The sequence below is a fragment of the Mobula hypostoma genome, chromosome 9 (genome assembly GCF_963921235.1).
Source record: "Mobula hypostoma chromosome 9, sMobHyp1.1, whole genome shotgun sequence".
Classification (NCBI taxonomy): domain Eukaryota; kingdom Metazoa; phylum Chordata; class Chondrichthyes; order Myliobatiformes; family Myliobatidae; genus Mobula; species Mobula hypostoma.
This window is the reverse complement of record NC_086105.1, coordinates 107,979,047-108,239,267: the sequence shown is the minus strand read 5'-3', so window position 1 is coordinate 108,239,267 and position 260,221 is coordinate 107,979,047. Positions and strand designations below refer to the sequence as shown.

Genomic DNA, 260,221 nt, shown 5'->3' with positions numbered 1-260,221 from the left:
GTAGAAGTTCAGGCTTTAAATTTGAAGTCCAGTGTTCAAGTCCTTGATCAAGCTTAGAAATCCAAAGACCTAGCTCTTCATTTTACATGCCCTGATCAATCTGATCTCACTTAAGGTTTGTCACATTCTTAATAACTTTATGAATGGCACAGCAGTTAAGACGGCTGCCTCAGAACTCCGGGGGCTTGGATTAGATCCTGATCTCGGGTGCTGGATGTGTGGAGTTTGCATGTTCTCCTTGTGACCTCCTGGGTGTCTTCCAGTTGGTTCAATAAAGTCCTGGGTATCTTCCAGTTGGTCCAGTAAATAGTTTTGTTTTGAATCATGAAGAGCATAGACAGAAACTGTTCACATCGACAGAACCAGGGATGTAGGTCATTGCAAAAAGAACAAAAAGTGATATCAGGAAGTGGATGTTTACAGCCAGAGTAGTTATGGTCTTGGATACACTTCTTGAGGTAGCAGTGGAGGCAACTGCAGTTATATGATCTGAAAAGAAAGAATCTTCATGGCTATGGGGAGAGGATGATAGAAGTAGGTTTAACTGTAATGTTCTTGCATGGAGATGATATGATGGATGAATGGCCTTCATCTACATAACTAGTGATCCTGTGAAGGAATGAAGTCAAGTGAGGCAATGGTTAGATCTGAAAGCAAATCTGTGAATTTTAAAATTGAGGCATTACTTAGCCGGGAACCTATCTAGGTCAATGAGCCTTGGGATTTTACACGCTCGTAGCTCGATGTGCATTAATCCCAGTAACATGATCTCTTTGCATCTGTTAATTTCTCAGTGTTAGGAAATTACAGCTGGCATTTGCTTACTTTCGTAGTTTACCACCTCCTTCTGAAGCTCAGTACACTTTTTGAAGATACTTAATATGGCATTAAATTCTGGGTATGATTCACCCTTTCCCACTTCACACATATAACAGCATCACCTGGAGGTGGATTTTTATTTGTATTTTTTATTTTATAGACTGTGCTTCTTGTGCCAACTGTTACCCAATATAGTCTCAGCTCAGGCTGCCTTTTAAACTAAATTATTTATGTTGGCAGTGTATGAAAAGGATATTAAGTATATAATGTATGACATGGTGGTTGAGTAAGTGAACCTACCCAGATGGAACCCAGCAAACAGAAGTGAGCAGATCCCACTGGATCCTTATAAGGACATGAGGTTATGACACCAAATCTCCAAATAAACCAGACTTTGGTTAGTGACCTTTTCTTGAATTTGGGTTTGAGACTAATCCAGACTGAATGATAGATAGGCTTCCATCTCCAATAGCCAAGGATCTGTGGCCAGAATTACATCAGTTCCATCAATTCCTAGAAATATGAGTTACTTCGATGTTAATTGAAGCTGATTATGCATAAAGAAAATGACATGTCACTGTTTTGTCAAGAATTTGATTAAGTTATGTGATATAGTTTATCTGAGCTCTAAAAGTATCTGCCCAGTTGCTGTTCTTACATTGGACTCTAGGAGATATCTGGTCTATAAAGTTAATTTGTGTATGTCCAAAAAAAAACGCAGTTCCTCTGCTGTGAAAATTGCTAGAGGAAGTTTGCACACATTTCCGAGAATCTTAGCAACTATTCGGACTGATGCTGTGGTTAGATTTTCCTTTGCTCTGGTGCCTTTTTAACAGCATAAACATGTCTCCAATGAAATGAACATTAACACAGTGTGCAAAATTCATCACTGGTGAAATTCTCATCCTCATTGATCTGAAAGACGATCTTATTCACTCACAGAACAACCATTTTGTATTAATTCTATTCACATTGAACCAGCAGCACCTATTATCAAAGACCCCCACAGTCCAGCTAGACCCTCCTTTCACTACTACCATCAGGCAGGAGACCTTAGGTTCCACATCACCAGGCTCAGGAACAGTTATTAGCCTACAACCAAAAGGCTCCTGAACCGGTGTGGATAATTTCATTCACCACTACTCTGAACTGATTCTATGATCTATAGACTCAGTTTCAAAGACTCTTTACAATGCATGTTCTGAGTATTATTTTTATTTACACAGTTTGTCTTCTTTTGCACATTGGTATATGTCTTCATCCGTTTACGCATAGTTTTTTCATAAAATCCCATTGTATTTCTTTTTTCCTGTAAATGCCAGAAAGAAAATGAATCTCAAGGTAGTATATGGTAACACAATGGATTCTCGGTTAATTGAGACACATCAAGACCAGACAATTTTGGTCCAATTAAGCAGCTGTCCCAATTAGCCAAAGTTTCAAAGAAGGTATAAAAATGACAAACTACCGTTTAACTGAGTAACAAATTATGTATTTAACTGAAACACAGAACAAATTAGAACACTACCCAAACTACTATAATACTCTAAAACTGTTTATTAGTTTCTAATAGTTATCGACAGAAGAATTAAACAGGTCTGTGGTGCAGTGTTCTTCTAATTAACTGTAAATTATCAAAATCAGTGCATACTCCTAGTATAGATAATGGACTGCCTTCAAACAGTGCTTTAGAAACATAGAAACATAGAAAACCTACAGCACAATACAGACTCTTCAGCCCAGAACACTGTGCCAAACATATCCTTACCTTAGAAATTACCGAGGGTACCCTCTAGTTTTCTGAGCTCCATGTACCTGTCCAGGAGGCTCTTAAAAGACCCAATTGTATCCGCCTCCACCACCGTTGCTGGCAGCCCATTCCACGCACTCACCACTCTCTGCGTAATAAACTTCTACGGTTGCATATTCTAAGTCTTTATTTTCATTGTAACATTCAAGATGATTGTCATTACTGTCAAATTCTTCATAGTTTCTAGTTTGTTGAATTAGTGAAATCGTTTTCTTTTCACTCCGGCTGTTTCTGGCATCTCCAAGCCTGAATGCATGAAATCGCAGTGAGCCAAACAGTTCTGAATTGTCTTACTACTTATTACTCGCCAACTATCAGTGACAAAAATTGCTGCGTTTTGAACACAAATACACACAACTAATGCTATTTTAAAACTGTTCACTCTAAGCACAGTGTAATGTCTGACAATGTGCACACCACTGATGCTAATTAGAAACTGCAACTGTCTCCTGTCCCAATTAAGTGACATAGTGTCCCAAATAAACAAAGGGAATCCCACCTATTTTCTTGATTTGTGTTTTCTTTTAACAAGTTATCCCAGATAAATGGATGGTCTGATTACCGAGGTGACCAATTAACTGAAATCCACTGTACATAAGTACTTTGATAATAAATTTACTTTGAACTTTGAAGGTTTTAAAGGAATCCTTTGTTTACACCAAGGTCTGTGATCTCCTATGACCTTCTCCCCCTGGAAGTCATGGTCATGGTCACTTCCAGTTTCTCAGCCTCCGGGTCACTCAAGACTACTGCTGATGATCCCTGGCTGCAATGGGAAGTCAAAGCTCCCTAAGTAAGGAGAAGAGATTTTAACTACTTTTCCTTCAGCCAATGGGAGCAGGTAGAACAGGAAAGGGCAGTTCCCTACTTTGAAGGCTTTTTGAGGATGTAACTATGAAAATGGACAAGGGAGAGCCAGTGGATGTAATGTACCTGGACTTTCAGAAAGCCTTTGATAAAGTCCCACATAGGAGATTAGTGGGCAAAATTAGGGCACATGGTATTGGGGGCAGAGGACTGACATGGATTAAAAATTGGCTGGCTGACAGGAAACAAAGAGTAAATATTCATAAACAACAGGAATTCTGCAGATGCTGGAAATTCAAGCAACATACATCAAAGTTGCTGGTGAACGCAGCAGGCCAGGCAGCATCTATAGGAAGAGGCGCAGTCGACGTTTCAGGCCGAGACGAAGGGTCTCGGCCTGAAACGTCGACTGCGCCTCTTCCTATAGATGCTGCCTGGCCTGCTGCGTTCACCAGCAACTTTGATGTATGTTGCGTAAATATTCATAGACTGCTTTCACATCTTTAGCGTCCTCTGGCAGGAGCATCAGGTGGTTATCTTGGGGGATTTCTATGGTTCCTTTGCACAAAGAACATGACTCCTGTAATTACCGATTTTCAGCAGTTCCCAAAGTCCATCAATCCTCTTGGGATATTATTCTTCCACCTCCTATCAGTCAAACATTTATTAATTTAGCTGCAACACACCTCTGTAACTGGAATGCTTGCATGGCCCTCTGCAGACCTGCTGCAAAGATCATATCTACTGGGCTGAGTGCTGACAGCTGCAAGAGTTTGAAAGATATCGGGAGGGAACTTTGTGCTGAAATTGACATTCTCAAGGAAACCCCATGCTGCTGTGTGATCCTCACATTTGAAGTGATCTGACTTTATGTAGATTTAACAGCTTTAGAGTGACTCACATTGTCGTTTTATCACCATTTAACATTTCTAGCTCACTGTCTCCATTTCTCTCTCCACAGTTGCTAAGTATCTCCAGCATTTTCTATTTTTGCTTAAGGTTACAACACCAAAGTTATTAAAATAACAACACACATAAAAAATGCTGGTGAATGCAGCAGGCCAGGCAGCATCTATAGGAAGAGGTACAGTCGACGTTTCGGGCCGAAGCCTGATGAAGGGTCTCGGCCCGAAACGTCGACTGTACCTCTTCCTATAGATGCTGCCTGGACTGCTGCGTTCACCAGCATTTTTTATGTCTGTTGCTTGAATTTCCAACATCTGCAGATTTCCTCGTGTTTAAGTTATTAAACTATTGTGTTGCAGAAGTAAAACCAATTGTCATTGCAGAAATAGGGAAACTGAGGTTTAATTTTCACCTAACTCTAACTTAATCTTGTTCTGTTGGAGAAAATAGTTCACAAGAAATAGAAAATTCAGTTCAAAAAGGGGATGTTTCCTATGAAGAATGTGAAATAAGCAATATATTATTAAAATGCTATTTGATTTTCGAACATCAAACAAGATTACTGCATTAAATTAAATCCACTGATATTGTGTCCTACCAACCTTGTCTGAAGATTAAAGAATTGTTTATTTAGTCAATTGTAGCTCTGTATTACTTTTCCGGAGCCTTCCATAATTTACACTGAAAGGCAATGAAAATTCAGATTTGTTTATGCTTTGCAAAGTTTAATTTTTATTAAATGTGTGTTTGAACTTTACATTCATAACTTATAAATCTACTAGATTAAAGAAAGTACAATTCACATGACCAGTCTAAATGAATTTTAATAAAATTAAGCAACTGGGTTATTAAAGAAGGGTTGATAGGTATCTGTGCAGTGGCCTCAGGTAATTACTTAAATCCTAATTGGAGTTAAACAGGGAAGGGTTTTGTGTGCTCAAGGAGGGTGAAATGAATGTACAGAAAGTTCCATGTTACTCCAAAGTCAATGTGATTTCAACTATGAAGGGCAAACAAAGCTGTAGATGCATTAAATGCACTTAAAGTAGCCTACCCATGATCCCCTTGTCAACTGACCTCTCCACCATTTACCATGAGCAAATTAATGACAATGCAATTTCTCGCAGCATAAACTGACTAGTGTAGCTAAATGACTAGGGCAGGGGTCCCCAACCTTTTTCGCACTGCGGACCGGGGGGGAGGGGGGGAGGGTTGCCAACAGACAAGAGTAGCAATCAACTACGCTGGGTTTACCCCCTGAAAGACTACAATGACCATGAAGCCTTGCGCAGGCATCAGTGCGCATGCGTGTATGATTTTTTCTACGGGTTATTTTTGGCGATTCTGTTCGGGAGGGGGAGGGGGAGGGCGGTGTTAATCATGACCGGAATATAGATGATAATTAGCTAATACACTCAATTTCGTTTCTTAAAGGGTTTATCTAACGAATTTAATATTAAACACATATTCTCCTCGCATGAATGTAGTGATGTCAATTATCAGGGGAGGACAGTGGAGCTTGAAGTAAATGTTAAACGAACTTCCAGTAGAAGTGGCAGAAGCAGGTTCGATATTATCATTTAAAGTTAAATTAGATAGCTATATGGACAGGAAAGGAATGGAGGGTTATGGGCTGAGTGCAGGTCGGTGGGACTAGGTGAGAGTAGCGTTGGGCATGAACTAGAAGGGCAGAGATGGCCTGTTTCCGTGCTGTAATTGTTATATAGTTATATAAGTCAATAGCTTCATAACATTTTAAATATCGTTTGGATATTAAACACACAGCACATATTTTCCCTGTATGAACATATAAAATCATTGCAACATACCAATATCGCTGAATCAGTGGGAGCCCTGGGCTGAATACTTGTTTTCCTGCAACAAGACGGTCCTATCGAGGGGTGATGGGAGACAGCGATACTTGAAGGGGGTTCCTTATGTCCAGTCTATTCTGCAATTTAGTTTTCGTTGCATTCATTGTAGAGATATGTTGGAAATGGAAGCAACGGTTTCAGTGCTTTCGTGGCTATCTCAGGATATTCAGCCCTGACTTTGATCCAGAATGCCGGCAGAGATGTTATATCAAACATACTTCTCAGCCCACCGTCATTTGCAAGCTCAAGGAGTTGATCTTCTTCCCGCGCTGAAATGGATGACGCGCGGGTAATGACCTTGCATGCGTAGTGGCTCAACAGTGGGTGTGACAGGGAATGAGGAATGGTGCAGGTGACTCATATCACCAAATTATATCGTTTCCTCGCGGCCCGGTAGCGCATGCTCTGCGGCCCAGTACTGGTCCACGGCCCGGTGGCTGGGGACCACTGGACTAGTGCACTAAGGCAAGAAGAAATCAATTAGAAATCTCTGACACTGAAGGTTATTTTATGTATGTTTAAAATGTTGAATATAGACAATAGGTGCATGAGTAGGCCATTCGGCCCTTCGAGCCAGCACCGCCATTCACTGTGATCATGGCTGATCATCCACTATCAGTATCCAGTTCCTGCCCTATCCCCATAACCTTTGATTCCACTATCTTTAAGAGCTCTATCCATCTCTTTTTTGAAAGCATCCAGAGACTTGGCCTGCACAGCCTTCTGGGGCAGAGCATTCCATATATCCACCACTCTCTGGGTTAAAAAGTTTTTCCTCAACTCCGTTCTAAATGGCCTACCCCTAATTCTTAAACTGTGGCCTCTGGTTCTGGACTCACCCATCAGCGGGAACATGCTTCCTGCCTGCGGCGTGTCCAATCCCTTAATAATCTTATATGTTTCAATAAGATCCCCTCTCAGCCTTCTAAATTCCAGAGTATACAAGCCCAGTGGCTCCAATCTTTCGACATATGACAGTCCCGCCATCCCGGGAATTAACCTTGTGAACCTACGCTGCACTCCCTCGATAGCAAGAATGTTCTTCCTCAAATTTGGAGACCAAAACTGCACACAATATCCAGGTGTAGTCTCACCAGGGCCCTGTATAGCTGCAGAAGGACCTCTTTGCTCTTATACTCAATTCTCCTTGTTATGAAGGCCAGCATGCCATGAGCTTTTTTCACTGCCTGCTGTATTTGCATGCTTGCTTTCAGTGACTGGTGTACAAGAACACCTAGATCTCGCTGTGCTTCCCCTTTTCCTAACTTGACTCCATTTAGATAATAATCTGCCTTCCCGTTCTTACCACCAAAGTGGATAACCTCACATTTATCCACATTAAACTGCATCTGCCATGCATCTGCCCACTCACCCAGCCTGTCCAAGTCACCCTGCATTCTCATAACATCCTCCTCACATTTCACACTGCCTCCCAGCTTTGTGTCATCGGCAAATTTGCTAATGGTACTTTTAATTCCCTCATCTAAATCATTAATATATATTGTAAACAGCTGCGGTCCCAGCACTGAACCCTGCGGTACCCCACTGGTCACCGCCTGCCATTCCGAAAGGGACCTGTTAATCACTACTCCTTGTTTCCTGTCAGCCAGCCAATTTTTAATCCATGTCAGTCCTCTGCCCCCAATACCATGTGCCCTAATTTTGCCCACTAATCTCCTATGTGGGACTTTATCAAAGGCTTTCTGAAAGTCCAGGTACATTACATCCACTGGCTCTCCCTTGTCCATTTTCATAGTTACATCCTCAAAAAATTCCAGAAGATTAGTCAAGCACGATTTCCCCTTCATAAATCCATGTTGCCTCGGACCAATCCTGTTACTACTATCCAGATGTGTCGTAATTTCATCTTTTATAATTGACTCCAGCATCTTTCCCACCACCGACGTCAGGCTAACCGGTCTATAATTCCCTGTTTTCTCTCTTCCTCCCTTCTTGAAGAGAGGGACAACATTAGCCACCCTCCAATCCACAGGAACTGATCCTGAATCTATAGAACATTGGAAAATGATTACCAATGCGTCCACGATTTCTAGAGTCACCTCCTTAAGTACCCTGGGATCCAGACCTTCAGGTCCTGGGGACTTATCAGCCTTCAGACCCAACAGCCTATCCAACACCATTTCCTGCCTAATATAAATTTCCTTCAATTCATCCATTACCCTAGGTCTTTTGGCCACTATTACATCTGGGAGATTGTTTGTGTCTTCCCTAGTGAAGACAGATCCAAAGTACCTGTTCAACTCGTCTGCCATTTCCTTGTTCACCATAATAAATTCACCCGCTTCTGTCTTCAAGGGCCCAATTTTGGTCTTAACTATTTTTTCCTTTTCACATACCTAAAGAAGCTTTTACTATCCTCTTTTATATTCTTGGCTAGTTTACCTTCGTACCTCATTTTTTCTCCGCGTATTGCCTTTTTAGTTACCTACTGTTGCTCTTTAAAAGTTTCCCAATCCTCTGGCTTCCCACTCGTCTTTGCTAGGTTGGTGTATGATGGTTGGCATTGATATGGTAGACAAAAGTGTCTGTTTCTCTTTGATTCTGTAGCCACAATGCACAACGTGCCTCTTGATATCTTAACAGTGCCACTTGCAGATAGAATATTTTATATATTTTTATGCATTTCTTCTTTCCATAAGGCCATAAGATATAGAACAAAATTAGGTAATTCAGCCCATTTTTGATGCCTTTACTAATTAAGAACCTATGAACCTCTGCTTTAAATATACCCATTGACGGACCCCAGAGTTGGCTGTGGCAAAGAATATGACAGATTCACTACCCTCTAGCTAAAGAAGTTACTCTGCATCTCTGATTTAAAGGGAAGTCCTTCTATTCTGAGGCAGTGCCCTCTGGTCCTAGACTCACACTAATGAAAACTTTCTCTCTATGTAGGCCTTTCAATATTCGTTAGGTTTCAATGAGATCCCCATCACCCCCACCCATTCTTCTAAGCTCTGGCAAATACAGGCCCAGAGCCATTAAATGCTCCTCATATGTTAACCCTATCATTCCCAGGATCATTCTGTATACCTCCTCTGGATGCTCTCCAATGACATCACACTCTTTCTTAGATATGGGGTGCGAAACTACTCACAATACTCCAAGCGTGGTCTGACCAATGCCTTATAAAGTCAAAAGATGAAGTAATTGAATTCTTCATTAAATTACAAAGTTCAACTAACAATGTTTCCAGCAACGAAACAGGAATCTTCCAAGGTGGTTTTGCACTTAGAATAGAGGGACAATTAGAACAGAGATGTGGAGGAATTTCTTGTGCCAGATGGTGGTGAATCTGTGGAATTCATTGCCACAGATGGCTGTGGAGGCCAAGTCATTGGGTATATTTAAATCCAAGGTTGATAGGTTCTTGATTAGAAAGGGTGTCAAAGGTTACAGGGAAAAGACAGGAGAATGGGGTTGAGGGGATAATAAATCAGCCATGGTGGAATGGCAGAACAGACTCGATGGTTGAATGGCCTTATTCAACCTTATATGGTTTTGTGCACTAAAGAGAGAACTTCCATTCTCCAATGCTGCTTAAAACCTGTGTTGTTCATCCATCGTTGACGTCGGTGAGGACCTCGACACCATAATGATGGTGTCGAGACTAGCGCGTGATTTGGATTTAAGTGACGGAGAGTCGCGCAGCGTCAGCCTCACTCTCTCTTCCCAATTCCCATCTGGGTCCAGTGGCAAGACAGAGTCTAGACGGCTGGAGATGGGACTAGGCGCAGTGGATGACCAGGACATCTTCTGTGTCTTGTCCTGCTCTACACGTTCCACTACGCTTGCAGAGACCGCCTTCTTGACTGTTGGACCTTCCATTGGTCTCGTCCGCTCAATCCGCCGGAGTCTGTCTTCACATGCTGGGATAGACAACTCCCCAACTCACCGAGGGTTTGAGATCCGTCGGCTACCCTCACCTGGTTTAGCCGGCTTGTCGAAGCCGTTGCCCGGGGTGTGGCCGCTATCGCATGCAAACAGCTACAGGGAGCCACAGGTGAGAGCTGAGTGCCAGGTGGGGACCAAAGGTGGACTGACCGCCCTGAAAAGGACGCGACATGTTCCCCCACCAGAGGTGCTACCCCTCCCTGACACCCCAGACACCCCATATACTGGTACCTGTATGGTTACTATGTTTGCAACTTAGAAAGCTGGGTCTGACAGTTAATTGTGCTTTGGTAACAAAGTTGGTGTATTGTGAGTAACAAATAAAATGTATGAAGTTTTAAATTTAAATCTGACTGTAATACAACCTAAAAATCTATGACAGAAAATAAGAGAGTAGTCATAAATGAAAGTCACTATAATGAGGTGCTTAAACAGCCTGCAATTTTCAGTGTTCTTAATACTGTCAAAGCAGCACCTTTGGAATTGTTTATCATTGTTTGTCCATAATAGACAAACTGATTATTGTCTTGAAAGGCTGGCTCTGTTATAGGAGTCAAACTGGACATACTGGAGGTTGTGGTAGAACAAAGGACCCTCTGGAAAGTCCTGGCAATTCCGAACAATGTTTCTTACCCTTTGCATGCCACCTTGGCTGAACAGAGGAGCACTTTCAGTAATAGACTAAGACAAATCTGCTGCTCCAAAGAGCGCCATACATGGTCATTCTTACCCTCAGCCATTAGGCTCTATAATAAGTCAAACTATAGATGGGGAAGTGATGACCCCCTCCTGTTAGACTGTTATTAATCTCTGTTTAGCTCCGTTTACCCACACCTTGCTATCGTACTACCATCACTTCTTATCTGAACTGTGTGAATGTGCGCCCAGATGCTGCTGTTTCAATGTGAATCGAGTTAACACAATATGGTTGTTCTGTGAGTATATGCTGATTCATCACTCTCTGTTATATGGCCCACAATATTGGTGTCATCAGCACATTTGTGTATGTTGTTGCAGCTAAACTTAGCCATGCAGTGATAGGTGTAAAGCAAGTAGAGCAGGGGGTTAAGCACACATTCCTGTAGTTCACCTGTGCCGATGGAGATGGTGGAGGAGATGTTTTTTGCCAATCTGAACTGACTGGGGTCTACAACTGAGGAAATCCAGGATCCAATTGCACAAGGGAGTATTGAGGACCAGGTCTTGGAGTTTACTGATTAGTTTTGAGGGGATGATGGTGTTAAGTGCTGAGCTGTAATTGATAAGGAGCATCCTGATGTATGCATCCTTGCTGTCCGAATGTTCCATGGTTGTGTGAAGAGACAATGAGATGGCATCTGCTGTGGACCTGATGCTTCGGTAGGCAAATTGGAGCGGATCCAAGTCGCCACTCAGACAGGAGCTGATATATTTCCTCACTAGCCTCTCAAAGCACTTCATCTCTGTAGACGTAAGTGCCCCTGGGTGATAGTCATTGAGGCAGGCTACCACGCTCTTCTCTTCTTGGGTACTGGTATGATTGAAGCCTGCCTGAAGCTGATGGGTACCACACACTGCTGGAGCAAGAGGTTGTACATATCTGTTAATCAGCCAGTTGGTCAGCACAGGTCTTCAGTACTTGGCCAAGTACTCCGTCTGGACCAGATGATTTCCTTGCATTCACTCCCGAGAAGACAGCCCTAATGTCATCTTCAGATACTGAGACCAAAGGATCATCAGGAGACATGGTTCCTCCCTATTCTGGTGGTCAAAGGAGGATAGAAGGCACTCAGCTCATCTGGAAGTGAAGCTCTGCAACCTCTATGTCACTAGGTTTAACTTTGTAGGAGGTTATAGCATTCAACCTTGTCACGGCCGTTGAGCATCCCTCATTGGTTCCTGTCTAGTCCGGAATCTCCACTTCGCCCATGAGCTGGCTTTCCGGAGATCATACCTGCACCACTTGTAGCATTCTTGATCTCCAGACCTCAATATCTCTGATCTGGTCCACAGCAAATTCCGGATTTTGTGGTTCATCCAAGGCTTCTGCTTGGGGTAAACGCTGAATGATTTTGTGGGGACACACTCATCTACTGCTGTTTTAATGAAGTCTGTTATGACCCTATTTGTAGGAAGTACCTTGGTATTGAAGATGCATTATCTCTACTATAGTTTTGTGGTTTCTGGGGTGGCTGAGGAGAACAAGGTGGAAACCACAGATGAGGCAGGGGGCTCCTGATAAGATAGCTTTTGATACCGTTTGTTTCTTCTGCTACTTACATCAGGTCTCTGTGTGTACTTGATGCAGGAACTTGAGGTTCCCTATGCTGACGTGAATGTTATTTCTTTACTTTGAGCCTCATGGGCCAGAGATTCACAAGGGTCTGTGAAGATATTGTACTTCATTGAAGGGACCTTGAATTTTTTCCCACTGTCCACCCAGTAGCAGTGACAGCTCAGGATAGCTTCAGAATGGCAGTCTTGTTTAAGGCAGGCAGGTGTCATGGGCCGTCCAATGTAGATAACTGGGTGTTGCTGAAAAGTCTGTGTTGGGAACACAAGAATCTGCAAGTGCAACATACATTCTGCCGGAGTAGCAATGTGAGCCAAGCAGCATCAATGGGAGGGAAGGAATTGTTGATGTTTTGGCTGAAATCTTACATCTGGACCTGATCCTGGTGCAGGGTTTTGATGCAAATTGTCAGCAATTCCTTTCTTGCAGATGCTGCTCAACCCACTGAGTTCCTCCAGCAAGATGTTTATTGCTTCACTGTTAAGGATGTTGGACTGGGAGTAACCTGGGGTATATCTTGTCTAGCCCCAGGAACTTAACTATCCTATACTCCCACACCATCACCGACTTTATCCGCTCAGGGGATCTCCCATCCACTGCCACCAACCTCATAGTTCCTACACCTCGCACTTCCCGTTTCTACCTCCTACCCAAGATCCACAAACCTGCCTGTCCTGGCAGACCTATTGTCTCAGCTTGCTCCTGCCCCACCGAACTCATTTCTGCATACCTCGACACGGTTTTATTCCCCCTTGTTCAATCCCTTCCTACCTATGTTCGTGACACTTTTCACGCTCTTAAACTTTTCGATGATTTTAAGTTCCCTGGCCCCCACCGCTTAATTTTCACCATGGATGTCCAGTCCCTATACACTTCCATCCCCCATCAGGAAGGTCTCAAAGCTCTCTGCTTCTTTTTGGATTCCAGACCTAATCAGTTCCCCTCTACCACCACTCTGCTCCGTCTAGCGGAATTAGTCCTTACTCTTAATAATTTCTCCTTTGGCCCCTCCCACATCCTCCAAACTAAAGGTGTAGCTATGGGCACCGCATGGGTTCTAGCTATGCCTGCCTTTTTGTTGGCTTTGTGGAACAATCTATGTTCCGTACCTATTCTGGTATCTGTCCCCCACTTTTCCTTCGCTACATCGACGACTGCATTGGTGTTGTTTCCTGCACGCATGCTGAGCTCGTTGACTTTATTAACTTTGCCTCCAACTTTCACCCTGTCCTCAAGTTTACCTGGTCCATTTCTGACACCTCCCTCCCCTTTCTAGATCTTTCTGTCTCTGTCTCTGTCTCTGGAGACAGCTTATCCACTGATGTCTACTATAAGCCTACTGACTCTCACAGCTATCTAGACTATTTCTCTTCTCACCCTGTCTCTTGCAAAAATGCCATCCCCTTCTCGCAATTCCTCCGTCTCCGCCGCATCTGCTCTCAGGATGAGGCTTTTCATGCCAGGACGAGGGAGATGTCCTCCTTTTTTAAAGAAAGGGGCTCCCCTTCCTCCACCATCAACTCTGCTGTCAAATGCATCTCCCCCACTTCACGCACATCTGCTCTCACTCCATCCTCCCACCACCCCACTAGGAATAGGGTTCCGCTGGTCCTCACCTGCCACCCCACCAGCCGCCGGGTCCAACATACTATTCTCCATAACTTCCGCCACCTCCAACGGGATCCCACCACTAACATCTTTCCCTCCCCCCCCCTACTTTCCACAGGGATCGCTCCCTACGCAACTCCTTTGTCCATTCGTTCCCCCCCATCCCTCCCCACTGATCTCCCTCCTGGCACTTATCCGTGTAAGCGGAACAAGTGCTACACATGCCCTTACATTCCCTCCCTCACCACCATTCAGGGCCCCAGACAGTCCTTCCAGGTGAGGCGACACTTCACCTGTGAGTCGGCTGGGGTGGTATACTGCGTCCGGTGCTCCCGATGTGGCCTTCTATATATTGGCGAGACCCGATGCAGACTGTGAGACCGTTTTGCTGAACACCTACGCTCTGTCCGCCAGAGAAAGCAGGATCTCCCAGTGGCCACACATTTTAATTCCACATCCCATTCCCATTCTGACATGTCTGTCCAAGGCCTCCTCTACTGTAAAGATGAAGCCACACTCAGGTTGGAGGAACAATGCCTTATATTCTGTCTGGGTAGCCTCCAACCTGATGGCATGAACATTGACTCTCTAACTTCTGCTAATGCCCCACCTCCCCCTCACCCCATCCGTTATTTATTTATATACACACATTCTTTCTCTCTCTCTCCTTTTTCTCCCTCTGTCCCTCTGACTATACCCCTTGCCCATCCTCTGGCCCCCCCCGCCCCCTTTTCCTTCTGCCTGGGCCTCCTGTCCCATGATCCTGTCATATCCCTTTTGCCAATCAACTTTCCAGCTCTTGGCTCCATCCCTCCCCCTCCTGTCTTCTCCTATCATTTTGGATCTCCCCCTCCTCCTCCCACTTTCAAATCTCTTACTAGCTCTTCCTTCAGTTAGTCCTGACGAAGGGTCTCCGCCTGAAACGTCGACTGTACCTCCTCCTAAGATGCTGCCTGGCCTGCTGCATTCACCAGCAACTTTGATGTGTGTTGCTAATATTTTTCAGCCCCTTTTTTAATCTCAACCCTCAATCTGCTTCAGCAAATTAGCCTATATCTGCAGTAATTACTGCAGGTTTAGGTGACTTTGATTCTGGGGTGTATTTTCCATATGTTGAACAGTTTCCTGTTAATTCTAAAGATTAGCTCCACTCTAGAAGTTTACTAAATACTATCTGTGACATACAGTTAAGCTTTAGTGCAGCTATGTTTCTGTAAATGTAATAAAACCTTGAAGCACAAATGGTGGAGCCAGGTCAGGGAGGTTGGGTGGTGCAGCCAGGGTGGGGAATGTGTGAACCAATAGCAATTTGGCACATTACCTGCATGTGTGAGATTTGATTGGCTGGCAATCCTAACACTAAGCCTGTTGCTGTCTCCTTATAACACACATAATTTCAAGTGTGGGATGCAGCATAAAGATTCAGGTTGGGAAAAAGAGGTGACCGGGGTACAGTTTCTGCCTCATTATAGCAATTTTGTAATTAATTTGCAGCAGAATTAGCCAAATTAGCCAGAGGATTTGGATAAGCAGAAGCACAACAATTGCCAGTTTTGTTAATTGTACTGCTTCTTGAATGTTGTTACATTTGTCATTATGCATATTGAAGCAGTAATTTGAACAATTTCAAGACCATTTAGGCCCCATCTCGTGATTCCAAAGCAGAAACTCTAACCCCAGTTGGAGTTAGAATATTCCTTAGTTTTTCAATCCTCAGTACCTGAGTCTAAGGAACAATTCTTAACAGGTGAGATTCAGCTAAGGTCAGCTAACTTGGTATCCACCGGGGATCATTACTGAACCATTCAAGTTTATAGGTTTCATTCATTCATCAGGTTGTTCCTTCTTGACAATTTTCTATAAATCTATTTAACTTTTGTAAGTATATTGTCAAAATACCTTTGTGACCTTATAATATGATGCAATATATAAGAATTTAAAAAATATATTCATCATGATTAAAACTAGCTGGCATTGCATCCAATATTATCCCTGCAGTGCTTTGCTCTTCCCACCACTCTCTCTCTGTTTGTTACTTGAACATCCATAAATGCTCTGCTCATAAATGCTCCTGGTAACTGCAGCCTCTTTTCCTTTACTACACTTTTTTTCCTAAGATGACTACAATCCTTTTAGCATGACTAACTATAAAAATACATTTTCCATAATATAACCTATGCCCTATCTCTCCTATTTCACCCTCTATAAAAATCACGTTAGATTCCAGTCTCAAATTCTTCTTAATCGACGCAAGACTTCATTTCTCTTCTTATTATTCTCTAATGTTGTACTCCTCTGTAGTAATTTCCTAAAAATTCTACCCTTTCTTCAGCAACGATTTACTACTCTTCTCACAAAACCATGCCTGAAACTCAATTTTCACCCTTTTCTGTTTAAATCTTGTGCTATTCCCCAATTTAAGTGGCAGAGATGTATCTGTTCCTGGTATTCTTGGCAAGAGTAACCTCTGTACAGTCCTTGTAGAGGTGAAGTCCCAACTTGAGACTGCAGGCATCTGTCATCATGAAGTGTGGTACTACAGGATGGATTCCAAACACACCTACAAGCAGAAAGCAAGCATCCCTGGAGGGGCTGTAGACTTTAAGCTGCAGTACGATTTCTCAAGACCTCATGGCTTATCATCTTTCTCACACTGCTTCTGCCATCCAGCAAATGCCAATGGGAAGTTTAGACAAGCATGCCAGAAAAGGTGCTAGAAATTCCTGACAAATGAGGTGCAAACTCCTGCTAGGCAGCGGAAGCAGTTTGCTTTACATAGATCACAATCAACAGACCAGAGCAAAAGTGAGCAGCTCTCTTACATGCACCTATAATAGTGGTAAGTACTGTCATGAAATTAACAGTAGATGGAGAGCATTCAGACAGGCTGCGTCACTGTCTGCAATGGGGGAGGGGGAGGGCTACTGCACAGGATTGCAACACTGTTTGTCAGACAGAGTGATCAGCAGCACTGGGGCTCCACAGGAGGACTGTCTTGTCTCCCTTTCTCTTCACCATTTACACCTCGAACTTCAACTACTGCACAGAGTCTTGCCATCTTCAGAAGTTATCTGATGACTCTGCCATAGTTGGATGCATCAGCAAGGGAGATGAGGCTGAGTACAGGGCTACGGTAGGAAACTCTGTCACATGGTGTGAGCAGAATTATCTGCAGCTTAATGTGAAAAAGACTAAGGAGCTGGTGGTAGACCTGAGGAGGGCTAAGGCACCGGTGACCCCTGGTTCCATCCAGGGGGTCAGTGTGGACATGGTGGAGGATTACAAATACCCGGGGATACGAATTGACAATAAACTGGACTGGTCAAAGAATACTGAGGCTGTCTACGAGAAGGGTCAGAGCCGTCTCTATTTCCTGTGGAGACTGAGGTCCTTTAACATCTGTTGGACGATGCTGAGGATGTTCTATGAGTCTGTGGTGGCCAGTGCTATCATGTTTGCTGTTGTGTGCTGGGGCAGCAGGCTGAGGGTAGCAGACACCAACAGAATCAACAAACTCATTCGTAAGGCCAGTGATGTTGTGGGGATGGAACTGGACTCTCTGACGGTGGTGTCTGAACAGAGGATGCTGTCCAAGTTACATGCCATCTTGGACAATGTCTTCCATCCACTACATAATGTACTGGTTGGGCACAGGAGTACGTTCAGCCAGAGACTCATTCCTCTGAGATGCAACACTGAGCATCATAGGAAGCCATTCGTGCCTGTGGCCGTCAAACTTTACAACTCCTCCTTTGGAGGGTCAGACACCCTGAGCCAATAGGCTGGTCCTGGACTTATTTCCTGGCTTAATTTACATATTATTATTTAATTATTTATGGTTTTGTATTGCTATATTTATACTCTATCCTTGGTTGGTGCAACTGTAGCGAAACCCAATTTCCCTCGGGATCAATAAAGAATGACTGTGACTCGGATCTAAAGATGCCTTGGAAGGTCGTAAAACTAGTCAGCTCCGTCATGGGCACTAGCTTCCGTAGTACCCAAGACATCTTCAAGGACCGGTGCCTCAGAAATGCAAGATCCATCGTTAAGGACACCCATCACCCAGGACATACCCTCTTCTCATTGTTATCATCAGGAAGGAGGTACAGAAGCCTGAAGGCATACACTCATTGATTCAGGAACAGCCTGTTCCCCTCTGCCATATGGTTCCTAAATGGATATTGAACCCACAAAGACCTCAATTCTTTTTTAATATATATAATTTCTGTTTTTGCATTATTTTAATCTCTTCTGTAAAAATATATATATATTTAATGTAATTGATTTACTTATTTCTTTTTTTCTTTCCATATTATCATGTATTGCATCGATCTGTTGGTGCTAATAGACCTGATTCTGATTGTGCATGCTGGAACAATATCCTGATAACAATGTTGACGATGTGCTTCAGATCTTTTTTCTCGTGGTCTTTTTTCAGGATGTGAATGTTGAGGCAAGGGCAGTATTTATTGATCATTCCTTATTGACTCCCCGCTTCTCCTCCATGGACTCTGTCTGTACTTCCTGCTGCCTCAGTAAAGCAGCCAGCATGATCGGAAAGCCTACCCACCTCCGACATACTCTCCTTCTCCATCAGGCAGAAGATATATAAGCCCGAAACATATATCAGCAGGCTTAATATGAGCTTCTGCTCTGCTATTAAATGGTTCCCTAGTAAGATAAGATGGATACTTAACCTCATAATCAACCTCATTATGATCTTGTTCCTTATTTTCTACCTGCGCGGCACTTTCTCTGTAGCGATTACACTTTATTCTGTAATTTGAAATTTGTTCTTCTTGTACTACCTCAAAGCACTGTGTAATGATCTGTATGAACAGAATGTATTACAAACTTTTCACTGTACCTCAGTACCAATAATAAACCTCTTTCAATTCCAGTTCTTAAAAAAGGCACTGAACCACTGTAGTTCTTCAGCAAAGTTACTACACAATATTTTTTATCATTTCCAACTATGATAAAAAAAACACACAACACATTTCTAAGTCATGGTGATGACATGCAGAGACAGTGGTGTTCTCATGCTCATTGAACCCCTTCTTTCTTGGGGGTAAAGGTTACACTTTTGGAAGATGCTACTGGAGGAGGTCTGTGTAATGACAGTTCATTTTCCAGAAGGCCCACAGTACTTCCAAAGTCACTGGTAATGGAGAGAACGAATGTTTAGATGATTGTGGAGGTTATTCAATGATTCTACAGACTTGTGCCTTGTAAAGCCTTCAGGGCATCAGAGGGTGAAAAAGGCACCTGACTCATTCTTGCAACCATAGCTTTTAGTGCATGTAAGCCTTTGATCAATGATGATCCTTACGTTGATTGCAAAGGGCACAGCAAAGGTAATGTCTTGGAATACCAAATGTAGGTAGTTCGATTCTCTTTTAATGAGGGGAAAAAATTAGCTGGCAATTTGTTGGCATGAATGTTATATTCCACTTATATGCCCATGTCTAAATGTTGTCCAGACCTTACTGAGTGCAGCTGGTGGACTCATCATTTTCAGAGAAATTCCACAAAGAATTGAACCATGCAATTGTCAGCAAACTTCAACACTTCTGGTCACATGATACAGCAAAGGTCACTGGTGAAGCAGCTGAAGATTACTGGGCCTATGACATTGACTTGAGAAACTTCTGCAGTAATATCCGGACTATGGGAGAATTGAGCTCCAATCATCTTAATCATCTTAAATTGTGTATTAGGAAACTACAACTGCTGGAGCATTTCCTTCTAGCTGTCCTTTGACTTTAGTTTTATCAAAGTGTCTTGATTCCACACTTATCCATGATGACTTCCAAACCTCATTCCTAGAGCTCACCCTATTGCTGCACACGTCTAACCAAATTCTACCATTTTCCAGTTCCGATGAAACGCTTCCAACCTGAAACGTAGGTCCATTTCTGTCTCCACAGGTGTACTCTGAATAGTGTTCATTTCCACTTGCATTTCAACAGAAGCATACACACCAAGGCATGGTCAACATTCAGATAGTTGGTAAGCAGCAATGGTTGTGTCAGCCAGATGAGTGCCAGTATTTAATCAGAGTCTAACCATTCTTTCATGACTTTTAGTAACGTTATCATTGTCACATCCTCCACCAAACAAAACATGTTGGAATCTCACCATGTGCAAGTTCCTTGCAAGTCAAATACCATTCTGACTTGGATGCATGCAATTAGTCCGTTATCGTTGTCAAATAAAAATCCTGCATTTTTCTTTCATTTTAGCCCTGTTACTTCACAATGGAGACTCCAATGGTTTAGTAAAACAGTTCCACACAAGTACACTTAGCAACAAGCAGTAACAACAAGCTTGACCTGAGATCATTCTCACCAAATGAAGAAATAAGATTTTAAAAAATCCTGGGAGAACCATTAGTATACACAAAAAGCACTGATCTATAAATATCCATGTACATACAAATTAATAGTCTTTTATAAATTTTAAATAATTACTAAATCATATTAATTGATGAATAAAACACTGACCCAGATCTAGAGAATCGTCAATTATGATTAGGAAGCAAATCATCACTGAGGATCAGTGTGAAATTATCAAATTGTAGAGTTTCCTCCTTCTTGGGCTCACTTAATTAAAAGAAGCATATTTTGTGCCAGCTTCATAAATTTGGAAAACTCCTTTTAAATCCATAAAGATTAGGCAGAGTAGGGTTGACTTTCAATTCTTAGTTTCTTGCTTTTCAATCAGCATGAAAATACAAACATAACAATGTTCTTGTATGAATACGAGCAAAAACTGTAATGTCTTAATTTAAAAACCCTAATTTTATTTGACATTCATCTTGTTTTCTTTAAGTTTAGTTTAAAAAAACAGTGCTTATGTGTGAACAGTAGTTGTTTGCCCGTTCACTGAGAATGGATTAATAATCTGCAGGTTTCACGTGAACTAGCCACAAAATTGCCCACAGTGCAGTTCACAAAGTAACAGCACTGTACTAGCTGGGCATTTACTGTGTGTTCTGCTGTGAAGTAATTATTCCATCAGTTGTTTTACATACTGTGGCACTGACTATCTTCATTTACAATATATGGGCCTATTTGTTAGCAATAATTTATATTGAATTGTACATTTAATTATAAATACTTCACTTTTATTGTAATTATTGTCATAAACGTTTCTAAACAGGCATTGATAGTCTTAAAGGATTTGCATTCATCTTCGTTATACTTCCAACCAGCTTGAAACTGCTATTTTTTTTTATTACTGCTAGGATGATACTGTTAAAAGGAATCATGCAGATCTTGGCTTTTTTTGCCTTGTGTAGTTATTCTCCACCGGTGTTCAGCAATTGCAGGTTTATGGATGACCATTTGAAGAGCCATTATCTACAAGGATAAGGTCCAAGAGCTGAACAATGGGATTACCTGAACTCCATTTTTGACTGGCATTGATAAGATGGGTCAAAGGACCTCCTTCATATAAGAAAGACAGCAGGAGAAGTCATTTGCTTTCTCAAGTCAGGCCCACTCACAGGTGATCTATCTCAGTGTCATTCTCCTGCAGTATCCCTTTATCTAAAAACACTTTATCTCTACGTACAGTAAACTTGATGACTGGGCCTCCACTGCCATCCAGAGTAGTGCATTTTGAAAATTAATCTTCCCCTCAATTTCAACCAGCCTCTGCCTTATTCTAATTCTGTGGCCATTGGACTCCTCAGCTAGGGAAACATCCTACTTACATCCAGCAGGTTAAAATCTGTGAGGGATTTGTATCTTTTATCAAGATCTCTTTTCCTTCTTCTAAATGCTGGAGAATACACTCTAATCTAGTCATATTCACCTAATACACCAAGTCTTCCATCTCTGGATCCAGAGGGGTGAAATTTACTTCAATGTCTCAATGACGTATCCATTCTTTATTAGGTAAGGAGATCTCAATGGAGAACAATAAATACTCCAGGTGTGGTCTCTGATAGACTCTACACAATTGCAGTAAGGCTTTCTTACTCCAGTAATCGAATTCTTTGGTAATAAAGACTAACATACTATTTTTCTTCCTAATTGGTTGCTGGACCAGCACAATGGCTTTCAGTGTCATGCTGGTAAGTATACCTAGATTATTCAAACATTAACATCTCCAAATCTCTTGTTTTTATATATACATAAAAATGGTGCTTTTCTGTTTTGTGTGCTAAAATGGATGACCTCACATTATTGTTGATATGTCTCATCTGCCACTTCTCAAACACTAAGTCTGCTAACACACACAAAATGCTGGAGGAATTCAGCAGGCCAAGGAGCATTGATGGAAAAAGGTACAGTCGACGTTTTGGGTTGAAAATTCAACCTGTACTCTTTTCCATAGACGCTGCCTGGCCTGCTGAGTTCCTCCAGCATTTTGTGTGTGTTGCTCGGATTTCCAGCATTTACAGATTTTCTCCTGTTTGTGACTAAGTCTATCTTCCTCTGTGCTACAATCCCTCTTAGTTTAGAATCATCAGCAAACTTGGAAATACAATATTTGGTCTTCTCAGCCAAATCCATGATATACTTTGTGAAAAACCTGCGATCCAAGTTCTAATGCCTACAGTATACTACCACTCAGTCTGAAAACCAGAAGGGGATCCATTTATTCCCACTGTTTGCTTTTAGTCTGATAACTATTTCTCATTCTAAGTTTATGCATTACACCCAATTTCATGTGGTCTTGTTGACCAAGCTCTTGTATGAGACCTTAACAAAAGCTTTTCAGTTACACTTTCAAAGAACTTCAGCTGTCAATGTTATTGATTAAATGGACATGACTTTTGCATTGTGCTTAACAGTGGAAAGACTCTGGTGATAGAAAAGAAAGCATATGAAGCATTTCTAAAGCAGGCATTGCTACCTGTATTTGGCTGCCAACACTTAAATACAAAGCCAAGTTTATTGGCAGCCAGCCTTCCCCTCAGTATCCTATAGTGGTAAAAATAGTGAAGGAGAGAGGAAAGCTTAAAAACTAAAGAGAAAAAAACAAGAGAAAATCTACAGATGCTGGAAATCCAAGCAGCACACACAAAAAGCTGGAGGAACTAAGCAGGCCAGGCAGCATCAGTGGTAAAGGGTACAGTCCGCGCTTCAGGCAGAAACCTTTCAGCAGGACTGAAGAAAAAAAGATGAGTAGAGTTAAAGGGTGGGGGAAGGGAGGGAGAAACTGGGAGGGGGAGGGATGAAGTAAAGAGCTGGGAAGTTGATTGGTGAAAGAAATACAGGGCTGGAGAAGGGGGAATCTAAAGAGAGAGGACAGAAGGCCATGGAAGAAAGAAAAGGTGGGGAGGGGTATGGAGGAGTGCCAGAGGGAGGTGCTGGGCAGGCAAGGAGATAAGGTGAGACAGGGAAAAGTGGATGGGGAATGGAGAAGGGGATGTCATTACTGGAAGTTTGAGAAATCGATGTTCATGCCATCAGGTTGAAGACTACCCAGACAGAATATATAGTCTCATTCCTTCAACCTGAGTGTGACCTCATTGTGACAGTAGAGATATAGACATATCGGAATGGGAATGGGAAGTGGAAATGAAATGGTTGGCCACTGGGAAATCCTGCTTTTTCTGGCGTACAGAGTGTAGGTGCTTTGCGAAGTGGTCTTCCAATCTACGCTGGGTCTCACTAATATATAGGAGGCCACACCGGGAGCACCAGATACAGTACATGAGCCTATCAGACTCACAGGTGAGGTGGCACCTCACCTGGAAGGACTGTTTGGGGCCCTGAATGGTAGTGAGGGAGAAGGTGTAGGGGCAGGTGTTGCAAGGATAAGTGCCAGGAGGGATATCAGTGGGGAGGGACGAATGGACATGGGAGTCACGTAGGGAGCGATCCCTGCGGAAAGCGGAAAGTGGGTGGGGGGGGCGAGGGAAAGATGTGCTCGGTGGTGGGGGGGGGGCGGGGGGGACCTGTTGGAGATGACGGAAGTTCCGGAGAATTACGTGCTGGACACGGATGCTGGTGGGGTGGTAGGTGAGGACAAGAGGAATTCTATCCCTGGTAGGGTGGCGAGAGCATGGGGTGACAGCAGACAGACGGAAAATGGAAGTGATGTAGTTGAGGCAGCATTGATAGTGGAGGAAAGGAAACCCCTTTCTTTGAACAAAGGACACCTGCTTTGTTCTGGACTGAAAATCCAAATCCTGAGAGCAGATGCAGTGGAGACGGAGCAATTGAGAGAATGGGATGGTGCTTTTATAAGCAACAGGGTGGGAAGAGGTGCAGTCCAGGTAGCTGTGAGAGTCCGCGGGTTTATAATAGACATCAGTAAATAAACTGTCTCCGGAGGGATTGAGAAAGAGGAAGAAGGTGCTGGAAGAAGGTGTTGGAAATGGAGCAGGTAAATTTGAGGGCAGGGTGGAAGTTGGAGGCAAAGTAGATGAAGTTGACAAGTTCCGCATGGGGACAGGAAGCAGCACCAATGCAGTCGTCCATGTAGCATAGGAAGTGTGAGGGACAGCCACCAGTGTAGACTCGGAACATAGACTGTTCCACATAGCTGACAAAAAGACAGGTATAGCTGGGACCCGCGTGAGTGCCCATGGCTACCCCTTTTGTTTGAAGGAAGTGGGAGGAACCAAAGGAGAAATTATTAAGAGTGACGATAAATTCTGCTAGATGGAGGAGAACGGTGGTGGAAGGGAACTGGCTGGGTCCGGTATCCAGAAAGAAACAGAGAGCTTTGAGGCCTTCCTGCTGGGGGATGGAGGTGTATACGGACTGGACATCCATAGTGAAAATAAGATGATCGGGGCCGGGGAACTTGAAATCACTGAAAAGATCCAGAGCATCATGGATGTAGATAGGAAGGGACTGAACTAGGGGGATTCAACAGTCGAAATATGCAGATATATGAGTTCAGTGGGGCAGGAACAAGCAGAAAGAAGGGGTCTGCCCAGACAAGTGGGTTTGTGGATCTTGGGTAGGTGCGGGGTGTGGGAACTATGAGGTTGGTGGCAGTGTATGGGAGATCCCTAGAGCTAATAGGATGAGTGATGGTGTGGGAGACAATGCCTGCTACTCCTTAGTGGGGCAACACACATCGAAGTTGCTGGTGAATGCAGCAGGCCAGGCAGCATCTCTAGGGAGAGGTACAGTCGACGTTTTGGGCCGAGACCCTTCGTCAGGACTCACTGAAGGAAGAGCTAGTAAGAGATTTGAAAGTGGGAGGGGAAGGGGGAGATCCAGAATGATAGGAGAAGACAGGAGGGGGAGGGATGAAGCCAAGAGCTGGACAGGTGATTGGCAAAAGGGATATGAGAGGATCATGGGACAGGAGGCCCAGGGAGAAGGAAAAGGGGGAGGGGGGAAAAACCCAGAGGATGGGCAAGGGGTATAGTCAGAGGGACAGAGGGAGAAAAAGAAGAGAGAGAGAAAGAATGTGTGTATATAAATAAATCACGGATGGGGTACGAGGGGGAGGTAGGGCATTAGCGGAAGTTAGAGAAGTCAATGTTCATGCCATCAGATTGGAGGCTACCCAGACAGAATATATAGTCTCATTCCTCCAACCTGAGTGTGGCTTCATCTTTACAGTACAGGAGGCCGTGGATAGACATGTCAGAATGGGAATGGGATGTGGAATTAAAATGTGTGGCCACTGGGAGATCCTGCTTTCTCTGGCGGACAGAGCGTAGGTGTTCAGCAAAACGATCTCCCAGTCTGCGTCGGGTCTCGCCAATATATAGAAGGCCACATCGGGAGCACCGGACGCAGTATATCACCCCAGCCGACTCACAGGTGAAGTGTCGCCTCACCTGGAAGGACTGTCTGGGGCCCTGAATGGTGGTAAGGGAGGAAGTGTAAGGGCATGTGTAGCACTTGTTCCGCTTACAAGGATAAGTGCCAGGAGGGAGATCAGTGGGGAGGGATGGGGGGACGAATGGACAAGGGAGTCGCGTAGGGAGTGATCCCTGCGGAAAGCGGGGGGGGGGAGTGAAAGATTGCTTAGTGGTGGGATCCCGTTGGAGGTGGCGGAAGTTACGGAGAATAATATGTTGGACCCGGAGGTTGGTGGGGTGATAGGTGAGGACCAGGGGAACCCTATTCCTAGTGGGGTGGCGGGAGGATGGAGTGAGAGCAGATGTGCGTGAAATGGGGGAGATGCGTTTGAGAGCAGAGTTGATGGTGGAGGAAGGGAAGCCCCTTTCTTTAAAAAAGGAGAACATCTCCCTCATCCTGGAATGAAAAGCCTCATCCTGAGAGCAGATGCGGTGGAGACGGAGAAATTGCAAGAAGCTGATGGCATTCTTGCAAGAGACAGGGTGAGAAGAGGATCTGTGGGAGGCAAAAGGTGTATGCCATCATTTTGGGGTAAGGACAGAAAAGGAAAAGGAAATAGAAATATTGCCAATGTATAACAGTAGAAGGGAGAGGTGGGGTCATGGGCTGGTATGGAGGTGGGATGCAGATTGGAAGCTGGAGTGAGATGGGGAGTTGAAGTTCAGATGGAACAGGTGGAATTGGGGGAGATGCAGATGGGAAAGATGAACAAAGGAAGAAGAAATCCAGGTGGACGGGTCAGTGTGTGTGGGAGGCGATCATGGGGGGTGGTGGTGTTGGGGGTGGTAGAGTGTTACCTTAAAGTGGAAAATAGATGTCTGCTCTATGCTTGATTTTCCCTTTTGCCTTTACATCTTTTGGCCCCACAGGTACTACTTGGCCTGCTGAGTTCTTCCAGCATTAAAAAAATTATTCTTGGAAAATACCGTCTTAAATGTGGCTCAGTTTCCTCTGTATCTTGAGACCCATTCGAGAGTCTTGAGGATAAAAATCTAGCCCAACACTCTTTTAGCGGTGGTGTCCTTCAGATGAAAATATTAATTAAGGGCACTCTCTGATGGATACAAAGGATTTTATTTTCAAAAGAAAATTGCCCAGCTGCAAAGCAATAGTTTGATTGATCAACACCCGCGAAGAGGGTTATCCATGACATTCCTACCAATATTTATCCCTCTATTTCGTTATCGTCACATTGCTGCAGGCTACTGCACTGAAACTGGGTACAATGTTTCGTGCATTTTAACAGTAATTACACGACTGTGGTGCTTCATAAGCAGACAGCACACTGAACCACTCGGCTTCTCCGTCAAACACTGGTATTATACCGGTATCAAGCGAGAACAATTCGCCACGTTGGGATTCGCGGGGGCTGCAGTTCGCGCTGCGGGCACCGAGAGCTGGGCGGCGCTGTTGAGCCGCGGGCTTCACCTGGCGGCTGGGCTCGGGGACGGGGACGGGGACAGGGACAGGGAGCGGGCGGGCGGTCGCCGGGAGTCGAGGCGGGCCAGGGCGCGGCGTAAAGCCCCATCGAGTGGCTGTGTGGAGGAATACAGTCACACCCCCGAGCCGGAGGGCAGGTTACTGGCGACGGGAAGTGGTCGTGTCGGGCCGGGCGGACACCCCCACCGACTCCACCTCTTCCTTGGACCAGACCGGGCATAGTGCACACACACCGACGCCCCCGGGTCTCCAGCCGCCCCACTTTGCCCCGCCAAGCTCGGGAGAGCTCACGGACGTCGGAGAACGAAGTCGCCCCTCCTCACCGCGGTCGGGGCAGCGAGCGGAGGGGGCCGCCATCTGCTGGCCGCCCGAACGGGGGAAGAGGATCCGAGCACCTCCAGGGATTTCCACCCCACCTCCCTTTCCTCCTCCTCGGCGCCGGGAACATTCACCAGCGAGCGGGCTCTCGCACGGGGAGCGCCGGGATTTTTATTCCAGAGGGGGCCTGGTGCGCCAGGGAGAGAGTGCGGGCGAATCTGGGGATGGAGTAGGTGCCCCCCTCCCCCCTTTCTCCCACCCAGATCCCAGGCTTCAGTCTGATGGCGGCGGCGGTGAATTACTCGCCTCCCTGGTGGGTGAGCCTCCTGCACCGTCTCCCGCACATCAACCTCCAGCTGGAGGTGGTCAGCAGCGACTTCCACCCCGAGGACACCCAGTACCAGGAGGTAAGCGGGGGTAAGAGGAGAGCGGGGGGGCCTCTTGTGTTTCGTGGTTCGCGTCATATTGCATCGCGGCTCGGGCACCGTCTGCAACGAGTCAAAGTTGTTTCTCTTCACTGGAAAGCTCGATTGCAGACCCCAGCACTAGTATTCCCCAGCCCCAGCAGCGTTCTCTCTCGCTGGAAATCTGTGCATGTTTTGTGAAATGAGGGGGAAAAGGTTTGACATAACAGATGTGAAGTTCGAGGCAGCTATTTAAAGCCGCCACAAGTAATCACTGCAACTTTTTTTTATTGCCTTTGCGTGGATGCACTCGCATTTTAAGGCTGGGGGCGACTGTGCTTATGGTTACTCACACTTTATTCTGGTGGGATGCAGTACCCCTCCCCTCTACAGTGACTTAGGGGTTTGGGAAGGAAGATGCATGAGGCGGCCCAAAGGTTTTTGAGCAGGATTTGAAGTGGACGGTAGCTTAACGAGCGAATTCCATAATTTAAGTTAATTGCCTAATGGGTGAATTCTGTTGTTGGCAATGGGCTGAGTGTGTATTGACCTCGAGTGTATCGAATACTTGTACACTCCAACATTTACTCAAGAATAGATGTGATATTTGTGGGTACTCCGCGTTTTACAAATACTCTTTGAGTGAGAATATTTTTTGCTTTTGTGAATGAGACAAAAGTGATTTGAGTCATTATGGCAAATGTTGATCTCGTCTTCGCGTCCCTTTGCCCTGATTACAGCCTAGAAATGAAACAGTAGCACTCTTGTATTTCTTCCACATTGTCGTGTTACAGTTTGTATAGCAAAGGAGGAAAGTCTTTAAAAAACCTTCCCAATGCCCTTATTCAATAGATCAACGTGTGCCTTAATTAAAATACTTTGTTTTAAAACGCTATTACGGAAGGTTATGTTTCCCACAGCAAGTTAAGTTTCCCACAGCCTGGGTTGGAAACATTTGGCAATAAAAGTAGTTTTTGAATAATTGACAAGTGATCTGAATTTATCCAGTGCTTTCCGTTATTGTCTCCTCTGACAGAGCTTTAGAATCAGTGAATACTTCTGAAGTTTGTAGATATGTTACAGCCAATTTGTACGAACAGCAACATAATGATTTAGTAATGCTGATTGAAATATATATTTATAGGCTACTGGAGATAACTTGGCTCATCACAATAGTTCTATGGAATCTTTCAGATTCACTAGAGAACAAGTGAGGCATATGTCTAATATCTCATTCAAAAGTGTCACATTAGCCAGTACAGCATTACTTCAGTGAAACATTAGCATAATTTTTGTGCTCTGAATTGGGATGTAGACTTGCAATGACATGATTAAGGAAGAATGATACTAACTTAGCCCTGGCTGCAGTCTGTGATACATTGTCATATCATACTTAGGATTGGTCTTTTGTGTAGGTACTGAGTAAAGATGTTTCACATTCAGTTTTTATTTTAAGTTAATCTGGATATTACCCATCTAGATAAAGTTTTAATAAATTGTTGATGTTTATTGTCAGCTCTCAGTTTTATTCATAGAGCCATCAGGATCAACTTGGCAGTTAACCTGAACTTTGAGACTTTTCTTCTGTTCTTTGTACACAGTAGTGTTTGTGGGTATAAAATGGAACTTGTATAATTCCTGCTGCAGAATCTAAGTAGCATTTTTAAATTATAAAGACAATTATAGGAGCCCCTTATTTAAGGGAGGAACTGTGTAAAACGCCTACATCTTTTAGTTTCTGTGTTGCATAGGTGTAAAAAAACATGGTTTTAGGAAGTTTAAAGTAGTTTGTATTTTTTTAATGTAGGAGATGATTTGTGGTGAATCATGGAATGTTTAACATGAAAGGGGGATTATGTAATGAGCAGGAATTTCAGATTTCATGAGTGGAAATAGACCAACACTTTATAGAAGCCTGCACAAATTCTGACGTGTCATGTGGATGACCCTTATTTGTATGGAGTCATAAAGTCAGCGGACCCTTTTGTACAACTTGTTGAGTCTGACTAAGTTGTCAATCTGAGCTAGTCCAATTTGTCTGCTTTGGTCCACATCTCTCTAAACTTTTCGCATCCATGAACCTGTCCAAGTGCCTTTTAATTGTTAATGTACTTGTTTCAACCCTTCCTCCAGCAATTTATTCCATATAAGGATTGCCTTCTGGGTGAAAAAGTTACTCCTCTGGTTTATATTAAATCGCTTCCTCCTCATCACCTTAAATCTATGTCTTCTAGTTCTTGGTTCCCTAACCTTGTGAGCACTTACCGTAGCCCTGCCCCTTGTGATTTTATGCACCTCTGTAAGATCACCCCTCATCCTCCGACACTTCAATGAATAAAGTCATAGTCGACTCAGTCCCTCGGATCCTGGCAACATTCTCAAACCTTTGGTGCGCTCTTAGCAATGGTTGCCAGGTTGATTACATTTAGTATGGTACAAGCTTCCTGAATAAGAAGGCACAGCAGCACCTCCACTTCCTGAGGAGTTTGAGGCAGGCGAGGTACCCCCTCTGATCTTAACTGAGTTTTATAGAAGCACCATCAAGAGTGTGCTGACAAGCTGCATCTCCATCCGGTATAGGAGCAGCAGAGCGTTGGACCAGAAGTCCCGACAAAGGACTGTGAGAATCATAGGGATCTCCCAACCATCCACTGGGGACATTTATCAGGAGCGCTGTATATGCAGGGCCCGTAGTGTTACTAAGGGCCCCACTCATCCACCCAGCATCCTCTTTGACTTTCTACCATCAGGCAGGAGATGCCGATGCATAAAGACAAGAATGGTCTGGATGGGAAATAGTTTCTCCCCTCAGGCTTTCAGGGTTCTGAACTCCCTGCTGCACCGCATTCGAAGTGTCACTGGATAATTTGTACTATGCCCTAACAATATTTAATTTTTACTTTCCTAAGTTTTTGGGTGTTATCTGTACTACTGTGCTTTACATCCAGGTCTGGGGAACCGTTGTCTGATTTGGTGGTGTGCATGTATATTGTTAAATGATAATGAACTTCATTCTATACACAACAGTGAGAGTAGTGTTTTTTTGCTCCTTCATTGGTTCGCTTCACAATTCTTGAGATCATGCTCCATGTCCTCAACAATTCAGTGAGAAATTACAGGAAGTTTTGTTTTATACCTTTTAAATGTCAAAATACATTTGGGCATGCCAGAAATTTGAAATGAAAACCCTACGCTCCTCGGTGGATCAGACAGCAATATCTGCATTATCTTAGAAGAGTACATGCTTAGCTCTTTTTGTCTATTTCCAGCAGTGGTTTCTACCATGTCATCTTTGCAAAAGGAAACAGATGTGTGGTCAAATATGTGAATTACTACATATCAGATCTTTTGTGGTGTATGTGGTATGTTTAAAAAGTCATAGAATGGAATGGTTATGGCATGGATGGAGGCCAAGCAGCCTGTTGAATCTATACAGGTAATCTCTGCATAATGGTAAAGTGGCAGCAGAAATGCCCCCTTATAGAAATGTCAAAGGATTCAATAAAAATCTGAGGTATGAAATAAGAATATGTTGTCACAGAACTTGGTGGGGAGTGGGTGGGATCTCTAGATAAACATTTTTAAAGTTTGTGCTACTTAACACATGGGCAGGATAGGTATTTCTGTGTTACAGAAGACCGCTGTATAGATGATTTTCTAGGAACGTAGGCCACCCCCTCCCCCAATCTCCCACAGTAATACCTCGCAAGGGACTGCTCATGCTGCAATCTCAAGCAGCCCTCCGTAGGTGCTGCCTGACCTCCGGTGTTGTGTGTTCCTCCAGCGGTTTGCGTGTTGCTTCCTATTTGTCTGTGTGTGCTGCGCGAATTGTTTTTGCTGCTTCTGCTTCTGTTTTATCTAAGCGTAGAGATATGATGTGCGGAAGAGGCTAAACGCTGTCTGCCAGTTGCACTTTGGGGAACTGTCTGATTCTTTACTTATCACATGTTTTAGCCCACCCCTGCACTATGTAAATCTATTCTGTGCCTTACTTCCTGTGTCTTGACACCTTCCTTCTGTCTACTAGTTAGCTGTTTACACTTCTCATGGCTTCCTTTTCCCTTGTTTGAGGGCAGTGACCCTGCAGTATTTTGCTGGTCCTCTGTTTGCAGATGAGCCCACAAGCTGATACCCTTCTTTTTCCATATGGTTGCTTTGTACTCACTATTAATTTGGAAAGGGAAATGAAATTAGAGCTGGGGAAGTGCTTGTCTGATTTTTTTTTTGTTTGCTCTGTTCTGTTGCATAACGGAGGCAAGTGATTATTTCTGATTGTCAATAAAAAAGCATGATTAATTTTGAAAAATTGGGCGCATATGGGTATTAGGGTTGCTTCTCTACTATTAAACTGGAAGTTTTTGTTTATAGATTGCAAATGAAAAGCTACAATAAGAATTTATGAGCTTATTATGATCTCCATCTTGTACAATTATTTCTACTTCTAAAATATTTCGCAGTTTTTGAATATCTTCAGCTTAATGATTTAAAAAAAAATAAATGGGTTGGAAAGATAGTAGAAACTAGAGAAAGTGAACTACTGGAGTGGTACAGATTGTCCAGTTTGGCTGCATCCTGTGAAATTGGATGCACGCTTGTGTTGAGAGAAAATAATATAAATTCATGTTTCATAGGTTGCGTGCTCGAGCAAGAGGCTGACTTTCAAACACAATCTCAAGTAATCAACAAAGACAAAACTTTTCATGTAGTTAATTTGGTGATAAAGTTGAAGAACCACAGAATAAAATATATTAAAATCATTATCGACTGTGGCAAATTGTGCACTGAGTATATCTTTTAAGACCTATCAGCACCATCTGTAGGACTTAAGCATCAAGTGCCTATATCTAATCTTTGCATTCTCATTCTATTGAATTTAGTATAGCACTAGATCTTGCTGAGGTTTGACATGTAATGGGGTCTGGTGGTTATTAGATTGACCCTGCATGCTTCAGCTTAAATAAATTTGCACATCAAATTGCTGAAAGTGCAAGCTGGTTATGTTGAGGAAGACAACATCTAAGATCTAAATGAAAAGGGTGACTATTGAGGATCTCTATAACCAATGGGTTTTGACATGGACAATAATTTCACACATGGAAAGAAGGATTCATTTAAGTTTTATCACTCGGGAATGAAGTTTGCTGTTGAATGCTTATTTCATTGTCTTTGTGCTTAATTGATATATGCAACATTTATCTTAACTAGACATTGCACTAACAACAGTCTTTAAAGGAAGTGATTTATTGTAAGCTCCAATTGAAGGCATTGGTATACAGTCAGCCCTCCTTATCCGCGAGTTCTGCATGTGCGATTTCAACCAACCGCGAATCAAGAAAACCCGGAAATGCTCTTCCAGCACTTGTTCTTCGAACATGTACAGACTTTTTTTTTTCTTCATTATTCCCTAAACAATGCAGTATTGCAACTATTTTTCATAGCATTTTTATTGTATTAGGTATTATAAGTAATCCGGAGATGATTTAAAGTATACGGGAGGATGTGTGTAGGTTATCGTGGATCGGGATCCAAAAAAAAGGAAGTTCTCTTACTAAGTAAGTCGGAACAGGTACATCTGGTATTATTTAGCGTCAGTTAGTCAAACGTTTGTCTTAGTATATAGTATATATTTTACCTTTCTATGCGTATAAAATACTTAAGAAACGTATGTTTCAGCGCCGGGCTCGGGAGCAGAAATTCCCGAGTTCGATCCAGTGACAGATCGCTCCTGAGCGCACTGTCCATCCCTGCCGGGTTGATGTGGAAGATCAAAAACCCAAAACCCCAAAACCCAATAATTAAACCACTGCGTTGCTGCGTAATAGTTGCTTTAATCAGGCAGGGCCTTTCTCATTTTGTCCTTTAAAATTGTTCTGATCGTTGACCGACTTTAGCCTAATGCTTTTCCAGTGACCGATGGCGTTTTACCTCTTTCTGATTGCTTTATTATTTCCACTTTATTTTAAATCGCAATCGTGATTATTTTTGTGAACAGAAACACTGCGGATTCAGAGCTCCACTGCCTGGTCCTAATGCCCACCTCACTGAGACGGGTTAAATAAGGTCCGGGGTTCCGCTGGGTCCTAAGGTCCATCGCATTGAGACAGGTTGAATAAAGGACTTGAGCATCCGCATTTTTTGGTATCCACAAGGGGTCCTGGAACCAATCCCTTGCGGATAAGGAGGACCATCTGTATTTCTATTGGTGATAAAGGTTTGCAAGATTTGTAGAAATGTGGCATTTGAGGTGAGCTATTTGATGGAATATTTAAGTAAGATAAGACCATAACACGTAGGAGCAGAATTAGATCATTCAGCCCATTGAGTCTGTGCCATCATTTTATCATGGCTTATTTATTTAACCTTTCAACCCCATTCTCCTGCCTTCCCCCCCATAACCTTTGATGCCTATACAATTGGGAGCCTGTCAACTTCTGCTTCAAATATACCCAATGATTTGGCCTCCAGAGCTGCCTGCAACAATGTATTCCACACATTCTCCGCACTCTAGCTAAGAAATTCCTCCTTGTCTCTGTTCTAAAGGGATGTCCTTCTACTGAGGCTGTACCTTCTGGTCCTAAACTCTCCCACTATTGAAAACTATTCTCTATTTTCACTTTATTCAGACCTTTCAGTATTTGGTAGGTTTCAATGAGGTTTCCCTGCCTCCATTCTTCTAAACTCCAGTGAGTACAGGCCCAGAGCCATCAAATGTTCTTTATACATCAACCCTTTCATTCCTGGTATCATTCTCGTGGATCTTCCCTGGACCCTCTCCTATGCCAACATGTCCTTTTTTTTGATATGGTACCAAAAACTGCTCATAATATTCCAGATGTGGTCTTCTCTTATAAAGCCTCGCCATTACCCACTTGCCTTTATATTTTAGTCCCCTTGAACTAATGCATTTGCAGTCCTTATTACTGCCTCAATCACAAATTAACCTTTAGGAAATCCTGCACTAGGACTAGTCCCTTTTGCGCTCCAATTTCTGAATTTGCTCCCCAATTAGAAAAAAAGTCTACCCCTTTAATTTCTTCTACTAAAGTGCATAACCACATGCTTCCCTATGTGTATTCCATCTGGCACTTCACCCATTCTCTTCATCTGTCTGAAGTCTGGTGGTCAGAGTCCAGATTGGAGTAGTCTGTAGTCAAAGGGCAGCAATGCCCTGGACTTTGTCAGCAGGCGCTGATGATGAAGACCAGTCATTCCTGTGATCAAGGACCATCGTTGACAGACTCCAAGGATGAGGGCAGTTGACGGCGCCTCCCCCAGTCAGCAAGTTCTGGCGTTGGAGGTCCATTCAAGTCCAGGCCAGGTAGTCAAAGCGCCAGGGTCATGTCCAGAAGTTGGAGGCCTGATGTCTGAGAGTTCGGAGCCAAAAAAAAAACTCCAGAGGCAAACTGTCCTGGGGTTTGAGGTCTGTCTTTGTGTTTTGGGTGGCTGAGAAAAGGGCTTGTTTTGCCATTGTTGCATTGTTCTGCTGAACATTGTGGGTATGTTTTGTTAGCGCCCGAATGTGGCCTGCCCCATTACATCCTTGTGTTGGAGTGGTTGTAACGCAAATGATGCATTTCACTGTATGTTTCATTGTGTGTAAATCAATGAATTTGAATCTGAATGTCCTGACCTGGGTACCAGACAGGTGACACAGCCTGCGGGGCTCTACTGCTCTGGCCCATAGTGTATTGAACCAAATCAAATGCCAGTCAATTTAAACATCTTCTAATTGACTGTGTGTGTGTATCAAAAAGATTGCATGCAAGTCTAATGTGATCATTGGCACTTTATAATTTTTTTTCATTACAGCCTACTTAGTTAAAAAATCAGCAGTTTTTATCTGCTTTAAAAATCTCACTCTTGTTCTTTTGACAGATCAGTTTTGGCCTTGAGCAGTGGAAGAAACAAAACTTGATTTCTTTCTCTGGTAGCAATTGTAAGAATATTATCGGGCTCTCTCTTATCCAAGTGAAATGTGTGTACTTGATAGTTGCTGTGCAAACTGGTTTTTATTCTGTAGGTGTAGTACATGTGATGTATTGTATAAGACTACGAGCTATAATGGGTGAAATGTGATGTTCTTTTATGTGTTCTGCCTTCCAGTTTGCCTGTGTATTACCCTGAGCTTTAAGAATCATCAAGAGTGAAACTGTTTTTTAAAAAAGTTAATTTGAAATGAGTGTGTGTGTGTGTGTATATGTATATATATACATACACACACACACATACATTTTCCACCCAGTTGAACGTAATCATTGGTTTGAAATGTAATTTGCACTCGTGGCTGACAAGGGAAATTAGGGATAGTATCAATTCCAAAGAAGAAGCATACAAATTAGCCAGTAAAAGTGGCTCACCTGAGGACTGGGAGAAATTCAGAGTTCAGTAGAGGAGGACAAAGGGCTTAATTAGGAAGGGGAAAAAAGATTATGAGAGAAAACTGGCAGGGAACATAAAAACTGACTGTAAAAGCTTTTATAGATATGTGAAAAGAAAAAGATTGGTTAAGACAAATGTAGGGCCCCTACAGACAGAAACAGGTGAATTGATCATGGGGAACAAGGACATGGCAGACCAATTGAATAATTACTTTGGTTCTGTCTTCACTAAGGAGGACATAAATAATCTTCCGGAAATAGTAGGGGGCAGAGGGTCCAGTGAGATGGAGGAACTGAGGGAAATACATGTTAGTAGGGAAGTGGTGTTAGGTAAATTGAAGGGATTAAAGGCAGATAAATCCCCAGGGCCAGGTGGTCTGCATCCCAGAGTGCTTAAGGAAGTAGCCCAAGAAATAATGGATGCATTAGTAATAATTTTTCAAAACTCTTTAGATTCTGGACGGACTAGTTCCTGAGGATTGGAGGGTGGCTAATGTAACCCCACTTTTTAAAAATGGAGGGAGAGAGAAACCAGGGAATTATAGACCGGTTAGCCTAACATCGGTGGTGGGGAAACTGCTGGAGTCAGTTATCAAAGATGTGATAACAGCACATTTGGAAAGTGGTGAAATCATTGGACAAAGCCAGCATGGATTTGTGAAAGGAAAATCATGTCTGACGAATCTCATAGAATTTTTTGAGGATGTAACTAGTAGAGTGGATAGGGGAGAACCAGTGGATGTGGTATATTTGGAATTTCAAATGGCTTTTGACAAGGTCCCACACAGGAGATTAGTGTGCAAACTTAAAGCACACGGTATTGGGGGTAAGGTATTGATGTGGATAGAGAATTGGTTGGCAGACAGGAAGCAAAGAGTGGGAATAAACGGGACCTTTTCAGAATGGCAGGCAGTGACTAGTGGGGTACCGCAAGGCTCAGTGCTGGGACCCCAGTTGTTTACAATATATATTAATGACTTGGATGAGGGAATTAAATGCAGCATCTCCAAGTTTGCAGATGACACGAAGCTGGGTGGCAGTGTTAGCTGTGAGGAGGATGCTAAGAGGATGCAGGGTGACTTGGATAGGCTAGGTGAGTGGGCAAATTCATGGCAGATGCAATTTAATGTGGATAAATGTGAAGTTATCCACTTTGGTGGCAAAAACAGGAAAACAGATTATTATCTGAATGGTGGCCGATTAGGAAAAGGGGAGGTGCAACAAGACCTGGGTGTCATTATACACCAGTCATTGAAAATGGGCATGCAGGTACAGCAGGCGGTGAAAATGGCAAATGGTATGCTGGCATTTATAGCGAGAGGATTCGAGTACAGGAGCAGGGAGGTACTACTGCAGTTGTACAAAGCCTTGGTGAGACCACACCTGGAGTATTGTGTGCAGTTTTGGTCCCCTAATCTGAGGAAAGACATCCTTGCCATAGAGGGAGTACAAAGAAGGTTCACCAGATTGATTCCTGGGATGGCAGGACTTTCATATGATGAAAGACTAGATGAACTAGGCTTATACTCATTAGAATTTAGAAGATTGATGGGGGATCTGATTGAAACGTATAAAATCCTAAAGGGATTGGACAGGCTAGACGCAGGAAGATTGTTCCCGATGTTGGGGAAGTCCAGTTTGAGGATAAATGGGAAGCCTTTTAGGACCGAGATTAGGAAAAACTTCTTCACACAGAGAGTGGTGAATCTGTGGAATTCTCTGCCACAGGAAACAGTTGAGGCCAGTTCATTGGCTATATTTAAGAGGGAGTTAGATATGGCCCTTGTGGCTACGGGGATCAGGGGGTATGGAGGGAAGGCTGGTACAGGGTTCTGAGTTGGATGATCAGCCATGATCATACTGAATGGCGGTGCAGGCTCGAAGGGCCAAATGGCCTACTCCTGCACCTATTTTCTATGTTTTCTATGTAATAAGTGTTATGAATCAACACACACAAAATGCTGGTGGAATTCAGCAGGTCAAGCAACATCAGTGAAAAAGAAGAAACAGTTAACACTTCGGGTCAAGACCATAGGTGCTGCCTGACCCTAGTTCCGTCAGCATTTTGTGATTGTTCCTCTGGATTACCAGCATCTGCACTTTCTCGTGTTAATGCCTGCTTCTACCTAGTGGCCCTTCCCTCACCCCTCCCCCTCTTAGTACTGGCCATCGTATCTCTCCAATCTCATCCTTGATGCAGGATCTTGACAATTCCTCTCCTTCCCATTTTTCTAGGTACATGAATATGCCTTTTGTCCAGTCAGAAGGTGTTAATTGAAATAATACTTTTTTTTTCTCCCAATGGTTTTTAGCTGTAAATGTAAATGAAGGATTTTGTCCTGTATTCCAGGAAGTTTTATTGATATTTCTAGTAGTTGTTTAGACTGGGCAGTGTTGCATAGTAGCCAGAATCCTTGTTATCCTTTTGAGAAATATAAATATTGATGCTTCTGTTATATTGTCCAATTTTCTGTTGTCATGGAGTTTAAAATTTTGTTCATCCATTATAAATTTTAAATTTAGGAAGTAGTTGTATGGAATAGAAATTGGAGATACATTTTTAAGACTGAGAAAGCTGGAAGTCAAAGTGGCATCTCAAGGTCTTAACTCTGAAGACTATTTTGAATATGTGGAAACATTCAACATGGAACATATAAATCTACAGCACATTACAGGCCCTTCGGTCCACAATGCTGTGCTGACCATGTAACCTACTCTAGAAACTGCCTAGAATTTCCCTACCACATAGCCCTCTATTTTTCTAAGCTCCATGTACCTATCTAAGAGTCTCTTAAAAGACCTTACTGTATCCGCCACTACCACCGTCGCTGGCAATGCATTCCGTGCACTCGCACTCTGTGTATGATAAAACGTGCCTCTGACAACCTCCTTGTACCTACTCCCAGGCACCTTAAAACTATGCCCCTTCATGTTAGCCATTTCAGCCCTGGGAAAAAGCCTTTGGCTATCCACATGATCAATGCCTCTCGTCATACTGTATGCCTCTCATCATCTTGTACACCTCTATCAGGTCACCTCTCATTCTCTGTCACTCCAGGGAGAAAAGGCCAAGTTCACTCAACCTATTTTCTTAAGGAATGCTCTCCAATCCAGGCAACATTCTTCTAACTCTCTTCCGCACTCTTTCTATAGCACCCTCATCTTTCCTGTAGTGAGGTGACAAGAACTGAATACAGTACTCCAAATGGGATCTAAATAAGTTCTTGTATAGCTTTAACATTACCTCTTGGCTCCTGAACTCAATTCCACAGTTTATGAAGGCCATCACACCATATGCCTTCTTAACAGTACTGTCAACCTGTGCAGCAGCTTTGAGCGTCCTGTGTACACGGACCCCAAGATCTTGCTGATCCTCCACACTGCCAATAGTCTTATCATTAATATTATATTTTCTCTTCAAATTTGATCTTGTGAAATGAACCACTTCACTCTTATCTGGGCTGAAATCCATCTGTCACTTCTCAGCCCAGTTCTGGGTTCTATCGATGTCCCACTGTAACCTCTGACAATCCTCCACACTATCCACAACACCCCCAACTTTTGTGTCATCAGCAAACTTATTAACCCATCCTTCTACTTCCTCATCCAGGTCATTTATAAAAATCACAAAGAGGAGGGGTCACAGCAGATCCCTGCGGAGCACCGCTGGTCACCATCCTCCGAGCAAAATACAACCACCCTTTGCCTTCTGTGGGCAAGCTATTCTGGATCCACAAAGCAAGGTTTCCTTTGATCCTATGCCTCCTTACTTTCTGAATGAGCCTTGTATGGGGAACCTTTTCAAATACCTTACTGAAATCCATATGCACTAAATCTACTGCTGTACCTGCATCAATGTGGTTTGTTACATCCTCAAAGAATTCAGTCAGGCTCGTGAGGCACGACTTGCCCTTGACAAAGCCATGCTGACTATCCCCAATCAGATGATGTCTCTCCAAATGCTCATAAATCCTACCTCTCAGGATCTTCTCCAACAACTTGCCCACCACTGAAGGAAGACTCACTGGTCCATAATTTTCTGGGTTATCTCTACTCCCTTTCTTGAACAATATTCAGTTCAATTACTTGTTTTGTTCAGAGTTCAAAAATAAATAGATAGGTAAAAGAGGATAAACAATGACGCGATGAGATCTGCAGATGCTGGAAATTCAAGCAACACAAACAAAAAAAAATGCTGGTGAACGCAGCAGACCAGGCAGCATTTATAGGAAGAGGTACAGTCGACTTTCCGGGCCGGGACCCTTCGTCAGGACTAACTGAAAGAAGAGTGTCATCTTTGGGGATTTAACAGTTTATTCAAAGAAAGACTGAAGTAAAATTGCTATTAATTGCTCTTCTGTAGATCTTGACTATTAACAGAATTCGGTTTAATATCACCATATGTTGTGAAATTTTTAACTTTACGGCGGCAGTACAATGCAATACATGATAAATATTGAGGGGGGATAAACTGAATTACATTAAATCTATGTCTATTAAATAGTTAAATTAAAGTAAGTGGTGCTAAAAAAAACCCCAGAAATAAAGTAGTGACATAGTGTTCGTAGGTTCATTGTCCATTTAGTAATTGGATGGCAGAGGGAAGAAGCAGTTCCTGGATCGCTGAGTGTGTGTGTTCTGGCTTCTGTACTTCATTCCTGATGGTAACAATGAGAAGAGGGCATGTCCTGGGTGGTGGGGGTCCTCCGTGATGGACACCACCTTCCTGAGGCACCGCTCCTTGAAGTTGTCTTGGATACTGTGGAGGCTGGTGTCCATGGTGGAGCTGGCTGACTTTACAATTTTTTTGCACCTTGCTTCATTCCTGTGCAGTAGTCTCTGCCGCCATACCAGACGGTGATGCAGAATGCTCTCCACAGTGCATTTGTAGAAGTTTTTGCCAAATCTCCTCAAGCTTCTAATGAAGTATAGCCACTGTCCGCCTTCTTTGTAGCTGCATCAATATGTTTTGTCCAGGTTAGGTCCTCAGAGATGTAGACACCCAGGAGCTAGAAATTGCTCACTCTCTCCACTTCTGATCCCTCTGAGAAGATTTATTTGTGTTCCATCATCTTACCCTACCTGAAGTCCACAACCTCTCTCTGGTCTTGTTGAGAGCAAGGTTGTTGCTGTGCCACCACTCAAATAGCTGGTGTTTCTCACTCCTGTATGCCCTTTCGTCACCATCTGAAATTCTGCCATCAATGATTGTATCATTTGCAAATTTATAGATTTTAAATTTATAAATTTGAGCTATGGCTAGCCACACCACACAAGGGTGTAGAGAGAGCAGAGCAGTGGGCTGTACACACCTCTGTGGTCTGCTGAGGGTGAATGTTCTGCACTTCTGTGTTACACCTCTTCTGCCCAATCTTCACTCCCGCCAGTAACTTTGAGATATTAAAATAAATAGCTGTGCTGGCAGCTTGTGCCATTGTTAGCAGTTTGTCTCCTTTAGCCTGACATATTCATATTAGCTCCAGGATTTTCCAGGATTTATTGCTTCTGTCAAAGCCATTCCTGATGTTTTTTTAAAAAAAGGTTGTAATAACTATATAGTGGAAACATTTCTAGCTCTAGGAACAGAGGTACACATTTTCTTTGAGCAGATAGTCAAACTGCTTCTTCTCAAAGGTATTTTTTAATCTATCTAATTTAGTCTGCTCAGGGTCTGATTACATGCTTTTGGTAAAGGTGCATATTTAATAAGGTCATTAAATTTAATTTATGTGCAGCTAGCTACTACAATATTTACATTATACGTAATTTAGGTGAATTGAGAAAATCATTATTGATTGATGGAATTGAGGGAAGATGAGCATCTTTGAGGAAATTTCAGTGAAGATATAGCTTGACAAAGTTTAATGGAGGAGTCCAGAGCCTCTCCTTGTGCAGGTTGGAGATGCCAAATAGTCAGAATTGTGCACAACTACCACTAACATATCACCAGTAGAACCACAGGGGAACCTGTTATACCACCAACAAGAATGCTTACCGTGCCCTTCCACGCCCACACTTTCTATAATCTGATCTCTTGGCTGTACTTCTACTCCCTGCATGTAGGCAAAAAATGTAGCACCAGTGTTGAGGACCAGAAATATCTGGTCTGTTCAGGGGAAGTGGGGGATCGCTTACAGGACTCATTTGAGTCAGTGGACTGGACATTACTCAGCGATTCCTCTTTGAATATGATTGAATACACCACAGTTATTACTGACTACACCAAGCTCTGTGTGGATGAGTGTGTGCTTTCGAAAACATACAGACGTACCCAAACCAAAAGCCGCAGATGAACCAGGAGATTTGTAGTCTGCTGAGCGCTAGATTAGTGGCATTTAAGACAGGTGATCCAGATCTATACAAGAAGCAGAGGTACAACATACGGAAGGCTATTTTAAGAGCGAGAAAACACTTCTGTTTGAAGTTAGAGACTGAATTGAATGCTCCTCAGCTCTGGCAGGGTGGCATTACTTCCTACAAGACAAAACCTAAAAACATGGACGGTCGTGCTGCTTCACTCCCAGATGAGCTCAGTGTCTTTTATCCATGCTTTGAAAGGGAGAATAAAACTACACCTCTGCGAATCCCTGCAGCATCTGGTGACCCATGCTCTCTGTCCGAGGCCAATGACAGAACATCTTTGAGGGTGAAGCCTTGCAAGGCACCAGTCCCTATTGGCTTACCTGGTAGGGCACTGAAAACCTGTGCCAACCAACTGGAGGGAGTGTTCGAGGACATCTTCAATCACTCACTGCTGCATTTGGATACCATTGTCCAAGAAGTGCAGGCTGAGCTGCCTCAGTGACTATTGCCCAGTTGCACTCGTATCTGTAGTGATAATATTCTTTTGAGAGGTTGGTCATGGCTGGAACCAACTCCTGTCAATTTGGACCCACTGCAAATTGCCTACTGCCTCAATAATTTTACAGTGGATGCAATCCCACTGGCTCTCTACTTGGCCTTGGATCATCTGGACAATAGCAATATCTATGTCAGGCTGCTCTTTATTGATGACAGCTCAGCATTCAACAACATCATACCCTCAGTTAGTGCAGATTGGAAATAACATCTCTGCCTTGGCACCTCAAAGATGTGCGCTTAGCTCATGCTCTACTCTCTCTACACCCACAACAGTGTGGCTAGGCACAGCTCAAGCGCCATCAATAAACTTGCCAGTGACGCAACTGTTCTTGGCAGGATAGCAGGTAGTGACGTGGAGGCTAAGAGGAATGAGACAGCTTAGCTGGTTGAGTGGTGTCGAAATAACCGTACAGTCAATGTCAATAAGAGCAAAGAATTGAATGTGGACACTGGAAGGGGAAGTTAAGAGAACACAAACCTGTTCTCATTGAGAGATCATCAGTGGAAAGGTGAGCAGTTTCAAGTTCATGGTTGTCAACATCTCGGAAGGTCTGTCCTGGACCCAACATATTGATACAATTACAAAGAAGGCATGGCAGCAGCTATGTTTCATTGGGAGTTTGAGGAGACCTGGTATGTCACCAAAGACTGTCAAATTTCTGCACAGAGCATTCCATCTGGTTGCATCACCATCTGTTATGGAGGGGTCACCAGACAAAATTGGGGAAAAATACCACAGAAAGTTGCAAACTCAACCAGCTCCATCATTGACACTATCTCCTCAGCATCGAGGATATCTCCAAAATGCCACCTCTTTCACTAACAACCCTTGTTACCCAGGACTTGCCCTCTTATTGCTACCATCAAGAAGGAGGTATCAGAGCCTGAAGACACCTCTCAATTTTATAGGACCAGCTGTGTGGATACATCTACTGATGCTTCTGATGGACACATCCTCAGTGATGTTCTTGCCTTGGAATCATCAGGTGTTTCGGGTTTTTCAACATCATACTCCCTCCTCCAGGTGACCCAGCCGGGGCTGATCAGACCCCAGCTTGTGTCCAGATGGCTAGCTACTTATGACTCCATGGCTCCCCTCTTTTGAGCCACAGCCATCTTGAGGCCCTCTCTGCCGCATCGGTGGTACTGCGGATGGCTCTCCTCTTCCTGTCTCTTTCGATGTCCAAATTGCTGAAGGCTCTGGCTAAAGAACGGGCTACGAATCCCCTACAACCAACCTCCACTGGGAGACACCTCGCTCTCCATCCAGCCTGCTGACAGTTGCTGACCAGTCCTGCGTACTTGGAGAGCTTCCTTTCAAAGACCTCTTCCAAGTGATTTTCCCATGGGACGTCAGCTCCAGCGGCACCACTTGCTTAGTAGACTCAGACACCAGAACAGTTTCTGGTCGCAGGGTGGTGGCTGTGATACGGTTGGGGAACTTCAGCTGCCGTTAGAGGTCCACCAACAGTTGCCAGTCCCTTGTAGAGGTCAGGATGCCTGCAGATGTACTTTTGGCAGATATTGGCTGCTCCCCAGCTCTGTCAAAGGCAATGGTCTGCTTGGAGGGTTGGGACTGCTTCGCCCACACATCTCCTGCGCTGATGGCTTCAGAGATGGTCTTCAGGACCTGATCATGCCTCCATCGGTACCGTCCCTCATCAAGTGCCCTTGCACAGCCGTTGAGGATGTGCTCCAGGGTTCCTCGCTTGGAGCACAGTGGGCACGCCGATGACTCTTGTCTTGCCCCATATGTGCAGGTTTGATGGGCTTGGAAGCACATCGTACACTGCCTGGATGAGAAATTGGATGCGCTGTGGTTCAGCCTTCCAAAGATCAGCCCAGCTCACTTTCTTCTCAACCGCATTCTCCCATCTTGACCAAGCTCCCTGTTGCTTCATTCCCACCGCCTTGCAGGTTCTCGTCTCCTCCACTACTGCTCTCACTTCCTCCTGAACTAGACGACGCCTTTCCTTCCCTCTGGTGTCCATTTGGGGAGTTGGAAAGGATCCTAGCCCAGCTTGGCCTCATTTGACCACTGCCACCAGCTTCCTGTGACGCAGCCTTGCCTCTACTTCCTGAACAGCTTCCTCTGCCCTCCACTTCCTGCCAGTACTTACTTGGATCCCTGCTCTAGCCACCTTCGGGTCACTTGAGTCCCTATACTGTAGCACTTCTCTGGCTCTTGTTACCTTGAATTCTTCCTCCAAGGATTTGAAGGACAATTGCAGTTGTTGTGGTGTCCATAGAGTGTGATGCCCTTGCGCAGCCTTGCGTAACCAGATTCTTCCCCACCGCCATCAGATTTCTGAACGAAGTATGACCCATGTACATTACCTCATTTTTTTTCCTTTTGTTCTTTTTTTGCACTACTTGTTTAATTTATTTTGAAATATATATTTCTTATTGTAATTTAGTTTTTATGTATTGCAATGTACTGCTGCCACATAAGAACATATTTCATGACGTAATCCTGTGATACTAAACCTGATTCTGATTAATTTTGTGCACATGGAAGACCTGCATAATAGGCAAAAGTAGCTTGATTGTTCGCAAGTTCTCCACCAGCCCATCCTTCCAGTTATCTCCTGCCCCACCTATGGAAGAGTTTCTAAGTACCACTGGCCATTAATACCATCAGTTTCCTCAAAATCCACAAAGCCAGAATAGAAATGCATCATCTTTGATCCTGAAAGAGTGCCTAAAGAAAAACTGAAGTTCTTTTGATTTATAATCAAGCAAAAGAATACGGTAGCGTATAGGTAGACTGGATGAATTCCTCCGTTGATAACAATTAAGAATGGTTTTATAGTTATTTTAGTAGTATTTAGTGTTCTAATTTGTTCTGTATTTCATTTAAATACATAATTTGTTACACAACTAAACAGTAGTTTGTATTTTTTAATACTTTTTAAACTATTTCTTCACGATATTCCAGGGTACTAAAAGAGGTAGCTGATGTGATTGTGGAGGTGTTAGTAACAAGCTTTCGTAAATCACTAAATTCTGGAATGGTTCCTGAGACCTGGAAAATTATAAATGTCACTCCACTCCATTAAGAAGGGAGGAAGGCAGAAGAAAGGAAATTATAGGCTGTGGAGGCCATGACATTGAGTATATTTAAAGCGGAGGTTGATAGGTTCTTGATTAGTCAGGGCATCAAGCCAATAGAATAGGGTTGAGAGGGATAATAAATCAGTCATGATGGAATGGCAGAGCAGACTCAATGAGCCCAGTGACCTATTTCTGTTCCTTTGTCTGATGGTATTTCCATGAAATTTCAGCTCATTGCGCCAAAGTGTACTGGTCCTGATGTGTCCCAATTAACTGGAATCCAGTGTAATTTGTGTTTTGTTTAAGATCTGAATGTGTAATGCAAATGCATGTTTTGTTGGTCATTCAGTTTTCATACTTTTGATCTACCATGATGTGTGTAATTTAAAATCTATTTTATGGTTTATGAAGTTTGGAATGAGGAAATGGAATGGTAGGTCCTGGTTACATTTTCAGTTAATAATGCTTAAAAAATAGTGTAAAGCTTTGTGCTATACATGTATTACAAACATTTTTCTAGTTGAAATGAAAATTATAATGGAGTTGATATTTTGGGTGAATGTACATCATCAAAACTGAAATTTCAATCCAAAACAGAATTATGTATCTCCTGCAGCACTTTTGTGTTGGTTTCCCCTCTGTACTATTCTACTTTGCTGAATGGAACACAATTTCTTGATTGAACAAGTAGATTTGAAATATGTATTTTTGTATTTCAAAATTTCATGACACTTAAGTGGTGTCGGGATAATTCTTCTGCTCTTTGTATCAGGGAGGAGGTACAGGTACCTGAAGCTTCATACCTAACATTTTGCCAACAGCTTCTTTCCCTCGGTTATTAGATTTCTGAATCATCCATGAACTCTACCTTATTATTTGTCTTTTACTTTATTTATTTTTTCAACTTGCTGTAATTTTTATGTCATGAACTGTACTGCTCTCACAGAACAAATTTCAACAATTTGTCAATAATAACAAACCTCATTCTGATTCAAAATAAAAATTTCTATAGTGTGCAAGATTCGTTCTTTTTAAATCCCTCATTTTGTTTTGGAAAAGCTTTCTGATTATTTCATGGTATAAAGTAAAAGAAATGTTTGCTTTTATATTTCAGTGAGTTGTGTATTTGAAGTGATTTCAAGAATATTTCATTTGATTTTTCGCCAACACTGTGCAAAATCAGCTAGTAAAGTTTGTGAAATTCGTTTCGTGACAGCAGTATAGTGCGAAACAAAAATGCTATTGTACAAAATGCCACAGTGCAAAAGACAAATAATGAGGTCGTGTTCATGGATTCATGGACCATTCAAAAATCTGATCGCTTCTTAAAATACAGAATATGGGTCTTCAGGTTCATGTAGCTCCTCCACAATGATAGTAATGAGAAGGGGGCATCATAGATGATGAGGGTCTTCAATGGTGAATAGCACTTTCTTGCCTCTTGAAGATATCCTCTTGTGGGAAGCTTTGTGTATATAATGGTGCTGGCTGAATCTATAACTGCAGCCTGACAGAGGTTCCAGTGGATGCGTTAATCAAATGAAAACTTTATTATGGTCACTTAATCACTTTTCCATTAATTTTGATGTATGATGTTTCATCAAGTTGATATCTATATCAACTCCTTTAAGAGCCATTTCTACCTGTGTTCCTTTTGAGAAGGGAGTGAAAGCCTGTTTTTTTTTTAACTGGAACTGGTATGTTAGAAGTTATGCAGAACCTTTTTTTCTGTCCACAGAAGTCCAAGGTAAACATAGAACATAGAATAGTACAGCACAGTACAGGCCCTTCGGCCCACAATGTTGTGCTGACCCTCAAACCCTGCCTCCCATATAAGCCCCCACCTTAGATTCCTCCATATAACTGTCTAGTAGTCTCTCAAACTTCACTAGTGTATCTGCCTCCACCACTGACTCAGGCAGTGCATTCCACGCACCAACCACTCTCTGAGTAAAAAAAACCTTCCTCTAATATCTCCCTTGAACTTCCCACCCCTTACCTTAAAGCCATGTCCTCTTGTATTGAGTAGTGGTGCCCTGGGGAAGAGGCGCTGGCTATCCACTCTATCTATTCCTCTTATTATCTTGTACACCTCTATCATGTCTCCTCTCATCCTCCTTCTCTCCAAAGAGTAAAGCCCTAGCTCCCTTAATCTCTGATCTAATGCATACTTTCTAAACCAGGCAGCATCCTGGTAAATCTCCTCTGTACCCTTTCCAATGCTTCCACATCTTTCCTATAGTGAGGTGACCAGAAGTGGACACAGTACTCCAAGTGTGGCCTAACCAGAGTTTTATAGAGCTGCATCATTACATCGTGACTCTTAAACTCTATCCCTCGACTTATGAAAGCTGACACCCCATAAGCTTTCTTAACTACTCTATCCACCTGTGAGACAACTTTCAGGGATCTGTGGACATGTACCCTGAGATCCCTCTGCTCCTCCACACTACCAAGTATCCTGCCATTTACTTTGTACTCTGCCTTGGAGTTTGTCCTTCCAAAGAGTACCACCTCACACTTCTCCGGGTTGAACTCCATCTGCCACTTCTCAGCCCACTTCTGCATCCTATCAATGTCTCTCTGCAATCTTTGACAATCCTCTACACTATCTACAACACCACCAACCTTTGTGTCGTCTGCAAACTTGCCAACCCACCCTTCTACCCCCACATCCAGGTCGTTAATAAAAATCACGAAAAGTAGAGGTCCCAGAACAGATCCTTGTGGGACACCACTAGTCACAATCCTCCAATCTGAATGTACTCCCTCCACCACCACCCTCTGCCTTCTGTAGGCAAGCCAATTCTGAATCTACCTGGCCAAACTTCCCTGGATCCCATGCCTTCTAACTTTCTGAATAAGCCTACTGTGTGGAACCTCGTCAAATGCCTTACTAAATTCCATATAGATCACATCCACTGCACTACCTTCATCTATATGCCTGGTCACCACCTCAAGAACTCTATCAGGCTTGTTAGACACGATCTGCCCTTCACAGAGCCATGCTGAGTGTCCCTGATCAGACCATGATTCTCTAAATGCCTATAGATCCTATCTCCAAGAATCTTCTCCGACAGCTTCCCCACCACAGACGTAAGGGTCACTGGTCTATAATTATCCGGACTATCCCTACTACCTTTTTTGAACAAGGGGACAATATTCGCCTCCCTCCAATCCTCCGGTACCATTCCCGTGGACAATGAGGACATAGAGATCCTAGCCAGAGGCTCAGCAATCTCTTCTCTTGCCTCATGGAGCAGCCTGGGGAATATTCCACCAGGCCCCGGGGACTTATCTGTCCTAATGTATTTTAACAACTCCAACACCTCCTCTCCCTTAATATCAACATGCTCCAGAACATCAAACTCATTCATATTGTCCTCACCATCATCAAGTTCCCTCTCATTGGTGAATTTTGAAGAAAAGTATTCATTGAGGACCTCGCTCACTTCCACAGCCTCCAGGCACATCTTCCCACCTTTATCTCTAATCGGTCCTACCTTCACTCCTGTCATCCTTTTTTTCTTCACATAATTGAAGAATGCCTTGGGGTTTCCCTTTACCCTACTCACCAAGGCCTTCTCATGCCCCCTTCTTGCTCTTCTCAGCCCCTTCTTAAGCTCCTTTCTTGCTTCCCTATATTCCTCAATAGACCCATCTGATCCTTGCTTCCTAAACCTCATGTATGCTGCCTTCTTCCTCCTGACTAGATTTTCCACCTCACTTGTCACCCATGGATCCTTCACCCTACCATTCTTTATCTTCCTCACCGGGACAAATTTATCCCTTACATCCCGCAAGAGATCTCTAAACATCGACCACATGTCCATAGTATATTTCCCTGCAAAAACATCATCCCAATTCACACCCGCAAGTTCTAGCCTTATAACCTCATAATTTGCCTTTCCTCAATTAAAAATTTTCCTGGCCTCTTTGATTCTATCCTTTTCCATGATAACTATAAAGGCCAGGGAGCGGTGGTCACTGTCCCCCAGATGCTCACCCACTGAGAGATCTGTGACCTGACCCGGTTCATTACCTAGTACTAGATCTACTATGGCATTCCCCCTGGTCGACCTGTCCACATACTGTGACAGGAATCCATCCTGGACACACTTAACAAATTCTGCCCCATCTAAACCCTTGGAACTAATCAGGTGCCAATCAATATTAGGGAAGTTAAAGTCACCCATGATAACAACCCTGTTATTTTTGTACCTTTCCAAAATCTGCCTCCCAATCTGCTCCTCTGTATCTCTGCTGCTACCAGGGGGCCTATAGAATACCCCCAGTAGAGTAACTGCTCCCTTCCTGTTCCTGACTTCCACCCATATTGACTCAAGGATCCTCCTACATTACCCACCCTTTCTGTAACTGTAATAGTATCCCTGACCAGTAATGCCACCCCTCCTCCCCTTTTTCTGCCCTCTCTATCCCTTTTAAAGCACTGAAATCCAGGAATATTGAGAATCCATTCCTGCCCTGGTGCCAGCCAAGTCTCTGTAATGGCCACTACATCATAATTCCATGTATGTATCCAAGCTCTCAGTTCATCACCTTTGTTCCTGCTGCTTCTTGCATTGAGGTACACACATTTCAGCCCTTCTACCTTACTGTCTTTACACCGTTTATTCTACTTCTCTTTCCTCAAAGCCTCTCTGTATGTTAGATCTGGCTTTACTTCTTTCACTGCTCTATCGTTCTGGGCCCCATCCCAGAGACATAAAGACAGAATAAAATTGCGGATTGTTGAGTAGAAGGAGACCCCTAATAAGCAAATGTGGATAAATGGGAGGTTATCCGCTTTGGTGGCAAGAACAGGAAGGCAGATTACTATCTGAATGGTGTCAAGTTAGGAAAAGGGGAAGTACAATGAGATCTTGGTGTCCTTGTTCTTCAGTCACTGAAAGTAAGCATGTAGGTACAGCAGGCAGTGAAGAAAGCTAATGACATGTTGGCCTTCATAACAAGGAGTTGAGTATAGGAGGAAAGAGGTCCTTCTGCAGTTGTATAGGGCCCTGGTGAGACCACACCTGCAGTATTGTGTACAGTTTTGGTCTCCAAATTTGAGGAAAGACATTCTAGCTATTGAGGGAGTGCAGCGTAGGTTCACAAGGTTAATTCCCGGGATGGCGGGACTGTCATATGTCGAAAGATTGGAGTGACTGGGCTTGTATACTCTGGAATTTAGAAGGATGAGAGGGGATCTGATTGAAACATATAAGATTATTAAGGGGTTGGACACGCTAGAGGCAGGAGACATGTTCCCGATGTTTGGGGAGTCCAGAACCAGAGGCCACAGTTTAAGAATAAGGGGTAGACCATTTAGAACGGAGTTGAGGAAAAACTTTTTCACACAGAGGGTTGTGGTTCTGTGGAATGCTCTGCCTTAGAAGGCAGTGGAGGCCAATTCTCTGGATTCTTTCAAGGAAGAGTTAGGTAGAGCTCTTAAAGATAGCAGAGTCAAGGGATATGGGGAGAAGGCAGGAATAGGGCACTGATTGTGGGTGATCCAGCCATTATCACAGTGAATGGTGGTGTTGGCTCAAAGGGCTGAATGGCCTACTCCTGCACCTATTGTCTATTGTTAAAGGACAAGTGATAGGTGAGCATCTATACCCAGTGAGATTTGTCAACCATTTTGTCACAATATTGATAATTCAGAGATTCTGTTGCAGACTGGCTATGGATCTTAATGGCTGACTATGTGGAGAATATTTTCTCCCCGTCTTGGGCTGTAAACAGGCCTGCGTAGAACTGAATTGTTTCCCAAACTCTGTCATTTATACATTGTGGACAAGATCAGAAAACTGAAACAATTGTCTTCAATAAAACTATTTTCAACATGATAGCCTTCTGGTAGAGAAAGTATATCAAAAAAGAAGAGATTAATTGGTAAAACTGAGAAGGGGAGTTTGTAAATATTTCATCCATTTATGTTAAGGATCTGGAAAGGCCTTTATTGCTTTTGTGTCTTTGCCCTCCTGCATGATATGTTCTCACCCACTCACTTGGATTTCCCATATCCTCTTAAAGCTCTTTACATCTCAATCCTGTTGTTTTATAAACTTGTAAATATCACTCTCACTACTGTTTAGCCAGATTGTTGATTATGGAGTGCAGATAGCTCCAGCAGTCACAGGCTGCCATTCTGAGAAAGTCCTACCTTCTGGAAGTTTGCAAGTGCATCACATTCACCACTATTTCTTTGGTCATTCTACTGGTCACATTCTTGAACTCCAGTAGGTTGGTCAAACAAGATTTTATAAATACATGCCAGTGCAACTTTTGATTATAGTATGCCTTGTTATATTGTGGTTACAAATATACTTCAGGCCGTGTCCTCCAAGTACTCCATGTACTTTATTGTTAGGTTCTTTAACTTCACTAGGTTTACAAAGGAAAACTAATGGATCAAATAGTTAGGCAGAGTTGTGGCAAGTGACTTCCAATGTAGTCAAATATTGAATGAAGAAATTCAGTGTTCATGGAGCCCATGTCCCAGAGAGTCAATGCCTATAATCTTTGAGTGAGTTAGTATTTATGAACTGATCTCCCAGGGAAAGCGGATGTGCGCTTTTTATTCCAGGGTCACAGTGAGGCAACTATATTCCCAGTGGAATATAGTATATTTTCGTGAAAGTCCCTCTGACAGACAGAACATTACTGAAGAGGGAAAAGTGACAGTTGTGCATTGGATCAGTTCTATATTTCTGCTGTTGGACATACCAATGGAAAATGGAGGGCAAGGTGTATTGTAGTTTTTCTTTCCATAAAAGAAAGTGGTTCCAAAATTGTGTTAATGTTTTAACTTAATGTGCAGGTTGCTTATAATGCAGGTACAGGTGCCCCCCACTTTTTGAATGTTCGCTTTACGACACCTTGCTATTACGAAAGACCTACATTAGTTACCTGTTTCCGCTAACAGAAGGTGTTTTCAACGTTACGAAAAAAGGCAGCGCGCGCCCCGAGCAGCCAAGCTCCTCCCACAAAACTGCATTTTAGCCGGCATTGCTTAAACACGTGCCTGTGAGCATCCGTTAGCAACATGAGTTCTACAGTATCGGAAAAGCCTAAAAGAGCTAGTAAGGGTGTTACACTTAACGTAAAACTAGACATAATTAAGCATTTTGATTGTGGTGAACGAAGTAAGGACAAAGTGAGCTTAGCTTGTGGAAGTTGACGAAGATGATGTTGAAGAGGTTTTGGCATCCCATGACCAAGAACTGATAGATGAAGAGCTGATGCAATTAGAAGAGGAAAGGATAACAATCGAAACCGAATGCAGTAGCGAAAGTGAAGTCTTCCAGGAACTGAACATGAAGCAGTTGCGTGAGATTTTCGCTGCAATGATTGCAGGAAAGTACGACTTTAATTTTGCAAGGGTGTGTAGGTTTAGGGCATAGTTGCAGGACGGTTTGAGTACTTACAAAGAACTGTATGATAGAAAAATGTGGGAGGCCAAGCAGTCAAGCATACTGTCGTTTTTCAAGCCTTCCACATCAGCCACAGCAGATGATGAACCTCAACCTTCGACATCGAGGCAGGCAGACATAGAAGAAGATGACCTGCCTGCCCTGATGGAAACAGACAACGATGAGGTGACACCTCAGTGTCCCACCACCCCAGCCTCCGACAACTCAGTCTAACACACCATCATCCGTGTGCTCGGCGCTGTCTTCCTGATTCCGGTAAGTGATACTACACTGTACATACATTATTTCTACTTTATATAGGCTGTGTATTTTTATGTGTTATTTGATATTATTTGGCAGCTTCATAGCCTAAAAGTTACTGGAGAGAGTGTTTCTGCTGAGAGCGTTTGCGTGAGATTTTCGCTATGGTGGACAGTGCGGCAATGATTGTAGAAAAGTATTTCTACTTTATATAGGCTGTGTATTTATCATATCATTTCTGCTTTTACTTTATGTTAATGTTATTTTAGGTTTTATGTGTTATTTGGCATGATTTGGTAGGTTATTTTTTGGGTCTGCGAACGCTCGCAAATTTTTCCCATATAAATAAATGGTAATTGCTTCTTCACTTTACGACATTCCGGCTTACAAACCATTTCATAGGAATGCTCTACCTTCGGATGGCGGGGGAAACCTGTATTGGTTGTATCCAGTACCTATTGCCAAAGCTTTCAAAATGCATTTACGGTAGTTCGAGTTCAAGTTTAGTTGTCATTCAGCCATCCATGGTTACCCTTGAATACAGCCAAATGAAAAAGTGTTACTCCGGGGCCAAGGTGCAAATACAGTAGCAACAGTCACACACAACCCAAGGCACATCTAAGGTAGCAAGCAGCTATCAGTAAAATACAGTCAGACACAAAAAATGTCCAAGACCTTGAGTCCATGACTGTTGCAGCAGGCTGCATTTGAACACAATACAACTTGTCTTCTGCTGAGGTGAACGCTGGGGGCAGCTCTTACTCCAGCTTGGACGCCACGCCATGCTACGCCACAGTGCCTCCAGTGGAGAGCACCGACTACAATGCCTCTCTCCTGGGCGGCTGTAAACGGACAACACCATGGCTTGAGGCCTAGTCCTTGCAACAACAGAGGTCATGCAGCTCCCCTGCAAGGGACTTGCAATCACAAGAAAAGCGACCAAACCAATCGCTCGCTGTTAGGCTGCACGCTTCCTTTGTGCACTGACACCTCTTTGACGCAGGCAGCAGCACGATCCGCACCACATCCAGCTCCTTCAGTTTCTCTGCCAATAAGCAACTGGCTGATAGGGTAGACCTGGAATACGTTAAGTTCTTAGTGTCTAGCAGTATATTGGCATCAAAAAAGTATACTTTTTTAAAAAAAAAGACAATAACACCTTTGGTTGACTCCATAGAAACCCCTGTGAACATGCTACCATCTTACTGGAAGTGAGGAAGCTCTTGCAGTCTTTTAATTTTTCTCTCATGTGTGCTTATGTATACTCTGTTCCCTATAACAATTATGAAGTGCTTCTAATCCTTGGGCTTAGTGCTATTTTTGGTACTTTATAAACCTCTTCATTTGATTTGATGCTGTATTTAAATTCTGTCAGCTATAAGTGGACCAATTTTCTAGTTGTATTTTTGTACCTTGAAGGATTTTATTTGCAAATTGAGTTGAACGCCAGCAATTGCGTCTTCCCTGTCATATCTTATTTAATGTGACTTCCCAATCAACAATTATCATTTCATTAATTTACTCTTCCTACTTAAAATTTTTCTTTGGAGTTAAGATTCTAATTTCAGATCATATAACTTTCTATCATGTTGTGGTCACTTTTCCCTGAAGCTTCATTTGCAGCAAGATTATTAATTAATCTTATTGTGCAGCGCAAGATTGAAATAGCCTATTCCCCACTTGATTCCTCAGCATAGTGTATAGAACATAAACATAGAATAGTACAGCACAGTACAGGCCCTTCGGCCCACAATGTTGTGCTGACCCTCAAACCCTGCCTCCCATATAAGCCTCCACCTTAAATTCCTCCATATACATGTCTAGTAGTCTCTTAAACTTCACTAGTGTATCTCTCTCCACCACTGACTCAGGCAGTGCATTCCACACACCAACCACTCTCTGAGTAAAAAAACCTTCCTCTAATATCCTCCTTGAACTTCCCACCCCTTACCTTAAAGCCATGTCCTCTTGTATTGAGCTGTGGTGCACTGGGGAAGAGGCGCTGGCTATCCACTCTATCTATTCCTCTTATTATCTTGTACACCTCTATCATGTCTCCTGTCATCCTCCTTCTCTCCAAAGAGTAAAGCCCTAGCTCCCTTAATCTCTGATCATAATGCATACTTTCTAAACCAAGCAGCATCCTGGTAAATCTCCTCTGTACCCTTTCCAATGCTTCCACATCCTTCCTATAGTGAGGTGACCAGAAGTGGACACAGTACTCCAAGTGTGGCCTAACCAGAGTTTTATAGAGCTGCATCATTACATCGCGACTCTTAAACTCTATCCCTCGACTTATGAAAGCTAACACCCTATAAGCTTTCTTAACTACCCTATCCACCTGTGAGGCAACTTTCAGGGATCTGTGGACATGTACCCCGAGATCCCTCTGCTCCTCCACACTACCAAGTATCCTGCCATTTACTCTGTACTCTACTTTGGAGTTTGTCCTTCCAAAGTGTACCACCTCACACTTCTCCGTGTTGAACCCCATCTGCCACTTCTCAGCCCACTTCTGCATCCTATCAATGTCTCTCTGCAATCTTTGACAATCCTTTACACTATCTACAACACCACCAACCTTTGTGTCGTCTGCAAACTTGCCAACCCACCCTTCTACCCCCACATCCAGGTCGTTAATAAAAATCACGAAAAGTAGAGGTCCCAGAACAGATCCTTGTGGGACACCACTAGTCACAATCCTCCAATCTGAATGTACTCCCTCCAGCACCACCCTCTGCCTTCTGCAGGCAAGCCAATTCCGAATCTACCTGGCCAAACTTCCCTGGATCCCATGCCTTCTAACTTTCTGAATAAGCCTACTGTGTGGAACCTCGTCAAATGCCTTACTAAATTCCATATAGATCACATCCACTGCACTACCCTCATCTATATGCCTGGTCACCTCCTCAAAGAACTCTATCAGGATTGTTAGACACGATCTGTCCTTCACAAAGCCATTCTGACTGTCCCTGATCAGACCATGATTCTCTAAATGCCTATAGATCCTATCTCCAAGAATCTTTTCCAACAGCTTTCCCACCACAGATGTAAGACTCACTGGTCTATAATTACCCGGACTATCCCTACTAACTTTTTTGAACAAGGGGACAACATTCGCCTCCCTCCAATCCTCCGGTACCATTCCCGTGGACAACGAGGACATAGAGATCCTAGCCAGAGGCTCAGCAATCTCTTCTCTTGCCTCGTGGAGCAGCCTGAGGAATATTCCGTCAGGCCCCGGGGACTTATCTGTCCTAATGTATTTTAACAACTCCAACACCTCCTCTCCCTTAATATCAACATGCTCCAGAACATCAACCATCATCAAGTTCACTCTCATTGGTGAATACCAAAGAGAAGTATTAATTGAGGACCTCACTCACTTCCACAGCCTCCAGGCACATCTTCCCACCTTTATCTCTAATCGGTCCTACCTTCACTCCTGTCATCCTTTTTTCCTTCATATAATTGAAGAATGCTTTGGGGTTTTCCTTTACCCTACTTGCCAAGGCCTTCTCATGCCCCCTTCTTGCTCTTCTCAGCCCCTTCTTAACCTCCTTTCTTGCTTCCCTATATTCCTCAATAGACCCATCTGATCCTTGCTTCCTAAACCTCATGTATGCTGCCTTCTTCCACCTGACTAGATTTTCCACCTCACTTGTCACCCATGGTTCCTTCACCCTACCATTCTTTATCTTCCTCACCGGGACAAATTTATCCCTTACATCCTGCAAGAGATCTCTAAACATCGACCACATATCCACAGTACATTTCCCTGCAAAAACATCATCCCAATTCACACCCGCAAGTTCTAGTCTTCTCATAATTTGCCTTTCCCCAATTAAAAATTTTCCTGTCCTCTCTGATTCTTTCCTTTTCCATGATGATGCTAAAGGCCAGGGAGTGGTGGTCACCCACTGAGAGATCTGTGACCTGACCCGGTTCATTACCTAGTACTAGATCTATTATGGCATTCCTCCTGGTCGGCCTGCCCACATACTGTGACAGGAATCCGTCCTGGACACACTTAACAAACTCTGCCCCATCTAAACACTTTGAACTAATCAGTGCCAATCAATATTAGGGAAGTTAAAGTCACCCATGATAACAACCCTGTTATTTTCGCACCTTTCCAAAATCTGCCTCCCAATCTGCTCCTCTGTATCTCTGCTGCTACCAGGGGGCCTATAGAATACCCCCAATAGAGTAACTGCTCCCTTCCTGTTCCTGACTTCCACCCATATTGACTCAAGGATCCTCCTACATTACCCACCCTTTCTGTAACTGTAATAGTATCCCTGACCAGTAATGCCACCCCTCCTCCCCTTTTTCCGCCCTCTCTATCCCTTTTAAAGCACTGAAATCCAGGAATATTGAGAATCCATTCCTGCCCTGGTGCCAGCCAAGTCTCTGTAATGGCCACTACGTCATAATTCCATGGATGTATCCAAGCTCTCAGTTTACCACCTTTGTTCCTGCTGCTTCTTGCATTGAGGTACACACATTTCAGCCCTTCTACCTTACTGTCTTTACACCGTTTATTCTGCTTCTCTTTCCTCAAACCCTCTCTGTATGTTAGATCTGGCTTTACTCCATGCACTTCTTTCACTGCTCTGTCGCTCTGGGTCCCATCCCCCTCGCAAATTAGTTTAAACCCTCCTGAACCATGCTAGCAAACCTCCCTGCAAGGATATTGCATTAATTTGTTTTCCACATTTAATTTGTCCACTCTGCAGCTGAAAATCCTCCACAATTACTGTATTATCCCTGCTTCATGTCTTTTTAAATTTCTAGATCTCTACTATTGTGCTGCTTTACTGTTGAAGTTATGAGGAATTGTAAGGCTACGAGAGTAGAATACTTCTGTCAGTGAATAACTGAATCAGTACTGTGCCACAGGCATACTGAGTTGAATGCCCTCTTTATCTGCTTTTTTTTAATATAATAGTTATTCAAGGTCTGCATATGGTGGTATAAAGTCTCCTAATTGATTTTATTTAACTTACGGAATCATGATTTTGTTGTTGGAACAAACATTTCGACAGTAAACTTGTACAGTAACAACTAAAAGGTCTAGATAGAGGGGCATGGAGAGGACATTTCAGTTAATATGGGAGCCCAGGACCAGAGGCCACAGCCTCAATTCATGGATGTCCTTTTAGAACAGAGATGTGGAGGAATTTCTTTAGCCAGAGGTGGTGAATATGAGGAATTCATCGCCACAGACAGCTGTGGAGGCCAACTCATTGATTGATAAGTCCTTTTTTTTTAATATAAGTTTTATTGAGTTTTCAAAATGATTACATAGAATGATAATATCTACCCTCCTCCCTCCCCTTAACCCTTCCCCCCGATATATACCCCTACCTGAAAAAAAAGAAAAAAAAGGAAAGAAAGAAGAAAGAAAAACTGCCTGGATATTGGAAAGTTTCCACATGCTCCATGGGATTCAAAATAAATTTAGTATATTTATTTATTACTTTCCCCAAGGGACCAACATCTTTATCATCGGAGCAACTAAATATGCCATCCTATCTTTTGTAAATATGGGTGCCAAATATTCAAAAGTGTATCATATTTATCTCTTAAGTTATAAGTAATTTTTTTCGAGTGGAATACAACTAGAAATTTCATTATTCCAACGATCCATACTTAAATACGAATCCGATTTCCAAGTAACTGCTATAGTCTTCTTGGCTACTGCCAATGCAACTTTTATAAATTCTTTCTGGTATTTATTCAGTTTAAGTTTCTTTGATAAGTTCTTGACCAGTAAGGGCATCAAAGATTATGGGGAGAAGGCAGGAGAATGGGGTTGAAAGGGATAATAAATCAGCCATGATGGAATGGTGGAGCAGACTTGATGGTCCAAGTGGCCTAATTCTGCTCCTATATCTTATAATCTTATGGAATGGGTACGACTTGCTTAATTATTCTGGCAATTCATTTAGCTTTGTAACTGAAATAACCATAAAATTTAACTGTGTGGATGAGTAGACAGTTTAAAATATTTTCATTGCCATCAAGAGAGTGCTTATTTTGCAGCAAACAGTATTTTCCTCTGTTTTAAACTTCAGGTTTTTAATATTCATGTTGTTTGCTTTTTTTTAAATCTTGCCTATCTTTTCCCTCCATTCTTATGATCACCACACATCTTTGCTCCTCCTCCTCTTCTCCTTTCCCCAATTCCTCCCTACCAAGCCACAAGCTTTTACCCCCCAACAGTAAATATTAATTTGAATGGGTACATTATGACAGCAAAACTAAATCAAAATCCCTCAATTTGATCAGCTTCTGCGTTAGTTCTTTAGCACCATTTACTGCAGGCCTCAATCATGACTTGAAAGTGGACAGCAACTCTATTTGTATTTCATTTTTCCACTACAATTCCCTGTACACTACTTTAAATCAGCATTATTACTCGGTGTCAGCTACTGCATTTTGTAATTTATAACTCTAGATTTTGAAGTGCATTTGTGATTTTTTTTCCTCCTTTGAGTTAATAAGCAACTGGTGAAATATCTGATAAAATCTTAATACTTTCATGTGGAATATCCTTTCTTTATATTGGCAGGCAAAATGGTTTTTGGCTATGTGCTGCTTTTCCAGGAAATTTAATTTTTATCAGATTTTATTCACATTTGTACTGGGGTTCTGTATATTTTAATCTTGATTATAGGTAGCATTGTTGGTATTCTTTATTACATGACAATAGTGGATGTTCTCAAGTGGTACATTGTGCCTTGGTTATTTCAATATCCTTTTTGTGCAGGATATACAAAATGAAGGCACAGTGTGACAGTAAAGATGCCTTCTAGTTTCAACTTGCCACATGTAATCCACTTCACTTTTGGGTAATAGACCTTTTTATTAAAGGAACATTATTTGCAATATCTTTAGGGTAAACTGTAGGTTAATTTTCCAAATATGTTACCAAGGTTGTCATCAGAATATACTTCATTACATTGAAGTTTAAAATTTGAAAAAAAATTGTTTTTGTTGGTGAACACTTGTATCATTTCAGTTGTAATCTTTTAAAATATGACTGTTTGAAAGAGGGGTAGCAAATAAATATAAAAGACTTGTGAACAACAAACATGCTGTGTTTTTGATAGTGTTTTTCATTAAGGAGATTAACCTGGGAAAGAGTCACGGAATGTTCCTAGATGACATCATCTAAATAAATTTATTATTAAAAATCAGATAAAATTAAGAATGGGTGTTGTCCATATAAAAGATGGTAAGGATCAAGAGTTTAGATTGTGGGTGAAGAGATTTTTGGTGTAAGATAGAAACTTTGCCAGCTACTCTGAAGCCCTTAACCTTTCAATTTCATTATGTATAAATATGTGAGAAATAGAACATCAGCTAGTGTATTAGCAGTTACTAACAAAATAATAGCTTGCATATGCATTATGATTATATCTCTGGCTATCCTTAAAACGATGTTTGCGTAAGTGTTCCATGAAGCCCAGTTGCAAACACGACCCATTTCAGTCTTCTGCTAAACTGGGAAATGGTTGTAGTGATTGCTGTGAGTACATATGGAATATGGATCTTACTCGTGCTTGTGTAGCAACAGCCACCACAAACCAATGATCAGATTCTTCCTTACAAAAATCTTCAGAGACACAGTGTACAAACCTCCAGTGATAGGTAGGGAAAATGTTCTCAGAATGCTCCTAATCCTTATGTCCAGCTTTGCGTGTGATTTGTTTTCCGTAGTGCATAAAATTTGGCAATTGCATACCAGAAAATACAGGTCCACAATTCCTTATCTGAAATCCTTGGGGCCAGTTGCATTTCGGAATTCAGAATTTTTTGGGATTTCAACCCCACCCTCGATACCAAAAAAAATGCTCAAGTCCCTTACTTAACCTGTCTCAGTGCGGTGGACTTTAAGACCCAGCGGCGCACCAAACCTACGCACATCCTCCCGTATACTTTAAATCATCTCTGGATTACTCATAATACCTAATACTATGTAAATAATTGTTATACTGTATTGTTTAGGGAAAAATTGACAAGAAATTTTATTTCCAACAAAAACATTCAATAAAACATAAAAATATACAGCTTCAAACGAACCGAATCAAACACATGGTAAATGATGTATTGGAATAAATGTAGAACGTCACTGTCTACTAAAATTTCAGTAACTTGTCTTTCTGTTTATTTAAATCATATACTGTGGTAGCTCCGACACTATTTTCTTCAGTAAGATGCCGCACACACACCACGATCAAGCTTCTGCAATAACTCCACTTTCTGCATTATTGATAGAGAAGATTCCTTCTCTTTTTCTCATTGTTACCCATAGGGGTATCTGCAGCTTTTTTTGACATTTTCACAGTGAAATTAAACACAAAATCAACAGTGAACACAGAATATCAGCGAACAGCAAATGCACGTGTAACCAGTACGAGCACTGAGCTACAACTGACATCTGGCGGCCTCTGCTCGTGCTGCCATGTCACACCTGAGTGACGTCAGCTATCAGCGAAAAAAAACTTGGGTTTTCGGAGCTTTTTGGATTTCAGAATTACGGATAAAGGAATGTGCAGCTGTACCATCTGCTGAGGTTTTATTTGTCCCTGTTGCAATGCCTTGCCCCAACTTTCAAACAGATGGAGACCTCGCTGTGCTGATAAGAGCCCTCCCCATTAGGTGCTTCATCTTGCTTGCCAGTTCAGGCTGCTCTAGAAACAGCTGTGCTTGGAATAAGATCATCATCCTTCTACTTCTGGAATGCACATTTGCCAAGAAATGAGTCTAGAAATAGATGCACTGGGCTTTGAGGTTCAATTGGAACAGCTGCATAACAAAGGATTGTGTGTGCTTTGAGCTTTTCCATTCAGACAGCTATCATCTGCTGCCGAAGACCAACTTTGTGAAAGACGTCCTTTCACTCTGCCCAACATGCTGGTCTTCCAGTTTAAAGAATTGTACACGAATGATTGCTACAAACTAGCATATTAAGATTCAGGACCATGTGTTGAGCGATATTCGGAACAGTACAGATACTGATGCTGCAAAGACAATTTGGGAAGTCGTGATAGCTTAAAGCCCTTTTGCCATTACAGAGAAATAGGTTAGTGCTTAGGTTTAATAACTTTCTGACAGTTTGCTGGAGGAATGTATGTAAAGGAAAAGCATTATTTCATGTACTGATATTAGTGATAGGTTCTGTGTTAAACACTTGCAAATTTTGTCAAGTTAGTAATAGTTTTTTTTCAAAGGGAAGTTGTGGTAGTGAACTGTTCCTTTTTCTTTCAAATAACCTGATTCAATGAAGTGTCCTTTGCTTCCTTTTGAAGTAGTGTCATTGGATCTTTTGCATCTATCTGAGATGGTCTTTCTTTACTGTTTCATTTGAAAATACTTGGAAGTGCTGTGAAGTGGCAGATTGGGTCTTCTGTTCAAACCTGTGGTATAGATGAGCTTCCAGCCTGCAGAACGTCTGTCAGCTATCCTCAGTAGGAATCTTTAACTTCTCTGATATAGGAAGATTAGTTTGTCCATTCATACAGCATTCAGGTTCACTATACCTTCCAAGTCAACCCAAAATCAAAACACTGCAGTTGCTGGAAGCTGTTGACCAGTTGGGCAGCTTCTGCACAGGGAAATAGACAGTCACTGCTTCAGGATGAGACCCTTCATTTGGACTTTGCAAGTCCAGATGAATGATCTTGACACAAAATGTCCATATCCCTGCGCAGTTCAAGTCGAGTCACTTTTTATTGTCATTTCGACCATAACTGCTGGTACAATACGCAGTAAAAACGAGACTGTGGCAACCACTTTCTAGCACACACGAACCGGCTCACGAAACAGCGTGCGCAGGCAGAGAGGTCGGCGCCAAAAAGGGCACCAGGCCATCTTCACCAGCGGGGGAAAATCCCGCGCGTGGAAAGGGTCTGGGAATATGCATTCCCCACAGCAGTCCCGCCCAGGGAGGGTGGGAACAGGAAGGCTTTAAAGCAGGCCGCGAAGTTTGAATGAACCTTTTTTCATTGCAACTCTAACTCACCGACTACGTGTGGTTATTTTAGCGCTGTGTGTAGCACACCGCTACAATTGGTGACCCCGACGGCCCAAATGATATTTGGATCAGAGATGACCGACGCTGCATCTGTTCACGCAGTTTCGTTAAAACTGTCAAGCTTTTGGCTGCTGCGACCCCGTTTGTGGTTCGAACAAGCAGAAGCACAATTCCACATTCGGCAGATAACCTCGGAGTCCACTCGCTACTACTACGTGCTGAGCTCACTCGACCAGGAGACAGCTGCACAAGTTGAGGAGTTTATACAGTCGCCCCCGGAGGACGGCAAATACACAACATTCAAAGCCCTGCTCGTAAGGACTTTCGGACTCTCACGGCGCGAACGAGCACGCCGCTTAATACACCTGGATGGTTTGGGAGACAGGCCGCCGTTGGCATTAATGAACAAGATGCTGGCCTTGGCTGAAGGACACAAACCCTGCCTCATGTTTGAGCAGGCGTTCCTAGAGCAACTGCCCGAGGACATATGCCTGCTGCTGTCCGATGCAGATTTCAGCGACCCCTGGAAGGTGGCGGCCCAGGCAGGTGTGCTGTGGAATACTAAGAAGGAGAGAGGGGCGTCCGTCGCGCAGATCACCAAGCTGCGTGCCCGGGAAGACCAGACCAGGCCCGGCAGCAGAGCCTACAAAACCCGGCGAGCCCAACGAATAATGGTGCTTCTACCACCAGCGGTGGGGCACAGAGGCCCGCCGCTGTAGACCACCCTGCAAATTCCCGGGAAACGTTAAGGCCCAGCCGCCGCTGATGGCTACAGCGGCCGACCATCAGGGCAACCTCCTGTACGTCTGGGACAAGCAGTCGGGACGCCGCTTTTTGGTCGACACCGGAGCGGAGATCAGCGTCTTACCTCCAACGAGTTATGATACCCGCAATGGAGAACCGGGACCCACCCTGAGGGCTGCAAATGGCAGCACAATATGAACCTACGGCACCCGCACAGTGCGGCTACAGTTCAGCTCCAGCTGGTTCACGTGGGACTTCACACTGGCCACCGTGGCCCAACCACTCCTGGGGGAGGATTTTCTACGAGCCCACAGCCTGCTGGGCGACCTGCAAGGGAAGCGATTAGTCCAGACTTTTCAAACGTTCTCCCTGGGTGAAGCGAAGTTGCCAGCCCCACACCTGGACTCCATCATGCTGTCCGACGACGAATTCACCAGGGTCCTGGTGGACTTCCCATCAGTACTGACACCGCAGTTCACGGCAGCCATGCCCAGACACGGAGTACAGCACCACATCCCGACCCAGGGACCACCCCTCCATGCCCGTGCTCGAAGGCTTCCCCCGGACAAGCTCCGACTGGCGAAGGAGGAGTTCAAGAAGGTGGAGGAATTGGGGATCATACGACGGTCCGACAGCCCTTGGGCCTCCCACCCTGCACATGGTGCCCAAGGCATCGGGGGGCTGGAGACCATGCGGTGATTACCGCAGACTGAACGAGGCTACAACGCCAGACTGCTACCCTGTGCCGCACATTCAAGACTTTGCAGCAAACCTACAAGGCGCAAGGATCTTTTCCAAGGTAGACCTCGTCCGGGGATACCATCAAATCCCGGTACATCCGGACGTCATCCCCAAAACAGCACTCATCACCCCGTTTGGACTTTTTGAATTCCTCCGAATGCCGTTTGGTCTAAAGAATGCCGCACAGAAGTTCCAGCGGCTAATGGACGCGGTGGGACGCGACCTGGACTTTGCATTCATCTATTTGGACGACATCCTCATAGCCAGCAGTAGTCGTCAAGAGCATCTGTCCCACCTCCGCCAGCTCTACTCCCGCCTGAGCGAATTCGGCCTTACAATCCACCCGGCCAAATGCCAGTTCGGACTCGACACCATCGACTTCCTGGGCCACAGGATCACTAAAGACGGGGCAACTCCTCTGCCCGCCAAGGTAGACGCGGTCCGCCACTTCCCCTGACTCAACACAATCAAAGGCCTGCAGGAATTCATGGGTATGGTGAATTTCTACCACCGTTTCCTCCCCTTGGCAGCCCGAACCATGCGCCCGTTGTTCACTCTAATGTCGGGTAAGGGCAAGGACATTACCTGGGACGAAGAGGCCGCAACCGCTTTCGTTAAAACCAAAGAAGCCTTGGCAAACGCCGCGATGCTAGTGCACCCCAGAATGGACGTTCCTACTGCCCTCACGGTGGACGCATCCAACACAGCCGTCGGTGGAGTGCTAGACAACTCATCGAGGGTCGCTGGCAACCCCTGGCGTTCTTCAGCAAACACCTACGACCACCTGAACTCAAATACAGTGCTTTCGACCGGGAGCTATTGGCACTATACCTGGCAATCCAACATTTCAGGTACTACTTAGAAGGTAGGCCCTTCACCGCGTTTACAGACCACAAATGGCTCACCTTTGCGTTCACGAAGGTGTCCGACCCCTGGTGGTCCCGCCAGCAGCGACATCTGTCCTACATCTCCGAGTACACGATGGACATCCGGCATGTCTCGGGAAAGGACAACGTCGTGGCGGACGCACTATCCAGACCTACCGTACAGGCCCTGTCCCAGGGGGTGGACTATGCAGCGCTGGCGGAGGCACAGCAGGCAGACGATGAGATCCCCAGTTACAGGACTGCGGTCTCTGGTTTGCGGCTCCAAGACCTCCCTGTAGGCCCAGGTGAGAGGACCCTACTGTGTGACGTAGCTTCCGGCCAACCCCGTCCCGTCGTCCCAGCAGCCTGGCGCCGGCGGGTTTTTGAGTCCCTTCACAACTTAGCGCACCCCTCCATCAGGACAACCATCCGGCTGGTCGCCAACAGGTTCGTGTGGCGTGGACTTCGTAAACAGGTCAGTGAATGGGCCAAATCATGCATGTGGTGCCAAACGGCCAAGGTGCAGCGGCACACCAAGGCTCCACCGCAGCGGTTCAAACCCACCCGCTGGAGGTTCGACCACATTCATGTGGATATCGTGGGGCCCCTGCCAGTGTCACGAGGAGCGCGGTACCTCCTAACTATCGTAGACCGGTTCACCAGATGGCCAGAGGTGGTCCCGCTCACCAACACCACCTCCGAATCCTGCACCCGAGCGCTGATCGCAACCTGGGTAGCACGCTTTGGGGTACTGGCCCACATTACCTCCGACAGGGTGCCCAGTTCACCTCCAGCCTGTGGTCAGCTATGGCCAGCCTTTTAGGATCGCAGCTACACCACACAACTGTCTACCACCCACAGTCGAATGGACTCGTGGAGCGTTTCCACCGTCAACTGAAGTCGGCTCTCATGGCCCGCCTGGAGGGGCCTAAATGGGTGGACGAACTTCCCTGGGTCCTGCTCGGAATCCGCACAGCGCCCAAGGAGGATTTGCACACCTCGTCGGCTGAGTTGGTGTACGGCACACCCCTGGTTGTCTCAGGAGAGTTCATACCAGCCCCAAGGGGGCAAGAGGAAGAACCCACAGCAGTCCTGGACAGACTACAGGAGAGGCTCGGTAACCTGGCCCCAATACCCACTTCACAGCACGGACAGAGCCCGACCTGCAGAACTGTAAGTTTCTTTTTGTACAACGGGGGGACACTGGGCACTGCTACAGTGGCCTTACGAGGGGCTGTTCAAGGTGATCAGGATCAACGGGTCCACGTTCGTGCTGGACATTGGGGGGAGAGAGGAGGTTTTCACGGTGGACCGACTCAAACCGGCCCATGTGGACTTGGCGCAGCCGGTCCAGGCTCAGGTACTGCGGCGCAGGGGCAGACCTCCCAAACAGAGGCCGATTCAGACTGTAGACATTGCGGGAGGTATTGCCGGTTCTGGGGGTGGGGGGGGGGCGTGTTATGTGGCGACCCACTTTCCAGCACACATGAACCGGCTCACGAAACAGCGTGTGCAGGCAAAGAGGCCGGCGCCAAAAAGGGCGCCAGGCCATCTTCACCAGCGGGGGAAAATCCCGCGCACGGAAAGAGTCTGGGAATATGCATTCCCCACAGCAGTCCCGCCCAGGGGAGACTTCAAAGCAGGCCGCGAAGTTTGAATAAACCTTTTTTCATCGCAACTCTAACTCACCGACTACGTGTGGTTATTTTAGCGCTGTGTGTAGCACACCGCTACAAGACAACGTTTTTCAGGACCATGGTGCTACATGAAACAATACAAAAGCTACACTGAACTGCATAAGACAACACAAAAACTACACTAGGCTACAGACCTACCCAGGACTGCGTAAAGTGCACAAAACAGTGCAGGTATTACAATAAATAATAAACAAGACAATAGGCACAGTAGAGGACAGTAGGTTGGTGTTGCCTAACCACTGAAATCTTCCAATGGCTCTTTCTTTGCATTCTATCCAAAATGTGCTGTATTTGTAGAATTGTATATACTTATTGTGAAGTTTATTATATTCCTCCAATACTGTAATCTGAGAAGCCCCTGAGTGTGCAAGTTGCTCTCTCAAGTTATGGCACCAGAATTCCAATTTAAATCTTGAAGAAAGATTAGCTTTATTTGTCACATGTAAATCAAAACATACGATGAAATGCGTAATTTGAATCAACAACCGATACAGTCTAATCTACTGTGGGCAGCCTGCATGTTTCGACATGACTCTGGCACCAGTGTAGCATGCCCACTACTTCCTTACTCTAAGCCTTGTATCTTTTGGAATATGAGAGGAAACCGTAGCACCCAGAGGAAACCCACACTGTCACAGAGAGAATGTACGAAGTCTGTGCAGACAGTGGCAGAAATTGTACTCTGATAGCTTATTATTGGTGTAGTAACAAGATGCGTTAACCACTATGCTTCTGTGGCACCCTATGTAAGCTTTCAAAATACAAAAGCACAAGTACGAGTGAAATTGAGCTCATTTGGTGCCCTGTGGTTTCATGAGGGATTGATGTTTAAAATAATGACAGCCAAAGGCTTTAATTTACTATCCTGTGTAAACCATATTGTTAGCTGCGTGTTCATCACTGCAGTCCATTAAAGACTGAATCCAGTTATTCTTAAACTGGGTTATAAATTCTCTTATCTGATTTCTGTAGGAAACAAGATGATTTAAAGTCATCAGCCTCCAAGTAGCGAAGTTCTGATCGTGCAGAAATAATGCTGCACTGAAGAAAACTGGAGTGATTTCTAAGTTTGATGTCAGATTTTTTTTTTGCCTAATTTGATGTACATGTAAAATACTTAAAATTGTATAACTAGCAGTTTCCATTGAGAAGAAATCTTTATAGTTAGCATAGATTTGCAAAATGCAGATTATAATTTGTGAAATGCTTTTTTAATATCATTTGGGGTAAAGATCATTGTTGAAGATTTTGATTATTTTTGAAGTCTCTGTAGTTAGCTAGGTTTCACAAAGTACAACAAATCTTCGAGCTTTTGCACTATAGAGACAAGTGTATGAGAGATGGTTGGTTTAAGGCTGGAAAATGCACCATGAATCTATCCCATTTCTTTGTATTTAGGAATTTTTAGTTCTTGAGGCTTTACTTATTTGAAATAATTTAACGGCTGCTGGTAATTCATCTGAGCTGCTAATGCCCTGAGATTCTTGGCCTTTTGGTTAACTGCAATTTCTGGGGTTTTGACTGTTCAGTTTTACATTTATGTGCAGATCACCTTAAGATGTTAAAATCTTTGCAGAAAAACTCAGAATTTAATGAGAATGATTAGTATCGTTAAATAACCATATTTGTCCGGTACAAGTTGTGTTTTTTTTTTAAAGATACAGCACAGTAACAACCCCTTCTGACGGACCCAATGAGCCCGCATCACCCAATTACATCGATGTGGCCAATTAACCTGGTAACCTGTGCACCCTTGGAATGTGGGAAGAAATGGAGCACCCAGAGGAACCCCATGTGGTCACAAAGTGGATGCACATAATCCTTACAGACAGCAGCGGAATTGAACTTGGGTTGATCTGGCTGTAATAGTGTTATGCTAACTGCCGCACTACCATGATGCCTCCAAGTGTAAGTATTTACAAAAAAAAACATCTACGGTATCTCAGGTAGTAACAAATCAATGTGGAAAGAGTAACTGATAAAATAAATAAATTGTATGCATCGTAGTTAGAATATAATTCATTAAATAGCAGTGATGAATGAGTTTCAGGGAAAGATCTTCGCATTCAGAGATTAGAGAAAACCAAGAAAATACATAAGTTTAGTTATTTTAGGTTTGAGTAAATGAAGTGGTTATACGACTATAGCTTGATTACTAAATCAATTTGCTTTCAAGTTCATGTTTAGTTACCATTCAAAATGGTGGCATCCGTAAGTCTCGCGAGACCATGGATCTGCGCCTGGAAAGTCTTGCTTCAGTCTGCGTTAGAGCAGCGTCTGTTGTGGCTATAGAGTCCCACACGGGAGTGACAGTCTCGGCTGCAGCGACCGCACTTGAAGGCACTGTCCTCCACTATTGTCTTGGTGCGGTTTTTCCAACGAGTGCGCTTTTCTTCAGCAGCAAGCCTCAGCTTCTCTTCTCCTCTTTTTAAACCTCTGCGTAGTTCCAGCCTCCAGTGAGAGCAATCGCTTGCGATGTCCTCCCACCTCTCGACGTTCATTTTCAGTGACTTCATGTCTCTCTTGCAAACGTCTTTGAAATGAAGATGGGGCTGCCCTTGTGCTCTCTTGCCGGAGGCCAGTTCCCCGTACAGAAGGTCTTTCGGGATTCTCCCGTCTGACATGCGGTGTACGTGGCCCAGCCAGTGGAGACGGCGTTGTTGGAGCAGGGTAGAGGCTGGGTATCTGGGCACAGGCCAGGACCTCAATGTTGGTGACTCGGTCAGTCCACTGAATGTCCAGGATGCGTCTCAGGCTGCGAAGGTGGAAGGCATTGAGGCGCCGCTCCTGTCTGTAGTAGAGGCTCCAGGTCTCGCTGCTGTAAAGCAGCGTGCTGAGGACGCAGGCCCTGTAGACTGCAACTTTGGTGTGCGTCGTTAGCTTTCTGTTCTCCCAGACTCTGTTTGTCAGCCTGGCGAATGTTGAGGCTGCGTGTCTGATCCATCTGTTGATCTCGGGGTCTAGGGAGAGGCTGTCCATGATGGCGGAGCCAAGGTATGTAAACTCGTGAACTATTTCCAGCTCGTAGTTGTTGATGGTAATGGCAGGGGGGTGCTCAACGCCTTGGCCCAACACGTCGGTTTTCTTCAGGCTGATGGTTAAGCTGAAGTCCTGGCAGGCTCTTGAGAAGCTGTCCATGAGGCGTTGCAGTGGCTCTTCAGAGTGTGTTGCCAGTGCCGCGTTGTCTACAAACAACATGTCCCTGATGAGTACTTCACGAACCTTGGTTTTTCCCCTCAGCCGGGACAGACTGAACAGCCTCCTGTCCGATCTGGTGTGGAGGTAGGCACCATCAGTTGATGTTCCAAAGGTGTGCTTCAGCATGACTGCGAAGAAGATGCCAAACAGGGTGGGGGCAAGCACACAGCCCTGCTTCACACTGCTGCGGATGTTGAAGGCCTCCGAAGAAGAGCCATCGAACTGAACGACGCCCTTCATTTCTGTGTGGAATGACTGAACTATCGTGAGGAGCCTCGGGGGACAACCAATCCTGGCAAGGATTTTGAACAGGCCGCCTCTGCTCACGAGGTCGAAGGCCTTCGTAAGGTCAATGAAAGCGATGCAGAGTGGTTGTCTTTGCTCTCTGCATTTCTCTTGTAGCTGTCAAAGGGAGAAGATCATGTCGATTGTGGAGCGTTCTGACCTGAAACCGCACTGAGACTTGGGATATACCCTTTCGGTTATTTTCTGCAGTTTGTTCAGGACCAAGCGGACAAAGACCTTCCCAACGATGCTCCATTCAACCATACCTGAAAATAGCCAGACGAAAGTGTTCCTCTGGGTCTAAGGTGCAAAACACATTACCAACAGAACATGGTATAAATAGCACAAATGCTTACAATTTCAGAAAAACGTACAGTCACAAAGAAGAACAGCCCAACTCCCTGAGTGCAATGCCTGGGATTTATTGTAAGTTTATCCTGGTCCAACTTGATATTCCACCTCGCAAACGCAGGCCTGAGGTGGCAGCACTGAGCGAACGCTGTGGGGGCAGGTGGGTTGGGGCTGCCGAGCGAATGCTAGGGGAGGGGTTGGCAGTATTGACTGAAGACAGGTGTCCTCCCATTCTACCTCAGCTTCTCCTCTCTTGGGCGACTGCAACAGGTGTATCCGTGGCGAGGGCCTGGCCTTCACCAGAACTGCGGCAACACAACTCCTCTCCCGTCAGTCTTGCACATGAACCAGCGAGCTTTGTTAACTTGGAAGAGGATCATTGTAAAATGGAGAATAGAGACAAATAATTATGAAAGTGGATGAAAAATCAGAAAATAATGACCTTGATAGTTGTGTTGAATGTGATCTTGCATTTTGTTTACCTGCATTAAACTTTTCTGGTCGCTTTTACACTTTCTTCAGCATTATTGTTGTTTTGCCTTATTCTAGCTCAATGTACAGTGTAATTATTTAGCCTTTATGAACAGAATGCAAGGCAAGCTTTCCACTGCATCTTGTTGCACGTGACAGTAATAAACCAACAGCAAAACCAAAGTGAACATTGACCTTGATGTTAGCTTGATGGTCTCTGGCAGTTCAAAATTTCTCTTATATTTTAGGCTTGAGGGGAAAAATAGTGTAAATTGAAGTAACCTTTTCTAATATGTCATGCTTTTAATATCATCTTTCTCCAACTTATAGGATTTTATGTGGGCTACATTGCTCTAAAATGCTTCAATGTTGGACTTTGACTTCGCCTACTTAATGGGTAGTCCTGCTGGCTGAGACTGTTTAGCAATACCAGGAAGTGATATCACAGTGGTGCTTCTTTTGAAACTGAAATGCCACATCTAAATTAATGAGTTTATTAGAGATTCTGTGGCTTTTCTGAAATAAAAACAGAAAATGCTGGAAATATTCAGCAGGTCAGGCGGCATCTGTGGGTAGAGGGGGGAAACAAGGTTAATGTTTTGGTTGACTTTTCTAGCCCACAGATCGCGTGCTGATCCTATTTCAGAAGCCTGACCTGCTTACGTATGACCAGCAGTTTCTGTTTTTATATAAAATAGCCCACATCTGTTTTTTTTAATTTTCTGTATCTTGTCTCCTGTATCTTAGCATGTCTTCCAAGTATACTAGGCTGATTATAGTACTGCTTGTATGTACTGGGAATTTCCTTATCAGTATGTGTCCTTAAAAGTGCTGATGTTTAGAAAGTTGGCTGTTGAACAATAGAGCAACTCCAGCCGAAGAGCTTATTAGTAGGGTGACACCAGAAGTTTATTTATAATTAAATTGAATGGCATAACCTGTAATGAGTATTACAGATTTCAATTAGTTAACATATAAACTGCAGTAAAATGTTTAAGGATTTATAATGTCTTTAGTTCATGATGCGTTAGTGCTTCATATTAATGCACTGTTGTTAACCGAGGAAGAGCTGCACATGTAGCTGGATGCAGTCCAACTATCTTGTTTGTTGCTGAAGTTTCCCTTTAGCAATAAATTAATTGCCAGTGTCTCATCAGAATGGAAGACACAAAAGACCTCTTCAGTTAGTGCTGCTGTTAAATAACAGCAGAGCTTGTCCTCTGTTCATAACAGATTTGTAATAAAACTTTCTATTATGCAATGCAAAAGCCTGATTTATGATAAGCTTGTAACCATTTAACAGATTGTTTTCTAAACACTTTACGCAATCTCCAACTCAGAATTTTGTTTCAAGATTCAAACCTTTCTCCTCTATCATCAGTCACATCAAAGCATCAAGAGACCAATGTGGTCTCTATAAATGGAAACCATGGTGTATTTGAGGGTATGTAAACTGAACTCTGGACCCTGTGATAAAGTGTATAAGTTTGTGAACTTCACTTTTGTTGCTAGCAGAACTCCAATCTGATAGTAGTTAAGCAGGTTGTAAATGACTGGCTGAGGAACTAGAGCTGGAGAATCAAGACCCATTTTCCCTGATTTCTCTCTTGGTCTTAGACACAACAACGAACGCCCAGAGTCCTCTGGAGTGGGGAGAGATAAATAATGAGCAGTGGCTCCTGAAAGTAATTTCTGTGAAACAGCTTTCCTGTCACCAGCCTGAATGAATGCCTTTAACCCCAGTTCATTGTCTGTTCTGAAGTTGGTTTGTTATCTCTTTTGCCGCTGCTTCCTCAACTCACTTGCTGAGTTTAATTGATTTGCTACCTAATCAAAGGTCTGAAAGTTCATGTATATTGTATCCATTGCATTATTGCTGTAATGCAATAAGGGTTGCCAAGTATGATTCCACCTTTTGAATTGTGTGCAATTTGCTATAATTATAGTTTCTGCTTTTTTCTATTTGAGTAATAATCCTTTTATTTTTCCTGTCATTGTCCTAAGCAGAGCAGACTCAATGGGTTGAATGGCCTAATTCTTATCTCATGTCTTGTAGTGTGGGATGCTTTCTGTCTGAAATGACAGTATTGTAATACTGATGAAATTGCAGCATATATTCCTTCTGTAGTTCTATTGAAAGTTATAGGAACGAGGAAATTTATCTTCTTTGAATTTAACTTACCATTTGTGGAAAATCTAATCAAGTGCAAATTTACTTGCATTCTAAATCTGAAGTCTCTTTCCTACCTTTAGTTAAACAAATAGTTCCAGGCAAATAGAAGTTTAGGTAAATTTATTTGTGTTTTTAAAAAAAATTTGCCACGTGTCTTTGATAATATTGTGCAGTTGTATTAGAATATGCAAGTTCCATGCTGGAAAATGACTACCCCTCTCTCTGTTAAAGTGTAACCTAAATTAAATTAGATCCCTACTGTACTTGAACATAAATACACCTATACTGTTCATCTGTTCATCTCCAAAATTATGGTCATGAAAAGTCAATTCATTAGAATTGCTAATTTTATTTTGGCAGCAAATTCCCTTGCAGATTGCAGTTTGGACACAGTGTAATTTGTTGATATGTCATCAGTATCAGCAGAGCAGCTTTATTTTCTTTGTGTTGCAAATTGAAATGCTCTGCAGAAAGCATCGGGGTATCTCAGTGTTGAAATCAGAAATAGACTGTTCAGAGGTGGTTACATTTAATCAGATTGTGTGTGTGTGTTGGAGGTGGATGGGGCGGGGAGGTGGAGGTTAAAAACACAGTGGAAGTATATTTCAGTATCAGTGATTAATTTTTTTTTCTTTCAATTCTGTGGTACAAAGCCTAATTATATTCTCCAGTGCAGTGTCGCACAAGATCAAAAAGTTAGTGATCCCTGTGGAACAAAGTTACTCGTGTAGAAACAAATATGCAATTTCCATAGATTTGTGTTGAAGAGGGATGTGGATGGTCAGGTAGGAAGGCGGATAAAAGGGTCAAATGTCCTTCAGAAGCTAAACTTTTGTGATTGGTTTCAATCCCATAAAATCATGTTACTTTGGACTTCATCTTGCACTTGATGTACTGGCTGAGTCACGGTAAAACACTCAGTAGGCTGGAAGGAGCGACAAAGGAATTGAGATTGGAAAACCAATCTGGAAATCTCTGTTCCCTCCTTTTGATACATTAAGTTTCATGACAATTCCCCGACTATCATGACTGACCACTTTCTAAGAATATGGTTTGTTCTCTTTCCGCATGATCCTCACAACACACTCTCTGTCTCTGAGGAGATTGAAGCAGAGTTCAGGGTTCAGGTTGGTGATGAGTCTTCGATCTTGAATTGGAAAGCCCAAAGAGGTTCTACAGATGCTGGAAATCTTGAGCAGCACACAAACCATGCTGGAGGAACTCAGTAGGTCAGGCAGCGTCAAAGCTGAAGAATAAATAGTTGATGTTTTGGTTACAGGTGCAGCGAGGAAAAAGTTAGCGATTCAAGATCAGTGAACCTGAGCAACACACACAAAACGCTGGAGGAACTCAGCAGGCCAGGCAACATCTATGGAAAAAAGTACAGTCGATGTCGGGCGTACTGCTTGAAGGGTTTCGGTCCGAAATGTCAACTGTACTTTTTTCATACATGCTGCATGACCTGCTGAGTTCCTCCAGAATTTTGTGTGTGTTGATCAGATTTCCAGCATCTTCAGATTTTCTCTTGTCATTGAACCTGAGTATCTGTTTAGGATTTCAGATATCTAGCAGTTTCAGTATTTTGTTTTAACATAACGGATCTGGGACTAAGCACATACATAATTTTAATTAAGGACTGTAAAGCTGACCATCAGTTTTAGGACTGTCTTGGGATTAGTGGACTTTTACTTTCTAACTTTTCTTTAGTTTTCTTGAAGATGGCAGTCTTTTGGATTTAGTTATGCAAGTCCCAGGAGTGTTTGGCCTCAGACTCAAGTGGACATTGTTAATTATTTAGACTTGACAAATGATCGTGCAAGATTTTTCAGATTTTTGAGGAAGCTTAATGTTTAATCCTATTCTTGGTTTTCAGCTTCATGAAGCGGACCACCCACATAGAGATGAGGGGCAGGAACTTTATCTCACTCACAGGGTGTCACAACCACAGATACTGCAGTGCAGCAGATACAGCAATTGCGCTCATGACTCTGCACGTGTCAGCTAATTATTATTTCATTGTGATAGTATTTAACTCCATTCATTTTGTCGTAGTATTTGTCGTAGTATTTGTCGAGACTTGAACCCAGGACACAGCTACGCTTTGTTATCTGCATTCTACCTTGCCTGAGAAATTGGACTGTTGAGTCAACTGACTCTGAAGACTAGCGGTATTGATTTTATTCTTAGTTGTCCTTTTCAGCCGCAGTGTAGGCTTCGTTTTCCATTTTGAGAGTTTTAGTCAACGGCCCGGTTTGGCCTAGCGTTTATTGTTTCCTTTTTCCCTTTAACATTGTTTGCATTAAAGTCTGAAATATCGACCTGCTTCAGTGTCCCTCCTTCCGCACTTGGGCCATGTCCAAACCTGGTGACAGCAAGACTTGACTACGCCAAGATGGACCCAGCGGAGAGAGAGCAGCTGACCTTGGCCGTGAGATTCATTGGTCAGAGTGATTCGTCGGGGCAACAATGTTCTGTTCGAAGTCCTATATATGAACTCTTGTTTCTGTCCCGAATTCCCAAGCCTCCCTCTTGGCCCTGCCCGAGGTTTCTTGATCTGTCTGTTGGGGTTCTCAGGCACCCCAGGATTCCGTGTCTCAGTCTGTTGGGGTTCCCATGCCTCTCTCTCCTCAGGTCTTTCACTTTCAGGTCTTCCTTGACCAGGTGCCAGCTATAGGGAGGGGGGGTCCTGTAGTGACTTCAGGCCTGTGCAGGGCATCAGAAAGCTATTGGGCTCTGAGGTTTTTAGAGTACCTGAATTGGTGAATTGTTTAACAGTTATTAATGGTTTTAGAGTTTCTTGTGTTTTTCTCAAGCGACTCGCTCTTTGTAATGCAGTTTCCTGGTGCTTTCTGTTTAAGTTTGTTAAGTTTGTTTTGATAATTTCAGATTCTGTTAGTTTTATTCTTGAAGCAGATGCTGGACTAGCTCCAAGCAGAGGGTCCTCATTTTGAGAATGATTTGTCTCATGGTATCACTTGGTTGAGCTACTTCTGTCTAAGCTGTTGTTTCTGTGTCTACATGGAAGTCTTTGGCTCTGATATTGGCAGCACGCACTATGGCATTTATCTACCAGCATCATTGAAGGACATCTTGGACAAGTCCCTCATTCGGGACTTCCAGCGGACACAGGTCTGTGGCGCCTAAGGGACTGTGCCCAGAGAGGGGGCCCTGTCACAGCCATGGATTCAGCAGTGCAGCAGATATGACAGTTACGCTCATGACTCTGCACGTGTCAGCTAATTATTATTTCATTGTGATAGTATTTAACTCCATTCATTTCGTCGTAGTGTTTGTTGAGGCTTGAACCCAGGACATAGCTACGCTTTGTTATCTGCGGTGTCTCTCACTCCGAACCTGGTGACACAGGGTCATAGAAACAAATAGATGTGGTGTGCTGCTGGCTGAACTGAGATCATCTAGTATTAACATAATGAGAAAATTACGTATGAGTGTATGGAAAGAGCAAGGTGCACAAACTTCAAATGCATCAGTTGGGAGTCTCAGCAGCATAGCGGTTAGTATGGCGCTATTGGAGCTCGGGCTGTCGTAGCTCCAATTCTGATGTCATCTGTGTCTCTGTGTTCTCCCTGTGGAATGCTTGGTTTGCTCCAGGTACTCCAGTGTCTCCCACAGTCCAAAGACATACCGGTTAGTAGGTTAATGGGTCATTGTAAATTGTCCCATGATAAGGGTAGGAGGTTGCTGGGTGGTGTGGCTTGAAAAGCTGGCAGGGCCTATTCCACGCAGTATCTCAATAAATAAAAGAAGTTCTCTGGTGCTTTTCTGTACACTAATTTATTTGACCTTTAGTGCATGGAATTTTATCTACCCTAATATAAGAGTAGTGTGTGGGCTCTACACCTACATCTGGAATGCAAGCAGGAGTTGCAAACTACTGGATACCTCTGTCTTCACAGCCAGATTGCCACATTATTGTTCAGCTGAAACAGAGGTTATGAAAGGTTAGTGCAATACAGTCTTGTCTGGAGGATGTATTTATTTAAAATGTAAGTCTAGCGGGCAGGAAATCTTTAAGTCTATTGTAGTTTTATCAAAGCATGGAAAAGATTGTCATTTCCAGGAAATGAACATTTAGTTTTTAAAAGCAATCACACTTTAAAACTTGCTGTTCTGTTTTTTTTAAACTAGCTTTTCAGTTGAAAACAAAATAGTACCTTAATTGTCTAGTTCCTTTGGGATTTTTGAAAAACATTATTTAATGGTTTTTGAATGTGATTTGTCCTTTGAATATGTAGATGAGCCTTGCAGAGATAGATTTTACACCAAACCTTCCGACTTATTGCTTGAGTCAATGATATCTGTGGATTCAAATTATTCACAAATGAATTAAAACTTGAAGCAAAAGATGCAGTTTTTTAAGCTGCTCAATTCTTTTGCCTATCGCTTCTCAACAGTACGTTTGTCAGACTCTCCACAGATACCATCAATGGCACAGGAACTTAATTCAGCAGTTAGAAAGGGATCCTGCTGTTGATTTTTCCCTCCTTCTCCAAGGCAACCTCATTGTATCAGCAAAACATGCCCTTTGCAAATACCGTTCAAAACTAAGATTTCAACTCTGGTCTTGTACTGTAATTCGAAGCCAGTTTTTGAATTTATTCATTAAGTTGCTGAGCCGCACTGCTACTTGAACATTGGGTGTTCTTCAGTATTTTAATTAACATTACAAAAGCATTCAAAATCATGCTGCTGACCATTCTGGGAAATGGCAGCCAACATCAGTACAGTGGGCGCATATTCTTCCAGATGGAAGATTCAGCCAGTGGAAGGAACAATTACTTGATCTCCTGACCACAGTGAGTTCCCTGTTTTTGATCTCCCTTAAAGGTTCTGAGGAGCCATCAACTTAATCTCTGCTGGCCATTGACAATATGACTATCTGCTTCAAAATAGAAAATTGACTGGAGTGCCAATTTTGCCACGAATCCCAAACTGAAACACATCACCCTGCCCATTAAAAGTCTGTTCTGGGGCACCTCATCCCAGTTAGCAGCTTGGGGAGTTGAAGATGTATTTTTGAAGCTTTTCATGTTATGAGGAGACAAGTTCGAGTTTGTCATCAACACTCATAGTTGAAATCATGTTCCAGTAAGGACATTAGCAGGCCCTTCCAATTCAGAAGTGCTTTGCATGCACTGAGTACTTTATTAGGTATACTTGACAACCTGTTTGTTAATGCAAATATCAAATCAGCCAATCAAGTGGCAGCAATGATGCACAAAACCCTGCAGACATGGTCAAGAGGTTCAGTTATTGTTCAGACTGGATGAAATTTGATCATAGTGATTTTGACCGTGGAATGAATGAATAGTGGTGCCAAACGGGGTGGTTTGAGTATCTCGAACTCTGATGATCTGGAATTTTCACATAGACAGCACTCAGTGAGTGGCAGTTCTGTGGACAAAAATGCCATGTTAATGAGAGGGGTGAGAGGAGAATGGCCAGATAGGTTCAAGTTGACAAGAAGGGAACAGTAACTCGAGTAACAACGTGTTACAACAGTGGTGTGCAGAAGAGCATCTCTGAATGCACAACACATCGAACCTTGAAGTGGATGGGCAACAGCAACAGTTGACTACATTGGGTTCCACTCCTATACTGTACCTAATAATGCCACTGAGTGTATAAAATATAAAACAATATATTACAATTATTCACTTTGTTTAAAAACTTATCTTACTTAGACCTGTCCTTATTAACAAGGACTTTATGGCTGAAATTCCCTTTGATTATCAACAAAGCCACTACTGAGTTTCATGTTAATTCTCTAACATTCTTCATCTCCCTGTTCTTGTAAAGAAAATAAGTTTTTTGGGTTGCAGTGTTTACTGTGAAGCAAGTAAATTAGTTTGGAGCTTGTATAGTGTCAGACGGATCTTTACTGCTGATAACATGAATGCTGTCTCAAACATTGTAATCTAGTGTGGTTAAACCTAATACCAATAATTTGGTGTTTAATGTATTCCCTGTTGGTAACATATTCATTTTTAATTTCATAGTTAGTATCCACAAAAGTTGTTTAAACCTTGATCCTGGATTTAAATACATTGTAACATTGATATTTTTGTGCATTGTCATGCTGTCTTTCAGATCGGTATTGAAGCCTATAAATGCTTAAGCAGACATAGAACATCTCATACAGAAAAAGGACCTAGTGCTTTCTCAGCCTATATGACACACAAAGGCTTCTGAGGCTTCCTACCAGGCCCAGGTGCTGAGTTTAACGGCCATTTTGATGACAAACTCCACTATCTTCATGGTTAATATCAACACCTGGACCCATCTGGAAGTGTGAGAAGAGTTTATATCTCATACAGAGTTCACTCAATGTCTTGCCTAATATTCCTACTTATAGTAACTTCCTTATTTTCCTGCACTGTAAAATGACACTGGAGAGGTAGTAATTGGGGAGGGAGGGAGGGGGCAAAGAAATGGTGAATGAACTTAAGTATTTTATGCTAGTCTTCACTGTGGAAGACACTAGCAGCGTGCTGGGAATTCAAGTGTCAGGGCAGAAGTGAGTGTCGTTGCTATTACTAAGGAGAAGGTGCTGGGGAAGCTGAAAGGTCTGAAGGTACTCAGGTCATCTGGACCAGGTGCACTACACCCGAGGGTTCTGAAAGATGTCACTGAAGAGATTGTGGAGTCATTAGTAATGGTCTTTCAAGAATCATGATTCTAGGGTTCCAGAGGACCGGAAAATTGCAGATATCACTCTACTCTTTAAGAGGGGAGGGTGGCAGAAGAAAGGAAATTATTGGCCAGTAATCCTGACTTCTGGAAAGATTTTGCAGTCCATTGTTAAGGATGAGGTTTCAGGCTGCTTTACCAGATAAGAGCCTGGCATGGATGGATCTGATTGGCAGGAAATAAGATTGGGAATAAAGGAGAGCCAGGATATGATGCTGAGGCTTTATGAGGCATTAGTCAGACTGCACTTGGTATTGTGAGCAGTTTTGGACCCTTAAATTTCTTTCGCAGAGGGTGATGAATCTGTGAAATTCATTGCCGTGGATGGCTCCGGAGGCCAAGTCAGTATTTGATAGGTTCTTGGTTAGTCAGGATGTCAAAGGTTACTGGGAGAAGGCAGGAGAATGGGGTTGAGAAGGATAATAAATCAGCCTTGATGAAATGGTGGAGCAGGCTTGGGCCAAGTGTTTTGATTCTGTTCCTATGTCTTATGGCCTTATAATGTCCAAAAGCAGTTTGTATGACCATTTGCTCAGTTTCTGTTAAAATTGTCTATGAAACAATATAGGCTGTACTTGGAGAGTAATCTGCCTTGGGTCAAAAATTACCTAATAAAGTTGTAAAAATACTTCGTAAATGTCTGCTTGTTCTTGTAACAATTTTATCCAACCTCCCTTAAAGATCTAAGCTGCAGCTCCTTCACATCAACAAGGCAGGGAGGCAGTTGCTTTCAGTTGCTCTTGTTCAAGAACCACAAGACTCTTTGCAGCACTTTTACCCCCAAATATAACTTCATTAAATTGTGTGAAAGAGCAAACGTAATGACATGAGGGAGGGAAAAATATCCTTGAACTTTTGAACTAGTTGTATCATGTAAAAGGAGTCTGCAGTACAGCGAGGGCATACGGGTAAGCATTTTGGGTTACCAAAATTAGGCTTTACACAATTCACAGATCGGCACCCAAAACTATAGTATTCACTCTCATTGAATTTTATTTGGAAGAGTAAAGTAAACAAGTAGTTTTTTCAAAAACCTATTTCCTGACACTTGCAGATGATGCGGCTTCACATTACAGAAAGTCATGGTATGAATCACTTTTTAGGAATGTACCCCCGTACCATAAAGTGAGGGCCATCTGCAGTTAGAGGAAGAAAGACAAACAGAATGCCCTAAAATAAAATAGAATCTTCAGGAGCGAGATCAAGACAAGTTTTGCACCAAGAGGAGGAGTGAAAGGTTTTAATCATAGAACTGCAGGTGGTGGAAATCTGAAATGCAAGTTCAAAATAAATTTATTATCAAAGTACATACATTATGTCACCATACACAGCCATGAGATTCTTTTTTTGTGGGCATTCACAGTATATAGAAAAATAAAATGCCATAGGATCAATGAAAAACCATGTACAACAGGACAGACAAACAACCCATGTGCAACAAGCTGTGCAAATACAAAACTAGAAAACAATAATAAATAAATAATAGATAACAAGGACGTGAGATAAAGAATCCCTGAAAGTGAGCCCAAAGGTGATGAGAACAGCTCAGTGTTGAGGTGAGTGAAGTTTTCTCCTCAAAAGCCCGATGGTTGAACTTGCACTAGCACATGATAACTGTCCTGAACCTGGTGGTGTGAGACCTGAGACTGCTGTACCTCCTTCCTGATAGCAGCAGCAAGAAGGGAGCATGGCCTTGGATGGTGAGGGCCTTTGATGGATGATGCTGTCCTGCTACACCACAGGAAAGCAGAAAATGCTGGAAATGCTTGACAGTTCTGGCGGCGTATATGGAGAGAGAAAAATGATTAGCATATTGGGTTGAAGATCTGGCAAATGGTAAACAAATTAGATTGTATTTGGAGGGAGGATGGGGAAGGGGTGGATAGAACATGAAGAATCTCTTGATATGGTGAAGCCAGGGTTGCTATGATAAACCATTGATGAAGCATCCAGTTGATAGAAAAATGAGAGCTATTAGAAGCCTCCGATAAAGTGCCGGTATGTCCAGTTGCAGTGGCCCCTCAGGGTGCAAGCAGAGGTGTTATTTGCCCTTTGCGTCTTTTTTGTTATCACAAAACAATGCTGGATGTTGAGAACATAAAGTTCGGCAGGTCTGCCCCACTAGCAAGTTGCTCTGGTGGAGGAGCTGGACTTGTTGCGTCTCGTCTCATCTCGTTTTGCTGCCTGCTGCACCCAGCCATGGAGGAAGATGTCAGAGGAGGAGTGTGGTACAACATACAGTGCAAATTTTTGCTTTGGATGTTGTTCTTGTGATTGCAAAACTCGGGTGGACTTTGGTAATGTAGAATACTGAAAATCTTGTGCACTGTTCTTTGGCAAGATCGATGGAGGGAGAGGCGCATGACCTCAGTTGTTGCGCAGACCAGGCCTTCGTGTCATGGGCACGCCTGCTGTAGCTGGGCTGGGGAGAGCCGCCAGAGGTGGTGTGGGAGACAGCAGATGCGCTGAAGTCCGTGCTAGGTTTGGGCTGGCCCCTGCTGTCCGCCCCCGCCCCCAGCGAGTGTTCGCTTGGTTTAAGACGAGCTGGATTGCCTTTGTTTGCGGCTGCACTAGCACATGATGAGGAACCGCTGTGTGCTTGTTCTTGCAGAAACATGGCACCAAGACAACAACCCATCCAGCATCAATCTACAGGCCATGACATTTGGATTTGGCTGATGTATTTTTCTTGTGTCTGTTTCTCTGCTATCATTACTATATGTGCTGTGTGTACTGTGTTTTGCAACGTGGCCCTGGAGGAATGCTATTTTGTTTCACTGATGTAATATGGTTGAATAACAATTGAAGTTGAAGAGGAAACTGAGGGATACACAAATACTGTGTAATGCAAATCAGAGCTGGAATTGCGCAACAGATTAGCTAGTGCTTGTTCAGAGGGGAAAAATTTGAGTTAATGTTACAGACGAATAATCAGAGTTTTCAAGTTTTGACAGTGGAGATGGACGTTTGTCTATAGCGGCTGCTTACCTATCTTTACCAATCTGAGGATATAAACTGTTATTTGAGGTGAGGCATCAGTTCACTTGTACTAGGACACTAGTCTCCTCTACATTTGGGAAAAACTAAATGCAGATTGAGTGACCATTTTCTTTCTACAGAAATTGACCCCAAGGCTGCCTCTTTAATTCTCCATCCATCCCCTGCACTATTAGACTGGGCTACAATGTAAGCATGAGGTGCGGTGTGTCATCTTCTATCTGGGTCCATCACAACCTTCCAGATGTGATATTAATTCAACAATTTTGGGTAACTGATACAGGTAGTGTATTGGAGATGGACAAACTATTTAGAAAAATGGGAAGTTGGATAAAGATACCAATTAGCTCAGTATACTGTAAAATACTAAATTATATCATTATGTGCTATCAATTTTTATCTAATTTTGTATCTGCATTCACTATACTAGACAGGAGTATGAGGAATTTTGTATTGTGTAAAAGAGCGATAGAACTTGGTGAGCATATGTTATTTTGCTTGGTATTCTTTTATTTGCAATTTCATTTGGCTCTGCTAACCCGTTGACGATCAATAAATATTGTACATAACTCTGGTCATCTTAACTCAGTCTTTATACTTTGAAATCTTTCATTGTGCTACGAAAAAAAGTGAGTTAATTTCTTTGAAATGCTCAAAAAGTCAGAATGAACATTTTATTTTGCCAGGAACTTGAGATTGATTTCAATATTTCATTGTTTTTTTTGGAGTTATTTATGGTAAATTTCCTGAAAATGCTCTTGATCTGGCTGATACATTACCTCCCTCCTTTACTTTTGCTCCTCCCCACTTTTTCCCATTTTGTTTCATGTTGACATAAAGTGCTTGGCTTTTTTAACAATCATGACAGCATATCTTTGCTATCTTTAAATGTATTGGTACTTAAATTCTTTTTGTAGCACTGCACTTTTTCTTGGTTAACTATCAGAGGAATACATTACTTTGTGCAGCTTAGAAAAGGACAGAGGGGAAAATGTGACATTAGTGGTAGGTTTGATAGTTATTATTTATATAATGGGATTCCCATATTTTGAATTGTGTTCCCCAAACCTGTTCATAAATTCACAAGTTCACAAGACAATACATGTTGTTAATATTCAGAATCAGGTTTGATATCACCAGCTTATGTTGTGAAATTTGTTGTCTTTGCAACAGCAGTACAATGCAATACGTAATAATAGAAAATACATGAATTACAGTGTGTGAGAGATGTATATAGTTTGTGAAACCTTTGCATTTACCTGGTTTTTTGCATCACTCATAAAATGTGATCTGATCTTCATCTAAGTCACAAAAATAGAAAAGCACATTCTGCCTAAACTAATAACACAAACAATTGTACTACTTCTTGTCCATACTGAGTACACCATTTAAACAATCACAGTCTAGATTCAAAAAAAGTGTGACCTCTGGGGTAGTGCCTTCTACAAAGGCTACTTGGAGTCAAGTGTTCCAATCAATGAGATGAGATTGGAGGTGTGGGTTGCCCTATAAAAAAGAGACATACAAAGTCAGATTACTGACAAAGCTTGCTCTTCACAAGAAAGATCTGTTTATGTGCACCATGCCTCGATCAAAACAACTTTCAGAGAACCTTAGAAGAAGAGTTGTAGAGATGCATGAAGTTAGAAAAGGCTACAAAAGCATTTCTAAAGAGATCAGTACACAGTAAGAGAAATTGTCTACAAATGGAGGAGACTCAGTATTGTTGCTACTCTCTTTAGAAGCGGGCGTCCTGTAAAGATCATATCAAGAGCATAATGCGCAGTGCTGAAGAAGGTCAAAAAGAATCCTAGGGTAACAGCAAAGTATCTGCAGAAATCTCCAGAACTTGCTGAAGTCTCTGTTCATGTGTCCGCTATAAGAAAAACACTGAACAAGAATGCTGTTCATGGAAGGACACCACAGAGGAAACCACTGCTCTCCCAAAAAAAAAAGCATTGCTGCATGCTTCAAGTTTGCAAAAGAACACCTGGAAGTTCCACACTGCTCCTGGGACTGTGGTCTGTGGACAGATGAGACAAAGGTTGAGCTTTTTGGCAGAAATGCACACGCTACGTTTGGAGGAAAAAGGGCACAAACCTCCTCCCATCTGTGAAGCATGGTGGAAGGAGCATCATGGTTTGGGGCTGCTTTGCTGCCTCAGGGCCTGGACAGCTTGCAGTCACTGAGGGAACAATGAATTAAAAATTGTATCAAGACATTTTACAGGAGAATGTCAGGGGTAACGGTCTGGTGGATGCAACAAGACAATCATCTGAAACACAAGAGTAAATCAACAACAGAATGATTTAAAAAGAAGAAAATTCATGTTTTGGAATGACCAAGTCAGAGTTTAGACGTTAACTCAATTGAGATGCTGTGGAATAACCTGAAGAGGGCTGTTCATGAAATATTGATGAACTGAAACAGTTTTGTATGGAGAAATGATCTAAATTAATTTCTCCTTGCTGATGTGCGAGTCTGATCAGCAGCAACAGGAAATGTTTGGAGGTTATTGCTGCCAAAGGAGATTCTAACATTTATTAAATATAAGAATTCACATATTCTTTCCAGCCTGAACTGTGAATGATAAAGCAATATGTTCAATAAGGACATGAAAAATACAATTGTTTGTGTGTTGTTAGTTTAGGCAGATTGTGTTTGTCTATTATTGTGATGTAGATGAAGATCAGACCACAGGAGTAATAAATGCAGAAAGCCAGGTAACTGAAAAGGGGTTCACAAACTTTTTCTTGCAATTCTGCCACCTGCCCCACAGCCCTCCCGCGGTACTCCACCCTTACTATTCCCAGCATTCTTTGCTGTCATAGATTTACAGACGTGCTCTCTGCTCCATGTTGACAAATACAGCACTGTGCAAAGTTCTGAGCTATCCTAGCTATATATGCATGCCGAAGATTTTTGTACAGTATTTAATCAGGCTGGCTTCTGTACTCGGACTTTCTGCCATATGTTTAATAGTTAACCCCTTGGATTCTTTAGAATGTTTTCTTCTGCAGCTTCTGTGATCAGCTGTATTTCTAATTCTGTTAAAATCCTTATTTGATTGCTCTTGTTTGGAATATTCCAGCTGCATGTTACCATCTGTTTCAATTTCTGGTTTGAGTTGCTTGTGCAATGGAAAACTTACTTCCTGTCAATCTCAGTACCATCAAATCTTTCAAAACTTTGCCTTCAAAGGCCATCATTTGAATTTGTTACTTTACTCCATCCCATGCTTCGGTGATTTGTTTGATGCCTGTTAAAGTCCCATCAGTCTTAACATATCTTGTGTAAATGATGCCACAAGCAGTCTTGGAACAAAATTTGCTCTCAATTTGTGAACAGACTTTCAGAGATAATTGGAAGGAGACTATCGTTGTTAGTGGCAGATTTATGGAGTTACGCACATGCAAACTTTGGGGCACTTGTCCGTAACAACCAATGCTTGTGTCATATGTTTGCATTTTGCCTATGTCCCTCTAAACCATTCCCATACGTGAATCTTTCTGAGTGTCTTTTAAATGCTTTAGGGGGTCCTCAGGTTCTTAGCACTGTAAATGGGAAGAGATTTTAGTTAAGAATTGACCTTTTCTTAACAATGCTCTGCTCTCTATACATGTGTGGCTAACTACAGGTTAAACTCCATCTATAAACCTTCCAGTGCCACCACTGTTATTGATAGAATCTCCAGATGGCGATGAGGAGGAGGCTTACGAGAGTGAGGTAGATTGGTTGTTTGAGCAATGTCAAAGCAAGACCAACAGTTTTCTCACCATAGGTGAGGCAAGAAGATTTTATAACTTACCAACTTATGTGCAAAAATAATTAGATTTGTTTGGCAGGACAATGCACGTAGAAACTCTGCAGTTAAGATGCAGTTAGACAGTATGGCTGTGATCTAGGGGAAATATTTTACATGTCAGTTGGGACAATACGCAGAAATATCCACATTGAACTAACGATTTGGAGAATAAAATGTTTAGGATTTTTGTACAAAGTTAAATTCAGTTTTTTGTCTTTATGAAAATTAAATCATTTTCTACAGTAGCTAAGATATTTGACTGCTTTCAGTGAACTCCAATGCAATTCAAACTTCACCAAAGTTTATTTTGCAGTTTCTATTGTTTTTTTGCCGCATTATATCTACATGTTGAAGAATCCAACAGACATGTTACAAGTTCATAATCTCTAAAGTGAATAGCAGTTTTTTGGTTGGTCATAAAAATTATTGAAAACAATTATGCTTTGAGTGTTCTTTTGCTTTATAGCCAGGTGTTCTGGTGTTATCGAGCTATCTGGAATCAAGCTATGGATCAGTGATTGACAGCATTTGAAGTCTGTTCAGCTCCATATCTATTCATTTGCAAATATCTTCATCTGTTTCATTGTTCATACAACAATATGCACCAAACCCCTTCAAGAGGATAAAGTAGTGAATAAACAAAAAAGTGTTCGAAAAGCTTGTTTTTGAGGTTTTGAGAAAAAAGTGTGAGCAATGACAATGTTCTGGAGCATGAGTCCCGTTGGTTAAAAATGAGGGCATAGAATCCTTTAATCAAACATGGATGCAGTGATTATCAGAAGCTAAAGGACTAAACATATCTGTACAAATCAGTATCCTGGGGATCACCATCAATGAGAAACTCAACTACACCAACCACACACGTACAGTGTTTAATGAGAGTAACTCAGTGACTTGCCTCTTGTCATTTCAAAGTCTCATCAATGAAGTTGCTCAGTCATTTTGCCTTGCTCAAAGAATTTGAAAACTTGGAACATTTTGATCTTAATAATTTCAAGATTAACTGCAGTTCATAAGCAGAAATAAATAATTCTCCCTTTACGGTGGGGAAGGAATTTATTCAGTTTTCATGAGGAATAATAATGATAACATGAAAGTGGCTTAGTTTGATATTTTGTAGTAAATATATATTCAGCAGTACCGAACAATTTTTGGTACTCGTGATCAGTGACTCTGATCTTTCATATGAGAAATATGAACCATTTAGCACGGTAGCTCCAGATTGAGAGATTTAGACTGCACACTTTGCTTTAAATCAGTACACCTCTTTCTTCCATGCATTTTGGATTTTGCAGATAAGGGTGGTTTGTATATATGTGTGTACAGTGGCCAATTAACCTATTAACAGGTATGTCTTTGGACTGTGGGAGGAAACTGGAGCACCCGGAGGAAACCCAAGCAGTCCCAGGGAGAATGTACAAATTCCTTATGGGTAGCGGTGGGAATTCAACCCAGGTCGCCTGCACTATAAAGTGTTGTGCTAACCACTACGCCACCATGCTGTCCCTGATTAGCCTTTCCTAATTACTTTTGAATTAAATGGCACTTAAGAATCAAATATATCACTTTAAACGCTATAGTTGGAAGCTGGTTGAAGGGTAGCAGACTTTTTTTTTGTGTCCAGCATTTTGTGTGTGTTGCTTGAGTTTCCAGTGTCTGCAGATTTTCTCTTGTTTGTGAAGGTTAGCAGACTTTTTTTGTTGAGGCATTTTAGTAAGTCAGGACTTTATAAAAATCCTAGTAATTACAATCATTGCTAACTAGTCGCACAGAAGTTATATAACTTGTGTTGGGAGAAAGAGATTTTCATTTATATAGCAACAAGCAAAGCACTGAAGGTACTCAGTTGTCCTGATGAAGGGTCTTGACCTAAAATGACAGCTAAGCATTTCCCTCCACAGATGCTGCCTGGCCCACGGAGTTCCTTCAGATTTCCAGAATCTGCACTTGTTTCTTTCATTTATATAGTATTTTCTGTAAAATTTAGGGTGCTTAACGTATAATAATAATCAATTTGCATGAGCCGGGCGTCTTGAACAGAAATGTGGTATGTTTCAGATCTGAGGGCATAGCTTCAGAATAAAGGGATATTCATTTAAAATTGTTGTTAGGGAGAAAAGTAATTGGAAACATTTGCTCTTCTTTCAAAGCAAAAAAGAACTACATGTGCAGCACAATGCATGGAGAGGAACCATGGTACTAATTAATGTGATTCTGTCAGAATAGATCTTTATCCCATTTCTAAAATGTTGACTTAAGTCTCATCATTAGTTTTTATGTCTGTGTATATATAGCTAGGAAAGGGCTTCTTTCCTGATAGATGAAAAACAAACAGGAGAGCAGTTGGTAGTCAATATGCATCAATAAATTCATACTGTTGAAATTGTTAAGTAAAATGGTCACAAATTTGCATATTATTTGATTTTATAAAATATTATCTAGGTAATTCTAATGTTTGTGCAGTATGTATACATTTCCCCCGCTATCCGAAAGTAGAGCGTTCCTATGAAACATTTCGTAAGCCGAAGTGGCGTAAAGTGAAGAAGCAATTACCATTAATTTATATGGGAAAAATTTTTGAGTGTTCCCAGACCCAAAAAATAACCTACCAAATCATACCAAATAACACACAAAACCTAAAATAACATTAACACATAGTAAAAGCAGGAATGATATGATAAGTACACAGCCTATATAAATAGTATGAATGGTGGACGTAGGCAAGTTCAACGCATGCACAATGTCTTTATTTCGTTCACCACGATCGAAACGCTTAATTACGTCCAGTTTTATGCGAAGCGTAACACCCTTACGAGCTCTCTTAGGCTTTTCTGATACCTTAGGACACATCTTGCTGACAGATGCACAAAATAAATCGAGATAAAGTACAGATGCTCACAGACACAGTTCAAAGCTATGGCGGCTTGATGCTGAGTGTAATTCCTGGGGAAGGAGCTTGGCAGCGCCACTCTCGCTGTCCGGGGTGTGCGCTGCCTCTATAACGGCTCCCTGCAAAACAAACGCTGAACGCTATTTTTGCTTTTCGTAAAAGCGAAAATCCTCTTCGGATTTCTTTTGGTTAGTGAAAACTGGTACTAACAGGTCTTTCGTAAAAGCCAAGTGGTGTAAAGCGAACTTTTGAAAAGTGGGAGATACCTGTATACATTTTATGTTCATTTAAAAAAAATGCTCTGTTCATTATCATATAATGCAATTTCTCAAAGTTTTGAAATCATTTTCTGCCTTTTGTCAAATGTTCTTGCTTACAGGTATTCATAACATTACTTTCACACTCAGTTTTTGGTAGAAATTGTTCACAGCTATTGAATTGACTGTTAGATTTGAGAGATTTTGATGGAAGTTTTTGTTAGCACTCCACATGATTTAGAAAAGAAAATTAAACACAAGCCAACAGAAAAATCCTTCTGCTTGATACAGTTTTCCCAGATGGTCTCGGTAGGGTTTAAAATGCTGAGTTCATTGCCGTGGTGTCCCGTGTTAGTTGGTGAAACTTGACCAATGTTCCCACCTCCTCTACCCTATCCAGAGCCACTGCTGAAAATGGATGTGTGTGGCCTTTAAGTGAGGGCTTGGGGAACTTATTGGCAGCAACATAGTCAGTGCTGCTTTCGGCATTATTTACATCCAGCCCTCAAAACGTAATGAAAATATCTGGAAGTGTGTGTATTTGGAATTGTCAGTGGAAATGGTGGTTTAAAAGCTACATGATTGAGTTGATCACTAGTTGTTTCTCTCCATTTTGCAGTTTATGTTTAAAAATCCTGAAATAAACAGACCAGAGTGTCAACTTAACAGTAGGGTGAAAGAGATGGAAATTAGGGTGCAGCTTTTGAATGAGCAAGAGTTAATGGTAAAACATTTTCTGTTCACTTTACACCTTGTGACTACTAAAATTGTTAATTTAAGTAGAATACTGAAATGAATCTGCTTTTCTAACAGTTGTGTGTATACAATTTATAACTTCATCCAAACATCAAACTATTTAATGCTGATTTAATCTAAAAATATTGCGCATTCAGTAAATGCAGAAATGGCATTTTGTTTCAAGTTTGACACATGTAATTGGACCGACATGACATCTATTCCTGTAATTAGAGGCTTGCATGCAATACACTAACCCCAAATGGCCAGGATTTCCTTTCTCTGTAGCAATATTGGGTATTAGATAATTAGGCCTTTGTTTTGAGCCTGAGAAACTAAGCCAAATCCTGTTCCAGTATAGTGACTGTTTCTTGGATGGAGAAACAATCCAGGCTCTCAAATACGCCTTTCCAAGATTTCCAAGCTTGGATTTCCTGAAGTTGTTTCATTTTGTTGCATCAAGTTTGAGGTAAAAACCATTTTTCTCCAAATTTTAGCTGGATGTATACAATCTCAAGATTTACTTCTCATCCTATTGTATTCCCTGTTTAAACAGGAATTACACTTGCTTGAAATTTAGTTTACAGTCGTAAGGAAGTCATTAACTCATGTCTACTCTTGGCTGTTCATGGATATTTTAGATACAGACTGGCAGAAGCTGAATATTAACACTGAACAGGAACACCACTTCTCTTGCAGGCTCTGTTAAAGTTTTTGTTTGAATAAACGTGTTTTATTTACTACTTTTCATTTACTTTCAGCTGTTTATAGAGTTATGCAGCACTTAAATAGCCCCTTTGCCACATGGAATTCATGTTGACCATCAAGCACCCACTTGTACTGACCACTTTATATCTTAGCCTGATTTCAGGGTCATGGAATTTACAATTTTGAATTCCTGATTTACTGAAAATTGTTTTATCTCTGTTCTGGTCATGTTGTGTGTGGGGAATACAACCTCATAATGTGAATATAGAACTTCATGGACATCAGGTTCAGTGACCTGCCTTTTAAGATGAACAAAATATAACAATAGGAAAGAAACAAAATAAGTGAAGTAGAAAGAGTGAGCAATATGGAATGGAAAAAGTAAGAAAAAATGTTAACTTGTTTCTGGAATGTTTAAAATTACTGCATTGTAATTCCAGAGACCATGCTAAGGCATTCCAAGGTAATCTGAAGTGCTTGGTTACATTTGTCAAGCTATTATCAGTTTGTCTTCAAATTTTCAAGAAAACATCTAGTGCTAATAGATACAGAGCAAAAACTTTAATGGGTATATGTAATCCACTCACAAACAAGAGAAAATCTGCAGATGCTGGAAATCCAAGCAAGAGACAAACTGCTGGAGTAACTCAGAAGGCCAGGCAGTGGCTATGGGGAAAAAAATACAGTTGACGTTTTGGGTTGAGACTTTTCTCTATCAATGCTGCCTGGCCCGCCGAATTCCTCCAGCATTTTAATAGGTGTATGTGTACCTTTTTACTAAGAATTTGGCTTTGTCTGGTTTAAAAAAAAGACCCTTACCAGGAAATGGTTATCACAGGAGAGCCCAACTTTAAATGTATGGATGGAAATTACAATGGACATTTACAAAATGGAGAAGATAACAGCAGCTGTTAATCACAAGTTGGAGCAATTTTATTCATACTGGAAGAAATGGTTTAACTACGTAACAGCTCATAGGCCTGATTTTATTCTCACAAGTCAATGAATATGTTGTAAAAAAAAAGGATCACTCCCTACTCTACGTAGTTTTCTTCTTTCGATTGTTCTTTCTTTCCTCACCTTTCTATAAGTGTATACCTCAGATAAAGATTGTGGAGATTTGTGACAAGTATGATTATATGATATATATGTACAGTATCTGAAATGCATCTTATGGAAATATTTGATGAAATTCAATAAGAAAATTACAAAAAGAAAAGAATTTGGCCTTGTGATTTCCTTTTGTATTATATTAGTGACCTTTATTTAAAAAAAGGTAATTGGGGTGTTCCTGTACTTGCTGCTTTTTTGTGTCAGCAGTAAGGTGATTTTATACAGTTTGTGTCTCAGTGGTTTCTTAAGTGAAGGTTCTTAATAAAGCTTCCTAGGCAGTTGCTTCAAAACATACTGTTCAAGTGAACCATCTATTTATTTGCTAAATCATTCTGTTTTTAATGTATAATGTTGACTTAGCCAGTGATTGACAAATTGTATTTTTCTACCAATTTTATTTTGAACGAGCTGGATGGAGACTGTTATTTCTGGAGCATGCCCAAATAGTGAAAAAAAAAGTTTTAGTTTCCCTTTTGGGATTTGTGGGCCAGATGCTAAGTGCGTGAGGACACATGTTGGTTTGAGAGTAATGTGGATTTGCCTTTGGAAACTACTCTGAGAGCAAGAATAGATTCTTGATTGGTCAGGGCATGAAGGGGTATGGGGAGAAGGCAGGAGATTGGGGCTGAGGGGAAAGTTGGATCAACCATAATGAAGTGGTAGTGCAGACTTGATGTGCCGCCAACTGGCTTAATTCTGTTGTTAAATCTTTCTTGTAATAAAGATCGTTTGCTCTGAATTACAACTGGTCCATGTTTACCTTTTTATTATTTTACTTCTGTCTCTATATATTTTTCTGGTCTTTTTCTCACTTCTTTGCCAAATCTACCTATCCCCTTTCCCTATCAAAATCTTTGCCTCACGTCTTGCCCTCTTCTCCAGACTTCCAAAGCTACTTCACTGGCTGTTTGAAGCACTTTCACCCGTTGTCCCAGGCTCTTCTCTTCTCTTTTATTTTCTTTTTCCACCACTCCCTCAGGCTCTGACTTTCCTCTGCTCCTTATAGACTTTCTTTACCTCTTCCACTATATTGCAGTGATCACCATTTCTCTGCAGTATTCTCGTTTATTTTGTCTAACTCTAAAACTCCATCAGTGCATGCAGTGATGCTTTAACGCACTGTGCATTTATTAATAGATATTAATAGAACATCGACAAGAAGGTCAGATTTTTGGTTATGGTCCATTGCAGTGCCTACTGGAAAATCATTGTTCTTTTATAATAATGGCTACTGCTAATTCTATTTTTTTTAAAAAAAATGTTCATTTATTATCAAAGTGTGCATACATTTCTGAAAGCTTTCTTCTCCAGATAACCCAGAAAAACCGTGGAAGTCAGTTCAGAGAGAAACAGCAACCCCACTCCCCTACATAAAAAAGAACTGCAACATGACCATCACCATCACCCTCCCCCCTCCCCTGCATGGAACGCAACAAGAGCATTGGCCTCCAAATTCCCCTCTCCTTGCACAAAAAAAACTAATAAAAATCACACCAAGAACATCGACCTCCAGAACCCCTCGCCCCCTGCACAAAACACCACAAGAATATCAACTCCCAAATCTTGCTTCATGCACAAAAAAAAGAGAAAGAATGGGCAGAAAAGAATAAGACTGGAAAAGAAGACCCTATCCATAAACGCAGAAAACCTCGGTAACATTCTCTGGGCACATCTACAGCCTTCCCTCTCCAGCAGTAGGGTGATACCACAAGCGATCCAGAAGGCTGGCAGCTGGTGCTCACCCTCTGCATTCGCCTTGATGTTCTAATCTCCTACATTGTTTTAATTGGCAAACAATGGAAGCTTTGATTGCCAAAATGGAGTCGAACATCAGCTTGTGCCCTATCCCACAGTCTCCTTGCCTCAAGGCCTGTGCTTGCTGCTTCCTAGAATCCTTTCGGAGACAGCAAAGCGTTGGATCACCCAAGTGATCTCCAAACAGCAAATCACAGGCTCCAACAGTTCCAGAAACACATTCAAGATGAAAACAGTGAAATAAATAGTTTTGTAGTCTATCCAGAAAATGCTGATTGAGGAAGTGTTATACCCAGGCACCATCTTGACCAGAATATGCTTTGTTTCCATGTAGTTTTGTTCTATATGCATGAGGGCTGTAATCTTATACAAACCAAGTAAACATAATGGATCTGGAATTTGTTCATTTTCATCTGTGCAAAAACTCAGGCAATTCCCACTGCTGAAAATAAAATTATCTGAGCTGTTACAATTGTGTGAGAGTTTTTTTTGGAATAATTGCAACTTGGCTGTACAGTTAGAGTATGTCTTGCATGTTGTTGACTGAGTCACTCCATGTTGTGAATTCATGTATGTCTGTCCTGCTCTGGAATAATTCAGCAACCTAGAGTTTTCATTGTATCATACCATTCTATGCTGGCGGGTGGGGTACTTGACATGCTGTGCCTTTATTTATCTATTTGGAAGAAGTTCCTCAATTTTTCCACTGAATGACTTTGCTCCACTATCTGGATTTGTAACCTGTTCAGTAATGCCCTTTTTATTCTTTTGAATTTGCTTCTATTGGTCTTCCAAGAAATAGTCTGTTAGAAAAATTTAAAAACTCTTTAACTTCCTCCATTATTTTACTAATGCTTAGCACACCTACTTTTTGTTACCAATATTTTCTGAATGTGCCACAGGAAACAGTTTATTAGATTGCTTAATATCAGGGTAATATTTTTATTAAGTAGGCTTAATTGAATCCTTGATCAAATGCAGAAAGTCTTTAGATTTTTGCAATTTTTGATTATTTTATTATTTCATCATTAAACAGGTGTCAATTATGCTTTTTTAATTGAAGGGTTACATGTTGGATTTAGTGTTAAACTTGGAGCCTGAATTTGTCTATGTTTGAAATGACCTTAATTATTTGATGTGATTGTTTCAGGGGTTTAATTTTTAGAATCCATACACTCACGGGATAGCTTTAGTACATGGTTATGTTTGCACCTACCACATAGCTGTCTCTGTGTTACCCCGCCCTTACTTTGCTATTCTGCCTATCTTCCCTTCACGCCCTCTGTTCTTAGGCAGGATATCGCTCTGAAATGTTGACCGTCCCTTTGGCTCCCCAGATGCTCTTGATTTCTTCCGGCAGTTTATTTTTTCTCCAGATTCCCGCATCTCCAGTCTCTTGTGTCTCCTGACTTAAATACATGTTGGCTAAGATTTTTATTTCCCCAAAGAACTAGGTTGACTGGATTCAGAATGTTTCTCAATCCAAATTCACTCAAAGTTATAATGAATTAAATATTGTTTGAATCTATTTCCGTATTTAAATTTCCCATGTATTCACAAAGCAAATGAATTATGTTACATCTGGAATTATTTTTGCTCTCAGTGGTGCATATCCTATTTGATATTTAGATGGTAATTTGTTCAGTATCTATCTTGAAATGTATACAGTGGCATGCAGAAGATCGGGCACCCCGGTCAAAATTTCTGTTACTGTGAATAGTTAAGTGAGTAGAAGATGAACTGATCTCCAAAAGTCATCAAGTTAAAGATGAAACATTCTTTTCAACATTTTAAGCAAGATTAGTATATTATTTTTGTTTTGTACAATTTTAGAGTGAAAAAAAGGAAAGGAGCACTATGCAAAAGTTTGGGCACCCCAAGAGATTTGAGCTCTCAGATAACTTTTACCAAGGTCTCAAACCTTAATTAGCTTGTTAGGGCTATGGCTTGTTCGCAGTCAGCGTTAGGAAAGGCCAGGTGATGCAAATTTCAAAGCTTTATAAATAGCCTGACTCCTCAAACCTTGTCTCAACAATCAGCAGCCATGGGCTCCTCTAAGCAGCTGCGTAGCACTCTGAAAATTAAAGTAAATGATGCCCAGAAAGCAGGAGAAGGCTATAAAAAGATAGTAAAGCGTTTTTAGGTAGCTGTTTCCTCAGTTCATAATGTAATTAAGAAATGGCAGTTAACAGGAATGGTGGAGGTCAAGTTGAGGTCTGGAAGACCAAGAAAACTTTCTAGGAGAACTGCTCATAGGTTTGCTAGATAGGCAAATCAAAACCCCCATTTGACTGCAAAAGATCTTCAGGAAGATTTAGCAGACTCTGGAGTGGTGGTGCACTGTTCTACTGTGCAGTGACACCTACACAAATATGACCTTCATGGAAGAGTCATCAGAAGAAAACCTTTCCTGCGTCCTTACCACAAAGTTCAGCGTCAGAAGTTTGCAAATGAACATCTAAACAAGCCTGACGCATTTTGGAAAGAAGTCCCGTGGACTGATGAAGTTAAAATAGAACTTTCTGGCTGTATGTTTGGAGAAAAAAGGGTACAGAATTTCATGCAAAGAACACCTCTCCAACTGTTAAGCACAGGGGTGCATCGATCATGCTTTGGGTTTGTGTTGCAGCCAGTGGCACGGGGAACATTTCACTGGTAGAGGGAAGAATGACTTGAGTTAAATACCAGCAAATTCTGGAAGCAAACATCACACCGTCTGCTTAAAAAAAAGCTGAAGTTGAAAAGGGGATGGCTTCTACAACAGGATAATGATCCTAAACACACCTCAAAATCCATAATGGACTACCTCGAGGCGCAAGCTGAAGGTTTTGCCATGGCCCTCCCGACCAAAACATCATTGGAAATCTGTGGATAGACCTCAAAAGAGCAGTGCATGCAAGACGGCCCAAGTGGGCTAAAATCCCCCAAACAAGAATTGAAAGACTCTTAGCTGGCTATAGAAAGCATTTACAAGCTGTGATACTTGGCAAAGAGGGTGTTACTAAGTACTGACCATGCAGGGTGCCCAAACTTTTGCTTCAGGCCCTTTTCCTTTTTTGTTATTTTGAAACTGTAGAAGATGGAAATAAAAAAAGTAATCTTGCTTAAAATACGAGAAATATTAAAGAAATGTGTCATCTTTAACTTTATGCCTTTTGGAAATCAGGTCATCTTTTACTCGCTTAGCTATTCACCGTATCAGAAATTTTGACTGGAGTGCCCAAACTCTTGCATGACACTGTACATGGATTAGACATTATACATTATAAAATGAGATGTGCTACAAAATGAGACGTGCTTATGCTAAACATTTATAAAACATTAATAGACCCAAACATTGGAAAATTTTAGGCATGGCCTTCTCATGTGGCTGGATGTTAAGGACATTGGGGGGGGATGCAGAAGATATTTGTGGCTCTTATGAGAGCTGAAAGACTTAAGATGGAGAGGATGTAGAATTCAACATTGTTCTCTGAAGCAGAACAGGAACATTTGAAGCCATAAAATGAAGGGCGTGCATCTCTGTTGCACTTGTTTACTTTTAAAATTAGTCAGGTTAAATTATTAATAATTTAAATTATTACTAGTTGTAAAAGAGTCAGATTGAATGAATGATGATGGAGTATAACTTTTTCTGTGATAACCGACTGAATTGAAAGATTATTGGAACTTAATAGCTGATGTAACTTTTCATATCTTAAGTTAATAGTTTAAGCCTTTATACTCACTGGTGGTCAGATGTTGCATGCTTTCTGGAGTCTCTCTGCCGTCACTGCAGAAATATTTTCTATTGACTGACTGGGTCATTTTTTTCCCCCCTGACTGGAGTGTCTTCATAGCTGAGGACACTCCAGTAAGGTAGTTGTCCTTACTACCTTTTCCTTTTACTCTATGTGACTTTGCAACCATAGCCACCGGCTGCAAATGTTCCTCTTTAAATCTCTGGGCCATTTGCTCTTGAGCACATCAGGATTCAGCTAGGAGCCTGATTCATCTTGTTCATTTTTATCATATATCTGAATTGGGACAATTTCAGTAAATCCTGTATCTACAGTTAAGTTACACTTTGTCTCGGAATCTTACATGAGCCATGGAATCTTTTGTTTTGCCAGAAATAAAAAAAAACTTGCATCCTTTTCACTATTTGTTTATTTTATATGACGAGGTAGTAGTGTTCATGGGTTCAGGAACTGTTCAGAAATCTGATAGTGGAGGTGGAGAAACTGTTGTTAAAATGATGAGTATGGATCTTCAGACACTTGTACCTTTTTCCCAATGTAATAACGCGTGTTAGGTTGGAGGAACTCCACTGTCAGGATAAGGCCACACTTAGTTTGGAGGAACAACACCTTGTATTCTGTTTGGGTAGCCTCCAACCTGATGGCATGAACATCAATTTCTCAAACTTCCACTAGTGCCCCCCCCCTTCACCATCTCCCATCCCCTTGTCCTCTCATTATCTGCTTGCCCGCCCATCGCCTCCCTCTGGGGCTCCTCCCCCCCCTTCCTTTCTTCCATGGCCTTCTGTCTCTTTTACCAACTTCTTAGCTCTTTGCTTTAACCCTCCCCCTCCAAGTTTTACCTATCGCCTGGCGTTTCTCTTTCCCTCCCCCTACCTATCAAATCTACCCCTCAGCTTTTTTTCTCCAGACCTGCCGAAGGGTTTCGGCCTGAAACGTCAACTGTACTTTTTTCCTGGCCTGCTGTTTTCCTCTAACATTTAGTGTGTGTTGCTCAGATTTCCAACATCTGCAGATTTTCCCTTGTATCTGTTGGATGGTGAGGGTCTTTAGTAATGGATATTGGCTTATTGAGGTGCCGCTCTTGAAGATGACCTTGATGTGGAGGGTTATGCCTGTGATGGAACTGGCTGAGTCTACAACTGTCTAAAGCTTCTTGTGATCAAGCCTCTAATGAAGTAGAGCTGCTGGTGTGCTGTCTTCATGATTGTATCAGTGTGTTAGGCCCAAGATAGATCAGCTGAGACGTTGACACCCAGGATCCTGAAGCTGCTCACCGTTTCTACCACTGGTCCTTCAACAAGGACTGATGTGTGTTCTCTTGACTTTCCCTTTCGGAAGTCCACAGTCAATTCCATGGTCTTGCTGACGCTGAATGCATGGTTGTTGTTGCAACATCACACAACCAGCTGATCTACCTCATTCCTGTAACCCATCACATTGTATATCTAAGATTCTGTCAACAGCAGTGGTGTTATTGGTGAATTGATAGTTGCACCTAACCACACAGTCAAGAGTATAGAGGGAGTAGAACAATGAGTTAAGTATGTATCCTTGATTTGTCTGTCTTGATTGTTACTGATAGGCACCAACTGAAATCTCCCAATAAAAAAGTCAAAGATTGAATTGACTTTAATGCTGATATCCTTCACATACACGAGGAGTAAAAATTTTTACGTTACGTCTCCATCTAAATGTGCAATCATAGTAATTTATAATAAATAGAACAGTCAATGTAATATAGAGTACAGTACACTCAAATCAGCATGAGTTAATCAGTCTGATGGCCTGGTGGAAGAAGCTGTCTCGGAGTCTGTTGGTCCTGGCTTTTATGCTGCGGCACCGTTTCCCTGATGGTAGCAGCTGAAAGAGCTTGTGGTTGGTGTGATCAAGTTGCAGAATGAGACATAGAGGCTTTGATTTTGAAGCTTGTCTATTTAGTAGTATGAGGATGATGGTGTTGAGTGCAGAGCTGTAATCGATTAAACGGCAGCCTGATATATTTTGCTGCTACCTAGGTGCACCAAAGCTGAGTGGAGAGGCAGTGAATGCAAGCCATGTAAGTTGAGAGGACAAAAAGGGGACATGGGATCTCCTTGGCAGATAAAGTAGAGGAGATTACTATTCTGGCTATTACATTAGAAAGTCCTGAAGAAAGTGCAGGAATGATTTCCTAAAATATCATCCAGGATGAAAGACAGATTAGAAAGAAAATCTGAATTAATTGGGTCATTGTTTAAGCAAGGAGGTTGTTCAAAATCACAAATGTGGGAGGAAATAAGGACATTAACCAGGACTCTGAAGGAAGGTCAGAAACCAGCGAGCACAGATTAAAGTTTCGCTTTGTCTTCAGTGATCAGTAGAGCTTTTGATTCTGGAGGAATTACAGCTGTCAACAAATTGCAAAGTCTGAAGTAGACCAGAAAGTGCTTGGCCATTAGACTGTAAGGAAAAAAGTCACCTTGCTGTTTCACTTGGAAATCTTTATCTAAACTGAAAACTCTGTGAATACCTTTCCCTATAAGATACAGTGAAACAACAGACGCTTCAATCACAAATGAAGTTGTTAATTCGCTGAATGACCCATTAACAGAAAAAGATAATTTTTAACTCTAGAAGAATATGTGGGTTAGTGCTCTGCAAGAATTGCATGCTTATTTATCCTCTTTAAAAGACCTATGACTGTCTGACCCTCCTTGTTTACACTGAGTTTAGCTCCGTATCTCCTTATACTTTTTAGTTGACAAATGTCTTGCCAACTTAAAATCTAAAATAGTATAGCATTGATTATTGCCTGTACCACTGGGTGTCGACTTCTACCACATTTTACCAAACTTCATTCATTCCTAACTAATTGAAAAGTGGAAAAGCTGGAAACCTGCAAAGAACAAAATGTTGACATTAATAAAAGCTGCAGATGCAGAAAATCTGAAATGAAATGGAAATGCTTGAAGTATTGTCTGTATACTGTATCTCCAGCATTTTGTTTCAGAAAATGCTGCAGGTCTGCATATTCAACAGCTTCTCTGGAGAAAGAAAGAGGTGGTTAGCATTTGGATTGACCACTTGTCATCAGAACTGAAGAAGTGGGACAACCAGTATTTAAGGTTACAGATGGGGACTTTGTTGGGTAGACAACATAAGAAATATTTTTTGGCAGAGTAAAGACCTAGAATGCTCTTGTGACAAAAAATGCTGTTGAAAAGTGCTATCTAAAAGATGTGACGAATACCTGTGTATCTTAGTTAATACTGAATGCAATATGGTAGATTTAAAATGTAGATGGGCCAAAGGACCTGTTTCTGGGCTGTGCTTTTCTATGATTTTATGATGGACGAATTACTGTTGCACCTGGAAGGATTGTCTGAATCCCTAAGTGGTGTGAAGGGCCTAACTAGAAGGATTGATGTTGCACTTGCCCATATTACGATTGGTGATGCAAGAAGAAAGGGTGTGCCTGAAGGTAGAAAAGAAAACCGGATAGTTTCTAAAGGAAAGAATGGTACCTTTGGAATGCTGGAAGGGAGGGGGAGATTCATCTGCTCATGGAATCTTGTTGAAGGTGGTGGAAATAGAGGATGAAATATTGTAGGTGGATTCTGGAGAAGTAGAACATGTGGACAAATAGAATTGTTAACCTTGCTTTGCTTGGAAGGAGGGGCAAGAACTGTTCATTTTCATTTCCAATTTAGTGCTTTGCATTTGGTCTGCAGGGGTGGTCTCCATTCCACTCCCAAGTTGAAGTCTATCTTTTGTCTTCTGCACTGTTTCCAAACAAGTTTAGAAACCCTTGCTCCCTGTAACTGAGTTTTCCACTTATCCTGTTCTGGTGAAGGGCTATCAACCTGAAAAAACCAACTATTTTTCTCTGCCTGATTTTATTATCCTTACCATTTGGGCTTTTCATTTTACTCTTGACACCCTTAATTCCAGATGCCCTTGATCCCAGTTTCCCTAGGCAACAGAAACTGTTCCTCTCTCTGCATCTTTTTAAAAAAAAATCTTAAATATATTGAAAATTTCAGTTGAATTTCTTAATGAATTGAGGGGTCTTTCTTCATAATTCAATCATGAAGTGTGATATTCTAATAAACCTTTACTACATTGCAGTCACATAAGTGCAGCACCCAGTACCATCCACATCACATCCTCTCTCCAGGTCTCGGTACAATTATAGCACAACTTCTACCGCACTGCACTTCAACCCTCCATGAAAATGGTATCATACCATCACTATTCAAGATTATTTTCTACACTACAGCTGCCCATAAGGTGTAGGTTAACATGTCAATATACATGAACTCCCAGGTATCCTTTGGATGTCCTAATGTTTTTAGATTGTCACTACAGGTGTCCCCCACTTTTCGAACGTTCCCTTTACGAAATCTCACTGTTACGAAAGTCCTACATTAGTTACCTGTTTTCGCTAACAGAAGGTGTTTTCACTGTTACGAAGAAGGGCAGTGCGTGAAAAAAAATCAGCGCACCGCTCTCCCCCGGGTTCAGAACGGCATTCTAGCCGGTATTGCTTGAACACGTGCCTGTGAGCAGCCGTTAGCAAGATGGTATCTGAAAAGCCTAAAACAGCTCATAAGGGTGTTACACTCAGCGTAAAACTAGACATAATTAAGCGTTTCGATCGTGGTGAACAAAATAAGGACAAAGTGAGTTTGGCTTGTGGAAGTTGATGAAGATGATGCTGAAGAGGTTTTGGCATCCTGTGACCAAGAACTGATAGATGAAGAGCTGATGCAATTGGAAGAGGAAAGGATAACAATCGAAACCAAATTCAGTAGCGAAAGTGAAGTCGTCCAGGAACTGAACGTGAAGCAAATGCGTGAGATTTTCACTGCAATGATAAAGTATGACTTTAATTTTAAAAGGGTACGTCGGTTTAGGGCATACAGTATTTGCAAGATGGTTTGAGTGCTTACAAAGAACTGTATGATAGAAAAATGCGCAAGGCTCAGCAGTCAAGCAAGCCTTCCACATCAACCACAGCAGATGACGAACCTTGACCGTCGAGGCAGGCAGACATAGGAGATTGCCAATTGCATCTTCTCTGATCTGGGCTGACATTTACGTGCCAGGCGGCACCTAATTAATTAGCTTGTTAGTTTCAGCTTTTTTCTTAAAGATGTGCTGGGTGTGTCCCGGCTACCACTGTACCCTTGCATGCTTCGCGGATCGGTATCGGTTGGCGGCCCGGAGGGTGGGGGCCACTGCAACACCCAAACTCCACGGACTCAGCCTAACACACTATCATCAGTGTGCTCGGCGCTGTCCCAATTCCGGTAAGTGATACTACACTGTACATGTATTATTTCTACTTTATATAGACTGTGTATTTTTACGTGTTATTTGGTATGATTTGGCAGCTTCATAACTTAAAGGTTACTGGAGAGAGTGTTTTTGCCAACAGCGCTTGCTTGAGATTTTCTGCCAAGAGCGCTTGCGTGAGATTTTCGCTACGGAGAGCAGTGCCGGCAATGATTGTGGAAAAGTATTTCTACTTTATATAGGCTGTGTATTTATCATATCACTCCTGCTTTTACTATATGTTACTGTTATTTTAGGTTTTATGTGTTATTTGGCATGATTTGGTAGGTTATTTTTGGGTCTGCGAACGCTCACAAAATTTTCCCATATAAATAAATGGTAATTGCTTCTTTGCTTTACGACATTCCGGCTTGCGAACTGTTTCATAGGAACGCTCTACCTTTGGATGGCGGGGGAAACCTGTATTTACTTTGTACCATGCTTTTTCTGTCTCCCATCTAAAATCAGTATTGGCCTTTTTTCCAATGGACACGGGCAGCTTGGACTACAAGTCCTGTTACACTTGGTTGATCCATTACCTTAGTTATCAGCTAAGAATTTGTGTTTAGCCACACTATACTTTATTTATAAACTCATAATTATTTTTTATTGTTATAGACAAAAGTGATTACCTGTCCTTGCTGGTATTCATTCACTTTCAGTTGCAATACCACTCTATATTTTTCAAGGGTTCCATATTGCTTGTCTCTAAGTGAAAAGAGTTGACATCCTTTTGCAAGTTTTTCATTCTCCCTCTTGTTACTCTTTATGGTCTGTTTTTTTTTTCACTCTTTATTTTCTTGTATATGTATCTATTGTCTGTTCAAGTACCACACCAAGACATGAACACATAATCTATCATTCAGTGCAGAACTAAGTACTGCATTGTTGGAGGTAGCAGCTTGAAAGGATGAGATGTTAAATTTGGTCCTGGCTCCTGCTATATAGGGGGGTGGGGGGAGGAAAGAGCAGGGGAGTTTTCATGTGTTCTGGCAAACACTAATGCTCTGTCAACATCACTGAAGCAGATTATCCGATGATTCATTTAATAGTGGCTTGTGTAATAAAGTCGGCCCTCCTTATCTGTGGGTTCCGCGTGCACGGATTCAACCAACCACGGATTGGGAAAACCTGGAAGTTCTCTCCCCAGCACTCGTTTGCGCATTTTTTCCTGTCTTTATTCCCTATACAGTACAGTATAACAACTATTTACATAGCATTGACATTGTGTTAGGTATTATAAGTAATCTAGAGATGATTGAAAGTATACAGGAGGATGTGCATAGGTTATATGCAATTACTATGCTATTTTTATATAATGGACTTGGGCATCCGCGTTTTTTGGTATCCGCTGGCGTCCCAGAACCAATCCCCCGCTGATAAGGAGGGCTGACTGTATTTCCTGTTTGTACAATAGCTACTGAGTGTGTCTTGAATGCACTTCAAGAGCAAATTGGCTGTAGGATATTAAGGACGACATACACATTTCATTCTTGATTGTTTGTCACTGACTTAAATGTTAATAAAGTTCAGTATCCACCAGCTGTATTTTCTTTGTATGTGCTTTGATAAAAGCTGATCGAATGAGTCAGCTTTCAATTACAACTTGGGTGCTTGCTTATCTGATTACACAACAGTTGTGCTGATTTCCTGCATATGTTACCTTTCCAGGTGTTTCAAATACTGCTTTTTTTCTCTCCAACTTTTTCCCCCATCTTAATCAAAATTCTTGAACTTTTTTTGAGTAGCATTTAGAGATGATCTGCTTCTAGCTTGCCTTTGTACATATCAGTGCAAATGCCATGCCCTTTTATTTTCATTATACCTCTAAGGCAGTACCTTAGCTTTTAAATGATATTGTGCAGTTCCCTTTTCCTTACTAGAAAACAACTAGAGGTGCTATAACATCTGTTCATTACTTGTAAGTAGAATTCCACTTCAATGATTTTAAATGACAAAATGGACATTTGGGTAACTTTTGAATTGTTGGACTGAAATATTCAAAAGTTTGAACACAACAGCTGCTGTTGGTAGCTGTGTTATTGTTCCCAACAGCAGCTTGTGAGCACATTTAGTTGAACACCAACATTTCAATGATTATTGAAGGCTGCAAATGATAAACAATTCATTTCTTCTTAAAAATGCCAATTTTTGATGAGCTTCAGAAAAAGTAATGACTAAATGAGTGAATGATTTGATATAAATCAAGTGTTGTGATTAGAGCTTCATGAAAATAAATTGCTCTATTTGTCCCCAGAAGACTGAAATGTCATGAATTCTTATAAATTGTAATTAACATTCAAATATGCTCAAATGCCATCAATCCAGAACCTTTCTCAGGGCAGCTCATGTTTATCTGTCTCCGACACATTTTTCAAAAATTCAGTTTCTGAAAATTAGTCATTGATTTACAATAATGTAAATTATGTGAAAGGATTTCATGTTCTCAAATGCGCGCAAATGGGAAAATCTTAGGATTTTGGTTAAATTGCCCTTAGTTTTGGAATTTGTGAATGTTTATGAATCTTGGGATAATGGCATAACTTTTGTTGATATGTTTAAATTAGATTGAATGACTAATTCCCCATCCCTCTTTTATTTTTTCAGTCACTCCTGCTGTTAGGTGGAGTTGCTCTCGTCTGTTTGGCCCTCAACCTACTCTTCCTTCTCTTCTATTCTTTTTGGCTTTGCTGTCGGCGGAAGGCTGAAGATCAGCCAAATGCAGACTGTTGCTGTACAGCATGGTGTGTGATCATAGCAACACTTGTGTGCAGGTAAGGTCAATACGTTAACAGTTTGAGGTTTTGTTTATATGGCAACACAGGTGATCCCAGTATTTTATGTTTGGTTGTGTTCCTAGAAAACCATCCAAATAAAAACTATGTACAACCAGAAGGAATTAGTTTAGTTCAGTATCATGCTTGGCACAGACGTCATTAGCTGGTCTACTCCTGTGCTGCACCCCTCTTTGTTCCGTGTATCATGATTTACCACATTGTAAAGCAGCATGCAAGTCGAAAGAAAATTGATGCATTTACTGTTTTTTTGCATAAATTTTGTGAGCAATTTTTTAATTCCATATCTCAAATCTTTTGGTAGCTATTTGTGCTGAATTTCTGTTACCCAAACTACTGTGACAAGGTGGTTGCTTGTACTCTTTTTCTGAATGATACAGTGAGCTCCTAACTGACCATTATATTGGGTTAACAACATACATCAAAGTTGCTGGTTTAGTATCGGGTAACAATGAAATCCTTACTAAAGAAGAGCATAGAAGATCATGTGGAAATGAAAAGTATAATAAGTGCTCATCTTGAGTTTCAAAAGGAAGATCTATCTTGACTGACATTTTTTTTGAGGAGATCCAGGAAAGGCGGTGGGGTAGTGGTGCACTGGGCTTCAGGGCAAGTGATCCTGGGTTCGAATATGGCCCCCCTGCTTGCATGCTTTCCATCCATGCTGGGTTGACGTCGAGCTAGCAACTCAACCTCGTTTTAAAAAAAGTAGGCACAGAGAGGAACAGCAAACCATAGGAAAGATTAAACAGTAAGATTTTTCTAGCTTTTCCAAATGCCTTTGAAGGTACATCACAACAGACAAGTATGGCCAACTAATTTGGAGTTGGCGAGCAGGATCTCAGTATAAGTAGCCTCCAAATAGGAGAAATTGATGGGAGTAAAGAGTAGCTGTTCACAATAAGGAAAAGAGTTAGAAATGGTCTCCCACAAGCATTTTGGGATCATAGCAGTTTACAAAGATCATTAACATATTAGATGACAGAGGAGTTGTTTGGAGATAGTAATGAGGTGGATTACAAGTTAAATAGGCTAATAACTGGCAAATAAATTTCAACATAAACAGCTGTGTTTTTATAAGAAGTACTTGGAGGTCAGTTATTTCTTGAAAGCTGTGAGTATAGTTGGGCAGAGGAACGAAGTAGTACGTCAATTGCTAAAAGTTGAACCACAGGTAGCAAAGTAATAAAATTGAATTTTCTTCTAGGGGATAGAATTGAAACATAGGGAAGTTTTCCCAGATTGTGGTTGGATTGTGCTTGGAGAACTACTGTACATACAGCTCTGGTTTTTATTATAAAAATAAATTAGAAACTGTGTGTATAGTTCAGGGAAGATTGATAAAGATGATGCCAGGAATTCGAATGATAAGCAGACTTGGTTTCTTGAGAAGACTGAAAGGTGACTTAATAGTGGTCTGAATGGAAAAACACAGAGATTATTCATAAAAGATAATCACTGAGAAATCTAAAAGAGAATCCAGAAGAAATTTAATTGTACAAAGAGTACAGAAACACAAATGGCATAGAAGCATTTAAAAGGAAGCAAGGAGGTAAGGCTGGAAGAAATGTGAGTGGAACATAGTGTCAGAGTGATTTGGTTAGGCTGAATGGTTTCAGTAGCGTACAATATCCACCTGCATATTTTCATAGAGCAATGTTAATGAAAACACTAAATAAACCTAAATGCTTAACAAGTTGTAAGGCAAAAGCAGCTCATAATTGTTGTATACTTCATACATTTTTTACAATAACATTTTCAGACTGTCAGGCAGGTCGTGGCAGCACCTCTGATTAAAGATGTGAAAAGAATGTGCTGAAAATGAAATTTTAGTTGACTACTAAATGTAGTCGTTATCCTGAAACTAAACAATTTTAATACTGATGCTGCTTCATTTGATGATGTTAATTTTGCTGTAATCTCTATCCTGATCCAATGCTATCTACATAGGAAATTAAATTGGGATGCTTCCAGTTCCGAATTTTGTTTTGGATGCATCAAACTGATGTGGATTATTCATACTTTGCAGATGTTAACCTTCAAGAGGTCTATTTATTCAATGACCCTTAATTAATGTGTAGATGGTGACTTGTAGTTATAAATTGAGGATAGAGGTGTGCGTTTTATGGTTTTAATATCAGTGCATCAGACAGGTACATCAGGCATCTTTTCCTGAACTGTGACTGCAATATATTACAGAAGAATTATTGACAGCATTATGTCAGCCATGGAGTTGGGAGGTAGATTACAAGCCATTCTGCACTGCACAGTTTATTTTAGAGCAGTCAATTTATTCTCAAAATGGTTAATTCAGTGAACATAGAAAATAGACGAATAATTTCTCTTAAATTAGAAGAGTAATTTTTTCAGGAAGAAGGAGGCCAGTTAAATACAAATTACGTTAATAAAAATAACTTTCACCAAGTTTCATTTGAAGGGGAAATCATACAATCATCTCCACTGTGGATGACTATAATTTTGTCATTACTTGCAGAAGTGTTGTATGTAGATTCTGCTTCCTGTGGTATTTTTCTCCCGCAAAATTTGTAGACAGCAATATCTTTTTAATTAGAGTAAACCAGTTTACTAATCTTGGAAGATGTATCAGTAATTTAAAGTTTATTCTAGGTTATTTTTAAAGATGGAAATTTGTTGAAACTTTCTTGAGGAACACTGAATTTTAGATATTTAATTTTCATAAATAAAAACTTGTCCACCCAGATGAGTAAAGGGTAGCTGTAACCCAACCTGGTGTAGAGGTACTTATAACATTTGTTTGAAAAATACTTGAGGTGCCCAGAGAATTCAAAACTTCCAAGACCATTGAACTTAAGTGATGCAATTCTGGCGTTGAGAAAATGGCACAGAAGGGGAACATTTGTGAGTATTTAAGCTGCTTCTCAGAAACTTAACAACTTGCTCTGCAGAAGCTTGAAATTTTTCTCATGGTTCCCCTTCAGAGACAAATCCTCTTCCTGTGGGAACCAAAAGGTGATACATGAAGGATCAAATGGCTTGAGTAAATGGAACTTTTTTGCTGATACATTCCACTATGTTCCATAAAATTGTTCAAAGCTGATAAACACATTTATTCATTTGGCTGCAGAACTGGTTGAAATGAGATAATCATGCAAGAATGTTCAGGTTCACTTTGAACCAGCAGCAGTCCCATCTTGGGTCAATTTTTTCCACTGTACTACAAACTCGTTTTTTCTTTTGGTATAAAAAGTGCACCTTTTAGAATGTTACAGCTGAAGTACAGAGTGAATATTACTTGCATATTTTCCTCCACACCTCAATTGTTGCCATTAGACCATAAGACACAGGAGCTTAATTCCTGTAGCATTAGATCATGTTCCTCCAGCAAGATCAAGTTCCTCCACCATTTGATCATGGCTCATTTATTTTCCCTCACAATCCCATTCTCCTGCCTTCTCCCTGAAACCTTTGCCACCTTCAGTCAAGTAAACTATCAACCTCTACTCTAAATATAAAACTTGACTTAGCCCCACAGCCATCTGCGGCAATGAATTCTGCATATTCACGGCCCTCTGGCTAAATAAATTTCTCCTCGTCTCTGTTCTAAAGGAATGTCTTTCTATTCTGATCCTAGAATTTCCCACTATTGGAAACATCTTCTCTTCCACTCAATTTAGGTCTTTAAATATTTGGCATGTTTCAAGGAGTCCCCTCCCCCCACAAAAAAAACACCTCCATTCTTCTAAATTTCAGCAAGTACAGTCCCAGAACCATCAAACCCTCTTCATACAATAACCCGTTCATTTCTGGGGTTATTCTTGTGAACCTCCACTGGGCCTTTTCCAATGTCAGGACATCCTTTCTTAGATATGGGATTCAAAGCTGCTCACAATACTCCAAATGTGGTCTGACCAATGCCTTTATAAAACCTCAGCATTACACCCTTTAATATTCTAGTTTTTTTGAAATGAAAGCTAACATTGCCTTTGCCTTCCTTTACTACCAACTTAACCTGCAAGTTAACATTTAGGGAATCCTGCACAAAGACTCCCAAGTCCCTTTGTACCTCCGATTTCTGAAATTGACTCCCTATAGTCTATACTTTTTTACTAATACCAAATTGCAAAATCATGCACTTCCTTGTGCTGTATTCCATCTGCCACTTATTTGCCCATTCTTCTAATCTGACCAAGTCCTCCTGCAGACTCCCTACTTCCTCAACACTACGTGTCCTGGCACCTTACAGGGCAATCAAACAAACAGCACTGCATTCATGCCCCAGAGTGTTAGAATGTTTTTATATTTGGGACCACTTTAACTAATCCTTGTATATCTCTAGCTAGTGTGTTGTCTTTTAAAATGTGCAATTTTCATTTTGAGGTTTTGAAGTCTATTTTAAAATTGAACTTAAAATAAAAAAGCTAGAGTGGCGATTATGCGGCACCTGTGAGATACTGGTCTGGTAGCAAGGAGGTCTTAGGCCATTGAAGGCCAGGGCATGCCGTGTGAGTGTATTATTTCCACATACACACGAAGACACAGATATACAAATCCTTTTCCTCTCCATCACCATCCTGATCCCCTCCTCAACAAGTTCCCATTTTCTTATTGTCCATACATCATTCCCTTAACTCCATATTCCATCACCTTCCCTTGCTTCTTTCTTTCCCAGTTTCCTCTCTTCTCTCCACCCACTGCCCCCATCTCCTTGGTGGATGATCTTTCCAAGACTGAGCTTGCTCAGTGACTCCTGGTGATTGTGGTCTTCAAGGCCATTCACCAATCGCGAATCTCCCATCTCCTCTCATCTTCTGTCCCAACCATTGCCCAGGACCATGATGGGAAAACCTGAGGAGAACCTTTAGACTCTTGCACAATTATCATCTCTTGGAGCTTTACAGCTAGGTTAGTGAGTCCTAGCCAGCAAATATCAACCCTTGGAAACTGACTTATCTTGTATGAGTGGGAGTATCTCATTCAGAATATGCTGATTCTTATTTCTTTACCCTGAAACTTAAGGGCTTTCTTTTACCATGCACCTCTTAGAGGTCTCCGCCTCTAGTGCCCATCTTAAAATCTGAAGCTGGATGCATCTTCTGCTTCCTTCAGGTAACCTCTTTCTCTTGCATTCCTCTTGTATACGCGAACTTTGTCTCTGATGTTAAGAAATATAACAAAAATAGAAGTGTATAAACATTATGAATTGTCATCTCCACTGCAAACCCTTGAGGAAGCAGCTGGATCTTTTACTTAGTGTAGAATTCAAATCAGCTTTGCTGTCTTATGCCCATATCTTCTGATTCTGCTGGCATACAGGATAATTTTTCCAGACCGAGCTTTCATACTCCGCTGAGGTAAAGTATTCACATTCTATAAATGACTATAGATTGAAGTCAGTGAGCTGAATCATTGAGCTTGATGTTGAATATACCCACTGCCAACATGATTCAGAGTATCCTTCCAGGTTTCAAATCTATCATCTAAATCAGGCTTATCACCAATGCAGCTAACATTTTATTTTCATGATGAGGACTAGATGTTGAAGTTTCTTTTGAAGTGGGTGTAACTCTCACTTAGAATACGATACATCTACATGGATTTCAGTCTTTCAAGTTATACATCTTGAATTGGGGTCATTTGGTTTTTTTGTCACATGTACTGAAGTATGCTGATAAACTTGTGTGTCATCCGTGCAAATTTTTTCATCACATCAACACATCGAAGTAGTACAAAGGAAGAACAGTAAGATTGCAGAATGGTGTTACAGTTACAGAAAAGTGTAATGTGTGCAGACAGTAAGCTGCAAGATAATGACAAGATACTGTAGATTTTCAGTGCAAGAGACTGTCTTATTGTGCAAGAAGTCTTACGGCAATGGGATAAAAGCTGTCAGACTAAGAATCAAAATCAAGTTTATTATCACTGACATATGTTATAAAATTTATGGGAATAGGTACCGTCGATGTTTCGGGCTGGGACCCTTGGTCAGGACTAACTGAAAGAAGAGATAGTAAGAGATTTGAAAGTGGGAGGGGGAGGGGGATCCCTAGCAATCCCCCAATATAATCCTTGCCGAAAGATGGGACGATTTACAATGACCAGTTAATCTAGCAGCTGGTAGGTCTTTGGACTGTGGGTGGAAACTGGAGTACCCGGAGGAAGCCCATGCAGTCATAGGGAGAACGTACAAACTCCTTACAGGCAGCAGCGGGAATTGAACCGGAGTCGCTTGTACTGTAAAACGTTGTGCTAACTACTATGCTGCTGTGTCACCCAAGTACTCATTTGTTCCTGCCTGCTTGTATCTGCTAGGCACCTCCTTCGTTTTCTTAGCAGGGCCTCAATATCTCTTGAAGACCTAGATTGCCTAAACTTAGTTATCCTTGCCTCTTATTCTGACAGGAACATACAAACTCTAGACTCACAGAATTTCACTTTGGACGGCCTCTCACTTACCAAGTACACCTTTGTCAGAAAACAGCCTGTCTCAATCCACACTTGAGGGATCCTTTCCAATATCATCAAAATTGGACTTCCTCCAATTTAAAATCTCAACTGGAGGACCAGACCTATCCTTTTCCCTTCTTCCGTAAATGAAACTAATAGCATTATGATCATTAGATACAAAGTGTTCCTCCACTGCGACCTCTCTAAAAATTTGCTCCTCTAGATCCTGTGCACTGTTGTGTGGTCTATAATATAATCCCCTAAATGTGATTATACTTTTCTTACTCCACAGTTCTACCTATAAAACCTCAGTGTACGAGCTCTCTAGTCTGCCTTGACTGACCACTGCTGTGACACTTTTTTTCTACTAGTAATGCCACTGCTTTCCCTTTAGTTCCACCCCCACCACTTTATCACACATAAAACAATAGAACCCCAGAATACTGAGCTACCAGACCTGCCCCTCCTGCAACCAAGTCTCACAAATCGCTACATAGTCGTAATTTTTGTGCTGATCCATGCCCAAAGCATATCTGCCTTTCCTACAATACTCCTTTGAAATGTATGCAGCTCAGAACATTAATAATCGCACCATGAAAAACATCTTTCTCCACAACTACTCCACTATCTGTTCTGGTGCTGTGGCATCCCTCTGCAACACTAGTTAACCCCCCCCCCCATGTTGCATTAGCAACATCTGTACAAGATTGATTTTGTGATTGCATCAGTGTGTTGGGTGCATGATAAATCCTTTGAGATGTTGTTGCCTAGGACTTGAAGCTGCTCAGCTCTTCCATCAGTGGTGACCGCTGAATGAGGACCGATGTACATAACTTCTCGCAGCTTCCTCATCCTGAAGTCCACAGTCAGTTCCTTGGTCTTGCTGATGTTGACTGTGAGGTTTTTGTTGCGACAATACTCAGCCATTTAATTTGTCTCACTTCTGTACACCTCATTGCCCTCTGAAATTCTACCAACAGCAGTGCTGACATCAGCAAACTTGTAGACGATGTTTGAGCTGTGCCTAGCTGCACGGTTACAAATGAAGAGAGAGTAGAGCAGTGGGCTAAGTACACGTCGTTGTAATAGCCATTAAGCAAAAGATGTTGTTATTGATCTGCACTGACTGCTTTCCTGATAAGGAAGTCAAGGATCCAGGTGCAGAGGGAGGTACAGAGGTTCTGATTTAGAGATTTAGAAACATAGAAACATGGAAAATAGGTGCAGGAGTAGGCCATTCGGCCCTTCGAGCCTGCGCCGCCATTCAGTATGATCATGGCTGATCATCCAACTCAGAATCCTGTACCAGCCTTCCCTCCATACCCCCTGATCCCTTTAGCCACAAGGGCCATATCTAACTATAAAGGGGAAGCCTTTTAGGACCGAGATTAGGAAAAACTTCTTCACACAGAGAGTGATGAATCTGTGGAATTGTCTACCACAGAAAACAGTTGAGGCCAGTTCATTGGCTATATTTAAGCTCAAACTTTGATCCCTTGTTCTGGACTTCTCCAACATCGGGAACAATCTTCCTGCGTCTAGCCTGTCTAATCCCTTTAGGATTTTATAAGTTTCAATAAGATCCCCCCTCAATCTTCTAAATTTCAACGAGTATAAGCCTAGTCGATCCAGTCTTTCCTCATATGAAAGTCCTTCCATCCCAGGAATCAATCTGGTGAACCTTCTTTGTACTCCCTCTATGGCAAGGATGTCTTTCCTCAGATTACCCTGTGCACTTATCCTCCTGGCACTTACCCGTGTAAGCGGAACAAGTGCTACACATGCCCTTACACTTCCTCCCTCACCACCATTCAGGGCCCCAGACAGTCCTTCCAGGTGAGGCGACACTTCACCTGTGAGTTGGCTGGGGTGGTATACTGCGTCCGGTGCTCCTGATATGGCCTTCTATATATTGGCAAGACCCGATGCAGACTGGGAGATCGTTTTGCTGAACACCTACGCTCTGTCCGCCAGAGAAAGCAGGATCTCCCAGTGGCTACACATTTTAATTCCACATCCCATTCCCATTCCGATATGTCTATCCACGGCCTCCACTACTGTAAAGATGAAGCCACACTCATATTGGAGGAACACCACCATATATACCGTCTGGGTAGCCTCCAACCTGATGGCATGAACATTGACTTCTCTAACTTCTGCTAATGTCCCACCTCCCCCTCGTACCCCATCCGTTATTCATTTATATATACACATTCCTTCTCTCTCTCTCTCCTTTTTCCCCCTCTGTCCTTCTGACTATACCCTTTGCCCATCCTCTGGGTTTCCCCCCCTCCCCCTTTTCCTTCTCCCTGGGCCTCCTGTCCCATGATCCTCTCATATCCCTTTTGCCAATTACCTGTCCAGCTCTTGGCTCCATCCCTCCCCCTCCTGTCTTCTCCTATCATTTTGGATCTCCCCCTCCCCTCCCACTTCAAATCTCTTACTAGCTCTTCCTTCAGTTAGTCCTGACGAAGGGTCTCGGCCTGAAATGTCGACTGTACCTCTTCCTAGAGATGCTGCCTGGCCTGCTGCGTTCACCAGCAACTTTGATGAAAATGAATCTGTTTTCTTTGAAGTTATTAAAATGAGGAGTGACCTTATTGAAACAGATTTTAAGGAGGCATGACACAGTGGATGTTGAGGTATTTCTCCAAATGGGTGAGTTTGAAACAAGGGGGCGTAGTTACCAGATAATCCGGGATGGGGTGATCATTTCAACTGAGGCTACATCCACACTAAGCGTTTTTCAAAATATCTCTGTCCACATTAGATGGATATTTGGGTGAATCTCCTCCTACTGGGCATGTGCAGGACACACAGAAAACAAGCGAAGAGGAAACGGTATACTTGGTGCGTGTTTGTCCAGATACAGAGTAGAAAAACTTCAGAGGAATTGCTCTTGGCTCTTGCGCAGGAGGACTTAAAACTAAAAAAATAAATACTTAAGTGCCTCTGAGTCGGAGGCGTTTGGCAAAGTTAAACAATGCAGATGTAATGAAAGGGGGCATTTTGTCTGACCGCCAGAGCAGTTTTCTGTTTACTGTGAGGGCCTGTTCGACCCCTCAGAAAATTTCTACCAAAGAGGGTCCTCTCCCTGATTCAACATCCCCACATCCATCACTGCTGTATTTGCATTTTCCTTCCCTCTTCCCCAAGTGACTCGAACAGACCTGATGCTATCTAGGAACTGTCCTCGCCTCTGCGTCTTACCAGACTGCACAAGAAATGGATACACGCTGGAGCACTGAACAATTGTCGCCATCTGTCTGGATTCATTCTAAGCTAATATTTTACTAACGGTGTATTAGCTTAGAAGAACTGTCCGTTGCACTGCTAACAATTATTTCGTCCTCCAGTCGTTTCCAGCACACTTGTGTACTGGAAATGAGATTAAACAATCGTGAATCTTGAACAATAAATAACTAGGGCATTCGTTAAAGCCCCTATGCATCTGCCCGCCTAAATCATGCACACCACATACGTACATGCAAACTCGTCCACCTATGCACGAGTCTAATCATGCATCCACTCGCACACTCACCTTGTGTACTCGTATGTATTCGCACCGCATACATCAAATGCAGTTCCCCTCACACCCCATAAATCTATTTTTGCACATCGCCCTGAGCTTTGCTACGGAAGAAATGTGGCAAATGTTCAGGGGATATTTGCGTGGGGTTCTGAGTAGGTACATTCCAATGAGACATGGAAAAGATGGTAGGGTACAAGATCTGTGCTGTACAAAGGCTGTTGTAAATCTAGTCAAGACGAAAAGAAGTGCTTACGAAAGGTTCAAAAAGCTAGGTAATGATAGGAATCTAGAAGATTATAAGGCTAGCAGGAAGGAGCTTAAGAATGAAATTAGGAGAGCCAGAAGGGGCCGTGAGAAGGCCTTGGTGGACAGGATTATGGAAAACCCCAAGGCATTCTGCAAGTATGTGAAGAGCAAGAGGATGAGGTGTGAGAGAGTAGGACCGATTCAGTGTGACAGTGGGCCAGCTAGTGGCGTAGTGGCATCAGCGCCGGACTTTGGAGCGAAGGCTCCCGAGTTCGAATCCAGCCGGCTCCCTTGAATGCTTTCCATCCGTGCTGGGTTGAGCGTCGAGCTAGTAACTTGGCCTTGTAAAAATAAGAAAGCCTGCTTAAAAAAAAATGCTGTCATGACGGCGTGCCGATGACTGCACTCTATGTTAAGGACTTTCTTCTTCTTCAGTATGGCAGTGGAAAAGTGCGTATGGAACCGGAGGAAATAGCAGAGGTACTTAATGAATACTTTGCTTCAGTATTCACTGTGGAAAAGGATCTTAGCGATTGTAGGGATGACTTGCAGTGGACTGAAAAGTTTAAGCATGTAGATATTAAGGAAGAGGATGTGCTGGAGCTTTTGGAAAGCATCAAGTTGGATAAGTCACCAGGACCGGATGGGATGTACCCCAGGCTACTGTGGGAAGCGAGGGAGGAGATTGCTGAGCCTCTGGCAGTAATCTTTGCATCATCAGTGAGGACAGGAGAGGTTCCAGAGGATTGTAGGGTTGCAGGTGTTGTTCCCTTATTCGAGAAAGGGAGTAGGGATAGCCCAGGAAATTATAGGCAGTGAGTCTCACTTCAGTGGTTGGTAAGTTGATGGAGAAGATCCTGAGAGGCAGGATTTATGAACATTTGGAGAGGCATAATTTGATGAGGAATAGTCAGCCTGGCTTTGTCAAAGGCAGGTCGTGTCTTACGAGCCTGATTGAATTTTTTGAGGACGTGACTAAACACATTGATGAAGGTAGAGCCGTAGATGTAGTGTATATGGATTTTAGCAAGGCATTTGATAAGGTACCCCATGCAAGGCTTATTGAGAAAGTAAGGAGGCATGGGATCCAGGGGGACATTGCTTTGTGGATCCAGAACTGACTTGCCCACAAAAGGCAAAGAGTGGTTGTAGACGGGTCATATTCTATATGGAGGCCGGTGACCAGTGGTGTGCCTCAGGGATCTGTTCTGGGACCCCTACTCTTTGTAATTTTTATAAATGACCTGGATGAGGAAGTGGAGGGATGGGTTAGTAAATTTGCTGTTGACACAAGGTTGGAGGTGTTGTGGATAATGTGGAGGGCTGTCAGGGGTTACAGCGGGACATTGATAGGATGGAAAACTGAGCTAAGAAGTGGCAGATGGAGTTAACCCAGATAAGTGTGAGGTGGTTCATTTTGGTAGGTCAAATATGATGGCAGAATATAGCATTAATGTCAAGACTCTTGGCAGTGTGGAGGATCAGAGGGATCTTGGGGTCTGAGTCCATAGGACATTCAAAGCTGTTACGCAGGTTGACTTTGTGGTTAAAAAGGCATATGGTGCATTCGCCTTCATCAATCGTGGGTTTGAGTTTTAAGAGCTGAGAGATAATGTTGCAGCTATATAGGACTCTGGTTAGACTCCACTTGGAGTACTGTGCTCAATTCTGGTCGCCTCACTGCAGGAAGTACGTGGAAACCATAGAAAGGGTGCAGAGGAGATTTACAAGGATGTTGCCTAGATTGGGGAGCATTCCTTATGAGAATAGGTTGAGTGAACTCGGCCTTTTCTCCTTGGAGCGATGGAAGATGAGAGGTGACCTGATAGAGGTGTACAAGATAATGAGAGGCATTGATTGTATGGATAGTCAGAGACCTTTCCCGAGAGCTGAGATGGCTAGCACGGGAGGGCACAGTTTTAAAGTGCTTGGAAGTAGGTACAGAGGAGCTGTCAGCTGTAAGTTTTTTATGCAGAGAGTGGTGAGTGCATGGAATGGGCTGCCAGCGGCAGTGGTGGAGGCGGAGGCGGAAACGATAGGGTCTTTTAGGAGACTCCTGGATGTTTACATGGAGCTTGGAAAAATAGAGGGCTATGGGTAAAGCCCTAGGTAGTTCTAGGGTAAGGACATGTTCGGCACAGCTTTGTGGGCCGAAGGGCCTGTATTGTGCTGTAGGCTTTCTTTGTTTTATGTTTCTATATCTGTACCCATCAGCTTCGTCATCTCCTCAGATGACTAACCCTTCATCTTCAATCATTCTAGGGAATCCTTTGGACTGAAAACTTGGATTAAGCTTGTAACACTTCGCAATTTTTGGAGTCTTCAATAAGCAATTTAGATAAAGAAAATGAGTCAATATTTCTCAGTTATGTGCACATTCCAACAGATTTTTTTTCTGAAGTTATGCAATTCTTCAAATTTTTCTTAAAGATTTTTTGAGAGGTTCTTGATTCGTCAGGGTGCCAAAGGTTATGGGGAGAAGGCAGGAGAATGCAATTGAGAATGATGATCAATCAGCCATGATGTTCTGGCAGAGCGGACTTGATGGGCTGAATAGAGCAGAATTCGGCCAATGTCTTATGGTCTTAATTGGACAAAGCATCGGTGTGGTACAAGTGTGTTTTTGTATTGCAGGAGCAATACAATATGGTGTATAGTTGTAGTTGGCAAAAGAGCAAATGAGTGTTGCTTTACAGCTCATCTGATGGTTTCATCAGGTATTTTCATTCTCTTTGCAAATTAGCCATAAAAGCTTGTATCCAATTAATGGACAAAGTACAAAATATGATTTTCATTGGAGTTGCTTCATCTGACACCCACATTGAACAGCCACTTAAAATTGTTGGGATTTTTAGGGCAAAAAACTTAACGATAAATTTTATTTCAATGTGCAAGTAAAATTATTGGAACTGCACAATATAATGTTGAAACTAGGTTTAAAAACCTGTAGATTTTGAATTAACTACTATTAATTTTTGGAAATACAGTGAATGTTATGGAACAATTAGATCTAATTGAAATATATCCATAAATTTACTGGACTATTGAGAATAAGTTTGTAGATGAGATAAAATGATTGCCATTATTTTGGATTTAACATCTGTCTGCAATTGCTTATAATCTATTTTCAGAACAACTATTTGGAATCCAAACATTAGATATATACCTTCTCTACATAGAAGTCAAGTAACATTTGCTGGAAATTTGAAATTTTAAAAATGCCCTGTTATTTTTCTAGCAGACAGGAAAATTGAATTAAGTTTTGTTATTGGTGAGATATTGTTATTTATAGATGGCATTTGAGGAGTGCCTAGCCACACATTCATGGGTGTAGAGAGAGTAGAGCAGTGGGTTAAGCACACATCACTGAGGTGCACCAGTGTTGATTGTCAGCAAAGTGGAGATGTTATTACCAATCCGCAGAGATTGTAGTTTTCCGGTGAGAAAGTCGAGGATCCAGTTGCAGAAGGAGGTATAGAGGCCCAGGTTCTGTAGCTTTTTGATCAGGACTGCAGGAATGATGCTGTTAAACACTGAGATATAGTCATTGAGCATCATACATTTAAATTGGGAGTACAACGAAATGATGCTAATATCAATACTGTAATACGTTCAAAATGTTTGCGAGTTAGTTTGAATGTTTAATATTACCAGATGGCTAAAGTACAAGCATAACTTCTTAACTAGAGACTAGAGATATTCCCAAGCAATTGTACAACCTTTGTAAAGGTAGTTCTGATTTTAAAGAATAATGCATTGAAAGTATATAGTAATGCTTGGAAAATGACACTGAGGAGGTAGTAATAAGGAACAAAGAAATGGCAAACAACCTGAATAAGTAATTTTTGAGTCTTGACTGTGGAAGACACCAGCAACATGCCAGACATTAACGAGTCAGTGATACTGCAGGACAGGAAAGATACCAGTATGTACAGAAGATTGGCTCAGTGATACAAGGCAGAGTGGAAGTAAAGGATGCCTTTGCTGGTTGGCTGCTGGTGACTAGTGGTGTTGCCCAAGGGGTTGGTGTTGGGTCTGCTACTTTTCACGTTTATATGTCAATGATCTGGAAGATGGAATTGCTGGCTTTGTGGCCAAGTTTGCAGATGATACAAAGATAGGTGGAGGAGCAAGTTGTGTTGAGAAAGCAGGGAATCTGCAGAAGGTCTTGGACAGATTAGGAGAATGGGTAAAGAAGTGACAGATGGAATACAACATAAGGAAGTGTGTGATCATGTACTTTGTTATCAGAAATAAAGGTGTAGACTATTTTCTAAATGGAGAGAAAATTCAGAAATCAGATATGCAAAGGGAATTGGGAGTCCTTGTGCAGGATTCCCTAAAAGTTAACTTGCTGGTTGATTGGGTAGTAAAGAAGGCAAATGACCTGATAGCATTTATTTCAAGATGACTGGAATACAAAAGCAAGGATGTAATGCTGAGGCTTTATAGGGCATTGGTTAGACCACATCTGGAATATTGTGAGCAGTTGTGGGTCCCACATGTAAGGAAGGATATATGTTGTGCTGGCATTGGAGAGAGTCCAGAGAGATTTACAAGATTAATTCCAGGAATGAAAAGGTTAATATGAGGAGGCTTTAACGGCTCAGGACCCATACCTTGGAGTTTAGAAGGATGAGTGGGGTTGGGGTGGGGGCATCTCATTGAAACCTATCACATATGGAAAGGCCTCAATAGAGTGGATATGGAGAGTTGTTTCTTCTTGTGGAAGAGTCTAGGATCAGAGGATGCAGCCTCAGAATAGGAGGATGTCCCTTTAGAACAGACATGAGGAATTTCTTCAGCCAGAGGGTGCTGAATCTGTGGAATTCATTGCAATAGACAGCTGGGAAGGCCAAGTCATTGGGTATATTTAAAGCAGAGGTTGATAGGTTTTTGATTAGTAAGGACATTGAGGAATATGGGGATTGACAGGGAAAATAAATCAGCCATGAATGAATTGCAAGACTGACTCAATGGGCTGAGCAGCCTAATTCTGCTCTTATGTTTTATGGTCGTATCGTTGTTTTCATCATAATTTTGAAATATTGTAAGTAGCATAATTATGTCTAATTGAAATGTTTCCTAATGATGGAATATCTGGTTTTATCAGTGCAGGGATTGCTGTTGGTTTCTACGGTAATGGAGAAACTAGTGATGGAATCTTCAGGCTTGCCTATTCAATGAGACATGCAAACCGCACCATAACAGGAGTCGAGTACCTGGTAAGTCATTATTTCTTTAAGAAAACCCCATTGTTTTCAGTAACACACACTCCAAGATCAAAATGTAGTGCTCTTGTATTCATTGTGTTTTTCCAGATTGTAATCTATTTCAAACCATTCCTGAAGTACATTGAGCTTGAAATATGCAGGTTCCATAAGACCTTAAGATACAAGAGTAGAATTAGTCCATCCAGCTCATCGAGTCCGCTTAGCCGTTCAGTCATGGTTACCACAGAGTGGTAAGTGCTGCCAGAGGTGTTGGTAGAGGCAGCTACTTTGGAGACGTTTAAGAGGGTCGGAGATAGGCACATGGATGAAAGAAAACTGGAGGGTAATGTGGGAGTGAGGGGTTCGATTGATCTTAGAGAAGGATAAAAGATTGGCACAACATCATGGGCTGAAGGGTCTGTGCTGTGCTGTTCTTTGTTAACATTGCATTTGCCTTCTCTACTACTGTCGCAACCTGCAAGTTAACCTTTAGGGAATCCTGCACAAGGACTCCCAAGTACATTTGCAGCTCTGATTTCTGAATTTTGTCCCTGTTTAGAAAGTAATCTGCACCTTTATTTTTTCTAGCAAAGGGCATGACCATGCACTTCCCAATGTTTTACCCCTTTTTGCCACTTCTTTGCCCATTTTCCCAACCTGTCCAAGTCCTTCTGCAGGCTCCCTGCTTCCTCAACACCTTTTGCCCCTCAACCTATCTTTGTATCATCCACAATTACATCATCAAGATCATTAATATATAATGTGAAGAGTAGCGGAACCAACCCTATCCTCTGAGGAACATCATTAGTCACCAGCAGCCAACCACAAAAGGCCCTCTTTATTCCCACTCTGTCTCTTGCCAGCCAGCTTGTCTTTTGTCCATGCTGGTATATTTCCTGTAGTACAACTGGCTGTTATCTTGTTTAGCAGCCTCATGTGTGGCACCTTGTCACAGGCCTTCTGAGAATCCAAGTAAACAACATCTTCTGTCTCTTTCTCTATCCTGTCTGTTATTTCCTCAAAGAATCCAAACAGATTTGTCAGGCAAGATTTTCCCCTAAGCAAACTGTGCAGACTTTGGCCTATTTTTATCAAATGTTTTCAGGTACCCAGTAACCTCATCCTTAATTATGGGCTCTAAAATCTTACCAACCATTGAATTTAAACTAACCGGCCTATAATATCTTGTCTTTTGCCTCCCTCCCTTCTTGTCGAATAGAATGACACTTGTGATTTTCAAATCCTCTGGAATCATTCCTGACTAGTGATTCTAGAAAGATCATCACTGGGGCCTCCACAATCTCTTCAGCTATCTCCTTCCGAGCCATGGTGTGCAGTCCATCTTGTCCAGGTGTTACATTTAACTTCAGATCTTTCAGCTTCCCAAGCACCTTCTCCTTAGTAATAGGCTACACTCATTTCTGCCCAATAGCTCTCAAATTTCTGGCATGTTGCCTGTGTCTTCCACAGTGAAGACTGGTATAAAATACTTAACCAGTTCCTCCACCATTCCTTTGTTCCTTATTTCTACTTTAGCATTATTTCCAGCAGTCTAATGTTCACTCTTGCTCTCTTTTACTCTTTGTACATCTGAAGAAAACGTTTGCTGTCATCTTTTATAGTATGCATTGACCCTTTTAACTTAAGTGTGCAGAGGAGATTTGCTAGGATGCATTTTGTATTAGTGAGTGTGGTTTATGAGAAAAGCTTAAGCTAGGGTTTTTCTCTTTGGAGTGAAGGAGGATGAGAAGTGACTTGATGAGATGTATAAGATGTTAAGACGTATAGGTAGATTATACCTACATGTATAGATAGGCTATGCCATTGCCTTTTAAAAGGCAAGGGCATAATTTTAAGATGATTTGAGGAAAGTATAGGGTGGATGATAGAGGTAGGTTTTTTTTGAAGTATAAGCCATGGAATGAACTGCCAGGGGTGGTGGTAGAGGCAGCTTCATGAGGGATATTTAAAATGTTCTTGGGTAGGCACATGGATGAAAGAAAATTGGATGGATGTGGAAGGGTTAGCTTGATCTGGGATAGGTTAAAAGGTTGGTATAACCTTTGTGTTCCGAAGGGCCTGTCTTGTTTTATGTTCTATTGTCTAATTTACCTTTGTATTTTGTATTTTGTCTTTTCTCTCCTCATTGCTTTTTGAGTTGCCTACTATTGGCTTGTTTTTTTTTAAGAGCTTCCCAGTCCTCAAGCTTCATACTATTTTTGTAGTATAGTGTGCCCTCTCTTATGCTAGTTTTAGCTTTCCTGTCAACCACGGTTACCTCATCCTCCCTTTTAGAATGCTGCTGTTTCTTTAGGTTGTATTGATTTTGTGTCCCTTGAATTATTCTCAGAAACTTCTGCCATTGCTGCTCTGCTGTCACTCTTGCCTGAATCACCTTCCAATCAAATTTAACCTGCTCCTTTCTCTTGCCTCTAGTTACCTTTAGTCAGTCGTAGTACTGATACATGCAATTTTAGTGTCTCCCAATTCATCTGATTTTTACTTTAGGTTTTTTAATTAAAGCAGCTGGAAGTATTGTTACAGGACTACCTAATGTGAGAAACTTGATTTATAAAGATTCCTCCTATCCAGTTGATTTGATCATGATGTATAAAAGTTAAGGAAATGCATAAAATAAAGAGAATTTACAGTACCAACACCATGCTAGTTCACCAATGTGACATTCAAACAATATTAGCTCCAATGCTACAATGTTGGATGTAGTTGACACCAGTAATGCTGTATTAAATGTGGCAAATTTGGTATACTGTCTGGCTTACTACATTTTTTTTGTTTAGCAGTTTCAGCATATTTTGTTAACTTATAAAATATTATTGTATCGGATGCTAGAGTCCTTTCTAACTGAATAACAGATTAAATTGAATTAGAAAGGAATTCATATCAGTAATGCAGAGGAGAAATCCGAATCAATAATGAACTGAATGAAGGCATGGGAAAGTGATGAAGAGGCACCTACTATCCTGTGGGTCACAGCTTGGTTCCTGGATTGGTACACTGGATTTTAATGCATTGTCTATGCTGTGAAATTTCCCTAGTAGATCATTCAAAAAGGCAATAATGGCAAAATGTTATGGCTGACTGTCCTCAAGTAAATTAATTCCCTTGGTCTTGGATTTTGCATAAATGAATTATACACAGTGATGCATTTTACTTCGCTAATGCTATATTTTCCCATCTGTTTTTCCTCATCCACCTTCACGAAAAAGAAATTCTCTCTCAATAATGTTCTGTGCTGTAACCATTCTATCACTGCTTTATTTTATAACTTATGCTGTGGCCAGTTAAACCATAAAACTGAGTGTCCACATCCAAATTAACAACAAAATACATGCTCTTATTGTTTATCAATCTCCTTACCACAAATCTTCATATTCAGGGATATGTGAAGGCATGTCTGAAATTAAAGGTTCCAGTTGTTCTGCCTCTCACTCCTATCTGGCTATCTTCCCTCTACACTCTGTCCTCATTCAGGGTTTGTCCTGAAACGGCAACCATCCTCTTACTTCCATATATGCTGCTTGACCTGTTGAATTCTTCCAACAGTTTATTTTTAGTTTCTGATTCCAGCATCTGCAATCTCTAGTCACCAACTAAATGAATCTGTTGAGTGTTGAGCAGGTAAAGAGATTTTACAGTTGGTCTTGTGAACAATGAGACTAGAGGAATTAATTAACTCCGGTAAAGGACTCTTTGGGGAAGAGTGATCATAATATGATTAACTTTGCATTCAGTATGAGAGTAAAAACAAGCCATAAGCCAGAGTCTTAAATTTTGAGAACATGCATGTAGATAAGAACACACAAAATGCTGGAGGAATTTCTGCATTTCAGGCTGAGTTCTGTGGAGAGGAATAAACAGTCGAAGTTTCGGGTGGAGTCCCTTCATCAGGATTATGCATACTGCCTTATGTACACAAGGTAGTAATACAGCATGGGGGCCAGGATTAGACAGGAGGAATAATTTTCATTAAGTTTATTACAATTCGGAACTTCCGGTAGCGCTCATGGAGTGAAGTCGCGTTCTTGACTCGCTCCATTACCTCTGAGTTTTTTCTCTCTATGGTCAGCTATACTTTAATTAACTATTAAGGCATCAATTTTTACAATACTTTGAATTAAACTGAATTCTCTGACAATTGGATGATACTGAGATCGGCTATGTCTAAGAACGGGAAAGACGGCAAGGATGGTAAACCTCCGGTTAAACCGAAAGCTACGGATCTCCCTCCGACTGAATCACCGGTGACTTTGAAAGCGATATCGGAGTTAATTCAGAGGGAAATTTCAACCTCTGTTAGGGAGATGATTCGTACAGAAATTATGGGCTTTGTTAAAGACCTGATTCATACGGAAATCTCAACTAAGTTCCAGAAAATTGCCGATTTAATTGATAAGATGCAAACATGTATTGCGGAACATCAGTCGGCTATATCTGATCTTCAAAAATCCGCGCAACAAAGTGAGCTTAAGATGGGGAAAGTCGAAGAAACAATTAATGTAATGAAGAAGAAACTTGACTTTTTGACTTTTAAAAACTCTGACTTGGAATCTAGAATGCGACGGCAGAATTTACGAATGATTGGCGTCAGGGAAGCCGTGGAAGCTAACAACCCTATGAAATATTTCTCCCAACTTTTAAAAGATGCATTCCCTACTGTATTTCCTGACCAACCACCGCTACTGGATCGTGTTCACAGAATCCCATCATACTCGTCTAGGTCAGATAGACCTAGGCATGTTATCTTACGTTTTCATTACTTTCAAGACAAGGAGAGACTGTTTCGATTCGCTCGATCTAAAGGTTTCATTGATTTTTCGGATCTTAAGTTCCGATTCGTGGAAGATTTCAGTAAACCAATCTGGGACCAACGGGTCCGTTACAGATCCGTGATGTCGGAATTCTATAAGATGGATTTAAGACCAGCGCTGCTGTACCCTGCACGTCTAAGGATTCGCATGTTAGATGGAGCCCTTCGTTTTTTTGATTCTCTATCGGATGCCCAGAGTTATCTGGATCAACTTTCATCTTCAACATCTTAATTGCCTTTTTTTAATTTTCTCCGTTGATCGGAGGCTGTGAATTGGTTGGTTTTAACTTTTCTGTGCCCTATTTGGGCAGAAAAGTTTACTTTCGATTTCTTAATATGGCTGCTAAACTTTCTTTTTAACTGCGTCATTTCTTTCTTTTCCCAGGGGATTCTGGGTGGTTACTTCCCTTTTGTCATCTTACGTATTTCCTGTGCGGCCTTAAATTTTGTAGTTTTTTTTTAAATTTTATTCTGTTTTGCTTTTTATAATCATTTTATGTTAATAATCCTATTTTTTTTGTTGCTGTGTCTATTCATGAGTTTGAGGTTTATTGTGGTTTTTTTTTAATATATACTTTCCGGCTTTTGTTCTGTTCTGTGTGTATTTTAATTGAGCTAACTTTTTTTTACTTATTTTTTTACTGTTTTACAATTAGCTGATCCTTTTCATATTTATACCTTTTTTTTAGGGAGCGTATACCGGAAGTCATGGGGGTAGTTTTAGCGCTTGCTTCTTTCTGGCGGGTCTGCTTTAGATTTCGCCTTGGGGTCTTGGGGTGGGGGGTGGTGGGAGGGGCTTCACGTTTTAGTTTGTTTCTCTTTGGGCTATATACATTATTGAAGTATTGGTTGCGTCCTTTTCCCCGGTATCTTTTGTATGTTCTGTTTCCTCTCCGGGTTTGTGGGTCGCGCCTATTGTCAATCCTCCTTGTTATGGGTTGACTTTAGGATTTATGGAGTCTATTATTAATTTTGTCTCCTGGAATACTAATGGTCTTAATCATCCTATTAAAAGGAAAAAAGTTTTTAAAGTGTTCCGGAGACTTAAAGCACAAATTTTATTTTTACAAGAGACCCATGTACGGAGGGGGGACAGACTACGTTTTTTCAAATTCTGGAAGGGACAACAATTTCATTCGAACTCCAATGCTAAGATTCGAGGCGTCTCTATTTTTATAGACTCCTCAGTTACTTTTATACAACAGGATATTATCTCTGATCCGAATGGTAGATTTTTATTGGTTAGTGGTTTACTATTTAATAAAAAAGTAGTTTTGGTTAATGTTTATGCTCCTAATATGGATTGTCCGGAATTTTATAAATCATTGTTTGATCAGTTTCCGAATTTGAACGAGTTTTCATTGATTTGGGGCGGAGATCTTAATACCTGTTTATCTCCAGCTTTGGACCGTTCGGCTCCTTTACGGACTTTACCTAATAAATCTGCAAATTTGATTAATTTTTTCCTTTCTGATTCTGGGTCGACGGACATTTGGCGTTTTCTGCATCCTCAGGAAAAAGATTTTTCCTTTTTTTCACATGTTCATCATTCCTATTCAAGAATTGATTATTTTTTCATTGATTCTCGTCTCATTCCTTCAGTGATTAAATGTGATTATGATTCTATAACCATTTCGGATCATGCTCCACTTAAGCTTTCTATTAAAATTATGGCCAATATACCAAACAATAGACAATGGCGTTTTAATTCGCTGTTGCTTCAGGACTCGGACTTTGTTAATTTTATGAATGAACAGATTGAGCTTTTTTTTACAATTAACCATACAGAAGATATTTCGGTTAACACTCTTTGGGACACTTTTAAAGCCTATATTCGGGGTCAGATTATTTCGTATTCCGTTGCTTTGAGGAAGAAACAGAAGCAGGAGGAGATGGCAATTGTGGACAAGATTAAAGAAATTGATAAGAAATATGTTATGGCTCCTTCTGAGGAGCTATACAAACAAAGAACTGAACTTCAAATGGAACACAGTTTACTACTCTCGTCCTCGATTGTAAACCAATTAAAGAAAACAAGAAGTGATTTTTATGTTCACAGTGATAAAATTGGCAAGCTGCTGGCTAATCAATTGAAATCTAATTATGTTAAATCTCAAATCAATCAGATTTATAACCAAAATGATCGATTGATATTGGATCATGTGGGGATTAATCAAACCTTTTGTGATTTTTATTCTTCTTTATATCAATCAGAGTCTCCTCGAGATTCTAAATATATGAATGATTTTTTAGATAAGTTAGACTTCCCTCAGATTTCACAGGATATGTCTTCTTTATTAGATACTTCCATTACAATGGATGAGATTAAGAATGTTATTTTTTCTATGAATCTGGGGAAAGCTCCTGGCCCTGATGGGTTTACCGTTGAATTTTATAAATGTTTTGCTTCTTTATTGATTCCTTGGCTCTATAAGGTTTTTGAGGCTTCTTTGAAACTTGGTAAACTTCCGGAATCTTTTAATAGAGCATCAATTTCTTTAATACTAAAGAAGGATAAAGACCCTGCTCAATGTGCATCTTATAGACCAATATCTTTATTAAATGTTGATTCTAAAGTTTTTTCTAAGTTATTAGCAAATAGACTAGAAAAAGTACTTCCTTCTATTATTTCGGAAGACCAAACGGGTTTTATTAAAGGTCGTTACTCTTTTTATAATATTCGTACATTGTTAAATATCGTTTATACTCCCTCACAAAATGTTCCTGAGTGTGTTATTTCTTTAGATGCCGAGAAAGCTTTTGATAGAGTAGAATGGCCTTATTTATTTAAGGTGCTTGAAATGTTTAATTTTAGCTTGAAATTTATATCCTGGATTAAACTGTTATATCACTCCCCTGTAGCCTCGGTTCGTACTAACTCCTTAAACTCACCTTTTTTTCCTCTCTTTCGTGGTACTCGACAAGGCTGTCCTCTTAGTCCCCTATTATTTGATATTGCATTAGAACCTCTTGCAATTGCTATTCGAGAATCTTCAAATATTACTGGGATAACTCGGGGATTAAAGTCCCATAAATTATCACTCTATGCTGATGATTTACTTTTATATATTTCTAATCCTGAGAGATCCATTCCTGCTGTTTTAGAGTTATTAGCACAATTTGGTCTTTTCTCAGGTTATAAATTAAATCTTAGTAAGAGTGAACTTTTTCCGATTAATAAACATCTTCCCTTATATTATAAATTTCCATTTAAATTGATTAATAATTACTTTTCATATCTTGGGATTAAAATTACTTGTAAACATAAAGATTTATTTAAGACTAACTTTTTACCATTAATAGACCATATTACTCAACTTTCATCTAAATGGTTTCCCTTATATTTAACTTTGATTGGTCGTATTAATGCAGTTAAGATGTTTTTTTTGCCAAAATTTTTATATGTGTTTCAGGCCTTACCAATTTTCGTTCCTAAATCTTTTTTTGATAAAGTTGACTCTAAAATTTCTTCATTTATTTGGCAGAATAAGAATCCGAGACTGGGTAAAATACATTTACAGAAAGCTAAGAGAGATGGAGGTTTAGCATTACCTAACTTTAGATTTTATTATTGGGCTATTAATATTCGACATATGAAATTTTGGTTACTTGACCGGGACATACTATCTATTCCTAAATGGGTAGCATTGGAATTACAATCTGTTCAGGGTTATACACTTGGTTCTATTTTAGGTTCCTCTCTTCCTTTTGATTCGAAACGCCTTAAGCAGGTCTCTAACCCGATAGTTAAATATGCTTTGCGCATTTGGTTTCAATTCAGAAAATTTTTTGATCTTAATCAATTCGGGTTAGCGATTCCTATTTTAGGTAACATATTTTTTCCTCCCTCTTTTACGGATCGCGCTTTTCAAACTTGGAAGACTAAGGGTATTTTACGGTTTTTGGATTTATTTTTAGATGGTTCCCTTATGTCTTTTGAACAATTATCTAATAAATATAACTTATCAAGAATACATTTTTTTAGATATTTACAAGTTAGAAATTTCCTAAGTACTATACTTTCTTCCTTTCCAATGCTTCCTCCTATATATATTTTAGATTCGATAATTAACCTTAATCCATGTCAGAAAGGTGCATCGGCTATGATTTATAATATTATTATGAAACTTAGGAAAGCTCCATTTGATAAGATTAGGGTAGATTGGGAACAGGAATTGGGGCTTACCATTTCTGTGGATGATTGGGGGCAGATTTTACAATTAGTTAATACTTCCTCTATTTGTGCTAAACATTCCCTAATTCAATTTAAAGTGGTTCATAGAGCACATATGTCCAAAGATAAGTTAGCGCGTTTTTACTCGCATATTAATCCTTTCTGTGATAGATGTTCGGGGCAGATAGCCTCTTTAACTCATATGTTTTGGTCTTGCCCTACTTTGGAAACTTTTTGGAGAGATATTTTCAATATTATTTCTAAGGTATTAAATATAGATATCTCTCCTCACCCTATTACTGCTATCTTTGGACTACCTAAAATTTCTAGTAATCTTTCCCCTTCAGCCCGTAGAATGATTGCATTTCTTACTTTAATGGCGAAAAGATGTATTTTACAACATTGGAAAGAGCTTAATGCTCCAACTACCTTTTTTTGGTTTTCTCAGACGATTTTATGTTTGAATCTGGAGAAAATTAGAAGTAATCTTTATGATTCTTCATTTAAATTTGAACAGATTTGGGGACCTTTTATTCGATATTTTCATTTAATGTAATATTTACCCTTCTTGTTTTTTTTTTCACTGTTTTAATGGAGGTCGGGATTGAGGACGTGATTTTAAGTTTAACTCTGTTTGGTTTCAAGTTAGCCCATTGCTTTGCTTTGCTTTTAGTTAGTTGCACGGTGGGTTTTTTTTTTGGGGTTTTTTTTTCTTTTTTTTTTCATTGATATATATAAAATCTAGTATACTATTATGTTATCTTGCTTTCTTATGCTTAAATTACATTGTTTGTAGTATTTTCTTTTTGGTATTGTTATCTTTTGGAATTTTATTATACTTTAACATTGTATTAATGTTTATATGGCTTACCTTTTTTGTATACTTACTCAATAAAAAGATTTAAAAAGAAAAGTTTATTACAATTCTTTGAGGCTTTTTTTTTGTGTGTTGGTCTATATTTCCAGCATCTGTAGAATCTCTTGTGTTTATGTACATAAGAATGTTTATCAAATTGGATAAAGAAGGTGGGATATTTTTTTTAAAATGATGGTAATTAACCAGTGGTTGACAATGCTCAATAAATATGCATTCCACTGAAAATAAGAGTTCCAGAGGAAAAAATTATTTTATGTACAATAAAAGTGATTAAGCTTGATGATAGATTGAAAACTAAGGCTTTAAATTGCAAAGAATAGTAATAATTGTAGTAACCCTAAAACTGGAGAACTTTTAACGACTAGCACATGTTGATTAAAAATTGATAGAAGGGATAAATAGAAAATGAGAACAAGTTAATGAGAAGTGACTATATAGTATCTTGAAAAATTAGTAATGTGAATACTTGTCTATTAGAAGAAGAATCAAGGTAAGCAACAATGAGGAAAGTTATGGAGGAAAGAAATATTTAGCATCTCAACAGTAAAGAACTGAGCGCATAATAAAAATAGTAATTAACCAGGTGGTGGTGTGGGGTGGGGAGAACTTAAAATGATATCACTGGAGGAAAAAAGTACAAGGCAATCTAAAGGAACAGAGATTTCTGAGATCCTGATGGACTGCATCCCAAAGTGGAGGTAACAGGGAAACTTGATGCATTGCTGGCATCTTCTGCTATTTCAGTGGAATAGAAAGGAACAAATATAACATCTAGAATTTTGGGCTGAGTTTGGGAACAGGACAGCGTAAGTCATAGGCAAGTTAGCTGGACACCAGCAGTTCAGAAAATGCTAGAATACATTTTAAGGTAGTAGAAACAGCATTTGGGGAAAAAACATGATTAGACACCTCCAAGAGGACCACAACCTTGTCGTTGGATTTGGAGGCTTGTGTGCCTCAATGACCTGGAGAGTTATGTTGGCTGGAGTCAGGGCTTTATGCTTTGGCTCTTGGTAGCGTCATCCATGCCAAACAGGTCAAAGGGTAGAGGGCAGACTGAGAGTGATCCATTGGTCCTCCAGATTCGGGGTTTTACCTCACAGCTACCAAACCTGACTGATCAAACAAAATTGTTGCAGAAACAGCAGTGAAGAATCCTTCTACATCTGAGTGCGACGATATTCCTGAGTCTCCACCTAGGACTTGTGTGACTGACAAGAGTAAAAATCGAGAGGAGCCCTGAACACCGCCAGAGATGGAGGACCTTCATTGCTGTCCTAAGTGCCAGCGGCGGAACTGACAGTAACACAGTATTAGACAGGAGGAATAATTTTCAATAGAATTATTGCAATTCTTTGAGGCTATAATCGGCATTATCGAAAAAGATGCCATTAGGATAGAGTGTATTTAGATTTCCAGAGTGAATGACTGCACAAGGATTAATGGAATTGAGTATTATAGATGGAAAAAATGTTGGTTAACATTTTTGTTAGACAAAACGTAATACAGTTGAGTTTTTTTTTCCCCAGTTAGTTGCAGTTGTTAATATGTCCCTCTGATATCAGCAGTCCATTTTGGAGCTGTATGATCTACTTATGCGTTGTTCCATCTGACTAAGTTATTAATGCGTCCATGTTTTCTGCTGATATAAAATAGGAAGAAAAGTATACAATGAATAGGTGATGAGGAGTGGCGATGTTATGCAAGTGGGCAAAAGATGGTAACTGGAGCATGATGAGGAAAATTAATAGGTTATTCACTCAGTGGGAAAGCAGATTTAGATTTTGTGAGACTATTAAATGCTGATGCCGCAATCTGTCAGGATGCTTTCAGACAAGGAACAGGAAGTTACCTTGTAGATGCAGTGAGTAATTCAGTTGCAAAAAAAATATGTTGGCCTTTATTATAAGGGGGAAGTTTTTCCACAGTTACACAGGGCTGTTCACAGTTCACAACAATACAAGTCTTTATGTCGACTTCAGCTTCAGAAATTATGACTTGCACAACTCATATCCAGATCAATAATACAGATAGAATAAAACCAAGTAGTCCCTGGACAATCTTCAACTTGACTAGTGCTTTGGTTCTAACATCAAGAATCTTATTGCTTATTTTTATTTACTGTGTGTTTTTAACTTTGGCCATTGTGAGAATGTAGCTAAAATATACATGGTCTCTTCCTTCCTTAAAGAAATCTTGTTGTTCTTCTGCACTTTTCCCTGTCAATTTTACATTCCAATTAATCTAGACCAAGTACATTATTCAGTGTAATCAAAGGTCAAAGTAAATTTATTATCAAAATTTAGACATGTCCCTATATCCAACCCTGAGATTCATTTTCTTGTGAACCTTCACAGTAAGTACAAAGAATCACATAGAATCAATGAAAAACTGCATCCAACAGAGCAAACAACCAACGTGCAAAAGGCACCAAATTGTGCAAGTAGAAAAATAAAAAATACAAACATAAATAATATATAAGCAATAAATATCTAGAACATGAGATGAAGAGCTCTTGAAAGTGAGTCCATAGTTATGGGAACAGTTCAGTGATGGAGTGAGTGAAATTGAGTGAAGTTATCCCCTCTGGTTGAAGAGGGGTAATAACTGTTCCTGAACCTGGTGGTATGTGTCCTGAGGCTTCTGTACCACCTTCCTCATGGCAGCAATGAGAAGAGAGCATGATCCGGATGGTGGGGGTCCTTGATAATGGATGCTGCTTTTCTGCAACAGCGCTCCTTGTAGATGTGCTCAATGATGTGGAGGGTTTTTACCTGTGATGGACTGGGCCGTATCAGTACTTTATGTAGGCTTTTCAAGGGCTTTGGTGTTTCCATGCCAGGCCATGATGCATCCAGTCTGTATACTCCTCACTGTACATATATAGAGGTTTGTCAGTTTTAGATAATGTGCTGAATCTTTGCAAACTCCTAAGAAAGTAGAAGTGCTGCCGTGCATTCTTTGTGATGGCACTAATGTGCTGGACACAGGGCAGATCCTCTGAAATGATAACACCAAGAAATTTAAAGTTACTGACCCTCTCCACCTCTGATTCCCTCCCCCACCATGAGGACTGAGTGATGGTCCTGTGTTCTATAATCAGCTCCTTGGTCTTGCTGACATTGAATGAGAAGTTGTCACGGCACCACTCAGCTAGATTTTCAGTCTCCCTCCTATATATTGATTTGGCCAGTGACTGTGGTGTCACCAGCAAATTTAAATACAGCATTGGAGTTGTGCATAGCGTCACAGTCATAAGTATAAAACGAGTAGAGCAGGGGTCTAAGCACATAAACTTGCAATGCACCTGTGCTGATGTTGATTCTGTCGAAGATGTTGCTGCCAGTCTGAACTGATTTGGGTCTGCAAGTGAGGAAATTGAGGGTCCAGTTGCACAAAGTATTGAGGCCTAGGTCTTGAAGCTTATTGATTATTTTCGAGGTGATGACAATATTGAATGTAGAGCTGTAGTCACTGAAGAGCATCCTGATATATGCACTTTCACTGACCAAATGTTTCAGGATTAAGTAAAGAGCCAATGAAATGGCACCTGCTGTTGACCTGTTGTGTCAGTAGGCAAACTGGGGTGGATTCAACTTGCTCATCAGGCAGGAGTAGATGTGTCTCATCACCAAACCCTCCAAGCACTTCATCACAGTGGATACAAGTACTACTGAACAATATTCATTGAGGCAGGATACCATGTTCTCCCTGGACACTGGTAAAATTGAAACCTGCTTGAAGCAGGTGGGTATCTCAGACTGCTGCATTAAGAGGCTAAAGATATCAGTGAATACTCCAGCCAGTTGATCAGCACAGGTTTTCAGTACTTGACCAGATGGCCTGTCTGCACCAGATGCTTTCTGTGGGTACACCCTCTGAGGGTGACATGAGAGCATCCTCTCAGAGTCACATGGTCACCTGGGACTATGAGAGTTCATGAAAGTGCCTCCATGTTTTGTTGGTTAAAGTGAGCATAAAGGATATTGAGCTTATCTATAACTTTATCATAGATGTTACTTACTTTACTTGTAGGAGGTGATAGCATTAAGTCTTGTCACAGCTGTCAGTCTGTGATTCCAGTTTGGTCTGAAATTGCCATTTTACATGTGAGATAGCTTTCTGGAAGTCGTACCAAGTTTCTCGTACTTAGTCGCCAATTTCCTATTGAAATTGCCCTTCCTTCAATTAATTATATTTTGCTATGTTTTTTCTATAATTCACATAATCACTGTTTACTCAGTGAACCCCACCAAAGTATGACCTACACGAGAAAATCTGCAGATGCTGGAAAACTGAGCAACACATACAAAATGTTGGAGGAACTCAGCAGGCCAGGCAGCATAACGCCGAAGGGTTTCGGCCCAAAACGTCGACTGTACTTTTTTTCCATGGATGCTGCCTGGCTTGCTGAGTTCCTGCATTTTGTGTGTGTTACAAAGTATGATGTATTTCATTCCACAAAACCAAATTGAGCAATGCCTCTTTCCTCATAGGGTCAGAAATATACTACTTAGCAAATTATCTCGATCTCCATTAGAAATTCTTCAATTTCACTGTCCTTAGTATCATTAATATGCCATTTTATGTTGGGAGAATGAAAAATCCACTTTTTTTTTGTAGTTGCTCTGTTGTTTTTACACTTTCCCCACTTGGGGTTGTCTCTGCCGCTCAGTGGTAACTTTTAGAACACAGTCAGCAGTGTAATGTTCCCTCTGCTTCTCAGCAGACAGATTCTGTCTTTGACTTAGTGGTATTCTCTCTCCAGCACTTTATTCTGATAGCACTCCTTTTTGTCCTTTGCTCGTCTTCCTGAGCACTTTGTACCCAGGAATATCCAAACCATTGTTGGTAGAACCTCGGGTGGTGACGAGAGGGTGTACAGGAGTGAGATATACCAACTAGTGGAATGGTGCTGCAGCAACAACCTGGCACTCAACGTCAGTAAGATGAAAGAGCTGATTGTGGCCTTCAGGAAGGGTAAGACGAAGGAACATGTACCAATCCTCATAGAGGGATCAGAAGTGGAGAGAGTGAGCAGCTTCAAGTTCCTGGGTGTCAAGATCTCTGAGGATCTAAGCTGGTCCCAACATATCAAAGTAGTTTGTAAAGAAGGCAAGACAGCGGCTGTACTTTATTAGGAGTTTGAAGAGATTTGGTATGTCAACAAATACACTCAAAAACTTCTATAGTTGTACCGTGGAGAGCATTCTGACAGGCTGCATCACTGTCTGGTATGGAGGGGCCACTGCACAGGAAAGGAGCTGCAGAAGGTTGTAAATCTAGTCAGCTCCAACTTGGGTACTAGCCTACAAAGTACCTAGGACATCTTTAGGGAGCAGTGTCTCAGAAAGGCAGCATTCATTATTAAGGACCTTCAGCACCCAGGGCATGCCCTTTTCTCATTGTTACCATCAGGTAGGAGGTACAGAAGCCTGAAGGCACACACTCAGTGATTCAGGAACAACTTCTTCCCCTTTGCCATCCGATTCCTTTATGGACATTAAAGCTTTGGGCACTACCTCACTTTTTAAAAATATACAGTCTTTCTGTTTTTGCACTTAAAAAAATCTATTCAATATATGTAATTGATTTATTTGTTTATTATTATGTTTTATTTGTTATTATTATTTTTCTCTCTGCTAGATTATGTATTGCATTGAACTGCTGCTGTTAAGTTAACAAATTTCATGTCACGTGCCCGTGATAATAAACCTGATTCTGATTCCCCTTTTGAGCCTACGTTGTTATTGCTGTTATATTTTATTCCCATAGAGCTGTCTATTCCTAAAGTTTATCAGCTATCACCGTCCTCATTCTGATAATTTAATCTTGTCATTCATGAAAGGATATGCTGGATTCCTACCAGCCTTTCTGATTCTTGTTGCTTGCCACTGGATACTGCTGCACATTTTTGAGCATTGTACAACATGTGAAATGAGTAGGCCATTTTGAATGATAGTTTTAAGTTCCTCAATAATGTGGTTTTCCATGCCAAAGTGCACAAACAGCATTTCTAAATGACCTTTAAAACTATTTGCTGCATTTGCTTTATCAGTACCAGATTTCAGGATAAATGCATGTTTTGCAGTACTAAATGGATATCCTCAAAAATAATGCTCTGCATTAACCTTACAACTTTTAAAAGCAAGATTAATGTGCTACTAAATTACAATGAGAAAGTTCCATTTTGGAGATCTAAGTCCATTGGAGTTTAACATTATTTCAATGTACTCAAATTTCAAGCTATGTGATCCTGAAGTTTACTGAAAGTTTTATTCACTTTGTGTTTTTTTGGGCTTTAACTGGTACAGCCCGCAAGTATTGTCTGCAATTCTGATGAACGGTTTCGTCCCAAAATGTTGATTGTTTATTTCCCTGCATAGATGCTGCCTAACTTGCTGAATTCCTCCAGTATTTTATGTCTGTTGCTCACAATTTCCAGCTTCTGCAGAGTAACTTATGTTTATGCACTGTCTGCCAAAAAGGTGATCATGAATCAGCTTTTAACAACTTCAGACCTTCTTTTGAATGAACTGTGCATTTTTGAGTAGGGTAGTTCCAATATTTAGAATCCACAGCCAGATAGCGTGTGATTTTTGGAGAGGAATCTGTAGTTGATAGTGTTCCCATTTACCTGTTGCCCATGTCAGTTTTAAAATTTACAATGTATACTTTATTCATAACAGTGTATATAGGGAATACACAACTTTTTTCATATTCATTGTACCAAGATTGTAGTCCTTCCCCACTGTCTTTGTGGTGGCTATACTAGGCTTTAATGTATTCCTGAGTATGTAGGCCTTCACTCTGGAATGTGTCAGTCAGCAGCATTTCCCTGCAACATATCTTTGCACTGGAAGACCAGTAAATTAGTTACTGAGGTGATGAGCATTTAGAAGCATTTAGTATTTGTCTCAATATGCTCCCCCCCACAAAGTGCTTGTGGATCACAGATTCACTATTAGCTAACTGTCATTGGATGAATGTTGATGAGAATTATTAAATCCTCCCCCATATCTGAGGAAACATACAGTCCATGAAGAAATAGATGATTGTCTAATCCCTATTGCAGCCATCTTGAGGGAAGCTTCTTGTGGGAGTGAGACTCTTGACTGCAGGATTTCTGCATTCTTACTGCCAGCCAAGTGAGGTCTTGGTGTTCATTTGTGAACTGTGCTGAAGAGGGGTTCTGTCAAATAACTTGGACAGACTCCTCTGGAAATCTTCCACAGGATCCTCTCGCACAGTCAGTGAGATACTCTTGGCTGACCATTTCCTGATGGATTTACGGATAAAGATATTTTTCTGTGGAAACCTTTCTACCAAGGATAGGTAGTGTAGTAAGATCTGACTCAATAGGACACCATACAGCAAGGAGGGCAAGCCCATCCTTTGCTACTTGAAGAATAGTTGAACCTCTGCCCATAGTGGCTCTTGTTTGCATACTTCAGATCTGTATACAACCATGGGCAAAGGTGATCGTCAGAATGTTCTCAATGTGGGTGTGTTTATCCCCCTTTCTCTGGATATTTGTATCTTATGACCCTCTCTGTCCCTGATCTCCAGTTAAGACGGAAGATGGCTTGGGCGTCGGCCATGGTGTAAGAGTGAGGTAGGGATCATACCAGCATTATGAACAGCAGCAGTGATGGCAACTTGGATTGCTCCAACTAGAATCACTGGCATTTTCTGGTTGTCTGACTTGATGATAAAGGGCCAATTGTCAATAAACATGACCTTGTTTACTGTGATTGGCTTCGTCTCTTGAGGCCAGTTCAAACTTGTCATAGATGTTTTCATGGTCACCATGGGACTGAGCTGAAAACTCCATTCACATACAATGAGGCTTTGATCTGAGTGCCTCTACTAGCTGATAACATCACTCCTTTAATGGCTTATTGACGGGTTTGGCAGAGAGCTCAATCCAACACAATGAGACAGAGGAAAGCTGGCAGCCTTGCCTGACTCCAGATTCGATAGAGAAGCCTTCCACTTCTCACGCATTAATTTAGATGTTGCTGCTTATGTCCGTGTATAGCAATTGGATCCAATTCCTAATTCCCTCCCCAAGACCATTTTGGAGAAAACTTGCATCATGTGTGAGTGCAGTGTAACATTGGTGGGTTTGACCTGCTCCATGCTGACCAGGCAAGTATCCATCTGCTGTCCCACATCATAAGTAGAGATATTTCTGAGAAGCACAAGGGTAGCAGAGAACTTCTGCAGAATGCTCTGTCGGTTTTGTCTGGGTAGATCACTTTTCTCAGAAAAGGCTTGATTGGTGTTGACTTTGTGCTGGATCTTATAATCTGTCATGGTGATATGGGCTGACTATTTCTGATGTCCGCTCTTCCTCCTCTTCTGCTTACAGATGAGGGTTTTGATGCTCTTTGCAGTTTTTGACATGCTGGCAGTTATATACATTGTACTTGGAGCATGTTGAGGACTATCTGTTCTCATTGAACCAAATACGCTGTTCATGTGAGTTTTGTTTATTTCAAGGGAATAGATACAATTTATCAGCTGCTTCAGTGTCAGTAGCTGGTCTATACTCATCATCCAAGCCAGAAGACTGGATGTTTTGGGCAGCTGTGTTGCCTGTGGTATTTCTGAAATTCAAATCGGGATCAAAGGATTTGCATGCAGGTCATCAGAGTCTGGCTGTAAGGATATTAATGAGCTGTCCCTTTTCATTAGGTAGTGTTTCTAGTGTTGGAGGTCGCAGATTAGGCTCTTAATTTAAGGGAATAACTGGTGCATTATCTGGATCAGGGTTTCCCAACCTATGCTCCATGGATCCTATGGTATTTGACCATGACATAAATAAATTTGGAAACCCCTGATCTAGACAATAGATATTACAGACATACTGTGTTCATGACGGAGGGAGTAAATGATTATGTAGTGGAAGACTTCCTAATATTCTGTTGCTCCAGGAAGAAAAATACTATTAACCTACATTTACATTGGACAGATTAAAAGAAAAAAAATATTCTGGATTTATTCTGGTTCTTAGCTGAACAATAAGAGTAAATTCACCAATAGGTATTTTTGACCTCTGGCATATTGACAACAAGAAAACGCTGTTTATAGTAAGTTTTAGGACAGAGCAGAAACAATATTGTTTCTCCCAAACCCCTCACTTGAGAACGTTGGCTGAAAGGAGGAAAAAGCCACAGTGAGGATTGTTATTCAAAAGCCCTAGTGTGTAAAGGTAATACATTGCATTTATATTCATGAGTAAATCTGGAGAGACATAAATTTAGATCTGGCACAGATTCCTTTGCTAGCTTTGGCATTCTCTTAAGTGCTCTGACTTTAGTCAATCTCTTAAATGATCCCAGTATATTTTTATTGTAATTGAGTTGCCTTATAATTCACTCATATAACTGCATAACCTGGGAATACCATAATGAATTTAGTTTATCAGTTTCTTTTAGACCAAATTGTTAATAAATGAGGCAAAGCTCAGGACAAATTATTGAGTAGTTTTATTTTCACAGGATGATGAGTGCACATAATGTTATTTTGGGCTTCATTCATTTGCATCAGTACAAAGTTAAGTAATACTGCAAAAGAAAATAATGTGATATGCAGCCAATTTCAATGTTGCTTTGTCTCCTGTATTTCTAGCCTGTCTCAATCCTTAATTTTCTTACTGAATGTAGCTGAATGTGGCCTTAAGGTTTGACCTTGTGTTAATTTCAACGTTAACTTTGATTATTACAGGTTAGCAATGAGCTGTTCAGTGCCACTGACATACTAGCTGTTTGTAAATTATCATGGGAATTTAAATTATTTTACATTCTTCAACTGGTTAAAACATCTCACAATTTTATTTCTAACACTATAGCTATTTTACTGTGATTAAGCCTCATTGCAAGGGATTGCAGGTTATTGTAGTCGATTAAGGGCGTGGTTATTAGCTGTTTCAAGATGGGCACTATCTCAGGAAGGATATATTTATTGGCCTTTGAAGTGATAAAGCACATACTCACAAGTACTATACAGAACTAAAAGGATTAAATTGTAAATTGCATAGGCTAGGCTTGTTTTCCTGTGAGTATATAAGATTAAGGGATGATCTGAATGAGGTACTTAAAACGATTAAAGGATTTGATAATGCAGATAGGGAAATTATTTCCTCACAAGGGAGTCTGGAGCCAGAATATGTAACCTTAAAACTAGATCCGGTCTGAAGGAATGGTGTCTGGAAGTACTTCATAAAGCATATTGGGAATATGGAATCCTCACCAAAAAAAAAACAATTGAGCCTAACTCAGTTAAAAGTTTGTAACAAGATATGGATAAGTGTCTTAAACTTAATCTACAAAATTAGTGTAGGTGCATGAACTTGAGCCGTGATGTACTTGAAGATTGATCCTGGCTCAAGTGAATAATGGCCTCATTTCTGTCTGTATGTTTTTGGAAGATAGTTTATCTTTCAAATTTTGAAAAAGGCTGTTTGCAGTAGCAAAGGTCTGACTTTCAGAACCTGATGGCCTCAAGCTAGGATTTTTAAAGATATTTGTTCTCTTTTTTTACATATTGGGCTGGTCCCTTCTTATTTCCAAAAAACAATCAGCACCAGCACAAACTTCTTCTTGTCTGTCAAGCTGAATGTGGGGTGCTAGTTCTGCAATGCCAGTCATCTTTGCAGTGGCTGCAGGTTTTCCCAAGTTTACATGAATGTTTTATTTAATATTTTTGTGCTTTAGAAATAATTAATTAGCTAACATCACAGGTATGGTGAAATGATTTTGAAATTTATTTGATATTGAATGGCATATCCACTAATATATTTTAACCATCTAGACAACAGTACGGCAAATGATTTAATATGCAGTCCATTTGAGACATAATTCTTTTTAAAAAAAAGTGCAGGCTGCATCCATGTTATGAGTTCTACCCTTCATAAAGGAAATGTGCAAATCTTACTATAAAACTATCATAGAACTTAAAGGGAAATGCAGACCACTTGCCAAAGTTTTTACCATTTTTAATCTACATTTTTTCAATGCAGGTTTCTGAGAGCTCTCGAGATCTGAATAGGACAGTAGAAGGAAGCCTTCATACCTTACAGGATTTGTTTGCAAAGGAACCACGGTATCTAGAGAGCGTGCAGAAGTTAAAGGATCTTCTTGGAAATCTTGGTAGACAGCTAGTTAAAATTCCATTCTGGGAAAAGAGTGACATCTCTTTGGAAGACTTGGCCGTTCTTATCGAACTGTATGATTACTACAGGTATGTATCAGTAGGATTCTTAGGCGAAGGATGTTTGTTCTGGGGAGTTATAACTAATTTAGTGTTAAGCATTCTGTGATCAACCTATAATTATTGGACGTAACATCATGTGCTCAACCTTTTTTGTAGAAAAACAGCTCTTGTTGTATTGCTGTGACATATATTCTCCCATTATTTGCTCCAAAGGTCAGCCTTCATTTCAGCTTTTACTTTGTGACCAGAAAATTAGTGGTCAAAAGTTTTGAATGTTTGAGGCATGACTTTAGTAGACTGCATTCCCCAACTCAACAAAGAACTGGCTATCAGTATCACATGCAGAAATCTTTTTATATGATAGAAACTTTAAAGCAGGAAAATCTGAGAAATACTAACTAATTTAAAGCACTTAACACTATGATGTTTATGTTGATGACGTACTTTTTGAAAGCTTCAGCATTATTAACCCTGACTACTTTAAATTTCTGCTAGTTTTTTTTTATACAGAATCTATTTCAGATTGCTCTATGATAACCTTTTCTTTAGGCTGGTTTTATTATTTTCTCACGTCCTACATTATTCCCTTGGAATCTTGGCTAGTTAACCCCCCCCATACCCTTCAGAGCAACACACTTGAATAAATCAGCAGGCCAGACAGTATTTTGCGTGTGTGTTGCTCTGGATTTCTAGCATCTGCAGAATCTCTTGTGTTTATGATTTGCTACATTATTCAGATTTGTTTTACTTCATAATTGCAGCCAGTGTAGCTCAGCTGCAAGCTGATAACAGCCAGATTTCAGACTCAAGGGGACTACTGTGCCAATTACTTGTCATTTTACTGATCCTATCAGTAAAGGTTGTTTGCAGGTGGCCACTTGTCTGTGGTATTATCAGTCCATCTTGTACCTCTTCCTGAGAAATTGAGAACATCAATTTTTAACCGATTGTTTTGAATGTTTATTCTGGCAGCTATAAAAGTGCTCTGCAAATGCTAATATAATTCCAGGAACTCCAAGTTCCAGCATATAATTTCAAAAACGTAAGCGTACCAATCTAATCAAATTTGGTTATTATCCAGTATTTACTTAGACTGCTAGTGTGATTAGTAGTGCATTCGGCTCTGCATCTTCAAATAATCTTTTCTTCCCTGTAGTGATTTGTGTGTTTTAATTTATTAGAACTTCAATAATTTTTTTCCCTCAGATCTACAAATTATTTAGTGGAACCTAACATCACATCATCAGTTAGCATATCTTGTATGGATTTATTATTTGACAAATGAATTCATATCGTGATTGTTAAGGTTTTTCTGGGCCCAAAGCAATTTATGGAGCATCACAGGATGTACTCCTAAAAGAGGCTTTTTACGGTGCATCAATACCTCAGTCCAACGTGAGATTGTTAAAATGACTTAACTGCTATTAGTGGTTTGATTTGCATATCTTTCCCCAGCTTAATATTCCCCTGCTAAGTGCTTATAATGCTGATCATGTGTTATATCATTTTGTATCCTCCTACTTCACTTCCTTTTTTCTTTATTCTTTCTTCTTCTCCATGCGAATTCTGTCTTTAAATAATTGGAACAATTTATTTAATTTATTTCAGTTTTGCTTTCCTATGTTTGTATTGGCTAGTGCGTATTTTGTGTTTTATATATTTTTTAAAATTCTCTTAATGTAGCTGCTCTGACTTATAAATTGTAATCCTTTACTTGAATGAAGCAATAAGGCTCTTAAAGTTCTACAGTGAATAATTCCAGTCTTAAAACAATAGAATCGGTAGGCATTTTTCATTAAAAATAATACCTCTGATTTGTCTGTGATTCTGTTGATCATATTTCCCATTTTGTAACCTATACTGTGGGCTGAACTATTTTCCTTGTCATTTTCTATGCTTTTTAAATGGGCCTTCCTTATTGTAGCCCTTCAAATATGTATTCTTGTGCTTTGATAGGATCCTTCAAAAATGCTGTCACTTATTTATTTTTCTCTGACTAATATTCCTATTTTTTAACCTGTTGCTATTTCTGTCTTATAAATGTGTTCTTGTGATGCCTTCCTGTAATATTCTTTCCCCGTTTAAATAAAAAAATGCAGAGTCAGGCCTTGCGAGAGTGAAGTTAGCAGACGGTAAATGCAAAGGACTGTGGAACTTGCAAGAAACTTGTTGAAGCTTTAGCAATTGTTTATTCTAAATCGGAGAATAATGTACCTTTGTCACATTTGCCTAATATTTTCAATTACCAGGGTTGGTTTGGTCATCAATTACCCACGATCTTAATGAATGATGAAACAGGTCCAAGAATCTCAATAGTTTATTTCTTTGCCTCTCTTGCAGTGTCCAGGCAGCATTCTTGCACTTAACCTCTTAACCTATCAGCATATAGCACAGGATGTAATTAGAACGACCTTACTATAAATTGAACAATTATTTGAAAGTAAGAGGTAGAGCATATATTTAACATTTTTGCATGTGTGTTTGTAACTTAGTTATTTAATGGTTTATTCTTGCATTGATCATTTAACAGTCATGAAATTTAATACTAAAGAATTCTGAACATCCCAGAAGGTCATGTAACAAAATTTAAGTATGACTTGACCTACTTAATCCAACCAATGTGGCAATAATTCTGAACTATGCAGCAAGGAATCTAGCACTCTTTATGTAGGAGGCTGTAAGTCAGTGTTTCCCAACCTGGGATCCATGGACCTCTTGCTTAATGGTATTGGTCAATGGCATCAAAAAGGTTGGGAACCCCTGCTCAGAGGGATGTAAGAAATGGGAAACAAAGTCATGTGGCCCACCAGTTAGTCTAGCATTCAAAAATATCATGGCCAATCTTTGCCTCAATGTTATTTTCATGCTCCATCTGCATATTCTTTGACTCCCCTAATATTCAGACCCTAACCCATCACTCAGTTTTGAATGAAATCAATGCTTGGGTCTCTTTACCATGCCAGGGTAGTGATTCCAATTTGCCTGAATGAAGACATTTTTCTTCATTTTTAAATGGTGTTGTTTATTTTGAAGCTATGACTGTAGGCTGTACAGTCAAGGAAAACATCCCTCCTGGATTTGTCTTGTAGTCTTATTAAGAAATTTATAGCGCAGTGAAGTTGCCTCTCATCTAAACTTTGAGGAAATAGACCCAGATAGTTCAATATGTTACTAGATGACAAACCAGTTATTCCACCAACCCGTATAGTTGTTTCTCATGTAATGTTATCCTCCTCATAAATGAGGAAATGTAAGTTCTATAGATACAGCTTGTGTGCTACAGCTGCCCTAAATAATTACAGTCAGACACCTTTGCTCTTGTACTCCAATTCTGAAGCATTGAAGACCAACAGACGATTTGCCTTTTGTTGCATTTGCAGATCAGTTTTCAGTGACTTGTGCACAGGGGCAACCCAGATGTCTTACCATTTTTTAAAAAAAAGTCAACAGCTCTAATTTTTTTTCCTCTCCTAACAAAGTGGATAACTTGACATTCTTTCACACCATGCGCCCTCTCATGTTGCTTCCCCACCACCACCCCAACTCATCTTGTCTATATCCTCCTTGAATCCTCTTCATCATTACACATTTTCTCTTTTTCGTGTTATTAGTAATCTAAAATTGTATTTGTGAATATTTGGGGCCCAGGCATGGATCCCTGTAGTACCCCACCAGTCAAGGTTGCCAAACTGTAATAGTTTGCATGTTGTTCTAAAATTTAGTTCTGTTGCAATGCACGCAAGTTAAAGCAGTGTATCAAGTTTTTTTATAAATTGATAATGCCTCCTAGATGTCAATTTGCAAATAGATAAAGATTAAAATATTTTATGTAATTGTAACAAAGTCTGTATGCAAAGTTTTGTTCACTCGCATTGTGGATATAGTGTTTGAACATAGTGTTTATGGATATTATGGATGTTGGTGTTCACTAACATTACGGTGGATATTAGTGTTTAAAAAGTTAAATGACGGTTTTGTTCTATGTGCTCTCAAATGGAAAATTATTTTAACAATTACGGCAATGCTTTCCTGTTTAGCATTTTAAATGAATTCCTTGATCTCAGCCGTGACACGTACAGGAGATTCCAGAGGAGGTGAAACACAACTGTTCATGAGACTAGTGTTTTATCTAAGCATTCCAATGAAATTTGATACATGTCAGTGAGATTTTTATCAATAAGTGGTATGTGATACAAATGAAATAATTCTGCCTTTGTTAACATTATTAAATGTGCTCTTTTTCTTTAAAGGTGGTTGGGTTATCTTGGCCTGCTACTTTTTGACGTTATTATCTGTCTACTGGTGCTGTTTGGATTAATTAGAAACTCAAAAGCAATCCTTATTTGGTAAGTGTGATTATGTATTGCAGAGTGTTCGTTGTAAATTCTGCTAATTGGGTTTGGTTATATCTTTAATAAAATACAATCAAAGGTGATTTGCTGCAGTTCAGTGGTATTCACAATTCTCCCCAGGTTAACAGGAAAGGTAGCATGTGGAAGAAATTACCTTTCTATAAGGGTCAGCGCCTGTTACTGTTTCATAACCAGGGGTAAGAACTTGTGGGATCTTTTGTTTTAGTGACCTACTTTTACCCCCTTTTTTTATCCATAATTTCCACTTGCTCTTGAGGGCAAAGACTGTGATGTGAGTTTAAAAAAACATAATATTGGCAAGATCTTTAATCATTTCCTAGTGATGGCATAAGTACTTCCAGCAGAGGAATTAGAACCCTGGCCAATTTCCTTGCCTTTCCCAGCACTTTAATATCATGACGGTTTGTTTGGATAGTTAACAGCATTCACACACTGCCTCAGCTTCCCATGGACCCTTGCTCCCCTCTGCACGGCACTGCTATCAGCTGAGTCAACTTTGTGCTTGTCGGATTACTTCTCTCCACGATTAATCATTTTACTTGATGGTATTGCGCTTGGCTCTTCTGTGACAAAATACATAATACTTCGTGGGTCAAGCAAACTCTGGAGAAGGAAACAATGTTAGGGTTCAAGGTTGACGACTTGGCAGAAGAAGAAGAAGAAAAAGGTTGAAAGTCAATTATGCTTTAAATTGCTGACGATGTGGTGGAGGGAATAACTGGAATGTCTCCAATCGTGTGGAGATTGAAACATTGAATAACACACGTGATAGTGGTTCTAGCAGAGAGAGAGAGTTGTGGTAATTGCACTGCAGTAGTGTAGAGTCACCACTCCCTCAGCTGGGCCCAACACCATGCTTGTGATATTCAGTCTCCCTGATTACAGACTTTCTTTTCATGCTGTCCACCCTGTAATTTAAAGAATTTTTTATTACTCATTTTTTCTAATTCTCATGAACCATCATCAGCCAGAATCATTGACTTTTTTTTTTCTCCACGGATGCTGCCAGATTTGCTGAGCATCTATAATATTTTGTTTTGCATCTGTAGTTGTTTTTTTTTTTAACTTTTCAGTTACTAAATTGTATCTTCTCCATATAAAACATCTATAGTACAGGTTTCCCCCGCCATCCGAAGGTAGAGCGTTCCTATGAAACGGTTCGTAAGCCGAAATGTCGTAAAGCGAAGAAGCAATTACCATTTATTTTTATGGGAAAATTTTGTGAGTGTTCACAGACCTAAAAATAACCTACCAAATCATGCCAAACAACACATAAAACCTAAAATAACAGTAACACATAGTAAAAGTAGGAATGATATGATAAATACACAGCCTATATAAAGTAGAAATACTTTTCCACAATCATTACTGCGCTGCTCTCTGTAGTGAAAATCTCACGCAAGCGCTCTCTGCAGAAACGCAAGCGCTCTCCAGTAACCTTTAAGCTATGAAGCTGCCAAATCATACCAAATAACACGTAAAAATACACAGCCGATATAAAGTAGAAATGATGTATGTACAGTGTAGTATCACTTACGGGAATCGAGAAGACAGCGGTGAGCACACGATGGTGTGTTAGACTTGTTGGAGTTTGGGTGGTGCAGTGGCCTTCACCCTCCAGGCCGCTGAGCAATACATTGCTGCAAAGATCGCAGGGGTCCAGCGGTAGCCGGGAGGTACACAGCTCATCTTTAAGAAAAAAGCCGAAACAAGCATGCTAATTAATTAGGTGCCACCCGTAATTGTCGGCCCAGATCAGTGCCGATTTCCGATCGCGTCGTCTCTGATCTGAGCTGACAATTACATGTCGGTGGCACCTAATTAATTAGCATTTTTATTTCAGCTTTTTTCTTAAAGATGTGCTGTGTGCCTCCCAGCTACCGCTGCATTCTCCGTGAATCGGTATCTGTCCGTGGCCTGGGGGTTGAGGTGGTGGGACACTGGGGTGTCATCTCGTCGCCTGTTTCCATTAGAGCAGGCAGCTCATCTTCTATCTCTGCTTGCCTCTGTCGAAGGTCGAGGTTCGTTGTCTGCTGTGGCTGATGTGGAAGGCTTGCTTGACTGCTGAGCCTCGCGCATTTTTCTATCACACAGTCCTTTAATAAGGACTCAAACCATCCTGCAAATATCCTATAAACCGACGTACCCTTTCAAAATTAAAGTCGTACTTTATCATTACTCATTCGGTTTCGATTGTTATCCTTTTTTCTTCCAATTGCATCAGCTCTTCATCTGTCAGTTCTTGGTGATGGGATGCCAAAACCTCTTCAACATCATGTTCGTCAGCTTCCACAAGCCAAACTCGTGTTGTCCTTACTTTGTTCACCACGATCAAAACGCTTAATTATGTCTAGTTTTACCATAAGTGAACACCCTTACGAGCTCTTTCAGGCTTTTCCGATACCATAGAACTCATCTTGCAAACGGCTGCTCACAGGCACGTGTTAAAGCAAAGCAGTTCCAAATCCAGGGCACGTTGCCTTTTATCGTGCGCTGAATTTTTTTTTCGTAACAGTGAAAACACCTTCTGAAAGTGAAAACAGGGTACTAATGTAGGTCTTTCGTAACAGTGAGGTTTCGTAAAGTGAACGTTCGAAAAGCGGGGGACACCTGTAGTAATATTTAAGGAGAAACATTGCAATTGGTCCTATTTCCTTTGTTAAAATGCAAGCCTTTAATTCATGCACAAATTATGAGCTTGTCAACTTTATTTTTTGACTATCTATAATTAATCTTGATAAGCTGCTTCAATGCAAGTGAAAATGCTATCACCTTCTAATGCAAGGAGTTACAGGGTTTTGATTTAGTGACAATGAATCCATTTTCAAGGCAGGGTGGAGAACCTCCAGGTGGTCATGTCATTGTCTGTGTTGGTGGTGCAAGTTTGAGAGATGCTATTAAAGTGATTTGGAAAGTAAATGCAGTGCACTTCTCTTATTAGATATTGTATTGTAATGAAGAAGTGCTTCAAGTATAATGGGGGGTGGGGGATTGCTCAGGTTGATAGGTGAGGTGTCAGTCGAGCAGGCAATTTCTTGGGTAACGTCAAGCTACTTAAGCTTTGGCCCTGCACAAATCTAATGTGACGAGAATACACATAAAATTAAGATGTTTGCTGGCCTGGGTTAGCATCAGTGACATCAGCAAGTGGTCTGCCACCTGCCCTCAGGGGAAGGAGAGATAAGGAACAATGGAGCAGCGTCTGGAGATGTGTAATGAGGGGACAGGGGAGAGAGAGCTGTCTGGGGTGGCTCCCCCCTTTGAACCTTGAACTGTTTGAAGTGATGGACAGGCGATACCCCAGCAGGGGGATAAAAAGGGACCGGTTCGCTAAGGCAGGACACACACGCCACCCGAGGTAACGAGACCCTGGAAGTGGTGCACCTCTCACGAGTGGGTGAGAAGTATCGGACAATGGCCAGGGTGGAGAGGTACGATCAGCGGGAACCCGGTGTGTGTCCGCCCTTGCCTGGGTGCCGGGTTCACTGCAGAGGATCGACCGCATCTGGAGGAGGGGTCACAGTCGGTGACCTCAGGTGACATCACCAAGGACCCACCCAAAAGTTGCTTGTGAGCAATCTCGCCGGTCTGTGAGTGAAGCAGTGTCTGAATGATCAGTTGTTCCTGTTCTATCTCTCTTCCCCCACGTTGTCCATCGCCATGACAACGATTACTGCGAACTGAGCTACTAAACTGGACTGAACTTTGAGTCACTTTGAAATTTGGTCATTTACCCCTAGACAACGATAGAGCTTGATTGATGCTGTTATCTTAATTCTGTGCACGTGTGTGTTTATCATCGCTGAACTGTTGCATTTATTATCCTTTCGATTACTGTGTTGCTTGTTTCTTTAATAAAACTTTCTTAGTTCTAGTACTCCAGACTCCAACTGAGTGATCCATTTCTGCTGGTTTGGCAACCCAGTTACTGGGTACGTAACACTAAACAGACGTATCCTGTTATAATCCTGACCTGCACCTTAGTTTGTGTTTGTAGAATGCCTTTAGGATTTTGGGTGAGTCACTCATTCCAGGATATCCATCCTAGGGCCTGCACTTCTAGCACACAGTTGATTCATATAGAATTCCTGTCAGCAGTGATCCAAGGGCATTGTCTCAGAATCATGTGCGTCAACCTGGTTTTGAGTGTTTTGGCATCACACACAAAATGCTGAAAGAACTCAGCAGGCCAGGCAGCAGTAATGGAAAAGAGTAAACAGTCAATATCTCGGCCTGAAATGCCAACTGTTTACTCTTTTTTCCATTGATGCTGATGGCCTGCTGAGTTCCTCCAGCATTTTGTGTGTGTTGCTTTGGATTTCCAGCATCTGCAGATTTTCTGGTGCCTGTGAATGTTTTGGTCTTTGTGTCTCGCTTCCTGGGCTCTGCTGAAGCAAGAGACTGTTGTTGAAGCTGAAGATACTGTTACTGATGCGTCCTCTTAGTTGTGTAAAATTCCACTGCTATTCATTACTGGAAGTGGTAGGATTGTCGAGCTTTGATTGGATCTGTAGGCTATGGAATCTATTGCGTGCTGTTCTGATTATATTAGTGTATGGGGTCTTTTTTTGTATGTATTAAGTATGTATATATTAAGTGGCTGGGCTTCCTGTCCAGAATTTCCAGGCACCTGGATTCAGTCTTACTGGAGTTCATCATCATAATGTCAGGGAGTTATCACTGAGGTATACACCAGGATAGATTTCAAGGAGATTCTTGACTTATAGGCAAAGGGGCAATTAAGTTTAAAAAAAATTGCTTTTTAAAAAAATTTCTCAATTATTTATTTATTTATTTCATAAAGAGAAGTTTACATTTCGTTTTGAATTATTTGCTCTTCAGTTGTTCCTCGATTTTAAAGAAAACTTAATTTTTCACTTCAACATTGGCTACGGTGAAAGTGGGACCTTGCACTTTAACTGTGGCCAAGTTGCCATGAGGAGCGTGCTGCCTGAATGAGCAGTCTCAAGGTTCAGCAAAATAGGTCCTGCATATCTGGGCCGAGTAAGTATGGGCATACATTAACCAGAAACAGCAATATAAATGGGTCCACCAGGATGATGTGGTTCATTGGCTAGATTGGTAACCTTTCATCAAAAAGGGCATGGTAAAGTGAATCTAAAGATTTGAAAACAATCACAGTTTCATTTGTCAGAGATAGAAACAGATTAAATATATTTAAGCAGTTTAATTTTCTTCTGGGAATCAGGGAAGTGGTGAACTTTCATCTTGAGATTCATATTTTAACACGTTTTTGTGAAGTGGTTTTGTTATTAATCTCTTGTGTTATTTTTAATAGAGCAATGAATTTCCTCATATCTCTCCTCTACAGTGCTGCTCTGCTGGGAGTATTAACCTTGATTATCAGCTGGAGTTCTCTCGGACTGGAACTGGCAGTCTCAGTGGTGAGTTTTGCATGCTTGCTTACACGTATTACAGGAGGCTGTTCAGCCCATCATATCCATGCTTTCTCCCAATATAGCAAACCCATTCCCACTCTTATTTCCCTGTATGCATGCTGTTCTGTCCCTTATGCAGCTCTTCTATACCAAGGGTTAAATTACACTAGCCAATTAACTTACCCGCGTGCTTTTACGTGATGGGAAGAAATGGGAGTACACAGAAGCAGACTCCTCTCTCGTGTAGGTTTTCATGAGTAAAATGGCATGAGGCATTTGATGTTTAAGAAAAACTGTAACAATTCATTTATTGTAATCTAAACATGGAAAACAAAAACTGTGGTTACAGAACTTCACGTCTTATGTCACCACGTCAGACCGTAAGTAGTATGTCATCAGGTACGTTTCCATCAATTACATTATCTTACACAGCCCCCTTAACCCCCCCATAGATTTCACTACAACTGGCATCGTGAGCCTGTCTGGAGCACGGACGTGCTGCCTGGCTTGGGTCCTGTGTTCCACGGGTGGAGAAATTGTAGGTGTCTCTGGCTCGCCCAGAGGTGTGTTAACACATTATGGTCATGTTGTGACGGCAGGGGCATGATAGCAGAATCCTCCAAATCTTGGTGGGTCGGCTTAACATGATCTACGAAATACATTCAGATTTACATCTCTTGTCTGTGATAAAAGTCTTTACTCTCCTTTCCAAAATATGAAATGGGCCATCATAAGGGGGCCCAAGGGGGATGTTGGTGTGCGTCATGGTCAGTGAAATCGAGCAAGGTGGAATGTAGATCAGCAGGAAAGCAGGAGTTCTGTATGCCATGATGGGAGGTAGGAATAGGTGAAAAGGAATTGAATTTACTGAGGATGGTGAATTGCTGCTGAGAGGCCAACCAGGAATGTCATGGCATCAGGAATAAAATATCCTGGCACTCATAACGGCTGCCTGCATACGAACTCGGCTGCAGACAACTGCAGATCCTTTTTTGCAGCTGTTCTGAGCTCCAGCAGAACCCATGGGAAATGATCCTGCCAACACTCATCAGTCAGGGAAACTCTCAGGGTAGCCTCTGAGTTGCTGTGAAAGTGCTCACATAGGCGTTGGACTGTGGGCGATACGCCGTGGTGTGATGTACTCTAATGCCGAGATTCTGGGCATCTCAGACTTCTCACTTCAGAAGCCCAGACTTCTGATATGAATTGGGGACTGGGGTCAGAGGAAATATCCGATGGGGTGCCAAACTAAGCAACCCAGGTGCTGATGAACATCCAAACCACGACTACAGCTATCTTTGGTACCGGAGAGACAGGTGGTACAGTCCACCATGGTAAGGCATTTGAAACCTTTGGGGAGGGGCTTGGGGGAAACACAGCCAACAAGTCCACATTAACATTGTCAAACAGTCTCTCAGGGACGTCAGGTGGTGCCAGTGGTGCCTGAGCATGACGGTTAATTTTTGCCCGCTGGCACTCCACATGAACTGTAGTCCAATCATGCACGTCCTTTTTTTACAACCAGTTTCTGTGAGGTCTTTTGGCCTGGATGTGAGAGGCCATGTTTGGAGTCAAAAACAGTCTGCCTCCAGTTTGCAGGGGTGATTGGACGAGGGCATCCAGTTGAGAGATCACACAGGAGAAAAACAGTTTCCTCAAACAGAATGTTAGCCAACGACAGGCCCATGACTACTGTTCAGTCAGCTTGGTCAGCTGCCATGCCAAAATAGTGAACCCCTATGTGTATGGTCTCAGCGGCTGGCCATGAGAGGCAATTAGCCACGGCATTTTTCTTTCCCTTTGCGACGATGTATATCAGTTGTGAACTCTTAGGCCGTGTGGTGTTACTATCATGCAGACCAAGGGTCTGATATTTTGGCCGTTGCATGCACAAAGGGTTTATGGTCAACAAGCACTGTGAAATAGTGGCCCTGTAGAAGAAAACGAAAATGGCGGACAGCCAGATAGAGGCTGAGAAGCTCACAGTCAAACGCGCTGTGCTTCCTTTTGGGAGAGCTGGTGGCTGAAGAAGTAGAGTGGCTGCAGAACAGTAGATGACCCTGGCAGCTGGAACCCAGTGCTCACAGACCTCTGATGTCCCGAAGCACTGGCACTGTCGAGGTTGCAAGGCCGTCGGCAGTTCCTCGTGTTCCTACCAAAGTGAGCATGGTTACAACACAGGCCAGGCATCTGTCTCACAGCCGCGGGCATCCTTATATTGGGGGCATTGCTGACTGGGCTTATTGAGGCAGGGAAAGGAGAGGAATGATGCACTGCTGCCTGGCTGAGTGTAGACTATCAGCCATTTTAGCAAGCTCCCTATAACCCTTCACAGGTGCATTAGCGAGGGGTATGCAAACCTGATCAGGCATTTACTGCATGAAGAGTTCTTCAAAATTAAAACAGGAATGGTGATTTCCCAGTGGAGACAGCATGTGGTCCATTAGCTCCAATGACTTAGCAAAGCCAAGGCTGGGCAAAGAGAGCAACAGTTTGGCACAGTCAGTTCTAACAGTCCAAGAGTCTATAAAAGTGGAGTTTTCAGTGATTGGTATTTATTGTGTTCAGGTGGGTGTTCTAGAAGACTCGCCATTCTCACAGCTGTGGAATTGCTGAGTCACTGACGCTACTACATAGAAATATTTGATGTTGCCAGTGGAGATTTCTCACAGTGTGAATTGGGCCTCGGCTTGTACAAACCAAGCAATGACATTTTGTTCCCAAAGCTCCAGCACTTTAAAAGCGACTGCATTGGGTGACATGTTCAATAACTCTGGAATCATCCCAGTGCATCGGGGTCACCAAATAAAATGGCCTGAGGTGTTTTATATTGAAGAAAAAACCTAACAGCTCATTTATTGTACTCCAAGCACTGAACACAAAAGGCACGGCAACAGAACTTCATATAATACAACATCATGTCAGACCAGCCTCTTAAAGTGAACCCCAACTTGATATCGGTTGTTGTGAATTACGTACATTTCCACGAATTATATTACCCTACAATGGTACATGAGTGTCTGGAGCTATGAGGTAGCAGAACTAATTGTTACCCCCAATTGTTAACTTGTTTCAAAGTAAAGTGTAGTGGTGTTTCTGCTGCAATCAGTGCAAAACTGACCATGGTAAGGCTTTAGTATGTTAATAGCAGCTGTTTTACCATCTCTGCTTTATTCAACTGAAACGATGGCATTGTATTGGAAGCACATCAAGAAATTGACCAGGACAGAACACAGGAGCTTACGCCAAATATTATACATCAAGTGGCAAGAGAGGGTACCAGGTGTGGAGGTGCTGAAACGTGCTGGGACAGTCAACATAGAATCGCTCATCACAGCTTCTCAGCTGCATTGGAATGGTCATGTCACAAGAATGAGCGATGATCGTTTACCACAGCTGTTTTCTGTGGCGAGCTACATGAAGGAACGAGGAGGCTTGGTGGTCAGCAGCTGCACTACAAAGACGTGCTCAAACACCATATGAAGAACACTGACCTGAATGTCAACACCTGGGAGAAAGATGCTTTGGACAGAAGAAGTTGGCACTGCATTGTCAAGAAGTCAATCCCAGCTATCGAGGAGAAAAGGCAGAAGAATTATGAAGGAGGTCATGAACACAGACATTTGCTGCTAGACCAGTCAAATCACAAATGCAACCGATGTGGGAGACCGTGCCGATCCAATGCTGGTCTTGTGGCCTAGACTAAACTCTCAGCACAGTCAACATCGAAATCGATGGACAGCCGAAGAAGAAGTATGTTAATTGAAAGATTATTTTGTTAATTAGGTGGCTTTCCTAAAATCAGACTGATCTTTTTGCTGAAGAGCTGCTTTGTATAGTGCTTTGCAGTTTCACAGGTATCAAACTGAAGGATTTAATCACATTTTAGTGATGGTATCATAGAGAGGTAATGCACAGAATCTGGCCAATTTCTGAACATCAATTTAACCAATCCTCTGTTAATCCAATATTATATTGCTCCTCAATTGCATCATCTCCCCGGTAGCTTATCAGTTCCTCTCAACATTCTACCACTGTTCTATAGCAGGGGCAACTTCCATCAGTCCATTAATCAATCAACCTGCATATTTCTGAAAATGAGAGCACGCAGATGAAACCTGTACTGCCATAAGAAGAATATGACATCTCCACAAATAACTCCCATCATTGAGCACATCTACAAGAAGCGCTGTCACAGGATCCACCCTTAGGACCCTCACCATCCAGGCCATGCTCTCTTCTCACCGCCGCCGTCATCAGGAAGAAAGTACCAAGCCTCGGGTCCCATACCACCAGATTTCAGTTACGGTTATTACCACTCAACCATCACGACTCTTCAAGTCATGTTCTCGATATTTATTCTTATTTATATATTATTATTATTTTGTTTTTCTGTTTGCATTTGCACAGTTTTTGTCTTTGTTGTGTGCGTTTTTTCATTGATTCTATTGTGGTTCTTTGTATTTACTGTGAATGCCGGCAAGGAAATGAATCTCAAGGTAGGTTATGACATTTGTGACATCGCCTCATTTGTGACCTTCATTTTGTTTACAACTAATTTGTCACTGACTTGAAATATGGATCTAAATGGGAAATTTGGCATTGCCTGCACACATTTGAATCAGTTAGCACAAGTGGAGGATGGGCTCATAATATGCCCTCAATTATTTATCCAGTCTATTAATGTCACTTTTTTGTTCTTCCCACACTGAATATTGCTATTTTTTATGCAGTATTGTTCAGTAATATCATGTTGAATTTCAAGTGTATGTTGGTTTTATTTCTATTTGTGCTAAATTATAAAATGTTATTTCACTGGATTATATTTGCAATAGGACTCTTACAAAGACTTTTAGAAGTTTGAAATTTAATTTTGTTTAAAAATTGGTTGAATGTATTTTGTTGCTAAGAATAATTGGACTTCATGAAGGGTAAGACGAGGGAACATGAACCAATCCTTATAGAGGGATCAGAAGTGGAGAGAGTGAGTAGTTTCAAGTTCCTGGGTGTCAAGATCTCTGAGGATCTAACCTGATCCCAATATATTGATGCAGCTATAACAAAGGCAGGACAGCAGCTATATTTCATTAAGAGTTTGAAGAGATTTGGTTTGTCACCAATAATACTCAAAGTTCTATAGATGTACCGTGAACAGCATTCTGGCAGGCTGCATCACTCTCTGCTATCAAGGAGGGGGCTACTGCACAAGACCGAAAGAAGCTACAGAAAGTCATAAAATTAGTCAGCTCCATCTTGGGTGCTGGCCTCCGTAGTATCCAAGCCATCTTCAAGGAGCAGTGCCTCAGAAACGCGGCGTCCATCATTAAGGGCCCCCATTACCGAAGAGATAATTGTTACCGTCAGGAAGGAAGTGCAGAAGCTTGAAGGTACACACTCAGCAATTCAGGAACAGCTTCTTCCTCTCTGCTACATGATTCCAAAATGGACATTGAACCCATGAACGCTACCTCACTTTTTAAAAAATATATTTTGTCTGTTTTGCACTTTTTAATCTATTTAATATACATATACTGTATATGTTTACTGTAATTGACCTACTTATTTTTTCTTTCTATATTAACACGTATTGCATTGTACTGTTGCTGCTAAATTAACACATTTCGCGGCACATACCGGTGATAATAAACCTGATTCTGATTCTTTTCTTAGTTATCTCACATCCATATTCCATTTTCCAGTTTAGTCTCTACCACCTTTTATAATGGCAATCTGTGTGCTATCTGTATTTTTAAAAACTATTTTTTGGTGTACATTGTTTAGACTCCTGTCTGTTTTTATGTAATCTGTTTGATTTGGATACATGATGTATGCTCACATTTATATCCATATCTGTCAGCATAATCCCTCTGTTCCATTCTAGCTTGTGCTTGTCTAGCCTCTCCTAGAATAAGTCTATGCTATTCATTTTGACCACTCTCAGTTGTAGCAGTTGTTTTTATGTTCTCTCCACCTTTGGGATGAGAAATTCTTTTTCAAATACCTATGTGGTAACTGTCTTGTACTGATACTGTATGTCTTGGTAATGTTCTTCCCTGTAATTGGAGACATTTCACATTCAAGTGGAGGTTGGTCATGAAACATAACAACTCCAGCCTGAGTAATTAGATCTACTCCAATTTGCCTACTACAGCACCAGGTCGGCAGTGATTCTTCACCAGGACAGTGAAGATGCATACATCAGGATACTCTTCGTTGAGTACAGCTCAGCATTCAACATTATCATACCCTTGAAAATAATCAGTAAACTCCAAGACCCAGGCCTCTATCTCCCTTTGCAACTGGATCCTTGATTTCCTCACTTGTAAACCTCAGTCCGTGTGGATTGGCAACACCATCTCCTCCACAATCTCCATCAGCAGATGTATACCACAAGGCTGTCTGCTTAGTCCTCTGCTCTACTCTCATTACAGTTATGACTATGAAGCTAAGTGCAGCTCCAGGATCACATTTAAATTTGCTCACTGTTGTTGGCAGAATCAAAGGTGGTGATGAATTTGCATTTAGGAGGGAGATTGAAATACCCCATCAGAACCTCTTAATGTCAACAAAACTGGTTGTGACTACAGGATGAAGAAACTGGAGATTCATGAGCCATCTTTATTTGGGGATCAGAGGTGAAGAGGGTCAGTAACTTAAAATTTCTTGGTGCTATTATTTCAGAGGATCTGTGCTGTGACCAGCATGTAGTTGCCATGACAAAGAAGGCACGGCAGTGCCTCTACTTTCTTAGAAGTTTACTCAGATTCGGCACATCATTCAAAACTTTGACAAACTTCTGTGGGTGCATGATGTAGTGTATACTGACTGGTTGCATCATGACTTGGTTTGGAAGTGCCAATGCACAAGAACAGAAAAGCTTACAAAAATTGGATGCAGCCCAGTCCATCACAGGAAAGCCCTCCCCAACGCTGAGCACACCTACAAGGAAGGCTGCCATAAGAAAGCAGCATCCATCAGTAAGGACCTCCACCATCTCGCACATGCTGTCTTCTCGCTGCTGCCATTGGGAAGAAAGCACAGGAGTCTCTGGTCCCATACCACCAGGTTCAGGAACAGTCGTTACCCTTCAGCTACCAGGCTCCTGAAACAGAATGGAGAACTTCACTTACCTTAATACTGAACTAATTTCATAACCTATAGATTCACTTTCAAGGACTCCACAACTCATGTTCTCACTATTATTTGTTTTTTCTGTATTGCATATTTTGTCATCTTTAGCATTTAGTGCATTGGTTGTTTGTCAGTCTTTGAGTGCAATTTTTCATTAATTCTATTGTGTTTCTTTGTTCTACTATGAAAGCCTACAAAAAAATGAATCTCTGGATAGTATATGGTGACATATGTAATCTGTTAATAAAATTACTCTTAACATTTTCTCTGTGCTCACTCTTAAAGCCTTTTAAAAGTTATCAGAGACTCTGTTATGTTTCCACTCAGCTTTTTCTCAAGGGAAATGTGACTTGCTCTTTTCACCTTTTTTCTGGTATGTGCTTCTGCGCCCCCCCCCCCCCCCATTTTGCCTTATAATTCATTGTCATCCCAAACTCTTGCTTTCTCATTGAAAGAAAAAAATGTCCTGATCCTGGAACCTTTTACTTAGAAACTTTCACAAGGCTTTCATAGATCCTGAAAGTCATGACTGCATAAAGATGAGTGGGACAGATGCAAAGGGTATCCGACCCTTTAGCCCAGGGCCTTTGTGCTCTGTTCCAGTATTCAGTGCTGTTTTTAGCAGTAGGCATTAAATGTACTGGTGCTTTGCTTACTTGTGATTCAGATGATGCTCCTCACAGTCTCATTATACACAGTCACATCCCCACATGTAACACTTCACTGTTAGAATTCGCTACAGGACTTCTAGTAGAAGGTAAGTATATTTTGGGCCATTGAGTTTTGCTTTACATCATTGATTTGCATATTTGATTTCTACTCTCTGGTAACAACTTTTTTCTTATTAGAAAAATTGGTAACATCTTTCATGTAATATCAGACATCCCACCTCTCCTGGAAGTTCCGGGAGTCTCCCGCATATGAATAGTGGCTCCCTGATGCCCGCAAATTATATACAATATCATGGAAATCAATTTTTTTTGAGAGCAAGAGAGCGCGCGCGCAAGCGAGAGCACGAGGGAGAGAGGGAGAGAGAGAGAGAACGAACGTGAGAGAGCGCCGTGGCAGAGTGTTCCAGAAAAAAAAGAAAATATAAAACATACGTCACCCCAGACTACACTAAAGTGTACCCCTGCCTAATAGGGGTCAAAAATAATGACAGTGTTGCTCGCTACACTGTTTGCAGCAGTGACTTTTCTATTGCCCATGCTGGGTTAAGACTGTAAAAGACATGTTGAGGTGAGTTTAACAGGTGTCATTTGTTCATTAGCATATCTAACGTTATTTAAACTAGCTGGCTGACTGCTAGGGAGCTATTCTATTGCAGACATCCCACCTCTCCCGGAAGTCTCCCGCAAATTGATGGTACTACTTCCTTGAAATCAGTTTTTGCAGGGTGGGATGTCTGTAATACACAATACATACCTTGTTCCAGGTGAATGCTGTGAACATGCGTAGACTTTTCCTTTCCTTTCAGGTATTAGTGTTTGGGAGTCCATCTGAAAGAAGACAAAGTTGAATGTGCTGGTTTTAACTAGCAATTTTTATTTCATATTAATTATGTTCTCACTTTCTAACATGTCACTAGGTCAGTAAGTAGCAGCAGATATATTGAAATATATATTTTGTTCAGAAGCTCTACGTTAGTACTAACTTTGTTAAACTCTTTAATTTACAGCACAATGCCAACACTAGCTTGAGTTGAATGCACAATATCTGATGAGAAACTCTTCTCAAAGTTCAGCATTCATTGCAAACTATGTTGCCTGTTGGTTGAATTATTATGAATGGGATTATTATAAATTGTATTCAATAAATTTTGTTGATAAATGATTATGCAGTACTTTTGCATCCATCAAGCAGGCTTGTAGCCTGCTTTCTCACTTTTGAGTTTTAGAAGAGTGAAAATCTGCAGGTCTAGATAATGTTATGAGCACCATAGTGATAAAGATTGAAAAAATGTTGCATTGTAGATTTTAAAAATGTTAGTGAAATAACATTCTGTTCTCAAGCTAATATGTGAGTGGAGTTTATAGGTTGTGTATCAATTTGTTATCTAGATCAAAAAACATTCTTCCTTGAGAATGCAGTCTTGTGACACAATGATACAAATGATTCTGGTAAGGATATTTTTTTGGGAGGGGATATTTCTTACATACTGCCAGCTACTATACACATGACAAACTTGAGATAGCTAGAACTTTGCTCCATATGCCCTGACTTACATTATTCCAATCAGCCATCACCCTCTGTGCTTGCTGGGTGACTTCTGGTTAAGCCGCACCTTAATTATAAGTTGTCATATTCCTTGAGGCTTCATCATTGTGACCACTTTCAGCATCACAGCTCTGAGATATTGGTGGTCCTTTAATTCTGGTCTCTTTACATTCTCCAGATTTAAATTTTCCACCATTAGTGGACTTGCCTTCAGTTTCCGAGACCCTAAGTGTTAGAATTTACAATGTCTGTCTTTTATTTTTCCTTTTAAGCAGCTCTTTAATAACTGCCTCATTTTTGGCCATTTGTTTAAATATTTTGTTATGGCTCAGTGTCTTTTTTTGATAATGCTACTTTAGAACAATGGGGCGATTTACTGCTTTAAACATAACAAAGGAATAATAATTGAACAATTGTAAAAATAATCTCAAACTCAGCATTTAATACCATCATTCCCACAATCCTGATTGAGAAGTTGCAGAACCTGGGCCTCTGTACCTCCCTCTGCAATTGGATCCTTGACTTTCTAACCAGAAGACCACAATCTGTGCGGATTGGTGATAATATCTCTTCACTGACGATCAAAACTGGTGAACCTCAGGGGGTTGTGCTTAGCCCACTGCTCTACTCTCAACATACCCATGACTGTGTGGATAGGCATAGCTCAAACACCATCTACAAATTTGCTGACGATACAGCCATTTTTGGTAGAATCTCAGGTGGTGATGAGAGGGCGTACAGGAGTGAGATATGCCAACTAGTGGAGTGGTGCCGCAGCAACAACCTGGCACTCAACGTCAGTAAGACGAAAGAGCTGATTGTGGACATCTGGAAGGGTAAGACAAAGGAACACATACCAATCCTCATTGAGGGATCAGAAGTTCCTGGGTGTCAAGATCTCTGAGAATCTAACCTGGTCCCAACATATTGATGCAGTTATAAAGAAGGCAAGACAGCAGCTATACTTCATTAGGAGATTGAAGAGATTTGGTATGTCAACAGATACACTCAAAAACTTCTCTCTGTGGAGAGCATTTTGACAGGCTGCATCACTGTCTGGTATGGGGGGAGGGGCTACTGCACAGGACCAAAAGAAGCCGCAGAGGGTTATAAATCTAGTCAGCTCCATCTTAGGTACTGGCCTACAAAGTATCCAGGACATCTTCAAGGAGCAGTGTCTCAGAAAGGCAGCGTCCATTATAAAGGACCTCCAGCACCCAGGGCATGCCCTGTTCTCACTGTTACTATCAGGTAGGAGGTACAGAAGCCTGAAGGCACACACCCAGTGATTTAGTAACAGCTTCTTCCCCTCTGTCATCCGATTCCTAAATGGACATTGAACCCTTGGACACTAACTCACTTTTTAAAATAAATATATATAGTATTTCTGTTTTTTGCAAGATTTTTAATGTGTTCAATATACGTGTATGGTGTAAAGTATACTGAATAACACATTATTATTTTATTTTTTCTCTTCTATATTATGTATTGCAATGAACTGCTGCTACTAAGTTAACAAATTTCACATCACATACCTGTGATAATAAACCTAATTCTGATTATCTCGTATAATGTACAGTTAAGCAAAAAAAGAGGGAAGGGTGAGACCAGAATGTGTTGGCTCTTTGTATTTGACTATATAGTTGTATTTCTTGGAGGCTCAGAGGCAGCATGCAAATATTTGTTCCCTTTGTAGATCTTAAACTGTGATACCAACTGATTGATGTTCAGATTAATGGTATTTTCATTATTGAGAGAATATTGTTTAAATAATTTTGTCAAATCCCTAGTCTTAAGCATGTGAAAGGTCATAGTTGCATTGATGTTTAGACTTCCTGGAGAGGAAACCTGAGAATTCAACGGAGATACTATACAACGTGTTGGAAGGTTGGCCAGCAGCTGACAGAACCAGCTGGTAATAAATTAAATGCTTTAGGAAGATGGTCAACAGAGCTGAAATGCAAAAGTTTGGCATTGAGTACTGAGTGGATGTATTTGAGTCGTATTTAGAAAATAAATTGGATGAGAATGAGAGGACTGATGATAACAAATGCAATCATTTTGAGATTCAAAAATTACAAGGGAAGTTTCTAAAATTATTACCAGATTAAGTTGAACAGATCAGGAAAATTAAAAACATGACCGCATTAATTAGAAGTAAATATGATTGGATAAACAAAATTAATGCAGTTCAGTATTTATCCAGTTCTGTCCTCCATGTGTGTAAATGTGGCACATGTGCAATATTGTCCACACCAAGCTCCCAGCAAATTGGCACACATATTGCTTTTGTTAAAGTGTGGAGGTGCCTCCCTCTGAAAGCAAACTTCAACTCTATCTTGTACAGTGCTTTGATATAGGGATGCAGGTTAGGATTGTCAAGTCTCTGATACCATGGACCACACACATCTGTTTGACTATAGTCTTAAAAGCACACTAGTACTTGCCCTACTTGTCCAGCTGAATCTGTTTGATCTTCAGTATGAACTTTCAGGGCATTTTGAAGCTGAATTGAATACTGGCTGTCGATGACAATTCTCTCATTGAGGTACCAGGTTGGGTAATTGTTAATTTCCTGGATTACTTTGGATTTGATCAATATTTGCAGAGGAAAGCCTGGTTTTCCAATGGACGAGTGTAATATTGGGTCTGATTCCCCTTCCTCCCCCGCTTCCCTTCCTCTTTTCCCTTTCCACAAAATCATGAAATAGTTGAGCTGTGAGGGGGCAAAGAATTATTTGAGCCATAGTAGTAGTAGGCAGCTGCCGATCCCAGGGGATCATGGGTTTGCCCCTCTGGTGGACTATGTCCTCTCCAGGGAACAAGCCTGCGTGGAAAGATTTGAAGAACCGGCAGTTGTCCATGCAGCAGGTTCCCCCTCTCCACGTCACTGATGTAGTCCAGGTGAAGGCCAAGTGCCAATGCAGCTTGGCACCAGTGTCGTCGCAGAGGTTGCCAGAGAGAAGTTGTAAACAACATCAAACTGCCTTAGGGACCCCGGCTCCAGATTTCTTCCTCGGGGTTTACTCCCGAAGCCTTTCCCATGGGTGGGTATGGCCGCAAGGCAGTGGAGGTTTAAAATCAGAGTTTTCCTTCTCCTAGGTGGGCTGCAGTCCAAGGCTGACGAGCCCCACCTGCCTGAAGCAACTGGTTTTGAGGTGCCAGTTGTCTGCTTTTGCCCCCTCTCTTGTCGGTAGGAACAGTTCCACCGGGCCTAGTAGCTGAGCCATACGTGAAGGTCAAGAGCGGGACTTGAATCAGAGGCTGTTAAGAGTTGCACACCATTTAGAGCATTTTGTGGTTAGTGGGAGCTTATCCCCACTACCACCCCTGGCCATGGCAACCATATCCAAGTGGATAGTGGGCAATAATGACTTCATTCTTAATGAAATTAAAGCACTTGAAATTCAACAGATTGTTTGCATGGAACAGCCAGATTTTCTAAAAGTTTGAGGAGTTGTTTTTCTTTCTGTAACCCATTGCTTGTAATCACTGAGCTCTAAAGAGAAAGCACTGCCCCATACTGAATTGCCATGTTACTCCTTCAACCATCCATCTTGTAAGTCAATGTCACTTCAATGTGTATTGTCAAACCTTCAGCAAAGCTTGCGATTGAAAACTTGGGAATGGTCATCAGGCCACCAGAGACTCCGTGCTGTTATCAGATTTCATAAATGATAGAAAAAGCAGCTGCAAGTTTCTAAATAAGGAACTTACACTCTCTTCTCAATATTTGTGAGAGTTAGTGGCAGGGATTTTCCCCATAGATAACAGAAATTGCTGACTCCACTAAGGCCTAGATAGAGTGGACTTTGAGAGGGTGTTTTCAATTGTGGGAGGAGTCTAGGACTAGAGGGCACAGATTCAGAATACAAGGATAGCCCTTTAGAACAAAGTTGAGAAGAGATTTCCTTAGTCAGAAGGTGGTGACATATGATTGTGCAATCCAAGTCGTTGGGTATATTTAAAGTGGAGGTGATAGGTTCTTTATTAGTAAGGGTGTCAGAGGTTAAGGGAGAAGGCAAGAAAATTAAGCTGAAAGTGAAAATATATCATCCATGATAGAATGGTGGAGTAAACTTGAAAGGCATAATATTGCTCCTATATCTTATGGTCCTATGGTTCTTCCAATGTAAATGAAACAATAAATTGTGTGACTTCTTCCTGTTCCTAAACCACAGGTCGAACTGTATTTGGTGATGGTAAGAGGAGTGACACTTCGCTCCACAATCACCTAAATCATAGCAATCTCCATTTGGGAAGGCAATCAGACCCAATGGGCCTGATTTATAACTCATATCGGTGATAAATTGCTGCTGTTTTATTTCTGGAGCTGTTGCTTTGTCTGAGCTGAGAGAGAACGGGAAGATTTCCAGCATTGCACCTGTCACCCAGAGCTCAGCTCTGCCCTGCTCCATGTAATTAAGTCCCATCCTAATTAGAGGGAGGCTAGGTGGTTACGTGATTCTGATTCCTGAGAATCCTCAGGCAGAAGTTCCCTTAATGCACAGACGCCTTAGGAGGAGGCCCTGGAGGACTGCACAATATTTATTGAAGCTCCCTGTAACACATGACTGACTTCAAGTATGTGATTCCACGGGCGGTAAATCAATTGATAGAGGATTAAGTGTATGTCATTTTCAAGTTCATTCGTAGAGACAAGTATCAGGAAACATTTTGCAGTGTCATCCAAAGATTTATAAAAATTTACGACATTCATTGCCCTTGTGGATAAATTCTTTTTAATGTAGGTGCCTGTTGCAGCATCCTCAGTCTAACCCTTCCACATTTCACTGTTCGCTCACTACAGGTCTGCTTTACTTACACTTCCTACTTCTAAACCCCACCCACCCGCACCTCTCGGCCAATTCCCCTGCTCCCCAACTTGCCTACTGTCACTTACCGCTCTTATACAATAACGTCATTTGAGAATAAATGAATGTCATATACTAGATGTTCATGAAAGAAAAAAAGTGTGAAAATAATTAAATTTCATAATTGAGTGTTGAAGGGGAATATAGCATTTTTGGTTTTTTGGCAATGACTTTGTGGTTAGGGTTTTGTGGGGGTGGGGGTGTGTTAAAAGTTACCAGAAAATCTAGTGTAATTGTTCAAACAATAATGAAATCTCTGGATTGCATTTTGAAATGACACTGACATCAATTTCTATTCACTTTGTGAACATTATGCCATCTTTAGAACAATGTTGCTGCTTATTTGTGGTTGGAGCTTTATGTATCCCTGTTTAAAGCCAGTGTAATCATTCATCATGCAGCCCTAATTGTAGTAACTAACAAAAATTACATTAATAATTCTTAAAGGTGCTCTTCCAGTTTCCAGTCATTTTTGATTTCTACATTATTGATTTGGCATTTTCATCTCTTGAACAGGGTTCAAGTGATTTCTGCGTGTCTCCTGATGTATACGTTTCCAAAATGGCAGATAAGCATGGCCTTATTGCTAAAGGTATGTTGTCTTGGAATACAACTTTTAAAAGCTGCTTCTGGTGTTCCCTGTGTCTTGTTCTAGCAAAAATTTAATTTAACAAAATAAAGATTTCAATGCTCTGATTTATCCATTTTAGGATTCTGAACTGATGGGTAATGTGCATTGTTCATGAGGAAAATATTTTACGATATACTGGAGTAAAAGTATTGACAAAGTTCTGACATCTTGACTCACTTGCCTGTTGAAATAAACAGTTCTTATAAGTGTATTTGCAAATGGAACTTTACTTAGAAACACTTCTACTTTTTGAAGCATTTCTGCTTTGAATTTGTATGCCTTTTTGCAATATGCTGTTTTCAAAGTTAATTGCAACTCCATAAAGACTAGCAATTATATATAAACTTTACTCTGTAGATAGCTGTGAGGTCAAGTTGTTTTTGAACTTCATCTACCTTGGTGTTGAGAAGACTGGAAATTGATCTGAGAACTTTTGGACCAGTTAAAACCTAGATATAAAATCAGTAATGGTGTTCTATTTCCTTTCAGCAGTCAGACTTAACTGAATGGCTTGTATATCTGTCACATTTCTGGTGCCTTCTGTCACTTTTATTGTTTCCATTTTCTTGATCTTAACAGGCTCACTTGAATGTGAATGTCTGATGTTAGGTATTTCACACACCTACATACTTGGTCAATATTTGCACTCTCTAACTGCTCCCAGTTCTCTCTTGGACCAGATAACCTTCTTTACAAACTATGCCCATGGCTACCATGGTTTAACATTCTAGACCACTCCTCCAACCCACTCCTCAATCTCCCCTGCACGTTTTTGTTCTTTCTCAGTTCTGATAAAAGGTCTTCTTCCTGAAATATTAATTCTTTTCCCGCAAGCACGGCCTGACCTGCTGTGTATTTCCAGCACTTTCTGTTTTTACTTTTGATTTTCATTAATAAAGCAACCACTTGTTTGCTTATTTGTCAAGAAACTATGATGATTCAGGATTTACTAATATGATCTGGTCTGAATTATTTATTTGCTATCATGGTATGATGAATCCTAGGCAGTGAATGTACATAGTCCAAGCTGTATTGTTAATTGATGTGTTATGCTTTAATCAGGCAATTTTAAATGCTTATTAGGATGACTTTCTGGAGCACTCAGTAACACTGTCTTTTAGATCAGCTTAAAAGTATTTGTGGTCTTTCCATTTAGAATTCTGAACTTTTAATGCATGATTAATTTGATTTTAGTCATGAATATTGTAGAGTAAGATTTGAAATCCTGGTTTGATAAGTGATTTCAAAGGGCACATTTCATACATATGTACAAGTCTACCCCATAGCTGAAATTTGCTGCAACTTTTGAACCATTACTTGGTCATTTCTGATCATTATGCAGCTTGTTTTTCATTGTTTACTTTTATTTTAAGCTATAGACATAAATGGAAATAATTTTATATCAGTGCCTTAACATTAAATTTTCATCACTGATAACACTCAGATATATTTCAATAAAATTGTTTTGAAAATTAGGTGTCCCAGAGTTTAATGCAGAAATTCTGCAGTAATTAGCACTGCATACTATTACCCTGTAATTTGTCAAGGAAATGGTGCACTGTGGGTTATGACTGCACATTGATCTGCTATTACCCGTACCAAACACAGAAACATGCTATCAGCCTCCTGAGGAGTGTTAAAGAAATAGTTGATTGTGTTGAAAATAAGGATGATGCTTCCCGTGCAAAGTTGGCTGGTGATTTACAATCCAATGATTCTGTAAATTAAGTTATTTATGGTTCTGATTTGTCATTCAACCTTGGATCAAAAGAGCATAATTTAAATATTGATGTCTCATTCCTGCAAAAACAAATTGATCATTATTGGAATGATATTGTTCTCTAGCTCTTAGTCTACTTGTTACATCTTTTTATTTTGCTGGATCTCAATTCCATCAGTTATTTCCTCTCTGCTCATATCATATTGATTAAGGAATTTTGCTATTTTCCTTGTCGTTCTGTAAAGTCTTGGATATTCTGACTGCACAATGCTTTTTCAAATTTGCACTTCCAGTAGTTGCCCCATAGAAGTAATGGGGGAGAAACCAAATCAAACTCATAGCAACACACACAAAATGCCGGAGGAGCTCAGCAGGTCAGGCAGCATCTACGGAAATGAATAAACAGTCGCCGTTACAGGCTGGGACCCGTCTTCACGACAAAACTGTAGGGGGAAGGTACCAGAATAAAACGTTGGCGGGGAAGGAGGCTAGCTAGAAGGTGATAGGTGTGGCCAGGTGGGAGGGATAGGTGAAGGATTGGAGAAGAAGGAATCTTGAGAGGAGAGTGGGCCATAAGAGGAGGAGGAGGGGACCCGGGGGAAACGATAGGCAGGAGAGAAGAAGTAAAGGGCCAGAGTGAGGAATAGAAGAAGAGGGGAGGCAGAGGGAAGTATTTTTTTTACCGGATGGAGAAATCAATATTCATGCCATCAGGTTGGAGGCTACTCAGATGGAATATAAGGTGGTGTTCCTCTACTCTGAGGGTGGCACAAGAGGAGGCCATGGACCGACAATATTGGACTGGTAATGGGAATTAAAATGTTTGGCCACTGAGAAGTTCCACTTTTGGCAATGGAGTGGAGGTGCTTGATGAAGTGGTCACCAATTTATGACGGGTCTCACCAGTGGCCGCATCGGGAGCACCGGACACAATAGATCATTCCAGCAGATTTGCAGGTGAAATGTTGCCTCACCTGGAAGGACTGTTTAGGGCTCTGAGTGGAGGCGAGGGAGGAGGTGAATGGACAGGGGTAGCTCTTTGGCTACTTGCAGGGTTAAGGGCCAGGAGGGAGATCAGTGGGGAGGGACGAATGGGAATCGCAGAGGGAGTGATCCCTGTGGAAAACACAGTAAATGCTGTGAGAACTGACACTAACTAAAAATGATTGATTGCATAGTGGGTGCGTCAGATTGCACTGCTGCTTCAGAGCTCCAGAAACTCAGCTGTGACTGTGACCTTGGGGGTGCTATTTGATGAATTGGCCACTGTAATCTTTCCCTTTCAGTGTGTGGCAAAAGAATCAGAAGGGGAATTATTGGGCATTGAGATATAGTGAACCGTGGAACTACAAGGAAATAAAAATGATAATGGAACTAATGGGATTACTCTCCTTGGTGAAGGCATAGACCTGATGACTACCTTCTGTTTAAGCAGTTAGTGTGTAATTAATTAAACAGTAAATGTGAAAAAGCTCTACAACTATGGTGGTGAAATCAAGATAATTGTTTCAAGATTTCATGGCCATTATATACTCCATATATTCTCAGTCCTATAATGTTTTCGGCAATATATTTTGTTTGCTGTTTGGTAGCATCGTTGTTTGGATCCTCAGTAATTGTAATTGGAAAATTATGATCTTGGATTGTATTCTACTGGATTGATATATTCCCAACACCACCTCCTACAGCGATTTTTTTCTGAAATCAAGTCAAGTCAAGTTTATTGTCATTTCGACCATAAGCTGCTGGTATAGTACACAGTAAAAACAAAACAACGTTCCTCCAGGACCCTGGGGCTACATGAAACAACACAAAACTACGCTAGACTATGTGAGACAGCACAAGGCTACACTAGACTACGTAAAACAACATTAAAAACTGCACTAGACTACAGGCCTGCACAGGACTACATAAAGTGCACAAAACAGTGCAGGGCAGTACAATAATTAATAAACAAGAGAATAGGCACAGTAGAGGACAAATTACAATATAATAATAAATGATGTAGATGTCAGTCTAGACTCCGAGTATTGAGGAGTCTGATTCCTTGGGGGAAGAAACTGTTGCATAGTCTGTCGTGAGAGCCCGAATGCTTCGGTACCTTTTGCCAGATGGCAGGAAGGAGAAGAGTTTGTGTGAGGGGTGCGTGGGGTCCTTCACAATACTGTTAGCTTTGCGGGTGCAGTGTGTGGTGTAAATGTCTGTAATAGCAGGAAGAGAGGCCCAGATGATCTTCTCAGCTGACCTCACTATCTACTGCAGGGTCTTGTGATCCGAGACGATGCAATTCCCAAACCAGGCAGTGATGCAGCTGCTCAGGATGCTCTCAATACAACCTCTGTAGAATGTGGTGAGGATGGGGGGGTGGGAGATGGACTTCTCTCAGCCTTAAATTAAATTATAGGAAGTGCTTCTTAGACGAGCGGAATCTGCACTGAAAGTGAATATTTCATACTGAGTTGTAAGTTTCAAAGAATTTGAGCATGTTCAGACCCTTAGAAGTGGGGATGAAGGAAGGCAAAGGACTGCTTTGAAGAGGAGGGTCTGAGTGAGTGATTAATGATAAAATGGTTAGACCAAGGAAAAAGGGGAAATTAACAGAATTGTAAAGGGATCGACAGCTGGATCTAGAGATCCAGATGGCAATAGCAAAACTACTGTAAAAGGGAACAGGAGAAGTGGTTTATAATCTGTTATTAAACTCCACAGTGAATTTTAGATTCAAACAAAGGGAACAATTTTAAGTAGGACTTCACCTAGTTTAAGTCTCAGCCAAAACAAGGAACTGAGGAAGGTGACATGGTTTTGAAGTAAGCTTCACAAAGCACTAGATCAAATGGGGGAAAAATAAATTAATGAAGGTAAAGGGGATAAATTGCAATCTCACATAATAATAAAGGAAGGAAACATCAAGGGTAGGCATTGTCGGAAGGGAAGTCAACACAGAAGTAAAAAAAATATATTTTGAATGTTGGAAATGTAATCTTTTCTACATGTGTTGACCATTCAGCAATAAATAGTAATGTGGACATTTAATACTTTTTGAATTTGAAGGACAAGTCCAATTCAAGTGATTTGTATTATAGTTTAACATGAGGTCTACATAAGTTAATTTTATCATTAGAGATCTTCACTTGTTTTCCATATATCTGATGTTTATGAATTTCTGCTGTGGAATGCAAGCAGTTCTTTAAATTGACTGATAACTTCATAGTCTGCAGTGGTTTCCCAGATAGATTTGACAATCTTTGTGATTCACTGGAAGGACAAGCCTGAGGTAATTGGTCTGTCCACACTCATGTTCAGTTTTTAAGTGTGCTGGATGCTTTCCCTCGTGGGTAGAAGCATAAAAAAAAATCCTGCATTAACTTAGATAACTATTTATTTCATCTAGTCTCAATTTTGGTGTGGTTTAATTAGGATAACTTAGACTCTGGCTATCCATTAAGCAATAGTTTTGTTTAGTCTACGATTTGTTTGTGTTAGGAAGCATTTGAACAAAGCCTGCTTCTTTTTCCTTGGTTAGAAATAAAGACAATTGGCTATTGAATTTTGTTTGCAAAAAAGGTTGTTATGATATGTTAGGTATTATGTAAGTGATTCAATATGATCTACATCTGTATTAAATCTCTTTAGTATCTGTAACCAAGCGAAAAATAGTGAAGATCAAATAGTTACGAAGATAGGATACAATGTGACATCCATGGCTGTACAAAAGATATTTGTTCCACTACTGGTAAAATTACATAAGAAAACAGTCTGCATTCATGTGATGTCTTTAAATTAACATATTCCAGAGCACTTCATGAACCAGTTTCAATCAACATTTGATCATCAAATGTTTGCTCATAAAGGCAGTTTATTTTAGAAAGTGTTGAGGCAATGATGTTTAGGGAGCGAATTCCAGATCTGGGGGTTTGGACTGTTGAAGGCAATAGTAACATGATCACATGAGGATTTATAGGCTGAAACTTCTCCCAGTCCTTAGTTTTCTAAAGACAGCCAGTTATTTTAACAGGCTGCATGGGACTAATACATGGTACTCTAAACTGGTAAATGCAAATTAAGTCTCCCACTTGATTTTGACAATGTTGTCAGAGGATACTTTTGGTATAATACTTCTGGACAGCTGTAGTGCACAATCACTTTGTCAGTTGAAAGCTGTAACATTTGGGACTTCTACTTGGTTGAATCGTAAGGGCAGTTTTAACTTGTGATGTTGGATATTAGATTCATTTTATAAAGGATATACTATCCAGGGACAACAGCTTCTCACTTAACCTTGAAACTCACCATCTTTCAAATCAATCAGACAACTGGGAAAGTCAAGTCAAAGTCAGTGGTATTTGCTGGGTATGCTGTATGAGGTAAAGAACATTTCTGAAGCAAAGTTGTCAATTTGTAAAGTTGGGGGATTTTCTCTGTGGACAAATGGTTAGAATAGAGTGTTTCCAGGATTTTCTTTTTTAGAGAGCTGATTGTGAGTTAACTTTTTGTCGAGGATGGAAAGGAAACTAGTTTAACTAGGTTGTTTGTAAAACATAGGAATGATCATCAGTTTATTTTGAGGCACTCTGGTGATATGAACAGCTGGCCTCTCTTACTGAAATGCCTTAAAGTGATGCATAGGAGAAATAACCACCACCAAAAAAAACAATCAGTGTCAAATGCTTAAGGTGGAATTATGACAGCTTGTCAAATGCTTTGTCAGTGAAAGGCTTGTAGCAGCATTTTAAAGAAAAAAAAACAAAGTTGCAGAATTTGAGGGCCTTGACAATTGAATGCACAGCTGCCAGCAGTGGAGTGATAAAATGAACAAAGGTCTGAGATTTCATGCAGAGGTATGTGGCAGAAAGAAATTACAGAGGGCTAGAAGAGTCCACGATGGGATTTTAAAATAAGTATGAGAATGTTTAATAAAAAATCTTAGTTTTGCTTATTTGGGAGCCTGTTTGGGCCCAAAGGCCATCAATGAATAAGATTTTTTTGTCAATAAGATATTGGAAAGCATTAGCTGACCTTGTTAGAAAAAGGAGAGCAGCCAGGTCTGCTTTGAAATCTTTATAGGTAACAGACACAGAACATGGTTACAGCACTGGAGGAACTAAACCAGGGACAGTCCAATGATATTTTTGGAAGTGGAAGCAGGTACTTTAGTGATGGCACTCAAATGAAGTCAGAAACTCAATCCAAAAGGAACGATAGCCTTGTATCGTTCCACTGCTCACCACAGAGAGCAATGGGATTGATGGCAAGAGAATGGTTTGTGACCCGGACCGAAGATGGCATGTGAAATTTTCTCAGTATTTGTGTGGAGCATATTTCTGCTTATCCTGTGTGGGGTAGTTTGTTCTTTCTGTAGTGCAGCTTCAAGTCACCATTATAAATGTGGAAACTAATAAACATTGTTAGAATGTGTTACCAAAGGACAATGGACAGACAGGTAGGAAGAGAAATGAGAAAAGAGTTACTGCTTTGTCAATTGATATGAAATAATCTGAGAGAATTAGTTGAACTTAATTTAGAAATTAGTGCAATATTAAATTCTGACACATTTACACCATGGAAATGATTAATATGCAGGAAACAGTCTCCATCAAAATACTTACCGTGTCTTGAATACGCCCCCTTATTATCTGACTGCGATAAATAATTTTCTAATGAAGTTGTCAATGGAGAGTCCTGTCATATGCAATGATAAACTATTAAATATCTGCACTAAATAAGTCTTAAATGTCTTTGCCAATATGTTACATGTGTCACAAATAATTTAGCACATGAAATTTATAAAGTTGATTGTGGTAATCATGGGGAATATACTATAATGTATTGTGTTTTCTGACTTCAGTATCAGGGCAGTTAAATCATTTGTGTTTGACTAGATATTTATAATTTATGATTAGAGGTGCATATGAGTCATGGGATGCTTACTGTAATCCCTCAAATTTTACACATTTTATATACAAGTACAATTATGAAGGTTATTGACACATAGAGCATGAAGGCAAATACAAATTGCCTTTTCTCCTCCCTCCAAATCCTCTTAAGAATAATCGGAAAGTGTGATGCCATTTCTGAGAGAATTACATTTTTTTAAAGCTACATCAAGAATAAATGTTTGGTGACTGTGTTCTTCAGCGATTTTTATTTTGTGTCCATTATTTGGTAAAATTAGTGTCTTTACCAAAAACCTAGTACTTAAAAGTTAAACTGCCAAAATATACAAATATAGCATGTTACTTTTTCTTGGTGTGGTAGTCATTGTGTCACATAGTCTTTACAATCCATCATTTACAAGAATGGAAGAAATGCTGAAGAAAGTTGATAAAAAATTTTGTGACTTGCAATTGGATTTGCCAATGAAAATATAAAAAGCCAATTTATTTGTTAGAAGATACTGTTCTGATTCTACATGAAATTGTTCAGTATTGAAGCAAGAAGGAAGTTCCAGTGGCTACATGTCTAATATTAATCCTTCTGTTGAAAACTACAGTATGCATTGAAATAAATTGCTTTATGTATTTTATGAATAAGTGCAGTAGAAAGTGTTAAGTATTTAATATTTTAGTAATTGAGTAATTTTTTATATGTATTATTTGATTAAGCATTCTAGTTCATTTAAATTATTCATTATGGGTTATATGTATAAATACGTGAATTGCATACCTCATCACACTTTCACGTGATACGTGTGCACTTCGCTTAAAGTAAATCTGAAGTTAGACTTGCATTTTGGACTCCCATGTCTTCCTTTAAATTAGTTTAATGTTTTGAAGTTACAAAAACATAATGGAAAGGTTCATGATCATATTCAAAAGATATACTCTATCCGTAGGGGCAATGTTAATCCCATTTAGAGAGGTTAAGTCTGTGAAACAAAACTACTACTGCTGGGAAACAATTAAAGAACTGGACATGCCAGAATTTTTGAGGTTAACACTTAAACTTTGATTTTAATTCAGGGCCTTAACTTGCGTTGAATAATAAAACGTCCATTTTCTCAGTCTGCTAAAGCTTTAATGAACATTATAATTATTAAAAACATTTGTAATTTTTGGTAAACTTTTTAAATGTAATTATAATTTTTTTCAACAATAAATTGCTGACAATGCAGTGCACTTCATTAGCTTCCAGTGGGTTTGCTGCAGAGAGGAATTGCAAGAAGCTTTCATACTTAAGCAAAACCTTGTACTGCTTTGATATAGTTTGGCATGGTGTTGATGCTAGCTTCTTAAATTGCCCACACAAATATGCTGAACTAGAAAGCTAAAGTAGGATTTCAGATCTGTAATGATTAGAAGACTGACATGGCTCAGCTTCCAAATTCTTGATTTTTGCTTGTCACTATATAATGTAAATCATTTGGTAAAAGCTCATATGAATTACCTCTTCCTAAAGTGGAAGCATCTGTGAAGTACTGAATATGTCCCAGTTTAATTAGTATCTTTAAAGTTCGCTTGTTTTAAGTGGTGATTGCAACTTATTTCCTTTTTCCCTCTTTTATCCCCAGTCATTAGATGGATAGATACTTTATTGATTCCAATGGAAATTACAGTGTCACAGTAGGATTACAAGTACACAAATATACAAAAATTATAAGAGAAGTAAGAAAGAATAAAAGAAAGTTACCTGAAGCAGTCAGAATGACCTTATTTTGCGCTCTTTGAAGCTACACAGTTGTCTTAGTCTATTACTAGAAGTGCTCCTCTGTTCAGCCAAGGTGGCATAACAGGGTGAGAAACATTGTCCAGAATTACTAGGATATTCAATAGGGTTCTTTGTTCTACCATACCCTCTAGTATGTCCAGTTTGACTCTTACGATAGAGCCAGCCTTTCTAATCAGATTATTGAGTCTGTTGGCATCACCCATGTTGATGGCCATTGCCCCAGCACACCACTGTTTGGAAAATTGTATTGTCGACAAGACTGGTAAGAACATGAAGGAGAGGCCTGCATACTCTGAAGGAACTGTCTTCCAAGGAAGAAAAGGTGACACTGGCCCTTCTTGTACACAGCCTCTGTGTTGGTGCTCCACTCAAGTCTGTCATTCAGGTGCACCCTGGGTACTTGTAGATCCTAACCGTATCCACATCCTTAACATCAATAGTAACAGGAAGCAGTGCAGGCTTAGTCTTCATAAAGTCCATCACCATCTCCTTTGTCTTACAGATGTTAAGCTTTAGATTGTTCAGCTTGCTCCATTTGACAAAGTCCTCCACGAGGCCCCTGTATTCATCCTCCTGTCCTCTCGTTATACACCTAACTATTGCAGTGTCTAAAGTCCGAGGTATATAGGATAAACAGGAAGGGAGCAACTATATTCCCTTGTGGGACCCCAGTGCTGCTTATAGTCACGTCTGACATACAGCTCTGAAGCTGTGTAGTTGTTCTGAAGTAGTTGGAAACTGGAAGGTATGACAGAGTTTGCTTTTTACTATTTCTGATTTTGCCCGATTGAACTTCAAAATCATCTGGTTATATCTTTCAAATTTTCTATAAATCTGTTCAAAAGATTTATCAATTGTTAAATGTTCATTTTTTTTTTGCAGATGCTTTAAATTATTACCTGGTATGCAACATTGGATACCCAAACCCTTTTCAGCAGGTGAGTAGGTGTTGCATGCAAAACATCAATCATCTTTTATTTACAAATGTTTGATATGCCTCTCAAAAGGAATTGTATACTACTACTATGTCGACTCAGGCTTAGGGGGCCGGCGTCAGGCATGATGACGGACTCTCCACTTCTCCCTCTCCCTCATCAGTGTGTTCAGTTCATCTACATTAGCTGCACTGCTGTCTTCTAGGAGCGTGTTGACCATAGTCTTGGGAGGGCACCCAGGGTTCATCCTCTCATATGATAACTAGGCTGGCAGGTAGCTCGGGGTGGCGTAGACAGTGCCCCGCTAGTTGCAGTCTTCTCGCCTCGATTTTAGTGGTGAGCGTCGATAGGTTGTTATAGAGCTCGACGTTGGTCATGTGCTGTTGCCAACTCACATCAAGAGCCATCCTGAGCATTCGTGAATAGCAACCATCTAGAGACTTTCGCATAGTCTTGGTGAGTGTCCACGTCTCGCATCCATACGTGAGAATGGACTCTATGACTGCTATGAAAATCCTCTTTTTAAGCCCTCTGGTCAGGTTTGACTTCCAGATTTCCTTCATGTCGTTCATAGCCCTCTACGCCAGCGCTTTCCATATCTTTATGTCCTTCTCCGAACTCATCATTCTTGACCTGAGGTACTTGTAGTCAAAGACTTTCTTAATAGTATCATTCTTTATGGTCTTGAGAGTACCTTTGTTGCAGTTAAACACCATGTACTCTGTCTTTTTAGCGTTTAGATGAAGTCCAACTTTATTGCACTCAATTTCCACTTTTGTCAGTAGCTGCTGTGCTTCCTCCATCTGGTCAGAGAGCAGGACTATGACATCTGCAAAAATCCAGATCTGTGAGCATAACTGGTCTAATCCTTTTGGTTCGTCCTGGTTTTATGGTAAAACCAAGCTTGTCCTGATCTTTGGTAGCTTGACACAGAGCGTAATCAAGGACGATTATAAAGATGTAGGGTGCCAGAGTGTCTCCTTGCAGCACTCCAGCTAGGAGCTCGAACACTGCTGGTTCTCCATCTGGTGATACAACTTTCGCCATGGTTTTGGTATAGCTGGACTCTATTGCTCGCAGTAGACGGTCTGGCACTCCACAAGCTTTCAGGATCTTCAGCATTTTACCTCAGTGAATGGAGTCAAAAGCTTTGTGAAAATCAATGTAAGTAAGCACGGCTGATAGGTTGTTCTTCTTGACTTCCTCGATGATTCTACAGAGAGCAAGTATTTGCATTACTGTTGTAAGCTTCTGCCGAAAACCATTCTGATTGAATCTTAGCTTAGGGTCAATGGCGGTGCGAATCCTGTTCAAGATCATCCGATTGTATCGCTTTGCTAAGATGCAGGTCAAGCTGATACCATGGTAGTTATTTGTCTTCTTGAGGGATCCAGACTTGGGAACTGTGAGAGTGACCACTGTTCTGGTTTGTCGCCTTTCATCAGTGCCGTATTACATATGTCCAGCAAGATGTCGTCCAGGTCTCAGTTCTTCAGGACATCTGGTGGTACCCCATCTGGTCCAGCGCTCCTGCCCTGTTTGGGTGCATATTTGGCCGCCTTCAGTTCCTCAATGGTGAATGGGCCGTCATCGATGTCGACTTGCATTAGTATCGTGGGTATGTCCTCTTCTTCTTCTGTGATCGTTGGAGGGCTTCCCAGCAGGTTCTTAAAGTGGGTAAACCATGTCTGGACACGGTCCTCTGCTGTTTTACCACTTACTTGACCTGATGGGGACTTCTTCCAACTACTGATCTCGTTGACTAGGTGCCATGCTTCTCCATGCTGCTTGTCTTCATTAGCAGCCTCTACCTCTCTAATCCTCTCAGCTAGTTCCTCTTCCTTCAGTTGGTTGTAGGTGACAAAGAGATTCTTCTTTGCTGTCTCGAACTTGTCTCTTAGCTCTTCTGTTTCACTCCTCCTAAGTTCAGCATGACAAGCATTGATCACACTTCTTGCTGTTACGAGGTCAGGATGTTTTGAGATCCGGCTCTTCTTGATTCGCTTCACAGTAGGCAAACTCTTTGTTGCATCTGTGTGTGCATCTATGAGCCATTGATAGTGGTCGGTGGCAGTCTCTTCCTCCTCCCTTTCCAGTGTGCCGAAGCGATTTCTCACCTCCAGTGTGTACTGAGCTTGAAGAGTAGGTTGTGAGGAGAATGCTTTCCAGTCTATCTTCTCCTTGGGACCTGTGACTTTGGGTTGCCGCAGGCTCAGTCTCACTTGCATTGACACTACTCTGTGGTCAGAACTGACTGAGTTGAAGGTGCTGTAGACTTCTGTGTTGATCACAGAATTACGCCATTTTGTTCTTACGAGGATGTAATCGAGGCTCTGTTTTCGTATGTTTACCAGCTCGCTTCTTGAATTGTGTGTTGGCCACAATGAGACTATGTTCCTGGATGAAATCAACTAGATATTGTCCATTTCTGTTGGTAAAGTCTTGGTATGAGTATGGAACATCTTCCAGTCTGACTTGGGCATTAAAATCGCGGAGCACAGCCCGGAAGTTATGTGCCGGTATTGAAGTGACAGCTTCGTGAAGTTTACTGTAGAAGGCCTCTAACTCCTTCTCCTCGCTGCAGTTGTGCGGGGAGTAACAGATGATGACAGAGGTTGCTGGGTTTCCGTCGAATTCCGCAGTAAGGATTCTGTCACTGACTGAGACTACGCCCCTCAGTGCCTTCTTCGCCTTGCGATTCAACATCAGCCCTACTCCACCTTGTGCTGACATTGTCGTCGACTCTCTCCATGCAGTCGAGATGATGAGGTGCATCCCCTCTACCTCTGTGAACCTTATCTCTTTGTCAGGGTGCACATGACAGGGTTCTTGGATCCCCAGGATGGAGATCTTCTAGCTGCTTGCCAGTGATGCTAACTCTGTGCATCAAGCCAGTAGACGGATGGTGTTTGCGTTGAAGGTTAAGATGATTGTTTTTACCTTACAGCGCAAAAGAGGCGCAGTTCACTCGGCCCCCTGTCGGACTCAACCCTCCCCGTGGGGTTTGAGGTTGCATCTTCATACTGTCTGTCTAGGCCAGGGTCTGGGCGTTCCACAGAGTTCCTGAGCACTCCCGGCTCTGGAAGTGCAGGGTTTGTTGGGTTGTCTGTCATCATAACGCCTTACAAGCAGTGAAACGAAAGACTCTGTGGCGCGCCACTCCTCACACAGACAGTAGGTGGCCGTTGACTTACAAAGAGTTCATCTGCCCTTTGACAGGTTTTGTTTTTAGTCCTGCTGGGTGCCTACACACCCTCCTCCCTGATTAGCCGAAGTGCACCGGGGGTGTGCCAGTTGCGTCGCCGACAACCCGACCCGAGACAGGTAGTACTGGGCTATGTGGTACCAGTAGCAAGGCAAGGCACAATTGTATAGATAAAATTAAATTGTTGTCTTTTCTTCTTATTCCAAGTACTTCAGGTTGTGACTTGCTTATCCCAGATAAATATTAAACATTTAAATTCTCTGGCTGACACATACTTCCTGGCTTCATCTCAGTGCAGTAGTTTTTTGAGCTTCTCACTGTTGCATCAAGTCAGTCAAGTAATGTTGTTCTACCTGTTTCTGTTGCATTTGGAAATATGTTTTAAGAAGAATGGAAATTGAGTAGAAGAATACATTTTGTGTGTGGATTTAACCAGCGTAAAATAGCTTCTCCAACACAGTTGTACTGAGCTCCTAATTTTTTGAATTTTTTTTTGTAACATACTTAAAGTAATTTTAGTTCTGATCTTTTCTTTGATGTATGTCTTGCCGAGAATTTGTTTAAAATTTGTATACTAAATTAGTGTAGAAAAAGGCATCTACGGAAAGGAGCAATAGAATTGCCTGACTATGAAATTTAGCATTGAGTCTGTAATACTTGGAAACTTGGGTGAACAAACGTTTCACTTATAAAAACAGGAAATACTAGAAATAATCAGCCAGTCAAGCATTAACTGTGGAGAGAGATACAGCTACATACTGTTTCAGGTCCATGGACTTTTGATAGAACTGAGAAAAAGTTAGCTTTTTTTGGCAGGAGAGAAGTATGGATAGAACAATGTGCATATCTCTAGAGTGAGTCCAAATGTGTTAATGAGTACAGTTGCAAGGACTTCAGGATTACCATGTCTATGTAATGTGTTGTTAATTATGAGGCTCTGGGACATGTCCAGTGGGCCAGATTACATTAATAGAATATGAAATATTGAATACAGGTAGGAGGATAAAAATAGAAACTTCAATATTGGATTTGGAAGGCTCAGTGTGCCTGGATAGTGAAGTGTTTGGCCTTATTATAATAGTGAAGGGAGCTATGGACAGAGAAATCAGAATGGGAGTAATAAATACAAGATTTTGCAGATGCTGGGAAGCTTGAACAAGACACACAATGCTGGAAGAACTCAGCAAGTCAATTATCATCTATGGAGAGGATACAATCAATGTATTAGGCTGAGAGTACCGCGATTTTGTGTGTGTTGCTCAGAATGGAAGTGGCACGGTGAATTAAGGAAGCGGGCAACCAGAAGCTCATGTTCATTCCTGTGGTCTAAATGGAGGTGGTCTGCAAAGCTCTCGCCTAATCTGCATTTAGTTTCTCCAGTGTAGAGGGGCAGCAGTGGAAGGAATGCAAATGAATTACTTTTTCACCTGGCAGCACTGTTTGTGTCCCAGGATGATGAGAAGGGAAGGGATGAACAGCCTGGTGTTGCACTTCCTGTAGTTGCAAGGGGAAGTACCTTAGGCAAGGGAGAGGTTGGTGAAGATAGAAGAGCAAACCAGAGAGTTCCAGATGAGGATATCTTCAAACCTGAAGGCTTTGTGTGTCAATGCAAGGAGCATTCGTAACAAGGTGGCGGAATTGAATGTGCAGGTAGTTGTTAATGAATATGATATAGTTGGGATCACAGAGACATGGCTCTAGGGTGACCAAGGATGGGAGCTCAACATTCAGGGATATTCAATACTCAGGAAGGATAGACATGAAAGAAAAGGAGGTGGGGTAGCATTGCTGGTTAGAGAGGAGATTAACACAATAGAAAGGAAGGACATTAGCCTGGAGGATGTGGAATCGATATGGGTAGAGCTGCATAACACTAAGGGGCAGAAAACACTGGTGGGAGTTATGTACAGGCCACCTAACAGTAGTAGTGAGGTTGGGGATGGCATTAAACAGGAAATTAGAAATGCGTGCAATAAAGGAACAGCAGTTATAATGGGTGACTTCAATCTACATATAGATTGGGTGAACCAAATTGGTAGGGGTGCTGAGGAAGAGGATTTCTTGGAATGTATGCAGGATAGTTTTCTGAACCAACATGTCGAGGAACCAACTAGAGAGCAGGCCATTCTAGACTGGGTATTGAGCAATGAGGAAGGGTTGGTTAGCAATGATACTTAAAGGGTTGACGGTGGATATGCAATGGCAAGCAGTTAAAGATCGCATGGATGAACTACAACAATTGTTCATCCCAGTTTGGCAAAAGAATAAACCAGGGAAGGTAGTGCACCAGTGGCTGACAATGGAAATTAGGGATAGTAGCAATTCCAAAGAAGAAACATACAAATTAGCCAGAAAAGTGGCTCACTTGAGGACTGGGAGAAATTCAGAGTCCAGCAGAGGAGGACAAAGGGCTTAATTAGGAAAGGGAAAAAAGATTATGAGAGAAAGCTAGCAGGGAACATAAAAACTGACTGTAAAAGCTTTTATAGATATGCGAAAAGAAAAAAGATTGATTAAGACAAATGTAGATCCCTCACAGTCAGAAACAGGTGAATGGATCATGGGGAACAAGGACATGGCAGACCAATTGAATAACTACTTTGGTTCTGTTTTCACTAAGGAGGACATAAATAATCTTCCGGAAATAGTAGGGGACCGAGGGTCCAGTGAGATGGAGGAACTGAGGGAAATACATGTTTGTAGGGAAGTGGTGTTAGGTAAATTGAAGGGATTAAAGGCAGATAAATCCCCAGGGCCAGATGGTCTGCATCCCAGAGTGCTTAAGGAAGTAGCCCAAGAAATAGTGAATGCATCAGTGATAATTTTTCAAAACTCTTTAGATTCTGGATTAGTTCCTGAGGATTGGAGGGTGGCTAATGTAACCCCGCTTTTTAAAATAGGGAGAGAGAAACCAGGGAATTATAGACCGGTAAGCCTGACATTGGTGGTGGGGAAAGTGCTAGAGTCAGTTATCAAAGATGTGATAACAGCACATTTGGAAAGCGGTGAAATCATCGGACAAAGTCAGCATGGATTTGTGAAAGGAAAATCATGTCTGACGAATCTCACAGAAGTTTTTGAGGATGTAACTAGTAGAGTGGATAGGGGAGAACCAGTGGATGTGGTATATTTGGATTTTCAAAAGGCTTTTAACAAGGTCCCACACAGGAGATTAGTGTGCAAACTTAAAGCACACGGTATTGGGGGTATGGTATTGATGTGGATAGAGAATTGGTTGGCAGACAGGAAGCAAAGAGTGGGAATAAACGGGACCTTTTCAGAATGGCAGGCGGTGACTAGTGGGGTACTGCAAGGCTCAGTGCTGGGACCCCAGTTGTTTACAATATATATTAATGACTTAGACGAGGGAATTAAATGCAGCATCTCCAAGTTTGCCGATGACACGAAGCTGGGCGGCAGCGTTAGCTGTGAGGAAGATGCTAAGAGGATGCAGGGTGACTTAGATAGGTTAGGTGAGTGGGCAAATTCATGGCAGATGCAATTTAATGTGGATAAATGTGAGGTTATCCACTTTGGTGGCAAGAACAGGAAAACAGATTATTATCTGAATGGTGGCCAATTAGGAAAAGGGGAGGTGCAACGAGACCTGGGTGTCATTGTACACCAGTCATTGAAAGTGGGCATGCAGGTACAGCAGGCGGTGAAAATGGCGAACGGTATGCTGGCATTCATAGCAAGAGGATTCGAGTACAGGAGCAGGGAGGTACTACTGCAGTTGTACAAGGCCTTGGTGAGACCACACCTGGAGTATTGTGTGCAGTTTTGGTCCCCTAATTTGAGGAAAGACATTCTTGCCATAGAGGGAGTACAAAGAAGGTTCACCAGATTGATTCCTGGGATGGCAGGACTTTCATAGGATGAAAGACTGGATCGACTGGGCTTATACTCTCTGGAATTTAGAAGATTGAAGGGGGATCTTATTGAAACATATAAAATTCTAAAGAGATTGGACAGGCTAGATGCAGGAAGATTGTTCCCAATTTTGGAGAAGTCCAGAACGAGGGGTCACAGTTTGAGGATAAAGGGGAAGCCTTTTAGGACTGAGATGAGGAAAAACTTCTTCACACAGAGAGTGGTGAATCTGTGGAATCCTCTGCCACAGGAACCAGTTGAGGCCAGTTCATTGGCTATATTTAAGAGGGAGTTAGATATGGCTAAAGGAATCAGGGGGTATGGAGAGAAGGCAGGTACAGGGTTCTGAGTTGGATGATCAGCCATGATCATACTGAATGGTGGTGGAGGCTTGAAGGGCCGAATGGCCTACTCCACCTATTTTCTGTGTTTCTATGTTGAAAAAGGAGGGGAGGGAAATAATGTGTTTTGGGGTGGAACCTGGTTGAATCTGGCAGAAATTGCAAAGGATGAACAGTTGTTGAATGAGATGGCTGATGAGGTGGGAAGTAGTGGCAAGTGCTACTCTGTTATTGCATGCTCCAGGATAAAAGAGTTGGAGCAGAGTTATGGGAAATAGGGATGCAGTATGAGTTCTATCCACAATGGTGGAGGTGAAACTGGTTCTGGAACAAGGAAAACATTCCAGTGGCACTCGTGCACAATGTCTCTTCATCAGAACCAATATGACATAGATGGAAGAATGGAATGGTATCCTTATACGGGAAAGGTAGGGAGAAAGTATCGTCAACATAGCTGTAGAAGTCTGTGGACTTGTAATGGATGTTTGCAGCTGAGCAAGAAAGGAAACTCGAGTTGGAGATGAACTATGTGTTCATGAAGACAAGATAGAAATTGGTAGCAAAAGTAACGACATTTTCAAGTTCAGAATAAGTGCAAGGTACGCACTGATGTAATTGTTGATGTTACGAGAAAAAGGTTTGAAGCAGTGGATCAGAGTAGGACTAAAACAACAATTTCCAGGAGAGACGGGGTTAATTTGGGCCTGCTTGAATAATCATAGCCACACCTTTATTCTGGGAAAAGGGTGGTGTTGTTTAGTGCTGTAACAAGTGGAGTCTGAGCCTGGAAGAGTAAAACTGGAAAAATGAAATAAATGCTGTATTGGGTGTAGAAAATGAAATAGTAAAGAGAGGATATTTTGTGAAAAAACAGCAAGTTCAAAATATGAGACTAGATAGTTTTTACTATTTGACAGTGATTGAATCTTCATAAATGGACCCTTTGGTTGAAATGCAAAGCCGTAACTTTCTGTGTCCTGAAAGCCCTAACTTTTGGTGCCCAAGATTGTGGTAACCTGTCTCAATGACTATCATCCAGTAGCACTTGCATCCACAGTGATGAAGTGCTTCGAGAGGTTGGTGATAAAACATATCAATTCCTGGCTGAGAAGTGACTTGCATCCCATCCAACTTACCAACTGCCACAACCGGTCCACAACAGATGCCATTTCATTGGCTCTTCACTCAACCCTGAAATGTCTGGCCAGTGGGGATTCATACATCAGGATGCTCTTCATCAACTACAGCTTAGCATTCAATACTATCGCCCCCTCAAAATTAAACAATAAGCTTCATGACCTTGGCCTCAATACCTTCTTATGCAATTGGTTCCTTGATTTCCTCACTTACATCATCCATCATCAAGGACCCCCACCACCATCATTCAGGCTATGCTTTGTTCTTGCTGCTGCCATCAGGAAGAAGGGACAGGAGCCTCAGGACCCATACTGCCCAGTTCAGGAACAGCAATTACCGTCAGCCATCAGACTCTTGAACCAGAGGGGATAACTTCTCTCAACTTTACTTGCCCCATCTGTTCCCACAACTTATGGACTCACTTTCAAAGACTCTTCATCTCATGTTCTGAATATCACATTCTAATTATAAATATATACTTTATTTAATATTCCTTTTGTATTTGCAGAGTTTGTTGACTTTTGCACATTGGTTGCCCTGTTGGATGTGGTCTTTCATTGATTCTGTTGTGTTTCTTGGATTGACTGCAAGAAAAGGAATCTCAGGGTTGTATATGGTGACATATATGTATTTTAATAATAAATTTACTTTGAACTTTTGACCCATTTTGAACCTGGGGCTTTCGTAACACAGAAAGTTCAAACTTTCTTTGAGTTAGGCAGAAGTGGGAAGCCTTTTTCTCTGGACTTTACTGTGTAACTTCAACTGTGCTTGTCTGAAATTTCCTGAACAATTTGTGTATTAATAACATCTGTGAAGATTCATTATTGTTTAGAAAATAATTTAAGCAATTGGAAATATTGTGAATAGAACATGTAACAATAGAGATTCCGTTCCCAGTAATAAAACACAAAGAACTGAAGTAAATAAAAGGTGTTGAATGTGGATGATTGTACTGGTGTTGCAGCAGTAACTGAAAACAAGCTGATTTCTTTAATAGACTGCCTTGAGGTTTCAAACTTGTAAGAACACACACTATTTGCTAATGCAGCTGGAAGTTGCCATGTCTCGGGGATACTTGTTTCGTTTTGGTGGAGGAAAGATTCTTGGCAAAGACTTGCAGGGTAGCATGGAGATTGTGACCTGAGGTCACTGTTTACTGGAAGTTTTTTGCAATGCCTTTAGTCTGCTTGATGCAGAGTTATTTATAAATTGTTTCTGGCTTAATATAGGCAATGTTTACAAATTTATATATATTCAAATTTAGACAAATGTCTCCTAGAGCTTAATGGCTGTGATTAGTATTTGTAGAAACTTAAATTTGTTTTGCTATGAATCAGATTTCAGTGAAGTGATTCCTTAATTTCAAGACATTAGAAAGGTAAACAGTAAATAATAATATTAACTTGCAGCACACTTTTCATACAAACAATGTAGTTAAAGTGCTTTACAATGGGGTAAAGTGCAAACATGAAAATGAAAGTCCATAAGACCATAAGACAAAGAAGCAGAAGTTGGCCATTCGGCCCATTGAGTCTGCTCTGCCATTTTATCATGAGCTGATCCATTCTCCCATTTAGTCCCACTCCCCCGCTTTCTCACCATAACCTTTGAAGCCCTGGCTACTCAGATACCTATCAATCTCTGCCTTAAATACTCCCAATGACTTGGCTTCCACTGCCGCCCGTGGCAACAAATTCCATAGATTCACCACCCTCTGGCAAAAAAATTTCTTTGCATTTCTGTTCTGAATGGGTGCCCTTCAATCCTTAAGTCATGCCCTCTCGTACTAGACTCCCCCATCATGGGAAACAACTTTGCCACATCCACTCTGTCCATGTCTTTCAACATTCGAAATGTTTCTATGAGGTCTCCCCTCATTCTTCTAAACTCCAAGGAATACAGTCCAAGAGCGGACAAATGTTCCTCATATGTTAACCCTCTCATTCCCGGAATCATTCTAGTGAATCTTCTCTGTAGCTTCTCCAACGTCAGCACATCCTTTCTTAAATAAGGAGACCAAAACTGCCCACAGTACTCCAAGTGAGGTCTAACCAGCGCCTTGGAGAGCCTCAACATCACATCCCTGCTCCTATACTATATTCCTCTGGAAATGAATGCCAACATTGCATTTGCCTTCTTCACCACCGACTCAACCTGGAGGTTAACCTTAAGGGTATCCTGTACGAGGACTCCCAAGTCCCGTTGCATCTCAGAACTTTGAATTCTGTCCCCACTTAAATAATAGTCTGCCCGTTTATTTCTTCTGCCAAAGTGCATAACCATACACTTTCCAACATTGTGTTTCATTCGCCACTTCTTTCCCCATTCTAACAATCTATCCAAGTCTCTCTGCAGAATCTCCGTTTCCTCAGCACTACCAGCCCATTCACCTATCTTCATATCATCAGCAAACTTCGCCACAAAGCCATCTATTCTACAGTCCAAATCATTGATGTACAATGTAAAGAGAAGTGGCTCCAACATGGTCCCCTGTGGAACACCACTGGTAACCGGCAGCTAACCAGAATAGGATCCCTTTATTCCCACTCTCTGTTTCCTGTCAATCAGCCAACGCTCTATCCACGTATGTAATTTTCCCATAATTCCATGGACTTTTATCTTGTTAAGTAGCCTCGTGTGGCACCTTGTCAAAGGCCTTCTGAAAATCCAAATATACAACATCCACTGCATCTCCCTTGTCTAGCCTACTTGTAATTTCCTCAAAAAATTGTAATAGGTTTGTCAGGCAGGATTATCCTTTAAGGAATCCATGCTGAGTTCTGCCTATCTTGTCATATGCCTCCAGGTACTCTGTAACCTCATCCTTGACAATCGACGCCAACAACTTCCCAACCACCGACGTCAAGCTAACAGGTCTATAATTTCCTTTTTGCCTCCCCTCCGTGGACTATACATTTTGCTACCTCAGTAAAGCAGCCACCATAATTGAAGACCCCATCCATTCTGGACATTCTCTCTTCCTTTGGCAGCAGATATAAATGCCTAAACGCTCATACCACCAGGCTCAAGAAACTTTCACTGCACTCTTACAAGACTATTGAATGAATCTTTAGTAGCATAAGGTGAACTCTTGGCTTCATAACCTACCTTGTTATGATCTTGCACCTTATTGTTCACCAGCCTGCATTGCAGTTTCTCTGTAGCTGTTGGACTTAATTCTGCATTCTGTTACTGTTCTACCTTGTTCCACCTCAAAGCATTGTTTAATGATGTGATCTGTTTAAACAGTATGCAGTGATAATAATAAACCAACCCCAATTCCTGTACCTCCTCCCCAATGGTAATAATGGAAGAAAGGCATGTCCCAGATGGTGGTTTCCTCGATGATGGGGAGGGTTCTGACTGTTATGAAACTGGCTGGGTCTACAACCTTCTATAGCTTCTTGCGATCTTGTGCATTGTCGGCTCCTTGTAAGATACACTCCATCGTATATCTGTAGAAATATGCAAGAGCCTTTGGTGACATCCAAACCTCCTCAAACTTCTAATGAAATAGAGCCACTGGTGTGCTGCCTTTGTGAGTGTATCAGTGTGTTTGGCCCCAGAGAGATCTTCTGAGATGTTGATGCCCAGGAAGCTGAAGCTGCTCATCCTTTCCATCACTGATCCCTCAATAATGACTGATGCATGTTCTCATGACTTCCCTTTCCTGAAGTCCACAATTAATACCTTGATCTTTCTGACATTGAATGCACGGTTGTTGTTGTGACACCACTGCTCTAGCCAATATATTCATTCTTGTAAGCCATTTTGTCACCATCTGAGATTTATGCCAAGGCAAATTTGTAGATGGTGCCTGAGTTGTGCGTAGCCACACGGTAATGAATGTAGGAAGAACATCGCTGAGATGCACCTGTGTTGATTGTCAGGGAGGAAGAGATGCTATAACCAATCTGCACCAATAAGGAAGTCAAGGATCCAGTTGTAGAGTAAGCCTTCAAGATAGATCACAGGGTTGTCGGACCCTGTGGGGATTTGTACAGGCATAGTATTATACTCGCTATCAAAGCATACATAAAAGGCGTTGGGCTCATTGGGAAGTGAAGTGGCATTTAGACATAGACATGGACATACTTTATTGATCCCGAGGGAAATTGGGTTTCGTTACAGCTGCACCAACCAAGAATAGAGCATAAATATAGCAATATAAAACCACAAACAATCAAACAACAATATGCAAACTATGCCAGATGGAAATAAGTTCAGGACCAGCCCACTGGCTCAGGGTGTCTGACCCTCCACTGGAGGAGCTGCAAAGTTCGATGGCCACAGGCAGGAACGACCTCCATGACGCCGAGGGCTGCATCTCGGTGGAATATGGCCGGAGTCCAACAGCAACAAGTTCAATATCCGGGCTACAAACACCTTCCTTGATCATAATATGACCAGGATTGCACCATCTGTTGTTAATCAGAACAGCAAGCCCCCCTCCTTTACGCTTACCGCTCTCAGTGCACTTCCGGTCAGCCCAAACGGTCTGGAAGCCCTCCATGGAAACGTTTTGATCGGAGGGTATGTCCACGTGCAGCCACGTTTCAGTAAAACACATAACACTGCTCTCCCGAAATGTTCTCTGACTCCTGGCTGGCGCTGTGAACTCATCCATTTTATTACCCAGCGATCTCACATTGCCCATAATGGGAGAGGGAAGACACGGCTTATAACTCCTCTTCTCCATAAGTCTCTGTTGTCTCGACCCGGTCCTCTTTCCTCGCCTTTTTGATTCCCCTCTGCATCCTCTGTGTGTTTTCCTCCAGATTTCAGCCGGGGTGTTCGCTGCTCTGTTCGCCAAACCGGCCGGCATAAGCGTAATCAGCTGGTCCCTGGAATAAACAATGCGAACATTCTGCGGCCCCGCTAATGAGACGTGTCCGAATGTAACTATTTCCAGTGCTAAAAAAACAAGGAAAACTCTCTCCACCAGCATGTTAGAGAGGGTGCAGCTTCAACGTGTTACTGTGGGGGAAAAAAAATGCAACAAATAACCTAAGTTAAGAAAGTAAGAAGAAAAGAGTAAGAAAACTAGTCAGAGCGGCTGTAACAGGCTGCATGCACGACCGGCGCATGCGCACTTTATGCCATATATATGCTGCATAAAACTTTGTATATTGTGTGAAATTCTCATTGCAATGTTTCAGGAAGGATGTGGAGGCTTTGGACAGGATGCTGATGAGATTCAGCAGGATGTTGCCTGGGTTAGAGAGTAAATTGGCATCCTGGTCAGTACAGACATCATGGGTCATGAAGTCTTTTCCTGAACGATATTCTTCTATGCTCTGTGTAAAAAGCAGTCATGTAATAAGATTAGGAGCAGTGTTAATTGTCGTGTTAGCACAACAATGGTGGCAATATCATCCCACCTCTTCCAATGAGTATTCATGGCACGTGACATTGATATTACTAATTAAATTGGCCAGAGGCTCGATTTCATATTTTTGTCTGTCAAAAAATATTGGCCAATTATATGTAGGTGTAATGAGATTACTGTGTTGGGTAGTTAGATAGGATTGTGTTAATAGATTGGTTGACATTGGTTACTGCCTGTTACATTGTTGGCATTTAGGGCAGCAATGAAGGTCCTCCATCACCATCTGTAACAATTTAGCTCTGAGCTGAACCCCAAGCTGGAGGACAGATGGACCACTCTTCGTCTGTCCTCTACTCTTTGACCTGTTTGGCATGGGTAACCCTACCAAGAGCCAAAGTATAAGGCTCCAACTCCAGCCAACATAGCTCTCTAGGTCATTGAGGCATGCAGACCTTCAAATCCTATGTCAAGGTTGTGGTTCTTTTGGAGGAGCTTGACAGTAACTTTTTGGTATGTTGTCAAAATACATGTGTTTGGGTGTGGGGAAATACAAGTAATGCAATTTTTATTCCTTTTAAACACTTCAGAAACTCTCACGTAGTCATAAAGCTCTGGTGGAAATGCAGGATCATGTATCTGAACTTCTAAAATCAGCTGTCCCTGAGTTCCCATCTTCTTATGTAAGTATTGTCATTGAAAAGAAAATAATTGATCTTTTTTCATGTTCAAGTTTTCCAATTAATTTATCGGATTTGCATAGAAGCTTTTGAGTTTTTCTTTACTAAGTAAAGTTGAAATTATCTATGAAGACAATAATGAAGAAAATAATGAGGCAAGATTATTTTATTGTAAAATGATTATGGTGGCATGTATCATTATGATTCCTTTATCTGGAGTTAAATTGATGTTTACAAATTGAGCAATGTAAGGAACACTACCCGTTTCATCAAATCAATACAACTTTGAATGAGTTATCACAGGAGCTTTCTCAGTGTATTATGAAAGACAAATTTGTTTTGCCTCACTCCTTTGCTAGTTTTCCTCGTACGATTCACATTTTATTTTCCTTTTCAAGTTTACATTCTGAAATCTGTTTAAACTACCCTACCTATTTTTTTAAGGAAATGCAATACTGATTGCAATAACTGTTTTCTTGTTGCCTCTGGTTCTTCTGCATAATTACCCTTAAATTACTGTCCTCCTTTTTGCTAGGAACAATTTTCCCCACATAATTCATTTGCATAATATTGATCTTACAATGCCAGTAGTTGCCCCTATACTGAAGCAGCTAAGATCAAAGGCATTGATAATTCTAGAGTCACGTTGCATAAGCAGTGTAGATATTCTTCCCGGTAAAATGTGGTGAACTAAATGGGTGTTTCAGAAATGTAATGCTTGCTGTTGCTGGGATCAGCAGTTTTTTCTAATTCCAGATTTATTTAACTATTTGAATTTAAATTCTCCAGCTGGCACAGTACTTTTAAAATGCATATCTCTGGATCAGTAGTCCAGAACTGTAATATTTTGATGCATTTGGTGACCAAGGTTTAGATAAAGGAGTCACAGTTTTAAAGCTTGAAAATGCAACCAATGGGAATATAGATTGCTGAAATTAACAGATGTACAGGTGTGTTTTATCACAAATGTATAAATGATCTACTTGAAGAAATAGATAAGTGATGTAAACTAACAGTGGGTGTGTTGCTGGAACAGTGGGTGTGTAGGCTTGAAGTTCATAGAGGCAGAGTCGTAGAACATGGGAACAAGCCCTTCGGCCTAAACGTTTCCTTGCTAGCCAAGTTCCCTACCTAGGCAAGTGGGACTATCTTGCATTTGGCCCATATCCCTCTAAACCTTTCCTATTTATGTACTTGTTCAAATCTCTCTTAAATATTATAATTGTACCTGTCTCAATGGCTTCCTCTGGCAGCTCATTCTACATGCTCATCACCCTCTGAGTTATAAACTTCTTCCTCAGGTCCTCTTTAAATCTTTCCCTTCTCACCTTAAACCCATGCGTTTTAGTTTTAAACCTGGCTACACTGGAGGCGGGGGGGAGAGATTGTATCAATCCATCTTATCTATGTCTCTATGAACTTGAAAATGATCACCCAACCCCACCTCCAGCCTCCTTTGTTCCAGGAAAGACAGTCCCTATCCAGTCCCTTCTTACAACTAAAGCTTTCGGTCGCATTGAACATTCTTGTGAATCTTTTTGCACTCTGTCTAGCATTCATAACCTTCCCACAGCATGGCAACCTGAATGGCGCAATATTTCATATGCATCTTGTATACCTGTAGAATGACATCGCACTCTTGTACTCACCACTCTGTCAAACCGCATTGCCACTTCCAATGAACTTTGTGCTTGTATCCCTAGATCTCCTTGATCTACAGCATTCACCAGGGTGTTAGGATAATTTAATAAAAATGTTGAAGTATTGAATTATTTAGTTCATAAATAATGAAGCAGAAAAGTAGGTAAATTATTAAAGGTTTGCTAATGCTAGTTAGTTTCCACAAAAGCACCTTGTCCATTTTGGCACTACATTTTTGAATGTTTCTTAAGATCTTAAAATGAGTATTGAGGATAAGTGAGGTAGTTTAGTTGCAGAGTCTGGGAAAAACTAAGGAGACCAGCTCAATGGTATGTGTTTTTAATGGAGAAATTGAAGAGATTGTTTCTCTTTTGAAACCTTAACCAAAGAACACACATTCAGATTAACTGGCAAAAGAATCTTAAGTTTTTCTTTAATGTTATCGATGTACACTGTACAGCCTTGAATGTGTTGGGACTGATCATCCACCATGATCTAGCTGCAGATAGTTATGTAGCTGGTACTCCAAAGCACAAGCTGCAATGCAGCCTTCACAGCCCCTTCATCTGGGAAATATGCCCATTCTGAGGAGACAACACCCTCAATTGTCTCTTCACTGATGATGGCTTCTTGATTTAAGCCAAAACGTCTGCAAACATTTTGCTAAACTCGGCGATCAACCAAACTTCTAGATGCTCACTGATTGCCTGATACAAGTGCATTTACAGAAAGAAATGAGTGTAAATCAGCTGCAGGATGAAAGATAAGCAAAATTAAGAATCTCTGTTTGTTATTATGAGGTTAGTTTAAATGCAGTTTTTGTGTTTTTAGTCCTTTTGTTGTTACAATGTAGTTATCTTAATCTTGTAGTACTTTTAACTTGTTAAATAGGAACTAATTACATTTTGAATCCAGTTTTTAAAGCTGTTCTGTCAGTTCAGCTGGTTATCTATACCAAGAGAACTGTAATGCACTGTGCAAGACTTCCCAGCAAAAACCTATATTCCAGGTCTTGCTGGGAGAAATAATTAAGAAATCGTTGTATCTGGGAGGCACACCTACCCTATTATTTGAAAAGTTTAAGCTAGCAGATTTAGCAATATTTTTTAAAAAGCGAAAAGAAGGTACTTTGAAAGGAAGAAAATTGTAGGACTAAAAAGAAATGGAAGGCAGAAGTGACAAACTGGAACTTTTTATTTGAAAATTGATTTAACCCCAGGATCTTCAGTATGTTAAGCTTGTTTATCTCAGAATGCAGATCATTCTCTCATTATTTAAGATTTTTTACTGGAACAAAAACCTGCAGGCCTGAGTGTTTTTCACTTATACAAGAGGTGATTGATAAGTTTGTGGCCTACAGTAGGAGGAGTCAATTTTAGAAAACCTAGCACATTTATTTTTCAACATAGTCCCCTCCTACATTTACACACTTAGTCCAGCGGTCATGGACAATACGGATCCCTTCTTTGTAGAAGTCGGTGTCTTGGACCTCCAGAAAGTGGTCCACAGCAGGGGTGATTGATAAGTTCGTGGCCTAAGGTAGAAGGATCTGAGTTATTAACTTCAAACTTTCTGCATAATCACTCAAAGAGTTGAACTGCACGTGCATGTAACGAAAGCTGTATAACTCACCTCCTTGTAACTTAGGCCATGAACTTATCAATCACCCCAGCTGTGAACCACTTTCTGGAGGCCCAAGACACCGACTTCTACAAAGAAGGGATCCGTATTGTCCACGACCGCTGGACTAAGTGTGTAAATGTAGGAGGGGACTATGTTGAAAAATAAATGTGCTAGGTTTTCTAAAATTGACTCCTCCTACCCTAGGCCAGGAGCTTACCAGTCACCCTTTGTATATAATAATTTTTGAACCCTAATTTATTCTACTTCCCCAAATATTTTGTTTCAGTTATCCATGGAAACAGAGTGGAGAATTGTTAGCAAGGCAAACACCACAAGCTATCCCTTTTCATATCCTGGATGAGACTGGCATCTCGCCAATAGTGTGTGCTTAGAACAAATGGCTAGCAAGTTAAATTTCAGAATGGACTAGTCATGTGTAATTTTATCTATCATGTGTACCTAGATCTTGTGTGCTTAGCCCATTATAATGTATGAAATATTACATTCAATTTGTAGTTTGAGGCAGTCTGCACACCCGTAATTATCAGAATCTTGCAATCTATGCTGGACCAGTATTGAAATCAACTTGTTTAGTACGTTATCTGTTCAGTAGTCATATCAGCCTCATAGGTTTCCAGTAAGCTTTTCCTTTTCTTAAAAGGGAGTTCATGTGTGCTTTAAATACATTATTTTAATTGTTGTGTCCTTACAAGGTGATCACTGCTTAAATGTATTAATAGGAATATCTGGAACGGACTCAGATAGTATTGAACTCGACAGAGACTACCCTGCAGCAGTTGACTGCTCTGGTTGATTGTCGCAGTCTTCATATGGTGAGTGTATAAGGTTGTGATTTTGTAAAGAGCAATAAAAGACTGTTAAAATTAATCCATTCTCTTCCACCTTCCTGAACGGTGCCTTCCTGTCAGCTGAAAATATTATATGGCAAACTTGATAAAATGGGAAGTTTTATAATTTAATTAATATTGCAGAAGATGCCATTTTTTTTGTTATTCCCTCTTCAATTCCTCACTGTTTCTCAGTGATGCATTCTTTGGATGTCTACACGTTCCATTATTTTCTTTAAATAGTTGTTTCTGTATGAATCTTGCTGAGGTCAATGCCTGAAGTATTGCAGGCGATCTCGATGGTCCTGTCCCCTCTCAGCACCCAAACTGACACTTGACAAGTTGGAACTTTACTTATTTATTTATGTAGTGATACAGCTCAGAGTGGGCCCTTCCAGCCCCAGCAACTCCTGACAAACACGATTAACCCCAGCAGCTAATCACAGGACAATTTACAATGACCAGTTAACCTATTTGGTACATTTGGACTGTGAGAGGAAACCAGAGGACCCAAAAAAAAAAACACCCCACGCATTCCACAGAGAAGACATCCAGAGACTCCGGAATGGTACCAGAATTGAACTCCGAACTCTGTAACGCCCCAAGCTGTAATAGCGTCTCACTAACTGCCACGCTACTGTGTCGCCCATAACTCTGGCTTATGGTTTTCCATCCGTATTTCTGTACAATATTTCTTCCTTCTTTACTGCAGGATTATGTGCAGGCTCTGACGGGACTCTGCTACGATGGTGTGGAAGGTCTAATTTATTTGGTTTTATTCTCCTTTGTAACTGCACTGATGTTGAGTTCAATTGTCTGCAGTGTTCCACATACGTGGAAGCAGAGTAAGAGGTATGGTATTAACATTATTATCTATTTGAATTTTTGTAAACATTTTTCCCACCTTGGTGTGGGGGTCAAATATTTAATATTAATATATGTGTATATTGTTTCCAGTGGAGTATAGAACTACTTGCATCTGGTATTACTTTCATTGTGTAAATAAATTTAAAAAGCACAATTGAAATAAAACTGGCCATTCAATGAGCAGGTATTAGAATTTCAAAAAATTGTATAATACTTCATCTAGATGCAATAAAATGTCAAGGTAAAGAGCTGTATTCAGGCAACTACTGAGTTTTTCTTAAAACCTTTTGCCAACGACTATTACCATCTGCCTTTAGCAGTACCTTTTGGGTTTGAACTGAATTTAAATGATAAAACTGCATGACTCTGTTGCCTCATATATTTTACTTACTACACAATTGAGATCATCCAGATCTTAAAATAACTTGTGTCAAGTCACATTCACCCATCAGATTTGTGTCTTATTAACTGCTGCTTAATCAGTGGTTTGAAATCCCACAGTGGTTTGGTTTCTCTGTATCTCTAATTTCCCAGCACCAGTGTCCCAAGGTCACTACTGACTTGTCACTTAATTGGACAAGCCATGTAAACGTCATAAAGATTACAACCAAAATAAATCAAGGAAGGTAGTGCACCCGTGGCTGACAAGAGAAATTAGGGAGAGTATCAATTCCAAAGAAGAAGCATACAAATTAGCCAGAGAAAGTGGCTCACCTGAGGACTGGGAGAAATTCAGAGTTCAGCAGAGGAGGACAAAGGGCTTAATCAGGAAGGGGAAAAAAGATTATGAGAGAAAACTGGCAGGGAACATAAAAACAGACTGTAAAAGCTTTTACAGATATGTAAGAAGGAAAAGACTGGTAAAGACAAATGTAGGTCCCCTGCAGACAGAAACAGGTGAATTGATTATGGGGAGCAAGGACATGGCAGACCAATTGAATAATTACTTTGGTTCTGTCTTCACTAAGGAGGACATAAATAATCTTCCAGAAATAGTGAGGGACAGAGGGTCCAGTGAGATGGAGGAACTGAGCGAAATACATGTTAGTAGGGAAGTGGTGTTAGGTAAATTGAAGGGATTGAAGGCAGATAAATCCCCAGGGCCAGATGGTCTGCATCCTAGAGTGCTTAAAGAAGTAGCCTAAGAAATAGTGGATGCATTAGTGATAATTTTTCAAAACTCATTAGATTCTGGACTAGTTCCTGAGGATTGGAGGGTGGCTAATGTAACCCCACTTTTTAAAAAAGGAGGGAGAGAGAAACCGGGGAATTATAGACCGGTTAGCCTAACGTCGGTGGTGGGGAAACTGCTGGAGTCAGTTATCAAGGATGTGATAACAGCACATTTGGAAAGCGGTGAAATGATCAGACAAAGTCAGCATGGATTTGTGAAAGGAAAATCATGTCTGACGAATCTCATAGAATTTTTTGAGGATGTAACTAGTAGAGTGGATAGGGGAGAACCAGTGGATGTGGTATATTTGGATTTTCAAAAGGCTTTTGACAGGGTCCCACACAGGAGATTAGTGTGCAAACTTAAAGCACACGGTATTGGGGGTAAGGTATTGGTGTGGGTGGAGAATTGGTTAGCAGACAGGAAGCAAAGAGTGGGAATAAACGGGACCTTTTCAGTATGGCAGGCGGTGACTAGTGGGGTACCGCAAGGCTCAGTGCTGGGACCCCAGTTGTTTACAATATATAGTAATGACTTGGATGAGGGAATTAAATGCAGCATCTCCAAGTTTGCGGATGACACAAAGCTGGGTGGCAGTGTTAGCTGTGAGGAGGATGCTAAGAGGATGCAGGGTGACTTGGATAGGTTGGGTGAGTGGGCAAATTCATGGCAGATGCAATTTAATGTGGATAAATGTGAAGTTATCCACTTTGGTGGCAAAAATAGGAAAACAGATTATTATCTGAATGGTGGCCGATTAGGAAAAGGGGAGGTGCAACGAGACCTGGGTGTCATTATACACCAGTCATTGAAAGTGGGCATGCAGGTACAGCAGGCGGTGAAAAAGGCGAATGGTATGCTGGCATTTATAGCGAGAGGATTCGAGTACAGGAGCAAGGAGGTACTACTGCAGTTGTACAAGGCCTTGGTGAGACCACACCTGGAGTATTGTGTGCAGTTTTGGTCCCCTAATCTGAGGAAAGACATCTTTGCCATAGAGGGAGTACAAAGAAGGTTCACCAGCTTGATTCCTGGGATGGCAGGACTTTCATATGAAGAAAGACTGGATGAATTGGGCTTGTACTCGTTGGAATTTAGAAGATTGAGGGGGGATCTGATTGAAACGTATAAGATCCTAAAGGGATTGGACAGGCTAGATGCAGGAAGATTGTTCCCGATGTTGGGGAAGTCCAGAACGAGGGGTCACAGTTTGAGGATAGAGGGGAAGCCTTTTAGGACCGAGATTAGGGAAAACTTCTTCACACAGAGAGTGGTGAATCTGTGGAATTCTCTGCCACAGGAAACTGTTGAGGCCAGTTCATTGGCTATATTTAAGAGGGAGTTAGATATGGGCCTTGTGGCTACGGGGGTCAGGGGGTATGGAGGGAAGGCTGGGGCGGGGTTCTGAGTTGGATGATCAGCCATGATCATAATAAATGGTGGTGCAGGCTCGAAGGGCCGAATGGCCTACTCCTGCACCTATTTTCTATGTTTCTATGTTTCTAAATCAGGAAGTGATTTTCTTCATCGCTTTACAAAGCTTTTCTATCAGTTAGCAAGGAGCCAGCACCAAGTATGCTGATGTTGTGAGGCCCTCACTTCTTTGATCCTCTGAGATGGTAGTTGGAGTAGAAATTTGAAAACTTTGATGGGACTGTGGTGGTGCCATTGTAATGGAGGAAAAGAATGTTTAAAGTGGAGAAGTAGGTAGCCATCGCGCAGGTAGCTTTGAGCTGGGTATCAATGCACTCTACCTACTGAATAAAGTGTATTGCAACACATCCCTGACTCCTTTTGATAGAAAAACTTTGTGAAGTGAGGGAGAACATCACTTCCTGTAGAATCCACTAATTATGATTTTTATGATGCTTACGTGGATGATCCAATTTAGTGACAAGTTAGTGGTGACCTTGGGATATTGGTGTGGGTGATTCACCTGTTATCGTATTTTTGAATTTGAAGTACGAGGGGTGATGGATAATTTCATGGCCTAAGGTAGAAGGAGTCAATTTTAGAAAACCTAGCACATTTATTTTTCAACATAGTCACCTCCTACATGTACACGCTTAGTCCAGTGGTCATGGAGCATACGGATCTTGGACCTCCAGAAAGTGTCCAGAGATGGGTGATTGATAAGTTCGTGGCCTAAGGTAGAAGAAGATAAGTTATACAGCTCTCGTTACATGCACATGCAGGTCAACTCTTTGAGTAATTATGCAGAAAGTTTGAAGTTAATAACTCATCTCCTTCTCTCTTAGGCCATGAACTTATCAATTACCCATGATGAGTTATTAACTTCAAACTTTCTGCATAATCACTCAGAATTGAACTGTATGTGCATGTAATGAGTGCTGTATAACTCATCACCTTCTACCTTAGGCCACGAATTTATCAATCACCCATCTGTGGACACTTTCTGGAGGTCCAAGATCCGTGTGCTCCACGACCATTGGACTAAGCGTGTAAATGTAGGAGGGGACTATGTTGAAAAATAAATGTGCTAGGTTTTCTAAAATTGACTCCTTCTACCTTAGGCTATGAACGTATTAATCACCCCTCGTAGTTTAGGTCAAGTCACTTTTTAGTGTCATTTCGACCATAAACTGCTGGCACAGTACACAGTAAAAACGAAACAGCGTTTCTCCAGGACCATGATGCTACATGAAACAGCACAAAACTCCACTAGACTAAGTGAGACAGCACAAGGCTACACTAGACTACATAAAACAACACAAAAACTTCACTAAACTACAGACCTACACAGGACTACATAAAGTGCACAAAACACTGCAGGGCAGTACAATAAAAAATGAACAAGCCAATAGGTACAGTAGGAGACAAATTACAATATAATAATAAATGATGTAGATGTCAGTCTAGACTCTGGGTATTATGCTCCAAGTTGAAGATGGCCTTTTCTGATGGCTCATGAATGCCAGCTGGAATTTGTTCTAGGACCATAAGACATCTGACCCATCAAGCCTGGCTGGTTTATTGTCCAGCTCAACCCCATTCTCCTGGCTTCTCAAAGCATTTAACACACTTACTAATCAAGAACCGATCAATCTGTGCTTTAAATATGCCTTGTGACAGTCTCAGCCACCTGTGGCATTGAATTCCACAGGTTCACCACTCTGACTAAAGAAATTCCTCCTCATCTCTGTTCTAAAGCGATGTCCTTCTGTTCTGAGGCTGTATATAATCCCCCATCAGGAAGGTCTCAAAGCTCTACGCTTCTTTTTGGATTCCAGACCTAATCAGTTCCCCTCTACCACCACTCTGCTCCGTCTAGCGGAATTAGTCCTTACTCTTAATAATTTCTCCTTTTGCTCCTCCCATTTCCTCCAAACTAAAGGTGTAGCTATGGGCACCCGTATGGGTCCTAGCTATGCCTGCCTTTTTGTTGGGTTTGTGGAACAATCTATGTTCCGTGCCTATTCTGGTATCTGTCCCCCACTTTTCCTTCGCTACATCGACGACTGCATTGGTGCTGCTTCCTGCACGCATGCAGAACTCGTTGACTTTATTAACTTTGCCTCCAACTTTCACCCTGCCCTCAAGTTTACCTGGTCTATTTCCGACACCTCCCTCCCCTTTCTAGATCTTTCTGTCTCTGTCTCTGGAGACAGCTTATCCACTGATATCTACTATAAGCCTACTGACTCTCACAGCTATCTGGACTATTCCTCTTCTCACCCTGTCTCTTGCAAAAACGCCATCCCCTTCTCGCAATTCCTCCGTTTCCGCCGCATCTGCTCTCAGGATGAGGCTTTTCATTCTAGGACGAGGGAGATGTCTTCATTTTTTAAAGAAAGGGGCTTCCCTTCCTCCACTATCAACTCTGCTCTTAAACGCATCTCCTCCATTTCACGTACATCTGCTCTCACTCCATCCTCCCACCACCCCACTAGGAATAGGGTTCCCCTGGTCCTCACCTACCACCCCACCAGCCTCCGGGTCCAACATATTATTCTCCGTAACTTCCGCCACCTCCAACGGGATCCCACCACTAAGCACGTCTTTCCCTCCCCCCTCTCTCTGCATTCCGCAGGGATCGCTCCCTACACAACTCCCTTGTCCATTCGTCCCCCCCATCCCTCCCCACTGATCTCCCTCCTGGCACTTATCCGTGTAAGCGGAACAAGTGCTACACATGCCCTTACACTTCCTCCCTTACCACCATTCAGGGCCCCAAACAGTCCTTCCAGGTGAGGCATCACTTCACCTGTGAGTCGACTGGGGTGATATACTGCGTCCGGTGCTCCCGATGTGGCCTTTTATATATTGGTGAGACCCGACGCAGACTGGGAGACCGCTTTGCTGAACATCTACGCTCTGTCCGCCAGAGAAAGCAGGATTTCCCAGTGGCCACACATTTTAATTCCACATCCCATTCCCATTCTGACATGTCTATCCACGGCCTCCTCTACTGTAAAGATGAAGCCACACTCAGGTTGGAGGAACAACACCTTATATTCCGTCTGGGTAGCCTCCAACCTGATGGCATGAACATTGACTTCTCTAACTTCCGCTAGGCCCCACCTCCCCCTCGTACCCCATCTGTTACTCCTTTTTATGCACACATTCTTTCTCTCACTCTCCTTTTTCTCCCTCTGTCCCTCTGAATATACCTCTTGCCCATCCTCTGGGTCACCCCCCCCCCCTGTCTTTCTCCCTAGGCCTCCTGTCCCATGATCCTCTCGTATCCCCTTTTGCCTATCACCTGTCCAGCTCTTGGCTCTATCCCTCCCCCTCCTGTCTTCTCCTATCATTTTGCATCTCCCCCTCCCCCTCCAGCTTTCAAATCCCTTACTCACTCTTCCTTCAGTTAGTCCTGACAAGGGGTCTCGTCCTGAAACGTCGACTGCGCCTCTTCCTATAGATGCTGCTTGGCCTGCTGCGTTCACCAGCAACTTTGATGTATGTTGCTTATATATTTTCCTGTTCATTTCTGGGATCATTCTCGTAAACCTTCCCTGATCCTTTTCCAATTGCAGCATATCCTGTCTTAGTTCCTTGAGTAATTAAAGAATTGTTATTGAGTTAAGGTGTTGGTTTTAATTTTCTAAAACGAGAAGGTTCTATTATTGCTATATTATGAGGAGGGGTAGGGGGAGATTGTGGTTATCAAGCAAGGTCAGCATGGTTTTGTGAAAGGAGATTATATTTGAACAATTTATTGGTGTTCTTTGAAGAGAGAACATGGAAGTAATGAGAGACGGCCACTAGTTAATGTGCATTAGATTTCCAGAAGTTACTGGATGTTGCTCAGATAAGATTGGATGCTGCTTAGAAGGTTATTGTGGAAAATAAATGCTCATGGTATAGGAAGTAACATTTGGCCTGGATAGAAGATTGGTGGGACTTCCGGTAGCGCTCATGGAGTGAAGTCGCGTTCTTGACTCGCTCCATTACCTCTGAGTTTTTTTTCTATGATCAGCTATACTTTAATTAACCATTAAGGTATCAACTCTTACAATACTTTGAATTAAATTGAACTCTCTGATAACTGGATGGAACTTAGATCTGCTATGTCTAAGAACGGGAAAGACGGCAAGGATGGTAAACCTCCGGTTAAACCGAAAGGCATGGATTTTCCTCCGACTGAATCACCGGTGACTTTGAAAGCGATATCGGAGTTAATTCAGAGGGAAATTTCAACCTCTGTTAGGGAGATGATTCGTACGGAAATTGCAGGTTCTGTTATGGACCTGATTCATACGGAGATCTCAATTAATCTCCAGAAAATTGCCGATTCAATCGATAAGATGCATTGCGGAACATCAGTCGGCTATATCTGATCTTCAAAAATCTGCGCAACAAAGTGAGCTTAAGATGGGGAAAATCGAAGAAATAATTAATGTAATGAAGAAGAAACTTGACTTTCTGACTTTTAAAAACTCTGACTTGGAATCTGGGATGAGTCGGCAGAATTTACGAATGATTGGGGTGCGTGAAGCTGTTGAATCTAACAACCCCATGAAGTTTTTTTCTCAACTTTTAAAAGATGCATTCCCTACTGTATTTCCTGACCAACCACCACTACTGGATCGTGTTCACAGAATCCCATCACACTCGTCTAGGTCAGATAGACCTAGGCATGTTATTTTACGTTTTCATTACTTTCAAGATAAGGAGAGACTGTTTCGATTCGCTCGATCTAAAGGTTTTATTGATTTTTCGGATCTTAAGTTCCGATTCGTGGAAGATTTCAGTAAACCAATCTGGGACCAACGGGTTCGCTACAGATCTGTGATGTCGGAATTCTATAAGATGGATTTAAGACCAGCGCTGCTGTACCCTGCACGTCTAAGGATTCGCATGTCAGATGGAGTCCTTCGTTTTTTTGATTCTCCATCTGATGCCCAGGGTTATCTGGATCAATTGTCACCTTCAACATCTTAATTGCTATTTTTTTAAATTATCTCCGTTGATCGGAGGCTGTGAATTGGTTGGTTTTAACTTTTTCGTGCCCTATTTGGGCAGAAAAGTTTATTTTTTTGATTTCTTAATATGGTTGCTAAACTTTCTTTTTAACTGCGTCATTTCTTTCTTTTCCCAGGGGATTTTGGGTGGTTACTTCCTGTTTGTCTTCTTACGTATTTCCTGTGTGGCCTTAAATTTTGTAGTTTTTAAAAAAATTTTATTTTGTTTTGCTTTTTATAACTAGTTTATGTTAATAATCTTATTTTTTCTTGTTTTTTTGTTTATTCATGGGTTTGGGGTTTATTGTGGGTTTTTTTTAATATATATTTTCTGGCTTTTGTTCTGTTGTGTGTGTATTTTAATTGAGTTACCTTTTTTTTACTTTTTTACTGTTTTACAGTTAGCTGATCTTTTTCATATTTATACCTTTTTTTTAGGGAGCGTATACCGGAAGTCATGGGGGTAGTTTTAGCGCTTGCTTCTTTCCGGCGGGTCTGCTTTAGATTTTGCCTTGGGGTCTTGGGGCGGAGGGTGGTGGGAGGGGCTTCATGTTTTAGTTTTTTTCTCTTTGGGCTATATACATTATTGAAGTACTGGTTGCGTCCTTTTTCCCGGTATCTTTTGTATGTTCTGTTTCCTCTCCGGGTTCGTGGGTCGAGCCTATCGTCAATCCCCCTCGATGTGGGTTGACTTTAGGATTTATGGAGTCTATTATTAATTTTGTCTCCTGGAATACTAACGGTCTTAATCATCCTATTAAAAGGAAAAAAGTTTTTAAAGTGTTCCGGAGACTTAAAGCACAAATTTTATTTTTACAAGAGACCCATGTACGGAGGGGGGACAGACTACGTTTTTTTAAATTCTGGAAGGAGCAACAATTTCATTCGAACTCCAATGCTAAGATTCGAGGCGTCTCTATTTTTATAGATTCCTCAGTTACTTTTATACAACAGGATATTATTTCTGATCCGAATGGTAGATTTTTATTGGTTAGTGGTTTACTATTTAATAAAAAAGTAGTTTTGGTTAATGTTTATGCTCCTAATATGGATTGTCCGGAATTTTATAAATCATTGTTTAATCAGTTTCCGAATTTGAACGAGTTTTCATTGATCTGGGGCGGAGATCTTACTACCTGTTTGTCTCCAGCTTTGGACCGTTCGGCTCCTTTACGGACCTTACCTAATAAATCTGCAACTTTGATTAACTTTTTCCTTTCTGATTCTGGGTCGACGGACATTTGGCGTTTTCTGCATCCTCAGGAAAAAGATTTTTCCTCTTTTCACATGTTCATCATTCCTATTCAAGAATTGATTATTTTTTTATTGATTCTCGTCTTATTCCTTCAGTGATTAAATGTGATTATGATTCTATAACCATTTCGGATCATGCTCCACTTAAGCTTTCTATTAAAATTTTGGCCAATATACAAAATAATAGACAATGGCGTTTTAATTCGCTGTTGCTTCAGGATTCGGACTTTGTTAACTTTATGAATGAACAGATTGAGCTTTTTTTTACAATTAATCATACAGAGGATATCTCGGTTAACACTCTTTGGGACACTTTTAAAGCCTATATTCGTGGTCAGATTATTTCGTATTCTGCTGCTTTGAGGAAGAAACAGAAGCAGGAGGAGATGGCAATTGTGGACAAGATTAAAGAAATTGATAAGAAATATGTTATGGCTCCTTCTGAGGAGTTATACAAACAAAGAACTGAACTTCAAATGGAACACAGTTTATTAATATCGTCCTCGATTGTAAACCAATTAAAGAAAACAAGAAGTGAATTTTATGTTCACAGTGACAAAATTGGCAAGCTGCTGGCTAATCAATTGAAATCTAATTATGTTAAATCTCAAATCAATCAGATTTATGACCAAAATGATCGATTGATACTGGATCATGTGGGGATTAATCAAACCTTTTGTGATTTTTATTCTTCTTTATATCAATTAGAGTCTCCTCGAGATTCTAAATATATGAATGATTTTTTAGATAAGTTAGACTTCCCTAAGATTTCACAGGATATGTCTGCTATATTAGATACTTCCATTACTATGGATGAGATTAAGAATGTTATTTTTTCTATGAATCTGGGGAAAGCTCCTGGCCCGGATGGGTTTACCGTTGAATTTTATAAATGTTTTGCTTCTTTATTGATCCCTTGGCTCTGTAGGGTCTTTGAGGCTTCTCTGAAACTTGGTAAACTTCCTGAATCTTTTAATAGAGCGTCAATTTCTTTAATACTAAAGAAGGATAAAGACCCTGCTCAATGTGCATCTTATAGACCAATATCTTTATTAAATGTTGATTCTAAAGTTTTTTCTAAGTTATTAGCAAATAGACTAGAAAAAGTACTTCCTTCTATTATTTCGGAAGACCAAACGGGTTTTATTAAAGGTCGTTACTCTTTTTATAATATTCGTACATTGTTAAATATTGTTTATACTCCCTCACAAAATGTTCCTGAGTGTGTTATTTCTTTAGACGCCGAGAAAGCTTTTGATAGAGTAGAATGGCCCTATTTATTTAAGGTGCTTGAAATGTTTAATTTTAGCTTGAAATTTATATCCTGGATTAAACTGTTATATCATTCCCCTGTAGCCTCGGTCCGTACTAACTCTTTAAACTCACCTTTTTTTCCTCTCTTTCGAGGTACTCGACAAGGCTGTCCTCTTAGTCCCCTATTATTTGATATTGCATTAGAACCTCTTGCAATTGCTATTCGAGAATCTTCAAATATTACTGGGATAACTCGGGGATTAAAGTCCCATAAATTATCACTCTATGCTGATGATTTACTGTTATATATTTCTAATCCTGAGAAATCCATTCCTGCTGTTTTAGAGTTATTAGCACAATTTGGTTTTTTTTCAGGTTATAAATTAAATCTTAGTAAGAGTGAACTCTTTCCGATTAATAAACATCTTCCCTTATATTATAAATTTCCATTTAAATTGATTGATAATTATTTTTCTTATCTTGGGATTAAAATTACTTGTAAATATAAAGATTTATTTAAGATTAACTTTTTACCATTAATAGACCATATTACTCAACTTTCATCTAAATGGTTTCCCTTATATTTAACTTTGATTGGTCGTATTAATGCAGTTAAGATGTTTTTTTTGCCAAAATTTTTATATGCGTTTCAGGCATTATCAATTTTTGTTCCAAAATCTTTCTTTGATAAAGTTGACTCTAAAATTTCTTCATTTATTTGGCAGAATAAGAATCCGAGACTGGGTAAAATACACTTACAGAAAGCTAAGAGAGATGGAGGTTTAGCATTACCTAACTTTAGATTCTATTATTGGGCTATTGAATATATATTCGACATATGAAATTTTGGTTACTTGATCAGGATATACTATCTATTCCTAAATGGGTAGCATTGGAACTACAATCTGTTCAGGGTTATACACTTGGCTCTATTTTAGGCTCCTCTCTCCCTTTTGATTCGAAACGCCTTAAGCAGGTCTCTAACCCGATAGTTAAATATGCTTTGCGCATTTGGTTTCAATTCAGAAAATTTTTTGATCTTAATCAATTCGGGTTAGCGATTCCTATTTTAGGTAACATTTTTTCCTCCCTCTTTTACGGATCGCGCTTTTCAAACCTGGAAGACTAAGGGTATTTTACGGTTTTTGGATTTATTTTTAGATGGTTCCCTTATGTCTTTTGAACAATTATCTAATAAATATAATTTATCAAGAATACATTTTTTTAGATATTTACAAGTTAGAAATTTCCTAAGTACTATACTTTCTTCCTTTCCAATGCTTCCTCCTACATATATTTTAGATTCGATAATTAACCTCAATCCATGTCAGAAAGGTGCATCGGCTATGATTTATAATATTATTATGAAACTTAGGAAAGCTCCATTTGATAAGATTATGGTAGATTGGGAACAGGAATTGGGGCTCACCATTTCTGTGGATGATTGGGGGCAGATTTTACAATTAGTTAATACTTCCTCTACTTGTGCTAAACATTCCCTAATTCAATTTAAAGTGGTTCATAGAGCACATATGTCCAAAGATAAGTTAGCGCGTTTTTACTCGCATATTAATCCTTTTTGTGATAGATGTTCGGGGCAGATAGCCTCTTTAACTCATATGTTTTGGTCTTGTCCTACTTTGGAAACTTTTTGGAGAGATATTTTTAATATTATTTCTAAGGTATTAAATATAGATATCTCTCCTCACCCTATTACTGCTATCTTTGGACTTCCTAAAATTTCTAGTAATCTTTCCCCTTCAGCCCGTAGAATGATCGCATTTCTTACTTTAATGGCGAAAAGGTGTATTTTACAACATTGGAAAGAGCTTAATGCTCCAACTACCTTTTTTTGGTTCTCTCAGACGATTTTATGTTTGAATCTGGAGAAAATTAGAAGCAACCTTTATGATTCTTCATTTAAATTTGAACAGATTTGGGGACCTTTTATTCGATACTTTCATTTAATGTAATACATACCCTTCTTGTCTTTTTTCACTGTTTTTAAAGGAGGTTGGGATTGAGGACGTGATTTTAAGTTTAACTCTGTTTGGTTTCAAGTTAGCCCATTGCTTTGCTTTGCTTTTAGTTAGTTGCACGGTGGGTTTTTTTTTGGGTTTTTTTTTTCTTTTTTTTTCCATTGATATATATATAAAATTTAGTATACTATTATGTTATCTTGGTTTTTTATGTTTAAATTACATTGTTTGTAGTATTTTTTTTGGTATTGATACCTTCTGGAATTCTATTATATTTTAACATTGTATTAATGTTTATATGGTTTACCTTTTTGTATACTTATTCAATAAAAAGATTTAAAAAGAAAAGAAAATTGGCCAACAGGAAACAAGGTAGCCAGAAATGGGTCTTTGGTTGTCATGGGATAAAGAATGGTGCTCTATAGGAATCTGATTGATAGGTACTTTATTGATTCCAAAGGAAATTACAGTATTACAGTCGCATTACAATTGCACAGAGATACAAGTAAACAAATATTAGAAGAGAAGTAAGAAAGAATAAAAAAATAAGTTACCTCAAATAGTCTAACAGGGGTGTCATCACTTCCCTGGCTTCCCCAGGTTGACTCATAAAGCGTAATGGCTGAGGGTAAGAATGACCTCATTGCGCCCTTTGGAGCAGCACAGTTGTGTTAGTCTATTGTAAAAGTGCTCCTCTGCTCAGCCAAGGTGGCATGTAGAGGGTGAGAAACATTGTCCAGAATGGTCGGAATTTTCTGTAGGGCTCTTTGTTCTACCACAGCCTCCAGTGTGTTCAGCTTGACTCCTATAACAGAACCAGCCTTTCTAATCAGTTTATTGAGCCTGTGGGTATCACTCGTATTGATGCCATTCTATGGGGCTTTAACTTTTATACAATTTTATGTAAATAACCTGTTTGGAGGCACACAAGTTACACTTGCTAACCTTGCTGCTGATGCAAAAATGGATCACATTAAAGGCATCCGTTAGTCTTGCGAGACCGTGGATCTGCACCTAGAAAGTCTTCACTCTCCAGGGCACAGGCCTGGGCAAGGTTGTATGGAAGACCAGCAGTTGCCCATGCTGCAAGTCTCCCCTCTCCACGCCACCGATGTTGTCTGAGGGAAGGGCATTAGGACCTATACAGCTTGGCACCAGTGTCGTTGCAGAGCAATGTGTGATTAAGTGCCTTGCTCAAGGACACAACACACTGCCTCGGCTAGGGCTCGAACTCACGATCTCTAGGTCACTAATCCAATGCCACGTGCCCACACGATGGATCACAAGGAGAGTACAAAAGCCTACAGATAGATTAAATCAGTGGTGTAAGATCTGGTAAATAGAGTATAAAATTGCAAAATTAAAACTGATCATTTTGGCAATAGAAAATAAAAATTTATTTGAATGATGAGAGATTGTAGAACTCTGAAATAGTGGGACTAGTACACAATTCACAAAAGGTTAGTGAGGTATAGCAAGTAATTAGGAAAGCTGACAGCTATCTTGTTTATGGTAATGGAGACTAATTACAGAAATGAGGTGGTTATGTTTCAGTTTTAATCAGTAATGATAGGAGCGGTAAAGTATCATATACACCATTGGTTCCTACTTACAGAAGGATGTTGATGCATTGGAAGTACTTCAGAGAAGCACTAGTAGACTAAAGCTTGGAATGGGCAGATTGTGTTAAGAAATGGACCTGGGCCCACTGCAATTTACTTATTGCTACAATTGGTCAATAGCGGATGCAATCTCATTGGCTCTTCATGCGACCTTGGACAATACTAATACTTATGTCAGGCAAACAACAGGAATTCTGCAGATGCTGGAAATTCAAGCAACACACATAAAAGCTGCTGGTGAACGCAGCAGGCCAGGCAGCATCTCTAGGAAGAGGTGCAGTCGACGTTTCAGGCCGAGACCTTTCGTCAGGGCTAACTGAAGGAAGAGTGAGTAAGGGATTTGAAAGTTGGAGGGGGAGATCCAAAATGATAGGAGAAGACAGGAGGGGGAGGGATGGAGCCAAGAGCCGGACAGGTGATAGGCGAAAGGGATACGAGAGGATCATGGGACAGGAGGTCCGGGAAGAAAGACAAGGGGGGGTGGACCCAGAGGATGGGCAAGGGGTATATTCAGAGGGACAGAGGGAGAAAAAGGAGAGTCAGAGAAAGAATGTGTGTATAAAAATAAGTAACAGATGGGGTACGAGGGGGAGGTGGGGCATGAGCGGAAGTTAGAGAAGTCGATGTTCATGCCGTCAGGTTGGAGGCTACCCAGACGGAATATAAGGTGTTGTTCCTCCAACCTGAGTGTGGCTTCATCTTTACAGTAGAGGAGGCCGTGGATAGACATGTCAGAATGGGAACGGGATGTGGAATTAAAATGTGTGGCCACTGGAAGATCCTGCTTTCTCTGGCGGACAGAGCGTAGATGTTCAGCAAAGCGGTCTCCCAGTCTGCGTCGGATCTCGCCAATATATAAAAGGCCACATCGGGAGCACCGGACGCAGTATATCACTCTAGCCGACTCACAGGTGAAGTGTTGCCTCACCTGGAAGGACTGTTTGGGGCCCTGAATGGTGGTAAGGGAGGAAGTGTAAGGGCATGTGTAGCATTTGTTCCGCTTACACGGATAAGTGCCAGGAGGGAGATCAGTGGGGAGGGATGGGGGGGACAAATGGACAAGGGAGTTGCGTAGGGAGCGATCCCTGCGGAATGCAGGGGGGGGAGGGAAAGATGTGCTTAGTGGTGGGATCCCGTTGGAGGTGGCTGAAGTTACGGAGGATAATATGTTGGACCCGGAGGCTGGTGGGGTGGCAGGTGAGGACCAGGGGAACCCTATTCCTAGTGGGGTGGCGGGAGGATGGAGTGAGAGCAGATGTACGTGAAATGGGGAAGATGCATTTAAGAGCAGAGTTGATAGTGGAGGAAGGGAAGCCCCTTTCTTTAAAAAAGGAAGACATCTCCCTCGTCCTAGAATGAAAAGCCTCATCCTGAGAGCAGATGCGGCGGAGACAGAGGAATTGCGAGAAGGGGATGGCGTTTTTGCAAGAGACAGGGTGAGAAGAGGAATAGTCCAGATAGCTGTGAGGATAGAGCTCTCGTATCCCTTTTGCCTATCACCTGTCCAGCTCTTAGCTCCATCCCTCCCCCTCCTGTCTTCTCCTATCATTTTGGATCTCCCCCTCCAACTTTCAAATCCCTTACTCACCCTTCCTTCAGTTAGTCCTGACGAAGGGTCTCGGCCTGAAACGTCGACTGCACCTCTTCCTAGAGATGCTGCCTGGCCTGCTGCGTTCACCAGCAACTTTTACTTGTGTCAGGCTTCTGTTTGTTGACTACAGCTCAGCATTTAATAGAATCATTCCTACAGTTCTGATCAAAAAGCTCCAGAACCTGGGCTTCTGTACCTCCCTCAGCAATTGGATCCTTGACTTCCTCACTGGAAGACCACACACTGTGCGGATCAGAAATAACAGCTCGTCTCACTGATAATCAACACTGGCACACCTCAAGGATGTGTGTTTAGCCCACTGTTCTATTGTGGCTAGGCACAGCTCGAATGCCATCTAAAAATTTGCGAGCCACACAATTATTGTTGGCAGAATTTCAGATGGTGAAGAGGTGTACGCGGGCGAGATAAATCAGCTAGTTGAGTGGCGTTGCAGCAACACCACTCCATGTCTGTAAGACAAAGTAATTGATTGTGGTCTTCAGAAAGGATAAGATGAAGGAACGTACCAGTCCTCATTGAGGGATCAGAAGTGGGTGAGCAGTTTCAGGTTACTGGGTGTCAACATCTCTGAGGATCTACCTTGGGCCCAATGTATTAATGCGGTTACGAAGAAGACAGGGCAATTGATATATTTCATTAAGAGTTTGAGGAGATTTAGAGTGTCGACAAAGACACTCGCAGATTTCTACAGATGTACTGTGATGCATTCTAACTGGTTGCATCACTGTCTGTTTTTGGGGTGGGGGGACACTGTACAGGATCCAAATAAGCTGGAGGAAATTATAAATTCAGTCAGCTCCATCATGGGCACTGGTCTCTGTAGTATCCAGGACATCTTCAAGGGGTGATGCCTCACGAAGGTGACATCCATCATTAAGTACCCCCCCATCATTCAGAGCATGCACTATCTTCTCAGTGCTGCCATCAAGGAAGAGGTGCGGGAGCTTGAAGGCACACACTCAACAATTCAGGAAGAGATTTCCCCCCTGCCATCAGATTTCTGAATGGACATTGAACTCATGAAATACCATCTTACTACTTTTTTCCCTCTTTTTGCACTACTTGTTCAACATATATACACACTGTAATTTATTATGAATTGCTATGTACTGCTGCCGTATAGTGTGTAAGTAATATTAAATCTGATTCTGAAATGAATAGGCACAACAGGCTTCTATCTGCTGAAGTTTAAGTGAAAGGGGACATGATTGAAAATTGCAAGAAGTGTCTTGATAGGATAAATGTGAAGGTGTCTTTGTAGGAAAATTTAGAACTTAGTATTGTTTAAAAATGAGATGCTGCCCATTTAAGACAGATGAGAGCTTGTTGCTGATGATCATTAGTCTTTGGAAGTCTCTACCTCAGAAATGGAAGCAGAAATCGTGAACATGCTTTAAGGCACATAGAAGACATTTAGATCAGTCATACTTGTGCTGTATGGTGGAGCTAGCTTGAGGGGACAAGTGACCTATTTCTGTTCTATTTATTTGTGTGTGTATATATTTTTTCATACAAGATTATAATAGTTTCTTTTCAGTGTGAAGTCAGTACTTCATCAATCCAAGAACTGTGGTCACCTTACCAGTAGCAAGGGTACACCTATCTGCAGAAAATAAACTGATGGGAAGATAGGTAACAACATCAGATTGACATAAGTGTCTGGCCTTTTTGGGTCAATTATGATGCAACCAAGTCACTTGGTGATGTTGTATTTCATCTATTAAAAGCACTTTGTGTGTTTACTAACTTCCATCTTCTAACTGGTGGATAATTTGAAATGCTTATCTACTAAAAAGGAGAGTGACAGCTTTGTTTGTTTAGAGCAGGGATTCCCAACCTGGGGTTCCCAGACCCCTTGCTTAATGGTATTGGTCTATGGCTTAAAAAAGGTTATGAACCCCTGGTTTAGAGTAATGGAGATTTGCACAAGACCATTTAGCAGAGTTTCAAGATAAGATAATCCCAAATTTAGAAAAAAATGATGAAAACAGTATTTTTGGTCAGCAAGATTCTATACAACTACACCAGCACAAAAACCTTAGATTTTTTTGGAGTGCATAGATAAATCAATCTTATTACTGCAATAACATGAGAACTGTAGTCCCAAAGTAGTAGCAGAGTTATTGTGCCCTCTAATGGTAAATGCTTTCTTAGTTGCCATTGCTATCTCTATAGACAGTTTGGTCCCTTGAGAATGAACTTTACCCAGCGTATTTTATGGTAATCAACCAATTTACCTGTTATAGAAAATGCTGCATTAATTTCAGAGTTGGTGAGTGTAAGATCATATTATGAAATGTTTATAATATTTTGTTCCAGATGTAGTGTAGAGTAATCTTTTCCACAGAATTTTGGGAGGTCTCTGAAAGCTATGAGAACTTCCGTGCTGCATCTCATCTGTGTTTGTAATCCAAATTCTGAGCTCTGAAAATATGGACACTTCTGTGGATCTGAATTGAAAGTGCAAAATGCTACAAAGTTTGCAGATCACATTGAAAACAAACCAAATATCTGTGTGTTGCTGTCTTGAATATAATTACTGATCAAGTTAACACAGCTCTGATGTAGAAAATTTCAAGGTTGTGCGACCCTTCAAGAAAAGAAATTCTTCTAGTTTTAATGAAAACTGTATTGCCATGGAAATGACTTGACATATACGATTTCTAAAGCATCTTGAATGTCGGTGTTATACAGGACGGTTATCGAAAGAACTGTGATGTGAAAGGAATTTGTGGAATTCCTCTTGATCACAGCATCTTAATGGAGGAAAAGAAGTATAGAGGGGTGTTGGAAGAGAATCTCAGGTCTTTAGTTGAATGATAAGTATCACAGATGTCAAAGTATTCATAATTACAAAGGTCCAAATATCTTGTTGCTTTATGAAGTTGATTAGATTATAGAGGTTGGGAAATGATGGAGGGTTTTTAAAACAAGAATTAGAATTTTCAAGTGGGTGTTACTAAATTGGAGAAGTGATGAAGGTAGGGTTATAATCTAAAATCCAGGCATTAAGAGGCTTAAATTGTTTTGTTTATAAGGAGTAGTAAAGAGTAAATGATCAGAGGTGTGTTGGAATTGTCAAATTTAAAGGAAATAGACAAGTTTGTGAGCTTTATACACGGCTTTGTGAACTTGATGGTGTAGATGATATTGAAGTGTTGCAATTAGATGATCAAGAGTTTCTAGAGATGATATTGGGATTGCAACTAGCCTTGTTCAGTTTCAGAGTTGGGATAAAGCAGTAACTTGGAGATGGGATTTGTAGATGGAATCAAATACACCAGCTATAAATTATTTAAAGGAAACTTCTACTTAGTTTTGAATATCAGGCAAACAGTTTAGATGGGCTGAAAGAGGTTGTGCTGAGCTTGTAGAACTATATTTGGTTGGTCTACATCTGATTACCATTGCCAAATTATGCTGTGTCACAGAATCACAGAGGAGATAGCGACATGACCGATCCATTTGTGCCAGCTCTTCCCATTGTACATTTTCTTTTCATACAGGTGTTATTTCTGTTTCCATTTTAAAGTTGTTACTGAATCTGATTTCAGCACCCTTTTTTTTTTTATAAATTTGCGTGTGATTTTTAAAAAAATATCCTCATATCAGTAATGCTTTGACATGTAGTATTCATTTCCTTTGGTTAACAAACTTTATGCCACTTGGAAAATAATCTCTTCCTCTACCTTTATTAAATTTTACCTCAACCATCTCTGCTCTGAGATTAATATTTGAGTTTCTCCATGAAACAAGTTTCCATGCTTAACAATTTATTGTTAAATTCCATCAATACCTTCATTGAGGCTTTGATACCCAGAATTAATTGCATTTCTCCAGCTGAAGCTTAACTAGTGTTTTAAATCGGTTTTAGTGTGAATGATCTCATCCCCTGCCATAACAATTCCGTGATTTCTAAAACAATTTCCTTCAAACTGCTGGAGAGAGTAGGGGAATAACTTGAATCAAAACTGGTAAAATATGAATGAAATATATAATTCAGATACTTGGACTACTAATTCAGAGACATGTTCACATCCCACCACAGTGGCTGTGGAATTTAATTTAATCAATAATGTTGTAACTCCCAAGTAGATTAGTCTTAACCTTAATAGACTGGGAAAACTGCAGAGAAGACCCAAGTGATTCAGTAATCTCCTTTAGGGAAGGAACTTTGCCATCCTTAATTGGTCTGATACAGATTTGTCAACAAAATTGTGGAGTGTGGTTGAATATTAACTACCCTCTGAGATCCAACGTGGTTATCTTAAAATTTGGTATTTTAAAAAAAAAGGATAAAACTAGCAGGATCACCCATGATGAACCTCATTCTGGCATTGACACATCATTCCAAACCAGGTTGACTTTCCTCACCAGCTTCTGGATGCTGGCATCGAAATGCAGAGAGCTACTTCAAATATAGTAAAGCCATAGTCTGACATGCTCACAGAATCACACTTCACAGATGATGTCCCATATTCCCTCTATTATGTTATGTGGTACAAGCGTCCCAAACAATGATGTGGTTTACTATAACAAGTGGTCTGTTTGATCTGTGGATGAATTTGGGGCAGCTAAAGTCGCAGTCTGGTTCATGGATGTGTTATGTAGCTGGTGGTAATGGTTGATAATGCTAAATCCACGGAGGGTATCTGGTACAAAGATCTAATATTTGATGTTGTGGTGTTTGCTGAGCTTGGCAGTGAGCTTGCAGACGCTTCATTACCAGTCAAGGTGACGTCCTCAGTGTGCAGTTGGTGTTTCTCTCTGGGAGTGCTCATGTTTATATAGGCCCTTGTTTGCTTGCCTTGGCCCTGATTGGCTACCCCTTCAGTTGACCTTTGAGTTCTATTGGCTCACGTTTCTTTGGTTCTAATATTTGTCACAATGCACAATCTGTACAGAGCTCTTTTAAAAATTGCATAAATACTGTCAAGGTATGAACGTGGGTTTACCAAAAAATCAGCATTGAAATCAAAAATAATATTGAAAACAAGATCCAAACATTATATCAGTCACATTTAACACCATAGCACTTGATCCAAAATGAATATGCTTACTCTACAAAAATGCGTGTTGAAAATAAATAAAATTTCAGGTCAGCTTAAAGAAGGCTTGCTTGCTTGATTCTGATGTTCTTTACTTTTCCCTATTCTTGAAGGGGTCATGTTGACGACGATGGAGATGATGATATTGTGAATCCTCAAGGGAGTCGGCAGCAGCATGATAATCTGTACAGAGTTCACATGCCTAGTCTCTACAGCTGTGGGAGCAGTTTTGGTAGCGAGACCAGTATCCCTGCTGCAGCACATACTGTGAGCAATGCCCCGGTCACAGAATACATGTAAGCAACTATACTTCTTTCCTTTTGAGTTTCTGGTTTTTGAATGCCCGATTGAAATTAAACAATTTTCCCTTGAGAGTTCAAGTCCAGAAGAGTTTTAAGACCTTAAGTTAGATTACTTTATGCATGAATCTGGTATAATCAATAATTATGCGGAATTTTTTTTGTATGGTCAGGCTATGGAGGGAACCTAGTTTAGCCATCTGAGCACAATTTCTTTCTGTTGCCATTTATCTGCTAGTTTATCCAATATAACTTCTCAACAGGGGTGTTATCCCAATTCTCATCATAATCTTTTTGCAGTATGAGACACTTTTGGGAATGTGGGGAGGGGACATTAAATATAAAATAACAGGCAGTTTCTATTGATAATTATAGAACATGCACTCAGTGGCCACTTTATTAGGTACACCTGTACACTTGCTCGTTAATACAAATATCAAATCAGCCAATCTTGGTAGCAACTGAGTGCATAAAAGCATGTAAACACGGTTAAAAGGTTCAGTTGTTGTTCAGACTAAGCATCAGAACGGGGAAGAAATATGATAAAGGTTACTTTGACTGTGGAATAACAGTTGGTACCAGACAGGGTGATTTCAGTATGTATTTGGGAAAATGCTGATCAGGGGTTTTCACACACAACAGCCACTAGAGTTTACAGAGACTGGTGCGATAAACAAAACCATACAGTGAGTGGCAGTCCTGTAGGCGAAAACATCTCGTTAATGAAAGAGGTCAGAGGAGAATGGTCAGAATGGTTCAAGCTGACAGGAAGGTGACAGTCACTCAAATAACCAAGCATTACAACAATAGTGTGCAGAAGAGCATCTGTGAATGCACAACATGTCAAAACCTAAAGTGGATCAGCTACAGTAGCAGAAGACTACACCGAGTTCCACTAAAGTGGCCACCGAGTGTAAATTGTGGCTGTCATGGGCTCTTACGTTTTTAATCACTGTGGTGACTATTTCATACATCCATTTTAAAAGAATGCCTCATGATTTGAATTCTCAGTACGTGTTTTTGAGATTTTTTGCTAATCATCTACATTGCTAATTTGGAAATATTGAAGAAAATCTCCTTTACAGAATAATTATGGGGGAAAAGAACTAAAATTTAATCAGTAGTGGGGTCCACTATCAACAGTTGATGAATAAAGCTCATTCTGCTTGAGAATCTCAAGTTAAAACTATATAGTTCTTGTTTCGCAACTTTTGAAGTATCTTAAATAGTTTTGAAAGCTGAGGGGAAAGCTTTTATACTTGTGTTGTTTCTGTCATGAGACTGATTTCAAATTGGGCCCCATTGCTGATAAAATTTCATGTTTTTCATAATCTGTAAAGGAGATTTTTTTTGTCACAACCCCCCCAAATTAGCAAGGTAGCAAGGCAAAAAGTCCATTTGTCGGCATGTTTGAGCATCTCATTGTATGCAGAGAGAGAGTACTGTGTTCGCAATTACTGTTTTTAAACCTTACTTTCCATTGTTCTATTTTCTATAAAAGTGCAAATAAGTAAAGGTGTTAAGTATTACAAATCTCAAATTCTCCCTAAGATCAGTCTTTTTAGGTCAATGCGTCTTTGCTCATTTAGCAAAACAAAATTTAACTTTTTCTTTCTCCTCTCTGTAATTAAGCAGGAGCCAGAACACAACTTATCAGAACCCTCGCTGTGAGAATACACCTCTGATTGGCAGAGAATCGCCTCCTCCTTCTGTAAGTTATTTATTTAGTTTTAGGTGTTTTTCTGTACTAAAATTTGTTTTAAATCCAATGTAAAACCATTTCAATAGATTTAGTCAAACAAAAATGTAATTTGGAAATGCCATAATCAATTTTTGGTTGTCTAATATACTTGTGTTGAACATTTATTGCATTCTATATTGATTCTTGAGGAGTGTAGACAATAGAATTGGTAGTTCTCCCTCATGTAGGCTTCTCAAGCTGTATAGATTTTCTATATCAGATCAAACAAAAATGAAGGCACCATTCATCAAAAAATTACCTCATAGTTAGTAGGATGTGTAGACATAGACAGTAGGATTAACCACACTATGTCCTTATGTTACGTACCCCGTAACTGGGTTGCCAAACCAGCAGAAATGGATCACTCAGTTGGAGTCTGGAGTACTAGAACTAAGAAAGTTTTATTAAAGAAACAAGCAACACAGTAATCGAAAGGATAATAAATGCAACAGTTCAGCGATGATAAACACACATGTGCACAGAATTAAGATAACAGCATCAATCAAACTCTATCGTTGTCTAGGGGTAAATGACCAAATTTCAAAGTGACTCAAAGTTCAGTCCAGTTTAGTAGTTCAGTTCGCAGTAATCGTTGCCATGGCGATGGACAACGTGGGGGGGGGGAGAGAGAGATAGAACAGGAACAACTGATCATTCAGACATGGCTTCACTCACAGACCGGCGAGATGGCTCATAAGCAGCTTTTGGGTGGGTCTTTGGTGATGTCACCTGAGGTCACCGACTGTGACCCCTCCTCCAGATGCGGTCGATCCTCTGCAGTGAACCCGGCACCCAGGCAAGGGCGGACACACACCGGGTTCCCGCTGATCGTACCTTTCCACCCTGGCCGTTGTCTGGTACTTCCCACCGACTCGTGAGAAGCGTATCGCTTCCAGGGTCTCGTTACCTCGGGTGGCGTGTGTCCTGCCTTAGCGAACCGGTCCCTTTTTATCCCCCTGCTGGGGCATCGCCTGTCCATCACTTCAAACAGTTCAAGGTTCAAAGGGGGGAGCCGCTCCAGACAGCTCTCTCTCCCCCGTCCCTTCATTACACATCTCCAGACGCTGCTCCATTGTTCCTTATCTCTCCTTCCCCTGAGGGCAGGTGGCAGACCACTTGCTGATGTCACTGATGCTAACCCAGGCCAGCAAACATCTTAATTTTATGTGTATTCTCGTCACACTTACTATAACATTGTCTGGTATGCTGCAATCTCTCATAATGCACATTCCTTATGGCTCCCTTTCTATAGTGGAACCATATAAATGGCAGTCTACACTCATCTTTATAGTGAGCTTTTTGTGTGACTTCAGAGAAAGCTTTATAGAGAGGGTCTAATGTGTACTGGGAAGTGGTGTTTATTTTGCCCAGTATAATGCAGATTATTTTCTATATGAGTTGTATATTACTAGTATTCCTGTAGCTTCAGCTTTATCCTTTAAGTATTTAGTAGTATTTTGCAATGGTTAAATTTTTCATATCTAAATATCCAGAATAAAATTAGCTGCAATCTTTCTAATCAAAGTTTAATTGGATTTTATTATTCTTAATATACATATTGTAGTGGAATATTATTGTCCCAGATATTTTAATGATGCAGAATAAAAGTTTTGAAGGATTGAAATATCTAAAATAATGCCCAGATAATGAAAATCAAAGTCTTTTTCATCCGCTTCCTTCCTAAAAACGGACTTGTGCTGTAAGTGAAAATTAATTTCATAGTATTTACTAACAAAATGCTGCAAAAAGACTCTTGTATTTTATAACAGGTCAGCAAACAATGCAGGAATTAAAATTTATCTAGCACCTTTAAAAAATAAGAAATATTTTCATCTTGTGTCATCAACAAAAAGTTCTGATGTGGTATTGGAATACTTTATTATAGATCTCCATGTGTTTTGTCGTTAACCTCGTTTCTTCTTGCCCTTTGATAGAGTCTTGTCTCTGTTACTTTCACCATTTCTTTTTCTAATTTCTATGCTTTATTTTTTTCAGCTTTGAAGGCCAATATTTATTTTGTACTCATTCTGTTTAGAGTCTTGATCAGGTTTTGGTTAATACAAATTACCCAAAGAACCTGAGGGGGCTTTAGAGCATTTTCTATTAAATAGGACTGATTGAAAGCAGATGCAACTATAACTGATTAACAATCTGATAATGAATGAATATTTTGCAAATAGCGAGCATAATATAAATTAATTTTATATTTGGTTTGTGCGGATACATAGAGAGGTATTGGTTATAAATTTACAAACAGAAATTTCAAAAAGAATTAGATATAATCCTTGAAATTGCTAATGCAAAGACCTATTGACAGTATGGAGTATTCAAAAGAAAATACTTGCAATAGAAATGTTCTTCATGCATCTAAAGAAGAAGATCATTACTTGTATTGTGAAGCAGCATTTGGGCACCTACTGAGTTACAGTGCCCCCACAGTATTTCTATATTTTACTATTTTCTAAATTTAATATGTATTGAAGTAGGATTTTTTCAACTAATCTACAAAATATTGTGCATTATGTCAAATGAAAATAAAAATTCTAAAACCGCTCAACAATTTACTAAAAATTAAAAACCAAAATTGTGATGCTAAAAAAGTATTCATCCCCTTTGTAATTACTACACTAACTTTCCTCAGGTGGAATACTGTGTATTACCTTACGAACTCACCCAATTTTTTTGTAGAAAATGGAGGATCACCTGTTTCAATGAAGTCATAATAAATACCCCACTTTCTCTGCAAGGTCCAACAGTATGCTAGGTTTAGAACAGTCCAAACCAAAATGAAAACGAAAGAGCACCAAGACAAGTCAAGGAAATGATAATAGAGAAGCACAAATTTGGGGAAGGGTACAAGAGCATCTCAAAGGCACTGAACGTATCTTGGAGTGCTGTGCAGTCCATTGTGAAAAATTGGAGAAATATGAAAGCACAGCTACATTGCCTATGTCAGGCCGCTCCTCTATACAGAGTCATTTGAGAAGTATGGCACTTGTAAGAGAGGGTACTGTGATGCAGTCACTCTAAGTGAGCTGCAGAGGTCAGTGGTTGCAACTGGAGAATAAAGTTCATGGATCCACACCCTCTTCAGGCCTTGCACAAAAAGGGTGTTCATGGAAGAGTTGCAAAGAAGCAGTCCTGGCTAAAAATTAAAAAAAAAACATGCTTGCCTGTCAAGACTTTGCAAAGCACCACTTTGAAGATACCGTCCATATGTGGAAGAATGTCTCATGGTTCGATGGGACTGAAGTGGAACATTTTGGCCTTAGCACTGAGCAATACATGTAATGTAAATCAGATATTGCACATTGGCCAGGTATTGAAGTATGGTGGAGGTAGCATCATGCAATTGAGATACTTTTTAGCTTCAGGGACTGGAAATCTGGTCAGGATTGATGGGAAGATGAATACAGAGAGATTCTGGATGAAAACCTGCTCGCCTCTGCCAGAAAGCGTAAACTGGGTAGGAAGTGTCAGCAGGACAATGACCCAAAGCACACTGCAGAGTAACCATGGCATGGCTCCAAATGAAGAAAATTGATGTACTTGAGTGGCCCAGAGTCCTGACTTTGATCTCTTCGAACATCTCTGCAAAGACCTCAAGATTGCTGTCCACCGCCACTCCCCAACTAGGTTGGCACAGCTTGAGCAATTTTGCAAGGAGGAATGGGTAAATCTTGCTCCATAAGTTGTGCAAAGCTGTTGAGCACTGCTGCCTGTAACAGTTGCGACAGGTGGCTCATCTAAGTACTGAGCTAAGGGGGATGAATACTTTTGAACTGCTGACACCTCAATCTTTGTATTTTTAGTTTTTTATGCTTTACAATTTATCCTGTTTTTGAGCTCCACTGAGGGGGAGAAAAAGCAGCATGTGGTTCACAAATAAAAATTATGTTAAATTGATCAAAGACATCTCTGTGAGCAAAGCATCGGGGGCTGGATACTTTTACAAGGCACTGTAAGAGACAGTAAAACTAAATGTTTTCATAAATAGAAATAGTGACCATTTAGTTAGGATAACTATATATCAAAAGATATCAGCAAAGAATTGTGAAGTTTTAAGTGCAGAAAGAGTATTTGTTTTGGGGGAAGGGGGAAAAGATTATAAATAAAGAGGCATTCTCAGAAGAATAAAACAAACAGCCAGAACGAGTAAAATGGAGATGGTAGTTTACTGAGTGAATAATTCATATTGGCAAATCTACTTTGGTTGGAAAATGCAAAAGTTTCTTTTTAAGAAGGAATACAGGAACCATGTAATTATATTAACTTGGCATCATTTGTGGGAAAGATGCTGGATATTTTATAGGGCACAGAGACTACGTATTTGGTCAAATAGGAATTTGTCAGCATCATTGTGGACAGTTGAGGTGATGCACATGGTGCATAAAATACTGACTTATGTTTGAGGATATATTAGATTTTATTAACATGCATGAAATGGAAGTAACCTTGTACCATACATTGTTAATTACTGGGTATACAAGGCTTTGAAAAGTAAGGAGAAAGGGAAATTGATTTTATTGGTCAGATGTGATAAGTAATTGTCTAATGTGATTGATGGCGGGGACTCCCAATTTTCCTAATGCATCATAATGATTTTGAAAGCATAGAATTGCATATCCTAAGTTTTCAAGTTATATAGCACCATAAATTTTCTAGAAAGGACCAGGAAGTTAATTATATAAATTGGTTAATTAAACAGATCAGTTCAGAGAATTGCGATCATCTACCTAGAATCTGAAAGAAAGAAGGCAGAATGCACTCCACCAAGTATTTTGAGACTCTAGAAGTTAGTGCACAGGCCTAACGAACAATCAAAATAGATGAATAATGGTTTGTATAGGGAAAATATTGCAAGGATAGATTAATTAAACTTATCTTGTACTTCCCTGACTTTAGAAGGTATGTGGTTGATAGAAAGATGTAATGAAAAGTTCAGTTTAGGGAAGAAAACATGCAGAATATACTCTACAAAGTATTCTACAGAGCCTCAAACTTGCATCTTGTTCTTAAATTCACTTGGTCACTTGTGACACCTCTCTCCCTTTGGTCTCTCTGTCTCCATTTCTGGAGCATAATGTCCACCCATAAGCCTACCAACTCCCATGGCTATCTTGACTATACCTCTTCCCGCTCTGTCTCCTGTAAAAATGCCATTCCCTTTTATTAGTTCCTTCATCTCTGCCGTATCTGTTCCTTTCTAGAACTTGAGATGTCCTCCTTTTTTAAAGAACAGGGTTTCCCTTCATCCACTTTTGATGCTGTCTTCACCTGCATCTCCATTTCTCAGACATAACACCCTCACCCCACCTTCCTGCCAGAGATTTCTTCTTGTCCTCATCTACCACCCCGCTTGACCTGTGCATTCAACACATCATTCTCCGCAAGTTCACCATCTTCAATGAGATCCTACCACCAAACACATCTTTACTTCCCCCGCCCCACCCCCATTCTCCGCTTTCTGCAGGGATTATTCCCTCTGTGATTTCCTTATTCATTCTTCTCCTCCCACCAGCGTTCCCCCCTTTTTTTTAAACAGCTGTGTGGACCATCCATTGCTCTGAGCAGGAAATTTTTGAATGGCCTGCGTGGTACTTTATATTAACATTATGAAAGAAAAATTCATCCACATGGTAACAAAGGGTATGTGCATGGGAGCATTTCGGTTACTACGTGTCCATGCACCGGCACAGCTTGAAGGGAACAGTGCTCGCCACTAATTTCCCTCCTGGCATTTATCCCTGCTGGCGAATGAAGTGCTTGTACCTGCCCATTCACTTCATTTTGGGCCCCAGACAGTCCTTCCAAATGAAGCAACACTTCACCTGCGAATCTTTTCGGGTCATCTATTGTATCTGGTGCTGCCAATGTGGTCTCCTCTACATTGTTGAGACCCAGTGTTAATTGGGAACCACTTTGTCGATCACCTTCATTCCAGTGGCGAAAAGCGTGATTCTCTATGGCCAACCATTTCAATTCCAATAGCCAACACATTGTTCCAACACATTGGTCCATAGCCTCCTCTACAGCTACGATGAGGCTATTGTCAGGTTGGAGGAGCAACACTTCATAATCTGGGTAGCCTCAACTGGATGAAATGACCATAGATTTCTCTAACTTCTGATAATGTGCCCTCTCCCCCTTCAGTTCCCCACTCTGGCTCCCATCATATCTCTTCTCTTCTGCTCACCTACAGTACTTGTTACATCCCCAAGTGTCCCTCCTCCTTCCTTTTCTCCCATGGTCAACTCTCCTCTCCTATTAGATATTTTTTTCTCCAGCCCTTTACCTTTTCTACCTATCACCTCTCAGCTTCTTACTTCAACCTCCTCCCCACCCCACCGCCATCTTCTTATTCTAGCATCTTCCCTCTTCCTTTCCAGTCCTGATGAAAGGTCACGGCCCTAAAATTTAACTCTTTATTCATGTCCATGGGTTCTGCTTGACCTGCTGAGTCCTCTGCATTTTGTGTGTGTTGCTTTGGATTTCTTGCATTTGCAGAATCTCTTCTTTCTAATAAAGAAATACTATCTTTGCACCTGTGGACTTTAGAGCATGATGGCAATTTAGTCATATGTGTGATATCAGGAAATGCTTAATACTGAAACATCAGTGAAAAAGGTTTTCTAAAGTTTTTGAAGACCGGTTGGTGGATGAGCTGAAATTTTCATGACTTGAAATTAACATTTTTTTTCACATGGCCATTAAAGGAGATGGAGAAAGGTAGGTGAATCTAATTGACGTACAAAGTGGTCAAACAAAATGACGCATTAAGCCACTCACTTTCTGTTCCTGGGTGTCAATTCTGAATCTACCAAGGTCTTGTTTATGCACATAGAGCCCAGTGTTCTTTAGAAAGGCAAGCCATTTTCTTTTCGAATATGTACCCGCAGCTTGATCAAGTTGGGTGTCCTTTTTGTCCCTAAAGTTGGCAATTTCAGTATTCATGCTTTATTTTAGTGTTGCAATAATGCAAAATAAAATATGCATTGAAAATTATCATAAAAGTTAGTGTTTTATTATTTTTAAACCAGTTTTTTTTCCACTATACATTCTTGAAAAACAAAGTTGAACAAAGACAACATAAATTGAGGGAATATGTATGCTTTCTGAGTTTATTAAGAATATTACATGGGGCAAAAAGTCATTAACCCGTAATGAATTTCTTTTGACGTTTTATTTCATTGTTGTTGACTTATGTGTAGATATATATTAAAACAAATTATAAACCGCGTTTCTCCGAATTGTTCCTTTGTTCCGTTATCCTGTTCTGGGAGTGCCCCTGGGTATTTTGTGGGATTGTTCTTCCCTTGCTTGCACTGGATTTCTCTTTTGAGGCTGCACTCTATTTCTCTCTCCTACAATGCCACAGCTGTATTTGGCTGCTCTGGACAGTGGCAGCCATCTGAGCTGGCAGCCAAAGAACTCCAACAGTGCAAGGACGAACTCTTACTGGTAAAGGAGGCAGCAAACCAGAACAGGTACTGAAATATGGCTTTGTATCCCATTCCCTACTGCTTTCAGTTCCTTAAGTATTCACCCCTGCTCAATAGCATTATTTTGGATGGGCGATCCTTTCCTCACTGTCTAATTCCCAAAATTAGCACTCTTTAGACAGCACAGCATTTTGAATGGACACTGGAACATTTGATTGTTGCTCCATTCCATGCTGCTTGCGATTCTCTTTAAAACGTATATTCTGCTAAATAACACAAAAATAAACTTTATCTTAATTCCCAATTTCTTTCAGCTCTCTTAAAAATGACACCTTGCTGAATAGCATGGATGCATTGGGCTGTGGTACTAGACACTACAGACTAGCAGGAATGTCACAACATCATATTGATCTGATTTTGAATACCAATATATAATTGTATTTACTGTTTACATTAATCACAGTTAAAATTCTCATAACAAGTATTAATTATCTTATTCAACTGGTTATGTATTTGAGCACTGGTTTCAGGTTCTATGATGCTTTAAACGTATCTGTTTGCCAGTATTGCCTGGGAACTATCTTAATTCCCTTTTTTAAACATTTATCTTTAAGTAATTCTAAACTGTTTAAGATAATTTTGTGAGAAACATGGATTTTTAATAAAATTAAGATGGTATTATGTGCCTATTATTGACGTCAATTCTAATTTTCAAGCATGTCATGAAGTTATCATTCTGATCATGTGACATCCCTGTTATATGCTTGCTGCAATTATTTGAATACCACAGGATTTGGGTGGCTCCTGAAGCATATCCCGAGCACTTTGAGCACTGTAATAGCCGCCTTTTGCACCAAACATTATTTTACTTTCATTCTTTTCAGCTTGCTCAGAGAATGCAACAAAAATAATATTTCCCTGTTTTTCTGTGTGATTTTTGAAAATGTAATATTTAGATTTGCAGAACATAATTTATTATTTTGAATTGATGTAAAGGGTTCTTTTTACATTTCATTTTGACTTCCAAAAATAAATGCTGTGCTGCATATCTGTGTTTCAAATAGAAACTGAACGTGCCTCTCGTCACCATCTGCCTTCTTTTCTGATAGTAAATTGTATTGGATTGGTGCAGTGTCTTCAATATTTTATTAGAAACACATGGTGAAGTGGACATGATTTATGCATCATCGTGGTTTTTAATGGCATACATTGTGCTGTGCTTGACTGACATTTTTAAGGAAAAGCTTTGATATTTGGCAACTAATGCATATTACTACTACTCTGTATTCTTTAAAATGCCTGTTTGCCTACTGAACATAACAAAAGAGAGGTGGAATCTTTGAGAGGAAAAAAAAACAGAAGTAAACAATTCCTTTAAAATGAATGATGATGTGAAGGTTGTGCAAATTGATTTATTATTTTGAGTATTAAGAGTACAAAAGGGCAATTTAACTAAAGTGAGTGCAAGTTTGCAGTCTATTTAATGATGCTGGCAAATCCAGAGATTATTTTGAAACACTCTTCGTCCTACCTGTGTTAGTTTTCCCTGGTGCAAATCTAAGGGAAGGAAGCAAACTGTATTTGCGCCCCCTCTGGGGAGTTGCTATGCTGCTGCTGGAGTCTGAAGTGTCCTGCAATGCAGTAGGCAGTCAGTTCAGGCAGCTTCAATCTCTGCAGCACACATAAGTGGACTGAGTTGTGTCAAAACTGATAGCTGGCAATTCAGCCCAGTCTTAGGAAATAGTCATAGTCATACTTTATTGATCCCGGGGGAAATTGGTTTTCGTTACAGTTGCACCATAAATAATAAATAGTAATAGAACCATAAGTAGTTAAATAGTAATATGTAAATTATGAAATAAGTCCAGGACCAGCCTATTGGCTCAGGGTGTCTGACCCTCCAAGGGAGGAGTTGTAAAGTTTGATGGCCACAGGCAGGAATGACTTCCTATGACGCTTTGTGCTGCATCTCGCTGGAATGAGTCTCTGGCTGAATGTACTCCTGTGCGCCCCCAGTGCTTTATGTAGTGGATGGGAAACATTGACCAAGATGGCACGCAACTTAGACAGCATCCTCTTTTCAGACACCACCGTGAGAGAGTCCAGTTCCATTCCCACAACATCACTGGCCTTACGAATGAGTTTGTTGATTCTGTTGGTGTCTACTACCCTCAGCCTGCTGCCCCAGCACACAACAGCAAACATGATAGCACTGGCCACTACAGACTCGTAGAACATCCTCCGCATCATCCGGCAGATGTTAAAGGACCTCAGTCTCCTCAGGAAATAGAGATGGCTCTGACCCTTCTTGTAGACAGCCTCAGTGTTCTTTGACCAGTCCAGTTTATTGTCAATTCGTATCCCCAGGTATTTGTAATCCTCCACCATGTCCACACTGATCCCCTGGATGGAAGCAGGGGTCACCGGTACCTTAGCTCTCCTCAGGTCTACCACCAGCTCCTTAGTCTTTTTCACATTAAGCTGCAGATAATTCTGCTCACATCATGTGACAAAGTTTCCTACCGTAGCCCTGTACTCAGCCTCATCTCCCTTGCTGATGCATCCAACTATGGCAGAGTCATCTGAAAACTTCTGAAGATGACAAGACTCTGTGCAGTAGTTGAAGTCCGAAGTGTAAATGGTGAAGAGAAAAGGAGACAAGACAGTTCCCTGTGGAGCCCCAGTGTTGCTGATCACTCTGTCAGACACACAGTGTTGCAAGCACACGTACTGTGGTCTGCCAGTCAGGTAATCAAGGATCCATGACACCAGGAAAACATCCACCTGCATCGCTGTCAGCTTCTCCCCCAGCAGAGCAGGGCGGATGGTGTTGAATGCACTGGAGAAGTCAAAAAACATGACCCTCACAGTGCTCGCTGGCTTGTCCAGGTGGGCGTAGACATGGTTCAGCAGGTAGACGATGGCATCCTCAACTCCTAGTTGGGGCTGGTAGGTGAACTGGAGGGGATCTAAGTGTGGCCTGACCATAGGCTGGAGCAGCTCCAGAACAAGTCTCTCCAGGGTCTTCGTGATGTGGGAGGTCAATGCCACCGGTCTGTAGTCATTGAGGCCGCTGGGGCGCGGTGTCTTCGGCACAGGGACGAGGCAGGACGTCTTCCACAGTACAGGAACCCTCCGGAGCCTCAGGCTCAGGTTGAAGACATGGCGAAGTACTCCACATAGCTGAGGGGCACAGGCTTTGAGCACCCTGGTACTGACACCATCCGGTCCTGCAGCCTTGCTTGGGTTGAGACACTTCAGCTGTCTTCTCACCTGTTCAGCTGTGAAGCCCAGCGTGGTGGTTTCGTGTGGGGAAGGGGTATAGTCATGAGAGCAGGGTGGGGGACTGTGAGGATGGGTAGGAGGGGAGAGTGGAATATGTGTTGGTTGGGGGCCGACAACAGATGGCTCATGTGAGGGATGGGCAGGGGCCACAATGTCAAATCTGTTAAAGAACAGGTTAAGTTCGTTGGCCCTGTCCACATTGCCTTCTGCTCCTCTGTTGCAAGTTTGCCGGAACCCAGTGATGGTCCTCATCCCCCTCCAGACCTCTCTCATGTTGTTCTGCTGGAGTTTCCACTCAAGCTTCCTCCTGTACCTGTCTTTAGCCTCCCTGATCCTGGCTTTCAGGTCCCTCTGTATTGCCCTCAGCTCCTCCCTATTTCCATCTCTAAACACCCTCTTTTTAGCGTTCAGGATGTCCTTAATGTCCTTTGTCACCCATGGTTTATTATTTGAATAACAAACGACAGTTCTTGTCGGAACATTGCAGTCCACACAGAAGTTGATGTAATCAGTGATGCACTCTGTGAGCCCATCAATATCCTCTCCATGTGGCTCACAGAGTGCCTGCCAGTCTGTCACCTCAAAACAACCCTGGAGCTCCTCAAAAGCCTTCTCCGACCATTTTCTCACTGTCCTCTAGGTTGCAGGTTTACTCTTCACCAGAAGCACGTAGCAGGGTTTTAGATGCACCAGGTTGTGATCTGACCTTCCCAGTGGGCGGAGGGGAGAGGAGCTGTATGCATCCTTAACATTAGCGTACATCAAATCCAGAGTCCTCTCCCCTCTGGTTGTACAGCTCACATACTGCGTGAAGTTGGGCAGTGTTCTAGCCATAGTAACCTGATTGAAGTCACCCGAGATGGTGATGAGGGCACTCGGGTGCTGGGTTTTTAATCTGGCTATGACGATGTAAGTTATGTTACAGGCCGACGTCGGGTTGGCAGAGGGAGGGATGTACACAACAACCACAATTGCATGCGAGATTTCCCTTGGCAAATAATATGGCCGGAGTCCAACAGCAAAAAGTTCAATATCCGGGCTACAGACACGTTCCTTGATCGTAATATGCCCAGGGTTGCATCATCTGTTATTTACCAGAACCGCCAGCCCCCCTCCTTTACGCTTACTGCTCTCAGTGCTATGGCAGAGTCATAGTAAGAAATAGTAAGATTTTATTTAAATGTTGTTTTGCAGTTACCATAGTTCACAAAGTGAAACAGCTGTTTGCATTGTGGACAGGAAGGTTGCTTGTCAGGAACAATTGTCATAGGATTAAGGTGTACGTACTTTTGACTGCAAGACCATTCCTGCGGCATATTTAGTGTGAAAACATAGCATGTTTTTAATAGACCCTTCAACGGAGTGAGGCTTGTTGTGCAATTCGCATTGGTCATTTGCTGCTAGCCAGACTGCATCAATGAGTTGAAACTGGTCTTAACTATAACTTGATTGTAAAGTAGAAAGTTTGTGGAGGACACAACCAAGCAAATACAATGCTTTGCAACTTTTTTTGACACCACACCAAATAAATTTAGGATTAGGAAAATCTTTACTTGTGCTCTACATAGTGAAGTTGTTTCACCTAGGGACTTGAATAAATTCAATGGTTACATAATCTTTTCCAAAATGCATGACATTCTTCTGCAGCATGAACTACAGGAAGATAATGAATTTCTTGAACTTATTTTGTTTCCCTTGCTCTATATTCCTATTGGAATGTATTGTAAATTTTTAGTTTGTTGCTGCTTGTGAAACTCTTTTGGTGCCCTTTTGAGGGAGGGGGGAATTGCAAGTTGAAGCAGTATGTTTATTTTGAAAATGGCAAAGATCACTTGCTGATTTACACCCATCGTTGACTGCTTGGTGTTAAAATACACAATGTATTGTTGCTTGAGTTAGAAAATTTGAACTGGTTTATATTTTAATTCCATTTCTCTCTCTCGTATGTTTTACTAACTGAGCAAATTTGCTTTGTTTCATGCAGCACTTCGTTCAAATCTTTTTCATTTTGGGTTAAGTACTTTGTGAAGGCATTTGTCCTTTTGTCTTGCTAGTTTTTAGTAGAATCAACTTAAAAAAAAATCTCCTTGTATTGAGTTAGCTCATGTTAATTTTATTTGTCTAAACAGTAACAGGTTTCAGCTCTTTTGTTTCCTCTATCTCATTCCTGAATTTTGTGCTGGTCTATAATTACTTTGTACTAAAGTATGAAAGTGATTGTTGTTTTGCTTGCAGTTATATCATGCCTTCCATGACCTTGGCATTCCAGAATATTTTACTGCAATTTAAGCGTAATAGATGTAGTCACTTAAGTACTGCAGAGAAGTATTGCAGCCTGTTCATGCATTACAAGAGAAATTAGACAACTGACTGGATAATCTGTTTTGGTTTAAGTCTTGAATCTTGGAAACTGGGAATTGCCCTATTCAAGTATGATATTCTGGTTTTATATGCAGAAGGAGTAAAGGCGAAGATGAAATGGGGAGAAAAATCAGAGACCAGAGGTGCAGAGGGTAGTCCTTGCACAATATTCCCTAAAGGTTAACTTGCAGGTTGAGTAAGTGGTGAGGAAGGTAAATGCAACTTTAGCATTCATTTCAAAAAGACTAGAATATAAAAGTAAGGATGTAATGCTGAGACTTTATAAAGCATTGAAGTATTTGGAGTATTTGAGCATTTTAGGCCTCCTAAGACAAGATGTGCTGGCATTGGAGAGGGCCCAGAAGTTCTAATTTAACTTCATCAGTCCACAGGACTTGTTTCCAAAATGCATCAGGCTTGTTTAGATGTTCCTTTGCAAACGTCTGACGCTGAATTTTGGCCGCAATGAGCAAAGGCATGTTTGGAGAAAAAAGGGTGCAGAATTTCATGAAAAGAACACCTCTCCAACTGTTAAGCACGGGGTGGATCGATCATGCTTTGGGCTTGTGTTGCAGCCAGTGGCACGGGGAACATTTCACTGGTAGAGGGAAGAATGAATTCAATTAAATACCAGCAAATTCTGGAAGCAAACATCACACCGTCTGTAAAAAAGCTGACGATGAAAAGAGGATGGCTTCTACAACAGGATAATGATCCTAAACACACCTCAAAATCCACAATGGACTACCTCAAGAGGCGCAAGCTGAAGGTTTTGCCATGACCTTCACAGTTCCCTGACCTAAACTTCATTGAAAATCTGTGGATAGACCTCAAAAGAGCAGTGCATGCAAGACAGCCAAGAATCCCACAGCACTAAAAGCCTTTTGCAAGGAAGAATGGGCGAAAATCCCCCAAGCAAGAGTTGATAGACTCTTAGCTGGCTACAAAAAGCATTTACAAGCTGGGATACTTACCAGAGTACTGACCATGCAGGGTGCCCAAAAACTTGCTTTGGGCCCTTTTCCTTTTTTGTTATTTTGAAACCGTAAAAGATGGGAATAAAAAAGTTTTCTTGCTTAAAATATTAAAGAAATGTGTCATCTTTAATTTTATGCCTTTTGGAAATCAGGTCATCTTTTACTCACTTCTATTCACAGTAACAGAAAGTTTGAAAAAAAAATACACACATGCACACGTGTGTGTGTGTGTGTGTGTATATATATATATATATATATGTGTGTGTGTATATATGTGTGTGTGTATATATATGTGTGTGTGTGTATATATATGTGTGTGTGTGTGTGTATATGTGTGTATATGTATGTGTATGTATGTGTATATATATATAGTTAGTAGTGGCTCCATATGTCACTACTACAGGGCGTGGCGACCCCGCCTTACACGAGTCTCGGGCTCAGCTGGCTCCGGCTGACAGTACCCAGTATGGGATCCTATCCAGGGTGACGAATCCCACTGTCTTGTGGGTATCTTCGGGAGAAGAGAAAGCTAAGGAGTGAACCCTACACAAATCTGGAGTGGAGCCCGGAAGGCGGTTGGATGATGTATCACGTTACCTCCAGGCAGCCCCTGCAGCCAAGCTGATGCCAAATTTACCGCTTCGCATTCCTTTGGACCTCATCCGCGAGGCCGAGGGTTTGTACACACACACACCATAAAAATGCAGGAAAAAAAGATTTATTTGATTTATAAAAGGAAATTGAATAAACATGTAAACAAATCTAAGAAAAGTGTGATGGTTGGATTATTTGTGTAACTCCGAGAGAAGCTGTCCATGTGCTGTGGGTTGAATGACCTATCATTAATTATTGTTATTAATTTACTATAATTACCTTTGGTATTGCTGAATTCCAATTTTGTTTTGTCTTTTGGGTTCACTCAAAAGGTCTTTTGTCACTTTGCAAAGAAAAACAGGGTACTGTGTTCTGTCTTTCTAGTCTGCATTAATTTCTTAAACTCCATTACTTAAAGCATTATCTGGTTGTTTACATCTTTGCTCTTAATGTGCGCGTATTTCCTGCTGCATTTACTGAGGTTGCAGCATTGACTACACTTCAGTAAGTCCTTAATTACCAGTAAAGCGCTTTGGGATTTACTGAGATTATTTAAAATGCAGTATAAATGCAAATGATCCTTCCTGAAACCTAGTACCTTATTTGTATTCACTGTATAGCGAAGATCTCTTTCCTGACAAGTGCTTCGTAGGATTACCCCACTTAGCATACACCACCACTTTTAGTTAGATTTTGTACAGAATTAACATTCTGCACAGGCACAGCATTTGCTGTCTCCTATCTTGGTTACTAAACATCTCTGTACCTAGTTGAATGGTTATTCATTATTTCCACTGCCTGCTGTGGTTATCTGCAAACCAGTAGATAATTTAAGAGCTAATCATTATCCCAGTGGAAAATGTACCTTAAAGCAATAGTAAAACAAAAGACTTATTTTGGCCAATTCCATGATGAATTTTTAATTACACATTTCATTAATAACAATCATTTTATTAAATACAGTGCCTATAAAAACTGTTCTTCCCCCCCCCCCCCGGAGATTTCAGAACATTCAATCACAGTGGATTTATTTTGCTGCTTTTGACATTGATCAACAGAAAAGATTCTTTTGTGGCAAAGTGGAAACAAATTTCTACAAGCTTGTCTAAATTTATTATAATTATTAAACACAAAATTGATTGCACAATTACTCACCTACTTCAATTCAGTATTTAGTCGATGCACCTTTGTAGCAATTACAGCCTTAAGTCTGTGTGGACAGGTCTCTTTCAGCTTTGCACATCTGGACATTGCAATTTTTCTTTCACAAAACTGCTCAAGCTCTGTCAGATTGAAAGAGGATCGTTAGTAAACAGCTCTTTTTAAGTCCAGGCACAAATTCTCAATTGGATTAAGGTATGGACTCTGACTTGACCACTCCAGGACATTAACTTTGGTTTTAAGTCATTCGTGTATAGCCTTGGCTTTATGCTTGGGGTCATTATCTTTGTGGGAAAAGGAATCTTTTCCCAAGTCACAGTTCTCTTGCAGACTGCATTAGGTTTTCCTCTAGGATTTCCCTGTATTTTGCTGCATTCATTTTACCCTCTGCCAGAGCCTGCTGCAGTGAAGCATCCCCACTACATGATGCAGCCACCACCATGCTTAACGGTACAGATGGTGTGTTTTTGAAGATGTGCGGTGCTTGGTTTACACCAAACGTAGCATTTAGTCTGATGGCCAAAAAGCTCAATTTTGGTTTCATCAGACCATAGAACCACCTGACTTCAGAGTCTCTGGCAAACTCTAGCAGAGATTTCATGTGACTTTTTTTTTCCCCAACAGTAGCTTTCTCTTTGACACTCTCCCATAAAGGCTGCAACTGGTGAAGCACCTGGGCATCAGATATTGTCTGTGCAGTGTCTCCCATCTCTGCCAGTGAAGCTTGTAACTCCGCCAGAGTTGTCGTAGGTTTCCTCATTAGTCCCCTTCTTGCCTGGTCACTCAGTTTTTTGAGGATGGTTTGCTTTAGGCAGATTTACAGCTGTGCCATACTCTTTCCATTTCTTGATGATTGACTTAACTGTACTCCAAGGGATACTCAGTGACTTGGAACTTCCCTTGTATCCATCTCCTGACTTGTGCTTTTCAATATCCTTTTTATGAAGTTACTTGGAGTGTTCTTTTGTAGTTTTGCCAGGATACTGACTCACCAGCAGTTGGACCTTCCAGATACTGGTGTATTTTTACTACAATCAATTGAAACACCTTGACTGCACACGTGACTAATGATGTGACTTTTAAAACCAACAGGCTGCACCAGTGATGATTTGGTGTGTCATATTAAAGGGGGTGAATACTTACAGAATCCGCTATTTTGTGTTCTATATTTGTAATTAATTTAGATCACTTTGTGTCACTTTGACACGATTCTTTTTCTGTTGATCTGTGTCATAAAAAAAGCCAAATTAAATCCACCATGATTCAATATTATAAAACATGAAAACTTACAAAGAGGGCTGTATATTTTTTATAAGCACTGTGTATTAGCCTAACAATATGTTCACCATTTTATCTTAGCTTCTGATTCTTCTAGTTTATTATTGATGCGAAACTTAGTCAAACTTCTAGAAAGGGACTCTGCTGCCATACTGACAGATTTTCTGGATCATTGGATGTTACTCTTAATGAATATCCCAATACTTTTTTTGATGTTGCATAGCATCGTATTAAACTTTCCAGTAAACCCAGTCAGTTGAGTTGGAAAGTAGGAATCAGGAGGGGCTGGTATGTTGAACATCATCTTGTGAACCACATATTAAGCCATTACAATTTCTAAATAGTAGATTATTACAGTTGTGTTGATTTTTTTTTACTGTGATTCAACCAAGTACCCTCAGATTCAAACTAGATTAGTTTATTATCATATACACTGGGATGCATTGAAATTCCTTGTTCACTTTAAGCTAGCAGACTGAACTGTATACATAGTAATAATAAATATACATGCCACAATAAATATAACAATGAGTGCAAAGCATCAGAATGGTGCACAGATTGTAGTGCAAGAAGAAATTTTAAAGTAGCAATAACTGAAAGAGGCAGTGTTAAGAGTCGGAGAATGTATCAGCACCATGAAGGAAGGTGATGTGAATGGGGTTCAGAAGTCTGATAGCAGTGAGGAATAATTTGTTCTTGAGTTTAGAGTACCCTGGTATTGCCATTCTTGTCACCTACCAGTCCTAATATTTCTATTCTCCTCATTGTAAACAAAACCTTTGAGGGTCACCATTGCACAGAAATTTATTGAAATTTCACAGAAATGCCCTAAAGTTCAGATCAGACACTGGGTATTTGCCATAAGATGATTCCGTCCCCCCCCCCCCCCCCAAAGACGTTCCATCATCTGCAAAGCACATTCCTCTCTACTTAATTAAATGAATCCAGCTTTAACAAGATTCAGTAAACTTGACCCCATCGAGGACAAAGCAGTCGAGACATTCAGCGCATCTCCCACTCTACACTATGGCTACATCGTATTATTACAACACGTCCTCTGGCAACTCATCAAGACTTCAATAGCAACTCCTAGACCAACTTCACAAGCTGTTGGCAGATGTCAGTGCCACTACCTGAAAATTCCCTTCACATTTTGATTTGGACTTTGGCCGAAGTACTGTCATTCTCTACTGAATGACACCTAAAGGCACCTTCAGTGCATGATTCACCACCACCTACTCAAGAACACTAGGGGCAAATATTGATCCTCCAGTGGTATCCACATCTTGCAACTAAATTTTTAAAGAAAATGTAGTAATTGCCCTATTCTTCTGAACAAAGTATTCATCTAACTTTTACAAAATTCGTGCAGGTTCATGTTGCATTTAACTTGAGTAAATTATTTAAAGAAAACACCTTTACAGGAAAATGATTTAAATTTCATCGCAGCACATACAAAATGCTGGAGGAACTCCACAGGTAAGGCAGCATCTATGCAGAGGAATAAACACTGGACGTTTTGGTTGAGACCCTTCATCAGGACGTTATGATATTTCATCATATATGCCATAATTTTGTAAATGCTTGTTCATTTATTGATTCTTTTTCTGTAACATGTTTGAGAAGTTTTCTTTTGTAACTGGTTATTTCCTTTATAATCCTTTATTGAAGTATTTTACTACAATTCCTTGGCTAAACCTCACCTGCCTTTTCAGTTACCAGTTTACCAGTTAACTAGTACTTACAGCTGCAATGAGGGTATTGGAATACATTGAGACATGGGGAGACAAATGGAAAAAAAGCAATACACAAATATACAGACATCATACTCTGTCCAGTGATCTGTCTTATAGGGTTGCTTATAATTTTCTTTCAGCAGAGAGTTGTAAAACCCAGTGTTCACATTTCTTGTACAAAGAAAACTGTATATTATCTAACTGAAGCTGTTTTGCAATTGAAAGAAATCCTAAAGGCACATTTCAAGAAATTAATTTGTTGAAAGTACTCATTGACAAAATAATAATTGATCAATGGAGTTTTGTAAGTTGGCAAATCCTTGCATGATTTGCTAACTGCTAGGCTAAGGAAATGATTTGGGAATGTTAAATCTCATGCCTTCTCTTCCATCTGTTTTTCTTTTTGTCTCAAAACCATTGCATTATCTTAGACTAATCTGCCCAGATCTGCTTTGATCTGGTGGCCAATTATGCCCATAACTGGGCTATTGTTAAGCATTGTTAAACTCCTCAGCAGTATTCTGGTCACCGTGTACGTGCACTTCACAAGTTCATTCCTAATGGAGCCTAAAAACATAACATAAATGCTTGCCAGAATAATTAATGCCTTTTAATATTGTTAATTTAAATATTGTTATAATAAGCCATGTTTAGTCTTTATTTAACTTCTAATATTAGGTACTTTTCAATAGATTGCATTATTTGAATGTGAATGATTTATAGCATGAAAGTATTGTCAGCTATTGAGCCTGAGATGGGAGCTACTGGCTGTAGATACACTTTTGAACGGTTGTCCGCTTGCACTAGCTGAGTCCCTGGACAGTGGTGATTTTCTGCATGCGCAACCCCTCGAGTGTGTTGTACGTTACACCAGATAGGTCCAGAGCGCAAGTGACCAGTGATCTCGGGTTAGTGGATAATCTAACTCAATATTTCTACCTTTTTTAAAATTCATTTTGATGATCCTGTGGAAGTTATTTGGGATAGGAGATGCCAAAGGAAATTTGAAAGAGGACTATTATCCCATGAATGTCACATTGGTACATTGAATTCATAGACCTCATGCTGTACATTTAGAAACCTCCAGTAGTGTTCAAAATCCACATTCTGATTATGATGTTGATATGCACTAGAATAGTTTTTTTGAATTTTGGAGGAAATTGCATACCATGTTTGCAAGTGTGCTGTTGAAACAATTTCCTGGGATATTAGTGATACATGCATCCCTGGTCTTAAGGTGGCACTGGAATGTGGAGACTTGCAATCTTCCAGATTTACTTATTAATTCTATTAGAATTGTTCTACTCTTTTAATTATTTTCCTTTTATTACTTAAATGTGCTGATCTGATGAAATGCTCTGTATGGAAAGCAAAGGTTTTCATTGTACCTCAGTACATGTGATAATAAACCAATTTACCTTCTTGTACTGTCTGTGTTGTGATTCAAATCTGACTTGTATCAAAGAAGTCTACAGTTCTATATTCTTATTGTTTAATGGAACTGTATTCAATGTACTATATATTTTTAAAAATGAGCATTATCCTTCGACAGCAGGTCCCATGCCAGGTTCTTAATTGCGTTAGATGTCATTTGTACTGACTCCCAACATTTTTTTTAAATTTGTGTGCATTGAACACTATGTAGTTTTTATCTATTCTAGGTAAATGGAGTTGCAGTAGTTTGAATAACATGCAGGACGGTTTTTACATTACACAACACTCCAAATATCCTACCTACTTAAGACTATGATTCAAATAATGGAATTTAAAGATGTAATCAAGTGTAGATTTCAAACTTATTTTAGTTTTGTTGTATTTCAATACAGGATGTCTGCACTGGTTCTAGTCCTTCTGTTGAGAAAGTTGATCATAGATTTGTTTTATCTCCTCATCAAAGCTGATATTTAGAATGTCCTCTGTATCTTATTTGCATTCGGATTTCATGCTTTCCTTCCAGTTCAGTGGTAAGTTTGATATTAAAACTCTACGTCACAACAGATGGCTCAAGAATACATCTGTAGACTGGGGTTCAGTATCAAAATAACACTTTACTGCAGCTGGGTCATGTTTTTGAAATTATGAATTGGAGAATTTGAGAGGATAGTCTTGCAGCATTTAAATTCATCTCTTCAATTTTTCCACAGTACTCGAACAGCATGAGAGCCAAATACCTCGCCACAAACAGGCCTGAAACCAACAGCGTCCACTAAGACCACAGAAAGAGGAAAAACTGGAACTTTGTGTCAAATGCCATTAATACAGTTTTGCTATCTTGAGAGTAGCACTATTCTATCAGTTGTACATTTGTACTGTAAAAGGTAGATTGATTACAAGGAATGAACAAACTCTGCTAATGTACTGTAGATTGTGTGTTTGAATGCTTAGGGGATGTGTATTGTTAAATCTGCAGACCCTGCACAACCTTATCTGTACCAATATCACAGTTTACATTATTCCAGTTCACTTCAGTTTAAGGTTCTCTCATTTCTAGATTGCAACAGACATGCCAAGATGTGTGGGTGTGCCAGTATGCAATCATCTGAGCAAAATCACAATTGGTTTGTGCCTGTTGTAACAATTGTAAAGTGCACCAGTCATTGTAGATGAAAATACAGTAGTTCAGATCAATGCAGAATTTATATTTTCTGGAAAAGTTCACAGATGAAATGCCAAAATATCAAACTACATTTTTGCTATTTTTTTTCAGGAGATTTAAAAGTATCACAGAAACCCCCAAAATGACAGTGACAGAAATATAGAAAAACATTATTGATTATCAACAAGTTAAAATTGAAGCCTGTGGTCTTTTAAATTTACTATGGTTGTAATATAACTTTAACCACTCAAAAGTTCACCATATACACTGGTGTTCTTTCTGTAATAAGGGTATGTATTGCCACAGACATCTTGTGTAAATATTGGGGTAAATGCACTAAAATTGCTCTGAAAGTTTGCCAATTTAGGTAGCTAATCAATGATCAATGTGGTTAATCTGATTCTAGTTATCACTGGTATTACATGTTGTTGTCTTCTTTAGGGATTGCTTACAAAGCTCAAAAACCTCATCTGTAAATGTCCTGTCTTGACAGATGCATGTTTTAATATTGATTGGCAAATGTTTTACTTTGTTGCACATAAAGACATTTTAGCCTTTTCTTAAAGTATGTTGCAGTACTGCACAGTTACTGTGGTTTTACTACGATTTTTGTTTTAACTTTATTTAACATGTAATTTCTTGTTTTGAAATTAGACTTGCATTTTTTTTTGCGTGTGTTTTACCCTGCATGGGCAATTTTATACTTTTAGTTTAGAATTTAGAAAGTTTAATTAGCTCAAGGTTGTACATTACTGGAAACTTACAAATGCATCTAATCACTTGAGGATAAATTACATTCTTGCAGGTTATAAAATAATCCTGGAAGATGCATTTTGTGGAATATTACAAGTCTTAAAATAATATATCAATGATGGAGTGATTTACCCATGGTTTCTGTTAAATAAATTGAAACATTGTAAAATTTCTTATTAATTATTGCTGTCTTGAGTAAAAAGTAGACACAAGCTTAAGTTGTGACAATCCACCCACTGTGTCTGCTCATGTTTTAGCAATGGTGCTGTTTAATAATTGAATCAGTTGCATATAGAGCATACTAATTCGGTTCTATTGTTTGACTTCAGGAAGAAACATTCCTGCTTTTGAGTTTGAGGGACTTTATTTGGTGTTAAAAGGACGTCTGAAATTAAAGTACTTAAATTTTACACTGCAGTCTCTAATCTCTGGGAGACTTTTTAAAACAATCTTTTTGTTAACTTTCTACTTTACAATATTTGGCAGCTGAGCAATAGCTACTTAAACATGACTGAAACATTCCAAAAGTCCAATCTTTCATTCAAGTCCGTGTTTAACATGTTCTTGTGAAAGATATGCATATGAATTAATTCTAATGCTACCCTGTCATTTATCCTGTTTGGTTCAAACATATTTATTTCCAGCATCTTTGATACCTGGCATTAGTCTTGGAAACAATAACGGCATTGGTACTTTCCAAGAGTCATGTGAATTATGCTCTGATTTACCAAATTAGGAATAATTTGTTCCATATGTGCTGTTAGTCACATGTCCTGAGTATTTAGGGAAAATATTAAACTGTGCTTAATGGCTTCATGTCTAAGTCTGTTACTGTTGTTTTTGCAGTCACTCAGCACTGAGCACAATGGAAAAATTTCTGTGGCAGTTTGTATACTTTATAAATGTGAAACTCTAAAATGAGAAAACCTGAAATTGAAAGTTCTAAACAGAAAATGCACACTCTCCCCACTTAGTGAAGTCCACTTTTGTGTTACTGTGATTGTATTACACCCCAGTCAACCTCAATCCTTCGATCAGACGTAATTACCTTAACATGCCTACATGTTCCAAATGGGTAGCCAGAAGTTAAAAATTTGATTTGGCTTTCAGAGAGCTGAATGATTGAGTATGTATCTTACCCCATATGTATCCCCCATATGTCCTTCAGCACGGAGCTGTGCACTCAAATTATGCTAGAACCTGAGCCACAATCCATCAGCAGCTAGGCACAAGATCTTCTCTATAGAAGCAAACATCACTTTACTCTGTCAAAAAATAGCTTGTTTATTATTCACCCTATGAATTATATTAACTATTTTGCTTTGAAGTTAGATGCTTGAGTTAATCAGTATGAACTATCTGTTTGGCTGACAGCTTTTTTAAATATAAAGTTTGAGAACTTAAGAAAATCCATCCAGTTAGCAACAAGCAAGGATTGTCACTAAGCCTAACTAATTTTCTGCAAGATATTCAAAAGGACTATGGTGTGTTCAGCTGCATAAATGAGCTCCCTTGCTCTCTCTCTTGCTTGCTCGCTGGCTATCTCTCGCTTTCTTACTTGCTCTTTAGAAGCACAATCTCATCTTAATTTTGTAACGTAGGTTTCCACAGTTAGTTTTTACACCTTGGAAAGCACACATCAACCATGCAACCTTGAAAATGTGAATGCAGGAAACACTTGGGTGTAAAACTGACCATCAATCAGGAAGAATCCTGTAATGATACGATATTTACTGTGAATTTACTAAGCACTGCAGGTTTGTGTCTATATTGGCATTCTCTTCATGTAGTACTTAAAGTATTTTCTTGCTAGCATGTGGACTTGCACTGAATTTGCAGCGAGTGTTTTTGTCAAAAAATTATTAGAAGTGAGTATCTAACTTTATGACCAGTGAAAATGAGTGAAGATAAGAGTTTGTAAAACCTGCAGTAGGCTAATGTTTAGATTTATTTTTTCATCAACTAACTGTTCCTTATACTTATTAACTGTATTGCCAGAAAGCCTGAAGATTAAAATTGTAACAAAAGTTCTCAGTCTTGGCCCTTGCATTTGGTTCTGAAACTGTGCAATAATGTGATTTTGTCGAGTGACATATTCTTGCAAAACAAATAATCAATGCAAACTGATTCTAATTCTAAAATCATGGAATGTGATATCTGCCAGTACAGCAACAAGAAGGAATGAAAACTTGTTTTTTTTTTACTAAAACTATTCGATTAAAAATAACTCTTCCACCCCCTATTTGCATGATATTAATCCCAAAAGCTTTGTTCTAAAACAACCTCGTTTCATAACTGATATTTTTCCAATGCTTCCTGCCTTTCTCTGAAGCAGCAAAACTCTCTACTTAACACTGAACACTTTAGAAGTGTTTAACATAAGGTTATTGATCTTCAGTTTTGTTCGAAAGTTAAATGCAGTCAAAATTGAAAATTAGTTTTAAATGTCATTGAAAGCGCATCTGAAAATTTTATCGGGAATGCTGGCAGGTGAAGATTTGAAGTGTAAAAGCAAACTGAGTCCAGTGAAAACTATTTAGTTACGTTGTGAACCAGAGTTACTCTGTTGTATTAGTGAGACAATCCTTGAGTGTTTTCATGGAAATTTTACCATTTGTAGAAAACTATATCCACAAATGAATAACTTGCACGATCAGTGGGCATTGATTGGTAAAATGTAATTTGCCTTGTAATGCCCTTTTTTTAACCATTTCAAACAATTGTGTACCATACTGCTTCAATTTTTACTTACATAATAACATGTAACAAAACTGGTAATTGTAGTACATAGTAATAGTGTAGTTTTGTGAAGCCTGTTTTTAAAACAGCATTTTTTATTCAAAGAGGGGAATGATCCTGTGTACTATTGTTCATTATTATTTTTGCTAAAATTGCTGTAGCTCTTAATAGATTTATAACATTTTAAAACTTCTTTTTTCAATGAGTAAAATGTTGCAAATGTCAAACCTGTGGTTTTCATGAGCTTGAACTAAATGTTTTCAAAATGAAACTAATAAAGTTTGTTGGCTTGCCAACTATATTTCTTGCTTATTTCTATTGCCAAGGGAGGAAGACTTTCCAAAGCTAATAAACAAAGACCCATCTGATGCACACTGGCACTCCTCATGGACAATGTGTTAAGATGTACTTCTAACAGGGAAGGGATGAACATGGGTTTACTTCTCATGTTTACTGCATTCTACAAGCGATTACCACCACACAAAAGTAGATGTAGAATGACAAGTTCCACATAACCTTTATCACAGGTGGACTCTGGGTTTAAAATCTTGCTGCTCATTATCTGACAGGGAAGTGAGATTTCCTTTCGCCTGCAGACTACTGCAGTTCAGGAAAGCACCCAGCCCCAACCAGTTTAGCTGCTCAGTGCTGGACTTTGCAGGCATCATTCGTGTCTAGCTTTCTGTCAGTCTTTCCAAAGTAATGTGGCAGGATTATAATGAACTTGACCCAATCAATACCTGTGTGCAAACAGAAAATTTTCAATTAGCTGCAAACATACAATAAGGAAAAATGAGTTGTGCAACACATTACCTTTCATTTTATATATCCTATATACAGTGGCAAGCAAAAGTTTGGGCACCCCGGTCAAAATTTCTGTTACTGTGAATAGTTAAGTGAGTAGAAGATGAACTGATCTCCAAAAGTCAAAGTTAAAGATGAAACATTCTTTTCAACATCTTAAGCAAGATTAGTGTGTTATTTTAGAGTGGAGAAAAAAGGAAAGGAGCGCCATGCAAAAGTTTGGGCAACCCAACAGATTTGAGCTCTCAGATAACTTTTACAAAGGTCTCAGACCTTAATTATCTTGTTTGGGCTATGGCGTATTCACAGTCATCGTTAGCAAAGGCCAGGTGATGCAAATTTCAAAGCTTTGTAAATATCCTGATTCCTCAAACCTTGTCCCAACAATCGGCAGCCATGAGCTCCTCTAAGCAGCTGCCTAGCGCTCTGAAAATTAAAATAAATGATGCCCACATGGTAGGAGAAGGGTATAAGAAGATAGCAAAGTGTTTTCAGGTAGCCGTTTCCTCAGTTCAGAATGTAATTAGGAAATGGCAGTTAACAGGAATGGTGGAGGTCAAGTTGAGATCTGGAAGACGAAGAAAACTTTCCGAGAGAACTGCTCGTAGGATTGCTAGAAAGGCAAATCAAAACTCCCGTTTGACTGCAAAAGACCTTAAGGAAGATTTAGCAGACTCTGAAGTGGTGGTGCACTGTTCTACTGTCCAGTACCACCTGCACAAATATGACCTTCATGGAAGAGTCATCGGAATAAAACAGTTCCTGCGTCCTCACCATAAAATTCAGCGTCAAAGTTTGCAAAGGAACATCTAAACAGGCATGATGCATTTTGGAAACAAGTCATGTGGATCGGTGAAGTTAAAATAGAACTTTTTGGCCGCAATGAGCAAAGGTATATTTGGAGAAAAAAGGGTGCAGAATTTCATGAGAAGAACACCTCTCCAACTGTTAAGCACGGGGGTGGATCGATCATGCTTTGGGCTTGTGTTGCAGCCAATGGCACGGGGAACATTTCACTGGTATAAAGAAGAATGAATTCAATTAAATACCAGCAAATTCTGGAAGCAAACAGCACACTGTCCGTTTAAAAAAAAAGCCGAAGATGAAAAGCGGATGGCTTCTACAACAGGATAATGATCCTAAACACACCTCAAAATCCACAATGGACTACCTCAAGAGGTGCAAGCTGAAGGTTTTGCCATGACCCTCACAGTTCCCTGACCTAAACATCATCGAGAATCTGTGGATAGACCTCAAAAGAGCAGTGCATGCATGATGGCCCAAGAATCTCACAGAACTAGAAGCCTTTTGCAAGGAAGAATGGGTGAAAATCCCCCAAACAAAAATTGAAAGAGTCTTAGCTGGCTACAGAAAGTGTATACAAGCTGTGATACTTGGCAAAGTGGGTGTTACTAAGTACTGACCATGCAGGATGCCCAAATTTTGCTTTGGGTCCTTTTCCTTTTTTGCTATTTTGAAACTGTAAAAGATGGAAATAAAAAAGTAATCTTGCTTAAAATATTAAAGAAATATGTCATCTTTAACTTTACGCCTTTTGGAAATCAGGCTATCTTTTACTCGCTTAGCTATTCACAGTAACAGAAATTTTGACCAGGGTGCCCGAACTTTTGCATGTCACTGTATTTGACACTCACCAAATGAGCAAAAACAATCCAGTTTGAAGCTAGTTTACTGTATGAAGTTAACACAATAATGGTGCAGATTATTTTTCTTTATATTTTAAAACAAAAGCTTGTTTTTAGTCTAACCCATTTGAGAAAGCTCTTTTTGTGTAGCCACCTAATACCATCATTCTCACTCTCGATCAGGGGTTCTCAACCTGCGGTCCACAAACCCCTTAGTTAATGGTGGGGGCCCTCTGCTCTTCCAGATGACTGGAAGATAGTCCTTTTCAGGAAAGGCAGCTGGGTAACTATAGACCTGCAAGCCTAACAACAATGGTAGAGATGATATGGGGAGGGGAGGAGAATAAAAATTCTGAGGAGAGGTGTTTCATGATCACTTGGAAAGGTAAGTTCTATTCAGAAATGACCAATGTGTGACAGATCGTGACTGACCATTTTATCAATTTTATTTAAGAGGTGACAAATTGTTTTGATAAGGGCAGGGCAGTACATGTGATTTATATGGATTTTAGTTAAGGCCTTTGACAAGTTCTTGCAAACCCCATTTCCAGAAAAGTTGGGATTTTTTCCAAAATGCAATAAAAACAAAAATCTGTGATATGTTAATTCACGTGAACCTTTATTTAACTGACAAAAGTACAAAGAAAAGATTTTCAATAGTTTTACTGACCAACTTGATTGTATTTTGTAAACATACACAAATTTAGAATTTGATGGCTGCAACACACTCAACAAAAGTTGGGACAGAGGCATGTTTACCATTGTGTTACATCACCTTTCCTTTTAATAACACTTTTTAATCATTTTGGAACTGAGGATACTAATTGTAGTAGATTTGCAATTGGAAGTTTTGTCCATTCTTGCTTGATATAAGACTTCAACTGCTCAACAGTCTGTGGTCTCCATTGTCTGATTCTCCTCTTCATGATGCGCCATACATTTTCAATAGGAGATAGATCTGGACTGGCAGCAGGCCAGTCAAGCACACTCACTCTGTGTCTACAAAGCCACGCTGTTGTAGCCCGTGCAGAATGTGGTCTGGCATTGTCCTGCTGAAATAAGCATGGACATCCCGGGAAGAGACGTCGCCTTGATGGCAACATATGTCTCTCTAAAATCCTAATATACGCCTCAGAGTCAATGGTACCTCCGCATACATGCAATGCACCCATGCGTGGGCACTGATGCATCCCCATACCATCACAGATGCTGGCTTTTGCACCATTCGCTGATAACAATCTGGATGGTTGTTTTCATCTTTGGCACGGAGAACTCGACGCCCGTTTTTTCCGAAAACTAGCTGAAATGTAGACTCGTGACCACAGCACGGTTCCACAGTCTTTCAGTCTATCTGAGATGAGCTCGGGCCCAGAGAACTCGCCGGCGTTTCTGCATAGAGTTGATGTATGGCTCCTCCTTGCGTAATACAGTTTCAAGTTGCATTTCTGGATGCAGCGACAGACTGTGTTGAGTGACAATGACTTTCCGAAGTACTCCCGAGCCCAGGTGTCTATAATTGTCACAGTAGCATAATGGTTTCTTAGGCAGTGCCGCCTGAGGGCTGGAAGATCACGCGCATTCAACAGTGGTTTCCGACCTTGCCCTTTACGCACTGAGATTATCTCTGGATTCTCTGAATCTTTTCACGATATTATGTACTGTAGATGTCGAAAGACCTAAATTCTCTGCAATCTTGTGTTGAGAAATGTTCCTTTTGAACTAACAATTCTCTCACGAATTTTGGCACGAAGAGGTGAGCCACGACCCATCCTTGCTTGCAAAGACTGAGCCTTTGATGGACGCTACTTTTATACCCAGTCATGATACCTCATCTGCTACCAATTAGCCTGCTAAATGTGGAGTCTTCCAAACTGGTGTTACCTGAATATTCTGTGCACTTTTCAATCTTATTTTAACTCTGTCCCAACTTTTGTTGAGTGTGTTGCAGCCATCAAATTCTAAATTTGTGTATATTTACAAAATACATTTAAGTTGGTCAGTAAAACTATCGAAAATCTTTTCTTTGTACTTTTGTCAGTTAAATAAAGGTTCACGTAAATTAACATATCACAGATTTTTGCTTTTATTGCATTTTAGAAAATATCCCAACTTTTCTGGAAATGGAGTTTGTACATGGGAGACTGGTTTAAAAGGTGTGGGTCTTTGGGATACAAAATAATTTGTCAACTGGATCTAAATTGGTTTAGCCATAGGAGACAGTGAACGATGATAAAATATTATTTTTTTGATTGATTACCTGTGACTATTGGTAGCCGCAGGGATCAGTGTTGGGGCCCTGGCTGCTTGTAATATGTATAAATGATTTGAATATGGATGTGGGAGGCAAGATTAGTAAACTTGCAGATTCTCCAAGAATTGATAGAGTTGTTGATAGTGTGAAAGGTAGTCTACAGAGACATATCAAACTATTTGTGAAATGGGCTGAAAAATGGCAGATTGAGGTTAATCCAGACAAATGAGAGGTGATGTACTTTGGAAGCACCAATAAGGCCAGGACATAGATCGTGAATAGCGGGGTCCTGGGGGTCATTGAGGGACCGAGGGACCTTGGAGTGCAAGTGCATAGATCTTTGAAAGTAGAAATGGTGGGAAGGCATAGGGGATACCAGCTTTTGTTAGTTGGGGCATTGAATGCTGAAGTAGGGAGGTTCTGCCCCAACTTTATAAAAGCTTGGGTAGCCTTCAGCTGGAGATATTCATGCAGTTCTAATCATCAGGATTTAGGAGTGATGTGATCGCACTGGAGAACCAGAATATTGCCTGTGGTGGAGCGATTCAGTTACGAGGGGAAATGGTAGAAGTTAAGTCAGTTCTGTCTGATATGGAGAAGGTAAGTGGGTATGTAACTGTGGTATATAACATTGAGAGGGATAGATAGAATAGATATCAGAAAACGTTTTGCCCATATCAGAGGCAGATGAAAGTAGAGGACATAGATTTCGGGTAAGGTGAAACATATTTGAGGGGTCCTTCGTCCAAAGAGTAGCAAGTCCCAGGAATGTATTGTATTGCCTGAGAGAGTGGTTGAACCTTGGTCACTGAAAGCACTTTTTGAAAAAAAAAAGGGTCCAGATGAGCACTTGAATTGCTTAGGCATAGGGGGCAATGGACCATTTGCTGGGTGTTGAGGTTAATATGGAAGAATACAATCTGGTTTGTGTGGATGATTGGGATGAATGACCTGGCGCTGGATAAAGGATTCTATGGTTCTGGCCAGACTTCCAGTCAGAGCTGCAATATGACACTTTAGTGCTTCCCTGTATTATCACCTTCCTGAGATGCAGTGTGGGCTCATCATGAATGGGTTGTCCTCCTTTGCCTGCAGACTTGGCTTCAATGTAGCATCAAGCCTATCCTTAATCCTTTCTCGTCCCTGCTTTTGCTGTCTCTTGGCACCAGTATCTTGCATCCTAAAGCCTTCTCCTTTGACTTCTCGACTTTCTATTTGCTTTTAATTCCTTTCCATAATTTCTCTCCCCTTGTTTATTTGCGACTTCCCCCTGTATAATTCTTTGATCCCTTTAATTGATCTAAAAGTACTGTGTAGATTTAACTTGATGTATGAAGGTAAAATTTTGAGGGGATTGTTGTGGATGTCATTATTTGAATCACCTGCTGCTTTCTTCAGAAGAAGAAACTAATAGACATCTCAGTTAAAAGCATGTGATATGGGTACAGTAGCAAAACTACCTTCAAGGAAATGTTGCAGTCAGTGTGGTGAAGGTACTGTCAAGGTGGTAAGTTTCAGGATTTTTAGCCTGGTGAGGACAGAAGGTACGCCCAGGATATAGTGGGCTGGGTAAATGGTGGGAATGCTACTGAATCTGAAATAGAGATAGATAGATAGATAGATACTTTATTGATCCCAAAGGAAATTACAGTGTCACAGTAGCATTACAAGTGCACAGATGTGCAAATATTAGAAGAGAAGAAAGAAAAAATAAGTTACCCCAAACAGTTTAACAGAAGGGGGTCATCACTTATTATAGAGCCTATTGTCCGAGGATAAGAGTGACCTTATATAGCACTCTTTGGAGCAGCGTGGTTGTCTTAGTCTAATACTAAAACTGCTTCTTTGTTTAGCCAAGATGGCACGCAGAGGGTGAGAAACTTTGCCCAGAATTACCAGGATTTTCGATAGGGTTCATTGTTCTACCACAGCCTCCACAGGAAACACACGCATTCCGTGGAAAGGATGTACAGAGACCTCTTACAGCGGACACCGAGGTTGAACTCCGAATTCCGACGCCCCGAGCTGTAATAGCGACACGCTAACCACTAGGCTACCACGTCTTCTCTTAAATGCTGCAATCAAACCCAACTCCACCCCTTCCACCGGCAGCTTGTTCCACACTCACACCACCCTCCAATAAAGAAGTACCCCCTCAGGGTCCCCTTAAATCTTTCATATTTTACCCTCAACCTATGACATCTAATTAGGGAGAGTTTGCTGTTTTGTGGATTGGACATATCCGACTAATATTCTGCATTGAAGGGTGGTTGCTGGTGCTGTTCTTGAACAGCATAACTAAAGTTGTAAGTGGTTCTGAATTGTCTTCAGTGTTACAGTCCAGCAGCTTAATAGCATGTTGAGTGAACTGGATGCATTCATGAACAAGAGAAAATCTGCAGATGCTGGAAATCCAAGCTACACACACAAAATGCAGGCCAGGCAGCATCTCTGGAAGAAAGTACAGGTCCAGCTGAAGTGTCTCGGCCTGAAACATCGACTGTACTCCTTTCCAGAGACGCTGCCTGGCCTGCTGAGCTCCTCCAGCATTTTGTGTGGATCCATTCATGTGCGGAATGACCTGAAGAATGGTTTCTATGGTGATGATCTCAGGTGGTGTCCAAAGATCACCTCTAATTAAAGATGGTTGCAAATGATGGAGGAGGAGAAGATGGCAATGTGACACAGCTTGCGCGGCCACTCCGGTGAATGATATCTGTAATCTGTCAAGTGGGGTGCCATGCACAATCCTGATTTGATGGAGACAGACGTGAGAGAACGGAGGAACATCTGGAGAAACTTCTGAAATGCCTTTTTCGCTGCCGCTGTTACTGTGTGATCCTGAATCTCTGGAGGGGAAGGCCCCGAATCCTTGGCTTTGGTTGTTGCTCAGCGGCTGGGACAGGGTTGAAGCGCTGGGCAGAGATGGTGCTCGGTGCTCAGTGTTGAAGGGCTGGTAGGAGGCTCAAAGTTTTCGGACCGACTCAGAGTCGGCTATGGTTGGTTGCTTCCAATGCATCAACAGTTGTCGGCGCCTGGAGATTTAAGGCAGAGAGAGTTTCTCCCTTCTGCTGTCTGCTACTGGGGACTATCGGGAGTCGATCGGAACTTTGAGACTTTTTTTTTACCATGCCCATGGTCTGCTCTTTATCAAATTACGGTATTGCTTTGCACTGCTGTAACTATATGTTATAATTATGTGGTCTTGTCAGCGTTAGTCTTTGGTTTGTCTTGTTTTTTTGTTATATCACTCTGGAGGCACATTGTATTGTTTCTTAATGTATGCATGCGTTTCTAAATGACAATAAATGAGGACCGAGTGTCCTCATAATCTAACCTCATCTTTTGCATTATTATGGAAGAAGGAATGTTGATTATGCCTCACATTTACAAATCTGACCAGTTAGTGGTGAGTTTCTTTAGCACTGTCTTTAAGATATTATTTCTGCTGTCTATTGCACGCATTGTCTTATGTTGTAACTTCACCAGTCAACACCTGGTGCTGTTCCAGGTGTGTTACCTCAATGAACTAATGTTGTTCCCCTAGTTTGATGAAAACGGTCAAGAGAGACGTGTGATGAACCATATGGTTACTGATTGTGATGACTTTAATTTCTGCTACAGCTTATGGTTCACAACACATCGTGGTTCCTTAAATTTTGTGAGATACTAGTTCTGTTCTCGTTAAAGTTTTTGAAAACTCAGCATCGATGTGTTCCTGGAGGTTTTATTTGCAGGATTTCTCCCTGTTCTGCAGCGTGAAGATGGGTCTTTTATCATCACACAATCAGACAGATGTTACTCCTATTGATACTGTAGGTGTTTAGTATGGTTCAGCATTCTGCCTGCAATTTTGAACATTGTAATTTTATTTAGCTAAAGGTTTAATAGCGACTATATTCACCAGCTTAGCAGTACTGAAATGGAATGATGCATCTGTGACAGAACAGCAAGGACTAAATGCTCTCGATCTGCTACAATTTAGTCAGTAGTGGTGCTACCAATTTGTTGTTGGGGTGGACATTGAAGTTCCATACAGTGCACCTGTCTGTGTCTTGTCCTGCTCTACACGTTCCACGACGCTTGCAGAGACCACCTTCTTGGTCGTTGGACCTTCCATTGGTCTCGTCCGCTCAATCCGCCAGAGTCTGTCTTCACATGCTGGGATAGACAACTCCCCAACTCACCGAGGGTTTGAGACCCGTCGGCTACCCTCACCTGGTTTAGCCAGCTTGTCGAAGCCGTTGCCCGGGGTGTGGCCGCTGTCGCATGCAAACAGCTACGGGGAGCCACAGGTGAGAGCTGAGTGCCAGGTGGGGACCAAAGGTGGACAAACCGCCTGAAAAGGACACGACATGTTCCCCCACCAGAGGTGCTACCCCTCCCTGACACCCCATACACCACTGCACCTAGTCCCATCTCCAGCCATCTCAGCTCTGTCTTGCCACTGGATCCAGATGGGAATTGGGAAGAGAGAGTGAGGCTGATGCTGCGCAACTCTCCCTCACTTAAATCCAAATCACACGCTAGTCTCGACACCGTCGTAATGGTGTCGAGGTCCTCATCGACGTCGGTGATGGACAAACACATACAGTGTATATTGTACCCTGGGCAGCACACTCAAAATGCTGGAGGAACTCGGCAGGTCAGGCAGCATCTATAGAGGGGAATAAACAGTTGACATTTCAGACCGAGATCTTCTTATGTTGACCTTTTTACCCATCCACAGATGTTGACCAACCTGCCGGGCTCCTTCAGCATTTTGTGTGTGATGCATAAGATTTCCAGCATCTGCAGAAACTCTTATATCTGTACTGCACCCTGATATGTTCACACAAAATAAGTTGTTATATTACAGTGAGCCAAAGCTGGGATGCAAATAAAATGATCTACTTCTATACCTGTGGTCCAGTTTTACATGTTTTTAGCAAGATTTGGTTTCTTAGGAATTCAGCAGTTTTGAGTGTTCTGTGGTCCATTTCTCCAAACTGACACCAGAGGGCAGCAGACACAATAAATCTTGCAATCGAACTTTAGTTTTCCTTATATTATGATTGGCCATCTGTCCCGTAAAAATCAACTTACCACGGCTGCAGTCCACCAAGAAAAGCCAATTAATGTTCACAAATACCTCCCAGCAAAAGCTTTGGATGCTTGTTTTAATTAATCAAGTTTGAAAAGAACAAATGTTTATTTAGTGCCTTTCATGACCCGAGGACCATCTATTTCATGCACAATGAAAGGGCCTTCAGCACAATATATTATCACATGCAAAATCAGACAAAATTTAACAAGACAACAAAGGAGATATTAGAATAGACATCAAAAGACTCGGATAATATGAAATGGCCTGCTAGGGGAGCATGTGATTGAGAGGACTGGAGACAGAATTCGACATGCACAGAGACAATAGTAAGGCAGGATGGAAGATGGAAATAGACAAGTGGCCAGAACTTGAGGATAGCTAGGGTCCTTACAGAGGAAGGGAGAGATGACAGCTTGGAATGATTTACAATTTAAGGTACTGATATATAAGGAGTCAGTGACACTTAGGGACTGAAAATGAATGTGATATCACGAGTGACTGCAATATAATGTCCAATTGCCCTTGTGAGTTTAAGCTTGAATGTATGGATGTACTTCCCTTCAAGTGGGCAGATAATTTCTCCAAAACTATGAGGTAGCACTGTCAGGAGAGCTGGTGTCTCCCAGTGACAGAGACCCAGATTCAATCCTGACCTCTGGTGCTGTCTCTGTGGAGTTTGCCCATTTTCCCTGTGACTTCCAGACCCACAACCACTACATCTAGAAGGACAAGAACAGCAGATCCCCAGGAGCACCACCACTTGGAAATGCTCCCCCCCCCCCACCAGGTCACTCACCATCCTGACTTGGAAACATATCGCTATTCCTTCATTGTCGCTGGGTCAAAATCATGGAATTCCCTCCCTAATAGCACTGTGGGTGAACCTACACCTCAGGGACTGCAGCAGTTCAAGAAAGCAGCTCAGCACCACCTTCTCAAGGGCAACTAGGGATGGGCTATAAATGCCGGATTAGCTGGCGACACCCATATCCCATAAATGAATAAATTTTTAAAAACTGCACAAGTTTGTCCTGGGTGCTTTGACTTCTTATGGTCTTGTGGTGTGGTCTCTGACTTGGTCCAACATCCCAAAGATGTGGGTGCTTAGGTTAATTAGCTGCTGTAAATGATCCCCGGTGTGTAGGTGAGTGGTAAAACGTAGGATGAGCATATGGGCTCAAAATCTCATGACCTGTTCTGGCAGCTCAAATGCGCAGGAACGTAAGAAGTTGCAAGGAGTAGTGAACTCTGCCCAATACGTCACTGGCACATCTCCCCCCACCGTCTGAAGTGCCGCCTCAAGGCAGTGTGATCGATCATCAAAGGTCCCCATCTTTCAGGCCTTGCTGTCTTCTCACAGCTACTGTCAGGCCGGAGGGCCCAGATTCAATCCTGACCTGGTTCAGAAACCGTTGCTTCCTTTCAACCACTCAGTCCTTGAACCACACAGCACAACCCAATCACTGCCTCCATATAGAAACAATATGACCACTTTCTGCAACAATTAATTTTTTTTTGGTTCTAATTGGCTTCTTTCTTGGATAATTAATGATTAATGTATGTTTTTCTTGTGAATGTTGTGTGACATTAATGCTGCACCGTGTAGATACGTACTTGTGCATATGCTAATAAACTCAATTTTGGATTAACGTCGGTGGGTAGTTGCAAGTGTGGACCCAGTGGGCTGAACAGCCTGCTTCTGTGTTACATCTCTCCATGACTCTGCAATTAATTTGATTCAGAAATAATTGTTCCAAAGAGCCTGTTATGAACGTTATAATTTTCTTAGAATTATTTACGTGTTACTGCAATCTTGGAGGCAAAGAGAAAAGCTAAGCTAACAATGACGAAGTTAATGGATTGGAGAGCCTATCTGATCCACTTGGGTGGGCAGGGAGGGCAGCACAAGCATTGGCAATGCCAGGGACATGGGGAGGACAACTGGAGCTGAGCAGGCTTGTGAAGGATTCTCCAGGAATACATGCATGCTGAGCTGGCAAACTTTGAATTGTCCCTAACCCAGCCAAATTTAAGATTCCTAGCTCTGGCCGGAAGATTGGAGATCCTGGAAGTAAGTTCTGCGCATCTGGGGAGTGGGCTTCATACCCTAGAGTTAAGGTGGGAACATATTTTTTTAAGATGTTTTTGACAAAATAAAAATATTATAGTGCTCATTGAATACTTTGATCACCTGAAAGTGCTTTTTAGCCAATTAAATATCAACTTTGCTGTGATGTAGGGAGTGAAGCAACTGCCTAAACATAGCAAGATAGTCCAAAGATCAATGAGTCAATGGCTGGTTAGTCTGTTTCTTAGTGACACTAATTGAGGGATAAATATTGGCCAGGGAAACTGAGATAATGCAACTTCTCCGGCTCCAGATAGTGGTTCAATGCAAACACAAGGAAATCTGCAGATGCTGGAAATTCAAGCAACACACGCAAAATGCTGGTGGAATGCAGCAGGCCAGGCAGCATCTATAGGAAGAGGTACAGTCGAAGTTTCAGTCTGAGACCCTTCATCAGGATTGGTTCAATGGTCCAGTTTAATATACAGTATACAACCTGAAATTCCTACTCTTTGCAAAAATCCACCAAACAGAAGGAAAAAAACAAAGAATGAAAGACAGAAAGTCATGAGAGCCCCAAAGCCGCCCCCCTGTGCTCCCACACACAGCAGCACAAAATCATCAACCCTCCTCCCACTTGCTCCAGCAAAAGCATTTACCCCCACTATGGTGAAATCACATGTCACGTGTAAGAACGTGATTGGACAGAGTTGGCAGCATGCGCAGAAATGACAGAATGATCTAGAAAGCATAGCTGTAGGAAACGTGCTTGCTGTTTGCTGATGTAATTAAATGTTCTAGTTTTAATTCTTCCAGAATATGATCTGTTCTTAGTAATCCACGGTACGTGTAAAGGACACAACATGGTGTCAGAAGTCGGTCTGGAAGAATAATACGGAAACGGGAGAATCGAAGATAATCAAAAAAAAGAGCGCGCGAACTGTTTTGGTGTGCTAACAGTTTTTAAAATGGAAGTTTTGCAACCCCCATCGAAGCTTCAGCTGACTGGAAATGTAGCTGAAAACTGGAAAAGATTTAATCAGCGTTTTGAAATTTATTTTTCTGCAACGGAACAGATAATAAAACAGAGAAAATGAAGCAATTCTACTCCACATGATAGGGGACAACACAATTGAGGTATATAACCATTTTACTTTTGAAAATGGAGATAATTTGAATCAGAAAGCAATAATGGACAAATTTGATGCATTTTGTATACCAAAGCGCAATGTGACGTATGAACGGTACAATTTTTTCACATGTCGGCAGAGACCTGGTCAAATGATTGATCAATTTGTTACGGAGTTGAGAAACCACAGTAAAAGATGCGAGTTTGCAGAGCTTACAAACTCTCTCATTAAAGACAGAATTGTTTGCAGCATTCTGGATAATGGTCTGAGAGAAAGACTGTTAGAACAAGATTTGAATTTGGAAAAAGCTGTGGCACCCTGCAAAGCTTCTGAGACCGTGATGTCACAGGCTAAAGAGATTTTTATTGAGAACTGCAATGTACACGCTGTGCGCGAACATATTAGAAAAAATAATAAAACGGCAACGGAACCGACAGAGAACAAAACGTCATCTGAAAGAAAAAACTTTGTGATCGCTGTGGGCGGGAGCACTGACCTAAAAGGTGTCCAGTGTATTGGAAAATGTGCAACAACAGTAGTAAGTGTAATCATTTTTCATGCTGTTGCAGAAGTAGAAAGAAAATAAAACACGTAAATGCAGTGCTTGAAAATGAATGTGAGGAGTTTTATATAGATGTGCTTTGTGAAAACAAACAAAGTAAGAATGACCGGACTATTCCATTGCAAGTGAATCAAAACAATATTCAATTTAAACTTGATACTGGAGCACAAGTAAATGTTCTTGCAAAATCTGTGTTTAATGCATTAAAGCCAAGACCAAAGTTACATCATAGGCATCCATTAGTCTCATGAGACCATGGATTTGTGCCTTAGAAGGTTTCCAGGATGCAGGCCTGGGTAAGGTTGTATGGAAGACTAGCAGTTGCCCATGCTGCAAGTCTCCCCTCTACACGCCACGGATGTTGCCCAAGGGAAGGGCATTAAGACCCATACAGCTTGGCATTGGTGTCATTGCAGAGCAATGTGTGGTTAAGTGCCTTGCTCAAGGATACACACGCTGCCTCAGCCAAGGCTCGAACTAGCGACCTTCAAATCACTAGACGAACACCCTAACCACTTGGCCACATGCCAACACAAAAGTTACATCAGACAAACATAAAAGTGACTGGGTATTCAGGTGTAGACATTCCAGTTGAAGAAACATGTGTGGTAAAAGTATTTCACAAAAATATGGTGCACACGCTTTCATTTGTGGTAGTGCCAAAAAATGTACAGTCAATAGTGGGTCTATCTGCCTGTGAGAGACTGAATTTGGTGAAAAGAGTGTTAGTCCTGGATAGCGACACAGAGTCGGAATACAGTGACTTGATGAAGGAGCAAAGAGAGAGCAGAATTTGATTGCAACACGGCAAAAGTAGAAGAAGTCATAAAGGAAGATCCCAGACCTGTCCCCTTGTTACCAGCATCTGACAAAGCTTTGCCACCAAAACCAAATTTGTTGGTACAGTACAATAGTGATCTGAAGCCAAAGAGTGACACGAATCAGGATCCAATTGAAGAAGTGAAAGCACAAGTGAAGGAATTGAGAAGTTTTATTGAAATGA

The 260,221-nt window shown here is 40.9% G+C and overlaps 1 protein-coding gene across 4 annotated transcripts; it reads left to right on the top strand.

The window, feature by feature from the left end:
- The first annotated feature begins 27,253 nt into the window (after positions 1–27,253).
- Positions 27,254–245,963, top strand: LOC134351923 (protein tweety homolog 3-like). Of its 4 annotated transcripts, none has more exons than XM_063058843.1 (15): positions 27,254–27,968; positions 107,146–107,312; positions 122,651–122,762; positions 143,656–143,876; positions 148,100–148,195; positions 153,555–153,627; positions 168,360–168,435; positions 178,745–178,800; positions 193,273–193,365; positions 197,367–197,459; positions 198,187–198,326; positions 218,823–219,005; positions 220,644–220,719; positions 228,128–228,236; positions 241,728–245,963. In XM_063058843.1, the coding sequence occupies exons 1-14, from the start codon at positions 27,843–27,845 to the stop codon at positions 228,212–228,214; spliced, it is 1,599 nt and encodes a 532-aa protein (XP_062914913.1). In that variant the 5' UTR covers positions 27,254–27,842; the 3' UTR covers positions 228,215–228,236; positions 241,728–245,963. The 4 variants fall into 4 exon arrangements, with proteins under 4 accessions (XP_062914913.1, XP_062914912.1, XP_062914915.1 ...); XM_063058842.1 differs by having other exon boundaries at positions 220,641–220,719; XM_063058845.1 differs by lacking the exon at positions 228,128–228,236.
- Positions 245,964–260,221: the final 14,258 nt, after the last annotated feature.

Bases quoted from the DNA above. Each gene is read 5' to 3' on its own strand.
- LOC134351923 (XM_063058842.1), top strand. From the start codon at position 27,843: ATGGCGGCGGCGGTGAATTACTCGCCTCCCTGGTGGGTGAGCCTCCTG. The intron at 122,763-143,655 runs GTAAGTCATTAT...TTTTCAATGCAG, and splicing joins TAACAGGAGTCGAGTACCTG to GTTTCTGAGAGCTCTCGAGA. The intron at 220,720-228,127 runs GTAAGTTATTTA...ACAATGCCACAG, and splicing joins GAGAATCGCCTCCTCCTTCT to CTGTATTTGGCTGCTCTGGA.